Genomic DNA, 288,358 nt, shown 5'->3' with positions numbered 1-288,358 from the left:
TGAAAACCTCCAGCATTACACTCGAAACTTGTCTGTGTGAGTAGGTGTAAAAACATGTGTACTCTTGTATTTTGTACCTAAACGCGTGAGAAAGAGTGCCTGAATGTTCCTTTGAAATCGTATTACATCATTTTGACCTGGAGGCGTAGCCTGCCTCCCTCCATTTTAAATACACAGCCAGTAAAATAATTAATTGTTACACTTGTGTACAAAAAGAACAAGTCATGCACCAGTAATTTCTGCAACTTAAGGTTTCAGGTCACACTGACCAGTGCACAGATAAGAGTTTTTTTGTTTGTTTTTTTGTGCAATGCTTATAGAACTCATGATCTAGAAGTGGGATGGCGACTATCAGTTAATGCACCAGTGCGACAGCAGCATCATATTCCACGTAATTTTATCTCACAAATTAAGTGCAAAATGAATGCACAATAGAACCTCAATATAAACATCTTCATCACAACGAAAGACAGAATAAGCCGGTGTGATCTTTGAGCCATCACTAACCGGCATCAACAAGAGGTAGCTTCGACTACCTATTTTAATTTGCGTAACATAGCAAGAATTTTACCGATCCTGTCCACGGCAGATGCTGGGAACTGATTATTGAAATGTATTGTTTATTTATGCCATTTTTTTAAATTAGTGTTTTCAGTAATTGAAAGAAGCCAGCTGAAATTTCTTTATATTTTTGCATGACAATAATAATTATTTTTGGATTACTTTGCAAATCTATAACAATTTTTGAGCCTGACCCAGAAAAACTAGGATGTGGTTCTCCATCTTTTGCATTCTGAGAAACCAACATTTCTCAACATTGCACTCAGTGAGTTAAAAACTTCACACATTCTAGTGAAATGTTGGGTTTCTCACAATGGACAAGACGGAGAACCACGCCCTACTTTTTCTGTATCAGGCTCAAAAATTCTCAAATCACTCCTCGCATCGGCAGGTGATTAAATTTGGCTTGAATTTTGACTGTAATTCTGAAATTCGATCACATTACCCACGTAAGCTTCTCTTCACTGGCTGAAAGTTTGCCTGAGAGTGGATTTTAAAGTTTAAGACATTTAATGACTATGTGCCCTCTTATATGGCTGATTTAGTGTTTCCATATGTGCCAGCTGGTGCTCTCTGATCACATGGGGGCTGGCTTGTTGTGCGCCCCAAAGGTTAAGAAGAAAACAGCAAGTCAGAGCATTTTCGGTTTGTACACCAATGTCATGAATAGTCACACAGTTCATTACACTTGAAGTTTACAAAACTAGACAAGATTTTACTTGGAAATGGATGGTAAGTTATTTACCTTAGAGTTTTAAATGTGTATTTTATGTATTTGCTACATTACTCATTTAAAAAAAGACAACTGCATGTGAAATAGGGCAACACGGTGGCTTAGTGGTTGACAATGTTGCCTCACAGCAAGAAGGTCATGGGATCGCTTCCTACATGGTCCTTTCTGTGTGGAGTTTGCATGTCCTTCCCATGTTTGTGTTGACTGCCTTTGAATGCTCCAGTTTACTCCACATTCCAAAGACATGCGTGTCAGGTAAACTAGAAACTTTAAATTGATCGTAGGCGTTTTTGTCTGACGACATGTGGCCCTGTGATAGACTGGCATCCTGTCCAGGGTGTACCCCGCCTCATGCCCTACAAATGCCAAGATAGACTCCAGCTCCCTGGTGACCCTTGATTGGAGTAAGCAGGTATAGAAAATGCATGTACACATTGATACAAATTCTTTTAATTGTATTTTACTTTATGCAGTGCTATGCAAATCTGAAAGGAAGAATATGAACAAGAACTATTATTATTATTATGAGCAGAAAAAGAGTCAACAACTGCAGCTCAGTGTGTATGTATATTACAGTGGGTGAGTAGAGAACAACTAATAAGGTCCTGCCATCTAGTGGTGGAAGCAGACACATCCAGTCTTCTTGTCAGCTGTGATTTCTCTCAGCATTATATGTTTTTATCTGCTCCTGCTTGTTCAGCAAAATGTATATTGCCTGCTGGTGGTAACAGAAAGAGAGCCCTGCAACAACCAGAAAACAAGTGGAGATATGATACCACCAACTACTTCGTGTTGAACTCACTGGAGAAGCGTACATGTGTCAGCTGCTGCCGTACGTGTGTCGCACTGTGCAAATAATAGCTCTGCGTTACCCCAGGGAGAGAAACAGCAGCAGCATCACTGATGTTAAACAGGCGGTGAGGAGCACCGGCGAGAGGGGCGGCTGCTGGGGAGGGTCATCAGTCTCAGGGACCAAAAGGCCTCCTGGGAGCAGATACAGGTCGAACAGCTCCTGCAGCTCCTCGCGGCGTGCTTCAGCCGGGGAGGGGGTCACTGGAGGAAGCGATGAAGAGACTGTCAGAAGGAGAGCGCACGCGTGGGCACACTGCTACTCTGAGATTACAAATTTAACACCCTTGTAGTTCAAATTAATACTGCACAAGTGCAGGTGGGAATGAGTTTGTTTGTCTATATGTGGCTCTGTGACAGACTGGCGTCCTGTCCAGGGTGAACCCTGCCTCACGTCCTATGATTGCTGGGATAGGCTCCAGCCCCGTCGTGTAAGTGAATATAGACAATGGATGGATGGATGATGGGCCCCATATAAACCCTGGGTGAGTGTTTAATTAACACCCTCACAGTGTAATCTTACTCCATGGAGAGACAGAGAGCTTCCACAGTGGGATTCGAGCCTTCAGTCTGTGGGATGATTACGAATATCCTTGTAAAGAGTTGAATTGTTTTAATTTACATTCACCCTGTATTAATTCAACTCTCTAGAAGTGTTTTCTCTGCAACTGTAAGATGGAAAACTACCTCTGGCACCTCAGTGTAGAGTCTGCATTTTTTCACCAGGTATCCAAGGAAACACTCTGGCTTCCTCCCCTAATTGGTTAACACATAGTTTAGCAATAACTTTAGTATTTTACACTCTAAAAAGTAAGCCACTTTAAAAAGTGCTAATTTAACTATCACCCAGAGATGATATGGAAACTACGAGTACAGTGTTAATTTTTTGCCTCTTGCGCCTGGTTCACATGGCAAGATTTTAAAATTGTCAGTAGGTTTTCAGTACCTGAGAGACCCCACACATGGCGATAAAGTTTTGGTCGTACAGTGTGTGTAAAGACAACACACCCCACACACCAACAGATTTCACTCACAAACATTCCCAGGTCAGACAGGAAATTTAGCAAAACCTCTTGATATCAAACGTGACTTTGGAGTAAACAATTTTGGATTCCCCTCTGTGCTTCCGTCACCTCGCTTTCTGATTGGCTACACATCACATTCAACTGGCTGCGTGCTCGTTTGTGCTCGGGGCACACACCACACGCTGGGATATCGGGCCAAGACAATCCAACAGGTTGAATATTCACAATTTGAGGTCTGAGTGATCCCAACGTCCTTCCGAGCAGACTAGAGAACTGTTAACACACTACACATGGCACGAATATCTGATGAGATTATCGTTAAAAAATCCATCACAATAGTCAGGACGTCCTTAAGATTGTTGGAAGGGGAACATCAGGTCAGAAATCTGCATAATTATCTTGCTGTGTAAACCAGGCATTATGGTGTTAAATTTGTGATTTCAGATTGCCAGTATAAAATGTTAACATTAAAAAAGTTACCTGTAACGTAGAAGTAGACTTTGACAATAGGAATGTCTTGGGAGTAGATTTCACACTGATAGGTGCCCTCTTGCTCTGGATAGGCAAAAAGGATGGAATAGAGTCTGTCTGTTCCTACGGTCACCTCTTCAAATTCATCTGTTACTTGCGTTTTCACCTGTTCCAGGGAGGGGGGGGGGGGGGGGGGGGGCAGGGAAGAAGGAATACTTCCACAGTGTGCACGGATAATTTGTGTTTTTTTTTAAAGTTGTTAAAAGCAGATTTGAAATGGTTGAGGACTTTGTGTGATGAATCATAACGTACCCCTTGTGCAAACCTCCAGATCACCATGATATCTTTAGGCAGCTGAAACTGCACGTTGCACCACATTCTGGTCCTGTCTGTCTCCATTACTTCCACATCTTGGACTGGAAAATACATATAGTTACACGCGTGTGCATGCACACGCATGTACATACAGATAACATGCACAGTGGTGGTGGTGGGGGAGTGACTCTTGTCGTCTGAGCCTTCCTAATGATAATACTTAAACCCACCAAAGCAAAAAGGGATGATATGCTAAACCGCGGCTGCGCTATATGGGGTTGTTTCTAATACCGTAGTGTGTGGGAGACGACTGTCACCTTGCATAAAGGAGCAAAGGGCTTAAAGAGTACCTTTAGGGTCTCTGTGCAAATGATATAATGCGTGGAAATAAAGCCTCACCTCACTGTCTTTTTAAAATCCTGACTTTGTGCTAAGAACATTTCAAGGATCAAAAGCAGAGTATTTTAAGCATCAAAGACTGCAGGCTTGTGAAGGTGAAATTAAAGTTACATAACACAACGCTATGTTTGGATTAGCATACTATACTCCTCCTTTGAAAACTGTGATGTAAGAGTTTGACACGTCTGCCGGGCAACTACTCACTTGGGCAGTCGAGAGGATAATTACAGGGGTTGTACATGCATGTTGAGCAGTTGTAGTCTTTATCTACACCCTGAATACCTGACACATGGATGACAAAATGATTGACAGGAGGCACAAAATATTCTACACATACATAACATGGAAAGTGTTTCAGGAGAAATGATGAAAAAGAGGAGATGAAATCAAATAAAGGCACTGACCACATGGAGGGAAACATCCATGAGCTGTGAAAAGAACATAAAACAGTTTAGTTATGTCATTAAATTGGATTTAAAGGCAACTGGAATTAATAGTACAAGCCTGTTCAACCTGAATACTTCCTGCAGTGTTTTAAAGGCTCGAACAAGGCATCAAGTAGTACAGAGATCAGCACGAGCTGTGATGGCTGATATTAACATGGCAAAGAGAGGCCATTAACACTTCCAAATTAAGACTGAACTAGCAAATATAGAAAACACTATCCGGTGTGTACTAACATTGGTTAAGAACCTACCACTCAACCATTTACTGCAATACACACTAAAAGAAAGCAAGTGAGTAGTAGGGACACAATTTAGATGTACTACGCTGCCAGCTTCATATCTGTCCCTCTGAGCCAGTGCAAAGATGCCAAAATGAGTGTGATGTGTTCAGACCTTCTGCTACATGTCAGAAGTCTGGCGGCAGCGTTGTGAACCAGCTGAAGACCCCTAATGCTGGACTGTGGTAACCCTGAAAATAGAACATTACAATAATCTAGTCTAGAAGAAACAAAAGCATGAATCAGGGTCTCAGCATCAGCCATGGACAGGATGGGGCGGATCCTCGCTATATTTCTCAGATGGAAAAAAAAGCAGTCCTAGTAACATCCCTGATGTGGAGGTCAAAAGACAATGTGGGATCAAAAATTACCCCAAGGTTCCTCATTTTGTCCGTATGATGTATGACACAGGAACCCAGGCTGAGCGCCAGCTGGTCAAACTGATGCCGATGTCTCGCTGGCCCAAGAACCATCATTTCAGTCTTATCAAAGTTTAAAAGTAGGAAGTTACTAGACATCCAACTTCTCACTGATAGAAGACAGTCCTCCAGGGATTTTATGGGAGTGAGATTTCCTGCAGTTTTCGGCATGTACAACTGAGTATCATCAGCATAACAATGAAAGGCAATCCCAAAACTCTGTAGTATATGCCCAAGGGGTGCCACATACAGGGAGAAAAGCAAGGGGCCTAAAACAGATCCCTGTGGAACCCCAAATCTCATGTCAGCAAGGTCAGAGGTAGTGCCATTATACAAGACACATTGAGAACAACTGGACAGATATGACGTCAACCAGGCAAGGGCACTTCCAGTAATCCCCAAAAAAAATTCTCCAACCTATTGAGCAAAATATGATGATCCACGGTATCAAACATCTGTCATGAAAATTTGTGTTTTGCAAAAGCAGACATTTTTCAACAGTTCGTGATACTTAAATGTATATTTGGACAATTCTACAGCCCCTTGGACTGTCATTTATGGCGTACTAGATTTAGCTTCTTTGTGTCATGGATGAATTTTTACAAAACATAGTGGAGTTGTTCAATGGAGTAAAACATACAACCCCTGGCAAAAATTATGGAATCACCGGCCTCGGAGGATGTTCATTCAGTTGTTTAATTTTGTAGAAAAAAAGCAGATCACAGACATGACACAAAACTAAAGTCATTTCAAATGGCAACTTTCTGGCTTTAAGAAACACTATAAGAAATCAAGAAAAAAGATTGTGGCAGTCAGTAACGGTTACTTTTTTACACCAAGCAGAGGAAAAAAATATGGAATCACTCAATTCTGAGGAAAAAATTATGGAATCACCCTGTAAATTTTCATCCCCAAAACTAACACCTGCATCAGATCTGCTCGTTAGTCTGCATCTAAAAAGGAGTGAACACACCTTGGAGAGCTGTTGCACCAAGTGGACTGACATGAATCATGGCTCCAACACGAGAGATGTCAATTGAAACAAAGGAGAGGATTATCAAACTCTTAAAAGAGAGTAAATCATCACGCAATGTTGCAAAAGATGTTGGTTGTTCACAGTCAGCTGTGTCTAAACTCTGGACCAAATACAAACAACATGGGAAGGTTGTTAAAGGCAAACATACTGGTAGACCAAGGAAGACATCAAAGCGTCAAGACAGAAAACTTAAAGCAATATGTCTCAAAAATCGAAAAATGTACAACAAAACAAATGAGGAACGAATTGGAGGAAACTGGAGTCAACGTCTGTGACCGAACTGTAAGAAACCGCCTAAAGGAAATGGGATTCACATACAGAAAAGCTAAACAAAACCCATCATTAACACCTAAACAGAAAAAAACAAGGTTACAATGGGCTAAGGAAAAGCAATCGTGGACTGTGGATGACTGGATGAAAGTCATATTCAGTGATGAATCTCGAATCTGCATTGGGCAAGGTGATGATGCTGGAACTTTTGTTTGGTGCCTTTCCAATGAGATTTATAAAGATGACTGCCTGAAGAGAACATGTCCACAGTCATTGATGATATGGGGCTGCATGTCAGGTAAAGGCACTGGGGAGATGGCTGTCATTACATCATCAATAAATGCACAAGTTTATGTTGATATTTTGGACAATTGAAAGGATGTTTGGGGATGATGAAATCATTTTTCAAGATGATAATGCATCTTGCCATAGAGCAAAAACTGCAAAAACATAGGGTCAATGTCATGGCATAGGGTCAATGTCAATGAGCAGATCTGATTTGATGCAGGTGTTAATTTGGGGGATGAAAATTTACAGGGTGATTCCATAATTTTTTCCTCAGAATTGAGTGATTCCATATTTTTTTCCTCTGCTTGGTCTAAAAAGTAACCGTTACTGACTGCCACAATCTTTTTTTCTTGATTTCTTATAGTGTTTCTTAAAGCCAGAAAGTTGCCATTTGAAATGACTTTAGTTTTGTGTCATGTCTGTGATCTGCTTTTTTTCTACAAAATTAAACAACTGAATGAACATCCTCTGAGGCCGGTGATTCCATAATTTTTGCCAGGGGTTGTATAGGAGTTCAGCGAGAGTACACATCTACTTTCTTCAATCCACTGAGAATACTGCACCTGCTGAATTTAGCTTTTTCATATGATAGAAGCTTTATTTTAATAGAAAACTAATGGAGGTGTGCAATGGAGTGAAATGTATGGGACAAAAATGCATGGTAGGTGATGTCACTCATACAATGGGACATATAATGAATGTCATGTGACATACAATCCACCAATCAAACGACAAGGATCTATTTTGGTGTCATTGTTATGGCAATCCCTCGGTGGTGAGGGAGATAGTCTCTTGATCGATTCCGTGGGCCTGGAGAAAATCTACATCCTGGGTTGATCTTGAGACACCCATGTGTGGGTTTGTTTACAGTGGGAATGTCATTGCACAGCAACAAACACATGGTCTTTGACAGATCCTTACTCTGGTCTGATGGCTGGGAAATCCCATAGGATAGCGGTCTGAGGACCTGTTGTAGCCTTCATCCGCCTTCGCAGCTATTGGGTTACAACATATGACCTCCTTGATCTGACCTTTCTTATTTCACCAGAGTACCGTTAGCAGTCTCATGTTCAGGGTTCCTGCTTGGCCTTCATGGTTACCGTAGGACTCACAAAGACCCCACCATATTTGACTGCAACAGACAATCCCTTACTTGCTCTGTTATCCAGATGTCACGTCGTGGATGAGGGGTTGGGTTTTTGACACCCTTAGGTGTCATATAAATTATTTGAGATTTTTTTAAATCTAGCAATATTTAATATTTTCATATTTGATTATTTTATTTGTGATACAACAAACAAGTCAGTAAAAGTAATCCAGGCAGAAGCTGCTTTTTGTGTTGTTACCACTTCCTTGAATTGTGGAGTTTTGCAACATGACTGCGAAATAAAATAGACATAATCAAATTCAATTGTTGCCTGCACTTTAAGTTGCATTTGTTTCTGCTTGCAAGCATTTTCTCAATTCGTAGCACATTTTTTAAATATAAACACTTGTTGCAGAATTGATGCTGAGGTTTTATTTTTGTTTCTTTTTTTGTATTTTCAGCATTTTGTCTTAATTTCTGTGTTGTGGCCTATCTTGGCCACCATATAATAGTGTATATAATCAAACACTGAGGAAAGGGGGAGGAAGAGTGTCTCACCTCTCGGCAGTTTGGAAGCAGCTGCGACAAAATTGTTGGCTGCCATCTGAAGTTTTTTCTCATACACTGTGTCTGATGGAGGGAAATGAGAAAGATGAGGAATAGAAAGACAAATGGGCAGATAAGCAGGGTCTAGATTTATGCTCTCAGAGTGCCATCGAGTTTGATTTTTTAAAATCAGTAAAATTCCCTGCGCTGGTATCAGTGTCGGGCTTGTACGGCAAAAATGTAGATGGGTATGTGTGTGTGCACAGGTCAGTGAGCATGCAGGTTACACCATCTCAGCCAGATGGACCTTAACTTTGATGCATCATATCAACTGCAAAAGCAACTTTACTTTGCCTATGCCACTGATTTCCAAAGGGTGAGCTGTGACCTCCTTGTGGGCTGTAAAGGTACTGCATGTAGGCCCAAATTAATTAAACCAAACAGCCAAATTCAACCCCTGGCAAAAATTATGGAATCCCCGGCCTCAGAGGATGTTCATTCAGTTGTTTAATTTTGTAGAAAAAAAGCAGATCACAGACATGACACAAAACTAAAGTCATTTCAAATGGCAACTTTCTGGCTTTAAGAAACACTATAAGAAATCAGGAAAAAAAAAATTGTGGCAGTCAGTAACAGTTACTTTTGTAGACCAAGCAGAGGGAAAAAAATATGGACTCACTCAGTTCTGAGGAAAAAATTATGGAATCATGAAAACAAAAGAACGCTCCAACACATCACTAGTATTTTGTTGCACCACCTCTGGCTTTATAACAGCTTGCAGTCTCTGAGGCATGGACTTAATGAGTGACAAACAGTACTCCTGTCATGGACCATTTTCTTCAACTTCCACCAAAGATTTTCAATTGGATTAAGATCCGGACTATTTGCAGGCCATGACATTGACCCTATGTGTCTTTTTGCAAGGAATGTTTTCACAGTTTTTGCTCTATGGCAAGATGCATTATCATCTTGAAAAATTATTTCATCATCCCCAAACATCCTTGCAATTGATGGGATAAGAAAAATGTCCAAAATATCAACGTAAACTTGTGCATTTATTGATGATGTAACGACAGCCATCTCCCCAGTGACTTTAACTGACATGCAGCCCCATATCATCAATGACTGTGGAAATGTACATGTTCTCTTCAGGCAGTCATCTTTATAAATCTCATTGGAACGGCACCAAACAAAAGTTCCAGCATCATCACCTTGCCCAATGCAGATTCGAGATTCATCACTGAATATGACTTTCATCCAGTCATCCACAGTCCACGACTGCTTTTCCTTAGCCCATTGTAACCTTGTTTTTTCTGTTTAGGTGTTAATGATGGCTTTCGTTTAGCTTTTCTGTATGTAAATCCCATTTCCTTTAGGCGGTTTCTTACAGTTCGGTCACAGACGTTGACTCCAGTTTCCTCCCATTCGTTCCTCATTTGTTTTGCTGTGCATTTTCGATTTTTGAGACATATTGCTTTAAGTTTTCTGTCTTGACTCTTTGATGTCTTCCTTGGTCTACCAGTATGTTTGCCTTTAACAACCTTCCCATGTTGTTTGTACTCGTATTTGGTCCAGAGTTTAGACACAGCTGACTGTAAACAACCAACATCTTTTGCAACATTGCATGATGATTTACCCTCTTTTAAGAGTTTGATAATCCTCTCCTTTGTTTCAACTGACATCTCTCGTGTTGGAGCCATGATTCATGTCAGTCCACTTGGTGCAACAGCTCTCCAAGGTGTGATCACTTCTTTTTAGATGCAGACTAACGAGCAGATCTGATCTGATGCAGGTGTTAGTTTTGGGGATGAAAATTTACAGGGTGATTCCATAATTTATTCCTCAGAATTGAGTGAGTCCATATTTTTTTCCCTCTGCTTGGTCTAAAAAAGTAACTGTTACTGACTGCCACAATTATTTTTCCTGATTTCTTATAGTGTTTCTTAAAGCCAGAAAGTTGCCATTTGAAATTACTTTAGTTTTGTGTCATGTCTGTGATCTGCTTTTTTTCTACAAAATTAAACAACTGAATGAACATCCTCCGAGGCCAGTGATTCCATAATTATTGCCAGGGGTTGTAAGACTGAGTTCATTTAAATCAAACAGAAATGAAACCAGTTGGTATCAATACAACACCCCCCACGCCGGTTAAAAAATAATAATGAAAAAATCCATCATTCACCTAAATAAATAAAAAAAATATACTTTGACAAACAGTAACCCTTCATTTTCTATTTAAAAAAAGCAACAAAGAAATTGTATAAATTTCTGCTTCCCTTAATATTTGGCGACTTAAAACTTAAATGCCATGTTCACATAAATGTACGTCTTTAGGTGCACATACATGATGAATTCAAAAACAAACAAAAACACACACACACAAATCAAACAAACACCATCTCAAGTGCCACATTTTTTAAGTCTCCCTCCCAGAGAACCACAATGGAAATCGGTTTTATGTTTTACTTGGCATGGTTGTTTTTTTGTATTTATGTACATGTACTTTCATTGCAAAATTTCAAATTTAACAATTTTAGTCCTACTGAGATTGAGATCTCTTTTACAAGGGAGACCTGGACAACCGTAAAGTTTTCAATCCACCTAACCTGCATGTCTTTGGATGAGGGAGGAAGCCGGAGCACCGGGAGGGAAACCACGCAAACACGGAGAGAATATGCAAACTCCACACAGAAAGGCCACAAGTGGGACTCGATCCCATGACCTTCTGGCTGTGAGGCAGCAGTGCTACGCCAGTGTGCCGCTGTTTGATGATTCCTGTTTATGCTCTTTCATACTTCTGGTGGTTGGTTTCCTACCATAATTTCGCTGCCCAACAAATTCCTCCTTGAGGAGCGCCACCTGTGCCTCCATAAGTTCTTTCAGCTGTGTATCATAGCCAACGCCTGCAACATGGAGACATATAATACAAATATTGTATGATTTTAGTATAATGCACAGGAACAAAACTGTTGTCAATTAAATAGACGTACCCACTGTCCCAGCCTCAATAACGGTCTGATTGTGGTTGAATACTCGGTTTAGCATCTCCATGCAGCTGTCAACAGATTGAGTTTGGTATTCTGTCTCAATGAAACCGCGACAAATGTCATAGCTGTCGTACACGTCGATAAAACAATAATAGCAGCAAAAAGTGAAGCCGAACAACAAGCTAACACATATGAACCGCAAAGCAATCGCGTACATGTTGAGTATTAAAGTCAACGTTCCGAATTTGCTGGCTCGCTTCGGCAATAAAGTACAAGAAAATACATATATATATTAAATCCACACTTTCACACTCAAGTTTTTGTGACAGATTTTCTGAAATCACACTGCTGATAGTAAATTAGACTTCTTTCAACTGCTAACAAACGTCTTTGAAAAGACTTTTGTACGTAGCGCAGCCTCGTTACCTCTAGGAGTCCCTGACAACGGTTTACGTAGTTTGGGGATATACAAGTACGTAGCCTTAGTATCACGTGACCTACACTGACCAATGACGGAGACGCTACGTACCACTAGAAGTACGCTATGCGCGGATAGCAAGTGCCTTTAAAAATGTCTACGCCCACCGTTGAAGACGTTCAAAAATGGTTCAAAAGTGAAAGTTTTTTTTTTCCCAAGCGGCAACACTCGACACTATTTTGACACCAAAATATCAGTGTGATACTAAAAACACAAATGCAAAGAATTTTTTTAATTCAAAAAATTGTATTATTTTATTTTATTGTTTCATTATTTTTTCTAAATAAGCAAAATTATGCAGACTCGTGCTGTGACAAATTTTGCTACTTGCCCAAACATCTGGTCATCCACTCATTGGCTATATTGCACAGCAACTGTATTGCACAATATTCCTCAAAGGTAAGTAGAGGACTTGTTTCCGAACATTGTTTTAATGTGACTATAGTTGCAAAAAAATTGAAGTTGTCATTTAATAGTGAAATTACACCCACGTTCAATAGATGGCAGTAGGGGAACATGCCTGCTCACTGCAGTAGGAAGAAGAAGAAGGAGAAGGAGGTAAGAGCCTGAGGGCTGTGGGGCTACAGATCACGTTGACTGCCTCATCACACCCTGTGTCCCCCACTCCTCTCCCCGTACCCCTCCTCCCCGGTCCCTCACTCCTGGTGCATCTCCATGGCAACCGACGAACTTAATATATTTCCAGTGGCAGGGTGAGCTGGGTACTAATGCATTAATCTGTCTCCACACAGACAAGCCAATCAATATTGGAAAGAGTCTGCTGCAGGACTGTCAAAGTCACAGAGCTAGTCAGACGCTCAGACGTTGAAAATCCGAAACGTCTGTGTGTTTGTACACAGCGTGTATGCGGCGACAAGGATGCTTCACACACAGCCACTGTATTTACAAGACTTCTGCTCATTCACAGCCTGACAGAAAAGTCTACTCGTGAAAAAACCAATGCCTCAGTGTAGGACACTTTAAAAAATTATATTATAGGCAATTACTACAACCCCGTAAGTCACATCGCATATAGCGCCACACTGCCAACATTAAAACACGCAACACAGAGAATGTGGGAGGTGATGGTCTAGTGGTTAAGCAGTGGACTTAAGACCTGAGGATCCTCGGTTCAAACCTCTGTCTGGCCGGGCAATCACTATGGACCTATGGACCCTTGGGCGAGGTCCTTAATCCCCAAGTTGCTCCCGGTGTGTAGTGAGCGCCTTGCATGGCATCACTCTGACATCGGTGTGTGATGAATGTGAGGCATCATTGTAAAGTGAATTGAGCTTCTGATATAGATGGAAACACCCTATGCAATCCATTTACCATTAATGCAGCTACGGAAAAGAATATAAAATGTAAATAAGTATTCCAGAGCAAAATAACATCATTAAATGATTGTTGCTAAAGAACTAAATTACAATTCAAATATCCCATCTATCTAGTGTGGCACATACTATCAAACCTGATTTAACCTTTATTTAAACAGAAGATACTCTTTTTTCACAGTTTGGGATAAAAATGGAACCAGACAAAACATTCTCTTATATATTTAAGCAATGGTGCTTCAAGTGAAAAATGGGCCATCGTGCACCTTCATACCAAGACAGGTGATGAGCATGAAGATAAAATGGCTCTAAAAACACTTTTGAGGGAGCGAGATGGTGATAGTGTTTGACTTTGCTGCTGCCCCGTACCTCGCTTTATCAATGTCCTGTGTGTCACTGTTTCTTTTCCTGTTTCCCAGTGATGGACTTGTTCCTTGTGATTACCAAACTCTTCTGTAAGTCATATCGCTTTTTAGGGATGGGAATTGAGAACTGCTTCCAAATTTTTCTGTTTACTGGATTTGCATGCTTCCGGTGGTATCAGTTCCTCTTAATGCATGCCTGTTTTCCTGACAGTTCCATATTACAAAAACCTGTGTTTGCCGTCACATCTGACATCATGATGCCAAACTCTGCATATGGCAATATGGAAAACGGCTACAACGGCACTGAAAACATGTGCAGGCCAACATTTGCCCAAGCTGCAAGTTTTAATGGTCTCAAATGAGGCTGAAGCAGAAGAAGAAAAAATTCCTTGACTGGTTTCTTGAGGGTGGCTCCAAAAGTGAGCAGGTTCACATGCTAAAGTCCATGTCAAAATATCCAACTTTAGAGCTGAAAAATAAACATGTCTATAGCCTCTTACAAGAAACTAGGGGATGAAGATTTTTCTAACTTGTTAGTTTATGATGTTCTAAGCCATAAAGTTGTGGAGTCTTTGAGTGACAGCTGCTGAGTTGAGAGCCTCCGTCTCTCATTGGGTTGGTTGCTCAGAGGCCTTTTGATGTGGCCGCTAGTTATATTTGTCATTTTGAGTGTTTTCTGACAAATACCTGGAATGATATGGGTTGTGTAATGAAATTCCCAAATGGATCATCTAAGGGCCTTGCTGCAATATTCATATTGTATGAAATTCTCATCTTATTTAATATTGTGGGACTTTTAGCAGGTATCGGTAACTTCATCCATTAGGTCCCTTTAATGCACGACTACTGAGAAAATAAGCAGCTCATAACTTTTTATGCCCACACCAAAACAAACCAATATGAGAACCACAGCGCAATCCCCAAAATTCCAATTTAATGAACACCCTAACGGAGAGTAGCCAGTTAGCTCAGGTGGTTCAGACTCAAAGACAAGGGCATATTCAAGCTTCTTTCAACCGCTCCACCTCTTTATCCATTTAATAGGCTGTTTGTGACGTTGCCAGAGCAAGTGCTGCCAATGCTGCCAACATGGCCCCGATCAGATACAGGCTTCATATACAATAAGGGAATCGATAAAGAAGTGAATGATAAGCAGAATCAATAATAACACTGATATTGATTAAAAAAACATATCTATTTCTATCCCTATCGCCTATGGTGGATCATAATGTGTTATCAATTCAATTCAATTTAATTATATAGTGTCAAGTCACATTACCCCCAAGGCACCCAAAGTTCTTGCAGACACTGAAGGGGGCAAGGCAAAAGAGCAAGTATTCACATGAAGCTGAGGTCACTCTGAAAGCAAGTAGTCGTTGGAAAATGGTGCTGTTTCTGATGAGTCTTGCCTTGGTTTTCCCTGATATTCTGTGGGAAGACTTCCCCTTGTCTGTGGGTGGAAGTGTCAGAATCTCCTGCCCCCGTCCTGTCCTTCCTGACACTCCTCACTATTTCTGGTGAGCAGACTTCATCTGCAAGGTAGAGTGAGTCTTTTTCAATTGCAGATTCTTATTACCTACAGCTCCACTGTGAACCAGGTCTCTACTTCGCTCAGGATGGTGCTGGTCAGTTTGAGGCCACAGTGTAGAACTTGCTGTCATTTTTCATGTCGGTTTTATGAGCACTGGGTTTCACTGTCCTTTTAATTCTGATTAATGTTGGTCATCCAAATGTCTTTTATCATATTTTAATTTACTAATGATTGAGTACAAACAGCTCATTTGTATGTGAATCCATGAGTAGTAGGGGTGTAAGAATACACCAGTGCTAATCAAAAGTTGGCTTTAATGTAAAAGATGCAGCTACACTGACAAAACACGCCTGGATCCATCTAAATGTACTATCAACTGGCTAACAGTTTTTGAAGTTATGAAAGCTTGAGTGAAGCTGTTATGCTGCTACTTCTACATCTTCGAGCTCTTGTAAAAGTTCACAGGTCTCTTGTAAGACTCACAAGACTGGTCACACCATCAAATCGCAAATAAAAAATTTGGGAATGATAACAACGGAAAGTTTGATACAAGTCTGGCCCTTTGCAAGCTCTATAGAATGTCAATTAAGTACAGCGGTAGAGAGTAGCGGTAGGTCTGTAGATGGTAGTTAGCACTAGTAAGCACATGCAAGACATATACACAGATTAAGCACGTTTTCCAGCCACACCTCAACATAGACTAAGGTAAGCATGCATGTATAGCCCATTTTATGATATATTTTGTCTTCCATTTTTTTTCTGTCATAAAGCAACAAATACAACCCCAATTCCAATGAAGTTGAGATGTTGTGAAAAATGTAAATAACAACAGAATACAATGATTTGCAAATCCTCTTCAACCTATATTCTGTTGAATACACCACAAAGATATTTAATGTTCAACCTGATAAACTTAATTTTTTGTGCAAATATTTGCTCATTTTGAAATGGATGCCTGCAACACGTTTCAAAAAAAGCTGGTGAAGCAGCAGGACCTTCGTGGCTGGGACGACGGTGGGGATCAAACCCACGCGGCTCGCACAAAAGACCGTTCCTCTACCAGGTCAGCCAAAGGGGAACTCCCCGTTAGCCAAGCTAGCGGGAACGTCTTTTCAATTGGGACCCGGGACTTTCATCCCGCTACACATCTCCCCACCATTTTTGACTTCATCCCGAAGTCACAGGTGCATGTTAGCATACTCTGTGATCCACATCCTGTTCGTGACGCCAGATTGAAGCAGCAGGACCTTCGTGCCCGGGATGACGGTGGGGATCGAACCCACGCGGCTCGCACAAAAGACCGTTCCTCTACCAGGTCAGCCAAAGGGGAACTCCCCGTTAGCCAAGCTAGCGGGAACGTCTTTTCAATTGGGACCCGGGACTTTCATCCCGCTACACAGGGACAGTGGTATGTTTGCCACTGTGTTACATCACCTTTCCTTCTAACAACACTCAATAAGCATTTGGGAACTGAGGACACTAATTGTTGAAGCTTTGTAGGTGGAATTCTTTCCCATTCTTGCTTGATGTACGACTTCAGTTGTTCAACAGTCCGGGGTCTCTGTTGTCGTATTTTGCACTTCATAATGCGCCACACATTTTCAGTGGTTGACATGTCTGGACTGCAGACAGGCCAGTCTAGTACCCGCAGTATTTTACTAAGAAGCCACGCTGTTGTAACACGTGCAGAATGTGGCTTGGCATTGTCTTGCTGAAATAAGCAGGGACGTCCCTGACAAAGATGTTGCTTGGATGGCAGCATGTGTTGCTCCCAAACCTGGATGTACCTTTCAGTATTGATGGTGCCATCACAGATGTGCAAGTTGCCCATGCTATGGGCACTAACACACCCCCATACCATCACAGATGCTGGCTTTTGAACTTTGCGCTTGTAACATTCTGGATGGTCTTTTTCCTCTTTTGTCTGGAGGACGCAACATCCATGATTTCCAAAAACAATTTGAAATGCGGACTCATCAGATCACAGCACACCTTTCCTCTTTGTGTCTGTCCATTTCAATTGAACTCAGGCCCAGAGAAGGTGGCGGTGTTTCTGGATGTTGTTGATGTAATGCTTTTGCTTTGCATGGTAGAGTTTTAACTTGCACTTGTAGATGTAGTCACAACCTGTGTTAACTGATAATGATTTTCTGACGTGTTCCTGAGCCCACGTGGTAAGATCCTTTACACCAGGGGTGGCCAAGTTCGGTCCTCGAGAGCCACATTCCTTACACTTAGTTGTCTCCCTGCTCCAACACACCTGAATCCAATGAAAGACTCGTTAGCAGACTTTTAATGAGCCTTTCATTGGATTCAGGTATGTTGGAGCAGGGAGACAACTAAGAGTGTCAGGAATGTGGCTCTCGAGGACCGAACTTGGCCACCCCTGCTTTACACAATGATGTCAGTTTTTAATGCAGTGCCGCCTGAGGGATTGAAGGTCACGGGCATTCAATGTTGGTTTTCAGCCTTGCCACTTATACGTGTAGAAAGTTCTCCAGATTCTCTGAATCTTCTGATTATATTATGGACTGTAGATGATGGAATCCCGAAATTCCTTGCAATTGAACGTTGATAAGCATTGTTCTTAAACTGTTGGATTATTTTTTTCACGCAGTTGTTCACAAAGTGTTGATCCTTACCCCATCTTTGCTTGTAAATGGCTGAGACCTCCTTTTATACCCAATCATGACACTCACCTGTTTCCAAATAGGTGTTCTTTGAGCATTCAACAACTTTCCCAGTCTTTTGTTGCCCCGTCCCAACATTTTGAAAGGTGTTGCAGGCATCCATTTCAAAATGAGCAAATATTTGCACCAAAACAACAAAGTTTATCAGTTTGAACATTAAATATCTTGTCTTTGTGGTGTATTGAATTGAATATAGGTTGAAGAGGATTTTCAAATCATTGTATTGTTTTTATTTACATTTTACACAATGTCCCAACTTCATTGAAATTGGGGTTGTACTTTAAATTCCCTTGTCTTTTATAAAATATATATTTGAAGGTAAGCCATTTTTGGTTTATTTTATCATGGCACACAAATGTCTACATTAAACAAAGAATTGCACTGGATTGCATCATACTGCCCCGAATCAAACTGCACTGGAATGTTCCATAATAAAAAACTATTGTCCCCGAATCGTATCACAGCTCTTGTTTCCAGATACATACTGAATTGTTTTATAAGGGAGGGAGACATGCACACAGCTAGAATTAAGTGATTTTTTTTAATTGCCTGTTGTTACAGAATCTATACTTATGAATCATGGTGACTTCAACATTCATATTGATGATGTTTCCAATAAATAAATTAAGCAATAGTCTTTTAATGTTACTCAAGACATCACAGGTCTGACACAAAGCAGAGGACATACTCTGAACCTCGTTTTCAAATCTTGGTTTAAAAATTTATTCTGCTTTTCTGAGCGTCATTTTATTTTTGATCATAGTTGTGTTTTGTCTTTTAATTTGGATATTGTTCTTTCTGTTGTGATGTTAACTCTTGCATTCCTAAATCTCTCTGCAGAAAGGCTTTCTGCTGTCTTTTATAAGCCTTATTATTATGCCAGATGGTTATCTTGATTCTCAAGTACAATTATTTAATGAGCACTGCCTTTCAGCTTTGGAAAAATTTGCTGCCTAAAACCAGATCGGCTCTTTTAATAAATTTCTCTCCTTGGATCAATAAGTGTATTTGTTCTTCTGAGCACACCTGCTCATAATTTTATGACTTGTGCTCAGCTGGACTACCAATATTTTAACCTGAGCTTGATACCTCATCATGCTGTGTCCTTGGACAAGACACCTCATCTGCACCGTCCCAGTCCATCCAGCTGTAAATGTTTACCGGCCTTGGCAGGAGTGATCTGTGATGGACTGGCATCCCGCTCAAGGGCAGTCCTAGAATCTCACACACTTCATGCGACAGTGTCCAGGGATACACACCAGCACAATGAAAATCCACTTATCTACAATTCACTATCAGTACTTCAGAGATCGCAGACCTGTAGATTTTTGTAATCTTATATAAAATAGGTGAGCTAATTCCAAAACTCTTGAAAACATCAGTAACTTTGTCTCTCCAGTATCACTTGCTGTTCCAATCTTTGCTCTTGATGAGTGCAGCAACGTTCTCTCAGTCTTAAAGGACATACAAGCAATCATCATTCCCTCATTTACCGCCCCCAACCCCATACCCTGCCTTTCCTGGTTGATAATCCTGGAGAATTTTTCTCCAATTTGGTTAAAAGAGCTCACCAAAGTTAGTTCCTCTGGCATAATATCAGTTTATCTGTTTAAAAATAATCCTGATTCCACTGGATCTTATGTGGTCTCAATCATCAATAACTCTTTGACATCTGGTCAGTGTGCCAGTGTATTATAGAGAAACTGCTGTCCAACCACTTGGACAGGTTCAGTCATTCTCTCCTCAAACATGTTCTAGCAGCCATCCTGCTTTTCGTGCACCTGATCCTGTCCAATCTCAGAAGGGAAGCAGAGAAGGTCCCGATTAGTACTTGGCTGGGAGACTGCTTCGGAACTCCAGAAGCTGCACATTTCTCTCTGTAGAACTGGTCTGGTGTGAAACTGTTGCCAAATCCCAAGGCAGGTCTGTACTGGATCTGCTGTTGGTAACTGCTGATAGCTGAAAGACAAACAACACTCCTCAAATATGTCTTGGGATAGCTGGCTGTATACTCGTGCCCTCTTGAGCACATAAGTACTTTTAAAAAAAATATTATGTTTCATTTAGGCTTCAGAATTGTTCAAAATTGCCTGCTGACATTTTAACAAACATGACTATTGATTTGACCCGACTCTTAGATTGGCTAATAACTTTCTACATCTAAACATAATACAGAATTCCTTATTTCTTCTCCAGCTGGTATTGTCCTGAAGGTGATGGAAAGCTTTCACCCTTTATCTTCTGTTAAAATCTACCTTCAGAAATCTAAGTGTCTCTATGAGCCACGCTGAGTGTGCACCAACGTATACACTAGATCAAAACTGTTTCTACCACCTGAGGAACACTGCAAAATTCAGGCTTACTGTTGTTTTCATAACTGACATAAAGATCATTATACATTCTTTTATATCCTTGACTACAATAACTTCACAATATATCACTATACCAGTTACAAGTGGTCCAAAATGCTGGTGCTAAGCTTCTGACCAAGTCATCCAGAAGGTCTCATGGCACACCCATACCTACGTATGTACAGTGGCTTCTGATCAAGTTAAGAATCCAGGTCAACATTCTTGAGATAATATTTAGAGCCTTGCACTGCCAGGCACCTGCCTACATCTACAGAAGACCAACTGCAGCCATACAATTCTTTGAAATTGTCTCCCACTGTACTTAAGAGTTGTTGATACGATGGACACTTAAAAGCCACTAAAAACCTTTTTGTTAACACTTACTTTTGTTTCGTTTGTTCACTTTTTAAATCTTATTTGTTTTTCACTTATTTGGCTTTATTGTGAAGCACTTTGTGACATTTGCTCTTGAAAAGTACTATACAAATAAAATTTACTGACTAAAAGCAGGAAAACAGCTTATTTCTAAATAAATTCACATATGTTTGACTTATTATTAATTTTAATTAATCAGGTAACATGCAACATAACTTATCTGTGCAACTTGTAGCATCATGCACATAGGGTACTGATGCCTCCAGCAGCTTTTAAAATTTTTTTTTTTTTTTTTTTGAAGGTGAGAAGTTCAACGGGGTCACAACCCTTGGCTGTCTTCCTATTGGTCCCCACTGAGGGTTATGCCACAAAGCCAGCCAATAGGATCAGCCCCCTGAGATAATTTATGCTGCAATTTTCTGTTTCTTCTCCTTGATAAATTACAATCATCTGAACATAAGACATGTCTTGTGTAGGAAGCAGCCTAACAACAGAAGGAAATATCAAACAATTACTTAAGAGAAAAAGGTTGATAGTGCACTCAAACAGTCAACAGGTTCCTGCTTTACGGGACGTTGAAACTGAATGCAGCCCTGTTCCCGAGGACCTCACCTGTGACCTGCTTTGACCTCACAGGTTAAGGGTCTCAGGGACAGAGGGGCATACTGTCAAATTAAAGAGCTCAGGGAAAGTTAAAATACAAAGTACTTTAATGAATGAAGAGCCTGAGAAGGAAAAAAAAAATTAGTGTCGTGAGGCGAGACATGACCTCATCTGACACTTGGATTCTGCAGCCGGTTTGCTGTAGCTCACAAATGAAACAGATCAGTTCCATTATTACACAGAGCAAATACAATTCTGACATATTGTGTGCCTCAAAAGTAATTGTCGCAAAACACACACACACACACACACACACCAGCAATGCAGCAGCTGAGCACAGAGTGCAGATGTTTAATTTAATGGAAACAATTTCTGTAAAATGTCACATGTTTTGAACAGAATTTATGATGTTTGCACTGAAAAATTACAGCACTGAATAGTTTGAAGGTCAGGGCGTTGAAGGGCTTTGAAATGTTGATTATAGTCTGTAATATCACTTAAATCACATCCAAGGCACATTTATCCAAAAAGGTTAAACTGTTTTCACGTCTTTATTACTGAGGGGCGACTGCCTGATCCTTCACTGCCTCCCTGTGAAGACAATTTAACAGTCCAGTGGAAATCCTTTATCATCATTTCAGACCGACAACATCTGTGTGTAATACTCGTATCGCTTGATGTTTTATCAACGATACAAGAAGAGGCGGACACCTGGTCCCATTTACTGAATGAGATCAGACGCTTGTTAGACAGAAAAAGAAGACAGATCAGACTGTGAATAAAGTAAAAAACAATTTTATAACAAACAATATTGGAAAACCAGAATAATTACTGTACAAAAATGGCAACCAAACAAAATGAATTTTCTGTAGATACTAGAGGGAAAAGCCCCCATCTGCTAGACAGCGTTAATGACACGTTATGACTGAGGCTAGCACAAAAAAAAAGAACATTTGTGCATCTTATGACACATCTGCTGTGGAAGCATGAATGAGATGACAGGTGCAGTGTTCATGCAGCATTTTCTGCATCAAATAAAACACATAAATGTATGTGTACTTCTAACAGTGCAGTTAAATTAAAGCTACAGGCCTGAATGAAGATTTTAGAATATAAAAGTGTAACTTCACTTCATTTTACTCAATGTCAGATCCAAAGATTGCGACCAGCTGTGAAATCAATGCCGTGAAATACATCAGTGGACGTATTTATGATTTATTTCAAATAACCTGAAACAGATTTATTAGTAAAACAAACGTCAGCATTGATTGCATCATATGACGCAACAGAAATTAAAGCATGCACGTTACTACAGCGGATTCATGCACATTTATACAGTGAAAACTGCATACATATACTGTGTGCACTTACAAGATGTAACTTCACAGAATACATACATGCACATTTCCGACTGTGCACTTAAAGAGTCAACTTGTTTTACTGTGAAAAGGTGACAAAGCTTCAAATTAAAATATGACACTTCTGTAATAATAATAATAAAAAAACATATATCCAATCGCGGGTAACTTTGCATATTCGGACACCCTGTGTGTAAAAACATAAGGAATTATAATAACAAAAAAAGATTACCTCACGTTCAGCATCTTCTTTCCTTCTTAAATCAGTGCCAGCATGCGTTCCCTCTGTTGTGAAGCAGCGCGCTCTCTGACGGTCTGTGCTGGGGCCAGACAGCAAGCCCACTGGCAGGTAGGTTACAGACAATACTATTGATTCCATTATTGTGCGCTCTCTCTCTCTCTCCCCCTCTCCCTCTCTCTACCTGACTATCAACAACAGCTCACCTTTTGTTTCTGCAGGGCTTCTTGCAGATGGACACAAACCTGCAAACACAAAAATCAGAGACAAAAGCTTTTTCTTTTTTTTTGTTTCTTCCACCAGCACATTTCCAGAAGACACACACAGACACACAAACATGCATGTTTACCCTCCGAGTTGCTTTCACCGTCTCATCCTCTGGTTGCCTGTCTCTTGCTTCTGGAGAGCTTCACGTGTGCATACTTCAAAATCTTTTTTTTTCTTCCTTTTCTGTCTCCCTCCTTTACACTCTAGTCGCCATCCTTCCATCTCTCTTTTCGTCTCGTGGTTTTCAAGCATCTCTCCTACCCCGGTAACCCTCCCCCCCACCCCACCCCTCTCTTCCAAGTCTGTGAGCTATGTGCAAGTGTGTGTGTGTGTGTGTGTGTGTGTGTGAACGTGTGTGAGATAGAATGAGGGAGTGAATAAGGGTGCAGTGAGTTCAGTGTGAGAGAGAAAAGAGAGACGGGGTGGGGGGGTGGCTGGCAGGGAGGCTACAGCAGAAAGTGGGGATGGAGGGGGAGGGTCAGAATCTGTAATAGGATGAGAATAGAGAGAAAATATGAAGCCCGGGAGTCTCGTGAACCTGAGAGGCCGGCATTACTGCTTCATCCTGTGTGTACAGCAATCATACCATCATAAAATTGATTAAAGGATTTATGGCGTTGCTCCGTCAGAACTGCAACCTGCAGCTGGAGTGACATGAAACATGCTATATGAACCTGTAGCGGAGAGGTTTGCCAATTACAAGAATGCACTACCGTGATTAGAACACTTCTTGTGACGACACAGCTGGATGCTTCACACAACCAAACTAATCTACAGTGCGCAGAAAGAGAGAGACAGACAGATAATAATGACACAAAACAATGAAAGCATAAAACCTGCATGCACACCCGAACCTTTGGCTGCACACGTGGAGACACAGCAGGTTGCATATTTAATACTGTGTGCTATTTTTAATGCATCTTTTTGTTGTTGTTGCTGTTTCTGTTGACCTGCTCAGTCTGTTCAGATGCTAACACTTGCTTTAATACAATATCTGTGCTACGAGATACACAGCTGCACTTGTACTTGTCAGATAACAGAATCATGAAGCCCAGAGGGAAATTCAGAAATGAAACTAAATCTAATTTGGCCTCAGTGATCGGCTGTCTGTTCTGTGAGACGGAGCATAAACACTACACTTGACGTGCAAGCATCATTAATGACCCGTCATAAATGACCGTGTTGTACAATTGAGAATATCGCCAGTGTGTCACGCAGCAAGCGCAAATACAAACACAACTGCACAGTGACTGATTTTATTTCTGTATATTTAAAAATGTTATTTACCTCCATCACAGGAGTTATGTGATCAGGTCAGAGCTGTTACACGGCGCTGCTTCCATCACACTACAAAGCCACCCTTGGTCCTGGATGACAACCGTCCAGCCAGACACCTGGTTCCATCTCCTTAAAGGAGCAATCTATCTGCTGCACCCAGGTGATACATGGGCATGCTCTTGGCCTTCTCCAGCCGCTGTGGTCCTCAACACTGAGGCAGATGCATGCACAAAATGTCATAGCTGGTCATCCCTCATAATGCAAGTGATACTCCTCATCTGTGTCTCCCTAATTAACCACTTGTTTGAAAGGACCTAATGTCAAGCATGTCCAGTCATCACCTTAGCTCACTGCTTAGTGTCCAAGTCTCACAACCATACAGTAAGACAGGAAGGCACCAGGACACCCTAAACAAGTGTGGAATTGACCAGTTTCGGAACGTGTGTAAATATACACACAGCTTTGACCATGTGTGGGCGTAGCATTTAGTGGTAGAACCAGAAAACTGCAACTACAAAACATTGCTGCTATCAAAGCATGCAACCTCAACCACATTATGTTCTTTGTTTTCTGGAATTAGTTCCAGTTAATAATTATGTCTAGTTAGAAAGATATGTAGCCTGATTGGCATCAAACCCTACAGAAGACACCTGAGTGAACGAAACAGCAGCTTTTGACCTGAGCAACAAGCACCTCGATGTCCGCCTGCTACTACTAGGCAAGAATCAAATAGTTTCCCGCTTGCAATTTTATATAAAACTAGAAGCACTTGGAGAGTGCAAACCTCCGCCAAGGCCATGGGGTCACTGACGCCATAACATCTACACGCCGTGAAATCACTGAACCTAAAAAAGTTTAACAATGATGTTTGCTCAGTAGTAAAAAAAAGTTTCATCTGCTGTGACTGGATAGCATGTATCCTTAGCGCTTGGCATCACAGTTTATTGGAACTTGCACCTTTCCCAGAAGCTACTGTCATCTGAGCACTGATATTGATATTGCATGTGCTTATAGACAAAAACAAATAATCAATCAATCAATCAATTTTTTTTTATATAGCGCCAAATCACAACAAACAGTTGCCCCAAGGCGCTTTATATTGTAAGGCAAGGCCATACAATAATTATGTAAAACCCCAACGGTCAAAACGACCCCTGTGAGCAAGCACTGGCTACAGTGGGAAGGAAAAAACTCCCTTTTAACAGGAAGAAACCTCCAGCAGAACCAGGCTCAGGGAGGGGCAGTCTTCTGCTGGGACTGGTTGGGGCTGAGGGAGAGAACCAGGAAAAAGACATGCTGTGGAGGGGAGCAGAGATCGATCACTAATGATTAAATGTAGAGTGGTGCATACAGAGCAAAAAGAGAAAGAAACAGTGCATCATGGGAACCCCCCAGCAGTCTACGTCTATAGCAGCATAACTAAGGGATGGTTCAGGGTCACCTGATCCAGCCCTAACTATAAGCTTTAGCAAAAAGGAAAGTTTTAAGCCTAATCTTAAAAGTAGAGAGGGTTGTCTGTCTCCCTGATCTGAATTGGGAGCTGGTTCCACAGGAGAGGAGCCTGAAAGCTGAAGGCTCTGCCTCCCATTCTACTCTTACAAACCCTAGGAACTACAAGTAAGCCTGCAGTCTGAGAGCGAAGCGCTCTATTGGGGTGATATGGTACTACGATGGTCCCTAAGATAAGATGGGACCTGATTATTCAAAACCTTATAAGTAAGAAGAAGAATTTTAAATTCTATTCTACAATTAACAGGAAGCCAATGAAGAGAGGCCAATATGGGTGAGATATGCTCTCTCCTTCTAGTCCCCGTTAGTTACTCTAGCTGCAGCATTTTCAATTAACTGAAGGCTTTTTAGGGAACTTTTAGGACAACCTGATAATAATGAATTACAATAGTCCAGCCTAGAGGAAATAATGCATGAACTTAGTTTTTCAGCATCACTCTGAGGACAAGACCTTTCTAATTTTAGAGATATTGCGTAAATGCAAAAAAGCAGTCCTACATATTTGTTTAATATGCGCTTTGAATGACATATCCTGATCAAAAACGACTCCAAGATTTCTCACAGTATTACTAGAGGTCAGGGTAATGCCATCCAGAGTAAGGATCTAATAAGATATAAGAAATAAGAGACAAAATTCAATTTATTATTCAACTAAACTGCAAATATATGAATTTTTTTTTAACATTATGAAACACTTCTCTAAATAAATAACAGTAATTCTGAAATAGAACTATTTTTAAAGTGTTGCATGTGCTACACAAGGCCATAGGGTCACTGACCCTAAAGAGATTCCCTCCTTTGGCACAGTGATCTATTCAACAATTCAGTGTTACAACCAAAACTATGATACACTTTCTTCCTTTATAGTTGACATCCTGACCATGAAAACATACCACTAGAACTTGGAATCACTTTTATGTCTTTATTAGTTTAAAGTTATTGTATAAAAATGATTTTCGGTCATGGCGGTTTTCTTCTGGATCTAGCTCCATAACATTTGAAGCTACATCAAATCTGATGACGCCTTACTGAATCAGTACAGATTCAGCTACAATTTGGTGTTAGTTGTGCATCTCTAGCTTCATTTGTCACCTCACACTGACACATTTTCTATTTTCCCTATATTTTTGCATATTCTGGATCACTAGATCACCAAACTTTGTTGTTTGATAGAACATTTGACTATGTTACACCCTAATTTTTTTCAAGCCTTTCTGCGTTGTTTTTGTGTAGTTAGAAACTAGAATGTCAAAATTCCCCCTATCCCGCAATGGTGAAGAATCCTTTAAAAAATTCCTGGATCCGGATCGTGATCCGGATCACCACTAAAATTTAATCACTTGTTCCTCTTGTCATTTCCAACCACTCCACAAAATTTCATCAAAATCTGTTCAAAATATTTTGAGTTATCCTGCTGACAAACAGACAGACAGACAAACAAACAAACTCGACCGAAAACATAACCTCCTCCCATGGGATTTTCATTGCTCAAATTTTATTTGGGAAGAGTTTACTATGTCCGCAAAGAACGTAATAAAAATCACCTGCTTTTATTTATTTGTCTATCTGTTAGCAGGATTACGTCAAAACTACTGCATGGATTTTGATGAAGTTTTCACCACAGATAGATATTAGGCCATGGAAGACTCCATTAAATTTTGGACTTGATCTGAATCTGTATTCTGCATCAAGTTTCATTTTATATAGTCTCTGATTCTTTGATGGACTATGAAGTAGTTTTGACATAATCTATCAAAGAATCAGAATCAGAATCACAATAAAGGTGATTCTGATTCTGATTCTTTGATGGATTATGTCAAAACTACTTCACGGATTCTCACCAAATTTGCACCACAGATAGATATTGGGGCATGTAAGACTCCACTGAATTCTGGAGGTGATCCAGATCCAAATCCCGATTCTGGATCAAGATTTCACTTTATATACACGTTGAAGGATTACATCAAAACTAACAGATTTTGACAAAACTTTCAACACAGATACATATTAGGCCATGGAAGACTCCATTCAATTCTGGAGGTGATCTGGATCAAGTTTCACTTTATATACACTCTAAAATGTAATTCAGTTAATTCAGTGGCCTCAGTAAGTAATCACAGTAAGAAACAGCTATACTGACTTAATAAAATCTCTGAAACACATTCAATTGATTGAGTTGGATATACAAAATGAAATGCCTAAAAATTTAACAGTTAATTTTATCTTAACTTTACATTTATTATTTGAGTTTATTTCATTGAAATAAAATAGCATTTGTTTAAAAAATTATATTTTATGAAATATACTTAATTTGTTTGGTAAAGTTCATTCAAAATATTTGGAAAGGACTAATATACAAAATATTTTTACTTAGATTTACCAAGATCATCAAGTATAGTTAAATGATTTCAAAGCCTTTTTAATTTACTCAATATTTTAAAGTGTAAAATGTTTCACCAAAAAAATTGAGTAGAACACAGTAATGATTTTTAGAGTGATAGTCTGTGAAGGATTACGTCAAAACTACTTCACGGATTTTCACCAAATTTGCACCACAGATAGACATTAAGGCATGGAAGACTGCACTGAATTTTGGAGGTGACCTGGATCCGAATCCGGATTCTGGATCAAGATTTCATTTTAGATACGCTTTGAAGGATTACATCAAAAAGACTACACAGATTTTGATGAAATTTTCAACACAGATACATATTAGCCCATGGAAGACTCCATTAAATTTTGGAGGTGATCCGGCTCCTGATTGGTGGATGTCAGAAATCTCTGATTGTTCTTGTTTTCTGCTTGTTCTTGCAGTTGGATTGTTAAAGCTTCTTAAAATTATGTCCATACAGGAATGTGATGTCTAATTTAAACAACAGTACACCAACACCAACACACACAAGTACTTTGGTCTCTGTTCACAAAAGTTTCCTTCCTTCGCTCTCGTTCTCTTATTCCGGTGAAGAACACAAGCAACAAATGGATGTTCTGTTACCACATATGGTTAAATGAGGGCATGCATATGGTTTAGAAGGCGTGGGGTTTATCAACAGCTGATACTTACTGATATGCAAACAGTCAGTATACACCTTTTTGATAAGTAGATTTTTTTTGTGCTTACACACAAACTAAATTTTGTTTGTACAAAAGTTTGATAAATGAGACCCCTGGACTAATGTTCCCCTTGAAAGGTACGGCCATCGCCAAACACCTCTGTCCAGTGACCTCATGAATCCACAAGCTCATCCCTGGTGTTCTTTGATCTCAGAGGTCCTGAACACAGTGGCATCGTCACGTGAAAAGTTTTCAGACCATCTCTATGGAACTTGGTGAATTGATTAATCTTGTCGCAACTATGAACCAATCACAGCTTGGATCAGGATCAGGAGTTGGATTCTGAATCTTTTTAACTTTATTTTACCTAGTCATATGGACACTAGACACATAAAATTTTGTGTTCAGAATGTGGATCTGGGATAACTTTGATTCTTTATGTTTTACCTCATAAGATGAGCTATTTTGATTCTTTGAATACATTTCACTCAAGCTATTTCTGTGATCTTGATGAAATCTGTCATATATACAGTAGTGTTCAGAATAACAGTAGTGCTATGTGACTAAAAAGATTAATCCAGGTTTTGAGTATATTTCTTATTGTTACATGGGAAACAAGGTACCAGTAGATTCAGTAGATTCTCACAAATCCAACAAGACCAAGCATTTATGATATGTACACTTTTAAGGCTATGAAATTGGGCTATTAGTAAAAAAAAAAAAAAAAAGTAGAAAAGGGGTGTTCACAATAATAGCAGTGTGGCATTCAGTCAGTGAGTTTGTCAATTTTGTAGAACAAACAGGTGTGAATCAGGTGTCCCCTATTTAAGGATGAAGCCAGCACCTGTTGAACATGCTTTTCTCTTTGAAAGCCTGAGGAAAATGGGACATTCAAGACATTGTTCAAAAGAACAGCGTAGTTTGATTAAAAAGTTGACTGGAGAGGGGAAAACTTATACGCAGGTGCAAAAAATTATAGGCTGTTCATCTACAATGATCTCCAATGCTTTAAAATGTACAAAAAAAACAGAGACGTGTGGAAGAAAATGGAAAACAACCATCAAAATGGATAGAAGAATAACCAGAATGGCAAAGGCTCACCCATTTGATTAGCTCCAGGATGATCAAAGACAGTCTGGAGTTACCTGTAAGTGCTGTGACAGTTAGAAGACGCCTGTGTGAAGCTAATTTATTTGCAAGAATCCCCCGCAAAGTCCCTCTGTTAAATAAAAGATATGTGCAGAAGAGGTTACAATTTGCCAAAGAACACATCGACTGGCCTAAAGAGAAATGGAGGATATTTTGTGGACTGTAGGTGTAAAATTGTTCTTTTGGGTCCAAGGGCCGCAGGACAGTTGTGAGATGACCCCCAAACTCTGAATTCAAGCCATAGTTTCACAGTGAAGAACAGTGAAGCATGGTGGTGCAAGCATCATGATGTGGGCATGTTTCTCCTACTATGGTGTTGGGCCTATATATCAATCAATCAATCAATTTTATTTATATAGCGCCAAATCACAACAAACAGTTGCCCCAAGGCGCTTTATATTGTAAGCAAGGCCATACAATAATTACGTAAAATCGCATACCAGGTATCATGGGTCAGTTTTGGATATGTCAAAATACTTGAAGAGGTCATGTTTCCTTATTCTTTGAGGACATGCCCTTGAAATGGGTGTTTCAACAAGACAATGACCCCAAGCACACTAGTAAACGAGAAAATCTTGGTTCCAAACCAACAAAATTAATGCCTCGCAGATGTGAAGAAATCATGAAAAACTGTGGTTATACAACTAAATACTAGTTTAGTGATTCACAGGATTGCTAAAAAAAGCAGTTTGAACATAATAGTTTTGAGTTTGTAGTGTCAACAGCAGATGCTACTATTATTGTGAACACCCCCTTTTCTACTTTTTTTTCTTTTTTTTTTACTAATAGCCCAATTTCATAGACTTAAGAGTGTGCATATCATGAATGCTTGGTCTTGTTGGATTTGTGAGAATCTACTGAATCTACTGGTACCTTGTTTCCCATGTAACAATAAGACATATACTCAAAATCTGGATTAATCTTTTTAGTCATTTAGCACTACTATTATTCTGAACACATATACAAATATATTAACATTAAGGCAGCAAAGAGCCGCATTGATCTTTTGTAACATTTAGGGAATCTTATACAAATAAATATCTGAATTGATGAATAAATGGAATCAGTACCTTCTTTCTAGACTTTTAGATCAGTTTTCTGTTTCATAATTTTGCAAGTTCTTTTACAAATGTAGGTTGGAATAAAACACAATGCTATTGATTCATAATACCTGGTGAATATTCATACACTCCACTTTATGTCTCATGAGCGATTCCAGGGGTCCTTTCTCTGTGTGACTGTCATTTCATGACAGGACTCCTCCACAGCTGCAGTCACACAGTGTGCCACCTAAATCTGCATTTAAAAAAGACACAACACTCTCAGTGTCTTTATAATATCTTTTGTAATATACTGCTCCTCTGTGTTTTACACCATCCTGGACAAAGTGTGCATGTGCAAGGTGTATACTCAGTGTGATCCTGCATTATATCACAGACAAATTTGTGTACTGTACAAAGACTGACAAAACATTAACGCTTTAGAAGACATTCGTGTTCCCACGTCTGAGTGTTTGTCTCGACTCCTGTGTCTGCTTTGGAGCAGGCTTTTCTAAGACAGAGGCTATTTTGACGCCATTTTGGCTTCACAGCAGGGGAAAGCAGAGCGGCACCAGGACCTGAACACCACAGACAGGTATGTGTGTTACTGCGGCGGCACTCTGCAGTGCCACTAAGAGACAAAGCACAGGGAATAATCCATAGGGATGACATCATCAGTCTGGGATGGGGTCTGCCTTGTCTGTCTACGGATTGGGATGCTCTAGTTCCTGAGAGACTGGAGATGGCACTGTAGCTTTTATTACTTACTATGTCTATGCAAAAGCAAAAAAGCAAACTGTGATTTGCACAGAGAAGCAAAAAAACTTCCATTTTTGCACATGCAGATGCTTCAAGATCTGCACAGAAGCATCTTCAGTAACAGAAACGAGGGTTACGCCTTTCCCGTAGGAGAATCGACTCAACTATACGTACAGCATGCATCATCTGCCAGGCTGGAAAATGGGTAAAATGCGTCCAAATCAGTGACAGAAACAAGATTTGTGTGACAAAGAGAGAGAAGCAGGGCAGACTGTGCTTCGTCTTAGGTACAAACCTCACAACTGTCAGACATTCAACTGTCTATATGGGCAGGAGAGCAGCATGGTGTCGGGATGATAAAGAACGCTATAGTGTCGAATCAGCACAATTCTGATATATGCCCCCATTTCCCCTAGAAGGAGGGGAACACAGCCAGCTATAACACACTGCAGATGGCTGCTGTCTCGACCAGCAGTCTGGGGATGCGAGGAAGAGGAGGAGGAGGATGGCGGTTGCGGGGCAATAAAACAGAATGAAATAGTATAACAACAATAACAACGTGTTTTATAGATTGCATTTTTCATCCATTCTGCATCCTATGCACTCCTGATTAAAGAATTGCCTTGCTGGATCGTACAGATGAACGTGTAGAGTTAAATCAGATCACATAGTGACACAATAGCACGTGGCAACACAGCATGTGTGTCAGTGTATATTGTTGGCTACATGCGTCCCCTTGTATGGAGGCGTCACACTGAGACAAAGCTACACTACCCGCTGCAGCTCCCATCAGAGCCACGTGTTATTGCGGGCACAGGCACAACAATCACAGTCAGGCTGCAGCTCATGCATGTAGCTGGTGCTATTTCAGCACGTGATGTAATGGGCATTGTGTTTGGTTTCAACGGCTAAAAATACTGAGCGGAGCACCTAATACCCGTCAGCCTCTGGGGGAGTCGTTGTTTTTGAAGGGTTTGTATATTTAGTGAGTACAGTGAATGTGATACTGTACACGTTTGTGCTGCAGATAAATTTTTGCTTGATGGATTTATTACAATGTGTTACAACAAATAAAATTACGGGGAAAGCAATAAATACTGTAAATATGCAGTGTTACAGATTATTACACGTGTTTGTGTTAAATCTGTCAAACTACCATTTGTGACACTTCAGCCTCCATGTTAGTGAAATCCCTGGGTGGCCAAATTCCTGCAGTATTAGCAAGACCTTTTGGTTTTTGAAACTTGACCAAGGTCTGTGAGTTTGGTGATCCTAGGTCTCTCCATTCCACAGCATTCACGCTAAAAAACCAATGGCTGATGCCACCAAATGCCTGCCCGCCCAGCTGCTCAGTTGCTGGGGTGACAATACCCCTTCGGCCTATTACAGACTGAGGGGTAAAAATGACACAAAAGTGACACTGAATATATTGGCTACACAGTACTGTGCAAAACCTTTAGGCATGTTGGTTGTATTAAAGTCAACTCAAGTCTGGGAGCATGAGATGGTGCTGTGCCTCGCCACATACACAACACCATGGAACTGCCACAGGTCCTGGATGGCAACCACTGAGGAAGACAACCAGTCAATGTTAATATTGAGTAAACGCTAATAGCTAGTACTTACAAATAAATATAAATCAAATATGTGACCACTTTTCTCAATCAATCAAATCAGAGGTAGTGCCATTGCACAAAACACAATGAGAACAACCGGACAGATAAGACGTCAACCACACAAGGGCAGTTCCAGTAATCCTGAAACAATTCTCCAGCCTATCAAGTAAAATATGATAATTAATGGTGTCAAATGCAGTACTGAGATCCAACAACACCAAGACTGTAGTGGTATCCGAGTCCATTTCTCGCAGAAGATCATTCACTACTTTAATAAGTGCTGTCTATGTGGAGTGATTTTTTTTTTCTACTCGTAAAAGCAGACTGCAGTGGGTAAAAAAGATCATTCTCAGTAAGGTGGTCCACAAGCTGCCGCGAAAACCACTTTTTCCAGGATTTTAGAACAAAATGATAGATTGATATCAGCCTGTAATTTTTCAGTACACTAGGGTCAAGACTGGATTTCTTAAGTAATTGTTTTTTTTGCACTGCAGAGTTGAAACATTTAGGAACAGATCCAGAAGGTAGTGAGATTTATCATTTCCAGCACAGTCGGCTCAAGAATGGGCCATAGATCCTTAAACAGTTTTGGTGGTATGGGATCAAGTGCACCTAGAGAGATACCATCAAAACCTGTAAATCTAACCCTAACACCTCAGTTGTAACATCCACCTCCACAGCAGGATGTGGTGGTTGGACCAAGGCATTCTGAGATACGCTCAATTTTCTTCTTGAAATAATCCAGGAAGTCCTGTGCTGAAAAGGGAGAGTGAATAACAGGTGGCCGTCCACTAATGAGAAACCCTACCGTGTCAAACAAAAACTTTGAGTTATGCTGGTTTTTAAAGATCAAATCAGAATAATAGGCCGGCTTTGTAGCCAGTAGTGCATGCTTATAATCTAAGATAGCATCACGCCACCTTGTGTGGCGTAATGCTATCTTAGGGGGCTATACCTCTAATTTGGAACTATGCCATTTTGTGTTAGTTCTACTTTGCTTGAGGTCACAAAGGGTGTTCCTCAAGGTTCAATTTTAGGACCTATTTTGTTCACAATTTATATTATGGATCTGTGTGCAAATCTATCAAATGCCTTCTAACATCTTTATGCAGATGACACTGTAATTCATTGTAGTTCAAACTCAATTATGCAAGCATTTGAATTCTTGCAGTTTGCCATTGATGTAGTGCAGATGTAGTGTACCTAAATGACATCCTCATCTTATCTCCCAATGAAGAGACTTACGCACAGCATGTTTGGTCAGTCCTACAGCAGTTACTTCAAAATCAGCTGCATGTGAAAGCAGAGAAATGCGAGTTTCACAAATCCTCAGTTTCTTTTCTGGTGTTCGTGCTGTCTGAGGGGGAGGTCAGGATGGATCATGCCAAGGTGACAACAGTTGAAGACTGGACCACACCCCACACCCGCAAGGAAGTACAGCAGTTTCTGGGTTTTGCTAACTTCTATTGAAAGTTTATTCATAATTTTAGCACATTAGCATCTCCCTTATATAACCTTACTTCTCCTCACAAATCATTTGTTTGGGTGCAGGAGTGTGAGACAGCCTTTCAGGCCCTGAAACAACATTTTTCGTCAGCTCCGGTGCTGTTCCTCCCGGATCCCAGCCAGCAGTTTGTGGTCGAGGTAGACGCCTCCGACAATGGGATCGGGGCAATGCTTTCACAAGGGAGCCCCGCAGACGGTAAGCTACATGCCTGTGCTTTCCTCTCTAAAAAGCTGACTTCGGCTGAACAAAATCATGCAAGTGGAGGCCGCGAGCTGCTGGCTGTTAAGGTGGCCCTGGAGGAGTGGCGTCACTGGCTTGAAGGGGTCCAGACTCCCTTTTTGGTCTAGACAGATCACAAGAATCTGGAATATTTACATTCTGCAAAACATTTCAATGCCAGGGAGGCCCGCTGGGCTTTGTGTTTTAGCCGCTTCAATTTTGTACTCTTTTACCAGTCTGGATCTAAGAACACCAAGACTGATTCTCTTTCCTGCTCATTCGGCCCTGATGTGACCTCCCTGGAACCTAAACCAATTTTGCCTGAAAAGTGTTTTGTCTCAGTTCTCACTCTTGATATTGGAACCAAGGTTAAAGCTGCTACTGGAGCTCTGGCACCCCCTAGTGCAGGGGTAGGCAACCTGTTCCAGAAAGAGCCATGAGGGTGCAGGTTTTCTTTGCAGCCACTGACTCCACCAGGTGATTTCACTGATTAACTGATTCCATCTGCTCAAAGTGATATTAATCAGTAAAATCACCTGGTGGAGTCAGTGGCTGCAAAGAAAACCTGCACCCTCATGGCTCTTTCTGGAACAGGTTGCCTACCCCTGCCCTAGTGATTGTCCGCAGGGTAAATTGTTTGTTGTGGATTCGCTGAGGGGGAAGGTTATCGAGTGGGCACACTTGAACAAGTTATCACGTCACCCTGGTATAAACAAGACTTTAGCAGTGGTACAGCAATGGTTTTGGTGGCCAGGTATGATGTCTGCAATTATGTAAATGCCTGTCAAACATGTGCCATGTATAAGTCAAGTACCCACAGACCATCTGGATTGTTAGCTCCTCTCCCAGTGCCTCATGGAATTTGGTCACATATCTCTGTGGACTTTGTTACTAGTCTCCCGCTGTCACATGGCAACACAGTAATTTTAGCTGTTGTAGACTGTCTTTCCAAGATGGCACACTTTATTCCCATGCCACAGTTACCGTCAGCCAAGGAGATGGCCGAGGCAGTTTCTAATCATGTTTTTAGATATCACGGTTTTCCGCAGGACATTGTATCTGACCATGGACCACAGTTTGTGTCTGGGCTGAGTTCTGTCGCCTATTGGGAGTGTCTATTAGCCTGTCCTCCGGTCATCACCCCCAGTCCAGTCAGTCAGTCAGAATGGATTATTCAGGAACTCGAAAAGGGACTGCACGTCAACATCCAGCCACCTGGTCTGAACAGTTACTCTGGGTAGAATGGGCATACAACACCTTACCTTCCTCGTCCGCTGGGCTCGCACCATTCCACATTGTCCATGGTTTTCAACCTTCCTTCTTCACATCCACAGAGTCAGACTCCCTGGTCCCGTCCGCCTTGGCCCTGCTAGAGAGATGCAGAAGGACATGGGAGGGAGTCCGCCAGACCCTCAACAAATCGGAGGCCATCTACAAGTCAGCTGTGGATCGTAAGAGGACTATTACTCCTGCCTACTGCTCTGGTCAAAAGGTGTGGTTGTCCACTAGGCATTTGCCGCTGCGGGTGGAATCAAGGAAACTCGCTCCCAGGTTTGTTGGACCATTTCCCATTTCCAAGGTTGTCCATCCTGTAGCTGTGCATCTCAAGCTCCCCAGGGCCGTGTGCGTCCATCTGACGTTTCATGCAAGCCAAGTCTGTGAGGGCCAGCACTCTTTGACAGTTTGTTATACTCACCACATATAAGCAGTACTGTACTGCATGCTAATTGAGGGAAGCTTCCAAGATGAAAGCATTACAAGCTTTGGGGATGTGACTGGAGAAATGGCACACTATTCATAATTCTAATTCTCATTCACTCACTCATCTTCTTCAAACACTTATGCCACATAAGGGTCGCGGGGACTGGAGCCTATATCCCAACAGTCACTAGGGCGTGAGGTGAAGCGCACCCTGGACAGAACGTGAACCTGTATATGATCCTTGCAATCCATACAAATGATTAAAACAAACAACAACAAAAGAATAAAAAGAACAAAAACATGACATTTCTGGTACAATTTGCCAGAAGGCACACTGGCATTTTGAGCCTAGATTTGACGTTTTCTTGTGTTGAAATCCTCTCTTCTCCAGACACCATGAAGCTGTATAATGGGAAATGCAAAACAGCCACAGACGCCTATAGTGTATAATAGTCATGGGTGTCTTGGTGGATTCACTCACCTGTCTCCTTCTTTCACAGTCACTCAGTTTTTGAGAACTGCCTACTCACAACAGATTTACCATACTGCTGTCAACTTTGACATGATGTGACCATTCTGAGGTGATACAGTTATGAACTACTTGGCATTTATGTGATATTGTACTCACTTCTCTTGCATAATCTAATGCACGTCCTAATAATTCCGTATCCAACTGTACGACTGTAGTCAGCATTCATAGTTATACTTCTGAAAACACAATATCTAGATTTCTGTGAATGATGGTTTTCCATTCAAACACATTTGATCTTTGATGGCATCCTCATCCATTTAAAAAGCTAAACATGTACAGACAGAAGGACAGACAGGACACACAGATAAACAGATGGCACAGAGTGACAAAACTCCTCTGCCAAACTTTGTTCTGGCTGGGGACTAAAACCTGATCGAACTATTTCTCATTTATGAACCTGGAACTTACTAAATAGGCTGTCATCTTGACAAACCTGCAGTACTGCACCTAAAATAAACAGGCTCATGAAGGGTTTAGACAGATTCTGCTCATGGAGACAAAACGTGGTTCGACCTCAAGAGAACGGAAGGTGACACAGCCGAAAAGTGTCCTCTGGCAGTGGAACGACATACTCACCTCTCTTCTGGAGGACGTCAGATGTGGCAAGACGTGACTCCGCAGGGAAAGCTAGAAGGTTGTACAGTTATCTCCGTGCTGTTTATTATGCGAAACCATACAACCAACTACCTCACGCTGCAGAGCACAGACTGTCGAGCTGCTCTCCAGACACACTCTCCACCAGCAGGACGCAGGTGTCAGACTACAAACACTTTATACCTGTCTGGCTCCACCTGCCTGTAACTTCAGCCAATTACCTCCAACCTCGCTCATTCTTTTGTTCTGTGTCGTGCACTAACTGCACTGATATATTATCGTTAAATTCTCCCTCAATAAGCTATTCTGAGTGGGTCATGCTGACCATGCATTAAAGAAAAAAACCCAAACTAATGTGGTTCTTCCACCTTTTTTAAACAGGCCATTTCCACTGTCCTTTATTAAAAAAAAGTTCAATTTTTTTTTTTAATTAATTATTTTTTGAAAGAGAATTTGTTGCCCACCACTTCTTTTTTTGCTGTTGTATTACACTGAAAAGAGAGAAAACCCAATGAAATCACTCCAACTGGTAACATTCAAATCAGTTAAGATTGTCTAAATCAAGTTAAGTGGTCATATATATTACTTAAAAGTATAGTGCCACTGGGTTTTTAAGATTCAAGTAATAAAAAGAATTTTCTTTGGCACCACTATAATTTTATTCTTTAGCATTTAGATATGGGATTCATAATATGATATTGCCAGCCATCCATTTTCTATACCCGCTAACTCCAATTCTCCAATTAAGAGTCAAAATCATGCTGTCTGGAAAGAATTTAGAATTTCAACCCCTGAGGGGGAGAAATTCAAGGGACCAGATGCTATGACCAACATTTGGTAGATTTAAAAGTGATTTACAAAAATCTATGGATGTTAATGTAAGATGGGTCACAGGTGTCTTAAAACATCACACATGCACATGTGCACTTCCTCCTGTAGTTAATCTGCATGTTGGCGATGAAGGAAGAGACAATATTTACTATGGGATTTCTCCCCAGATAAATATGTCATCTTCATTAAAATGAGCTGTAATTTGCAAAATGTTACAAAATAACCTACATTACAATGCTTGGAATTCACTAGAAACTACATTTTCTCAGTCTGGTGAAATTTGAAAGGCTCTATAGCTTTAAGTCCATTTGGATCAACCTAATTCATTTGAGTGTTACCAAAGTGGGTTCAAAATTTTTCTTTTTCAGTGTTTATGTTTGTTTGTGGCATGTCCATTTAAAATACCGTGTAAAAACTTTCAGCAGCCAACACTTATGATACAGTGTCTGAGCTACTTTCAAAAGTGAAATGTCCCAACATTTGGTATTCCAACAATGGATGAATAAAAGTGAAAAAAAAATTATGACCTCCACATGAAAGATTCCAAGTTTTTGCTGTACAACTTGATGAGAGTGAGTGCTACAACTGCCACAATGCCCAACAGCTGTAAGAGATAATTTCAGGTGAAAAGCCACATCTCTGCCTGCAGGTTGAGGAGTTTTGCACGCATAATTTATTAATATGCAACCACTAAACACAAGTAATAGAAAAATAGCTGGCAGGGTCAAATATATGATGCTATAAAGCTGGATATAAATTCTAATCTTCAATCTCAGTTGTGTCTTTGCAACATGATGCAGCAGTCATGTTTGTGTCATGTATTTAACATGACTGCTTAAACACGACACAAACTCAACAACATAGAATTAAACAATAGATATAAGCCTCTTATACCACAAAGGCTTTTAGTTTCACGTGTTCCTTCTATTAAGTCAAACCATTTCTTAGCAATTGTTGCCCCCTAGTGCTGACACTGCAAATTTCCATCACATTTCTCAATTTGTGTCACATGAATCCAAAAATCTCATCATGATCTTCACTCAGTTTAATGTATGACATCAGCCTGTAAAAGATGTAAACGATCCAGCCATTATTATTGAAAGCTGTTTGTTTTCTTGTATTTATCCAATTACACACTGAAACATTTTATCCAAATTATGTGTCTGGTTGGCCTTAATGAAATCTGATAGGTTTCCCTTGCGTGTAGTTAAATACTGTGTGCTATAACGCTGCCATCACCAGCCTGCTGTCAGCTGGGATTTCTAAATCTGGGTGACTTCTGCAGAGGTGCAGAAGTACCACCTTTCTTTCTGCAGACCTCTGGATGAACTGTGCAGCAGGGAGAGAAAGATGCAAACATAGAAAGGTGCACTGGAAAACAGCCCAAAAACATTTCTGTAGCTGTTCCCAGTAGCATGATGTGACACGAATGACTGAACCTATCTCCTCCTTCATTCTTCCTCCTTTCTTTTCTGGAAAAGGTTTAGTTTTAATCCTCTTCTGTCTGTCTGCTGCTCCCTCTCTTTCTTCATTCCCTTGCACTCTCCTGTCCCGAAGTGCACACCCCGCTCACTGCCATTTCTTCACCCAACCTTTTCTGTGCTTCAGCTCTCATGGGCCTCCATTTTCCCGCCTCTTTCCCTTTTAATGACACTCTGTCTTTATCCCCCCACCCCCACCCCACCCTCCTGTGCAAGCTGGCCATCCTTTCATACCCACATATACCTCCTCTGCAATATTTTCAGTCAAATCACGCAGATATGCAGCGTAATTGTGCCAATGTCAGCTATCCTTCTCTCTCTTTCTCGCTCTCCTTCCAGCCTCCATCACCGCTGTCGCGCGATGGGAGTCTCTACAAAGAAATAAATCTGGGAAAAACCCAAAATATCTCACATCATACGTCACCGGCAAGGACACAATTTGGTGGCTGTCTTTTTTAACAGCTAACTTAAGCATGCCATGTGACCAAAAACTGCAGATGGTGTTGTGATGAAACAAACATGATGCAAATCTGTGAAAAGAAAAATACTTTTGTTCATTTGTAAAATGTTGCCTTAAGAGCTGGTTTTTAAAATAATGATGGGTGCCTAGTTCCGATGCTACACGTGTCACACAGTAATGTCACATAAGAGCTGTTTGTAATGTCAGAGCTCTGATCTGCTGAAATATGCACATTTTTCCCTCCCAGGTGAAAGTGGCGCTCTGTTCTGCCCTAATCGGCTTTGGTTGACGCCAGCCTCATATACCAAGATGGCAAAAGGAAGGTTGCCATGGAAACCTTTTGCCTGGCAACCCCCAGTAGCCTGGCAACTAGCCAAACTGTTGCTATGGCACAGCTGTCAATCGCCACTGGGCTGTTGTGTGTTTGCTCCTTCCATAGCCACTCCCTTTAAACTTTCCAAATGACGAGAGACAAATATTTTGCAGACGTATTCTGCAGCGAAACCCAAATACAGCCGGAGTGATGTTCTGTGGTTAATTAATCAATCAACATTTATTTCTATAGTCCTTTACAGCAGCCAGACAGTATCCAAAGTGTTTTACAGTAAAATCAAAGATCAAGAATTCACAAAAATAAAACAAACACACAATAGAGTTAAAATATGTCATAGCATCACTAGGTATTAAAAGCCAGTTCAAATAAATAAGTCTTGAGCTTTGATTTAAAAAATGCTGGGTCAGAAATAGCACGTAAATCAGGAGGTAATTTGTTTCACAGTCTGTACTGGGCCCAGCTACCGCAAAAGCACATATGGTGGCATCTGATCACAGGTGCTATGTTTGCATCATTTTGCTGTGAAGAATAAAATATTGAAGGGATCAGATCTTAGTTCTGAGAGCCTACATTTTTCACAATGTTGAACAAACATGATGAATGAACTTGTAATGATCCTACAATGTCTTTTTTGGTTCTTTTTTCTTTTGCTCAACCACTTCAGGACAAATATATACTTTAGATGAAATGACTAATGTATTGTGCATCTGGAGAGTATTCACAGCGCTTCACTTTTTCCACATTTTGTTATGTTACAGCCTTATTCCAAAATTAATTTCATCCATTTTGGAATAAGGATGTAGCATAAAATGTTACATCGTTAGCACAATCTCTTATGCTAATGACTTCATATTAATCAACAGGCTTTTGTTTTCTTTAAGATATTTGAGAAACAGATATATTCAATGAATATCAATGAGTCTCTAGTTGAACTAAACCTGTACTTTAAGAAGTGAAACGTGAAAAACAAAGATTAGAAAAATCTTAATGTTTGGAACATACCTTGCAAAATTTTAAATGCATTTAATGTGACTATAATGCTTTACTGTGACTGTAATGCTTTAGTTACTAAACATTTGATACTTATAAAGTACAAACAATTATAATATTTGAGCGTATTTCACCTTAAAAAATTATTTAGATGATAAAATGACATCTTTTGTTTGAGGTCATCTGCAACATATAACAAAATGGGGTTATAATAATAATAATAATAATATAATCATGTATCTTAAATAAATAAATCTTTAATAACATGATAATGGATCTTAATTGTTATTATTTATTCATTTCAAACTTGCAAATTAAAAAAAAATCATGTATCCATTAGGTTTTTTTGTTTGTTTGTTTGTTTTTTACTTATTTCTTACAAACTTGTTTAAGTTAGATGAGTTTAAATTCTTGGGGTCAACTATCCAAAGTAATGGAGAGTGTGGTAAAGAGGTGAAGAGAGTGCAGGGAAGGTGGAGTGGGTGGGAAAAGGTGGCAGGAGTGATCTCTGACTGAAGAATATCTTCCAAACTCCTCAAACCCCCCCCCCCCCCCCCCCCCCCCCCCCCCGCAATACCTACTTTGGGAATCACTGGGTTAAATTGTAGATTTCAGATGACAGACCAAAAAAACAAACAAAGAAGAAGAAGAAGAAGAGAGACCATCTCAGTGTTACAAATGTACTTGTGATGTTTGGGCTTGTCTATGAATCTCATAGTCAAAATTCAGGAAAAACAGATGGACAAACAAAGGGAAGATGATGTTTTAAAAAAGTAGAATGGTCCACTGAATCATGCAGAATATTATCCAATATGGATATGTTATTACCTTGAGATCATTTTGGACAAAACGTGAAGGTGGCCTTCAGGTTAAGAGGGGAGGTGCACTGGAATACAGAAAAAAAAAAAAAACAGAGGTTATGTTGAGATCCTCAGGAAGAGAAACTATTAGACCAAGAGGTCACCGGTTCAAACTCAGTAACAACTGATAATAATGTGTAAGCTGATAAAACCATATGTACCTTTTCATCACTTCAGAAGTAACTTTTGACATCCACACATCAATTTGTTACATCCACCAGAAGAGTTATTTTTTCAAATGATATTTGCCTGTTATTCTGTTCACAAGATTCCTAAAAACCATTTTCATTCAAACACCATAAAACATGAAAGGCAGAAGAATCCATTCAGTTTTGGTGTGCACTCACTCTCTGCTTTTTTTTTTTTTTTTTAGCATTTAGATACAATTTTCAAATCTGTCCCATTCCAGACAAAGTCAAATGTCCATGGATGCACGGATTCTGAAGCCAGTGTCAGCTATTCACTTGGGACACAGCCTTGCGTAACTGTTACTCACATTATCGTAAGGTGGAAGTGAGATGACAGTGGTTTGAACACCCCTCTTTATTTGTTTGACTGTTTTTTAGTAAAGATTCATGTCCTGATAGACAAGAACTGATTAAATTTTCAAGGTCATAGGTCAAAGGTCAAAATCTTGGAAAAATCTTGGAAAAATCCCTATTTTTAACATTAAACGAATTTTCAAAAACTAAAAAAAAAAAAGAAAAAAGAAAAAAAGATAAAATTTCTTTCATATTTGACAATGTTATGTAGGAAGGTATCCTTTATCAAATTACAACATTTGATCCAGATCTGATCCAGATTACAGATTTTGTAGCCATTTAAATTTAACATTGAAAACCCCATTTAATGTATATTTTACATTATATCTTAATCAAACGTGCCCCAATCACTCTCATATTTCAAAGTGAGGTGCAGACTGGCACTCACTATCACCTGACAAAGTTTGATCCGGATCCGATGTGGATTGTGGATTTTGTGGAGATTTGAATTTAATATTGAAAAGTCCATTTTGTGTGCATTTTGCATTATATCTCAATCAAAAGTGCCTCAATCACTCTTATTTTTCTGTTATGGATTTACTTACACCAGCAAAATTAGATGGAGGTTCCAATTTTATGCCTGTTTGTCTGTCTTCCAGTTATCAGTTGGAAAACGAGTGCCAAAAAGCAATGACAAATTGTGCATAGCAGAGATAACAATGTTCTGTGAAAATTATCTGAAAAAGAATTCAGAAACCAAAAAAGTCGGAAAAAAAAAACAAAAAACAGACAACACCACAAAAAACCCTTAGATTCAAGTGCATGAACTAAATACATCCTCCTGATATTTGATCAGATCTAATTTAGCTTATGAAAGTCCCTTCTAACAGCACTTTGACCTTGAAAATTTTTTTCAAGGTAAAATTTTGTGGAATTGGAAACTAGTGTTGGCAGAGGTTTGTGCTCTAGAAGCACAGTGCTCTAATTTGAACTTGTGGGACATAGACACTTGCTATTTCACAATCACACATTACAAGAAATATGGTATAGAAAACTGTTTTTGCTACACTATTTTTTTTGTCCCTGTACTTTCACACAAGACTTCTTCAGGCAATCAAATCAATCATTTATGTTTATTCTGCATCCAATTAATAAAAAAAAATCCATATACAGTAACGTACTATGCAACAGAAAAAGACTACCAATTACCTCATTCCCAGAATTAGGATGTTGGCACTGAAGTCACTTGATATGCTGTTTCAGTTCACTATTATCTATTCCAGACAGCCAACTTCTCCCAGGTACATCAACCTCTTGTCCAAAAATTATTCAAAATATCCTGGTATTTTGAACAAGTTATTTTTAATTTATGACCTTGCATGAGTAGAAATTCAATGTTATCTGGCAATATCAATGACAGAAGACTTATCTGCTATTATGAGTTAACAAATTCTTATCAAATTTATGAAAGGAGAAAGCAGCCAGACGTGATCCCTGTCTTGTTTTAGTTGATTACTTGCTCTGGTGACTGTACATTTGAAGAACACTAGGTGTCACTACTACCACACAGGCTGCACAGATAATACAGGTGGGAAATAAATCATGTGTGATAGAGACACTTGATGAATTGCTAGCATATGTTTTGGTGTGACCAGTTGACGGAGCAGCAATGTAATGCCAATACAATATCTGATTGTTTAAATAAAACAATGGAAACACAAATGAATACATTCATACAATTATTGCAAAGTGGAAAATAGTTTGTGTCTGTGTACTACAGTTTTATTTTACGGCAAAGATCACACAGATTAAACATTACTGGTTATCTAGAAGTATAACAAAAAGCATCTGGGACATGCCTTTTAATTTTCCTAAGGTTGTTTATTGTCTGTCTTCCACTAGGTAAATGAGAATTTTATCCAACACTGCTATTATGATATTATTAATACTGAATTAATTTGTACCATTTGAACAGGAAAAAAATGTCTGCATGTAATGTGTATGATACAAATGCAATGATGAATGCACTCACCTCAAATTATGCACTTTACAGAGAAATTTCAATCTTCACCTGCATGGAAATTAGCATTTTAGGTTTAGCCAAACTGCATTTTAGTGAACTGCTTGTGTCTGGACATATTAAAAGTGTGATTCTTTTAAGATTTCTGCCACAGTTACTACTATCGTGACATTCACTGTACCCACAAATTCCTTGAATGAGGGTGCATGCAATTTTACTGCATTTTGTCACAGTATTCTCAATTATGGCCAATGTCATGACTACTCTGTTGTCTTGCACTGAGAGACAACCTCATTTTGATATGTGAAATGACAATGACAGGGAGCCATATTAGAGAACCTGACATCACTTTTACTCGTACTTGTAAGAATGCAGCTCTGCATATCACAAAAAGTAACGCCATAATAAAGACCTGAATGGACAGTAAAATTGATTCTACTGAGACTCAATTTGGTCCCACTCCAATCAAACAGTTTAACTCCAGTGACAGCCATTTTCACCATGATGCAGTTCATTTTACTCTATGATATAACTCTATATGGAGCAGGACCAGTGCTTAATTTGTAAAGCGGGAGGTCCCGGAGCGCAGAGGATGGGTGGCTCCAGTGCAGAAAAAAAAAGAAGGGTTAGGGCTGTGCGCCACACCGAAAATAAACTGGGCATGTCACACCAAATCCGGATAGCGTACAAATTCCTGTACAGTGGTCCCTCGTTTATCGCGGGAGTTACGTTCTCCGCGTTCACACCGGGTGCGATGCGCCGACTGCAGCCACAGGTTGCCATGTAATCCCTATGTAAGGACGCGTTTTGGCGCCAAACCACAGCGCGACGCGAGTGAAGCGATTTTGAGCGTTTTGCGCGTTTGTGGCGCGATATTGCGTCGCATCACGTCGTGTTGCCCTCCTCCCCAAGTTGAAAAATCTGAACTTTTTCGTCTTGTCGCGCCGCGATGACCAATCACGGACTGAATATGTAGTGACGTAGAGATGTCTGGAGTTTGACTGAGGATGTGAACATGTCCTGTATCTGGTAGCAGCCTGTGAGCAGGACTTATGTCTCTTTTGTCCTTTATTTCACAATCATGACACAGTTTTTGGAGCGAGCAGCAGCCCCACAGCAGCAGGAGCGGAGTTTCTTTTTCTTTTACGTGCGCGCGAGGGAATCATCCATGGAGATTATTTTACTTATTAACTACACAGATGTATAATAAAGCAAATGGTGACTGGTTTCTAAAGACAATTATGACAGAGTTTTTTTTGGGAAAGAGTGAGGAGCAGCCCCACAGCAAGCCGCGGAGTTTCGTTTTTTTTTTTTTTTTTTTTTTACGTGTGCGCGCGAGTGAATCGCCTGTGTGGAGAATATTTTATTAATTAACTACACAGATGTATAATAAAACAAATGGTGACTGGTTTCTAAACACAATTATGACAGAGTTTTTTTGAGGAGGAGCGAGCTGCAGTTAGCAGCGGATTTTCTTTTTTTTAAATTGTTTACATGTGCGCGCATGAACGGGACAGTTGGTCCTCAAACTGGGTCCTGCAGAGGCGTAAGGGCCGCTGAAAGCGGCTGTCATCCAGTCGCAGCTCCTGCAGCAAATAATGGTACTCTCTGTATTGGGAGCTTTCCACAACAACTGGCTCTGTGTGATCAAGGTCCGTCATGATGACTTGACGCCGAGCGGAATGGAAGCTCCTCCTATTTGATGACGCACCAGGGCGAATTTTCGCAGCGAAAGTCCACCCAAGCAGAGTGACACACCGGGCGAAGGAGGCGTGTCCGTCGCCACGCAACCCCCGCGAATTTGTAGCGTCTGATCGCGCCCGATGTGAACGCAGCATAACCCACGATAAACGAAATCCGCGAAGTAGCGCTATTTTTTACACTTATTATAGATGTTTTTAGGCTGAAAAACCATTCACTACACTTTTCTCAAACAGGCATTAAAATTTTCTCACTTTTCTCTCTTGTGTAAACACTCTCTTTTTTCTTCCGTGCGAGAAGATTATAAACAGACACACGCAGAACACAATGCGCAGCTCTCCCTTCACTCACTGCCTCCGGGGGTACGGATGCGGGACCCGCAAAGAATCCAAGTCCTCTCTCGGTGGCCACGGAGCTCTGCGGCTACGGTCAACATCCGGATCAAAACAGCGAGCGTAGCCTCTGGACCTGTTGCCAGATTTGGCGCAATTCCGCACAGCAGACAGGAGGGCGGCAGTGTGATTGGCAGTGAGAGCAATTGCGGTGATTTTTTTTTTTATATTTTGTTACCCAAGAGAGGTGGCGGATCACGGATCCAGTATAAATAGCTGGCGGAGCCAACGTCAGAGGTTCCGGAGCGCGCTCCGGCGCTCCAGCTTGCTCCCCCTCAAATTAAGCCCTGAGCAGGACAAAATTTAGTCCAAGCAGAGTAAATTCTGCTCTGTAAATTTTGCTGTGTAGATATCTGAAAAAGGGCAGCACAGTGGTTTTGTGGTTAGCCCAGTTTCCTATCCTACCTGGGCCTTTCTCTGTGGAGCTTACAACTTCTCCCCATGCTCGAGTAGGATCCCTCCAGGTGTGCCGGCTTCCTCCCACTTCCAAAGACATGCAGATACGGTCAATTTAAAGTCACCAATTCACCTAACCCTTTGGAAGTGGGAGGAAGCCAAAGCACCTGGAGGGATCCCAGTCGAACATGGGGAAAACATGCAAACTACACACAGAAAGGACCAGGCGGGAAGCAATCCCAGGACCTTCTTGCTGTGAGGCAAGAGTGCTAACCAAGTTGTAGTTATGTCAAATGAAAACTGCGAAAAACAACGTCATTGTGGGTAAATTAAATGTATTAAGATTTGAATTATGGATATCTGCTACATATCTTATCCAATACTAATAGCCACACACATGCGCAAGTGTCTTAAGAATTTAAATATTTCTTAAATTTAATTTTGACTCTGAGCAAAGTTTTGGATATTTTGAAACAGAACATTTACTAATAAGACCATGAGTGCATATATCTCTAACTGCCACTCTGTCTAAAAAAAATATCATTTTTGATGAGGTAGCGGAAGTGCGCCGTGACACGTTTCTAGACAATGATAAACAGCCAAGGAGGACTAGCTTATAATTAAGGAACACCGATAAAACTTAATCACCTACAGCCAAAACCAAATGTCTGTCCAACCTCAACCTACTATCATAAATTTGATTTTTTTTGTCTCTATTGTGATTGTTTTTCAGTGTCAATCAGCAAAAATAATCCTCTCCTCCTGCCACTTTTTCCTGCCAGAACAAAGTGCAGCAGTGATGTCACAGTATCTCTCTGAAAAGTTAAGAGATTTTTATCTTAAAAGCACTCTGAGCAGATGTATAAAAAAGCAGTCTGCTCTGAAAAAAAGATGCTGGTGCGGTGTTTTGTTTCTTTTTTCTTCTTCTTATCTGCACTCTGTTGTCATTTGGAACAGCTGAAAAAAATGTTGTATGGACACAGGGTCTGAAGGTAACTGAACAGTCAAATAATCCTTTTTATGTTAAAATGTGGATTTCAGTTACTTGCATAATTTGAACACTGCTCAAACGAATTACAGGATATCATTATTTCTTCGTAGGTTATACAAAACATAGAGAGCTATACAAAAAACAAGTTATACAAAACATAGACAGACAGAAAACCCAGAGTTCAAGACTTCAGTTATGTCTGTAATGTGAACACTGCTGGAAATAAGAATGACTTAACAGCACTTATTGTTATTTAGTTAGAGGTTATACAATAATACACTACTTTATACTGTGGTGTGTATAAAGTAGTGCAGACAAACACAGCTGCAGTGTAAACAATGCAATTACACAGTCAGTTACCAACACGTAAAAAGAACAGGGCAATGAAGCAATATTTGAGTTTACCTAATGACTCTCATACACAGAATAGAGGGTCTAACAGCATAAATTACACGGTAATTAGCGACACAAAAAGCTCCACTTGTGTCTTGGGTGCTGTCATTAAGTGTTTGGAAGTTTGCAAAATGTATCCCATATCATCAGCATCAAGCTTACATGGCAATTACTGAGAACAACAACATGCAACAAAGAACAGTTTTGTGTTTTATACACAAATGTTTCACTGCCAGAAGATTTAAGGAGAGGATATTATTGGTGTCAACACACATTCCGCTTCATGCTCATCTTTTTCAAAATCTTTGATTGCTTAAGGTATTGTGGATTGATTGTTTGCTTTGCAAACATCTGAGGACGTTAAGTTGTTGATAACTAAAAAGGGATGTGAATTCATACTGCACACACATATCTTTCTGCAGTGTGGCCAAAGCGATGCACCAGCTCAGAGTGCTATAAGCCTCCTGCTCTGGTTTGATAAATATAACTTCAAAGAAGCAGCCAAACAGCTTTAGCTGCCCTACTGCACAATGAGCATAATAACTCTCCACCCCCTGGGAGCTCCAGCCTAGTTCATTTAGCCTTGTAGAGCGCTGCCATGTCTGTATGTGCACGTGTCTTTGTTTCACTGCAAGCTTTCTGAGGTTCCCAACCTTCTCCTCTGTACAAAGCGGATGTATAGAGGAACCTTTTGGACCTCATTTTTACAGAGGAAATCCATCCCCCTCCTTCTCTGCCTTGTCTCCCTTCTATTTGCCCCTGTATGTAATGCCTGATTGACCACAGCGCCCCTTAAGGAGGTCAAAGGGCAGACAAAACAGTCTGGTGTCATGGCAACCTGTGTGCCACCAACTAGAATGGCTGATGTGAAAGAAGGAGGGGGTACAAATGAGCTGTCAGTTAAATCTCTAAGAATGCTGCCTTATGTTTCTACATAATGCACCTGCACTATGAAAAGGGTCATACTGATTTGCACTCCAAAATAATCTCTGGTAGAGAAAATGCAATTAAGTGCAACACCTCTCAGAGGATGAGAAGGACCGTGGGACATGATGTTGGCACGCATCTGCCCACCCCTGTGCACAAACGTGTGTGAGACACTCCTGCTTAAAAAGGTTCTTTGTGACCGCTCGATGCAGTGGCAGTGCGTGCGCAATGGGGGTGCAAACGGATAAATGGGAAGCAAATGCATTCAGATCAATACTAAGCTGAGAGTGGGTGAGTGGGGTTGAGCAGGGAGAGTGGAAGGTGGTGAGAGAAGAGGGAGGGGCAACAGAGGGACTGATTAATCATTCCTGTATTGTTATTGACTTTCCGTTAAAGGGAGGGTGACTCACACTCACAATTATGTGCCCGTGAGTGTGTCTGCTGTACATTCCTCATTCAGAGCACAAATTCAGCACTTACAGGCCGAGTGGATCAAAAGCTTCGTGTCTTCTTGCCTGTTTTATTCCCAGCGTGCAGCTACAACTTTCAGTTTGCATATCTGTGTCTAGAACCGTGAAGAATTTAATTATTCATGTTTTATTATAAAAAAAAAACTAATATGCAATTCCATTTTGAGCAGGAGCAGAGAAGGGAAGGAGGCAAACAGGAAATCCCCTGTGAGGAGTTAATGAGGAGCTGATGAGCGAACAGACACAACTAAAGGAGGCGGTGAGGGAGGAGTGGGGGTGGGGGGTGAGTGTGTAGTGGGGGGTGGAGGAGGGGAGACACTGACCCGACATCTGACCTGCTGGCTGTGACCTTGTTCATTGTCTAAGAGGGCACACCTGAACACGAGGCCATGTGTGAGCACATGCATGCACAGACTGCACATAACTACCAGCACAGAAACACGCACACACACACACACACACACACACACACACACACACACACACACACACAGGTGCGCATGTCTGCATGCATATGCACATGCATACCAGTAATTATTTTAAACCAAAGAGCCAGCTACGCTCATCAACAGTATACACGGCTGACACCTGTGATTAAATAAATAACCTTGATATAATTTAGCTCACAATTATAACATGACATCAACTTTGCTTTGCTGGCAGCAACATTTTTTTCCAATTATGACCCTTTCTGAAAACAGCAACTTGTTGGAGGACAGAGGGCTGAGCCAACTTAATGAAAACCCCATTCAGTGCTACCTTGAACTTGAACAATGAGTCTGGTGTTTGTGCTGGGGCCACTTCCTGACCTTTTTATCCTTCTGTGGAAGCAACCAACCGCAGCCTCTCCTTTCATCTTACAGATGTGACCCTCATGACCCTCACTGACCAAAGAACAACCGGCACAGGCAGGCTTTCCTTCCAACTCTTGAATCTTTTGATTTGAAAATGCTTCTTGGATAATGTGATACGTTGTTGTGTAATGATCACAAATCATCGAGTTGACTAGTTGATACTTACCATCCCTCATCTCAAGAGTCATTTCTCACAATTTAAGAGCTGTTGGTGTTTGCCGTTCATTTAAAAAAATAAAAATCTGAGCAGACAAACACGAGGGATTCCTCCTCCACCCCTTCACTTTCCTTCTCCTGCCATCACTGAAAAATCAAAGCCTTTGTTCTGAACTTTTCTCTCCAAATCTCTGTCTTCACATGCAGCCTGTTTCTCCATGTGCTCCCCCCTTCCCACGTCTTCACACCTCCCCTCCCGCTGTCTAGCACCCTACAACTGGCACAGTCAAGCGTGTAGTTGTGTAACGTAGGGAGCCGACACCTCCGACACCACTGCAGGAGGAGTATGCATAATGCAGAACCGTGCAAATGCCATCAATATGTCTCAAACCAACACATAGTGACACTACCAACACCTTGATCTACGAACATCAAACATATTATATCTTTGTGCTTCTTTTTTTAAACCTCCCACATGCAATGGAAGACAACAGAGGTTGTTTGATCACCCCATCTGTCTCACTGTGTACAAGATATTTCAAAAAGCAATAGATCAATTTTGACAAGAATTTGTGAAGAGATGATCCTTGGATCAGGAAAGAGTTTATTACACTATAAAAAATACTTTTTGTTTCAACTTTAAAAAGATAGTCTGGGTTGCTTTAAAATTTTAAGTAACCTGAATTGGAGAAGATAAGTTGAGGTAACTTTTATGACTTGACCAACATGATATCACATCTTTTCATGTCATAGTATGAATGGCTGATCTGTGCTGAGTGACATATTATAGATAACAATGTGCTCCACAAAAATAAACCAAGTATTATCATGTCTTGCTCCTTTTATTGTAATCTTAAGTCCAACCACTTTGAACCACAGACATTACAGGTGCGAGGCAGGTACACTATAAGCATACCACTGTGCTGCTACTGGTAGCAAAGATGGGTTTAAATCCATTACCTTAAAAAATGCTGTGTGTAGGTAACAAAATTCATCTTTATTATTATAAACACCTAGGTGGCATATATAATGCAACTGCTTTGCAACAAGAGAGTCCCCGGTTTGAAGCCACCCATTGACCTCTCTTTATTTTTTTGGTGTGGAGCTTTTGATTTTTTCTGAAATACTCGTCGCTCAGCATGAATCCATAGGTCGATCATTTGTGACTATAAGACATGAAGCTGTGGTGGTTGAATCTTATGAAAGTGACCTGAACTTGTTTTCTCAGTTTCAGTGAACATAGTTTTAAAAGGCAGCCTGGACACTAAACTTTTACATTTAAATTTTTAAGTGTATGGTTGAACTCATATGAACTTGTCTTATTTGCCTTTTTTTGTCCCCTAATATATCTTCAACATTGTGGAATAGTTTTTTTTCTTTTCCAAGAATTCTACACCAAGAATTCTGACTTACGTCACAACTTAAATTCAAACTGTTTTGTCTTCACACTGTGTCTATGATTTTATTACATAAGGTTTGCCATTACAAGGTGTTGTTTATCAGTTTTGGTGTGCTTCAAAATAAGAACAGATTATTTTCAAACAAATACTATGAGTTGAGGACAATTTCAGATTTTTTTTTTTTTGTAGAAGTACACACTGTTTTCTCATGAGCAATGCAATATTTAATTGTGTTATTCATATTTTCCAATTAAAATATTGTTCTACAAGATGTCACCATATAGCAGCAATGTAATTTTCATTATTACCTTTAATCTTAAAAGTGTCAGAAAAAAGTGAAGACCCAAGTTGGCAACTTCAAATAATTATTTTAGCTTATTTTCAAAGATATTCAATATGCAACAACACAAACCAACAAAAAGCAGAAAACCCTCACAATGAAGAAGGTAAAACCTGCCAGCCTTGCATTTTGCTATAATAATTTTGCAATCGGTTTACATCTAACGAATAATTCATTCATCAACTAAATCAGTTGTAACCCCTACAAAACTGGCAACAGTGGAATGTGACCATTTTGTCAAATGGTACAAAATCCAAAAATACTCCATTTGGAATGAAACTAAACAAAGATGATCAGTGGCACCTTTAAAACAAAAGGGCTCAATTATTTTATTTTAATAATAAAAGATTTATTTCTGTGATCGCCAGAAAATAAATCAGGTGATTATATTTCTTTACATGAAACAATGACATTGAAAGGTTTAATGTGATTTTCTGTGATCATGCTCTTTGATTCTTTATGAGTCTTCTGCACACCAAAGATGACACTTATGTGGTAGATAGGAAAGACTGAGGTTTAAATCTTTGGGACAGTGATTTAGCACTTCATGGAAAGATACGAACAGGCAACATCTCCTGACATCCAACAAAGCCCACTCCTCCATAAATCATACATGACTGACATACCAAAGAGGACACCAGGCCAGCAGGAGAGTGCATGTTGCAAAAATTATCACACATGCACACTATCGCTTTTTACTCCACCCCCAACTCCTCAGGCTCTTCAGATGCCTGGAATGAGAGAGATGGTACAGATCAAAACCTGAGAGAGAACACGGTGAAAAAAGAACCACGTCAAAACCGAGACAGAGGCAGGAACGTGGTGATAAAGAGGGAGAGAGCAAACCTGAGACGCAGAGGGAGACGCAAGAGAGGGGCACAGTAGAAAAAAGGGAGTTTGGTGAGGGAAGAGGCAATGCTGTGACCTACTAATGCAGAACTGAGGAATTCTCACTGCTGACTGCAAACACATTCCTACAGCCTGCAAATATTAACCCCCACCTCACCACCACTGCCTCCGTGTTCATGTCCAAAGCAGCCACCTGACTGCTGCACCATGAAACAAAACCAAGGCACTTCAACTCCAGTGGAAGGGAAGAAATAAAACATGCAGCATTATGATGTCCAGCACCGGTTGTGCACGGGCTGTTTCAGATATGATCACCACTAAGAATCGCTGAGATGTTCAATAAATGTGTGCACTTACATACACAAACATGATAGAGAGAATGTTGCTCAGCAGTCTGACACAATATCAAATATGAAGCAAGGTTCCTCTGAATGTAGGAGCTGTTCCACTGAAGAGAAAAAGATTTTCTCAACAATGCATACTCACTTTAAAAACTCAAAACAAGTGAATGAGGTGGATTGTGCACTTCATATAAACTTTCTTATTTTAATTTATTAAAATACATCTTTGCTAAGTTAATTTTTTTGAATAACAAGTACATTTAATTAGATGAACTTAGCATTTCTGCTTTAACTAACCTCATACAATTCTGTGGAAAGTGTTGACAAGTTATATTATAGTCAATGCTGCAAACATTATGAAAACCAAATAATAATAGTTTTGGAATATGTTCAGGAAAAACACCAAACTTTGACTGCTTCTAACTTCTTAAATTTATTTTCTTGTTTTTCCTCTTTTATTTTATTTATTTATTTATTTATTTTTGTCATTTGCAAATTTAACATTTTTGGTTTTGGACTGTCCATCAGACAAAATAAGCAATTTAAACACATCACTTTGGTCTTTTGAAAATTTAAATATTCACGTGTTGACTACTTTTTAAAATATTTGATAGTCAAAACTGATTAAGCAATTAATTGCAAAAACAACTGACATGTCAATCAATAATGAACACATATTTAGGCATAGAGGCAGACATTCGTAATCTATTCTTGCATTATTGTTTGCATTATAGATGAATAGTATGCTATTATTCAGACTGATGGGGTGCAAATCTTAAACTACAGTCATACAGAATCAAATTGTTTCAGTTGTGAGGAACCTCATATAAACCATACTTATTTTAAAGTAGACCCCAAGCAATATACTGGTTGGCCAATAATATTGGCTGACGTGAGCCGTTCATGAACATATCGGTATTGGCATTATTTCTGCCTGTATTGAAAAATAATTTTACCAAATAAACCATACATACATACATACATACATACATACATAGCTATTGGAAATGGTCTCATTACACAGTTTGTCAGTAAGAGGGTGAAGCATGGTTGGGAACCCCATTATGTGCACTGTGTTCCACGCAAAGAATTGTGAAGGGCTGTTCCTTTGTGCAAAACCAAAGATTCAGTTACCTTGTTGATTTAATTAGAAAACCTAGGAAAATGTATATAATGCAAAGTCTTCAAAGTAACCGAAACACTAGAAAGTATTTGTTGGGAGTGAAACCTGTATCAAAAGCATGACCCAACCATGTCAGTTTGATATGAAAACGAGAACCAACCTTCTGTTCTTTCCAACAGAGAAACATATTATTATCAGTGTTGTGTTCATAAAGTCTGAAAGCCCTGTGGGTGTCCAGATGGAGCTCTCTCATCTCTGGCCCCATTTCAGCCCCCGTGTCCTACAGTGAAGCCAGATGAACACTGATGCAACTGGAACACCGAGTCCAGAGGGAATAGCTCTCATTCAGAGTGTTAGTGCATCTACAGCGGTCACAGGGTGCAGCGCTCTCGCTCTCTTTAGACCAGACTCTGCTGCCTGCTCTGTGTGGCCCTTTCCATTTACCTTCACACCGAAGATAATTGATAGTGAAGGCCGAGTTAAATTTTATAAAGTGAAACACATTAATGCTTGCTTTGCACTCTGAAAATTCAATGGGTTGGGATCAGTAAGTAGTGGCCTCAATTGAAGAGGTTTTAAATAACTGATACAGTAACAATAACCCAGGCACTTACAAAGTGTTGAGTACTGTTCATATATACGGTGTGTGTGTGTGTGTGTGTGTGTGTGTGTGTGTGTGTGTGTGTGTGTGTGTGTGTGTATGATATTGTGTAGTGCCAGTCAATACACTTCACTCAAGTTGGCTTTCTTATACTTTCATGTTTAATTGTGACCTTTGAACACAAATAAATAAACCGAGCATTTGGTTCATGAAATGTGCACAAAGCAGAGATTTTTTTTCCTGCCAAACTAAATAAAGATGAATCACGTTTGGTTTCAAACTGTAATAATCAATAACACTAATGAAAAGGGAGGCTGGGGTGGAATGTCGTGTCTGTGCACAGCTAAACATGCTTAAATTGAAAAAGAAGTAGACTGATTTAAAAGGGATTACTATAAATAGCAGGCATATTGATGGATAGACAATTCACAAACTGAAAAGTATGAGTGCAGTGGACAGATAATTGTTCAAGCTGCATTTTTGTTGTCAGGCTGAAGTGATACATACACTCCACAAGTGTAAGAGTTTCAAGGCTGGTGTGCTATAGTGGCTGAAATTCTTTCAGTGATTTGCTGTACATGCTACAACCCCTGGCAATAATTATGGAATCACCGGCCTCGGAGGATGTTCATTCAGTTTAATTTTGTAGAAAAAAAGCAGATCACAGACATGACACAAAACTAAAGTCATTTCAAATGGCAACTATCTGGCTTTAAGAAACACTATAAGAAATCAGGAAAAATAATTGTGGCAGTCAGTAACGGTTATTTTTTTAGACCAAGCAGAGGGAAAAAAATATGGACTCACTCCATGCTGAGGAATAAATTATGGAATCACCCTGTAAATTTTCATCCCCAAAACTAACACCTGCATCAAGTCAGATCTGCTCGTTAGTCTGCATCTAAAAAGGAGTGATCACACCTTGGAGAGCTGTTGCACCAAGTGGACTGACATGAATCATGGCTCCAACACAAGAGATGTCAATGGAAACAAAGGAGAGGATTATCAAACTCTTAAAAGAGGGTAAATCATCACGCAATGTTGCAAAAGATGTTGGTTGTTCACAGTCAGCTGTGTCTAAACTCTGGACCAAATACAAACAACATGGGAAGGTTGTTAAAGGCAAACATACTGGTAGACCAAGGAAGACATCAAAGCGTCAAGACATAAAAACTTAAAGCAATATGTCTCAAAAATCAAAAATGCACAACAAAACAAATGAGGAACGAATGGGGGGAAACTGGAGTCAACGTCTGTGACCGAACTGTAAGAAACCGCCTAAAGGAAATGGGATTTACATACAGAAAAGCTAAATGAAAGCCATCATTAACACCTAAACAGAAAAAAACAAGGTTACAATGGGCTAAGGAAAAGCAATCGTGGACTGTGGATGACTGGATGAAAGTCATATTCAGCGATGAATCTCGAATCTGCATCGGGCAAGGTGATGATGCTGGAACTTTTGTTTGGTGCCGTTCCAATGAGATTTATAAAGATGACTGCCTGAAGAGAACATGTAAATTTCCACAGTCATTGATGATATGGGGCTGCATGTCAGGTAAAGGCACTGGGGAGATGGCTGTCATTACATCATCAATAAATGCACAAGTTTACGTTGATATTTTGGACACTTTTCTTATCCCATCAATTGAAAGGATGTTTGGGGATGATGAAATAACCATAGAGCAAAAACTGTGAAAACATTCCTTGCAAAAAGACACATAGGGTCAATGTCATGGCCTGCAAATAGTCCGGATCTTAATCCAATTGAAAATCTTTGGTGGAAGTTGAAGAAAATGGTCCATGACAAGGCTCCAACCTGCAAAGCTGATCTGGCAACAGCAATCAGAGAAAGTTGGAGCCAGATTGATGAAGAGTACTGTTTGTCACTCATTAAGTCCATGCCTCAGAGACTGCAAGTTGTTATAAAAGCCAGAGGTGGTGCAACAATTTTTTTTTCCTGATTTCTTATAGTGTTTCTTAAAGCCAGAAAGTTGCCATTTGAAATTACTTTAGTTTGTGTCATGTCTGTGATCTGCTTTTTTTTCTACAAAATTAAACAACTGAATGAACATCCTCCGAGGCCGGTGATTCCATAATTATTGCCAGGGGTTGTAGTTTGGACTGCCAGCAAAAATATATCTTGTAACTTACAAAATCCACTACTTATAAAACTGTGAGCTTCTACATTGATGACATTTAGGCTGTGAAATCTTTATGGAAACGTCAAGTATAAAATCTGCTAGGCTATTTTTTAAAATTTAAATACCACTCCATGGACACAGCACATAAAGACTGCACAACTCCTCACTTGGGGGAGGAGGAGTAACAGGAAGACAGAGGACGGGAAGGAGAGGAACAGTAGTAGCCAGTAAACTACTAGCGAGCAGTATTTCTGTCATTTATATTTATGTATTTATATTTATATTTGCAAATTGTTTTTTAACTTTCACTTTGGATACACTGTGTGCTTCTTACCCTGTGTGCTGCTATACAATGCTGCTGGAACCACAATTTCCCTGAGGAAGTCTTCCCAAGGGATTAATAAAGTTCTATCTAATCTAATCGAAAGAATTTGTACGTTTTGTTTTTCTTCATGGTTGTGAGGACATGGTCTCACTTTTCTTACCCATTGCATTATATAAATAAGAAACTATTGATGAAACTGACAAAATTTTGCAGATTTTGCATATGCACATTTAAATATCAAATGTGTACCTTATGATGTGCTACAAAAAATAAGTCAGCAAAATCATGAACTGAGCATGCTGCAACTGCAGCCAACCACAATACCATCATGAGATCTTTTATCCAGAACAAAGTTAACTTGCAACAATTTTTATGTTTGTGCCTCAATATTTGTGTTTTTGTTATTAATAATAATAATAATAATAATACGCATGAATACTAAACAAATATGTATGAATCAATCCATAACTATTTATGAAATTGTGTAAACACTGACTGGTATATCAGAAGATCCAACTGCAACATGAACTGGATATTTATCATAATGCAACAGAATGTTTCAATGATTTTTGTAAGTAAATGAAAAAGCAGTGTTCAGATCTTTCTAAAAGTTAGACAATATGTGTATACAACCTGTTGCCCATAATTACAGTTTGAAAATAAATAAATAAAGATGTACTTGTCATGCACACTTTCATCTTTACTTTAAGGGATTTAACAAAGTATAACATGAACCATTTAGGAATTACAGTCATTTTTATACAGTCTTTGTATTTTTAGAAGCCATAAGTAATCAGATAAACAAAATATAAGGATTGTTTTTCCAATGCAGCTCGTCCCTTTTACATGCAGTCCTTTTTACACAAGAACATTTTCAAGTCACTGAATGTGTCTTGGACTTCATTTACATCAGTCAGTCATAAAGAAATATAAACAGTATGGTACTGTGTGGTAAACTGGTCTCAAGTAGGTAGGTTTCACAAACTGAATGACCATACAAAAGATAAACTGTAAAGGAAGCCTACAAGACACCCATAACAACTCTGAATGAACTTAGAGGCTTCTATGGTTGTCACTGAGGAAACTGGTCAGAGTTCAACTTTTTTTCTGTAGCATCAGCAGTTATCATTGTGGGGTGGCACAGAGAAAGATTTTCTTTAAATAAATAAATAGAAGAAGAAGAAGACATGATATCGCAGCTACAGCCCATCAGCGGGCACATGGAAGACTTGAGCCTGGATTTTCTTTATTTTTTAATGAAAATTCTGTTTCACTCTTCTATGAAACTGTGACTGTTGATGTATCAGACAAAAGCTGTACTATACACCATTTGTCTATCACAGCCACAGAAACCTGTCACTTCTTCAGAGCTGGATGGGTGTTTTGGTGGCTTCCCTTATTGTTCTCCTTCTTGCACAGTCACGTCCTACTCGAGACAGATTTACTACACAGTACTATGCTGTTTGTATCTCTTAATGATTAACGCAAATGGAGACCAAGACGTATTTGGTGCCTTGAAATGTTCATGTATCCATCCCCTCAGTTATCTGAAGAAAACTGGCTGCAAAAGTGCTAAATTGTATTTAAAACAGTCCTCCTATTTAGTTTGTCCCACGACTTATGACCTCTGAAAATGGAGTGGCTACTTATAAAGATGGCTGCAATTCCTAAGTGCTTATTCTATAATACTTATGAACCTGACTGTAGGCACTCTGATTAGTGCTGCTCTCATTCTTAGTATTATTTTTCTTAGTTTGACATCTTAAACTGCATATCTGCATTCAACAGAAAAGAAATCTGATTATCTTTTCTGCCAGTGGGCACAAACCAACCAGTGACCGCCAAGGTCGACTGCGTGGGTCTTTGGTTTGATTGCCAAGTTAAACCGCCATTCACGTACTTGCATTGATAACATTGCTAATCCCACCATCACACCCTGATTCACCAATCAAAGAAACCCTTTTATTTCCTTCCCTCTACCAAATTGTGCAGGATGGCATGGCGACAAGTGGGCTGTCTTTGAGAGTTTTGTATGCGGTCGGTGGTAGGGGAGCTGAGAGCTCATATTAGGTCTCCAAGGAGATGGACAGGCATGTTAAGAAGAGCACAGATGGAATGAGGAGGTGCTACAGCACAGGTCCACACGAGGATGCCGACAAGCGGGGTAACGTGACAATATTTTTTTAAAAATAGAAGTGTGGCTGAAGAAAAACAGAACAACGAGGGTGAGGTGTCAGCTGCATGTGCACAAAACATAAAGGCATCCATTATCGCTGCCCAACGTATAGATTATATTGGTCATGTGCAGGATAACAGGCTCACACACTGTGAGCACAAACAAACAGTAAGAGGAAGTAGAGGGTGGGACGTTTGGGGTCCAAGGATGATGATCCAATAAAGCGAGCAGTGTACCATGTTTGAAACAGTTTCCGTTCAGCTCAAAGTTAGAACTAAACCCTGGCCAGAAAGATTAAGTGACCGAATAGCGAAAAACAGCACATGCACAGACAAAGTATTTAAACACACATATGGCACAAAGTAGCTACCCTGACCCTGTTCTTCTTTCCCCTTCATCCTCACAACCGGGCCCCAAAAGCAGCTTGAACATTTGAAGAATACTAAACTTGATTTAAAGCAAGGGCTGGTCCAGAAAACACAAATGCTCTCTCAAACAAATGCACGAGATAAAGGCTACGACTGGACTGCAGACAGGGAACGCGTGCAGCTGGTGGAAGGAAAATTATTTTTACAAATGAGCACATCCAAATACAGAAATGAAGTACAGTAAAAGAAAGAAATAATACACACATACATTATGACGAAAGAGCAAACGGAATTTCAGCTTATCTTCCTACAATTTACCTCTTCCAGTATTTCTTGCCAAGTTGGATCTCCTTCCCGCCTCCCTTTTTCCTTTTTACTTCTCGACTTGTAGTCTTGCATCTCGACTTCACTCTAGCTTCTCTGGTCGTCACATTTCCTCTCTCAGATGCCACCTCTCTCCTTTCTTCGACACTCCACGCTGTGAGGACTTTAAGAGGGGGGGAAAAAAATGTCTTTTAGACAAAGGAAATCAACGCCATGGGAAAAAGTGCGTCAGGAAAAAAAAAACGCAGCAGGTAAGTCGCAGGCAGCGAGGGAGGCAACACTGCTGCTTACTTTTGTGACTGGGATAGCGCGAGCTGGAGCGGTGCAGAACCGGTTCCACCGTACGCTACAGAGGACAAACACACTGAAGGGAGAAAAGTCTCAGCCGTGGAGTGGAAGAAGAATGCCAGAGAAAAATGGAGAAGGCATCAGTCACGGTGTGCGTATTTGTGCGTGCATGTACGCCAAGTGTGCATGCGTGCAAAGGTAGAAATGAAGGAGCAAGAGGAGCGAGGGAGGGACTGAGACTAAAAGAAAGAAGGGTGGGGGAACAGGAGGAGTGTTCGTGGAAAGAGGAAAAGGGGAGGGGACATTTTTGTTCCTTTTCCTGTTCATATATATATATATATATATATATATATATATATATATATATGTGTGTGTGTGTGTGTGTGTGTGTGTATTATATCCCCCCCATTTTTAAAATGAATGCAATACATACTGTGTGCATGTGTACAGCTGTCTTGTTAGCACTTCATTACGCTGCCATCCATGACAGTCGTCCCTTGTCATAGGCCCCTTTGTTAGAGCCAGCTGTGTCTTTAAACCCATGCACTTGAACTCGGAGTGCTTTCTTTCTCATGTACTTCCCCTCTGATGGCCCCCCAGCATACAGGAAAGAGAGAGAGAGAGAGAGAGAGAGAGAGAGAGAGAGAGAGAGAGAGAGAGAGAGAGAGAGAAGGGGGGGGGGGGTCCAGATGGGGGAGGGGAATTTGGAAATGGACGTTCAAGTCTAAAGGCAAAACACAACCAAGAACTTCACTTGCACAGAGTAAATTCCGAAGAGTATAAAAGACTCTACTGGGACCACATTTGGTGTTCAACTCTTCCAAAACTAGATCTATGAGCAAGCTCACAAAATAATACCTCTGCTCTGCCACACTAGTTGCCTGCGTGTATGATACTGTATATTAGTGGGAGTAAATCTTTTGTGATGAATTAACAAACTGGCCAACCTCTATACTAATAATTAACAAATATGACATATTAAAAAATACAGTAAATGTCCAATTATTTCCTTTTGAAGAATTTCAACCAGTATTATTTTCCTTCCTGCATATCCAGTATGTTATCATGATGTGCTACCACTGCATGAAGGTTTATTGAAATCCATAAAGTGACCTCAGAGGGGTTACAATTATGAAGTCAATATCGTACAGTATGATGCATCAATAAACACAAGAATTCAGTCTCTCCTTGTAGACATCAGACCAGAATTATTTTTGTTCATACACATTTTCACACGGTGTGCTACCAGAACATGAAGTTCCACTAAAATTCACAAAAAAAAAGCTTTAGGAGGAGTTTAACTTACGATGTCAGTCGCATGGTGCGCATCAATAAAACACACAATTCCAATTATCTCCCCTTGAAGATGTCAAATCATTTATTTTCCTTTAGGCATATCTCCATATCATGTGCTGCCAAAAATCCACCAAACAGTTCAAGAGGAGCTGTGCTTACAAGGTTCGTGGACAGACTGACAGCCAGATGGACTGATGGAAAGATGAATGGACAGGTGGACAGGGCGATTTACATATTTTTGGTTGGGAGGTGTATAATGACTACTAGGGCTGAACTTTCATACGACAGTATGAAAAAAGCTGAGAAAACATAAAAAGTCAACCGGCTGCACAGATGTTGTTGACTTTACTCAGCTGCAGCGTAACCTCTAAAGCTTTTAAGTGGAATAAACTCAAAATTTCACTGCAGCCTTTTGCCTTGAGTTTTTAAGTTTAGTCTTTTTTTAACGTAACTGAGTTAAGTCTATGATAAGAATTTATTTAACATTATTTGCTGTGTGACCAAATGTAACCCCAGAGCCTATTTTACTATGCAAAATTTACTGTGCACATTACATTTAAAACTCAAAAGAAAACCTATATTGATGCAAAAACGACATTTTGAGATCACATTTGACAGTTTTGCCATCTGATTTGCAACGGCCAAATCAATATTTTACAGAATGTATGCGTTTGAGTGAAGATGGGGGGAAAAAATATTGATTTACTGTAGAAAACGTTTGTAACTTCATGAAAGCACGCTGGGGAAAAAAAAGGTGCAAGGTTGAGGTTGGACCATTAAGCAAAGCCTCGAATATCGGCCCCAAATCTCCATGGCAACGACCCATGCGCAGGTGAAATGTTTCATAATAAGACAATTCATTTGTGCTGCGGGTCATAAAAGTGAACTATTGCAGTAGCTTATGCTTTTATTCAGTTTTGTCTTTTAAAGAAAGAGAGTAGTAGGCAGTCCAGTTACCTTAACTGATTTAATTGTGGACAAGCAGAGAGGGAGGCCGCGGAGAGCGCGCGCACCTTCTCACAGCGCCGACCTGGGAACCCATTTAGAAAGACGATAATAAAAAAAACAAACGTCTAACATCAAAGTCTATGAAACAATATTTAAGACAAGTAACTGAAAGACAAGTATCGAGTGTCTTAAAATAAAAAATAAAGACGCTAACCAGAGACTCTTAAAAAGGGCTGTACTACGGTGGCCCATAGAGGCCACAACACTTTTAGTTAAACTAGAGTAGGAATTGCAAAACCAGAAAGCAAACAACAACAACGAAACCACAACACACCCAGGATGTTCCTATTCAAACTGGGGTACTCACTTTTTGTTATGAGGCTCCCCCACCACCCTACATACACACCCACCCACAACACAACCCTTCAAAAAAGTCAGTGCGTGTCAAAATGCCATTGAACAATTCAATCCAATCCAATCCACTTTATTTATAAAGCACATTTAAACAGACCCGAGTCTCCAAAGTGCTACACAACAAAAGCATAGACACGGAAAATAGCAATAATAACAATAATAACAATAAAATAGATGAGATAAAATAATACATAAATAGATAAAACCATGATAAAAAAAAAATAAATTTCAATAAAATAAAAATAAAATAAGACACAAGGACCGTACAACTCACGCGGTGTTAAAACCCAAGGAATAAAAGTGGGCCTTAAGACAGGACTTAAAACACTCCACAGTGGGAGCAGATCGGACGTGTAGGGGCAGAGCGTTCCAGAGTCTGGGACCGACCACGGAGAAGGCTCTGTCCCCTCGAGTTTTAAGTCTCGTCCTAGGTACCATGAGCTGGGACTGGCCCTCGGACCTCAGAACATAATAATTTCATTATTATTAATATACCGAATAACATCTGAAACAATTTAGGTCAACAACTAAGTCTACAATAAATAAATAAACAAACAGGTTATCAATTAGCAAATAATTTTTATTTCTATTTTTACCCAAGGCCAAAATATGGCCATTGAGTGTTGTGAAGACTTTACATCCTTCCGTCTGTCCATGCTTACATCTGTCTGTCCGTCTGTCCACCTGTCTGTGCTCAGCATAAGTCCAGTCTTCACAGTCTTCAAATTCACAGGGACCATTCTTGGGACACAAACCTTAGACAGGATCAAAGATGGGTAACCTTGACCTATTCTAAGGGGTCAAAAAGTCACATTCTTTCTACACACTTGTCTGCCCGACTGGTTGCCGACTAAAAACACAGGATGGTTCTGTCGTGTGGTAGAACATTTGGATCTCAATCAGCACCAGCAGATTTTTTTAAAAGAAAGTAAGAAAAAAAAAATGACCATTCCAATATGTTTCACCCTCAGGCGACCGAGTGGGGTCATTTATGACCCCGGAAATATATTTTTCTAATTTAATTGGGACAAACTTTCCTACCATGAATTTGTCAATCTATTTGTCCTGCATTTGTTCGTAGAATTTTGCGACGATTGGACGATCCGTTCTTCTATATAATTATACTACCATATTAGTCACTAAAATAGCCTGGTCCTTTGAAGGTTAATGGAGACAACACTTTTTGAATAAACCGCCAACAGTCAAACAACCAAACAGACCAACACTTGTGATCACATGAAATTAAGTAAGGAAAGAATCTGTTTTGTTGATGTTATTTGCCCACAAAGCACCAAACTGTGTAAAGTGAACTTTTCCAATCTAAAAGCGGACAGTAGTCTAATGTGCTGCAAACACAAATAGGTATCGACCCACCGGGAGGTGGAGGCGAGGGGGGAGAAGGTAAAGGTCAAAGGAGGTGTGTGCAGCATTCGCTCATACCTTTTGTTAAAGATTTACTTCCATACTTAACATATTACTGAAGATGAGATGGGGAGAGAGTGGAAGAGGGAGAGAGGCAGAGAGAGAGAGAGAGAGGATGGCATGTGAAATGCTTCTCTCTCTTTCTCTCTGTCTCTCTCTCCAGCTTAATGCTGACAAGCTATTCCCCAGCCCAAGGACAATCATTACCTAAGGGGAAAGAGACAGCACGTGTGTTAGGGGAAGAGATGCTTATACTGGCGCTGATCTTGAAAGGGCTTGGGCGATCGATCGCATTAAGCTCCCTGCAAGGGAAAGAAATCAATATGTTTTTAAAGACGAAGCAGGCTGCATGCAGCATATGCGTGTGGGCTCCACGGACACCGCCATATGCATTCAGAAAGGAACAGTCACATTTCCATCATGCACAGTTTGAAGGTTTATTCAAAAACAATCCCCTTTGAGGGAAACATATATGAAAACGGTGCAATCACCTGTGCTTGTGTTTTTGCAGGAAAAGAAGAGAAACTTGTGTTTGGGGATCACAAATGACAAACAGTGATAATCAATAATTTTCAGATGGAGAGTTGTTGTGCAGGAGCCAAGACTGTGAGGTCTCTAAAGCATCAACAGCACGTTAAAGAAAGTCAACAAATGACCCCGAACTACAAAAATTAATTGCTTGCTTAACAGCACTAATGCAGTTAGTCCATTAACAGCTGCAAGTGGCCTACTGACATTCAACGTGCATGAGGAAACAGAGTGGGTCAAGATGAACAAAGGAGTGAGAAAGTGAAAAGATGGAAACAAAGAAAAAAAAAAAACAACGCAAATCATGTTTTTAAATGATCACTAAGCCCGTGAAGACATTCGATCTCTCTGCAAGCATCACCATAACCGTCACACAAAAAGTCATAATGGCACAAATCCGGCATCTAATAAGAAATATTTACAAAAACAGTAATGGAGGCCAGCAGTTTGAGTCCTGAAGGGAGCAAATAGCCGGAATCAAAAGAAAACAGAGTGCAGCCGCTACAGTGGTGCCATGACCCGGATGGAAGTAAGTTTAGGTGTGTGAGTGTAACAGAGGACAGCTCAAAAGGATTCTCTAGTCACAAGGCCAGAACCCTGGATTTTAGCCTTTTGGTTAGAGAGTCCTACTCACATGCCAGGGTTCGTGAGTTTGTGTCCTGAGCGGAGTTAAAACAACACATTACAGAGTGCAGCTGCTACATTAATATGAAACAATCAATACGAGCTTCTTGAGCAGGTTTCAACACATAATATGGCATTAACCATTTTAAAAGTTACAGCCATTTATACACACAGTCCCTCCATTTTCAGAGGCCATAGGTAATTGGTCAAACTAAACATAAGGAAAATTACTCATACAAATCATCAGAGTTAGGACTACTTTGAAATGCAGTCAGTTACTCAATACAAAGTACAGTGCAATGGGAACATTTTCAGATTACTTAAAACTAACATTTGTAATTGTGTCCATTTGTAGTATGATGTGCATCATTTTTAGTAATTATTTTATGAAATAATTCAAAAGTATTTGGATTACAAGTATTCCAAAGGTATTCCAAAGGTATTCCAATTGCTCGGAATTTTGTGTTCAGTAAATGATTACATCACAGAGAAATCCTACCCAACGTCACAAATCATTCATTATAAATAATTTGTTTTACAATCAGTTTTTTTTCTTTTTTTTTAGACAGGCCAGGGGACGGACACATGAAGTTGTCAAATCTATCATTTTGCTCTAAAATTCTGGAAACAGTGGTGTCACGGCAGCTTGTGGACTATCTTACTGAGAATAATCTCTTTGAGCCGCTGCAGTCTGCTTTTAGAAAATATCATTCCACAGAGACAGCTCTCACTAAAGTGGTGAATGATCTTCTGCTTGCAATGGATTCAGACACCACTACAGTTCTGGTACTGTTAGACCTCTGCTGCATTTGATACTGTGGATCATCATATTCTACTTGATAGGGTGGAAAATCACTTTGGGATTACTGGGAGTGCCAGTTTGACATCATACTTGACCAGTCATACTCACTGTGTTTTGTACAGTAACACTACCTCTAACCTTAGTGACATGAAATTTGGGGTTCCACAGGGGTCCGTCTTAGGCCCCCTGCTTTTCTCCCTTTATATACCACCCCTTGGGCACATATTGTGGCATTTTGGGATTACCTTTCACTGCTATGCTGATGATACTCAGTTATACATGCCGATAACTTCTGGTAATCTTGTTCATATAAAATCCTAAATAAAATAAAAGATTGCCTTGCAGCAGTGAGAAGTTGGATGTCTAGAAACTTCCTTCTTTTAAACTCTGATAAGACTGAAATGATGGTTCTTGGTCCAGTGAGACATCGGCATCAATTTGACCAGCTAATGCTTAGTCTAGGCTCGTGTGTCATACATCACACTGACAAAGTGAGGAACCTCCACATTAGAAATATTACTAGGGCTGCTTTCTTCCACCGGCGAAATATAGCGAAGATTCGTCCCATCCCATCCTGTCCATGGCTGATGCTGAGACCCTGATCCATGTGTTTATCTCTTTTAGTTTATCTCATGCGTCTATCTCTTTTCTGGTTTACCGCAGTCCAGCATTAGGGCTCTCCAATTGGTTCAAAATGCTGCAGCCAGACTTTTGACACGAAGCAGAAAGTTCGACCACATTACACCCATTTTGGCATCCCTTCACTGGATTCCTGTCCCAGTGAGATCAGATTTTAAGGTTCTGCTACTAGTCTATAAAATTGTTCATGGACTGGCACCTCCCTAGCTAGCTGAACTAATTAAACCTTATGTACCAGCCCGGGTTTTGCGTTCTCAGGATGCAGGACTACTTTGTGTCCCTAGGGTGAATAAGAAGTCTGCACGTCATAGAGCTTTCTCTTATCATGCCCCTGCTCTGTGGAATGATCTCCCTGCGTCAATAAAACAGTCAGATTCTGTGGAGACTTTCAAGTCCAGACTTAAGATGCACTTATTTTCCCTTTCGTATGGCAAGCATACTTACCTAAATTCTGTGTCTTTAACTGAAGCTTAGTGCTAGTGGCCATCGATCACCTTAGCATCCTGTTTTTCTTGTTGTTTAATGCTGGCAAATTATACTGTGTTACTGTCTTCCTGGTGCCTGATTCTGTTTTTTCTATCTGTTTAAGGTGCAGCTCCATCCAGAGATGGGTGTAATATTTGTGCTGAAGACCCTCCTGTCCTGTGCACCAACAGCATTTCTTGTATATTCGTTTTTGTGAATTGTTCTGTAACTTGTGTCTGTAGCATGGCCCAAGCAGAGGGTCACCCCTTTGAGTCTGGTCTGCTTGAGGTGTCTTCCTCAGAGGAAGAGGTTTTCCTTACCACTGCTGCTCTGGGGGTTAGTTAGACCTTACTTGTGTGAAGCACCTTGAGGCAACTCTGTTGTGATTTGGTGCAATATAAATAAAATAAATTGAAAATTAAATTGAAGTTGTCCAAGTCTATACATTTACATTTAACATTAAGAAATAAAACCAGACAGCATTGGTGGCCAAGTGGTTAAGTGGGCTTGTTTCCACTGTGGCAGGTTCCTGGTTCAATGCCACCCAGGCCCATACTGCATGTGCCAAATCAATATGCAGATCTGCTATTGTGACCATGAGTGAAACAATGAAGAAGCCAAAGGGACTTACTTACTAAGAAAGGAAAAACAAACGTTGTGGTACTTCATAATTCAGTTCTCAAAAACTGAGTGACCGTGGAAGAAGGAGAACAACAAAGCAATCCAAAGACAACTCTGAGAGTTGCAGGCTTCTGCAGCTGTGACTGGAGAAACAGTGCAAGGTTGCACAGAAGACAGTGGTACACTTTCATCGACTGGATTTATCAGACTATTTCACGTCACAAAGATGCAAATAGAGGGGTGGTAATCATAGTGTGCTGATACCATACAAGAAGTACAAGAAAGAGAGATAATAGAGAGATCTCCAACACGCCAACAAGAAAAGGAGCCAGCCTGCCCTCTAGCGGTAAAAAACAGAAGCACACATTCTGATGTAAAATAAATAAATAAAAACAAAGTTTGAATCAGAGTTGCAGCATTTTAGTCGATCTTGCTAAGAGCTGTTGACATTTGTGGTTAAACAGCTTTGTTGTGTGGGCCGCTGAAGAGGAGGTACTGCTGGCCCACCACCACCAGATGGCGCCCTGCTTGGAGTGCGGGCTTCAAGCACAAGAGGGCGCCGGAGCCACTGGGAGTGACAGCTGTCACTCATCCTCAGCACCAGCTGTCAGTGACAGCTGTCACTCATTCATCTCATCACCATCACCATAAAGGCCGGACGGCAACTCCACCTCCTCGCCGAGAGATCTTCTACTACTAGAGGTAATCTTCTCTGCTGTGATTACTGATTATCTAATATTGTTCTGTGTGCAGTCGCGTGCCCGTGAAGACCCAGAAGAGGGACAAACGGGAGCTGCACGAGTAAAGACGTACCTGGAGGTGGAGGTTATCCCTCCCGGAGGAATTAATTGTGAAGGTTGCTGGGTGTGAGGACTCGCACTCACCACCTTCTGTTTCTTGTCTGCCAGCAGTACCAGGGCCGACAACGGAGGACAGAGACCACCTGGGGACTCAGGGCTTGGCGGCTTCGGTGTTCTTCAGGCCGTTGGTGGTGGAAGCGGTGTGGGCCCCGGCTCTTCGTTCATCCGAGGTCTCCTATCTTCAAGCCTGCCCACAGTCCTCCTGTGTACAATTGGCATCATTATTCTTGTTTGTATTCCGTTGTGTTCTTTCACAACATTAAATTGTTACTCCTTTTCTTATCCATTGTCCGTTCATTTGCGCCCCCTGTTGTGGGTCCGTGTTACGACACCTTCCGAACAAGCTTTTCATTACTGATACATTACGTTCACAAAACTACTGTGTGTTTTATGGTACCTCCTGACTAGTCTCCCATTTCCTGCCGTGGCTGAAAAACATCCCCACAGCATGATGCTGCCACCACCATACTTCACTGTAGGGATGGTGTCTGATTTCCTCCAAACATGACGCCTGGCATTCACACCAAAGAGTTCAGTCTTTGTCTCATCAGACCAGAGAATTTTGTTTCTCATGGTTTGAGTCCTACAGGTGCCTTTTAACAAACTCCAGGTGGGCTGCCATGTGGCTTCCATCTGGCCACTCTATCATGGTCTGAATAGTGGATTGCTGCAGAGATGGTTGTCCTTCTGGAATGTTCTGCTTTCCACAGAGGAATGCTAGAGCTCTGACAGAGTGACCATCAGGTTCTTGGTCACCTCCCTGACTAAGCCCCTTCTCCCCGATCACTCAGTTTCGACGGGCTGCCAGTTCTTGGAAGAGGTCTACAGACAATTCCTTTGACTTCATGCTTGGTTTGTGCTCTGTCATACACTGTCAACTGTGGGACCTTATATGTAGGCAGGTGTGTGTCTTTCCATATCACATCCAATCAACTGAAATTACCCCAGGTGGACTCTAATTAAGCTGTTGAAACATCTCAAGGATGATCAGTGGAAACAGGATGCCCTGAGCTCAATTTTGAGCTTGATGGCAAAGACTGTGAATACTTATGTACATGTGATTTCTTAGTTTTTTTTAAATAATTTTGTAAAAATCTCAAAAACACCTTTTTCACATTGTCATTATGGGATATTGTGTGTAGAATTTTGAGGAAAAGAAAAGAATTTACAACATTTTGGAATAAGGCTGTAACATAACAAAATGTGGAAAAGGTGAAGCACTGTGAATAATTTCCAGATGCAGTGCAGTATTCAGAAATTCCAAATATGAATGGTTGTGCAGTTTTTATTTGATTATAAAATATATATAAATACCTTTGCCACCCCCACTAAGTAAATTGTGCTGAAAATATTTTGACGTCATAACGCTTACATCCATTTTCTATACCCATTTACTCCAATTAAGGTACATGGGGGGTAGCTAGAGCCTATTCCAGCAGTTACAGGTGGTGAGGTAGGGTACACCCTGGACAGGACGTCAGTCTATCGCAGGGCCACTTATAGACAAACACATTCACACCCGCACGCACACCTACAGACAATTTAAAGTTTCCAGTCCACCAAACCTGCATGTCTTTGGATGTGGGAGGAAGCCAGAACACCCAGAGGGAACCCCACACAGACACAGGGTCACAAATGAGAGGGATTGAGGCACTTTTGATTGAGATATAATGCCAAATGTACATCAAATGGGCTTTTCAATATTAAATTCAAATGACCACAAAATCCACAATCCGGGTCAGATCCAGATCAAACTTTGTCAGGTGATAGTGAGTGCCAGTCTGCACCATACTTTCAAATATGAGACTGATTGGGGCACGTTTGATTCAGATATAATGTAAAATATACATTAAATGGGGTTTTCAATGTTAAATTTAAATGGCCAGAAAACCTGTAATCTAGATCAGATCCAAACTTTGTCAGTTGATAAAGGATACCATCTTATAGAACCCTTTCAAATATGTAAGAAATGTGATCTTTTCTGACAGAGTTATGAACTTTTGAAAATTCATTCAAAGATAGGGATTTTTTTCCAATTTTTTCCTGACTTTGGCCTTTGACCTTGAAAACTGAATCAGTTCTTGCCTATCAGGATATGAAACCTCTGTAAAAATTTCATGATATATGAAAAATTGTGGGTTACAGGGTGTTCAGAAACAGACAAACAAATAAGTAAACAAACAGGTGAAAACATAACCTCCGTCCAACTTTGTTGGTGGATGTAAATAATCAGGATCCTCCACCAACAAGGGAGATAACTGTTGAGAAACAAACCTAGGTAAGCTAGAGAGATACCACTCAGACTCTGCTCAAGATCATAACTTGGCCTGTTGCCCTCGAAAGGATCCCAGCTTGTGGTATTTCCCATTTATCAGAAACACTTTCCCTGCAGTCACTGGAATCTCCCCCAGTGTCAGTCCAAAGAGGACTGAGTTTTAGAATAATCTCAGCCTCCCTTCTCTCCATATCTTCTGCTCGCCTGATTACCATGGGACTTAGATCTTTTTTCCCCCAGCTCTGGAATACACTCCCACAAGAGCTCCGTTCAGACACATCTCTGCCTACCACTCACTACCATTTCATATCTTAAATGCTACGTATTTTAAACTCACTCATCATCAACCGCTTACTCCAATTGAGGATCATGCAAACCCACACAAATATGGGGAGAACATGCAAACTCCACACAGAAATGCCACAGATGGGAATCAACCTCACAACCTTCTTGCTGTGAGGTAACAGTGCTAACCACTAAGCCAACGTGCTCACCATTTTAAACCCTGTTTAATCTTAGTAATTTGAATTGTGTCTGTCTGGATTGCTTACTGTGGTCTTGGTTGTTCATTTTAATGCTTGTGTTTGAAAGTTCTGAAAGGTGCCTATAAATAAATTGTATTATTATTATTTTTTTTTTAAATCAAGCTTTAATATATTAAAATTTTAAAATGATGCCCTTTAAACTGAAACAAGCTTTGGCTTTCCACAGGCAATCACACTGATGAACAATTTAACCTGACAAAAAAATTCACTCATTCATATTCCTCATATGCAGCTTCAATCTGTTCTTTCTGTTCCTCCTTTGCACACATTTTTATTGCACATTTTATTTGCACATTTTTTATTATGAATTATTTAGTGTTCAAACCAGAGTCAAATTCCTTGTATTCTTGTAGATACTTGGTGAATAAAAGCTATTCTTATTCTGAAAACAAATCTCTGCAATATGATATAAATTAAATAAAAATATCAAAGGCTAAACAATGGGTTGCATTAATCACACAAGTAAATCATGACTTTCACAGCCAGCTTTATTTGGCCAACTCAAGAGAAGAATATGTGAACATTTCTGTCTTGGATCTCACCTCCATCAACAAGAAATACAAGCAAAATGATACATTAAAATAGCAAAAATACACTGTTTGGTTGGTGGCACAGTGGAGGCTTTACCTTTGTCTTTTTATTTATTTATTTATTTAAAGCTGTACTCTTTTTTTGGAGAGTCTACTTTTTGAAGGCTTTGCCCTTTTGGAGGCTTGACCTTTTCTTTTTGGATAGTCTCTCTTTTTTTTTTTTTTTTTACAGGTTTTACCTTTTTGTAGATTTTACCTTTTTTAGAGTCTACCTTTTTTCAGAGACTTTACTTTTTGTACTTTTTTTATACTTTTTTTGTAGAAAAAGTAGAAGCTGACTTTTTTGTAGAAACTTTACCTTTTTTGGGGGGGGGGTACCTTTTTGGACCTTGTTCTCTTTTGGAGGCTTTACCTTTAGATATTTTATCTTTGTTGGAGGCATTACCTCGTTTGGAGACTTTATCTCTTTTGGAAGCTTCAGCATTTGGCTCTTTTTTGGAGGTGGAAGGGTTTAATTTTATTTTGGAGGCTTTGTCATATATTTTAATTAATTACGTCTTTTAGGCTTTAACTTTTGAGGTGGATGAGGGGCTGCTTCACCTTTATTTTGGAAGCTTTACCTTTTTTGGAGGATTTACTTTTTGGAGGCTCAGGCTTCATTTCTTCTGGAGGTTTTATCTCTTCTGGAGGTTTTACCTTTTGGAGGATTTACTTTTTTGGAGGCTTTATCTCTTGTGGAGGTCTTATTTCTTCTCAAGATTTTATCTCTTCTGGAAGTTTTACCTCTTTGGAGGATTTACTTTTTGGAGGCTTTACCTCTTCTGGAGGTTTTATCTCTTCTGGAGGATTTGCTTTTTTTGGTGGTTTTATCTAGGTTTTATCCCTTCTGGGGGTTTTAACTTTTGTTGGAGGATTTGCTTTTTTGGAGGTTTTATCTTTTCTAGATGGTTTGCATTTTTTAACCTTTTTTTTTTGGAGGCATTACCTCTTTTGAAAGCTTTAACTTTTCCCATTGGGGGGGTACCTTTATTTTGGAGGCTTTACCATTTAATTTGATGTATTTATTTATTTATTTATTTGAGGAATTAACTGAGGTGGGTGTGTAAGCATTTGGGGGGTTTGCCTTTTCAATTTCAATTCAGTTTATTTCCTTTATATAGCGCCAAATCACAACAGAGTTGCCTCAAGTCGCTTCACACAGGTAAGGTCTAACCTTACCAACCCCCAGAGCAACAGTGGTAAGGAAAAACTCCCTCTGAGGAAGAAACCTCAAGCAGACCAGACTCAAAGGGGTAACCCTCTGCTTGGGCCATGCTACAAAACATAAATTACAGAAATAATTCACAGAACAATTCACGGACGAATACAGAAGAATTGCTGTTGGTGCACAGGACAGGAGGATCGCCAACACAAACACAACTCCCATCTCTGGATGGAGCTGCACCTTAAACAGAGAAAAAACAGAGGCCCACTTCAATTACTAATAACATGAATTAAAAGAGTAAAAAGCGTAAAACAAAACTGCACCAGTATGCTAGCCATATGAAAGGGAAAATAAGTGCGTCTTAAGTCTGGACTTGAAAGTCTCCACAGAATCTGATTGTTTTATTGACGCAGGGAGATCATTCCAGGGGCACGATAAGAGAAAGCTCTGTGACCCGCAGACTTCTTATTCACCCTAAGGACACAAAGTAGTCCTGCACCCTGAGAACGTAAAGCCCGGGCTGGTACATAAAGTTTAATTAGGTCAGCTAGGTAGGGAGGTGCCAGTCCATGAATAAGTTTATAGGTTAGTAGCAGTAGCAGAACTTTAAAATTTGATCTAAAGTTCAGTTAGACCTTACCTGTGTGAAGTGCCTTGTGGCAACTCTGTTGTGATTTGGTGGTTGGTTCTTACTGCGGTATTGTATCACTTCCTGTTCCGGAGCACAGCGGTGTTTTGCTGTATCTGTTAGCTGTTTAATCTGCGCAGTTAGATTGATCTAGTTATCTAGATAACGATTTGTTTCCCAGTGTAATCTTCACGTGCTTTAACTAAAGCACTCCCTCTGCTGAATCACCTCTAAATTATTTACACATTATTCACTTTGCGTGTTTTTAGGAATCCGCTAGCTTAGCGCAGCTACTAGCTTTTAGCCGATTTAGCATGGCGGCTTCTCCTGTCTCTCCCGCACTTTTCTGCTCTGGGTGTGAAATGTTTAGTTATTCCTCGGCGTCCTTTAGCAGTAATGGTACTTGTAATAAGTGTAGCTTATTCGTAGCTTTGGAGGCCAGGCTGGGCGAACTGGAGACTCGGCTCCGCACCGTGGAAAATTCTACAGCTAGCCAGGCCCCTGTAGTCGGTGCGGACCAAGGTAGCTTAGCCGCCGTTAGTTCCCCTCTGGCAGATCCCAAGCAGCCGGGAAAGCAGGCCGACTGGGTGACTGTGAGGAGGAAGCATAGTTCTAAACAGAAGCCCCGTGTACACCGCCAACCCGTTCACATTTCTAACCGTTTTTCCCCACTCGGCGACACACCCGCCGAGGATCAAACTCTGGTTATTGGCGACTCTGTTTTGAGAAATGTGAAGTTAGCGACACCAGCAACCATAGTCAATTGTCTTCCGGGGGCCAGAGCAGGCGACATTGAAGGAAATTTGAAACTGCTGGTTAAGGCTAAGCGTAAATTTGGTAAGATTGTAATTCACGTCGGCAGTAATGACACCTGGTTACGCCAATCGGAGGTCACTAAAATTAACATTGAATCGGTGTGTAACTTTGCAAAAACAATGTCGGACTCTGTAGTTTTCTCTGGGCCCCTCCCCAATCGGACCGGGAGTGACATGTTTAGCCGCATGTTCTCCTTGAATTGCTGGCTGTCTGAGTGGTGTCCAAAAAATGAGGTGGGCTTCATAGATAATTGGCAAAGCTTCTGGGGAAAACGTGGTCTTGTTAGGAGAGACGGCATCTATCCCACTTTGGATGGAGCAGCTCTCATTTCTAGAAATCTGGCCAATTTTCTTAAATCCTCCAAACCGTGACTATCCAGGGTTGGGACCAGGAAGCAGAGTTGTAGTCTTACACACCTCTCTGCAGCTTCTCTCCCCCTGCCATCCCCTCATTACCCCATCCCCGTAGAGATGGTGCCTGCTCCCAGACCACCAATAACCAGTAAAAATCTATTTAAGCATAAAAATTCAAAAAGAAAAAATAATATAGCACCTTCAACTGCACCACAGACTAAAACAGTTAAATGTGGTCTATTAAACATTAGGTCTCTCTCTTCTAAGTCCCTGTTGGTAAATGATATAATAATTGATCAACATATTGATTTATTCTGCCTTACAGAAACCTGGTTACAGCAGGATGAATATGTTAGTTTAAATGAGTCAACACCCCCGAGTCACACTAACTGCCAGAATGCTCGTAGCATGGGCCGAGGCGGAGGATTAGCAGCAATCTTCCATTCCAGCTTATTAATTAATCAAAAACCCAGACAGAGCTTTAATTCATTTGAAAGCTTGACTCTTAGTCTTGTCCATCCAAATTGGAAGTCCCAAAAACCAGTTTTATTTGTTATTATCTATCGTCCACCTGGTCACTACTGTGAGTTTCTCTGTGAATTTTCAGACGTTTTGTCTGACTTAGTGCTTAGCTCAGATAAGATAATTATAGTGGGCGATTTTAACATCCACACAGATGCTGAGAATGACAGCCTCAACACTGCATTTAATCTATGATTAGACTCTATTGGCTTTGCTCAAAATGTAAATGAGTCCACCCACCACTTTAATCATATCTTAGATCTTGTTCTGACTTATGGTATGGAAATTGAAGACTTAACAGTATTCCCTGAAAACTCCCTTCTGTCTGATCATTTCTTAATAACATTTACATTTACTCTGATGGACTACCCAGCAGTGGGGAATAAGTTTCATTACACTAGAAGTCTTTCAATAAGTGCTGTAACTAGGTTTAAGGATATGATTCCTTCTTTATGTTCTCTAATGCCATATACCAACACAGTGCAGAGTAGCTACCTAAACTCTGTAATTGAGATAGAGTATCTCGTCAATAGTTTTACATCCTCATTGAAGACAACTTTGGATGCTGTAGCTCCTCTGAAAAAGAGAGCTTTAAATCAGAAGTGCCTGACTCCGTGGTATAACTCACAAACTCGTAGCTTAAAGCAGATAACCCGTAAGTTGGAGAGGAAATGGCGTCTCACTAATTTAGAAGATCTTCATTTAGCCTGGAAAAAGAGTCTGTTGCTCTATAAAAAAGCCCTCCGTAAAGCTAGGACATCTTTCTACTCATCACTAATTGAAGAAAATAAGAACAACCCCAGGTTTCTTTTCAGCACTGTAGCCAGGCTGACAAAGAGTCAGAGCTCTATTGAGCTGAGTATTCCATTAACTTTAACTAGTAATGACTTCATGACTTTCTTTGCTAACAAAATTAACTATTAGAGAAAAAATTACTCATAACCATCCCAAAGACGTATCGTTATCTTTGGCTGCTTTCAGTGATGCCGGTATTTGGTTAGACTCTTTCTCTCAGATTGTTCTGTCTGAGTTATTTTCATTAGTTACTTCATCCAAATCATCAACATGTCTATTAGACCCCATTCCTACCAGGCTGCTCAAGGACGCCCTACCATTATTTAATGCTTCGATCTTAAATATGATCAATCTATCTTTGTTATAGTTGGCTATGTACCACAGGCTTTTAAGGTGGCAGTAATTAAACCATTACTTAAAAAGCCATCACTTGACCCAGCTATCTTAGCTAATTATAGGCCAATCTCCAACCTTCCTTTTCTCTCAAAAATTCTTGAAAGGGTAGTTGTAAAACAGTTAACTGATCATCTGCAGAGGAATGGTCTATTTGAAGAATTTCAGTCAGGTTTTAGAATTCATCATAGTACAGAAACAGCATTAGTGAAGGTTACAAATGATCTTCTTATGGCCTCAGACAGTGGACTCATCTCTGTGCTTGTTCTGTTAGACCTCAGTGCTGCTTTTAATACTGTTGACCATAAAATTTTATTACAGAGATTAGAGCATGCCATAGGTATTAAAGGCACTGCGCTGCGGTGGTTTGAATATTGTACTTGGCCCCACAAATCTTAGAAACATGGTGTCTAACCAGATCCTTACTCTGGTTGGCATTACCCTGACCTCTAGTAATACTGTGAGAAATCTTGGAGTCATTTGTGATCAGGATATGTCATTCAAAGCGCATATTAAACAAATATGTAGGACTGCTTTTTTGCATTTACGCAATATCTCTAAAATTAGAAAGGTCTTGTCTCAGAGTGATGCTGAAAAACTAATTCATGCATTTATTTCCTCTAGGCTGGACTATTGTTATTCATTATTATCAGGTTGTCCTAAAAGTTCCCTGAAAAGCCTTCAGTTAATTCAAAATGCTGCAGCTAGAGTACTAACGGGGACTAGAAAGAGAGAGCATATCTCACCCATATTGGCCTCTCTTCATTGGCTTCCTGTTAATTCTAGAATAGAATTTAAAATTCTTCTTCTTACTTATAAGGTTTTGAATAATCAGGTCCCATCTTATCTTAGGGACCTCGTAGTACCATATCACCCCAATAGAGCGCTTCGCTCTCAGACTGCAGGCTTACTTGTAGTTCCTAGGGTTTGTAAGAGTAGAATGGGAGGCAGAGCCTTCAGCTTTCAGGCTCCTCTCCTGTGGAACCAGCTCCCAATTCAGATCAGGGAGACAGACACCCTCTCTACTTTTAATATTAGGCTTAAAACTTTCCTTTTTGCTAAAGCTTATAGTTAGGGCTGGATCGGGTGACCCTGAACCATCCCTTAGTTATGCTGCTATAGACGTAGACTGCTGGGGGGTTCCCATGATGCACTGTTTCTTTCTCTTTTTGCTCTGTATGCACCACTCTGCATTTAATCATTAGTGATCAATCTCTGCTCCCCTCCACAGCATGTCTTTTTCCTGGTTCTCTCCCTCAGCCCCAACCAGTCCCAGCAGAAGACTGCCCCTCCCTGAGCCTGGTTCTGCTGGAGGTTTCTTCCCGTTAAAAGGGAGTTTTTCCTTCCCACTGTAGCCAAGTGCTTGCTCACAGGGGGTCGTTTTGACCGTTGGGGTTTTACGTAATTATTGTATGGCCTTGTCTTACAATATAAAGCGCCTTGGGGCAACTGTTTGTTGTGATTTGGCGCTATATAAAAAATTGATTGATTGATTGATTGATTGATCTCACTGGGACAGGAAGCCAGTGAAGAGACGCCAAAATGGGTGTAATGTGGTCAAACTTTCTGCTTTGTGTCAAAAGTCTGGCTGCCGCATTCTGAACCAACTGGAGACCCCTAATGCTAGACTGCGGTAAACCAGAAAATAGAACATTGCAGTAGTGCAATCTAGAAGAGATGAACACATGGATCAGGGTCTCAACATCAGCCATAGACAGGATGGGACGAATCTTTGCTATATTTCGCAGGTGGAAGAAAGCAGTCCTAGTAATATTTCTAATATGGAAGTCCAAAGGACAACGAAGGATCAAAAATTACCCCAAGGTTCCTCACTTTGTCAGTGTGATGTATGACACACCAGCCTAGGCTGAGAGTTAACTGGTCAAATTGAGTCCGATGTCTCACTGGACCAAGAACCATCATTTCAGTCTTTTCAGAGTTTAAAAGTAGGAAGTTTCTAGACATCCAACTTCTCACTGCTGCAAGGCAATCTTCTAAGGATTTTATGTGAACGAGATTACCAGCAGTTATCGGCATATATAACTGAGTATCATCTGCATAGCAGTGAAAGGTAATCCCAAAACGCCGCAATATGTGCCCAAGGGGTGCTATATAAAGGGAGAAAAGCAGGGGGCCTAAGACAGACCCCTGAGGAACCCCAAATTTCATGTCACTAAGGTTAGAGGTAGTGTTACTGTACAAAACACAGTGAGAACGACTGGCCAAGTATGACGTCAGCCATGCAAGGGCACTCCCAGTAATCCCAAAATGATTTTTCAGCCTATCAAGTAGAATATGATGATCCACTGTATTGAATGCAGCACTGAGATCTAACAGCAACAGAACCATAGTGGTGTCTGAATCCATTGTAAGCAGAAGATCATTCACCACTTTAGTGTGAGTCGTCTCTGTGGAATGATATTTTCTAAAAGCAGACTGCAGCGGCTCAAAGAGATTATTCTCAGTAAGATAGTCTACAAGCTGCCGTGACACCACTTTTCCAGAATTTTAGAGCAAAATGATAGATTTGATATCGGCCGATAGTTTGTCAATACACTAGGGTCAAGATTAGGTTTCTTAAGTAATGGTTTAATCACTGCAGATTTGAAACGTTTAGGAACAGATCCAGAAGTTAAAGAAAGATTAATAATTTCCAGCACAATCGGCCCAAGAGTGGGCCACAGGTCCTTACACAGTTTTGTTGGTATAGGATCAAATAAACAGGTTGTGCTTTTTGTTGACGTTACGAGTTTCGTCACCATGTCTAGAGAGATACCATCAAATTCTGTAAATCTAGGTAATACTTCAGTAGTCACGCCAACCTCAATAGCAGGGTGTAGTGGCTGGGTTAAGGCATGCTGGGATATGTTCAACCTAATGTCATCTAATTTCTTCTCAAAGTAATCCAGGAAATATTGTGCTGTAAAAGGAGAGCGAACTACAGGTGGTTGTCCATGAATAAGTGTTGCCACCGTGTTGAACAAGAACTTTGAGTTATGCTTGTTTTTGCTGATAAAATCAGAGTAATAGGTCCACTTTGTAGCCAATAATGCATGCTTATAGTCTAAGATAGCATCACGCCACGCAAGGTGGAATACGAGGTCTATTAGAAAAGTATCCGACCTTATTATTTTTTTCAAAAACCATATGGATTTGAATCACGTGTGATTACATCAGACATGCTTGAACCCTCGTGGGCATGCGAGAGTTTTTTCACGCCTGTCGGTTACGTCATTCGCCTGTGGGCAGTCTTTGAGTGAGGAGTCGTCCACCTGCTCGTCAATTTTTTTCATTGTTTAGGAATGGCTCAGAGACTGTTGCTTTGTTTGATAAAAATTTTTTCAAAACTGTAAGGCACAACTGAGTGGACACCATTCAATAAATTCAGCTGGTTTTTGGTAAAAATTTTAACGGCTGATGAGAGATTTTGGTCTGGTAGTGTCGCTTTAAGGACGGTCCACGGCGCCTGACGGCGATCTGCGCTTCGAGGCGGCAGCGTCTCGCCGTTTCAAGTTGAAAACGTCCACATTTCAGGCTCTGTTGACGCAGTAAGTCGTCAGAGAACAGAGAACTTTCAGAAGAAGTCGGCATGAGGAGTTTATTCGGACATTCCATTGTTAACGGTCATTTTGTAATGAAAGAACGTGCGGGCAGAGTCGCATGTCGGGCTGGACCCGACCGCGGGGGGTCGCGGCAGGAAAAACACCTCAGTTGGAAATCTTAACGGGCAAGTTGGAACATGCCCAAGCTGTTAAACAATTTCTCAGTTACTCACTTGTTGAAAGCCATTAAAAGCCGCCTGAATTCTACAAATGGTTTTCAACACGGAGGTGTTTTTCCTGTCGCGGCGCACACAGATTTGCCGAGTCATCACGGAAACGACTCGGCGAATTTGCGCGTACGTCTTTCATTAAAAAAATGTCCTTAAACAGTGGAATGTCCGCATAAATTCCTCATGCCGGCCTCTTCTGAATCTTCTCTGTTCTCTCACGATGTCCTGGGTGAATTAAGCCTTAAATTAGGATGATTTCAGCTCGAAACAGGCCGACGACAGCGCCTGGAAGCGCTGCAGGACGTCCCGCTCCGTGGGAAGTCCTTACACCGACAGAAACACCCCATAATCTCTCATCAGCCGTTAAACTTTTCACAGAAAACCAGCTTAATTTCTCGAATAGTGTCCACTCGGATATTCCTCACAGGTCCAGAAAAAATTTTGATAAAGCAACGCGCGCCGTCTCGAGCAGCGTGTGAAACAAAGGAATTCAGCCGAGAGGGCGGGACCACATCTCACTCAAGGCCTGCCCACAGGGAAATGACGTCACCGACACGCGTGAAAAAACTCACGCATGCGCACGAGGGTTCAAGCATGATTGGTGTAATCGCATGTCATTCAAATCCATATAGTTAAAAAAAATAATAAAAGGGTCGGTTTATTATCTAAGAGACCTCGTACTTCTAATTTTGAACAACGCCATTTCCATTCTAGACCTCTTGCTTTATGCTTGAGGTCACGCAGGTAATCATTGAACCAGGGTGACTGTGATTTGGGGGAGCGTGGTTTTAACACAGGTGGTGCAGTCATGTCGAGTGTAGTTTTGAGCACTGAGTTTAAACTATCCACAAGTCTGTCTACTGACTGGGTATTTGTCAAAAGTGAGGCTAAGACATGAGGCAGTCTAGCTTCTAGTTCAGTCTTAGTTGAGGAGTTGATGCATCTCCGTAATGATAAATAAGGTTGTTCCACTAAACACGGCAGTGAAACTGTAAACTTAAAGTGGAGATGACACCTCAAAAAATAGGGAAAACTGACATATGAGGGCTGTCAATAAAGTAACGGTCCTTTTTATTTTTTTCAAAAACTATATGGATTTCATTCATATGTTTTTACGTCAGACATGCTTGAACCCTCGTGCGCTTGCGTGAGTTTTTCCACGCCTGTCGGTGACGTCATTCGCCTGTGAGCACTCCTTGTGGGAGGAGTCGTCCAGCCCCTCGTCGGAATTCCTTTGTCTGAGAAGTTGCTGAGAGACTGGCGCGTTGTTTGATCAAAATTTTTTCTAAACCTGTGAGACACATCGAAGTGGACACGGTTCGAAAAATTAAGCTGGTTTTCAGTGAAAATTTTAACAGCTGATGAGAGATTTTGAGGTGATTCTGTCGCTTTAAGGACTTTTCACGGTGCGAGACGTCGTGCAGCGCTCTCAGGCGTCGTCGTCAGCCTGTTTAAGCTGAAAACCTCCACATTTCAGGCTCTATTGATCCAGGACGTCATGAGAGAACAGAGAAGTTTCAGAAGAAGTCGGTTTCAGCATTTTATCCGGATATTCCACTGTTAAAGGAGATTTTTTTAATGAACGACGTGCGGACGGATCCGCGCGTCGGGACGCAGCCGACGCGTTGCGGCGGCACAGGAAAAACACCTCCGTGTTGATAACCATTTGTAAAGTGTCTGCTGTCTGGAGCAAATGTGTGTGTGCGAGCGGAGCGAGCAACAGACGGACATTTCGTGCATCACACAACACCGCAGCTTTCGATCAATCTGCCTGGACTTGAAAAGGCTAAAAACATTCGCCCTTGTGTTTGTGCAATATGCTGCGACACACTGGTCAGCCATATCGACAAACAAGTCCCTGAGAGCTGTGTTTAATCAAAGTTTCTGCCGCTAAAAAAACAGTGTAAACAAACCGCCAGGTGCGCGAGCCGATGTCTACAGCCTGTGACGTATTTTCGGCTTGGTGCTCAGCGGGAAGCTGTTCAGGCGGCGTGCACATTTTTCAGTCGCGGGATGTTCAAATGTTATATATAACGGGAGAACTGTGTCCATTTTCCCAAAATGCTTAGGTTGACCGAATTATATAACCTTTGTTACATGTAATAAGACTATGTTGTCTTTAAGTGTCATATCCACTTTAATAAGTGAGTGATCAGAGACCACTGATGTAAGAGGCATGATGTCAATATTCGTGACAGCAATACCACGTGCGAGAACCAGATCCAGGGTATTTCCACTAATGTGCGTCGAATCCCGAATGCATTGCCGAAATCCTAATGCACCCACAATTTCCATAAATGATTTGCAGAGGGGATCAGAAGGCTTATTTACGTATATGAACGTTAAAGTCACCCATGATCAGAATGTTATCTGCTCTCGCTGACAAGTTAGAAATGAACGCACCAAATTCATCTAAGAATTCAGAATATGAGCCAGGAGGCCTATATACAGTGACAAAGTAATACGCCTGATTTTTATTCTTCTGACCTTGGCAATGCGTAATATCCTGAGCGGATCGGAGAATCAGATGCTCAAACGAGTTATATTTGTGACCCCCAACAGCTAATAAGCTAAACCTAGATTTATAAATAAGAGCTACACCCCTGCCTTGCTTCGCATCACGAGGGACATGAATAATGTATATGCTGATGGGCAGGCTTCATTTAAGGGGAGGACAGCTGTAGGTTTTAGCCAGGTTTCACATAACCCAATCATATCTAAGTGATGATCAATAATTAAATCATTAATCAACAATGATTTTGAGGACAGTGCTCTTATGTTAATGAGACCCAGTCTAAGGACCTCAGTGGGGTTGCCAGTTGAGCTGTTTGGGTTTAGGGGTGGTTCCAGAGTGGCATATATAAGATGCCTAGAAGTAGGTTTAGGTTTGAGACATTCCACACGCGTTGTCGGTAGCAGACATGAAATCTTTGATATTGCTGGAACAACCATTGGGCCATCCTCAATTTCAACATGATCCAATATAGTAATGGGTATTAAGTTTGCAAAGCATATCCCTCTATGATTTGATTTTCTGAAGGGTTTACCTTTTTTCAAGGCTTCACATTGATTTTGGAGGCCTTTTATTTATTTGTTGGAGGCTTCACATTTTATTTCTTGATTTACATATTAACCTTTTATTTTGATTTATTCATGTATTTATTGGAGGCTTTAGCTTTTACTTATTCGTTTGTTTGTTTGTTTATTTATTTGGAGGCGTTACCTTTTATTTATTTATAAGTTGTTTTTTTAGGAGGCGTTACCTTTTATTTATTTTGAAGTTGTTTTTTGTTTTTTGGAGGCGTTTCCTTTTATTTATTTAGAAGTTGTTTTTTTGTTTTTTGGAGGCGTTTCCTTTTATTTATTTAGAAGTTGTTTTTTTTTGTTTTTTGGAGGCGTTTCCTTTTATTTATTTAGAAGTTGTTTTTTTTGTTTTTTGGAGGCGTTTCCTTTTATTTATTTAGAAGTTGTTTTTTGTTTTTTGGAGGCGTTTCCTTTTATTTATTTAGAAGTTGTTTTTTTGTTTTTTGGAGGCGTTTCCTTTTATTTATTTAGAAGTTGTTTTTTTTTGTTTTTTGGAGGCGTTACCTTTTATTTATTTAGATGCTGTTTTTCGTTTTTGGAGGCGTTACCTTTTATTTATTTAGAATTAGATTTTTTTGTTTTGTTTTTTCGAGGCGTTACCTTTTATTTTTTTTGAAGTTGTTTTGTTTTTGTTTTTTGGAGGCATTGCCTTTTATTTATTTAGATGTTGTTTTTTGAGGCGTTACCTTTTATTTATTTAGAAGTTGTTTTGTTTTTGTTTTTTGGAGGCGTTACCTTTTATTTATTTAGAAGTTGTTTTTTAAGGCGTTACCTTTTATTTATTTAGAAGTTGTTTTTCATTTTTGGAGGCGTTACCTTTTATTTATTTAGAAGTTGTGTTTTTTGTTTTTTGGAGGCGTTTCCTTTTATTTATTTAGAAGTTGTTTTTTTGTTGTTTGTTTTGTTTTTTTTGAAGGCGTTACCTTTGCCCATATTTGGCCGTTGTGTCGGTTGCACACTCCGCCGTCTTTGCTCACGGCGCTGAGTGAAGGAAGTGAGTCACGCTGACGGGAATGTTACGTGTACGTTATTACAGCAGCACAGAGAACAAGGAAGCAACATGTGCTCATCATAATAACTCCAACTCATCAGCGGCTCTCAGCACAGACAGACCACCGAAACACTGCTCAAGATTCACCGTCTGGAGGCTCCGGACCACCGTGAGTGTGTTTCTCATCTTCACCTGGACCGTTTGTGTGTTTGTTCATGTAACACGCTTTGTTTTTGTATAGAAATCTCATGGGCTTTGTTGTCTCTACGTCTTCTTTTATGACGCTGGTGTTTTTGAACTGATATTTTTTAACTATTACAATTTAGGCTGTTTTGTGCTTCACATCCGATAAAATTGAACTTATTAAATTTAAAGTTTATTCTTCCGTCATTAACAGCGTGGGCGCACAGAAACAAACTTTTACATACATTTCCACGAGGGGGTTTCCGCAAGTGTCACAAAGCCCGAGCACGTTATTTCCAGAATGAAGTTTCCTTTATGGCGACATAAAGGAACTGAAAGTTTAAAATCTTTATTATATTATTATGTTTCTTGACGTAATGTATCCTTCAAGCAGTCACACAAACACGTGTTGCTTTCCTGGAGTAAGGTTTCTTCACGGCTTTGTTTTGTCGCCTTTGTTTCAGTAGCAGGGGCGTAGCCATGCGCCCGTGGGGGCGGGGGGGGGGGGGTGTTTGGGTGGAGGAGGAAGAATAGAACATTTTCCTTTATAGTGTTTCCAGTAACATAACAAATTTAGAATGATGTCTTTAATTTCCTGGTGCATCACCATCAGCTCCACCCTTCTCACTTTCACAGTTTTGAAAAATGATCCTTATCTTGAAAAAAAAAAGCCTTCCTCCGGGAAGAAAGGTGTTTGTTGTGAAGTGGATATTCTATCATTGTGCCATTGTCTTATTTTAAATGTCAGAGAATTTTAAACATGTTAGATTATTTTTTTCTGTCACAACATTTGACACGCTTTGGTAATCACTTGTTTTTTTTCATGGAGTGTATAATATTGTTGCACATGCTGTGACTTAACTGGGAATTTTTCCCACAAATGTCATAGCTGTGCTGATGCCGTGGTGTCTACAGTTATGCTATGGTTGTTTTTCACCCATCACATAGCACAAGCCTGACACATTTTTGTAACAACATGTACTAGATTTTCACACAGTTGTGGACTGTGAGTCTATGATCCACATCTATGAAAGCAAGAATGGAGCTAATGGGTGTATAACCTGTTTTGACAGGTTTGCAAATAACAGTTTTGAAAAGTACTCTACATCATCTTCAGTTTTTACTGCTGTTAGAATTCTGATACTATGCAAGACATCCAGAAGTGCAGGGCTATTGAATAATTCAGGAAATACTGTTCAAATTTCAGAAAACATAAAGCCATAACCCTGTGGCTTAAACATTTAAGAGAAAGTGTATTTCAAGATTGATAGCAGCTGATCCATTATCTTAGTAGACTTATTCCAAATCCAGAACGGTGCTTCCGGATGTGGTGATCAATTTCGGAAGTGCAGAATCTTCTGATTTGGTCCATCTTCCAGTACTGCATGGGACATGACTACCACCTACTGGACTAGAATAATCTTGTGAGGTGGGCTTCATAGATAATTGGCAAAGCTTCTGGGGAAAACCTGGTCTTGTTAGGAGAGACGGCATCCATCCCACTTTGGATGGAGCAGCTCTCATTTCTAGAAATCTGGCCAATTTTCTTAAATCCTCCAAACCGTGACTATCCAGGGTTGGGACCAGGAAGCAGAGTTGTAGTCTTACACACCTCTCTGCAGCTTCTCTCCCCCTGCCATCCCCTCATTACCCCATCCCCGTAGAGACGGTGCCTGCTCCCAGACTACCAATAACCAGCAAAAATCTATTTAAGCATAAAAATTCAAAAAGAAAAAATAATATAGCACCTTCAACTGCACCACAGACTAAAACAGTTAAATGTGGTCTATTAAACATTAGGTCTCTCTCTTCTAAGTCCCTGTTGGTAAATGATATAATAATTGATCAACATATTGATTTATTCTGCCTAACAGAAACCTGGTTACAGCAGGATGAATATGTTAGTTTAAATGAGTCAACACCCCCGAGTCACACTAACTGTCAGAATGCTCGTAGCACGGGCCGGGGCGGAGGATTAGCAGCAATCTTCCATTCCAGCTTATTAATTAATCAAAAATCCAGACAGAGCTTTAATTAATTTGAAAGCTTGTCTCTTAGTCTTGTCCATCCAAATTGGAAGTCCCAAAAACCAGTTTTATTTGTTATTATCTATCGTCCACCTGGTCGTTACTGTGAGTTTCTCTGTGAATTTTCAGACCTTTTGTCTGACTTAGTGCTTAGCTCAGATAAGATAATTATAGTGGGCGATTTTAACATCCACACAGATGCTGAGAATGACAGCCTCAACACTGCATTTAATCTATTATTAGACTCTATTGGCTTTGCTCAAAAAGTAAATGAGTCCACCCACCACTTTAATCATATCTTAGATCTTGTTCTGACTTATGGTATGGAAATGGAAGACTTAACAGTATTCCCTGAAAACTCCCTTCTGTCTGATCATTTCTTAATAACATTTACATTTACTCTGATGGACTACCCAGCAGTGGGGAATAAGTTTCATTACACTAGAAGTCTTTCAGAAAGCGCTGTAACTAGGTTTAAGGATATGATTCCTTCTTTATGTTCTCTAATGCCATATACCAACACAGTGCAGAGTAGCTACCTAAACTCTGTAAGGGAGATAGAGTATCTCGTCAATAGTTTTACATCCTCATTGAAGACAACTTTGGATGCTGTAGCTCCTCTGAAAAAGAGAGCTTTAAATCAGAAGTGTCTGACTCCGTGGTATAACTCACAAACTCGTAGCTTAAAGCAGATAACCCGTAAGTTGGAGAGGAAATGGCGTCTCACTAATTTAGAAGATCTTCACTTAGCCTGGAAAAAGAGTCTGTTGCTCTATAAAAAAGCCCTCCGTAAAGCTAGGACATCTTTCTACTCATCACTAATTGAAGAAAATAAGAACAACCCCAGGTTTCTTTTCAGCACTGTAGCCAGGCTGACAAAGAGTCAGAGCTCTATTGAGCTGAGTATTCCATTAACTTTAACTAGTAATGACTTCATGACTTTCTTTGCTAACAAAATTTTAACTATTAGAGAAAAAATTACTCATAACCATCCCAAAGACGTATCGTTATCTTTGGCTGCTTTCAGTGATGCCGGTATTTGGTTAGACTCTTTCTCTCCGATTGTTCTGTCTGAGTTATTTTCATTAGTTACTTCATCCAAACCATCAACATGTTTATTAGACCCCATTCCTACCAGGCTGCTCAAGGAAGCCCTACCATTATTTAATGCTTCGATCTTAAATATGATCAATCTATCTTTGTTAGTTGGCTATGTACCACAGGCTTTTAAGGTGGCAGTAATTAAACCATTACTTAAAAAGCCATCACTTGACCCAGCTATCTTAGCTAATTATAGGCCAATCTCCAACCTTCCTTTTCTCTCAAAAATTCTTGAAAGGGTAGTTGTAAAACAGCTAACTGATCATCTGCAGAGGAATGGTCTATTTGAAGAGTTTCAGTCAGGTTTTAGAATTCATCATAGTACAGAAACAGCATTAGTGAAGGTTACAAATGATCTTCTTATGGCCTCAGACAGTGGACTCATCTCTGTGCTTGTTCTGTTAGACCTCAGTGCTGCTTTTGATACTGTTGACCATAAAATTTTATTACAGAGATTAGAGCATGCCATAGGTATTAAAGGCACTGCGCTGCGGTGGTTTGAATCATATTTGTCTAATAGATTACAATTTGTTCATGTAAATGGGGAATCTTCTTCACAGACTAAAGTTAATTATGGAGTTCCACAAGGTTCTGTGCTAGGACCAATTTTATTCACTTTATACATGCTTCCCTTAGGCAGTATTATTAGACGGTATTGCTTAAATTTTCATTGTTACGCAGATGATACCCAGCTTTATCTATCCATGAAGCCAGAGGACACACACCAATTAGCTAAACTGCAGGATTGTCTTACAGACATAAAGACATGGATGACCTCTAATTTCCTGCTTTTAAACTCAGATAAAACTGAAGTTATTGTACTTGGCCCCACAAATCTTAGAAACATGGTGTCTAACCAGATCCTTACTCTGGATGGCATTACCCTGACCTCTAGTAATACTGTGAGAAATCTTGGAGTCATTTTTGATCAGGATATGTCATTCAAAGCGCATATTAAACAAATATGTAGGACTGCTTTTTTGCATTTACGCAATATCTCTAAAATCAGAAAGGTCTTGTCTCAGAGTGATGCTGAAAAACTAATTCATGCATTTATTTCCTCTAGGCTGGACTATTGTAATTCATTATTATCAGGTTGTCCTAAAAGTTCCCTAAAAAGCCTTCAGTTAATTCAAAATGCTGCAGCTAGAGTACTGACGGGGACTAGAAGGAGAGAGCATATCTCACCCATATTGGCCTCTCTTCATTGGCTTCCTGTTAATTCTAGAATAGAATTTAAAATTCTTCTTCTTACTTATAAGGTTTTGAATAATCAGGTCCCATCTTATCTTAGGGACCTCATAGTACCATATCACCCCAATAGAGCGCTTCGCTCTCAGACTGCAGGCTTACTTGTAGTTCCTAGGGTTTGTAAGAGTAGAATGGGAGGCAGAGCCTTCAGCTTTCAGGCTCCTCTCCTGTGGAACCAGCTCCCAATTCAGATCAGGGAGACAGACACCCTCTCTACTTTTAAGATTAGGCTTAAAACTTTCCTTTTTGCTAAAGCTTATAGTTAGGGCTGGATCGGGTGACCCTGAACCATCCCTTAGTTATGCTGCTATAGACGTAGACTGCTGGGGGGTTCCCATGATGCACTGTTTCTTTCTCTTTTTGCTCTGTATGCACCACTCTGCATTTAATCATTAGTGATCGATCTCTGCTCCCCTCCACAGCATGTCTTTTTCCTGGTTCTCTCCCTCAGCCCCAACCAGTCCCAGCAGAAGACTGCCCCTCCCTGAGCCTGGTTCTGCTGGAGGTTTCTTCCTGTTAAAAGGGAGTTTTTCCTTCCCACTGTAGCCAAGTGCTTGCTCACGGGGGGTCGTTTTGACCGTTGGGGTTTTACATAATTATTGTATGGCCTTGCCTTACAATATAAAGCACCTTGGGGCAACTGTTTGTTGTGATTTGGCGCTATATAAAAAAATTGATTGATTGATTGTATTCTTATTCTTTTTCATTTCTGGCAGAGCAGGTGCCTTAATGGCATCCCTCCGGTGTTTAATTTTTTTTTACTTGATGTAGCTCCCCACGTGGAAGCAGGCAGGTTGCCAAAATAATGTCAAAGGAAGGCAGCTGTATTCACTCTACCCCCCACCCCCAACATACGCACCTGTTCTGCTCCTGCATGCAGTGTGAGTGTGTGTGTGTGTGTGCGCGCACACTTGTTTTCATGACAATTCAGGATATTTTTGTGATAACACACCTTCGGATGAGGACATTTTTCATGTCCTCATTTTTCCGAGAACTCTAAAGCACTCTAGACCCTCACCCCCAACATGCTTCTAGACCAAAAATCTGCGGTGTCCTAAAATATCACAATTTTTGGAAAATAAGTGTGTTTATTGTTTTTGCTCATGTTTACTTTCACCGCTTAGTGGCCGGTTTCGAAACTTAACACACTTTTCACACACTTTCAGTGTGATTTTATTGTACCCATAAGTCACGTAGTGTCCTCATATGTAGCATAAAAAACAGGTTTGACCAAAATATAGCCCGAGCCAAGGCTGTAAGCATGTAATCCTGTAAGCATGGGTCAGAATGAGTTTGATTCCGAGGCCTCTCGGAGCTTGGGAAAGGCATGATCCCATTTTTCACATTTCTGTCATAAGTCCTGATATGTCATTAAAACTTGTGTGTGGTTCTCTGGCATGATGTTTTTGTCAAACTTTTTGAGCTTTTGGTGGTGCAGGTGCTGACCTTTTGGGGTTATGCCCTTTTTATAAACAAACTGGCTGCAGATCACACGTGAGATTAGAGGCTCGCGTTCACACGTGTGACATGTCATTTATAAAACAGTGTCCCGTCTCTTTGAATTCATGGTGAGAGATGAAAAAAGCACTGATATTGAAGTTAGTGACACAGGTGTGATTTAAAATAAAGAAAAAGTGGAATAAATAGCAACTGAATGCATGGAATACAAATATGCATAAATAAGTAAATACATAACTCTTTTTTTTTTTAATTAGTACTTTAACATATAGTCTGCACAGGGATGATGTGTTAATATGTTAATAATAATTTTGAAAAATAAAGAAATAAATGAAAGCATGAACAGTATTCACCCATACATCAGACATTCACATTCTAAAAAGTTCAGCTGTGACTTCTGCGGTTGTTTGGTCTGAGCTGTGCACATGCTCACAAGGTCAAAAGCTTTGAGACGCATCAACGCAAATAATTTGAATACAGAATGTAATTTGCTGCACCCTCATAGTTTCCACAGCGGGCACGGTGCTGAAATCCACTCTGTGCAAACGGACCGTGTTGTTTTATTCGCACGTGAATCAAAGCTGTATCAGCAGAGCCTGTGATCAGGAAAGCAGGTGGCTGCTCAGCCAACAGACTGCCAGTAAACATGTTATAATGTGAATTTCTTTACGTTCCTCTGATATCTGAAAATGCTTATCAGTATGATGTCAGACAAGTGAAAACATGACTCCTATGGATTTTTTTTTTCTGGATACAGCAGAATACATTGTGTTGCACCTTCCCACATAAAGCCTGCTATATTTTGAAAAACAAAATGATGCCATAACCAGAACAGTTTGTTTTGATATTGTTATGCAAATCAGTAATCAACAGTAAATAAAGGCAGTTATTAGAGAACATCCACCTCAGCACAAAACACCCTATGATATTACACTGATTTATTTCTTTAGTTATTATTATTTATTTTGTTATTTTCTTTGGTTTAAATGTTTCAGCACCAGCAATTTGTCAGTCTATACCACAAAATCTAGTGGTACAGTGGATATAGAAAGTCTATGTTTGGATTTTACACATTTTAATTTCTTTATGCCATTAAAAAAGGGGCTTCTCTATATTAATATTTTTTTTATATCAGTGATCTTCAAACAGTGGGCTGTGGCTCCCTGGTGGACTGTGTAGGTTCTGCTGGTGGGGGGGGGGGCATCAAAAATAAAGAAATAAACTTCTTTGATCAATTTTGTAATAAAATTTAAAACTACCTAATAATACTTTCTTTTTTTTATTCAATTGCAATCAGAATGTAGTATTAAAACAAATCAGTGGGATTGAAATCTTGTTGGTTTTCATTTATCTGACCTAACTGAACATCTATACACTCACTGGCCACTTTATTAGGTACACCTTGCTAGTATTGGGTTGGATCCCCTTTTGCATTCAGATCTGCCTTAATTTTTCATGGCATAGATTCAACAAGGTGTTGGTAAAGCCCCGGTCCCACTGAATAATGAACAATAAATAATGAACCGCGTAGCATGTTTTTTTTTTTTTTTTGGTACGAGTGGAGTTATTCAACAAATGTGGGAGAATAGTGGTTCTTAAAGGCAGGATATTTGGCTAACGAGGCTTATCTCTGAGCGTGGCGGTAATTGCAAAAAGTTCAAAATTTAGCAACAACAGCACAAGGCAGTTTGTGTATGAGGTACTACGAGGACAAACGAGGATGTTAGAGGCATGTTCGTGGTAAGTACGAGGCTGTTAGAAGCCCATTATCTAAGTACCTGTTGGCTACGAGGACAGGGCAGGCTATTTTGGCTCCACACTCTCGCACTGTGCACTGGACACTGCGTATATAAAATAATTTTGTAGCGGATTAATCATTTTCTCTCTGAAAACACCTCTAATCGCTTCCAGAATCACAGAGGACCGTTTCAGCTGGAGCTTTTTTTTTTCTATCTCTCTTTCCTGCAGTTCATGAGGTGGAGAACGTATTTGGAACAGTCTAAAAGGTAATTATTTCTAACATTTATATTGTAATGGCTTGGTAAAACAGTTGCATGTTCATTCCTTCTTATGAGCAACTGTAAAAGTGTGTTTATGATAGATTTAATATCTCATTATAATCGATCAGCTAATCTGAGCTATGATGCGGTGTGCTGAGGCAATGACTCGCACTCGCAGTGTTTTTTAATTGTTTGCACAGTGTTCATATAGGCTACGTGGCTCATTATTTGAATAAGGACTGAAATTTCTGACAAATCCATACGTGGCTTATTATTCACGGCTTTATTATTTGGTGGGACCAGGGCATAACATTCCTCAGAGATGTTGGTCCATGGACCAACATCTCAATATATCAATATGGATATTGACATGACGGGAGCACACAGTCACCCATTCAACCAGTCTGCACATTCTCCTCTGACCTCTAACATCAAGAAGCATTTTCGTCCACACAACTGCCACTCATTGGGTAATAGTTTGGATGGACCACGGAAGATTTCAGATTTCAAAGTGGGCCCTGGCGGTCTTAAGTTTGGGAATGGTTACTCTATACTAATTTATATAGAGCAATCACTCAGTTTCAAGGGAAGGTGAGGTTCTACAGTTTAAAGTGGTGGCCTCTAGACCAGAGGACCCTCAGTTCAAGTTGGCCTTCAGACCGGAAAATCATTAAGGTCCCTTGATCATAGTCCTTAATCCCCAAGTTGCTCCCAGTGTGCAGTTGAATACGTTACATGGCAGCATGCTGACATTGGTGAATGTAAGGCATCATTGTAAAGTGCTTTGAACTTTTGCATCAGATGGAAAATTGCTATAAAAATGCAGTCCATTTTCCATTTTATATCATGTTGTGGAGAAATGTTTTTGGTTTGCATGTAAAGGAGATTGTTTTTGAAATCATAATATAGAGAAGCCTGATTTTTTTGTTTTTTGTTTTTTTTTTTGTAGAAAGAAACTAAAATGTGTACAAACCCAAGTGCAAGTGTCTGCTTCCTGTATCCCTTGTATCTGTTTGAGGTTATTTTCAGCATTTTGTTGTTACATTGTTTTGTGAGAATCTGCCCGTCTGTGTGATAATAACCTCTCTTGCAGAGTTTGTAGTAATAATAATAATAATAATAATAATAATACATTTTATTTATAGGTACCTTTCAGAACTCTCAAGGTCTCCTTACATCAGATAAACACAAATATATTAAAATGAACAAACAAGACCACAATAATCAGTCCACATAGATACAATTCAAATGACTAAAACAGAGTTTAAAATACATACCATATACAATATAAAATGGTAGCGAGTGGGAAATTGTCATATGGGGTAAGATATTCTTAAAAAAATGTGTTTTAAGCCATGATTTGAAGGTGGGCAGAGATGTTATTGTACCGAAGCCTTGTGGGAGTGCATTCCAGAGCCGGGGAGCAGAACAGCTAAAAGTCCCGTTGTAGTCAGGCGAGCACACGTTATCAAGAGACGGGAGGCTGAGGAAGAGCGGAGGAAACGGGAAAGTGTATAAACCTCAAGGAGCTCAGTAAGGTATGAGGGAATGAGCTTATGAAGAGGTTTGAACGTTAGAAGAAAGATTTTGACGTAAATAAGAAAATGAACCTGCAGCCAGTGAAGTTGCTTCAGGACGGCGGTGATGTGTTGTAAGGAGGGAGTTCTGGAAATGATGCGAGCAGCAGAGTTCTGAACCAGTTGACATTTATGGAGGGATTTGTGTGGTAAACCAAAGAACAGGGCATTTTAGTAATCAAGACAGGATGTAACAAGAGCATGAATTGAGGATTGCAGGACTATTGAGGGAGAGTGATGAATGGAGGCGATTAATATTACAGAGGGGAACATAAGCAGAGCAGGTGATACTGTTTATGTGCACTGTGAAAGAAAGAGTGCTATCAAGGATGACACCCAGACTCTTAACCTGAGACGAGGGGAAAATAGTGGAATTATCAGTGGACAATGAAAAACTATCAACTTTGGAAAGAGTAGATTTGCTTCAGACAGGAAGGAATTCAGTTTTTTCTACATTAAATTTAAGAAAGTTATGAGAGAACCAGGCTTTCATATTTTTAAACAGTTGATAAGGGAGGAAGGAGAAATTGTGATGTAGGCTTAGAGGAGAGGTAGTGCATTGGCATAGCAGTTGAAACTACTATATTATCTGAAAATATCAGAGGTGGGACAAAGTCACTGTCAAGTCATTCTCAAGTCATGCATCAGCAAGGCCCAAGTCAAGTCTCAAGTCAACTTAAAGCAATTGGTGGTCATATGACTTGAGACTTGACTTGGGACTTGCTGATTCATGACTTGAGAGTGACTCGATGGTGGCTTCATCCCACCTCTAGAAAATATAGACAAGGGGGAGAAGGTAAATAGTAAAAAGGAGGGGCCCCAGGAGAGAACCTTGGGGAACACCACAGCTGACATTGGTTTGCAGGGATGGGAAATTCTTTAACTGCACAGACTGAGTATGACCAGAAAGATAGCTCTCTCCTAGCGCTGATAAGCTAGGAGAGAGCTGTGTTATTCATGCAAATCAAAGCTAATCAGTTAAGGAGAATATGATGCGAGATCGTATCAAAGGCTGCAGTGAGTATGGTGAGTAATGCAGAGTCTGTGTTGGGAAGGTGTCGTAGCACGGACCCACAACAGGGGGCGCAAATGAACGGACAATGAGTAAGCCAAAAGGTAACAATTTAATGTTGTGATAATACACAACGAAACGTACAGTAATCTTCACAGTCAATAAACACCAGGTGACGTGTGGGCAGGCTCGAAGATAGAAGACCCCTGACGAGAGAGAAGCCGCGTCCCACACGGCTTCCACCACCAACGGTCTGAAGAACACCGGAGCCGCCAAGTCCCGAGTCCCCAGGTGGCCTCTGTCTTCGGCTGTCGACCCTGGTACTGCTGGCAGAAAGCAGAGATATGATGTGTGAGTGTGAGTCCGCACACTCAGTAATTCACAGTCCAAACACAGTTAGGAGGGAGCACCTCCACCTCCAAATCACACACACTCGTGCAGCTCCTGGTCAACCACTTATCTGAGATGGGGTGTGAGGCGAAGCCGTCGCTGTCACACCAAACGCCAATCCTCCAGATAAGGCAACACTCCAGGGAAACGGCTGCAATAGAAGTACAGGTTAAACACACACAGTGTTTGTCAGCAGAGAAAATTACCTTGGTATTGGTAGTCGATTTCTCGGCGAGGAGGTGGAACTGCAGTCCGGCTTTTATGGTGTGATGATGATGAACGAGTGACAGCTGGTGCAGGGGATGAATGACAGCTGTCACTTCTTCTAGGTCTGGCGCCCTCTCGTGCCTGGAGCCCGCACTCCAAGCAGGGCGCCCTCTGGTGGTGGTGGGCCAGCAGTACCTCCTCTTCAGCGGCCCACACAACAGTCTGCTGCCATCAGCAGGTCATTTGTGATTTTTACCAGGGCTGTTTTAGTACTACGACGTGGACGAAATCCAGATTGAACCTCTTCATTATGGTTATTATTGGCGAGATAGTTATTAACCTGTAAAGCAGCTAATGTTTTCTAAAATTTTGGACAGATACGGGAGGTTTGAGATTGGTCATAAGTTATTTAAATCATTAGGATCAGAACCAGGTATTGGTGTAATTATTGCAGTTTTGAGGGGTGATGGAACAGAACCTGGGGTAAGGGAATAGTGTATTATGTTGATGATGAGGTGGTTTGGGGGGCAGGGGGTCAGTTTTGGTTTACAGATGATGGCAGACACTTCAGTGACAGAAGGGAGACTGAAAGTCATCCAAGGCTGCAGTAAAGATTGTTTTTTTTTTTTGTTTTGTTTTTTTTAATTATATATTGTTAAAGTCAGGGGGAAAGCAATGGGAAGAATTATCAGCACTGTTTTGTTTAATTATACTTCATTCAGCTGGAGCTGTAAGATTGACATTAAATTAGGAAATTAGTCAACACAACACATTTTTTTGTCCCTTTTTTTAAACCCCAATTTTGTGTTATAAAATGAATATTGAATATGATTGTATTCAAGTATATATACTTTTGGCTGTTGCTGCAGGGTGTGTGGCCAAGTGGTTAGTGTACTTGGTTTCAGTGTGTAAGGTTGCCAGTTCAAACCCCACCCCTGCCCCATGTCTCCCTATATAATGTGGAGTTGCGTCAGGAAGGGCATCTGGCATAAAACCTGTGCCGGTTCAACATGCAGATCCACCTTGGATTTGCTGCGGTGACCCTGAGTGCAAAACAAGGGGACAGCTGAAAGGACTTACTTTTGGCTGTTCATCAGGCAGAAATCCTCCTAAAAATCATTGTGGGCTACTTGTGATATGTATAATAATTCTTAATATTTATCATTTTTGACATTTTGTGCACAAAGCAATCTATAAATAATGAGATTCCTTCCTATTACCAGATGTAAGAAGCCCAATTACGAACCCACATTTTAATAGTTAAAAGCACTAATGACTGTGACAAATGGCCTTCATGTGTGGGTTAAACTTTCTAAATTAAATTGAATTTCTAAATTAAAAAGAGAGAGAGAGAGAAACAGAAATATGATAGTTGGAAACCAATCAGAAAAACCTGTGTGCGCTTTAGTCAGCAAAACAGACATTCTGCAAGCGTCTATGTGGCAGTACTTACGTCCTCGAGGTGGGGTGCGTGTTTGAAGTGAAACTTTAGTTACTGAACCACAAAAAGGAAACAAATTCAACTGAGAAGGCGACAACATGATGAATGTCTGCAATCTGACCCTGATTGCAGATGAGTGGATAACTGTAAAATCAAAACTAAATGTGGTCCTATAGGCCACATGAAACCACGTAAGTGTGTGTGCGTGTGTGTGTTTGTCCGACAAATTGGTATTGTACAGCGTCGTATGCTGCAATACGCCTGCAGTGATACAACCCCTGGCAATAATTATGGAATCACCGGCCTCGGAGGATGTTCATTCAGTTGTTTAATTTTGTAGAAAAAAAAGCAGATCACAGATATGACACAAAACTAAAGTCATTTCAAATGGCAACTTTCTGGCTTTAAGAAACACTATAAGAAATCAGGAAAAAAATTGTGGCAGTCAGTAATGGTTACTTTTTTTAGACCAAGCAGAGGAAAAAAATATGGACTCACTCAATTCTGAGGAAAAAATTATGGAATCACCCTGTAAATTTTCATCCCCAAAACTAACACCTGCATCAAATCAGATCTGCTCGTTAGTCTGCATCTAAAAAGGAGTGATCAAACCTTGGAGAGCTGTTGCACCAAGTGGTCTGACATGAATCATGGCTCCAACACGAGAGATGTCAATTGAAACAAAGTAGAGGATTATCAAACTCTTAAAAGAGGGTAAATCATCACACAATGTTGCAAAAGATGTTGGTTGTTCACAGTCAGCTGTGTCTAAACTCTGGACCAAATACAAACAACATGGGAAGGGTGTTAAAGGCAAACATACTGGTAGACCAAGGAAGACATCAAAGCGTCAAGACAGAAAACTTAAAGCAATATGTCTCAAAAATCGAAAATACACAACAAAACAAATGAGGAACAAATGGGAGGAAACTGGAGTCAACGTCTGTGACCGAACTGTAAGAAACCGCCTAAAGGAAATGGGATTTACATACAGAAAAGCTAAATGAAAGCCATCATTAACACCTAAACGGAAAAAAACAAGGTTACAATGGGCTAAGGAAAAGCAATCGTGGACTGTGGATGACTGGATGAAAGTCATATTTAGTGATGAATCTCAAATCTGCATTGGGCAAGGTGATGATGCTGGAACTTTTGTTTGGTGCCGTTCCAATGAGATTTATAAAGATGACTGCCTGAAGAGAACATGTAAATTTCCACAGTCATTGATGATATGGGGCTGCATGTCAGGTAAAGGCACTGGGAGATGGCTGTCATTACATCATCAATAAATGCACAAGTTTACGTTGATATTTTGGACACTTTTCTTATCCCATCAATTGAAAGGATGTTTGGGGATGATGAAATCATTTTTCAAGATGATAATGCATCTTGCCATAGAGCAAAAACTGTGAAAACATTCCTTGCAAAAAGACACATAGGGTCAATGTCATGGCCTGCAAATAGTCCGGATCTTAATCCAATTGAAAATCTTTGGTGGAAGTTGAAGAAAATGGTCCATGACAAGGCTCCAACCTGCAAAGCTGATCTGGCAACAGCAATCAGAGAAAGTTGGAGCCAGATTGATGAAGAGTACTGTTTGTCACTCATTAAGTCCATGCCTCAGAGACTGCAAGCTGTTATAAAAGCCAGAGGTGGTGCAACAAAATACTAGTGATGTGTTGGAGCGTTCTTTTGTTTTCATGATTCCATAATTTTTTCCTCAGAATTGAGTGATTCCATTTTTTTTTCCCTCTGCTTGGTCTAAAAAAGTAACCGTTACTGACTGCCACAATTATTTTTCCTGATTTCTTATAGTGTTTCTTAAAGCCAGAAAGTTGCCATTTGAAATGACTTTAGTTTTGTGTCATGTCTGTGATCTGCTTTTTTTCTACAAAATTAAACAACTGAATGAACATCCTCCAAGGCCGGTGATTCCATAATTTTTGCCAGGGGTTGTATATTTGTGTTGCTGAGCCATGCAAAGCAATCCCAGCAAGTGAACTGTAAAAGCAACAACAACCTGCTAAATACCTGCAATTTGAGGCGGCGTTCACCTCGTAGACGAATGACTAAGTGGAACCCAACAGCCAAACACGGCCCTGGTAATCCTCAAATACTCTCACAGTTCTCCTAATTACTAAGTTATTTACCGAGGCATTACCGTTACGACTTTATTGTTGCTGTCACCGCTCTCAGATGAAGGCGGTGACGGTATCTGTCAGGGCAAATAATAATTTTCTCACATAACACAAGGCACAGACTGAAGCAGCGGCGGTTTGTTTCCATGCCGCAGTAACTAATGACTTGTGCGCGCCTCAAAGTTCAAGGCACGGCTTTCATCGTTGGCAGCTGCATCAGGATGCTCGTGTGCCATTTTTGCAGTTTGGATTGCCTTGGCCTGTATGTCGGTGTGACACTGGCAGCAAACCAAAGCGGGCACACTATCAGAAAATAAACAGTGAAGCCTGTGCAAAAGATTTGCATGTCAAAGTACAGAGATGGCAGTAAGAAGACAGTTTGCATCTTTTTTGCCTGTATACAAACTCCAGCCTTTTATCAACAAAGAGCCACATCCACGGGTGTGAAGCAGACGGCGCTCTGTTACACAAGCAGAGCTCGTCTGAAGGTAATAAAAATAGAAGGAACGGGGAAGTGTTGCTTTCAGTTGAAGTTCCTTCTCCCACACATCTTGCAGAAGGGAAGTCACACTGTGTTACTAAAAAGTCAAATAAGTGTGTGTGTGTGTGTGTGTGTGTGTGTGTGGGTGGGTGGGTGGGTGGGTGGGTGTGTGTGTGTGTCAGCGCGGGCAGCCAGAGAGATGCACAAACATCACGGTGGATTACAGTGTTGTTCCACTTTTACAGAAACCATGAAGCGAGAGGTGAAAGCCGGTGTCGACTTCCTGAAGCGCCTGGTTTTGGCACGCGGAACGCTGGACGCAGCCAAAGTGGAGCAGTTTGCGGAAAAGCTGCAACAACTTTTATGTAACAAATACGAGGAGCACTGGTACCCCGAGTGTCCCAACAAAGGGCAAGCTTACAGGTAATCACTCAATAATCCCCAAACTCTGCACCTTCATCACAGTTTCACCTGCTTTGACTTGTTTGTGTGTTTAAACATGTCATAATGAAAGCAGCTGATGGTCTTGTGGACATCAGACTTGCGTTTTGGAAATGAAAGAGATGGACAAACATGCTCATTAGCTCATAAGCAATGTGTCATTTTAAAAACACATGGAGAGAGAGAATGAAGAAGTGTCTGCTTCAGTGTCATCTTCATATTAAAAGCGTGGGTGGGTGATTTTACTTAGTAAGTTTAATGTAAGTACATAGTATAATTGTAAAAATACATGGATGACACAAGAAAGTGAAAACACTTAGTTCCATTGTGGTCCATTTAAAAATCAAATGACAATGTAGATGTAATACTAAAATAAAATAATAATAATAATAATTCTGATAATAATAATAATAATAATGATAATAATGGTGTGTATAGGATAACAAGAATCTAAAGAATTTATAAATACATTAAGACAGTAAATTAACATTAAAAAAAATAACGTAATCAACAGGAAATAAAAAGGGTTGAGTTCTTATGCTAAAAAGTTGTTGAGGTCTAAGGTTCTAAAAACATTTTGGACTCACGCATCATTCCTACTCATTATAGAAACTTTGCTTAATTTATTACCACCCTTGAAAACATGTCAGCTACCTATTTTATAAACACTACCCAATCTAGATCCCATGGATCCCCACACATAGCATGGTAGTAATGATGATGATGATGATGATGATGATAGTGCTTTCCAGTACACAGAGACCACTTGGCTTTTTAATATATAAATGATTTACTACTGAATGTAATGATCAACATCCATTATTCAATGTTGTTACTTAATATCCTCAATTTCTCCAAAAGTATTAGTACTCTCAACTTTATGTTTTCGCAGACGGCAGATGTCAGCTCTCCCCAGTTTGTCCGTGATCAAAGCCATACGCACGCACGCATACGCATACACATACACAGACGCTATTTGGTTTTTAATATAAACATTATTAAAGTGGTCATATAATGAAAACTAGTTGTTTGTTCAGGGTCACCACAGCAGATCCAGTACAGAGCTGCATTGGAATTTGGCACAGGTTTTACACAACTCCACACACATCCCCTAGGTGGTCTTTTAATTTGGTGAAGATCGTAGCATTTGTTGTTTTTTGCGTTATCGCGTTATTCACTCCGTGCATTACATGTCTAGGCTTTTCCAAAGCCTCGGAAAAATAAAATAATATATGCTCAAGAATCTGCTGTGTATTTTGTGATGACAGAGGAAGAACTCTCCAGATCAACATTTAAAAAAACCTATTTAATGTTGCCTCCTTCACAGATGCATACGGATAAATAACGTAACGCCGTGTGATGATGTGGTGCAGAAGGCATGTGAGGAGAGTGAGCTCACACCCAGCGAGCTCGGCCTTCCGCCTGAGGTCACGGTGTGGATCGACCCACTCGAGGTGTGTGCAAGGTGAGTCACCGGCCTGCAACAAGAGCCATCTCTGTGCTTACTGCAGACCGCGCACGTCATGACGCAGTCTGGTAACGATGAATATACTATGCAGACAGGTTTGTCACAAATTAATGTTGGACGACGTGCGTTTTAAGTGACTCTCGTCCGTCTTCACAGATCCAGGGAGAGCTGCAGGCCCTTCACTGTGGCTCGTTTTACAGACAAAGAGGAGAAGACGGATAAAGAGGAGGATGAGGAGGGTTCAAAAGAATACAAAGAGGACACTTCTGCGGACTCCGTCCACCTCGACACGTCTGACTACCACTCGGCGACCTCTTCCGACTGCGGTTCCGCAGCGTCGAGCGACACGGAAGAGGAGGTAAAGGACGGCGAGACAGAGGGAGAGAAAGAGAAAGATGCTGTGAAGAAGAAGACAGCGGCAGAAGGCAACACCTACTCAATAACAATGGTGCCCAGAATTCGGACGCGGACTGGAGACTGGCCACATAAGGTCAAATACGTCAGAAATCTGGTAAATCTATAAGTAATAAGTTAAAAACACCTTACATACTGCAAGCAAAGTGCAAATACTGTGTCACATTGGCTGACCTGATCCTGTCAGGTCTCAGAGGTGAAGAAGAGAAGGTCCTCATTAGTACATGGCTGGTAGCCTGCTTGGGAACACCAGGCACTGCGTGTGTTTCCCCATGTAGTACTGGAGTTGCGTCACTTTGGGCATCTGGCATAAAACTTGTGCCAAATCCCGATGCAGATCGGCACTTGATCTGCTGTGGTGACCCTGAGCAGCCCAAAGACAAACAGCAGGATTACATGCTGATGCTTACTCTATATTTTCATGGGTGTCAGAGAATCTTTTGTTGTTGTCGTTGTTAAATCTAAGGGATTTTTAAAATGGTGAACCAAAGAAATTACAAATACTTAGGGATGACTTCGATACATTATTAATCAAAACATTAGACCACATTAGACTGTAGCTTTTTTGACAACAGGTTGTACCTAGTACAAAAAAGTCCCTCTCTCTCACACACACACACACACATATATATATATATATATACCGTATTTTCCGGACTATAAGTCACACCGGAGTATAAGTCGCACCAGCCACTTTATCCATTATAAAGAAAAATAAACCATAAATAAGTCGCACCGGAGTATAAGTCGCACCAGCCACTTTATCCATTATAAAGAAAAATAAACCATAAATACATTGCACTGGACTATAAGTCCCATGGACATACAGGTATGTTAACATGAAAAGTTCAGATGATAATATTGTGACGGCTACCGTTTTCGGATGCATATTTAACCAGTCTTAACTTGTAATCTGCAGAGTATGATTTTCTTTTTGGTGGCATTTTTTCGGGCCTTCTCCGTTGTCTTGTTAAGTTATCAGTAACGTTGAAATTTTTATTTTTCTATGGTAGTCAGAAGTCGCAGGAACAGTCACACAAGCCTCGAGTGCCCTCTCGTGAGCTGCATTTTACCTACGGATATGTTTGTATTTTGCGGACCACATTGCGAGCCGAACCATGCAGCACCTACCTGCGCAGCTCATGACCGCCCAGCGGTGTCGATACAGCTCCTTCCAAGTGCAGACGCTAATCCTCCGCCGTCGCTCAGTGCTCCCATGCAGCTCTCGGCGTCAACTCTGCTCACATTGATATCCAAGGGTTGAAGCTGTTTTGTTAGCTGTCCCGGAATAAACACCATGTTCGTCTGCTTCAAACGCTTTTCACAATCATCAACGCCAGCTCCTTCCAAGTGCACACGCTAATCCTCCACCGTCGCTCACCCAGTGCTCCCACACAGCTCTCAGCGTCAACTTAAACACTCTGCTCACACTGATATCCAAGGGTTGAAGCTGTTTTGTTCGCCATGCTGGAATAACAGCAAGCACCGTGTTCGTCAGCTTCTCACGCTGTGGGTGAGGTGAGGAATACGCGTCCAACATTCTGTTCTCTGATTGGTTATCGCGACCAGCATAACCTATAGGACGGCCATCATACTACAGTGCCCATGATGCATTGCATTTCCTTTTCTGGTGGCCATTTTAAAACATAGATTGACTCTGTCACGTAAAATTGTTTTGTTACAGTAAATTAATTGAGATCCTACCGGTATATTTTTCATTTATAAGTCGCACCGGAGTATAGGTCGCACCCCAGGCCAAAACATGTAAAAAAGTGCGACTTATAGTCCGGAAAATACGGTATATATATATACGAGGTCTGTTAGAAAAGTATCCGACCTTATTATTTTTTTCAAAAACCATATGGATTTGAATCACGTGTGATTACATCAGACATGATTGAACCCTCGTGGGCATGCGAGAGTTTTTTCACGCCTGTCAGTTACGTCATTAACCTGTGGGCAGTCTTTGAGTGAGGAGTGGCCCACCCTCTCGTCGATTTTTTCATTGTTTATGAATGGCTCAGAGACTGCTGCTTTGTTTGATCAAAATTTTTTCAAAACTGTAAGGCACAACTGAGTGGACACCATTCGATAAATTCAGCTGGTTTTTGGTAAAAATTTTAACGGCTGATGAGAGATTTTGGTCCGGTAGTGTCGCCGTAAGGACGGCCCACGGCACCTGACGGCGATCTGCGCTTCGAGGCGGCAGCGTGTCGCCGTTTCAAGTTGAAAACTTCCACATTTCAGGCTCTGTTGACCCAGTAAGTCGTCAGAGAACAGAGAACTTTCAGAAGAAGTCGGCATGAGGAGTTTATTCGGACATTCCATTGTTAACGGACATTTTGTAAGGAAAGAACGTGCGGGCAGAGTCACATGTCGGGTCGGACCCGACCGCGGGGGGTCGCAACAGGAAAAACACCTCCGTTGGAAACCTTAACGGGCAAGTTGGAACATGCCCAAGCTGTTAAACAATTTCTCAGTTACTCACTTGTTGAAAGCCATCAAAAGCCGCCTGAATTTTACAAATGATTTTCAACATGGAGGTGTTTTTCCTGTTGCGGCACACACAGATTTGCCGAGTCGTCACAGAAACAACTTGGCGAATTTGCGCACACGTCTTTCATTAAAAAATGTCCTTAAACAGTGGAATGTCCACATAAAGTCCTCATGCCGGCCTCTTCTGAATCTTCTCTGTTCTCTCACGACGTCCTGAGTGAATTAAGCCTTAAATTAGGATGTTTTCAGGTCAAAACAGGCCGACGACGGCGCCTGGAAGCGCTGCACGACATCCCACTCCGTGGGAAGTCCTTACAGCGATAGAAACACCCCATAATCTCTCATCAGCCGTTAAACTTTTCACCGAAAACCAGCTTAATTTCTCGAATAGTGTCCACTCGGATATTCCTCACAGGTCCAGACAAAAATTTGATAAAGCAACGCGTCTCAAGCAGCGTGTGAAACAAAGGAATTCAGCAGAGAGGGCGGACCACATCTCACTCACGGCCTGCCCACAGGGAAATGACGTCACCGACGCGTGAAAAAAACTCACGCATGCACACGAGGGTTCAAGCATGATTGGTGTAATCGCACGTCATTCAAATCCATATAGTTAAAAAAAAATAAAAGGGTCGGTTTATTATCTAATAGACCTCGTATTATTAATAATAATTATTAATATTTACTGAGAAAAATGGTGGCGTGTTCAAACGCCACCATTTTTCTCAGTAAATATTTTTGTAAAGGTGCTATTGACATGAAATTTTCACCAGATGTCAGTAACAGCCCGGGTAATTAATACATGCAAGTAAACCAAATCAAATAAGAAGAGAAATGAATTTATATGTAATAAAATGGAGTGCCACAAGGAAACAATATTGAACAGGATTACTGAAATTTATTTACTACTTCATACATACTTCATGTTCAATACTTTTTTCTGTGCCATTTCACATTATTACACAAAATTTATACACATCTATGGTTTCCTTTCTTTGTATGTATGGATTACTTGGGTTGTGACTGACATCTGGTGAAAATTTCATGTCAGTCACCCCTTTATATATATATATATATATATATATATATATATATATATATATATATATATATATATATGTATAATGTATATGCGTGTGTGTGTGTGTATGTATGTGTGCAGAGAACATTTCATTTCAGAGTGGCCTTTTATTGTGGCCAGCCTAAGGCACACCTGTGCAGTAATCATGGTGTCTAATCAGCATCTTATATGCCACACCTGTGAGGTGGGATGGATTATCTCAGCAAAGGAGAAGTGCTCACTAACAGACATTTTTGTGAACAATATTTGAGAGAAATATGTCTTTTGTGTATATAGAAAATGTTTCAGATTATTTTGAGCGGTTCACTGGTTGTTCTAACACTTGTAAAAAGTACAGTGATGTATCCTAATTAAAAATGAAAGCATTACAAGTAAGAGCAGCTGTTTACAAGGCATTCCTTCATGATAGTTTCAGTATTGCACGTTGTAGATTGGAAAGTACCGGCGACTGTTCAGATGTGACCTCACTGTGTTAATAATCGCCGTGCTGGAAAGTCTCCATCATCCCTGCTAATGTTTTGCACTCCTCTCAATTTTTTTTTTTCTGTCCAGCTCCCTGCTAGCCTCCAGTACTTCTACCATCCTTCATCAGTGTGGCCTCAGTACAAGAAGAGTGCCCCTGTGTTTGTCACCACGGTGTGCGCTCCTCCGCCACCACCGCCACCACCCCAGCAGGTGATCAGCTACTACGTGTTACCGCAGCCGTCGCCGCAGTTCATCGTGCCTCAGACCGCCCTCCAGCCTTGGGGCGCTGTGAAGGCTTAGGCCACCCGGAACCAGCATGGAGACACTGGAGCATTAGATAATCGTATGACTGAGTCAGTGACATCAGGTCTCTGAGTTCACCTTATCTTGAGCCAAAAAAGAACTTTCTAAAAAATGATTTAGCTCAGTTAGTCTTTGCACATTCTCTCTTCCTTTCTCTCTCCTTTTTTTTTTTTGTTTAATAACCTTTATTCAGCACAATGGGATGAATTTCATTATAAAATGTGCACACAATATTTGAATTGTTGGAATCTATTGAATCAGCACTGCTAATTTTTACACACTGTGCATATCTGCGTGTATGTATATATATATATATATATATATATATATATATATATATATATATATATATATATTATATATATATATATATATAATATATATATAAATAATAATCTTCAGTTACTGGGTGCTTGGAATTTACTCAGGAACCTGCAGCAATATACTTAATTCCACATGTCTTTTCAGGTGTTTTCTTCTTCAGTCCCCTGGTTTGGGCTGCTGAATAATGGTCCACTGTGTGTAAATATATAGTTGCAAAATCTGATTTAGGATTTTAATATGTTGTAGCTATAGTGATAATAGTTGTACATGAAGAAAATTATTTTTTACTCAACTGTTTGTAAATACCACAGATGTTGAACTGTGCCCTTAAATTATACTGTTTTTTCTTGTAATTTATTTCGCCACCAGCAGATGGCACTGGACTCAGCTTATACACGAAATGATGTAATTTAAATGAGAAAAGTCGCTGTTGTATATTGCAAATCTACCTTCACAGCAGATATTTTTAAACTACTTTGATTTATATTCTGTTAATGCTGTCTGTATAATATTAATAAAATGTTCTTTATTGGGGTATGTGATTTGCAGCATGCAGTGCTTAAACTTTTTTTAATATATAGAACTGGAGTGAATACGTGCTAGAATAGTATTATTTTTAGTAATAATGTGGTGATAGAATTGTTTTCTTGCATATTTCTTTACATTATGTTCCTTTCTTTGCACCTTTGGAGCTTGTGTATATGTGTGTGTGTGTACTTCATTATTTTGTATCCAACTTTTATATTGGCTATTTATTTTATTTTGGAAAAGATTAAATAATATACTGTAATACCTAAAAATTTGTCTTGTGTTGTTAGCGTGGCTTTGAATAATTTGGGCTTTGGAAAGTTGGTTGGTGTTATCTGTTTTCATTCCATTAAAAAAATATTTTGACCTAAAAATAACTGTAATTATGGTCAGCAATAGCATGCTCATTAAATCCAGGATCACAATGTTACAACTTGGAGACAGCGGGATCTGTCTATGCTTGGTTGCTTGAGAAAAAAAAATAATGGTATAATACAAATTGTTGTGTAATTACAATAAAATGTAAGATCAAGAAAATAGCAAATTATAAATGAGTATAACATGCTGCTTCAGAATAAAATAATAGTTTTGCACAACGGAAACCTGAAGTAACCACTGGATGTCGCTTTTTGTCGATTCGTGTTCGCACGTGTTCGCCGATGATGCAGTGCGCCACCAAAATAACCCCTCAAGATATATTTGGTTAAAAATAAACAGGATTCACTGTAAACTATAATGCAAAGTGTTTTTTTTTTGTGCATTAATTGACTTTTTAACACGTTTCCCTCTGTGAGACCACATTTCAACTCAAATCCTTTCAATACATGAATGGATAAATACGTGCCCCCCCCCCCCCCTTTAAAAAAAAAAAATGAACACCAGGGTGCGTGATCGGCGCTGTAGTAACGGTACGTCACGCACACGATGAGGTCGCACACGCACAACAACAGAACAACAGCAGCAGCAGACAAAGGTTTCATTTGCGGCAGACTGACGCACGCTCTTAAAATAATAACCCCTGTAAATCACAGCCCATAGGTCACTGCAGCCTACGAGTGGCATCGCCGCGCGTGTCCACAACACGCTGCATTCGCTGAAGATGAGTGCGCGTCAGGGGGCCGAAATTATTTCGGAGGAAAGGCGCAAATTTCGATGAGCGTCAAACGAGCGCAGGGCCTGTTACGCAGTGCGCCCGTCGGAACATGCCTTCCCCAACTCGGGAGGAGCGCAAAGGGGAGTCCGGGCAGGCGGAGGACGTTGAGAGGCGGAGAGGAGAGCCCCGCGTGTGCGTCCCGGAGATGGAGATGACGACCCGCAGCCCGCTCGGCGACTCCAAAGCGGACTGCGCAAACGGCGATGGGCCGATCGGTCGCAACGGCGGGGATTCCAGAGAAGTGTCGGTGCCTCTGACTTTTCCCGGGAAGCGGACGGTTCACATGGAGGGAGACAACCTCTACCGACTGCGAGACAGAAAATTCTTACTGGAGGACAAAAAGCGCCTTTGCGCGCTGTCACTGTGCGCCGCGCTCCTCGGGATCCTACTCATGATAATCCACGCAGAGATGTGTCCAAACGTTTATCCCCCGGTAGGTACAGAGACCGACCCCTTCTCATTTAAAGACAAAATATCCGACTGCACAACAAAAGTGGCGCATTTGTGTTTTACTGACGCCTCACCGGAGAGAAAGCTAAACTTTAAAGGGATGCGCGGCGTGCGCACTCATTCCATTTCTAAATATAAATGAATCAAACGTTAATGGAATGTAACACCACGCGTTGTTATAAAGCTGGAAATGCTTTATCAGTGGATAAATCTCCTACACCGGCGTTACCCACATGATGCACTTGTGTGTCCAGCAATTGAGACATTTTACGCACAAAATAGAAGTGCACTCAGAGCGCACACCTCCGCCAAATCCAACAAAGTCCGTGCTTTTCGGATTAACTGCATCAAGTTTTTAGCCCCGTTTGTACAATTCAATTTCTGAACAGTATGCTGCTCAATCAATAAATATTTGGACACATAAGCTTCAGTTTGATGATATTTGCATCCAAATTGGGTAAATAGTAAAAGAATCACAGCACCTTTTCATGTCACCCCCTCTTTAAACAGCAGAATTTGGACATATAACAGAGGGTAATCATCTATTATTATTATTATTATTTATAACTATATTTACATCCGATTACCAGAAATCTGGAGCCACCAAGAGATGCCACATTTCAAAGTGTTTTGACATCAGCTTCTGCTTCTCCTTTTGGCTTCAGTGAACTCAGATCTCAGGTGACTGTCATTGTACACTTACCATTTGTGCCATTACAAAAGTTTTCAGTTGCTGCATCCTTCTTTGTGAAATATATTGTGAATCATCCTCTGGAGACACCTCAGAGGCGTCATACAGATGAGGAGAAAATTATTAAACCCGCTATGAGATTTAACATTTTCTTAAAAATTTTCTCAAGTACTTTTTTTTAACAGAGTGAGGAATTTTCAACACAGTATTTCTAAACATTCTAGTTATATGTTGGATGCTTCGATTGTTTTACGTTGCACACATAATTATTTCACAAAAACCAAAAACTACCAGGGTCAAAATTATTAGGCCCCCGTTATGCTAATTGTTGTGTGTCCTCTTTGCTGGATAACAACCTGCAGTCATTTGTTGGATTTTTCATCAAGTCTCAGATGTGTCTCATGAGCACATTCTTCTTTGGCGTTCCATTTCCAAAGCTCCTCCAGATTTGGTGGTCTTTCAGCATAGAACTTGGTCTTCAGTTCATCCCACAGATTTTCAGTGGGATTCAAGTCAGTCAGTAATGTTCACTTTGGTCTTCTGGAGGTACATCTTCAGCAGGAATGACATACATTTTGGGTCATTTTTGTGTTGGAAGACAATGTGACAACCCAGTCCCAGTTTTGCTGCTGACTGCTTGAGGTTTTGCTTCAGAATCTTCACATGTGCTTCTTTCTTCATGTTTCCTTCCACCTTGATGAGATTCTCAGTTCCAGATGCACTGAAGCATCTGCACAGCATAATACTCCCACGGTGTTCTTTTGGTTATACAACCCCTGGCAAAAATTATGGAATCACCGGCCTCAGAGGATGTTCATTCAGTTGTTTAATTTTGTAGAAAAAAAGCAGATCACAGACATGACACAAAACTAAAGTCATTTCAAATGGCAACTTTCTGGCTTTAAGAAACACTATAAGAAATCAAGAAAAAAAGATTGTGGCAGTCAGTAACGGTTACTTTTTTAGACCAAGCAGAGGAAAAAAATATGGAATCACTCAATTCTGAGGAAAAAATTATGGAATCACCCTGTAAATTTTCATCCCCCAAATTAACACCTGCATCAAATCTCAAGTGGTTAATGCGCTTGGTTTCAGTTCAGAAGGCTCCCGGTTCAAATCCCACCCCTGCCACATTTCTCCATGTAATGTGGAGTTGCGTCAGGAAGGGCATCCAGCGTAAAACTTGTGCCAATTCAACATGCAGATCCACCTTGGATTTGCTGTGGCGACCCCGAGTGCAAACAAGGGAGCAGCCGAAGGGACTTTACTATCAAATCAGATCTGCTCATTGACATTGACCCTATGCCATGACATTGACCCTATGTGTCTTTTTGCAAGGAATGTTTTTGCAGTTTTTGCTCTATGGCAAGATGCATTATCATCTTGAAAAATGATTTCATCATCCCCAAACATCCTTTCAGTTGTCCAAAATATCAACATAAACTTGTGCATTTATTGATGATGTAATGACAGCCATCTCCCCAGTGCCTTTACCTGACATGCAGCCCCATATCATCAATGACTGTGGAAATTTACATGTTCTCTTCAGGCAGTCATCTTTATAAATCTCATTGGAAAGGCACCAAACAAAAGTTCCAGCATCATCACCTTGCCCAATGCAGATTCGAGATTCATCACTGAATATGACTTTCATCCAGTCATCCACAGTCCACAATTGCTTTTCCTTAGCACATTGTAACCTTGTTTTTTTTCTGTTTAGGTGTTAATGATGCCTTTCGTTTAGCTTTTCTGTATGTAAATCCCATTTCCTTTAGGCGGTTTCTTACAGTTCGGTCACAGACGTTGACTCCAGTTTCCTCCCATTCGTTCCTCATTTGTTTGTTGTACATTTTTCGATTTTTGAGACATATTGCTTTAAGTTTTCTGTCTTGACGCTTTGATGTCTTCCTTGGTCTACCAGTATGTTTGCCTTTAACAACCTTCCCATGTTGTTTGTATTTGGTCCAGAGTTTAGACACAGCTGACTGTGAACAACCAACATCTTTTGCAACATTGCGTGATGATTTACTCTCTTTTAAGAGTTTGATAATCCTCTACTTTGTTTCAATTGACATCTCTCGTGTTGGAGCCATGATTCATGTCAGTCCACTTGGTGCAACAGCTCTCCAAGGTGTGATCACTCCTTTTTAGATGCAGACTAACGAGCAGATCTGATATGATGCAGGTGTTCGTTTTGGGGATGAAAATTTACAGGGTGATTCCATAATTTTTTCCTCAGAATTGAGTGAGTCCATATTTTTTTCCTCTGCTTGGTCTAAAAAAGTAACCGTTACTGACTGCCACAATCTTTTTTTCTTGATTTCTTATAGTGTTTCTTAAAGCCAGAAAGTTGCCATTTGAAATGACTTTAGTTTTGTGTCATGTCTGTGATCTGCTTTTTTTCTACAAAATTAAACAACTGAATGAACATTCTCCGAGGCCGGTGATTCCATAATTTTTGCCAGGGGTTGTACGCCTCTCTCTTCTTTCTCCAAACATAAGAATAAGAATAAGATCAACTATGTTTAACCCAAAGGAATTTATTTTGCCAGAGTACCAAAACAGTAACAGTAAACAATGTTTGAAATGTGTGTTTGTATACAGTCTGATTGCCACAGATAGGAAAGGCCTCCTGTGGTGTTCTGTGGTGCACCTCGATGGTCTCAGTCTATGGCTGAAGGTGCTCTGACAGGATGTTAGTGTGGCATGCAGAGGGTGGGAGGTTTTGTCCCAGATGCTGAGCAGTTTCCTCAACATCCTCCTCTCTGACACCTCAGCCACAGACTCGAGCTCTACCCCCAGGACAGACCCAGCTCTCCTGATGAACGTGTTGAGTCTGTTTGTGTCAGCTGCCTTCATGCTGCTGTGTCAGCACACTACAGTGTAGAAGATGACGCTGGAGACCACCGAGTGATAAAACATCCGCAACATACGAGGTCTGTTAGAAAAGTATCCGACCTTTTTATTTTTTGCAAAAACCATATGGATTTGAATCACGTGTGATTGCATCAGCCAAGCTTGAACCTTAGTGCGCATGCGTGAGTTTTTTCATGCCTTTTGGTTGCGCCATTCGCCTGTGAGCAGGCTTTGTGTGAGCAGTGGTCCACCCCTCTCGTCGGATTTTTATTGCGAATAAAATGTCTGAACGATTTGGAGCTTTGCTGCATCAATTTTTTCCAGAAAATGAGAGACCTCCAGGTGGGCACCATTCGGAAAATTCAAATGGCTTTCAAGGACGATTTTGGCACATTCCATTGTTACAGGAGTTTTTTCATGGAAAGAGGAGCGGAGGAATGCACCACCGTGCCGCTCATGGCGCGGCACAAAACCACCTCCGTGTTGGTCTCACAGGATGGCTTTCAGACGGCTTTCGGTGGCTTTTCAGTCGTGTGACTATCCGAGAAATTGTGCATGAGCTGGACATGCCGGAACATGTCCTTTGAGGCTTCATCACGGCGTTGCTTTGCGCCATGCGGCTCTGCCGCGACGCGCGGAGTTCCTCTGCTCCTCTTTCCATGACAAAAACTCCTGTAATGTGGAATGTGCTGTTCATTTCCAAACTGGACGCTGTTTTGATCCGGGACATCGTCTGACTAGCACAGGAATTGCGGACGATGTGGACATCAGCACTTTTTCGGCACATTGAGGCAGACGTGTGGAGGAATTCTGTGCGTCGGGACGGAGCCTCATGGTGCAAAGCAATGCCGTGATGAAGCCTCACAGGACATGTTCCGGCATATCCAGCTCATGCACAATTTCTCGGATAGTCACACGACTGAAAAGCCACTGAAAGCCGTCTGAAAGCCACCTGAAAGCCGTCCTGTGAGACCAACACGGAGGTGGTTTTGTGCCGCGCCATGAGCGGCACGGTAGCGCATTCCTCCGCTCCTCTTTCCATGAAAAAAAACTCCTGTAACAGTGGAATGTGCTGAAAAAGTCTTGATGTCCACATCTTCTGCCATTTTTGTGTAAGTCAGACGACGTCCCGGATCAACAAAGCCTTCACGTTGGAAATGATCTGGTTGTTTCAGCGGGGTTGGAGCCTGTCGATCGGCGCTCGGAGCACGGCGCGCTCTCAGCAGCTGTGGGTGGTCTTTAAACCGGCTGGAGCACTCCTTAATCTGTGTAATCCCCATAAATTCGTCCCTGAAAGCCATCTGAATTTTCCGAATGGTGTCCACCTGGAGGTCTCTCATTTTCTGGAAAAAATTGATGCAGCAAAGCTCCAAATCGTTCAGACATTTTATTCGCAATAAAAATCTGACGAGAGGGGTGGACCACTGCTCACACAAAGCCTGCTCACAGGCGAATGACGCAACCGACAGGCGTGAAAAAACTCACGCATGCGCACGAAGGTGCAAGCTTGGCTGATGCAGTCACACGTGATTCAAATCCATATGGTTTTTGCAAAAAATAAAAAGGTCAGATACTTTTCTAACAGACCTCGTATTTTTGCAGACACTGACAGATCTGAGCCACCTGAGGAAATACAGTCATACATAAGCAACATCTTTTTGGCCAAAGAGTTCTAGTGTCATCTCATCTGACCAAAGGACACACTTCCAGGATGCAATCTTTCTTAAGGTTGTCCTTAGCATACGTCAGTCTGGCTTGAGGATGTCTCTTCTGCAGAAGTGGAGTTTTTCCTGGTCTGCAACCTTGCAGTCCATTCCTGTCCAGGGCTTGAGTGATTGTCGTCTTTGAGAAAACAGTTGTTCTGGGGTCTATAGACATTTCTCTCACAGGTTTTCTTTCCAAAATCTTTGAAATCATTTGCTTCCAACCTCTGCCAGGCTTGTTCTGTACTGTGTGGTTCTCTTTGAAGTTCTTGATGATACTTCTTACTCCAGTTCTTGACACACAGTGATAATGCCTTCTCTTGCTTTGTGAGCATCAACAATTCTTTCTCTCAAGTCTAAACTGATTTCTTTTGTTTTTGGCATGATGCTTTCTCAAGTGACAGCTCAAACCCTCACTGAAGGTTTTATACTGTGTACATTCACATTGGAAGAAATCCCACAGTGTAAACTTGATTGTACAAGCTCAGAGCATTAAAAAGTTCATCATTACACATCAGTGGTTTGTGCAACAGATCAGTCAGTTCTTAAAGGGGCTAATAATTTTGACCTTTGACCTGAAATTATTTTGTTTCTGCTGGTTTACAGAGCATCCAGAATGTATTCATGGCGCTTCACTTTTTCCACATTTTGTTATGTTACGTTATTCCAAAATTGAGAAAATTGTTTCCCCTCAAAATTCTACTCACAACACCCCATAATGACAAGAAAAGTTTTTTTTTTTTTTTTTGCAAATTTATTAAAAATTAAAAATAAGAAATCACATGCACAAAAGTATTCACAGCCTTTGCTCAATACTTTGTTGATGCACCTTTGGCAGCAATTACAGCCTAAAGTCTTCTTGAATATGATGTCACAAGCTTGGTGCACCGATCTTTGGGCAGTGTTGCCCATTCCTCTTTGCAGCACCTCTCAAGCTCCATCAGGTTGGATGGGGAGTGTCGGTGCACAGCCATTTCCAGATCTTTCCAGAGATGTTCAATCAGATTCAGGTCTGGGCTATGGCTGGGTCACTCAAGGACATTAACAGAGTTGTCCTGAAGCTACTGCTTTGATATCTTTGCTGTGTACTTAGGGTCACTGTCCTGCTGAAAGATTAACTGTTGCCCCAGTCTGAGGTCAAGAGCACTCTGGAGCAGGTTTTCATCCAGGATGTCTGTACATTGCTGCATTCATCTTGCCCTTAATCCTGACTAGTCTCCCAGTTCCTGCCACTGAAAAACATCCCCACAGCATGATGCTGCCACCACCATGCTTCACTGTAGGGATGATGTCTGGTTTCCTCCAAACATGATGCCTGGCATTCACACCAAAGAGTTCAATCTTTGTCTCATCAGACCAGAGAATTTTGTTTCTCATGGTCTGAGATCCTTCTGGTGTCTTTTGGCAAACTCCAGGTGGTCTGCCATGTGCCTTTTATGAAGGAGTGGCTTCCGTCTGGCCACTCTACCACACAGGCCTGATTGGTGGATTGCTGCAGAGATGGTTGCACTTCTAGAAGGTTCTCCTCTCTACACATGGGAATGCTGGAGCTCTGACAGAGTGACCTTCAGGTTCTTGGTCACCTCCCTGACTAAGGCACTTCTCCCCCGATCGCTCTGTTTAGGCGGGTGGCCAGCTCTAGGAAGAGTCCTGGTGGATCCAAACATCTTCCATTTACAGATGATGGAAGCCACTGTGCTCATTGGGACCTTCAAAGCAGCATAAATGTTTTTGTACCCTTCCCCAGATTTATGCCTCGAGACAATCCTGTCTTGGAGGTCTACAGACAATTCCTTTGACTTCATGCTTGGTTTGTGCTCTGACATGCACTGTGAGCTGTGGTACCTGATATGTAGACAGGTGTTTGCCTTCCCAAATCATGTCCAATCAACTGAATTTACCCCAGGTTGGCTCCAATTAAGCTGCAGAAACATCTCAAGGATGATCAGTGGAAACAGGATACACCTAAGATCAATTTTGAGCTTCATGGCAAAGGCTGTGAATACTTAGGTACAAGTGATTTTTTAGTTGTTTTTTAAATAAATTTGCAAAAATCTAAATAAATAAATAAACAATTAAAAAAAATTCACTTTGTCATTATGGGGTATTGTGTGTAGAATTTTGAGGAAAAAAACAATTTCCATCCATTTTGGAATAAGGCTGTAACATAACAAAATGTGGAAAAAGTGAAGCACTGTGAATACTTTCTGGATGCAGTGTATCATATGTTTTGCATAGCATATGAGTAGTTGCAAATGAGTAGTTGTTATACTCCGATATCAAACATTATTTATTAACTTAGTCATTATCAACATCATCGTCATATTCTTCATCTGAAGAATGTGAACAAAACATGCTAATTCACGTCCTGAAGTCTAATGCTGCATGCAGATATCCCTCACTTCTACAGGAACCTCCTCTCAAAAAAACAAAACAAAACACTGGAACCAATCGTCCCTCTTTATCCACCCATTCATTACCAATGGGATTCAAAAGATGAGGTTGAGCCTGATGGCTGTTTATATTGCAGTTTGGTACTTTGCCCGATTTACATGATGTGTGAAAGCATTTTCTGGTGGGGTTTGGGGAGCAGGACTCCAAGGTTTGTCAGTCTTGACTGCATACAAATAGTGCAAGTCATCTGTTGAAATACTTGCAGGAAGCTTACATTTCTACTTATGCAAGAGAAGAAGGAAACGCTGGGCATCAGAGTACTTATCTCAGAGTTCAAGCAAATTTTGCAGTAAACGCAGAGAAATGTTTGTGAGAGTGGTGAACATAGATCACTTCCCAAGCTGATGATGCTAAATGGACTGCATTGATGTAGCGCTTTTCCATCTGCACCCGGCACTCAAAGCGCTTTACATGTGAGGGTGCTGCCGTACAAGGTACTCACTACACACTGGGAGAAAGTTGGGCATTGAGGACCTGATTTTCCAGTCAGGCTGGGAACCAAGGATCCTCTGATCTCAAGCCCAACACTTTAACCACTAGACCATCACCTCCCCTATGATATGCTGATATGCTGTCACAGCTGGTCAAAGCACAATCTGCTGGTGATGCTTCACAGACATTAGGGCCAAGTTTCTCAGCTACCACATGCACTGCAATAAATCTCTCACAATTGGTGTGTCTGCCAGTGTGCATGTAAACCTCTGGAGCCAGCATTGCCTTACTGCAGTAGTATATTATAAGGATGAGTACACCAGAATCATCTGTATGTATAATTATGAGACAATGTTTTTGAATGTCAAAGAGGACTGACCCCTTCAACATCTACAGGAAACGTATTCTCCACACTGTGAAATAGGTGCTTCTATAAATACAGGTTCATAAGTGTGTCTGAAAGCGATAAATGGGAAGGATTTATTTTATTTCTGACACCATCACTCTTCTTATTAGCTACAAATAAATAACTACATTCGGGTAAAGAATGTAAGGCTGACTCTTAACAGTTTCATTAAGAAAAACCTTTGACCATATATACTGAAAAAGTATTTTCTTGGTATTTTTTAATATGTTTAGGTATGTACTTTGTTAAACTTAAATTCACTACGTGTTTCATGATATTAGGGTCATTGTGAGACCTTAATGGCGTGTATTGCTCAAAAATGATATAGGCATGCAAAAATTTTTTTCTTTTTCAAGGATTGTCAAAAAAGAGGGGGAGGGGTGGATATTCAAATATATAGATCTCTTTCTAAGATTTGCTGCAGCAGTACTAACCCTGATCCATGGGCCTTAGATCAGCTGTCTACTTACTGTGCATCTGGAAAGTATTCACTGCGCTCCACTTTTATGTTACAGCCTTATTCCTAAATGGATGAAATTCATTTCAAATAAGCTGTAGAAACATCACAAGGATGATCAGTGGAAACAGGCTGCACCTAAGCTCAGTTTTCAGCTTCATGGCAAAGGCTATGTGCATGTGATGTCTTTTTTTAAATAAATTTGCAAAAATCTCAAAAAACTTTTTTCGCATTGTCATTATGGGGTATTGTGTATAGAATTTTGAGGAAAAAACAAATTTCATCCTTTTTGGAATAAGACTGTAATATAACCAAATGTGGGAATAGTGATGTGCTGTGAATACTTTCTGGATGCACTGTACCTGTAGAATCCATGTTTTGAGATGCATCTTCACTACATATGCTCTTTGGTAAATCTCCCAATATTTCCTCTGGTGAAGTTTTATATTGACTTAGATGTTCTTAGTCTGGCTAAATATCACAATGGAATTTATTTAATATTTTAAACAAGGAAATAATTCTGTCATCCACCACAGTGGAGGTTATTTGATGTTTTTGATGTCACCCATGTGTTTTCTCTTTGAAACAAATGTATGTTTGACTTGGCCACAGATGATGAGCTTTGACCATAATTTAAGCCAGTGACATTTCTTTGGCCTTCATATTGACAGCTGATGAGATGAGGCCCCAAATCAAACCTTAATTGGAACCTAGAAGAAAAGGGAATAAGATAAATTAAATAATGATGTGATAACATAGATCTGAGTATGAAACAACCAGCAGCCTATTGTCCAATTACTTTTGCACCCTTAAAACTAGACAGAACAGTTCAAATTCTGGCATTGTTCACCCGATTTGGATGTTAATTGCTTCAAATTCAAACTGAAACCCAGAGTGTCTGTATAACTTCACTGTGACAGGAAAAATAACACACAAAATAATCAACGTTCAAATATTTATTGACATAACTGTATATTTAATTAAGGCAGATCCAGACGGGGATCTGATCTGCACAGAATTTGCTTCCAGATTCCAATCACCAACAAAATGTAACGGTTCATCATCTGGCATTTTTTTATGGGGCTCAGCGCATAAGTAAGTGGTTATTATAGTTCAATCAGTGGGTTGTATGCTCACAGAAAGGTTATTGGGTTTGATCCCAGATTGTGGCTGAGTGTTGAAGTCTCTTTGAGTGAGACACTGAGGTTTTAAACTCTTGAATCTTGGAGCATACTGCCCCATTGATTTCACACAAATGTGGGACAAAGATGTTGGAGATAATTCTGGTTGCAATCACACAACCATCTCAGCTGATGCAAGAAGTCATAAAATCAGCACAGTGGAATTGAAACTTGTTCATCTTGTGATGTGCTGCACATTATCTAAACCTTGTGCTGCAAAAAAAACCCAAAAGCACAGAAGTGATAAAAATCTGTTCCATAAAAAAAAAAGATTTCTCATTATAACATTTTTTTTTATTTGATGTAAATCTCCTTCTTACAAAAGCATTCCTTCTTGAGCTGTGCGCACCCTCTGCACCGGCACTGTGAACCTCCGGGACCTGCTGATTAGTTAGTCCATTTCCTATTTCCTACACAGTTTGGTAGTACTACCTCATGACATTAATATGCAGATCTCAGTGGATAACAATGCCATGCCACATGATCAACAAATTATTAATTCCGCCTGACTTCCTACAGCACACGCCAGCTGCACATGTGGGAAAGAAGCTCTCAAACATGCAGAAAAACCAAAGTCTACTCTACGCTGTGAAGTCAGTGATCGATTATGGTGTCAAAAACCCCCACGTTTCTACCTCAGCTACATCAAACTTGAGCAACATGTGGAAGTTAGCCATGGCTTTTAAAAAAAGGTTTGGACCTGCAGAATGTGAAATTAGCAGTGCTGGCACAAATCCTACCGCTATGAAGCAGGAGCAGGTGTTGTCCGTCCGAAGCAGCAGGCCTCAGATTTGGCACCTTGGAAATGCTGATGCACTGGAAATGTTCTCATTTTACTTTGGAGAAGCTGCATGGCTGATTTAAATGAAGCTTACATAAGCATTGTCAGGCGCAATCTCTTTTAAACCTCATGTTATGTCAGAGTAGGGATGTGACCTTTGACATCTTTCTTCTGCAAAATAATTGGAGTTGTAATTGCACGGGCCAATCTCAAGCCAGTACACACTCTTTGCCGTGATAGATGGAGCGCTATTATTGGTTTTTATTTTGAAAACCATTTAAAATAGGCTGCCAGATATTTTGGAGAGGCCCGACTTGTGTGCATGTCAAAGTTAGAAGTCTACAAAATTATATTTAAACATAGCGTTTCATGGCTGTGCACAAAAACAGGGTTATTTATGGCACCTTTTTCCACATTGCACCTTTTCCCTTAAAGTGAGATTGTACACAGGACTTCAGGCTATCTTTCCACATCATTTAGTGTGTAATTAGAGTGTGAGCACTCTTAACATTCAGACAAGTCTGGGACTTTGGGATAATGCCAGTCCTTGTGCACTTTGACCTGGCTGCAGCTTCATGCCGTTTCTGTAATTTTGCAAGACTTTCCATGAGCTGGTTTCCAAATAATGTTAAATCCACATATTCGGACTGGGAAGCTGTGTGTAACGTTTCGTGGGAAAACAGTGAGCTGAAGGTAAAGCGGATTGTCTGATGAGTTTTATCAGTGACTCTACCCCTGATGTTGGAATGAACTTGTAGATGTTTGTGTAATGAGAGAAGATTCATTAAGACCAGTGCCCTCCTCACAAAAACATCTCTGTCTCTTTCTTTTGGAGCAGTGGTTCTTCAATGTTACCTCGACTCACTGTTTGGAAAACTGGACCTGCAGGGTGGCACCTTATAGTCCATGAGGAAGGTGACCTGCAGGTTTGTGATAATTTCCTCTGTCAACGAAATTGGAGGAAGTTGTGTTTTTGCCCTCTCTTTTTTTGTCTGTTTGTGAACAATGTGGCGCCAACCATTTTTCATATATCATTATGATTTTTTTTTTTTTTTTTTTTAGTGAAGATTCATATCATGATAGGCAAGAACTGATTCAATTTTCAAAGTCAGGAAAAATCTCAGAAAATTGGAAAAATCCCTAACTTTAACATTGAACGAATTTTCAAAAATTCATAACTCTGTAAAAAAAAAAATCAAATTTCTTTCATATTTGAGAGCTTTATGGTATCTTGTATCGACTGACAAAGTTTGATCTGGATTTGATCCAAATTACAGATTTTGTGGCCATTTAAATTTAACGTTGAAAACCCCATTTAATTTAAATTCAGTACGGTATATCTTATATTCCAATTCTAAGGTGGAACTATGCTAGTATACTAAGGTATATCTAAATATCTAAAAGGAAAAGTAAAATAGAAGAGCAGAAAAGAGTAGAGTAGAGCCACTTAGGTGCCTGTCTTGAGAACCAGGAATGGTAGGTTGAAAAGCTTTTTTATCCCATGGGAACTGTAATGTAACGTATATTTTACATTATATCTTAATCAAACATGCCCCAATCACATTCATATTTGAAAGTGAAGTGTAGACTGGCACTGTCATGGTGGGCGGGTGCTAGGCACCTGAAGCGGTTGGACCCGCAATGCAGACTCCCAGATTAGGCTTAGCTGTAAAAGAAATCATAGTCTTGAATTCAGGCTCAGGTACGGTACACAGGTGATCAATCAGAGGAGCAGAGGTACAGTCAGGGCTAGGCAAAAACGCAGTCATGGTCGAGCAGAGTTCAGAGGCAGGAGCAAACACAGACATCCGGGTAGAGGCAAAAGGTGTGGTCGAGGAGAACAGAACAGGATTCGATAGGATGGCAAGGCAACAACAGGACTGAATACGAGAGCTGGAATGTGTACAAGATGACAAACTGGCAGAGGTGTGGTGGCAGGGAGGAGTTAAAATAAGCAAGGAGTGATTAGGCAACAAGGTGCATGTGAGGTGAACAATCTGGAAAGGGGGCGTGGCCAGATTATACATGGTGCAAGAGAGTGAGGAAGGGAATACACACAGCACACTCTCACGAGCACCACTAGCTTAGTTTACGACAAGCTAAAAGTGGACGCACTCATTATGGCCGAACAACTGTCCAGTTTCTGTGTTAGTACACACCCACGGCCAATGTGCTTGATGAATTCCTGTGCAAAAAGTAGTTCCCAGATAATTGTGATAATTCCTGTGAGTTAATGAGTATATCTAATCTAAATCAATTCTAAAATTTACCAGTAATAAAATTATAAAGATAACTGAAGTTTTAAGAGTGGCCATAATAAATATTTAAGAAACTTAAAGTTTATGAGCAACTTCACCTGTTATTGCTCAAGCGCATTGTAAACATTGACACGATGGAGTTTGATGCGGAAGAGTTCAGAAAGATACGATTGGAATGGTTTGATTATCATTTACAGTTGGCGATGAAAGACTTGGGTGTTAACTTTGTGTTAAAGTCAGAACAAGAAGCTGCACTGAAAGAGATCTATCTGGGAAGAGACACATTCTGTATGTTGTCGCTGCAACAAGAACGGCTTGCTGAGCAGGCTGGTGACAGTAGTCCGGTGAGCTCAATCTGTAGGCAAGCTATCCCACAATGCCAAAATAGCAGAGATGTTGGTCTAATGAGAGTGGCACTCTGAGCAGGGTGTACACACAGTGGAGTGAAGATAGAGACCAAGACACGTGAACAGGTGCAAGAGCGTGAGTGAATGAAAACACAAAGCCAAAGAATCAAAGTGAAACACGAAGACACCATGGCAGGTGCAGGGGGGTGGAGTGAGAACTTAATCAGATGGGCATGAGGAAAATGGAGAACAAAGATCAAACAGAAACCAAGGACAGAATATAATACTACTATGAACAGTACTTTGCAATTGCAATTTTGCAATTTGGCCTCTACTGGTGGTTGGCTCTCACTGCGGTATTGTATCACTTCCTGTTCCGGAGCACAGCGGTGTTTTGCTGTATCTGTTAGCTGTTTAATCTGCGCAGTTAGATTGATCTAGTTAACTAGATAACGATTTGTTTCACAGTGTAATCTTCACATGCCTTAACTAAAGCACTCCCTCTGCTGAATCACCTCTAAATTATTTACACATTATTCACTTTGTGTGTTTTTAGGAATCCACGAGCTTAGCGCAGCTACTAGCTCTTAGCCGGTTTAGCATGGCGGCTTCTCCTGTCTCTCCCGCACTTTTCTGCTCTGGGTGTGAAATGTTTAATTATTCCTCGGCCTCCTTTAGCAGTAATGGTACTTGTAATAAGTGTAGCTTATTCATAGCTTTGGAGGCCAGGCTGGGCGAATTGGAGACTCGGCTCCGCACCGTGGAAAATTCTACAGCTAGCCAGGCCCCTGTAGTCGGTGCGGACCAAGGTAGCTTAGACACCGTTAGTTTCCCTCTGGCAGATCCCGAGCAGCCGGGAAAGCAGGCCGACTGGGTGACTGTGAGGAGGAAGCGTAGTCCTAAACAGAAGCCCCGTGTACGCCGCCAACCCATTCACATTTCTAACCGTTTTTCCCCACTCGACGACACACCCGCCAAGGATCAAACTCTGGTTATTGGTGACTCTGTTTTGAGAAATGTGAAGTTAGCGACACCAGCAACCATAATTGTCTTCCGGGGCCAGAGCAGGCGACATTGAAGGAAATTTGAAACTGCTGGCTAAGGCTAAGTGTAAATTTGGTAAGATTGTAATTCACGTCGGCAGTAATGACACCCGGTTACTCCAATCGGAGGTCACTAAAATTAACATTGAATCGGTGTGTAACTTTGCAAAAACAATGTCGGACTCTGTAGTTTTCTCTGGGCCCCTCCCCAATCGGACCGGGAGTGACATGTTTAGCCGCATGTTCTCCTTGAATTGCTGGCTGTCTGAGTGGTGTCCAAAAAATGAGGTGGGCTTCATAGATAATTGGCAAAGCTTCTGGGGAAAACCTGGTCTTGTTAGGAGAGACGGCATCCATCCCACTTTGGATAGAGCAGCTCTCATTTCTAGAAATCTGGCCAATTTTCTTAAATCCTCCAAACCGTGACTATCCAGAGTTGGAACCAGGAAGCAGAGTTGTAGTCTTACACACCTCTCTGCAGCTTCTCTCCCCCTGCCATCCCCTCATTACCCCATCCCCGTAGAGATGGTGCCTGCTCCCAGACCACCAACAACCAGTAAAAATCTATTTAAGTATAAAAATTCAAAAAGAAAAAATAATATAGCACCTTCAACTGCACCACAGACTAAAACAGTTAAATGTGGTCTATTAAACATTAGGTCTCTCTCTTCTAAGTCCCTGTTAGTAAATGATATAATAATTGATCAACATATTGATTTATTCTGCCTTACAGAAACCTGGTTACAGCAGGATGAATATGTTAGTTTAAATGAGTTAACACCCCCTAGTCACACTAACTGCCAGAATGCTCGTAGCACGGGCCAAGGCGGAGGATTAGCAGCAATCTTCCATTCCAGGTTATTAATTAATCAAAAACCCAGACAGAGCTTTAATTCATTTGAAAGCTTGACTCTTAGTCTTGTCCATCCAAATTGGAAGTCCCAAAAACCAGTTTTATTTGTTGTTATCTATCGTCCCACCTGGTCGTTACTGTGAGTTTCTCTGTGAATTTTCAGACCTTTTGTCTGACTTAGTGCTTAGCTCAGATAAGATAATTATAGTGGGCGATTTTAACATCCACACAGATGCTGAGAATGACAGCCTCAACACTGCATTTAATCTATTATTAGACTCAATTGGCTTTGCTCAAAATGTAAATGAGTCCACCCACCACTTTAATCATATCTTAGATCTTGTTCTGACTTATGGTATGGAAATTGAAGACTTAACAGTTTTCCCTGAAAACTCCCTTCTGTCTGATCATTTCTTAATAACATTTACATTTACTCTGATGGACTACCCAGCAGTGGGGAATAAGTTTCATTACACTAGAAGTCTTTCAGAAAGCACTGTAACTAGGTTTAAGGATATGATTCCTTCTTTATGTTCTCTAATGCCATATACCAACACAGTGCAGAGTAGCTACCTAAACTCTGTAAGTGAGATAGAGTATCTCGTCAATAGTTTTACATCCTCATTGAAGACAACTTTGGATGCTGTAGCTCCTCTGAAAAAGAGAGCTTTAAATCAGAAGTGCCTGACTCTGTGGTATAACTCACAAACTCGCAGCTTAAAGCAGATAACCCGTAAATTGGAGAGGAAATGGCGTCTCACTAATTTAGAAGATCTTCACTTAGCCTGGAAAAAGAGTCTGTTGCTCTATAAAAAAGCCCTCCATAAAGCTAGGACATCTTACTACTCATCACTAATTGAAGAAAATAAGAACAACCCCAGGTTTCTTTTCAGCACTGTACCCAGGCTGACAAAGAGTCAGAGCTCTATTGAGCCAAGTATTCCTTTAACTTTAACTAGTAATGACTTCATGACTTTCTTTGCTAATAAAATTTTAACTATTAGAGAAAAAATTACTCATAACCATCCCAAAGACGTATCGTTATCTTTGGCTGCTTTCAGTGATGCCGGTATTTGGTTAGACTCTTTCTCTCCGATTGTTCTGTCTGAGTTATTTTCATTATTTACTTCATCCAAACCATCAACATGTCTATTAGACCCCATTCCTACCAGGCTGCTCAAGGAAGCCCTACCATTATTTAATGCTTCGATCTTAAATATGATCAATCTATCTTTATTAGTTGGCTATGTACCACAGGCTTTTAAGGTGGCAGTAATTAACCATTACTTAAAAGCCATCACTTGACCCAGCTATCTTAGCTAATTATAGGCCAATCTCCAACCTTCCTTTTCTCTCAGAAATTCTTGAAAGGGTAGTTGTAAAACAGCTAACTGATCATCTGCAGAGGAATGGTCTATTTGAAGAGTTTCAGTCAGGTTTTAGAATTCATCATAGTACAGAAACAGCATTAGTGAAGGTTACAAATGATCTTCTTATGGCCTCAGACAGTGGACTCGTCTCTGTGCTTGTTCTGTTAGACCTCAGTGCTGCTTTTGATACTGTTGACCATAAAATTTTATTACAGAGATTAGAGCATGCCATAGGTATTAAAGGCACTGCGCTGCGGTGGTTTGATTCATATTTATCTAATAGATTACAATTTGTTCATGTAAATGGGGAATCTTCTTCACAGACTAAGGTTAATTATGGAGTTCCACAAGGTTCTGTGCTAGGACCAATTTTATTCACTTTATACATGCTTCCCTTAGGCAGTATTATTAGACGGCATTGCTTAAATTTTCATTGTTATGCAGCTGATACCCAGCTTTATCTATCCATGAAGCCAGAGGACACACACCAATTGGCTAAACTGCAGGATTGTCTTACAGACATAAAGACATGGATGACCTCTAATTTCCTGCTTTTAAACTCAGATAAAACTGAAGTTATTGTACTTGGCCCCACAAATCTTAGAAACATGGTGTCTAACCAGATCCTTACTCTGGATGGCATTACCCTGACCTCTAGTAATACTGTGAAAAATCTTGGAGTCATTTTTGATCAGGATATGTCATTCAGTGCGCATATTAAACAAATATGTAGGACTGCTTTTTTGCATTTACGCAATAGCTCTAAAATTAGAAAGGTCTTGTCTCAGAGTGATGCTGAAAAACTAATTCATGCATTTATTTCCTCTAGGCTGGACTATTGTAATTCATTATTATCAGGTTGTCCTAAAAGTTCCCTGAAAGCCTTCAGTTAATTCAAAATGCTGCAGCTAGAATACTAACGGGGACTAGAAGGAGAGAGCATATCTCACCCATATTGGCCTCTCTTCATTGGCTTCCTGTTAATTCTAGAATAGAATTTAAAATTCTTCTTCTTACTTATAAGGTTTGAATAATCAGGTCCCATCTTATCTTAGGGACCTCATAGTACCATATCACCCCAATAGAGCGCTTCGCTCTCAGACTGCAGGCTTACTTGTGGTTCCTAGGGTTTGTAAGAGTAGAATGGGAGGCAGAGCTTTCAGCTTTCAGGCTCCTCTCCTGTGGAACCAGCTCCCAATTCAGATCAGGGAGACAGACACCCTCTCTACTTTTAAGATTAGGCTTAAAACTTTCCTTTTTGCTAAAGCTTATAGTTACCCTTACCAAAAAGTAGTATATGCAAGTATGTTTCAAGTATACTTCTAGTTTACTTTTTATATACTTATAAGTACTATTTTTTGGTAAGGGTAGGGCTGGATCGGGTGACCCTGAACCATTCCTTAGTTATGCTGCTATAGACTTAGACTGCTGGGGGGTTCCCATGATGCACTGAGTGTTTCTTTCTCCTTTTGCTCTGTATGCACCACTCTGCATTTAATCATTAGTGATTGATCTCTGCTCCCCTCCACAGCATGTCTTTTTCCTGGTTCTCTCCCTCATCCCCAACCAGTCCCAGCAGAAGACTGCCCCTCCCTGAGCCTGGTTCTGCTAGAGGTTTCTTCCTGTTAAAAGGGAGTTTTTCCTTCCCACTGTCGCCAAGTGCTTGCTCACAGAGGGTCGTTTTGACCATTGGGGTTTTTACGTAATTATTGTATGGCCTTGCCTTACAATATAAAGCGCCTTGGGGCAACTGTTTGTTGTGATTTGGCGCTATATAAATAAAATTGATTGATTGATTGATACCTGAACAGAGCATGAACATGAGAACAGAAATAAGTACAGAAGAAAACCTACATTGGAACTGATAAGAGAATAATAAGAAAATAAATACTAAGACAAAATGTTCTGTGAAGGCTCTCAGTGTCCAGGTGGTTTCCATAGTAGAGAAGCTTGAATCTTCGACTGGACTGGGTTGCTGGATGCGAGGACGTTTCGCTGAGAAGGTTCTGTGATTAGAAGTGAAACGTCCTTGGGTGAAAACACAGCCTGACTAAATTCAACAAGAACAGAACTGAACCATGACCAAAGTAAGAAAAGTAACAAAGAAACAAAGTGACAAAGCAAAACAGAACAGAGAATAAACACATGACAAAAATAACCAACTATAAATCAAAGCCGGGCAGATGAGGAGAAAAAGAAAGAGGAAAAACAGAATCAAAACCCCAATCCGGGCCAAAGCCTGACAGTATCCCCCTCTCAAAAAGTCACAACCGGCACACCGACACTGCGCAGGGGTCGGGGTACACTGGCCGGTGGGCAAACAGAGGCATAAATCATAAAAAGCATAAACGCCGGGGAACCCCAAGGATGACTTGCCACCCGACCGAAAACAGAGAAGGAACTCACCGGGCGGTGAACCAGGCATAACACACAAGCAGGTGGTCGGCCACAAGGTGTTACCTGGTGCATGAATAAGTCAGGGGACCAGCTTAAGACTGGGTCCAGAGGGCGGCCATAAGGCTTTTCAAAGTGCATAACAGTATCAGAGATCTGACTAAGGGGCGCACCAGACTTAGGGGCGGGGTTAGAGGCACATCCAAAAACAGAGTTAAAGTTAAAACACTTGGAACCACCTAGGAAGAGGACTAGTTGCTTCAAGGGGGAAGCTACCAAGCGGGGAAATCACAGAGACAGAATAAGTGATAACACGATAGCCTACCCAATGAGAGGAAAAATCGCAACGTGCCTCCAAACCCCATTTCCAAATAGCAACCCACTCAAATGTGCACAGAAACCAGTATGGTACAGTACTTAGATGAGGCTTTATTAATTTAAGTAAAGTGCTAAGGAGAGCACCAAAAGTGAGCAGACTAATAGAACAGAATAGAATAGAAAAAACTTTATTGTCCCCGAAGGGAAATTTGTCCTGGGCACAGTGCTACATATTGCTTAAAAACAATACAAAAAAAAAAGAAAGAAAAAAACACAATAAAACAGATACAAACAACACACATTCAACCACAGAGTTGGTAAAGTGCAGGTTAAGTACTATGCAGAAAATCTGATGTACGTGAAGATCTAGTGTTCAGCAGTTTAATAGAAGATGGGACAAAGGACAACTTAAATCTGTTAGTCCTACACTGTGGCACCCTCAGTCTCCGTCCTGAAGGCAGCAGGACATACTCACTGTGAAGGGGATGCTCTGGGTCCTTTGAAATGATTTTACCTCTTCTTACCACTGCCTCTTCATATAAGGCTTGAATAAACAGGTAATCTTTTAGCCCTACTACTTTCATGGCTGTTTTATGGATGTGAGCAAGCTTGTTTTTCAGATGGACAGACAAGGTACCAAACCACGCTGTAATCCCATAACGAATGAGACTCTCAAGTGTTGCTCTGTAAAAAACAAGCAAGATGTTAATTCCCACTCCATACAGCCTCAACCTCCTTAAAAAATACAGCCTTTGCTGCAGCTGTGAGCAGAGAGAGTCAATGTGAGCCTTCCAGGAGAGAGCACTGTCCATGTGGACCCCAAGATATCTGTAGGAGTCCACTTGCTGGATGATCACATTATCTATGTGGGCAGGTTCATGCTCACATACATGGCGAGGGTCAAAAATAATTTCTTGTGTTTTTGTTGGATTAATCACAAGAAAGTTCCTTCACACCATTTGTAAAACTGTCAATTTCATTGTGATATAAGGATGTGTCCATATCCTTATATAAAAGACTGACAATGGCAGTGTCATCTGCATATTTCAAAATGCTATTATTTTGATGTGTGCTTTTACAATCATTTGTATAAATGGTGAAAAGCACTGGCAATGACACACTACCTTGTGGAACCCCGGTGTTACTGTGTCTGACGTCTGATAATGTCCCATTGATCTTAACGTGTTGAGTTCTGTTATTTAAAAAAGCATAAAACCATTTTATTAAAAAAGCACTGACTCCCATTGAAGACAGTTTCTCTAAAAGCAGATGTGTTTGTACTGTATTAAAAGCAGAACTAAAATCAACAAATAGAATGCGTGCATAGGCCTTGGTATCTTCCAGATGTTGAGACACAAGATGGACAATGCTTAGGACAGCGTCTTCAGTGGTCCTGTTTTTCTTGTAAGCAAACTGATTAGTGTCCAGCATTGAGTCCACTTCTCTCTCCAGTAGTGACACAACAAACCTCTCAAAACATTTCATTACATTTGAGGTCAAAGCCACTGGACGCAGATCACTGTTAGCTGTGGAGCCAGGCTTTTTGGGAATTGGCGATATGTCCGATAATTTCCACAAAGAAGGCACTTTCTGCAGATCAAGAGACTGTTGAAATAAAGAACACCAAGCCACAGAAAGTTCTTCGGCACAGCTTTTTACTAAAAAGCTGTGCCGGCCGTCAGGTCCAGTTGCCTTATTGGTGCGCAGACGTTTAAAAAGGCGCTGCACATCAATGGGGTCTACCTTGACTCTGGGTTTCACATCAGTATCAGGCAGTGACTGTAACAAATTATAGCATTTCTCTAAATGATCTTGTGACTCGAACCTCAAATAAAAATCATTTAATTAATTTGCTCTCTGCAATTCATTTATTACTGCAAAATGTGTCTTAGCTGTATTCATATTTGTAACCAATTTCATTGTATCCCACAGCCTTTTAGTATTAGCAGTATAGAAACTGTGTTCCATGGCTTGCCTGTGTTTTTCCCTGGCCTTTTTAAGATGATTTTTTAACTCCTTCTGTGCCACTTGCAACCCTGCTCTGTCTTTCCTCCCAAAAGCCCGCTTTTTATTATTAATACATTGTTTAATTTCTTTGGTAATATATACTCAACAAAAATATAAACGCAACACTTTTGGTTTTGCTCCCATTTTGTATGAGATGAACTCAAAGATCTAAAACTTTTTCCACATACACAATATCACCATTTCCCTCAAAAATTGTTCACAAACCAGTCTAAATCTGTGATAGTGAGCACTTCTCCTTTGCTGAGATAATCCATCCCACCTCACAGGTGTGCCATATCAAGATGCTGATTAGACACCATGATTAGTGCACAGGTGTGCCTTAGACTGCCCACAATAAAAGGCCACTCTGAAAGGTGCAGTTTTATCACACAGCACAATGCCACAGATGTCGCAAGATTTGAGGGAGCGTGCAATTGGCATGCTGACAGCAGGAATGTCAACCAGAGCTGTTGCTCGTGTATTGAATGTTCATTTCTCTACCATAAGCCGTCTCCAAAGTCGTTTAAGAGAATTTGGCAGTACATCCAACCAGCCTCACAACCGCATACCACGTGTAACCACACCAGCCCAGGACCTCCACATCCAGCATGTTCACCTCCAAGATCATCTGAGACCAGCCACTCGGACAGCTGCTGAAACAATCGGTTTGCATAACCAAAGAATTTATGCACAAACTGTCAGAAACCGTCTCAGGGAAGCTCATCTGCATGCTCGTCGTCCTCATCGGGGTCTCGACCTGACTCCAGTTCGTCGTCGCAACTTCACACAGCCATTGAAGAGGAGTGGACCAACATTCCACAGGCCACAATTGACAACCTGATCAACTCTATGCGAAGGAGATGTGTTGCACTGCATGAGGCAAATGGTGGTCACACCAGATACTGAGTTCAGATACTGAGATCTTTGAGTTCATCTCATACAAAATGGGAGCAAAACCAAAAGTGTTGCGTTTATATTTTTGTTGAGTATATGATTTGTTATTTGGATAAACAACAATCTCTTTTTTGCAAACAACATTGTCTGCACAAAAATTTATAATAATCACTAATAGTAACCGTGGCCTCGTCAAGATTTAATGTTTGAAATATGGACCAATCAGTACATAAAAAACTGCCTTTTAGTGTTTCCAGTGATTCCTCCGTCCAGACATTTACTGTTTTACGCTCTGGTTTACTTGTCTTGAACACTGATTTATATATGGGAATTAAATGAACTGTGTTATGATCAGAGTTGGAGAGAGGGGGCTTTGATTTTGCTGTGTATGCATTTTTTACATTGCCATAACATTTATCCAGGGTTTTCTTTTGTCAAGTGTCACACTGCACATACTGCTGGAATCCTGCAAGCACAGTATCTGGTCTACAGTGATTGAAATCTCCCAAGATTAGCAGAGGGGCTCCCGGTGAGCGCTGAAGCTGCTGGTGCGCACACTCGGCAATGCGCGCCGCTGCTCGTCCTGCATTACCGCTTGGTGGAATATATACAGCACAGATGAGCACACAGCCAAACTCCCGAGGCAAATAGTGAGGTCCCAAAGAGACACATAAAATTTCAACATTTGGGGTGCACACTTTGTCCCTTACTCTTTGCTGTGTGCACCACTTGTTAGAGATGTACAGAGAGACTCCGCCTCCGCTTTTCTTGCCCGAGTTGGCTGCTGAACGGTCAGTGCGTATCAGTGAATATCCATCCAGTCCAAGTAGAGTCAGGGACTCCCTCATGAAGCCAAGTCTCTGTAAATACCATAACATTTGCCTCACGGTATTCAAAACAAGTCTTTGTGATGACTCGAAGCTCATCCATCTTAGGTGCCAATGACCTCATGTTGCTCAGGACTATCGAGGGCAGCGGTCTGCTGGCTCGGCGGCGGAGCCGTTCAAGTATTCCTCCACGTCTTCCTCGTTTATGCCGTAGCCGAATTCCAGTAATAGCTGGTGGCTGCCACGCCTGGATAGCCTCGAGCAAACACTCCGGTTCAACATATTGCTGTCTCAAAAACAGCAGTGTGTCTCTGGAATACACTATCCTTGCAGATCTTTGTTCTTGTAGTTGTATATTCCACGCGGTGGTCAATTCAAACAATTTGCAAAAGAATATTGCCCAAAGTACAAAAAATTGCCATGTTGCCATTGTTCGAGGCTACCCACTGCAGATCAAAAACGCTGCTACCTACTAGCATGGCTCGTACTCGCAGCACGGTTGGAGTCGGAGTTTAATCATCAAAACCTTTTGCACAATAAATTCCACTTACACAATTCATATAAAACACAGAGTTTAGACAGGACAAGCAACAGCAGCCCTTACCCGTGTCGCTGCTGTGCTGTGCCACAATCATGATAAGACCATATGGTGACTAAAGTACTTGATCAAAAAACACAATGGGTTTATTTCCCAATGGCGTGACTGGGAAAACTTCAAAAGGAAAGAAATCTCCCCAGTAAACAAGGTAATCTGGAAAATGTTTTCCTTTACAAAATGTGTGAAATAAAAGACTCCTCCAAATCATCCCAGACGTATCGTTATCTTTGGCTGCTTTCAGTGATGCCGGTATTTGGTTAGACTCTTTCTCTCCGATTGTTCTGTCTGAGTTATTTTCATTAGTTACTTCATCCAAACCATCAACATGTTTATTAGACCCCATTCCTACCAGGCTGCTCAAGGAAGCCCTACCATTATTTAATGCTTCGATCTTAAATATGATCAATCTATCTTTGTTAGTTGGCTATGTACCACAGGCTTTTAAGGTGGCAGTAATTAAACCATTACTTAAAAAGCCATCACTTGACCCAGCTATCTTAGCTAATTATAGGCCAATCTCCAACCTTCCTTTTCTCTCAAAAATTCTTGAAAGGGTAGTTGTAAAACAGCTAACTGATCATCTGCAGAGGAATGGTCTATTTGAAGAGTTTCAGTCAGGTTTTAGAATTCATCATAGTACAGAAACAGCATTAGTGAAGGTTACAAATGATCTTCTTATGGCCTCGGACAGTGGACCCGTCTCTGTGCTTGTTCTGTTGGACCTCAGTGCTGCTTTTGATACTGTTGACCATAAAATTTTATTACAGAGATTAGAGCATGCCATAGGTATTAAAGGCACTGCGCTGCGGTGGTTTGAATCATATTTGTCTAATAGATTACAATTTGTTCATGTAAATGGGGAATCTTCTTCACAGACTAAAGTTAATTATGGAGTTCCACAAGGTTCTGTGCTAGGACCAATTTTATTCACTTTATACATGCTTCCCTTAGACAGTATTATTAGACGGTATTGCTTAAATTTTCATTGTTACGCAGATGATACCCAGCTTTATCTATCCATGAAGCCAGAGGACACACACCAATTAGCTAAACTGCAGGATTGTCTTACAGACATAAAGACATGGATGACCTCTAATTTCCTGTTTTTAAACTCAGATAAAACTGAAGTTATTGTACTTGGCCCCACAAATCTTAGAAACATGGTGTCTAACCAGATCCTTACTCTGGATGGCATTACCCTGACCTCTAGTAATACTGTGAGAAATCTTGGAGTCATTTTTGATCAGGATATGTCATTCAAAGCGCATATTAAACAAATATGTAGGACTGCTTTTTTGCATTTACGCAATATCTCTAAAATCAGAAAGGTCTTGTCTCAGAGTGATGCTGAAAAACTAATTCATGCATTTATTTCCTCTAGGCTGGACTATTGTAATTCATTATTATCAGGTTGTCCTAAAAGTTCCCTAAAAAGCCTTCAGTTAATGCAAAATGCTGCAGCTAGAGTACTGACGGGGACTAGAAGGAGAGAGCATATCTCACCCATATTGGCCTCTCTTCATTGGCTTCCTGTTAATTCTAGAATAGAATTTAAAATTCTTCTTCTTACTTATAAGGTTTTGAATAATCAGGTCCCATCTTATCTTAGGGACCTCGTAGTACCATATCACCCCAATAGAGCGCTTCGCTCTCAGACTGCAGGCTTACTTGTAGTTCCTAGGGTTTGTAAGAGTAGAATGGGAGGCAGAGCCTTCAGCTTTCAGGCTCCTCTCCTGTGGAACCAGCTCCCAATTCAGATCAGGGAGACAGACACCCTCTCTACTTTTAAGATTAGGCTTAAAACTTTCCTTTTTGCTAAAGCTTATAGTTAGGGCTGGATCAGGTGACCCTGAACCATCCCTTAGTTATGCTGCTATAGACGTAACTGCTGGGGGGTTCCCATGATGCACTGTTTCTTTCTCTTTTTGCTCTGTATGCACCACTCTGCATTTAATCATTAGTGATCGATCTCTGCTCCCCTCCACAGCATGTCTTTTTCCTGGTTCTCTCCCTCAGCCCCAACCAGTCCCAGCAGAAGACTGCCCCTCCCTGAGCCTGGTTCTGCTGGAGGTTTCTTCCTGTTAAAAGGGAGTTTTTCCTTCCCACTGTAGCCAAGTGCTTGCTCACAGGGGGTCGTTTTGACCGTTGGGGTTTTACATAATTATTGTATGGCCTTGCCTTACAATATAAAGCGCCTTGGGGCAACTGTTTGTTGTGATTTGGCGCTATATAAAAAAATTGATTGATTGATTGATTGATCAAGGGCGCAATTTAGAACTAGAAATTGGGGGGACAAAGTGCAAGGATCGCAGGGCCGAAGCCCATAGGCCAACAATTTCTAGATAAGCTCAATTGCATTCTGAGCATCCAGAACAGTAATTTTAATGTTTTGAGAAGACCATAAAGTGGACACCATTTGACTTATGCAATTTGAAACTGTGGATATAAGTACTTTATTCTGAGCTTAAATAAGGTATCACCACATGTGTAGAACTCAAAAAGAATGATAGGTTGAGTTTGCATTAAAAAAAACAAAAAAAAAACAAAAAAAAAACAACTGCAATGTGGTAAAATATATTCATAAATATGAGAGAACAGGCTCTTAATAATTATTAACTATCGCATACTGTATTTGTTTTCTCAAGGTTTGTTTTTGCATAAGTTTGAAAAAACAACAGATCATAAGTTTAGGATAAATTACTTATCATGAATTTAATTTTCGAAGTGGCACTAATGACAACACTCATACTGAACATAATTTCACTTGCATAGACTGATTTTGGAGATCCAGCAATAATTGCAGATGGGCTTTCTGAGGTCCCAGATAGCTTTTCTGATTTCCTTTTCTAACTTTCAGAATTTAGTAAATTAGCATATGGTCCAGTGATACTTATGTGTAGACACTAGTCCCTAGAGGCAATTATTTTTGGTTTCAAATCTGGGCAAATGCAGTTCCAGAAAATTCCGAATGTGACAAACAAGAAACAGGTGTTGTAAACAAGTCAATGCTGCTAAAAATACAAACTTGCAGAAACAAAGATACTATTCTGACATGGTTTTGCACATAAGACTGACATTGTTTGCACATAAGACTGGCATAGCATGTTTCAAGTACACACATATATGTCAGAAGGTGGGGGGGGGGACATACCATATTCTGTCCCCTCTGGTTGAAAAGGTGGGGGGGACATGTCCCCCCATCCCCCACCAAATTGCGCCAATGCTCCAGATACATCAAAAGCTGAAGTATACAGGAACCAAAGACAGGACTCTGCATTTGTACAACCCCTGGCAATAATTATGGAATCACCGGCCTCGGAGGATGTTCATTCAGTTGTTTAATTTTGTAGAAAAAAAAGCAGATCACAGACATGACACAAAACTAAAGTAATTTCAAATGGCAACTTTCTGGCTTTAAGAAACACTATAAGAAATCAGGAAAAAAAAAAATTGTGGCAGTCAGTAACGGTTACCTTTTAGACCAAGCAGAGGGAAAAAAATATGGACTCACTCAATTCTGAGGAATAAATTATGGAATCACCCTGTAAATTTTCATCCCCAAAACTAACACCTGCATCAAATCAGATCTGCTTGTTAGTCTGCATCTAAAAAGGAGTGATCACACCTTGGAGAGCTGTTGCACCAAGTGGACTGACATGAATCATGGCTCCAGCATGAGAGATGTCAATTGAAACAAAGGAGAGGATTATCAAACTCTTAAAAGAGGGTAAATCATCACACAATGTTGCAAAAGATGTTGGTTGTTCACAGTCAGCTGTGTCTAAACTCTGGACCAAATACAAACAACATGGGACGGTTGTTAAAGGCAAACATACTGGTAGACCAAGGAAGACGTCAAAGTGTCAAGACAGAAAACTTAAAGCAATATGTCTCAAAAATCGAAAATGCACAACAAAACAAATGAGGAACGAATGGGAGGAAACTGGAGTCAACGTCTGTGACCGAACTGTAAGAAACCGCCTAAAGGAAATGGGATTTACATACAGAAAAGCTAAACAAAAGCCATCATTAACACCTAAACAGAAAAAAAACAAGGTTACAATGGGCTAAGGAAAAGCAATCGTGGACTGTGGATGACTGGATGAAAGTCATATTCAGTGATGAATCTCGAATCTGCATTGGGCAAGGTGATGATGCTGGAACTTTTGTTTGGTGCCGTTCCAATTATAAAGGTGACTGCCTGAAGAGAACATGTAAATTTCCACAGTCATTGATGATATGGGGCTGCATGTCAGGTAAAGGCACTGGGGAGATGGCTGTCATTACATCATCAATAAATGCACAAGTTTATGTTGATATTATGGACACTTTTCTTATCCCATCAATTGAAAGGATGTTTGGGGATGATGAAATCATTTTTCAAGATGATAATGCATCTTGCCATAGAGCAAAAACTGTGAAAACATTCCTTGCAAAAAGACACATAGGGTCAATGTCATGGCCTGCAAATAGTCCGGATCTTAATCCAATTGAAAATCTTTGGTGGAAGTTGAAGAAAATGGTCCATGACAAGGCTCCAACCTGCAAAGCTGATCTGGCAACAGCAATCAGAGAAAGTTGGAGCCAGATTGATGAAGAGTACTGTTTGTCACTCATTAAGTCCATGCCTCAGAGACTGCAAGCTGTTATAAAAGCCAGAGGTGGTGCAACAAAATACTAGTGATGTGTTGGAGTGTTCTTTTGTTTTTCATGATTCCATAATTTTTTCCTCAGAATTGAGTGATTCCATATTTTTTTTTCCCTCTGCTTGGTCTAAAAAAGTAACCGTTACTGACGGCCACAATTTTTTTTTCCTGATTTCTTATAGTGTTTCTTAAAGCCAGAAAGTTGCCATTTGAAATGATTCTAGTTTTGTGTCATGTCTGTGATCTGCTTTTTTTCTACAAAATTAAACAACTGAATGAACATCCTCCGAGGCCGGTGATTCCATAATTTTTGCCAGGGGTTGTAGTTCATTCCCACAAAATGATGATCATTTCCCCGAGAGGACCCAAAGAATGGAATAATGGGGCTCATCACCAAGCACATGAAAATCATTAATTTCATATGAAGTTTACATGAAACACATCTCGGTCTCTGACATGGCACTTTTAACAAATTCCCAACAGATTCACAAGAAAACCATCTCAGATTCAGATGTGGTACTTTTAACGGATTTCCATCAGATTCACAGGAATGAAAACAGATCAGCATGAACCATAAGAAAAACAAAAAGTCACGAACCATCCCGCTGTCACTGTTCGTAGAGGTTGTAGAGGACGAATGCTGGAGCTGGCTGAAGAAGCTCTGGGATGGCTGAACTGTTCAGCTGCATGTGTGTGTGGAACGCACCCACAGGTGCCGCTGCTGGCTATGAAGCAGGGTGCATGGAGACTTTTCCAGTGACCACTGAGGGTGCATCTGCAGCAGAGCATGCAGAGGCTGAGTCAACAGCAGGCGATGATGAGGCAGAGCATGCTGGTAACAAGACAGCCGGCGTTGCAGATGCAGCAGATCTGATTGACGTCACAGACGAAGCTGCCATGATGCACGCGGAAGCAGAGTCGGCTGCAGGTGGCAAAGAGGTTCAGCAGACTGCGGACGATTCAGTTGATGATGAAGACGAGGCGGTCATGGTGTGCGCAGAGATGGAATCAGCTGATGTCGTTGAGAGAGCTGAGCCGGGTGATGTAGATGATGCAAGTCCGGACAGCGCTGCCAGCGTAGCTACCGCTGTGTGTGCTGAGGAGTTGCTGGCAGGTGCAGCCGAGGTGGTGGAGATCCCCGCAGGGTAGTGCATTGAGGTTCTCCCGGAAGAGATCACTGGTGGTGACATGCATGTTCCCGAAGGCTCAACTGGTGACGTAGAGGACACAGACTGCCCAGAAGGACAGGTGGGTGTGGCCACCAGAGAGTGGTCAGACAAAACCAGTGCAATGGTGGTCATTGGCGTAGCAGTCTCTGAAGCAGGTGTTGGTGGATTAGCCGTGGGTGCTCAGGATTTCTGAGGTGCCGGGACTGGAGCTTCACGAAGCCGATGCAACGCGCTTGCATCTGAGACGAGCAGCTCTGCTGGATCCAGAGGCGTGATTGTGGAAGCCACTTGGTTCCTCCATAGAGCAGGCTTAGGAGGTACCTGGAGCGAGATCAGCCTGAGTGGCGGCATTTCTGGAACAGTAGGCAGGAGGAAAGTGTCCGCCTTCTGTGCTGCTATGTGCCTGGGAGGAGTGACAGCGGTGTCTGAAAGAGTGATTTTGCGTGGTTCATCACAGCAGGTGGTGGTAATCTCAGGCTCAAACAAAAAATCCATGGGATCCTCGATGCAGGGAGGAAACCAGCCCTGCTTGAACTGCGTTTTAATGTCCTTTAGCTCAGGAAAAGTGGATCCCAGCTCAGTCTCAACTAAAAGGATCTGATCGAGAGCTGAGAAAATTCGCTGTTTGCTCCCCGGCTGGGGCAGTCCTGATATTAAAAAAAAAGTCTTGAATCTTAAATAATAGCGTAGCTGTGTCCTGAAGAGCTGCCTGCTCTGTTTCTGGAGAGTCATCCTCTTCTAGGTCAATCCAGTCCGACTCGTTGTCAGCAGTCGAGTGCTCCAACGGCAGGTGCGCCTCAGGGTGCCTCATCCAATCAGGAAGTTTCTTTTCACAAAAAATGTTATCCAGGGCCTGAAGCTCTGGGAAAAAGTCAAACAGCCATGCGTTTGATTCCACTAACTCCCAGGCTTGCTCAAGATAATCAAACTTTTCTCTGGGAGTGTAGCAGTCACGAAAACAAAAAAAAAAGAGAGGTCAGCAAAAATCTCCTTAATTACCCCAATGTCCTGGTTCATGGCGAAAGAGTCTGTGGACAGGGTGGAGCCTGTGGAGTCCATGTGGTGTCCAGTTTGTACTGTCATGGTGGGCGGGTGCCAGGCACCCAAAGCGGCTCGGCCTGCAATGCAAACTCCCACACTAGGCTTAGGTATAAAAGATATCATAGTCTTTAATTAAGGCTCAGGTACGGTACACAGGTGATCAATTAGTGGAGCAGAAGTACAATCAGGGCTAGGCAAAACACAGTCATGGTCAAGCAGGGATGACAGGCATGAGCAAACACAGACATCCGGGTAGAGGCAAAAGGCACGGTCGAGGAGAACAGAGCAGGATTCGGTGTCACGGCAAGGCAACAACAGGACTGAATACAAGAGCTGGAATGTGTACAAAACAACAAACTGGCAGAGGTGTGGTGGCAGGGAGGAGTTAAAAGAAGCAGGGTCTGATTAGGTAACAAGGTACACATGAGGTGAACAATCTAGAAAGGGGGCGTGGCCAGAGGACAAAGATTATACATGGTGCAAGATAGTGAGGAAGGGAATACAGACAGTGGGGTGAAGATGGAGACCAAGACATGTGAACAGGGGTGAAGATGGAGACCAAGACACGTGAACAGGTGCAAGAGTGTGAGTGAATGAAAACACAAAGCCGAAAGAATCAAAGTGAAAGATGAAGACACCATGGCAGATGCGGGGGGGGCAGTGAGAACATTAATCAGATGGGCATGAGGAAAACGGAGAACAAAGATCAAACAGACACCGAGGACAGAATATAATACTACTATGAACAGGAACAGAGAATGAACATGAGAACAGAAAATAAGTACAGAAGCAAACCTACATTGAAACTGATAAGAGAATAATAAGAAAATAAATAATAAGACAAAACTAAACTGAACTGACTAAGAAAACAAAGTGGCTAAACAAACTATAAGTAAAAAAGAGACTACATGATAACAGAAAACAAAACCCGACATTAAAGCACAATGTTGGGAAAGTGTAGTGACACGGACCCACAACAGGGGGCGTAAATGAACGGACAATGGAAGGAGTCAAATTATAACACTTTACTGTTGTGAATGTCACAACCAAACACAGCAGATTCAGAATGTGCAACAGTCAATTAATAAAGGTGTCGTGTGGGCAGGCTCGACGATAGGAGACGCCCGTCTGGAAACGAACCGGAACCACACGATTTCCACCGCCACCTGAACCCGAGGAATACTGGAGCCGCCAAGTCCCGGAGTCCCCAGGTGGCCACCTTCCCGGCGTGTCGGATCTGGTACTGCTGGCAGAAAGCAAAAGACAGTCAAAGGGTGGGTGTGTGAACACCCAGTAACAATGGTGGGAATGCCACCTCCACCTCTCACTCAACACGTTGCAGTGGTCTCAGATGAAAAGGAGCGCCGTCTTGCACAGCCTCCGCAAAAACGACCGGTTCTCCTGCAAACACTCACAATAACAGATTTATTGCAAAAAACACAAACGGCTGAGGATATTACCTCCAGATGAAGATGATATCTCGGCAGTTTGGTGGAGGTGTCTTCCTGCTTTTATACCAGATGTGATGATTAGTGACAGCTGTCACGGATGATGGGTGACAGCTGTCACCACGGCTTGTTCCTGAGGCGGCAGCGCCCTCTCGTGCCTGAAGCCCGCACTTCAGGCAGGGCGCCTTCTGGTGGTGGGCCAGCAGTACCTCCTCTTCAGCGGCCCACACAACAGAACAACAGATAATAACAGAAATGAGAACAGCAAAAATAAACAGATGATAACTAAATGATAAACAATGAAAACACAGCCTGACTGAATTAAACAAGAACAGAACTGAACCATGACCAAAGTAAGAAAAGTAACAAAGAAACAAAGTGACAAAGCAAAACAGAACAGAGAATAAACACATGACAAAAATAACCAACTAATAAATCAAAGCTGGGGCAGATGGAGAGAAAAAGAAAGAGGTAAAAACAGAATCAAAACCTCAATCCGGGCCAAATCCTGACAGGCACTTACTATCACCTGGCAAAGTTTGATCCGGATCTGATCCAGATTGTGGATTTTGTGGACATTTAAATTTAATATTGAAAAGCCCATTTGGTGTACATTTTGCATTATGTCTCAATCAAAAGTGCCTCAATCATTCTCAATTGTGACAGTGAGGTGCAAAATTGCACTCTCAATGAATAGACTAAGTTTGATCCACATCTGATCTGTACTGCGGATTTAGCAGATATTTGTTTTTCACATTGAAAAACCCTTTCGATCTATATCATGAATTATATTTTAGCTCATGAAAAGCCACTTCTAACAGGACTTTAACCTTGAAAATGTTTTCCAAGGTAAACATTTGTGGAATTGGAAACTAGTGTTGGCAGAGGTTTGACCTCTATGTGCATGTTGCTCTAGTTACAGCTTGCCTCACCTTTATTTAACAATATCTATCTGACATCAGATTAAAATCATTCATTGTTAACAAAATAATGGAGCCATTCGTTCACTAATGTAATGTCCAATACAGTGCTAGGTACTTTTACTAGAAGTACTTCTACAGTTACACAAAAAGGGCCATTTAGCTGATCTTAGTCATAGAATTTCTTAAAGGACATGTCTCATATTGTTTGAGGTTCCATACAACAACTCATCATCAAGTATTTGAGATTGTAAGACTATCTGTGCACACGTGGTCGTGATCAGTGGTCACTGAAGGACTTTACTGCTCCTTAAATGTCTTGTTTAAGTGCATTTCTGGAAAATGATGGACTCTGCATTCATCATGTCAGCGGGTGATATCACTCTGAGCAAACATAAACATAAACAGCACAACGGCAAATCGATAGAGTGAAACGAACGTTGCAACTTCAGATTATGAAACTACTGACCATTCATTCGAAAGTGATAGCTGAGCATTCTCCCAGATCAGTGGACCTGCCGAGCAGACGCTTGGAGAAAGTCAGGAATATGGTACTCATTATACCCGAAGCTATGGACTTTGTACCAACTCGCTGCTGTGCACGTGCATCGAGCACGCCACTTGGTTCAGTGGGCACCGTACAGAGAAGAGACGTCAGACACTTCACCCTCAACTCTCTTAATTTTTTGAAAGACTGTCAGATTTTGGATCCAGATGTGTGCGGAGTCTGCTGTTTGTAGCTGAGCATGATGCTGTTTTAACCTGGTTATAACTGGCACCATGACCATGCAGCTGGAACTCTATGTTGCTGTTTTTTGTTTGTTTTGCCTGAACACGTAGCTGTATCTCTTACACTCAGACTTTTCACCGTTACTGCATTGGCGGTGAACACTTATAAGCGTGCACCAAGCTGTGTCTCTAGCCATTTTTTACACACTGCGTTCCTGACTGACTGACGTGCATGCACAACAGCAGCCCTTCTTCTCACAGTGAAGAGGGGCTGCTCTGTTACTGCAACTGCACAGAAAGTAACACAGTTTTCACTTTAAAAACAAGTCGTCATAACACAAAATCACACTTATGTAAACTTTGCAATTACTGTAATCCACAGCTCCATTCCAGCACTAATTATAAAGAATAAAATCAATCAATCAATCAATCAATCAAGATCTTTATCGTCATTATGCAGGCATAATGAAATTTTGCACACTCCCGGCAAGGCACATAATAAATAAATCAGCACACACATAAATAAAACACTTAAATAATAACGGTAAAGAAAAAAAATAAAGGTAAAGAAACACACTTAAAATAAAGAAAATATTTACAGGTGGTGTGTGTATGTATCTACATGAGAGTGAGTGTACAGGGGAGAGAGGAGGTGACAATGAGGAGATGAAAAGATAAAAAGATAAAGTGCAGCTTAGTGCGAGTCTTGATTGAGTTTGATTGTTAGGGATGTGTGTGTGTGTGTTCGTGGTAGACATGGAGGTGTAAGTCTGTGTGTGATAGGGGTAGGTGTGTGTGTTTAAGGGGGGAGGGTTCATGTTGACAGTTCTGTAGGGGGGGTGGGATGCAGTGGTTCACTGCAGGGGGGCTATGGCTTTCACAGCTCTAGGGAAGAAGCTGTCCCTGAGTCTTTTCGTGGTGGCTTTGATGTTCCTGTACCGCTTCCCTGATGGAAGTGGTACAAACAGTGCATTGTCCGGGTGGGTGAGATCGGCAGCCATACGTCTGGCCCTCTTCTGGACTCGGGCAATGTAAACAGAGTCCAGATCTGGTAGACGGCGGCCCACAATCCCCTGTGCTGTTCTCAGCACCCGGGCTAAGTTCTTCTTGTTTTGTGATGTGCAGCTGCCATACCACACCGTCACACTGAGACACAGGATGCTCTCAATGGTGGCTCTGTAAAAGTTCACTAACACCTGAGAGGAGAGTCCAGACCGCTTCAGCTTCCTGAGGAAGAAGAGCCGTTGTTGGGCCTTCTTTACCAGGTGTGAAGTGTTCACAGTCCAGGTGAGGTCAGAGGAGATGTGGATGCCCAGGAACTTAGTGCTGTCTACACGCTCCACTGCCTCTCCATGTATGCAGAGAGGAGCGTGCTCAGTCTTCCTGGACCTCCTGTAGTCCATGATGACCTCCTTTGTCTTGCTGGTGTTCAGGATGAGGTTATTCCTGGAACATCATTGTGTGATGTTCTGGACCTCTTCTCTGTAATGGGTCTCATCATTGTTACATATGAGACCCACCACAGTGGTGTCATCCGCGAACTTCATGACCATGTTTGAAGGGTGAGTGGCAGAGCAGTCCTGGGTGAAGAGGGCAGGGCTGAGCACACAGCCCTATGGCGTTCCGGTGTTGAGGATCAGTGGTGCAGAGGTGGACTTCCCTATCCTCACCACCTGGGGCCTGTTGGTGAGGAAGTCACTGATCCAGTAGCAGAGCAATGGTGACAAACCCAGGTTGTGGAGCTTCAGGGCCAACACGTCCGGAAGAACAGTGTTGAAAGCCGAACTGAAGTCCACAAACAGCATCCTGACGTAGGTGTTCGGATGCTGCAGGTGAGTCAGGGCTGTGTGAAGTGCTAACGAGACAGCGTCCTCCGTCGAACGGTTCTCCCTGTAGGCGAACTGCAGGCTGTCCAGGCCTGCAGGGATAGCGTCCTTGATGTATTTCAGGAGGATCCGCTCGAAGCGCTTCATGATGACTGGAGTCAGGACAACAGGACAGTAGTCATTGAGGCAGGTGATGGTTGTTGTTTTGGGCACAGGCATGATGATGGAGGACTTCAGGCAGACAGGGACCATGGAAAGCTGCAGCGACAGGTTGAAGATGTCCAGGAAAACCTCTGCCAGTTGGTCCGCACACGACTTCAGGGTCCGACCTGACACCTTATCTGGGCCTGCAGCCTTGTTGATGTTAATTCTCCTCAGTATACAGTAAACAGTATACAGTAAAAAACAGTATACGTATGATTGTCGATATAACGTATGGCTGCTCTATTGGCAAAGGTTGATAGTGGTTGTCATAGTCTCCTAAAATGCATCCTCTTGTGATTATGAATATGTATAAACTGATCTAAATGTTGGAAATAGCACAATTTAAATTTTTGTTCTTACATTAGCAGCAGTTTGTCTGCAACATTCCATTCAACAGCACACATGTTGGGATGTTTGCTCAGAGTAACGTAGCGTCAGAAACGCTCGGAAAAATTAGTATATTGTTTTTTTGGCAGTCTCTATAGCTGTATGTTTTGATTGGCATATGCTTAGAGACTGGTCAAGAAAGTATATCGTCACATGGCGTCTAATAGTCAAAATCTGAGTTGCGCCACCTCATTTGAAACAGAATAAGCCCCTGTGCAATATCACTTAAATGTCAAATTATCCCAAATTGTTACGCCTCAATAATTACATTAGATCTGAGTTGACAAGTACAGTCTTTCCATTTCTGAACAAATCAAGCCAGACAAATCAAGACTGAGAGCATGCACTAGTGCTGCCTGATGCAGCATCCACCACAATACAGAACCACTCCAGCTCCTGGATGGCAACCACCCAGACAGACAAACTAGTCCATTTCCACCTCTCAAAAGTAGCCATCTAATGATTCAGAGATGTTATAGTGAAATGTGCAGTGGCATAGGGATGATGTTCGTGATGTTGCTGTATTCTAATAAACAGAGCTGGTAATTTGGAATAACATTATTCATACTAAGGAAAAATTCCAGAACTGTTTGGCTGGCATCCTCTCTCTGAGAGCCCATCTACTTAATCCTGCAAATGCTTCCTTAAACTTGTCTGACTGCAGCATTATAACATTCTTACAGAGCATTATTTGTGTGTCCAAAAATGTATGGTAGGACACAACTAGTTCTGTCAGTGACCCAAAAAAGCTACATGAATGATAACTAAGCCAATGAAACTAACAAACCAAAATAAGTACCCAAAGTCAAATGCTTTAGCTAGTATTTATTTATTACACACTTACCAACCATGGAGACCACTCTTTTCCACTGGCTTCAGTGTTATATTGATTTATTTCTATTTTTCCGTAGAGTGGGTGGCCTGTCTCAGTGACGATGGCTCAGTGTCCGTCCAAGACTGCAGGAAACAGTGCGCGTTAAGGTTAACCCAAATTAGGTTCAACAGGCTTGAAATTGCCATTTCCAACAGGAAAACGTTGCGCAAACAATTTCAGAAACTCTGTGTTACTGAACTCTGTGTTATGGAATATCGTGAAATGTTAAGGTTTTGTGGGGTCTTCTAATTAGCTCTGGATAAACTACAGACATGATGTGGATGCTACGGGAGACTGGAAAACGACCTACCTTGCCAATGTACGTCACACCATACCACCTACTTGCTCAAGTTTCCTCGAGTTTGAACGTTTGTAATTATCCTTTTAACTGTAAACCACATTAAATGGCTGCTCCCATTAAAAAACTTTCATTGATGTTGCATCAGTTACAGTGAGATGTGTGATCCACGAGCTTAGGTGTCCTTTAACCTGCTGAGATTTTGATTTGTTCTCTGGGCTCAGTTTGTTGAAATATATCAGACAGATACAGGCAAATCCTCATGATGTGTATGTCTGTGTATCCAGCTGTCTGTTCCCATTACCCAGGAATGATGGCTGGATCACAAACACTCTCTTTAGTATGATCACAAGGCTGTTTGTGCACAAAGCTAGTTTTAGAAAGGCTACAAGTTCAGAGTAACTTGGGCTTACACAGTTAGTGCAGTTACAGAACAATCACTGACTGTTCTGCTCAAAGTCGAGTCATGTTTCGGTTCATGTGCTGGTGCCACACATCCACCACACCATGGAACTGCCCTAGGTCTTGGATGACAACCACCCAGGTGGACAGCCGGCCCAACCCCACCTCCCAAAAGCAGCCGTCTACAGTAGTACCACAGCAAAGTGGTACACGGGCATCCCGTTGGCCTTCTCCAGTTTCTGTGGTCCTCAACACTAGGACACCTGTGTGCTGGATCTGACACAGAGAAATGTGTCACAATACCAAAATGTTGTAGCTGACATTCCATCAAGATGTAAGTGATACTTCTCATCGGGGTCTTCCTAAGTAGCCACTCATTTCTCACCGTTCTGCCAGCGATACCAAAGGATCCTCCGAAGAGACCTCATACCAAAGACATCTAGTCATCAGCTTAAATCAGTGTTAGTGTCCAAGTCTCACAACCAGATAGTAAGACAGGAACCGCCAGGATCCTAAGGACTTGGACCTTCCTTCTTCTGCGCCAAACACCTCTGACCAGGGACCTCATGACTCTTTGAACTCTTACCAGGACTCTCCTGATCTTGAAGGCCAAGGACTCAGACTTTAATGTCACTGCAGAGATAAAAGAATGCCTTGACATGTTCAGCACTATCAGGACACAGAAACACTTGTGATGGCTAAGTGTAGAAATCCATTGAAAGCCTGGATCCTAAATCTTGTTCCTCAACAATGGCAAACCAAGATACTCTAATAAAAAATTACACACACAAACATTATAGCATTTTGGAAAATTGCTCTTATTCTTAAAGGCTTTATCCATCAAATTTAGCACCAGTTGACATATTTTCATGCATCCCAGCCTCGGGTTTATTCCATTTCAGGTTAATCTAGTTTTTAATAGTTTGCAGGACATACCATATGATATATCTATATACAACTAACATTACTTCAGGTACAGCACACTGTCTGTTGTTCAGTGTTTCTATAAGGTGTAACCTCTTTCTTGGTTTATCCAAACTGGGTTACTGGTTTACTGGGGTATTTGAAAAGAGCACATCCTAAGTTTATTTTATTGAATACTGTTGTTCAACAAATAAACCGCATGAATATTTTCACATGTGCAGCTTTTACGACTATTTGACTGATCGTTTGGCAGACAAGAAAAACCTGTTTTTCTTCCCTACGTATTAGCCATCTTGTTACTCTAAAGTTTTACAATGTGTACAGTACAACAGAAGGCTCCTGTGTATTTACTGCTTAGACACGAAACCATTTGACTTATCTCAGCCTCATCTGTTTCCTGTTATGCATGTTTTTACATTTGCTACAGATTTATGACCTTGTTTTGAACTGATCGATAGTATCACTGTCTACTGCTACCTTTTGGTCACCTGGGGTACATTGTTGGGAAAAAATAGGTCAAGATAAATGGTAGATGTGGCATGCTTTGGCACATTTTACTTTTTGACCACATCACACTATTGAACTGTCTTCATCAGATTTGTTTTGTATTTTTGCTTCTCTCATTGGGAAAATAGGTGATTTGAATCTTTCCAGTCATTGTGTCAGTATTGACAGGTGACCCGAGAGTTCAAAGGTTCTTTAATATTGAAACCCAGCAATAGAAAGGAAGAAAATCCTGGGGTTTGCTGAAGATCTACTTTTTTTAATGCCTTGTCTTTTTGTTTGCAGGACTCAGAGATTGCCTTGATCATCAATTGTTCCATCAGCCTGTCCACTGGGTGTCTCCTGATCTTTATTGTAGCTTTTCATTACAAGGATATCCGGGTGAGTTTGTTCCCAACATTATGGAAACCTTCAATGTGCGATGAGTTGAGTCCTAGGTGGATCTAGTTTGCTGGCATGATGGAGCTGTAGTGCTCACCCCCCCCAACACACACACACAAAAGCCCTGTCATAAACCACCCAGAAATTTGACGTTTGCCGTTCAAAGTCCATTGCTTGGGCAGCACAGTGACTTTCAAAAGGATCAGTCATAGCCTGCTTTTATCTAAAATACCATCTTTTAACATCTCTCTGGAGGCAGTGGGCTGGTTTGCATCATATCTTCAGGACAGAGAACAGTGTGTTAAAGTAGCTCAAGATAAGTCCTCATTCTTAAACATTTGACAAGGCATACCACAAGGCTCTATACTGGGACCCTTGAATCCCTTGTGTTTATTTCTGCATCCAAATACACAACAACCCGGCATTTTCAGCAAATAAATAAATAAATAAGCTGGATTTACATGCCAATAGTTTGACAGCAAATGCTATTTTGGCCCCAAGATGGCACTATGAGTCATATAGCTGTTTTTTTTTTTTTGTTTTTTTTTTGGCTGTCATGTTGCTACTCTCTGTATAAAGGGACTCTAAACCCCGCCTCTCGCCCCAATGACCACTGGGATAGGCTCCAGCTCCCTTGTGACCCTTAATTGAAATTTATGGGTATAGAAACTGAATGAATAAATGAATGAATCCTTTGCTTTGGTTTCTCACCACCATTCTCTGTCTGATCTGGTCCTACAACATTCCAGTTTCTATCATAACCATGAAATATTGTTTGTTTTTTGTACTGCATTGAAATCAAGTGAACAAGTTCACACCAAAGATGTTAGGCACCTCACCTCATAAAACTGAGAAACAAGAGGATGAGAGTCTAACTTTCAGTAAAAGTGCAGGGGAATAGAGTGGCTTCCATCCTGACTGTGCACTTTTTACTATCTTACACCATGTAAGCTTTTGAATGAATGGATGTTGATGGATGTTGATAGGATGTTTTGTTGATAGATCCGATGCTCAATGTCTGTGTCTGTCTGTCTGAATAAATTCATTCATTCATTCATTCATGTAAGCTTTGCCAGATTTTCTAAATTTGCATTTGTGTCAAGTCAGAAGGGTAATTGTCATGATTTGTTAAACAACTGCTATCTATAGTTCTTTCTGATGTGTATTATATGTTAACTATTAACAAAATGTCTTACTTATTAACAAAATGTCCATATTAGGCACTTGAGATTTAATTTCATATCCATATTTACACATTTACTATACATTTGCCCCACCACCAAATAATACTCATGCCCCCACAGAGAGAAAACCCAGAGAGCCGCCACTGGACAACATTTACAGTCAGTTATTTGCAGGATGTAACTTGTTATTTTTGGTGCCTTGTTGACATGATACGACTTTGTAAAAATGATTTGTTAGAACAGTCATTTCAGAAGGTGCTCTCGGTCCACTGATGTTTGCGTTAACACTGATGTTTTGTGGTGCATTTGCTAAACACATTAAAAAAAAAAAAATCCTTGGATGCAAACCTCAGTGTACATAGGCGTGTAGAAAGTTGCAGCTGTGATATGATTCTGATCCACATGGTCCAACACGTTTTGTGTGAATTTTTTAGTCTCCCCTTCATGCTCTGTATAAGTAATGAAAACTGGGTGCCGGAAATACTTCATGCATGTACACTAGTAATAAAGAAGTAATGAAACAGTTATAAAAGCTGTAGGCCTACTACTGTATTTTACAAGACCGGTGGCTTGTGACAGGCTACAGAATTTTCCATTTTGGTTGGAATGGGCATGCGTTCTGTTTTTTTATTTGTAGTTCATGTATGTTTATGATAAGAGGGGTCTGCACCCGTGCTGAGAGGAGATAACAAGAAGCAGGTTTACGGCGGAGCCTCAACATTCATTTAGAAACGCTGAGTGCCTGGTGTAGCCACGACAGCAATTTAAATCAGAAGACAAATAAAACTTTTTGTAAGTTACATGAGGATGGAACGTGAAAGCTCATAACCCTGTTTATATTGTGCCCTCTTGAAAACAATCCTGAGATAACGTATGGATCTTGTAAGAAGGGAATAAATGGCTGCACTACTATTATTATTATTATTAGTAGTAGCAGTATTATTGTAAAAAAAAAAGCCACACATATTTTCAGAATTTAACATACTTATGACTTTAACGAACTATTTGGATGGTTAGGGGGTCACAGAAAACAATATTTCAGCTGCATACTGGAAAAAAAAAAAATCAAAATAGACTTTCCAGATCACTCATGCCATATTTTTAAACGAGGATCGTGTTAAAGCTCAAGGTCCCAGCTTTTTTGAAATGTGTTGCAGGCATGCTTTTCAAAATGAGCAAATATTTGCACAAAAACAATAACGTTTATCAGTTTGAACATTAAATATCTTGTCTTTGTGGTATATTCAATTGAATATAGGTTGAAGAGGATTTACAAATCATTGTATTCTGTTTTTATTTACATTTTACACAACATCCCAACTTCATTGGAATTGGGGTTGTACACAGAATAAAAATAAATAAAAATTCACTGTAAACAACGTGCACAGTTAAACAGTTAGCAGTTTATGTCATGCTTAGTTTTTTAAAAATAATTGCGTCAATGCATAATGGGCAGACCACATTTCTCTGCTATTTTGCGGTGAGCACAAAGTACATTTTGGTGCAACTCATGATCACTGCTGTTCATGATGTGTCATGCTGTGTCACACACACACACACACACACACACACACACACACACACACACACACACACACACACACACACACACACACACACACACACACACACACACACACACACACACACACACACACACTTCATGGAGTCTTTGTTGGACAATGCACAGCTGTCTGTGTGCGCTCTATGTGCACAGTTGTGTGCTGCCGGCAAAATGCAGCATAATTATAAACCAGTTTGCTTAAATATCATGGCTGGAACAATAAATGGCTGAAATAGGATTTTGTTTTTTTAGTGCAACTGGGCATGCTCAGTTGATGCAAAGTTGATGGATAAGGAAGCAGAAGGTGCATTACCTGCAAGTGGCTGAATGAATATAATTTTGCATGAGGATCATGAACACAAGCAAAATCTTCATGTAGATACTGCTGTCTTTGTCATACTACCACCCACGATTACAAAATTGCGCAATGATTCTTCTTAAACATCCCCGCAAAACTGTCTCCATCCCAACGCACAAAAGTGTGGATAGCCCAAGCAATTTAGCATGTGTTATCAGATTTTAGTAAATCAACCCTTATGTGTTTTTCATGTCAGAAGAATATTTTTGAAGTATCACAGAGACCACATCCCTTAAATATGTACTTGCTTTGATTGTCTTTCAGCTGTTTGTCATTGACCACAACCAGGTAGACTGGCGCATTGCCATGACCAGCCACAGGGTTCTGGTGATCACATTGGAGCTGTTGGTGTGCACCATTCATCCTGTTGGCACATACTGGGAGGTGAGCCTCCCTGTCAACTCCTCTTCCTCAGCACCTCTCTGTGTTTTGCACCATCACGGGCAGACGCTGATGGACGTGGAGCTTCTGTTATCAGTGCTGATGTTCCTCCGCCTGTACTTGGTGCACAGGGCCATCCTGCTGCACAGCAAAGTCCTGCTGAGCGCCTCCTACAGGAGCATTGGCTCACTCAACAACATCAACTTTACCTTTCGATTTGTTCTCAAGATACTGATGAACACATACCCAGCGCGTACGCTGCTCGTCGTTATCCTCTTCTTCTGGCTCATTGCATCCTGGATGCTGACACTGTGTGAGAGGTAGGAGGGAAAAGTGCATGTGTTCACTGAAAACAAATGGATTCAGGATAAGTGTGTGCTGCTCCCTGTCATACCTAAAGCAAAAAATTGGTATGATGAAATTTTGGCGCCTATGGCAGAATATAATCTTGAGCCCAACCAACCTGGACATGTCTATGGCTGGAAGCATAAGACCACAAAACCAAAGCTCCCCCCCCCCCCCAATAGGGACACTGTGAAAATACTCCTTTTTTATGATGCTGCAACACTTAACACATTGCACCTTGAAGACTGGAATTATGTTGGGAAAATAATTTGTAACTGAAAGCCTAAGACTGGAATTATGTTGGGAAAATAATTTGAAACTGAAAGCCTACCCACAGATAATGTCACAAGCCTAAACTGCTACATCTGGCCCATTAACCCATAGAGCCCTAATGATGCACTCTTCCATCCTGGTCAACTTTTCATCAAATGCCAGTCAATAGATCATATCTTTACAAAGTGTTCTAGACACATATTTCTCTCACATTCTGAAAGCTGAGACTGTTCTGAACATTTTGATATGCAACACATGGATATTGTACTTAAAGTACCTTATAAGTGGAATTTCTTAAGGTACTGTACGGTAAAACTGAGAAAATACCCTTCGGGTTCTAAGGGCTAATAAAATTACAACACCTAAATTAGCAACTGAATGCACCTGGGGTGCTGCACAATAAATACAATTCCCAAAGATTTGCCATAAGTGGAGGTGAAAGAGTTGTGTTATTACTGAATTGAAGCACAACAGAACGTTGTAGGTAGGTCCAAAGGCAATGCATTCCACATTTTAGGTGCCACCACCTTGAAAGCACAGTCTCCACTGGTCTTCAGTCTTGTCCTAGGCACAACCAATAGGCCCAGGTCCGAAGACCTCAGAGACCTACTTGTCACATATGGATGTAATAGCTCGGTGATATAAGATGGCATTTGACCATGCAGAGCTCTAAAAGTCAGTACTAGAATTTTAAACACCTTCTTTGTCACTGTTTTTTTTAAAAAACATTTTCTAATGGCCATTGTTTGTCTTGTGTTTAAATTTCAGACTAGCTAGCTGACTCACATCATAACATGACCCCCAAGGAAACAGAGAAGATTGGCCAGAACATCAGTTACCTGTGCTTTTGTGGGAAGGCCTTTTTAGTCCATTGGCCAAGCAGGTTTTCGGTACCACTTAAGGGGAAGAAATGACACTTAGAATCCAGCCTCAGTGTATGGCCTACACAAAAATGTATTGTAGCGGGATGAAAGTCCCGGGTCCCAATTGAAAAGATGTTCCTGCTAGCTTGGCTAACGGGGAGTTCCCCTTTGGCTGACCTGGTAGAGGAACGGTCTTTTGTGCGAGCCACGTGGGTTCGATCCCCACCGTCGTCCCAGCCACGAAGGTCCTGCTGCTTCAATCTGGCGTCACGAACAGGATGTGGATCACAGAGTATGCTAACAAGCACCTGTGACTTCGGGACGAAGTCAAAAATGGTGGGGAGATGTGTAGCGGGATGAAAGTCCCGGGTCCCAATTGAAAAGCCGTTCCCGCTAGCTTGGCTAACGGGGAGTTCCCCTTTGGCTGACCTGGTAGAGGAACGGTCTTTTGTGCGAGCCGCGTGGGTTCGATCCCCACCATCATCCCGGCCACGAAGGTCCTGCTGCTTCAATCTGATAGCCATCCCAGGGTGGTAGCTGTAGCCAGGCAGGGGTCAGTGAAGAATTACACAGAGGTCAAACTTTAAAAATGCTCCAGTCATGTTGAAAAGTATATCACATTGCTTGTCTGATCATAACGATTCCAAAAAGGTATAGTTTGGACTATCTATGACAGAATATTCTGGAGTTATGGGGTAAAAACAGCAAAAATGGTGACAAAGGTCAAGTTCAGTTTGTACGGGGTCAAAATTTAAATTGCTCCAATTTCAGTAAAAAAAATGATGCAAATTATTATTTGGGTTAATAGGGTTCTAATAAGGAATAGTTTGCACCATCTGTCATGCTTAGTTTTCATGTTACAGGGTAACATATGTCACATGTCATAGAATCCAATGGATGTTGACCTTGTTTGACCTTTACTTTGGAGATCCAACATTCAACACAGTCAAAACTATTCCATTTATTAATACTTTTATTTCAACCAATAATTTGCATCATTTTTTTTTAACTGAAATTGGTGCAACTTTAACTTTTGATCCCTGTACAAACTGAAACTGATCTTTGTCACCATTTTTGCCATTTTTACCCCATAACTCCAGAACATTCCGTCATAGATAGTCCAAACTATACTTTTTGGAATCGTTCTGATCAGACAAGTAATGTGATATAGTTTCCAACATGCCTGGAGCATTTTTAAAGTTTGACCTCTGTGTAATTCTTCATTGACCCCTACCCGGGTACAGCTACCACCCTGGGATGGCTATCATACTTTTTTGTGTAGGCCATGATACACTGAGGCTGGATTCTAAGTGTTGTTTCTTCCCTTTAAGTGGTACCGATTAGGTCAAAATTTATGACTGGCTCATGGACTATTTAAAAAAATTTATCATAAAACCACATGTGCTCGATAAACTACATGTTTATTTATTTAGGATATAGTTTTTTAATACACTTGAATATGTTTAAAGTTTTCTGTTAAATGTCTTCAAAATCTAACAAGTCAGTGACTGTGCATCTTGAAACTGCATTGTTAATGGAGGTGTTTAGACCTGAAATGCTTTATTTTAGACTTCTGTGACATGACGGGAAGGTGAGGGTCTAGTGGTTAAGCGTTGGGCTTGAGACCAGAGGCTCTTCGGTTCAAACCCCAGCCTGACCAGAAAATCACTAAGGGCCTTAGTCCCCAAGTTGTTCCCGGTGTGTACTGAGCGCCTTGCATGGCAGCACCCATTCACACAAACACACTGATTACATGATGCTTGAAAGCATTTTCTGTTGGGGTTGGGGGGGCACTACAAGGTTTGTCAGTCTTGACTGCATACAAATAATGCAATTCATCTGTTAAAGTACTTGCAGGAAGCTTACATTTCTACTTATGCAAGAGAAGAAGGAAACGCCGGGCATCAGAGTACTTATCTCAGAGTGCAAGCAAATTTTGCAATAAACACAGAGAAAGTAAATTTGATATGCTTTGTGAGAGTGGTGACCATAGATCACTTCCCAAGCTGATGATGCTAAATGGACTGGATTTATATAGCGCTTTTCCATTTGCATCCGATACGCAAAGCACTTTACAATAATACCCCACATTCCACCTGATGTGAGGGTGCTGCCATACAAGGCGCTCAATACACACCGGGAGCAACTAGGGATTAAGGACCTTGCTCAAGGGCCCTTAGTGATTTTACGGTCTGGGTGGGTTTTGAACCGAGGATCCTCTGGAGTGAAGCCCAACACTTAACCACTGGACCATCACCTCCCAACTGATGGTGTGATTGATGGTAAACTTTTGCAAACAATTTGACAATTTGGGAGACTAAACTAAGACTTTAATAATCAATAATCAGATGATGACAATCGATGACAACAGCAACAACATCAACATCACTAATAATAATAATTAGGGAATAACCGTGTTGTGTCTGATGATTTGCAGACGTTCATGCTGGTTATACGGTCGCAAATTGAGTTTTAAACGGATATTTGCAACGGTAATCCAGCATGAACGTCCGTAAATCATCAGACACAAGGGGATTATTCCCATTCTAATCCAATCCGGTTGTTAAGCGCTGACGTAACGCTTCACGTGATAAATCTGTTTCCTGTTTCCGGGTCCAAAGACCTCCAAGTTTACAATTAAAGTTACATCTGTTTGATCCTTTTAAGGATTTACAGTTTAAGTTTAGTTTGTGTTTACAGTGTGCGCAAGCCTCCGTCCCTCCCTTCTCCGCCTCCACCTCCGTTAACCACATTCGTCTGGTTCTATGGTCAGAACACTTAATAAAACTTTTTTTTGTTTTACTTTACATATTTTATTATGCACAGGTAAAATATACATGTCTGTTTGTTAATAAATTTTTTTATTACAATAAACAGGACATTAATGCGCAAACTTCACTTTCTCCCCGAACGACATGAACAGGAAGCGATCGCAGCTCACAGCAACTCCCATTGAAAATAATGGAGAAACAACCTGAGCGTCTGACATTTTTACATAAAACAAATGCAGTAACAACGTCTAAAAACCCAGTTAATATATCCAGGAGAGTTTTAGGCACAATATACAAAGAGTTTTATGTTGCAATGTTAATGCTGTTGTCCATGTGCAATGGTGTAAGTGCAGCCTGATCAGATCGTCTCAGTGCAGTTCTCAATGTTAATGACAGCGCGCCTTTTTTGTTTGGAGCCGGAAGTTGAAAATCACATAATGCGTTACGTCACACTTAACAATCGGATTCCATCATTTGCACGGTTTCTTTTCTGTAGGTAATTTGGTCGGCGAGGCTTACCGTCGAGGCAGCGTCGCTCCAACAGCGGTGAGGACGCAGAGTAATCCATCAAATGTGAAAATCCATCAAATGTGAAATGGTAATTCTGTATCAGAATCCACATCAATACTTTCGTATGGTATCTTAAAATCACCCATTTCTGCATCATCATTGCTACACGACTTTTGCTCTGAGCTGAAACCGCCATTATTGACATCTGCGTAGCAGTACACGGTTAGGACACAAAGTAATACATGAAATGTGAAACGACTGAATATTTTGCGACGTTACACCCGATATTATACGGCCTGAAATCTCACGCAATTAACTAATCAGATTTGCGGAAAAAATGTAATTGGATTAGAATAATAAATTAAAATAGCACTTTTAAGGAAAATAATTGAAAGTGCTCTCCATGATTGAACATTAACATACAACAGTAAAATCCTAAAAGTTTAAATATACATAAGAACAAATGAAAATCCAGTATAAATTACAAATATACCAACAAATATTGTTAAATTGTGATTAAAACATTACATGCTAAATTATACGCAAAAGAAAATAAATGTTTTCGGATTAACCTTAAACATGTCAGCTGATGTAGACTTTGTAATATCAAGTGGTAAGCTATTCCCTAAAGTAAGAGCAAAGTATGCAAATGTTCCAAATCCTGCCAACTTCTTCTAAACCCAAGGAACACAGAGCAAGCCCACATCTTGAGACCATAGGGCACAAGAAGAAACATAAAGCATCACAAGTTCTGCAAGATGGATAAAAAATCTTTACACTTGCTCTGAAGGTCAGAAGAAGCCAATGAAAAGAGGCCAAAACCAATGTGATATCATCAGATCTCCTGGTTTTAATCACAACTCTAGCAGTGATATTCTGAATGATCTGAAGATATCTCATAGTCTGATGTGGCAAACCAGAAAATAAAACATTACAGTAACTAATTCTGGAGGACACAAAAGTTTGAATGAGAATTTTGTCATCTGCCATACAAGAAGGGTCTAATCAATAAGAATTGAATTGAATTGAGGAATAGTATGATTATGTGCAAAAAATTGTCTTTAATGTTTCCTCTCTGAAAGCACGGGCAAAAAAATCTAAATGCTGGCTTCATTCTGCAAAAGGAGTGAGTTCCTGCAAGTGACATTCTCAACTGATTTGTGTCCCCACAACATGCATAGCTGCATCCAAGAATGCACTCAAATCAGTCAGTCTGGGTAGTTTTAAATTCCTCCTTAAACCTTGATGGTCAATTTGACTTTCCTCCTCAGAGTGAATTTCCAGTCATCATTTTCGATTGTGTTACTCCAACAAATTGCACTTTAATGTAAGCCAGCTTCAGCCCAATCCTCCACTGTCTGTCTGAATAATGAGAGGACTTTTGTTTATATGGACTTTAATCAAAGGTTCATTTTTCACATTTTCATTCATGTGTGTTTTAATTTGTCAAAGGTAATTTTAAAAAAGTGATACTTGATAGTTGATCAAACCTTTTTCACATTGTTAGTTTTTATAAGTGTTGGCACTTGTTTAGGAGGCAGATGAAAACACTCAGCTACCTCTGTGTGGTTGATACTGTCTTTTCCAAATGTATGGTTATACAACTTCATGGGAGAACAGCAAAGATTTTCTTCAAAAGAAGTCATGAAATTTCAGATAAAGTTGGCAGATGGGAGAGTCAGCCTGAAATGTGGAGTGGTAATATGAAAATCTTTCTCTGTGCCACTCCACCGTGCAAAACACAAAATTGGCTTTTTGCACAGCTGCTCCAGTTACAGCGAGAGAACCGTTTAACTCAGAGTTGCCAAGGGGATCTTGGTGGCTTCCCTCACTGCCCACTTGATACAGATTTACCACACAGTGCCATACTGTTTGTGTTTCTTAATGACTGATGTACATACAGTCCAAGACATATACAGTGGACCCAGAAAGTATTCACAGCGCTTCACGTTTTCCACATTTTATTATGTTACAGCCTTATTCCAAAATGGATTAAATCTATTTTTTCCCCCTCAAAATTCTACACACAACACCCCATAATGACAACATGAAGAAAGTATTTTTTTTTTAAGTATTCACACTCTTTGCTCAGTACTTTTTTGATGCACCTTTGGCAGCAATTACAGCCTCAAGTCTTCTTGAATATGATGTCACAAGCTTGGTGCACCTATCTTTGGGCAGTTTTGTCCATTCCTCTTTGCAGCACCTCTCAAGTTCCATCAGGTTAGATGGGGAGCATTGGTGCACAGCCATTTTCAGATCTCTCCAGAGATGTTCAATTGGATTCAGGTCTGGGCTCTGGCTGGGCCACTCAAGGACATTCACAGAGTTGTCCTGAAGCCACTCCTTTGATATCTTGGTTGTGTGCTTAGGGCCATTCTCCTGTTGAAAGATGAACCGTCACCGCAGTCTGAGGTCAAGAGTGCTCTGGAGCAGGTTTTCATCCAGGATGTCTCTGTACACTGCTGCATTCATCTTTCCCTCAATCCTGACTCGTCTCCCAGTTCCTGCCACTGAAAAACATCCCCACAGCATGATGCTGCCACCACCATGCTTCACTGTAGGGATGGTGCCTGGTTTCCTCCAAACATGACACCTGGCATTCACACCAAAGAGTTCAATCTTTGTCTCATCAGACCAGAGAATTTTGTTTCTCATGGTCTGAGAGTCCTTCAGGTGCCTTTTGTCCAACTTCAGGCGGGCTGCCATGTGCCTTTTGCTAAAGCTTCCGTCTGGCCACTCTACCATACAGGCCTGATTGGTGGATTGCTGCAGTCCTGGTGGATCTGAACTTCTTCCATTGATGGATGATGGAGGCTACTGTGCTCTTAGTTCTTAGTAAAAGTAAGACCCTTCGGCTGCTCCCTTGTTTGCACTCGGGGTCGCCACAGCAAATCCGAGGTAGATCTGCATGTTGAATTGGCACAGGTTTTACGCCGGATGCCCTTCCTGACGCAACTCCACTTAACATGGAGAAATGTGGCAGGGGTGGGATTTGAACCGGGAACCTGCCGCACCGAAACCAAGTGCACTAACCACTTGACCACCACCCCTGCCACTCTTAGTTCTTAGCATTTTTTTTTTTTTTTAGAAATTTGCAAAAAAACAAACAAACAAACAACAACAAAAAACTTTTTTGTACATTGCCATTATGAGGTATCGTGTGTAGAATTTTGAGGAAAAAATTAATTTCATCAAATGTAGAAAAAGTGAAGTGCTGGGAATACTTTTTGGATGGACTGTATGCAGTGGCTTGGAAATGTTCATGTATACATCCCCTGATTTCTTTAAAGAAAAGTGATTATTTTTGTGAAATATAATCTGTATATGTAACTTTTTCAATTACCTATCTCTTAAATTTGAGGCCATGCAAATAACAGTGATTCCTAAATGGTTAATGTGGTATTTTTGTTAAACCCCTTGAATTAAAGGTAAAATTATACACTACAAGCAAATCTTGATTGTTTCATTTCCATTCCATTATGGCGGTGTACAGAGGCACAATTACAGAAATTGTGTTGCTGTACAAATACTTATGGACCTGACTGTAGATATTCAGGTGGGAAACTGAACCTGGTTTTATTTGGGTCTTTGGTAAAGGTTTGTTGTGGTAAGATTATAATAATGATTTCTGTGTACTGACTGAACTATGGCTTGAACCCTAACGCCGCTGACCCCCTTACAGGCAGACCAAAGAAGCGTCCACGGGCCATATGGACATGGCTCTGTGGCTCATAGCCATCACCTTCCTCACAGTGGGCTATGGAGATGTGGCACCCAAAACCAGCTGTGGTCGGGCCGTGTGCCTCTTCACCGGTGTCATGGTAACTCTTGAGCAACAAAATCAAGAAAGTGGAATTGGTTTAGACCAAGGGTGGGCAATCGTGTGCCATGAAGGGCCGAAGCACTGCAGGTTTTCCTTGCTACCAGTCACCTCAGCAGGTGATTTCATTAATGTTCAGGTGTTTCAGCAGGTGATTTCATTGACAACCAGGTGGTTATGTTCAAGGGAGAAGCTCATCATCAACCCACCTGCTGAGGTGATTGGTTGCAAGGAAAACCTGCAGTGTCTCTGCCCTCATTGCCCACCCCTGGTTTAGACAATTTTCATTCTCAGGCACAATGTGACACAACCATTTAGCTGTCTGTTCTGGCATTTACTCTGTCAGTTCCATAAGAGGCAAAAACAAGAAGTTAAAGATATTCCCACCACCACCACATTTTCTTCAGATATTCTTTACTCTACATGTGAATTTTTACATCACTTTAAATTCCTCTTCTGTTTGGTTGTGTGATCAATGCCCATGCATTCAATTATCTTCTGGTTAACTCTGCTTGACCTCTTGGAAGTGTCTTTTGTTTTATTTTCTTTCAGTTCTATTCCATTTTGTTATGCCTTGCTGCCATTTCTTTCTGTTTCATTATGTTATATTTTTTTCTGTGTTTTTGAGTTTGGGTGGTGCTGACCAGCTTTTGTCTGTGTGATACAGTGAGGAAAATAAGTATTTGAACACCCTGCGATTTTGCAAGTTCTCCCACTTAGAAATCATGGAGGGGTCTGAAATCTATGATTTTTTAATAATTTATTTGTATGTTACTGCTGCAAATAAATATTTGAACACCTACCAACCAGCAAGAATTCTGGCTCACACAGACCTGTTAATTTTTCTTTAAGAAGCCCTCTTATTCTACACTCTTTACTTGTATTAATTGCACCTGTTTGAACTTGATACCTGTATAAAAGACACCTGTTCACACACTCAATCAATCACACTCCAACCTGTCCACCATAGCCAAGACCAAAGAGCTGTCTAAGGACACCAGGGACAAAACTGTAGACCTGCACAAGGCTGGAATGGACTACAGGACAACAGGCAAGCAGCTTAGTAGAAGACAACAACTGTTATGATTATTTATTAGGAAGTGGAAGAAACACAAGATGACTGTCAATCTCCCTCGGTCTGGGATTCCATGCAAGATCTCACTTTGTGGGGTAAGGATGATTCTGAGAAAGCCCAGAACTACACAGGAGGACCTGGTCAATGACCTGAAGAGAGCTGGGACCACAGTCACAAAGATTACATTAGTAACACATGATGCTGTCATGGTTTAAAATCCTGCAGGGCAGCAAGGTCCCTCTGCTCAAGCCAGCACATGTCCAGGCCCATTTGAAGTTCACCAGTGACCATCTATATGATCCAAAGGAGGCATGGGAGAAGGTCATGTCAGATGAGACCGGAATAGAGCTTTTTGGAATCAACTCCACTTACCATGTTTAGAGGATGAGAACAACCCCAAGAAAACCATCCCAACCATGAAGCATGAGGGTGGAAACATCATACTCTGGTGGTACTCTTCTGCAAGGGGGCCGGACGACTGCACCGTATTGAAGGGAGGATGGATGGGGTCATGTATTGCAAGATTCTGGCAAACAACCTCCTTCCCTCAGTAACAGCATTGAAGATGGGTCATGGCTGGGTCTTCCAGCATGACAATGACCCCAAACACACAGCCAGGGCAACTAAGGAGGAGCTCCGTAAGAAGCATTTCAAGGTCCTGGAGTGGCCTGGCCAGTCTCCAGACCTGAACTCAATAGAAAAACTTTGGAGGGAGCTGAAACTCCAAACCTGAAAGATCTGGAGAAGATATGGAGGAGTGGACCAAAATCCCTGCTGCAGTGTGTGCAAACCTGGTGAAAAACTACAGGAAACGTTTGACCTCTGTATTTGCAAACAAGGGCTACTGTACCAAATATTAACATTGATTTTCACAGGTGTTCAAATACTTATTTGCAGCAGTAACATACAAATAAATTATTAAAAAAATTCATACATTGTGATTTCCGGATTTTTTTTTTTTTAGATTATCTCTCTCACAGTGGACATGCACCTAAGATGAAAATTTCAGATCCCTCCATGATTTCTAAGTGGGAGAACTTGCAAAATCGCAGGGTGTTCAAATACTTATTTTCCTCAATGTATACTAAAGGTGTCATTTTAGCATTTGCACAAGCTAATATTAATGTTTAGCCTGCATGGGGTAATGTATCCTAAAAACAAACCCATTTTCAGTAGGCCTGTTCAGTTATGACAAAAATCATAATCACAATTATTTTGTCCAAAACTGAAAACACAAATATTTTACATGATTTCTTTTCGACTTTGAAAACACCCTGCATTTCCAGAGCTAAAAACAACAACAACAAAAACCCCTTGCATTTAATCAATGGAATTTCTTTAAATATAACTTAAGTTTTAAATGTCACTAAACTGAAAAACAAGTTTAGAATAAATGTAAAACTATAACTTCCAAGCAAGCCATAAATGGGAAAAAAGTACAGTCTGGCATAACGTGGTTGAGACTAATGAAGCCTGAACTTGCTGTCCTTGTTGCAGTTACCAAGCAAGCTAAGGCTAACAGGCTAACTTTAGTTCCGGTGTTTGATTAACTGCGTGGTGGTTTTCTTAACGGGTGGCCTAGGTGCAAGTATTAAAAAACTAAGACTGGCTTATTGCCTCAGTAGCACTGCAGTGTAGCTAACATCTTCAAGCTATCATTACCTGCTAATTAGTGGTAATTGTCCTAACACACAAATTAAATAATACTAAAATTTCACTCAATGGAAATACTATAGCGCCTGCTTCGTAAGTGACCTGTGAGTACAATTAACTTCACAGCAAGCCATATTATCTGAGATATTTATCATAAGTGCACAGAAATGACAAACATGGTTGAGTCTGTAGCAACTAGTTGCAACCTGCTAACCTAGTAGAAGCTGCTACTAGCAGAATTGACCATCTGCGCTCACCACACACACCAACGGTGTGGTAAACCAGTGGAATTTGGTAAATCAATTTTTTAATCTTGATAATTGTCTCACAGACGTTTGTTCAAAATATAGCCAAGGAAACCGAGTGTTGCACAGGAACACGCTGAACTTTATTAGTGAGCACCATCCACCCCTTCAGGTCACCCAAGTTACTGCACCTCAGAACCTTCCAGATACCACAGTCCTTCCCTGTACACTTTAACTGCACCTGTCTCTTTTCTATTTATATATAAGTGAAGTTCCTTTTCTTTTTAACACACATTATTATTTACATTTCTCTCACAACATTCCATTACAAGTCCAGATGTTGAGGACGCACATTTCTCCTTGGACGCGCCACACGTTGTGTACCCACAGGATGTTCCACAGCTTGGTCCCTTTTCACCAAAACCTGAGGAACCTCATTTTGAGGACAAATGGTTTAACTGTTCCCCTGCAGTGTCAGTTGACTCATTCTTTGAATTATTCAGTTCATTGTCAAAATCAAAAGCAAAATGATGAACATCATCAATGACAATGTCTGGATTTGCTTTCCTTTTCTTTATTTCCAGTAACTGAGTCACATCTTTAGAGACAATTTCCATTTACCGACACCAAATAGGTAACAGGACCGAAAAACTGGGCAATTTCACCATTCACCCATTTCTCTCCTCTCTTGTAGTTTCTTACAATGGAGAAACTCCTGAGTCTCCTCTTCGCATTTGACTGTTTCTGAACATGTTGATCCTGGATAAATCGAGAGAAATTAGGTTTCAGCAAAGACAATCTGATGCGGACTGGTCTTTTCAAAAAGAGTTCTGCTGGTGTTTTTCCAGTTGTCAAGCATGGCATATTTCGATAACCAAACAAGAAATTTGCAATACAGTACTACACAGACATACCACTAAGTGCTCTGCTTTTGGCTGAGAACCTTTTAAAGTTTTGCACCAGCCTCTCTGCCAATCCATTTGGGATTGGGTGGTAGGATGGAGTTTTGATATGCTTAACAGCTTTCAGCTTCAGAAATGTCTCAAATTCACTTGCAATGACTTGAGGCCCATTATCAGTTACCACCTCTTTAAGCAACCCATAAGCGGACAAACAGGTTTCGCAAAACTTTGATTGTTTTGCACCTGGTAGTAGTTTACATATGAATATTTTCAGGCCATCGGGCATATGCATCCATCATCACAAGGAACATTTGCTTCTTAAGCCCCTTTCACACTGGCGTATTCGTAGAGCTGCGTATTGTGGCATACCGTCTATGCAGAGTTGAGCAGCTCTCCGCCGAGTTTTTGCTCCCTACACAGCAGTATGTTGAGGGCTACGCGCGTAGGACGGAAGAAATTAAACATGTTTAATTTTCTTCGGCGTAGAGCGCTGGACAGTTTTAAGCAGGTTTGCGCAGCACAACATTACTGCATGCAAGTCTGTGCAACACAGCGCTCCTGTACACAACCAACTGTGACTTTAAAATAAAAGCCTCGTCACTGAATGTCAGTGCGCTCATCAGACGACTTGATCGATCAGGTCTGATCAAACCTGAATAAGCGCTGTGAATCTTTAAAATAAAAACGCCATTGCTGCATGTCGGTGTGATCATCAGACGACCTGATCAAATCAGCAGACCTGATCGGAGGAACCGGAGCTTTAAAGTCACAGCGCATTAAAAACAGTGGACTGTATCATGAGGGTTTTCCAGTTGCATTACTGCCACGTATGTAGCCAAAGCTGCTATTTTCTGCCTCTGTGGAAATGTGCTCTGTTCTCTACTGCACGGTGTGGTGCGGCTCAGAAACAGAGTCATTTAACTTTTTTTTGTTTGTTTGTCTTGGTGGATCACTTTCATTGTGTACAGATACTGCTGAGTCTGGCTGTGGTAAAGGCTGCTGGGAATGAAGCGCTGTGACTCTAAATGATCTGGTCGTTCCAGCCTGTCGATGGCCGATTGGTGCGCCGCGCGCCCTCCGCCGCTGTGGGCCGTCTTTAAAAGGGTTTTAACACTCCTTAATCCGTGTGACACTGACAGAATCTTCACCGAAAGCCATCTGAATCTTTCGAATGGTTTCCAACTGGCTGTCTCTAACAGTTTCTGAAAAAAATGTCATGGAGCAAAGCGGCAGTCGCTCTGCCATTTCCCTGACAATAAAAATCCGACGAGGGGGGTGGACCAGTGCTCACTCAAAGCCTGCCCACAGGCGAATGACGCAACCGACAGGCGTGAAAAAGCTCACGCATGCGCACGAAGGTTCAAGCTTGGCTGATGCAATCACACGTGATTCAAATCCATATAGTTTTTGAAAAAAATAAAAAGGTCAGTTACTTTTTGGACAGACCTTGTATGTTTATAATGCATTTAACATCTCATTATAATCGTTCAGACGAGCTGCGCTCTGATGCAGTGCGCTGACACAACCACTCGTACTGTTCTTCTTTACTCGACTTGATGAGCTGCACGTAGTGTTAGCAAGCAGATCATGCCATGTTGCATGACATTTTTGCGTGAAAGATTTTTTGAACATTTCAAAATTCTCTTTGCGCAGTTGCATGCGGCAGCACCCCTCTCATATTCAGCCTACACCCATTAAAGACGAGTTTGCTCTCCTGCACGACACAGGTCATGCAAGTGCATGCATCAAAGTTGTGCAAGCGCCAACGCACCTTTAGACTCTGCAAAATCAAGGTGTATTCTCTCCCATGGACCTGAAGCCTGAGGCGGCGTGACAAGGCTGTTCCATTTCAAAGGCTTCTTGGAATGCGGCCAACGAATGCAGCCTTCTTGGGGTGTGAGGGATATAGCCAGTGTATCCTTCACACCCCAAACAATTCCAAGATTCATTGTACATTTTATTTGTTTGTTTGTTTTCAATGTTGTGCAGCAAACAAAAGACTCCAAGCTGTCATTGATAATTGATAAATTATCAATGACAGCGCGTGCTACAGCGCTCCAATACAAAAAGTTTTATTTAACAAAAGAAAAAGTGTAACGTTTTGGGTGGAAGCCCTTCATCAGACAAAGGGTTTCCGTCCTTGATGAGAGAGGACTGTAATTTTCAACATAGGTACACTTCAACTGTGATAGACAAAATGAGAAAAAAAAATCCAGGAGGATTTTTATTTATTTATTTATTAGTTTGACAGGGACAATGTACATTAATGAACATTTCTGTAAATGCACCAGAATTAGCCTTAGCGGCTATTTTTCATCTGCAGTCCCTGGACAGGTGATAGCAATCACCCTAAAAATAAGTGTTAGTTAAAATACATACATAAACACTTCACATTATATATATATATATATATATATATATATATATATATATATATATATATATATATATATATTTAAAATTAAACATGCAGGTTAAATATATTTTCTAAGAATATTCAGGAGATTTGGTGCTGACATGTTTGATGGAATCTTTGTTGGCAATGATAGAGGTCAAACATTTCCTGTAAGTCTTCACCAGGTTTGCACACACTGTAGCTGGTATTTTGGCCCATTCCTCCATGCAGATCTCCTCTAGAGCAGTGATGGTTTGGGGCTGTCGCTGGGCAACACAGACTTTCAACTCCCTCAACAAATTTTCTTTGGGGTTGAGGTCTGGAGACTGGCTTGGCCACTCCAGGACCTTGAAATGTTTTTAACGGAGCCACTCCTTCTTTGCCCGAGCAGTGTGTTTGGGATCATTGTCATGCTGTGTCAGGGACTGAGGTGGCGAGGCACAGCGGGCGGATGGACACAAATGCATGACTCAGATGTGGGTTAAGGAAAAGGCTTTATCCAAAAAACAGGCTCAGGTCGATACACAGGGTCACAAGCAGGCAGGCGGCAGTACAGACACTGTTGAGGCGGCGGCGTGGTCAGTGACAAGCAGAGTTCCAGAACGAGCAAACAGGTGTATCAGAGAAGGCAAAAACGTAGTAAAAAAACAAGCAGGGTTCAGGCACAGAGAAGCAGATTAACAGGCTCAGGCAGAAACGTGGTCAAGGACAAGCAGAGGTCGAGAACGGCAAAAACGCAGACTATGACAGGATACAGGTGGCTTGGAACGAGGCAGAATGCACAACGAACTAGCAGTGAGCTGTTGAAGACAAGGGGTTTAAATCAGAGGATAATCAGGGCGTGATGATATGCAGGTGCAGGAAAGAAGGCGTGGCTGAGTGAGACGAGTGGAGTGACAGGTGGGCGTGTCAGACAAAAGCAGGAAAAAGCGGAATATGACAGTGACAGAACAAATGTTAAACAATAAGGAAATAATGATACCTAGAATACAAATGTGGTAACAGAATAAACAAAGGCAGGAACAGAACAGAAAATTAAAGGGACCTAACCTAGATGAGAACTCAACATGTGGCAGGAGTGTACAGAAAACCCTGATTTACAAATGTGCTCAAGACAGTGACTGAATAACCAGAAAGTAAAGGATGAAGACTAAAGTAGAACAGAACTCAATAAGTGGCTGAAGTGTAACAGATAATCCTCAAAACTTAATGTGATAACACAGTATGACTAAATAAAAAGCAGAGACTAAACTATAACAGAACATAACGTGGCTGAAGTGTAACAGATCATAAAACCAAGACCAAAGTGGAAGAAACAGAAAATAAACATTCAGGGTCAGACAGAAGGCCAAAGAGAGGGAAACAGACAGAGACTGGGTGACAAAACCAGATTTGGGGCAGGTCCAGGGCTAAAACCTGACATGCTGGAAGACCCAGCCACATTGCATCTTCAATGCTCTCACTGATGGAAGGAGGTTTTGTCTTAAAATCTCATGATACATGGCCACGTTCATTCTTCCCTTAACACAGATCAGTCGTCCTGTCCCCTTTGCAGAAAAACAGCCCCAAAGCATGATGTTTCCACCCGCATGCTTCACAGTAGATATGGTGTTCTTGGAATGCAACTTAGCATTCTTCTTCCTCCAAACACAAGGAGTTGTGTTTTTACCAAAATGTTCTGTTTTGGTTTCATCTGACCACATAATCCCAATCCTCTTCTGGATCATCCATATGCTCTCTGGCAAACTTCAGACAGGCCTGGACATGTACTGGCTTAAGCAGAGGGACACGCCTGGCACTGCAGGATTTGAGTCCCTCTCTGTGTAGCGTGTAGCCTTTGTTACTTTGGTCCCAGCTCTCTGCAGGTCCTTCATCAGGTCCCTCCGTGTAGTTCTGGGATTTTTGTTCACCATTTGCATGATCATTTTGACCCCACGGGATGACATCTTGCGTGGAGCCCCAGATCGAAGGAGATTATCAGTGGTCTTGCATGTCTTAACCTGCTTGACTATTGTAGATTCACTCTTCCCAGCCTGGTGCACATCTACAGTTTTCTTCCTGGTGTCCTTTGACAGCTCTTTGGTCTTGGCCATGGTTGAGTTTGGAGTCTGACTGTTTGAGGCTGTGGATAGGTGTCTTTTATATAGATAACAAGTTCCAACAGGTGCCATTAATACAGGTAACAGGTGGAGGACAGAAGAGCTTCTTAAAGAAGAAGTTGCAGGTCTGTGAGAGCCAGAAATCTTGCTTGTTTGTGGGTGACCAAATACTTATTTTCCACCATAATTTACAAATGAATTCTTTAAAAATCCTACAATGTGATTTTCTGGAATTTTTTTTTTCTCATTTTGTCTCTCATAATTGAAGTGTACCTATATTGAAAATTACAGGCCTCTCTCATCTTTCTAAGTCGGAGAACTTGCACAATCAGGGACTGACTAAATACTTTTTTACCGCACTGTATATATATATATATATATATATATATATATATACCTACTTCATATGATGCCTGCATATGCAATGGCCTGCATATATATATGCCTTAAATTATGCTCCAAGCAGATAAGAGCCACAGCAGCACAGTTGGATATGGGTGCAAGTATGTATTTAACACCTCTGTGACAGAGTGAAAAACAATATTTTCCTGCTCTGTTTCTCCATCTTCGTTGTTTTTATAAGCTTCCCTCATTATAAAGGAAAACTTTCCACCACATCCATTTTTAGGTAGGTTATTGCCTTTGGCATCATTGCAACCACTGCCAAAGCCTGTGGGGAAAACTAAATAAAAAAGGAAGTCCCTGTGGGAGCCAACGTGTGGAGAGATGCTTACACCTATGACATGAGTGTAATTCTCAGTGATCAGTGACCTCTTGTGCTCAGCCGGTGCGTCACTGCAGCTGTAACTGAACACTGTGATACAAGCAGAGTTTGTATCTCCAGCATTAGACAGACATTAATAACATTTAAAACTTTGTGTTCCTCACTAATGCCTAATTTTTTCCCCTCTTTTTCTCACGCAATCTGAAAAAAGGAACACAGGTAAACATTTGTTTTTATTATTTTGTGTGGTGGACATTGTCATGTTATGCTTCATTGCATAGCAACAGCACGGAGGTCCATTTTTAACCTTTGACCCCTGCTTAAATATAACTTTGGGCAAAACCATATGAGGCACTAATATCAACACTGTGGGATTTTATGTTTTTTAATATTTTTTTAAATGTGCTTTCTTTCCCTCGAGGACAAAGCAGCCAGACAAATGATGCAGTTCTGAGTTTTCTATTGTTGGTGCCACTACAGTTTCCAGCTCTGATATTGCTCTGGATCTTGGAGTTGGTAACAGCTGTGTGTGCTTGCAGGGTGTAGCATGCACAGCCATGCTGGTAGCAGTTGTTACTAAGAAACTGGCGCTGAACAAAGGAGAGAAGCATGTGCATTTCTTCATGCTGGACATCCAGATCTCTAAAAGGGTAAGAGCAGTGCATGACGTGCTTTGGCCAAATCTGTATGATAACCATAAACAGTTTGTATTATGAAATAAATGGACACCTAAACAAAAAAAAAGCATAACTTGAGATATGATAACTTGAACAGTTATTGTGTGACATGACCTTTTTTTACTTAGACGCTGATTTTTTTTTATCGTTCACTCAGATAGATTCTCTGTCCTAATATTGTTTCTGCACGTTTCACTCGTATGTATACATACATTACGTTCTGTCTGTTGCTACGTGAGGATGGATGGATAGATAGATAGATAGATAGATAGATAGATAGATGGATAGATAAACAGTGGATATTAATGGACATAGTTACATGTAAATATGCCAGATTATAGCAAAGTGCTAATTTCCATCCGTAGTCCCAGTAACATAACAACAGACTAAAACCACACAACATACCAAATTAATCATGACAGAAAAACAATTAAAACAAAATACACATACAAATATTTACAATTCAGAGCAACAATAATTGACAGATAATAAGTAGTCGACAAGTGGAGGAACCAAAAGAGTTTCATGATGGGTGTTGAGGTGCAAAAGTACTGTATTAAAGTGACAAGTGCTTCAGTGCCTGGTTGTAATTGCACATTACAGTACTAGGTTGTACTGCACGATGCCCAATACACTCATTTGCACATGCACAAGTGTAAATATTGCACAGGGTGTCATACACAAGTTTATTATGTAAAGACTACTAAACCATGTAATAAAATAAAATACACAACGGTATTGTGTATATATAACTGAAAAAGAAACTTGAATGGTGCTTCCACAGTTGAATTGTGTTTTTAAGGCTACAGATCATATTAGACAATTTATCAAAGCATAGACCATTTATGCTTCTACTGTTGTCAAAGATACAGTCAAAAATGTTGGCTGATGTGAATAGTCTACCACCTTGGTCGTCAGTAATACTTGATTTTGCGACAAACACATCCAGTCATCGCTTGAGGTCCCTGATTAGAGTGTTTCTCTGGTAAGGCTGGAAGCACCACTATTCTCAACACCTGGACATTCATTCTCTTTCTGTCCAGTGACCTCATGACCCAAGATCTTCCCACGCATCTCTTGACCTCATCGGTCGAGATCCCACTTTTTCTTTTCTTTATACCATGAGGTATTACCACCTAGCCCTGTACTACTACTCCTCTGGATGATATTCAGTGTGCCCTCTCTGGTGAAACACATCCTCCTGTGAACAATGGTGACTCCAATGAAATGTCTGGCAGTTTTGTTGTGAAAGAACTTCCACATTCCATTCAGGAAATTTGCATCCATATTTTCAAGTCTTCCACCCAGACTGCGGGAAAATTTCTGTGAAACAGTCTGACCTTGACGTCCAGCCTATTTAAGTCTGGGAGACCGAGCAGATGGCAGTCGACTGGACTTCAGTTGAATCCTTAGGGAAGCGACATCAAGTGTGAAGTCAGAGTTCACAATGTGTGCACTTCCACAGATGCTGCAGAACTGGATAAAGAACATGTGGATGTTGACACTAACACTCAGAAACTCAAAGCTGCCATCATTTTGTCAAGTCAGAGAACACTCAGTCATTTTCATCACTGTTATCGCGCCAGCTTGGGAGGCAATCACCCAGGCAGACAACCGGTCCTCACATATCTAAAATAACCATCTATCTGCCACAGCCAGGTGAAACGTGGGTGTTCCCTTGGTCATCTACAACCACTGGGGTCCACACTCCAGTACCTATGTGTTACATCATGTAAAGAGAAATGTGCCCCATGGCCAAAAGCTAATGTCTCCTCACAATGCAGGTGATATTCTTAATCTTAGTCTCCCTAAGTAATCGGTTGTTACTCAGGGAGACTATGTCAATGTCATTCCTCCAGTACTCAAGGATCCTCCAAAGAGCCATAGTACTAAAGACATCCAGGTTACTGGTTAGTGTCAAAGTCTCACAACCATACAGCAAGACAAGAAGCACCGGGACCCTAAATTCTTGGGCCTTTGTTCTTCTGTAAAGATATCAGCATTTCCAAACACCTCTGTCCAGAGGTGAGTCCACAATCTCTTCCCATGTGTCTCTCCTTCTCAAAGGCAGAGGACCTAGAGACATGTATGTCCCTGCCAATATCAGTGAATGTCTCCACAAGTTCATCCCATTCACCACATACATTTACACTTCTGATGGCTGAACCCAGGAACTCATTAAAAAACTGGCACAGGTGTTGGACAAATAAAAAAGCGAGTGGACTGGATTTAGCTGAGAGGTGGTGTTTTATAAAGGGTTGCTGGAAGTCCTTGAATATAATCAACCAGTTTGAAAATACATCCAGAAAGGGAAAAGAGTGGAGGGCAGAAGGAGCAAATCCTTATCTTAAAAAGTGTGTTTGTGTGTGTGTGTTCCATAGTTCTTATGAATATGATTTTAATAGTTAATTATGGCAGTTTAAATTTCACACCAAATAATGCAATTAGGCTTATAGTGGGGAATGTCATCATTCATTTTTGGGCTAAAAATATCGACCCAACATGGATATAATGAGAACAAAATCAACTCTAAACCTTTAATCTGCTGACTTTTTAATGTAAGAACGAAGGCCCCCTTATTACTGCGTATTCAGACTCTGATAACCAAATGAACTCTCAAAGATCTCGGGTAAGCCCTGTCCTGCTCCTCAGAGGGTACTGCAGCAGAGCACAAAAATGGAAAAGATGACAACACAGGCATATTTGTCAGGATGCACACATTGATACTGGCATGTTTTGGTTTTTGTGTCTTTTTATAACTATTTTCCCCTTAAATTAGAGTCAGCGGAGGAAATGATGTTGTGGGAAAAGAGGAGGTCGCTGAGGTCTACTGAAATTTTGATGTAACCTCTGTGAGGCGTCAAACGCAGGACAAAATCTTGTCTCTGTCAGGAAAGAAACCCATGTCAGTTCAGGATGGCGCGGCAGTGCACAGGAAACCGCTGAAGTTCACACGTGTGGAAGTGACCACTCAGCGGGGTTTGCACAATTGCAGCCCTGGACAGAATTTGAGTGTTTTTAGTTTGTTCCTTTTTTGGGGGGGGGGGGAGAACAGAGCCAAAAGGTTACCAAAAACTAAGGTATCACATGGCCAGTAAAATCTTTCCAAAATAAGATGTACCGACAGTTAAAGGGGTAAAATTGGGTGCAGCTCCTAAAATAGAAGCTGAGCAACTTCTTGTCTAAGCTGTACTGCTGACTGCGGTAGGTGCGCTGTTGTGAAGAAGAATACAACCATTTCCTCTCTCCTGTTGGCTGCATCCTGTCAATAGGTGCATCTTTATGTCTTGTGGTTGTTTTGGTCTGTGTGAGTCCTTCTGAGCGATCTGGTGCAGGTTTACACTGAGGGGAACACGGGAAGACATCTGGATACAGACATGCGTCTCTATTAATAACCCTCACCACCGGTCCAGAGTGACATCAGCAGGGGGAGACTCAAGGCATCTGGGCAGGAAGGCAGACGGATGGAAATAGAATCAAAAGAAACGTGGAAAAATCAATACCTGGGAATGTCTTCATATTGTTACAAAAGATCAACTGACTGTGAAGATTTAGACATGATGACTGTAAAAAGTATAATAGAAACTGTTATTGAACCATTCACTTACATTTGTAATCTGTCTCTGTCAACAGGAATTTTCCCAGACGAAATGAAAATTGTCAAGGTAGTCCCATTATATAAAAATGGAGACAAACATAACGTTTCAAATTACAGGCCAGTGTCATTGCTTCCACAGTTTTCTAAAACTATGGAAAAGGTTTTTGTGACAAGGTTGGATAAATTCATTGAGAAACATCATATTTTAAATAATGCTTAGTATGGATTTAGAACAAAACATTCGACAGCTATGGCAATTATGGAATTAACAGAGAAAATATCAACAGCAATAGATAATAAGGATTATATGGTAAGTGTTTTTATTGACTTGATAAAAGCTTTTGATGTTATCGATCATTCAAGATTGCTTCACAAGTTACAACAATATGGAATAAGAGGGATTGCACATCAGTGGGTAAAAAGCTACTTAGAAAATAGAAAACAGTTTGTTCAGATAAATAATACTAAATCAGAATTGTGTAATATTATGTGTGGAGTACCACAAGGGTCGGTACTTGGACCCAAACTGTTTATTTTGTATATCAATGATTTTGTGAATATATCTAATGTACTTGGTAGTATTTTATTTGCTGACGATACAACATTATTTTACTGTGGCTCCGATATACAGGAAATAGCACAAGTGATAAATACAGAGTTGGAAAAAGTGAAATATTGGTTTGATATAAACAGATTGTCACTTAATCTTAATAAAACAAATTTCATATTGTTTAATGACAGAGTTAAAAAAATTGTGTAATTAAAAATAGATGGAATGGACATTCAAAGGGTAAAAGAAACAAAATTTTTAGGAGTTATGATTGATGAAGATTTTACATGGAAGTCACACATAAATTACATAAAAGGAAAGATAGCGAAAGCCATTGCTGTTTTGCATAAAGTTAAATATTCATTAAATAGTTATGGATTATTAACATTGTACAATTCATTGACTGTTCCATATTTGACTTATTGTGTAGAAATCTGGGGATCAACATGTACAACTTATACACAACCTTTATTTATTTTGCAGAAAAGAGCTTTAAAAGTGATTGGCAACAGTCGATTTAGAGATCCATCTAATCCATTGTTCATTAAGTATAGGGTACTTAAATTTCATGATTTAGTTGATTTGAAATTACTACAAATAATGTACCAAGCGAATAACAATACCTTACCAATAAACATTCAAAATATGTTTGAAAAAAGAGTAAGTAGTTATAATTTGAAGGGCATAGAAGTCTTTAAAAAACCAAGATTCAGAATCAAGATAAAGGAACGGAGTATTGCAGTGAATGGTGTAAAATTATGGAACAACCTCAACAAAGAAATCAAAGAATCAAGGTCGCTTAAATTATTTAAAAAACGTATTAAACTTGATGTATTTCATAAGTATGAAACTATGAAATAAGTCAGTGGGCTGTGACAAAGCCAAAAATGTAATCTGTTAATAATGTTTAGAATGTTTGAAGTTTAAAATGTAATCTATTAGGGATGTAGTCTTTTAAATAATGGTTAAAATTAGGAAAGAAGTCGGTGGCATGTGACAAAGTCATAGAAATGCAATGATGTCGATTGACGATGCTTTGCAAGATTGTATTGTAAAAAAGGGGCAGAATATATAAGACTTGTTCTTCCAAACTGCTCCTTTTTGTTCAATGGTTTGTAATGTTTTGTTAATTTTGCTTTTCTGTTTTTCTTTTAAATGAATGAAATAAATCCTCAAAAAAAAAAAAAAAAAAAAAAAAAAAAAAAAGCTGCTTGGGTGCTCCCAGTTCTCTTTTATCAGTATAAAAGAGCAAATAGGTGGAGAGGAAAGAGACAATCTGGATCTAATCAGCTGGCTCTGATGACTCATGTTTTCACTTCCTGCACTGAAATGATTGATCTGAACCAGATTCTGTCTGGAGTGGTTCAGTCCCTCCAAATTGGAGTTTCAACTGAATAAACATTTGTGATGGTCTTGTCACTATACGTTTCACCCATTTTAACCAAAGGGGACTTGATGTTTGTCTTCATTAGATTCGGCACGCTGCTGCTAATGTGCTGAGGGAGTGCTGGCTCCTGCACCGCACAAATCTGACCAAGGGCAACCGCGGGGAGCACCGAAGGCACCAAAGATGCCTTCTGGAAGCCATCAAAGTGTGAGTTAGCAGTTCTATGCCTTCAGGCAGGATCTGTGTTTGTGTCTGGGTTGAGGTATTTGTGCATTTCAGGTCATAAACATGCTTACTTAACAATCATAGTGTTTAATGGCTAATTTAGATTACTTATTAAATTTGTCTGCATCTTTCATGTGGGTTGGGAATGTGTACACAGGGCTCCAGCACAGCACCGGACAGGGATCAGCCACAATGTGTAATGAACAGTCAATGGCCTGCTGTTTTTTCTTGCTGATTGACTCTGCAATTTATTTCACTGTTGAGCAACACTTTGAAGCAAAGAAGTCATCTGTGAAATTCCCTGTAACCCTATAACTGAGGGTTGCCCATTCCGCAAGAGATTATGTGCTGCCATTTTCTAAGGTGCTGTTGAAATGAAATTTTCACCAAATGTCAGTAACAACCCAAGCAATATACACATATAAAGAAACTAAAACTAATAAGTACAGAAATTAAGTTATGTGTAATAGTGTGAAATGACACAGGAAAAAGTACTGAGCACATGAAGAAAGGGAGGTGTAAGAAGGCATGGAAAGCCAAGACACCAGGTGAACTCCATCAGTAATTAGAAAGCAATCCTGCCCCTTGGCAGTGCAAATTAATACCAATTGGTTCAGTCACAACTAATGGCCTATAAAAAGGTGTCTCATTACCAAGGTGTCACACAAGAAACATCTCATGATGGGTCAAAGCAAGGAGGTCTCTCAAGGTCTTCGCAACCTTATTGTTTTCAAAACATACTGATGGCATTAGTTCTAAACTTCTCAATGTTCCAGTGATCACTGTTGGGGCCATAATCTGAAAGTGGAAAGAAGATTATTTTACCATAAACCGGCCACGGACAGGTGCTCCTCACAAGATCTCTGACAGAGGAGTGAAAAGAATTATCAGAAGAGTTGTCCAAGAGCCAAGGATCACTTGTGGAGAGCAACTGAACAACTGTTTCAAAGAAACAATAAATAATGTCCACAACTGCCATGGCCTATATGCACGCTCACCACAAGACTCCATTGCTGAAGAAAAAGCATGTTGAAGCTTGTTTAAAGTTTGCTGCACAACATTGAGACAAGCCTGTGAAATACTGTGAGAATATAGTCTGGTCAGATGTGACCAAAATTTAACTCTTTGGATGTCATAATACACACCATAAATGGCACTGCACATCAGCCCAAAAACACCAACAGTGGCATACAGGAGGCATCTTGAAGCTTCATTACCAACAAAGGCTTTTGTATGAAGTATTACATAAATTTCAGTAAGTGTGTTCAATACTTTTTCCCCACTATCATTCCATTTTATTACACTTATTGGTTCCTTTGCATGTGTTGGGTTGTTACTGACATCTGGTGAAAATTTCATGTCAGCAGGATGTTTAGAAATATAATTGAGAAAAATGGTGACATGTTCAATACTTATTTTACCCACTACAAATATATATACGAGGGCTGTCAATAAAGTTACGGTCCTTTTTATTTTTTTCAAAAACTATATGGATTTCATTCATATGTTTTTACGTCAGACATGCTTGAACCCTCGTGCGCATGCGTGAGTTTTTCCACGCCTGTCGGTGACGTCATTCGCCTGTGAGCACTCCTTGTGGGAGGAGTCGTCCAGCCCCTCGTCGGAATTCCTTTGTCTGAGAAGTTGCTGAGAGACTGGTGCGTTGTTTGATCAAAATTTTTTCTAAACCTGTGAGACACATCGAAGTGGACACGGTTCGAAAAATTAAGCTGGTTTTCAGTGAAAATTTTAACGGCTGATGAGAGATTTTGAGGTGATTCTGTCGCTTTAAGGACTTTTCACGGTGCGAGACGTCGTGCAGCGCTCTCAGGCGGCGTCGTCAGCCTGTTCAAGCTGAAAACCTCCACATTTCAGGCTCTATTGATCCAGGACGTCGTGAGAGAACAGAGAAGTTTCAGAAGAAGTCGGTTTCAGCATTTTATCCGGATATTCCATTGTTAAAGGAGATTTTTTTAATGAAAGACGTGCGGACGGGTCCGCGCGTCGGGACGCAGCCGCCGCGACGCTCCGCCACAGGAAAAACACCTCTGTTGAAAGCCTTAAGGACAAGTTGGAACATGTCCTGCCTGTTAAACAATTTCTCATATACTCACTCCACTGAAAGCCATCAAAAGCCGCCTGGATTTTACAAATGGTTATCAACACGGAGGTGTTTTTCCTGTGCCGCCGCACCGCGTCGGCTGCGTCCCGACGCGCGGATCCGTCCGCACGTCTTTCATTAAAAAAATCTCCTTTAACAGTGGAATATCCGGATAAAATGCTGAAACCGACTTCTTCTGAAACTTCTCTGTTCTCTCACGACATCCTGGATCAATAGAGCCTGAAATGTGGAGGTTTTCAGCTTGAACAGGCTGATGACGGCGCCTGAGAGCGCTGCGCGACGTCTCGCACCGTGAAAAGTCCTTAAAGCGACAGAATCACCTCAAAATCTCTCATCAGCTGTTAAAATTTTCACTGAAAACCAGCTTAATTTTTCGAACCGTGTCCACTTCGATGTGTCTCACAGGTTTAGAAAAAATTTTGATCAAACAACGCGCCAGTCTCTCAGCAACTTCTCAGACAAAGGAATTCCGACGAGGGGCTGGACGACTCCTCCCACAAGGAGTGCTCACAGGCGAATGACGTCACCGACAGGCGTGGAAAAACTCACGCATGCGCACGAGGGTTCAAGCATGTCTGATGTAAAAACATATGAATGAAATCCATATAGTTTTTGAAAAAAATAAAAAGGACCGTTACTTTATTGACAGCCCTCGTATATATATATATATATATATATATATATATATATATATATATATATATATATATATATGTATGAATGAATGTATTTATTCAGCACACAGAATGACAACACAGACAATAACAAAACTCATAAAAAGAACAAAGTACAATGAACCCGTGTGGCCGAAAGGATGAAGACAGAAGCAAAGCTTGTAAATACCCTCCCCTTATACCATAAAAAATAAAGAATGTATACATACAAGGTCTGTTAGAAAACTATCCGACCTTTTTATTTTTTGCAAAAACTATATAGATTTGAATCATGTGCGCTTGCATCAGCCAAGCTTGAACCTTCGTGTGCATGCGTGAGTTTTTTTTCACGCCTGTCGGTTGCGTCATTCGCCTGTGAGCACGCCTTGTGGGAGGAGTGGTCCAGCCTCCTTGGCGGATTTTCATTGTCAGGAAATTGGCTGATCGACTGCTGCTTTACTGCATCAAAATTTTTTCAGAAACTGTGAGAGACAGCCAGGTGGAAACCATTCGGAAAATTCAGATGGCTTTCGGTGAAGATCTTATGGGGATCACACAGATTAAGGAGTGTTAAAACCGGTTTAAAGACGGCGCACAATGGCGGAGGGTGCGCCACGCTCCGAGCAGCGATCGACAGGCTGAAACAACCAGATCAGATGTGGACATAGCACTTTTTTGGCACATTCCACTGTTACAGGAGTTTTTGTCATGGAAAGAGGAGCGGAGGAATTCACCACGGAGCCGCTAATGGCGCGGGACAAAAGCATCTCCATGTTGGTCTCACAGGACATGTTCTAACATGCCCAGCTCTTGCACCATTCGGAAGATTCAGACGGCTTTCGGTGGCTTTTCAGTCGTGTGACTATCCGAGAAATTGTGGACGAGCTGGACATGCCACAACATGTCCTGTGAGGCTTCATCACGGCATTGCTTTTTGTTGTGTGCCATGTGCCTCCGTCCTGACGCGCAAATTCCTCTGCACGTCTTTTCATGGCGAAAAAGTGCTGATGTCCAACTCTTCTGCCATTTCTCTGGTAGTCAGACGACATCCCGGATCAACAAAGCGTTCACTTTGGAAATGAACGGCACATTCCACTGTTACAGGAGTTACAGGAGGAGGAGCAGTGGAATGTGCCGAAAAAGTGCTATATCCACATTTTCTGCCATTTCTGTAGTAGTCAGACGACGTCCCAGATCAACACAGCCTTCACTTTGGAAAGATCTGGTCGTTTCAGCCTGTTGATCGCCGCTCGGAGCGCAGCGCGCCCTCCGCCATTGTGCGCCATCTTTAAAGTAGACCTGCACTGAAATAAATGTGGTCAGATTTCAGAAAGAAATAGCTGATATGTATTTATAAGACCCTTGTGAATGCAGTCAAGTGAATCTGTAAGCCCAAATTTGTAATTCAGCGGAGAAATATTCATTTAAAAATGACAAATTTGCAGCTAAAATTTAGCCCTCCGTGAAAACAGTTTGTACATCTGGATCATTTCCATGACATCGGGGACAAGACGATGCCCTCCCGCCTTCAGTCCGATCCCACATTGAAATTGATTTTATCTGTTAGTAATGTTACTGTTATACACATCCTGGTTTCAGCATCCAAAAGTAAGCTGCAATGAATGCAAGATACAGCTCTGCATGCTCAGATTAGCGGCAACATCGATAGCGGGCACCGTTCTTCCCCGACGCCTCGCTCTCACTGCACTTACCGAGTGCATACGCTCAATAAATGCTGCCGCGGGCCACTCACACCCCCGTGTCTGCTGTACAGCCGCAGACACGGCTCTGTCTACTGAATGGAGGTGAGCCAACTTGGCACAAGTCCAGAGACTACGCTCGCCGTTTTGATGCGGTGCGACCGGTGACACCTGTTGCTCGCAAGGACAGACTTCTTGCGGCAAAATCCGCAGTGCCGCACGTCTCAGTAATCGGAGCCACAGAGCTTCATGGCTGCTGAGAGAGGGTTATATCTTTTTAATGACTTGAATTCTTTGCGGGTCTTGCCTCCGTACCCCGCGACGGTAACACCGGAGGCAAAAGACAGTAGATTTTCAATGCGACACCACTCAATCAAACAGCCGTATGAAAAAGTCCCCAAAAATAATTTTCAAGCACAAATAAAAGAAATGTGTACTCACCAAACGTACCGCAAGACAATATGAAGTTTTAAAAAGTAGATCCTTCCGTATAAGACAAGAAAAAGGTGCAGATGCAAACTGACGTAAATCCACAAATTACAGTTGGCGCGCGCAGTGCATGCTGGGAGAGGGTCTTGTCCCTGACGTCTCGGCAGCGTCCATGATGAGAGGGACAATTTGCGGAGGGCTAAATGTTAGCTGTAAATTTGTCATTTTCAAATGAAGATTTCTCCATTGAATGACAGATCTGGGCTTGCAGATTTACTTTACTACATTCAGAAGGATCTTAGGTGTAAATATGAGTCATTTTTTGGTCCAAAGATCTGACTGCATTTATTTCAATGCAGGTCTACTTTAAACCGGTTTTAACACTCCTTAATCTGTGTGATCCCCATAAGATCTTCACCGAAAGCCATCTGAATTTTCCGAATGGTTTCCACCTGGCTGTCTCTCACAGTTTCTGAAAAAATTTTGATGCAGTAAAGCGGCAGTCGATCAGCTAATTTCCTGACAATGAAAATCCGCCGAGGAGGCTGGACCACTCCTCCCACAAGGCGTGCTCACAGGCGAATGATGCAACCGACAGGCGTGAAAAAACTCACGCATGCGCACGAAGGTTCAAGCTTGGCTGATGCAAGCACACATGATTCAAATCCATATAGTTTTTGCAAAAAATAAAAAGGTCGGATAGTTTTCTAACAGACCTCGTATATAAATATATATACTCATAACAATACAAAAGAAATGTGCAGACAATGCAACTCAGTCAATGCACCAGAATTTCAAAACACAACCAAACGAGCACCAGTGCACAAACCAAAGCATATATATAATATATATATATATGTATAAAATTAAAGGAACACTTTGAAAATACATCAGACATAAAAAATAATAGCAGTCAGGGTGCCGTTGTCTAGCCTGTAGAGGTCTGTGTGTTCTTCCAGGGATATGCCACCCCAGACCATTACTGACCCACCACCAAACTGGTCATGCTGAATGATGTTGATGGCAGCATAATGTCTCCAGACCCTTTCACATCCGTCACGTGTGCACAGATTGAACCTGCTCTCATCTGTGAAAAGCACAGGGCACCAGTGGCAGACCTGCCAATTCTGGTGTTCTATGGCAAATGTCAGTCGAGCTCCACGATGATAGTGCCAGTGAGCACAGGGCCCACTACAGGACATCAGGCTCTCAGGCCACCCTCATAAAGTCTGTTTCTGATTGTTTGGACAAAGACATTCACACCAGTTGCCTGCTGGAGGTCATTTTGTTGGGTTCTGGCAGTGCACATCATGTTCTTCCTTGCACAATGGAGCAGATACCAGTACTACTGATGGGCTGAGGACCTTCTATGGTCCTGTCCAGCTCTCCTGACTAACTGCCAGTCTCCTGGAATCTCCTCCATGTGCTTGAGATTGTGCTGGGAAACAAAGAAAGAAAACCATATTCTGGCAATGGCATATATTGATGTGCCACTCTGAAGGAGTTATAGTCCAGTGATGACAGAAAAAATGCACATAAATTTCAGCTACAGTTTGCCAGACAGCATATGGTGATTTGAGCCAAGATGTGATCTGTTTTCTTGCATGAAAATTCTTCTCTGTTGCACTTCACCATGAAGCTGTGACTGGTGATACAACAGACAAAAGTTGCATGCTGCACAGTTCCTCTAATCACAGAAAATGGAGCCTATAATGCTGTCAGAGTTGTCTGGGTGTCTTGGTGGCTTCCTTCACCTCATAAGTAATAGCTTTGATGAGATTTGGGCCAATTGTGGTGGAAATATTGAACAAAGTAATTAGATTTTTTAAAGAATCAATTCAAAGTCTCACTCATGGGCCAAGAACAACATTTTGGTTCAAGGCTTGTAAGGATTTATTTTCAATGGCTATTCTGAGAAACAGTTTAAAGATACACCTGTGGTTACGAATAAATACTAATGTGACATCATACGAGGGCTGTCAATAAAGTAACGGTCCTTTTTATTTTTTTCAAAAACTATATGGATTTCATTCATATGTTTTTACGTCAGACATGCTTGAACCCTCGTGCGCATGCGTGAGTTTTTCCACGCCTGTCGGTGACGTCATTCGCCTGTGAGCACTCCTTGTGGGAGGAGTCGTCCAGCCCCTTGTTGGAATTCCTTTGTCTGAGAAGTTGCTGAGAGACTGGCGCTTTGTTTGATCAAAATTTTTTCTAAACCTGTGAGACACATTGAAGTGGACACGGTTCGAAAAATTAAGCTGGTTTTCAGTGAAAATTTTAACGGCTGATGAGAGATTTTGAGGTGATTCTGTCGCTTTAAGGACTTCCCACGGTGCGAGACGTCGCTCAGCGCTCTCAGCCGCCGTCGTCAGCCTGTTTCAAGCTGAAAACCTCCACATTTCAGGCTCTATTGATCCAGGACGTCGTGAGAGAACAGAGAAGTTTCAGAAGAAGTCGGTTTCAGCATTTTATCTGGATATTCCACTGTTAAAGGAGATTTTTTTAATGAAAGACGTGCGGACGGGTCCGCGCGTCGGCTCGCAGCTGCCGCGACGCTCCGCCACAGGAAAAACACCTCTGTTGGAAGCCTTAAGGACAAGTTGGAACATGTCCTGCTGTTAAACAATTTCTCATAAACTCACTCCACTGAAAGCCATCAAAAGCCGCCTGGATTTTACAAATGGTTATCAACACGGAGGTGTTTTTCCTGTGCTGCCGCACCGCGTCGGCTGCGTCCCAACGCGCGGACCCGTCCGCACGTCTTTCATTAAGAAAATCTCCTTTAACAGTGGAATATCCGGATAAAATGCTGAAACCGACTTCTTCTGAAACTTCTCTGTTCTCTCACGACGTCCTGGATCAATAGAGCCTGAAATGTGGAGGTTTTCAGCTTGAACAGGCTGACGACGGCGGCTGAGAGCGCTGAGCGACGTCTCGCACCGTGGGAAGTCCTTAAAGCGACAGAATCACCTCAAAATCTCTCATCAGCCGTTAAAATTTTCACTGAAAACCAGCTTAATTTTTCGAACCGTGTCCACTTCGATGTGTCTCACAGGTTTAGAAAAAATTTTGATCAAACAACGCGCCAGTCTCTCAGCAACTTCTCAGACAAAGGAATTCCGACGAGGGGCTGGACGACTCCTCCCACAAGGAGTGCTCACAGGCGAATGACGTCACCGACAGGCGTGGAAAAACTCACGCATGCGCACGAGGGTTCAAGCATGTCTGACGTAAAAACATATGAATGAAATCCATATAGTTTTTGAAAAAAATAAAAAGGACCGTTACTTTATTGACAGACCTCGTATATCACCTTGCTTTTGTTCACATGTCCTTTAACCTTGGGTGATCTGAAAAAAAAAATCTAACTCATTTAGAAACAGCTGTTTTTAAAGATACACTTGTGGTGACTGTTAAACGCTAATACAAAGTCCTGTTTATTAACGCCACAACTTTCAACCTACCGCCTGCTGGGTAATCGGGAGAGTCGGGAGTTTTCCCGGTGGGCTGGTCCAACCTGGGTCCGCTGTGAGGGGGTGTTAATATATGCATACATATATGACCACCACTAACTGTTAGGCTACACAGCAAGACACTTGGGCTGCTGTATCTTAAAGAAAAGACATTAAGTGTTAGAAATGTTTTACAATCATGAAAATTCACAAGAAAATAACTTAAGACTGCTTCTTTTGCAATGCTGTTATCTTTTCCAGGTAGGGACATACCATTACACGTTTAACACCCCTATGCATTCATTACAGTTACAGTTAGTTCAGTCCAATCAAGCCCTGTGCGCTCAGATGGGACTTTCGCTACTAGCAAGTATAGGAGGAGTGGCCCGTGAGTGAAAAGATAGACAGAAAAAAGCCTGGTGGAGCTGAAAAAGCTAGATTAAGAAAAAGAAAAGCTGCCAAGTGTGCAAAGCTCACAGATATTTTTTCAAGAAGACAGAGCGAAGAGAGAAATGGTAAATAGGGCCGGGCATAACAAGCTACGTGCCTGTTGATGCCCGGATGTCAGCCGTATCAACATTTGTAGTACAGTACCACCTCTTCCAGCTACTTACAGACTTCACTGACTTGGCTGGGCAGTCACTGTACGATATTTTCAATCGTTGTACTTGGCTCCAGCTCAAATTGTGCGACAAAACCGCAGGGTTTAAAAGTTCAGAGCGCACGATTCATGTTCTCACACTGTACGGCCCGATGCTCTGATGTGATCTGACTGCGCACATTGTACCTTCAAAAAGACACGTCGGGGTCGCGTTTCTTTTTAAAAAAAAAATGTATTTCATGCCTATCAGCGCGCACAGTGAGTGAAATCAGGTGGGGGAGACTGAACGTATATGCGCACGCGCACACACACAGCAGACAGCAATATGATTCACGAGAGGATGGTAAAAAAAAGAAAACAAACATTCATAACAGGTGTTGTTACTTACACTGTTGTATAAATAAACTATATTTCATATAGAGTCTTAAAGCTGTGCTCATCTGTCGTAAATCCTGTTGTTGTCTGCTGTGTGTGCGCGCGTGCGCGCATATACGTTCAGTCTCCCACCACCTGATTCCACTCACTGTGCGCGCTGATAGGCATGAACTTTAATATGATATTAGGTTATTGCGAGGGAACGCAATAAAAAAACAAAAAAAAACAACACAAGACTTTACATGAGATCACTGTTCGCTCTCTCCTGTGTTTGCTCATGGACTGCGCGAGGTAATCAGCGCATAGACGCTTGTAGCGCTGCTTCAACAGCGCGGAACCCTCACAAGTCACGACAGCCGACCAAAATATCAAACAGGTTTGATTTTCATCCGACCATATGATTCCCCATCGGGAGGTGGTCGTGAGATGTTAAACACAGCTCATTACTCCATGTAGACTGCACGACGCAGGATGCACGACTGAGCTGAAACTCGGCGCGATCCAAAAAATTCTCACACGAGTGAAAAATCGGCTGAAAAAGGGCCAGAAATCGCACAGTGGTGCACTGGTGAGTTAACAATACCGTTCTTGTTTTAACTAACTAACTTTTACTTTCTATTATAAGCCACCCAATTTTCACAGTCAGTCGGCACATAAATGCTGGATTTAAATGCCACAGCACAACTCTTATCTCTGTGCACTGGCGGTTTGTGGACCGGTTGGATATGAAACTCCCAGGCTGAAAAATGTTCCCAGCACGCCCCTGCTTTCTACCTCGGGTAAACATGAAAAGTCAAACACAAGGTCATGTCTGTTAAATAAATGAATCAGTGTTGCACACATCAGGCCCAGGAGTTCCAACTCTCTGAGTACCCCTTCTAGTTTTTTGTATTTTGGATGGATGTGTCTCCACTCATTAAGTACACATCTCCTGAGATACCGTCAGTCCTCAGGAAAAAAAAAAACATGAAAGTGAGGATGTGACTTGCAAATCTTATCGTCTTACTTACTTCTTATCCATGTTATCCACCTGGAAATCCTCATCTCAGAACAAGGGGGTCACATAAGACAGGAAGCCCAGAATTGTGATTGAAAGATTCCTTATCCTGACAGCAGGATTGACTGTGTGAGCATGGGTGGAGGAATTGTACTTCCTGCTTCAGATCAGGCAGAGACACTGTAAATAAATACACAGTGAAAAGTCTGAGCGGGAGGAACCTCCACACCTTGGTATGAAGAACAACTGCACTGTGAACCTGGATAAGTCAAGAGAGCTGTAAAAAAATCAAATCCATGCCTCACAACATTTTTGTGCAGTTAACTCAAATGAATCACCATGGAAATGTACTTCAAGTATTATAAACATGGTTATTTGACTTAAATTATCTTCTTTCGGCTGCTCCAGTTAGGGGTCGCCACAGCAGATCAATCATTTCCATCTCACCCTGTCCCCTGTATCTTCCTCTGTCACACCAACCACCTGCATGTTCTCACTCATCACATCCATAAACTTCCTCTTTGGCCTCCCTCTTCTCCTCCTGCCTGGTGGCTCCATCCTCAGCATCGTTCTCTCTATATACCCTGGGTCCCTCCTCTGCACATGTCCAAACCATCTCAATCTCACCTCTCTGACTTTGTCTCCAAAGTGTCCCACCTGATCTGTCCCTCTGATATGTTCATTCCTAATCCTGTCCATCCTCGTCACTCCCAAAAAGAATCACATCTTCAGCTCTGCCACCTCCAGCTCTGCCTCCTGTCTTTTGTTAGAGTCACCGTCTCTAAGCTGTACAACAGAGCTGGTCTCACTACTGTCTTGTAAACTTTCCCCTTCACTGTTGCAGATATTCTTCAGTCACAAATCACTCCTGCTACTTTTCTCCACCCACTCCAACCTGCTTGCACTCTGTTCTTTAACACTCTCCATTGCTTTGGACAGTTGACCCCAAGTGTTGAAACTCAACTATTTTAACCACTTTTACTCCTTGTAACCGCACTACTCCACTGGGCTTCCTCTCATTCACACACATGTACTCAGTTTTGCTCCTATTGACTGATTCCTCTTCTCTCCAGAGCGTATTGCCACAATTCCAGGCTTGACTCAACCTGCTCTCTATTCTCACTACAGATCACAATGTCATTGGCAAACATCACCATCCATGGAGACTGCTGTCTGATCTCATTCATGCCCATCACCATTGCGAACAAGAAAGGACTCAGATATGATCCTTAGTGTAACCCCTACCTCCACCTTGAATGAAACTTTTATTCCTACTGTGCATCTCACTGCTGTCACCTTGTCCTTGTACGAGGTCTATTAGAAAAGTATCCGACCTTATTATTTTTTTCAAAAACCATATGGATTTGAATCACGTGTGATTACATCAGACATGCTTGAACCCTCGTGGGCATGCGAGAGTTTTTTCACGCCTGTCGGTTACGTCATTCGCCTGTGGGCAGTCTTTGAGTGAGGAGTCGTCCACCCGCTCGTCGATTTTTTTCATTGTTTAGGAATGGCTCAGAGACTGTTGCTTTGTTTGATAAAAATTTTTTCAAAACTGTAAGGCACAACTGAGTGGACACCATTCAATAAATTCAGCTGGTTTTCGGTAAAAATTTTAACGGCTGATGAGAGATTTTGGTCTGGTAGTGTCGCTTTAAGGACGGTCCATGGCGCCTGACGGCGATCTGCGCTTCGAGGCGGCAGCGTCTCGCCATTTCAAGTTGAAAACTTCCACATTTCAGGCTCTGTTGACGCAGTAAGTCGTCAGAGAACAGAGAACTTTCAGAAGAAGTCGGCATGAGGAGTTTATTCGGACATTCCATTGTTAACGGTCATTTTGTAATGAAAGAACGTGCGGGCAGAGTCGCATGTCGGGCTGGACCCGACCGCGGGGGGCGGCAGGAAAAACACCTCCGTTGGAAATCTTAACGGACAAGTTGGAACATGCCCAAGCTGTTAAACAATTTCTCAGTTACTCACTTGTTGAAAGCCATTAAAAGCCACCTGAATTCTACAAATGGTTTTCAACACGGAGGTGTTTTTCCTGTCGCGGCGCACACAGATTTGCCGAGTCGTCACGGAAACGACTCGGCGAATTGGCGCGTACGTCTTTCATTAAAAAAATGTCCTTAAACAGTGGAATGTCCGCATAAATTCCTCATGCCGGCCTCTTCTGAATCTTCTCTGTTCTCTCACGATGTCCTGGGTGAATTAAGCCTTAAATTAGGATGTTTTCAGCTCGAAACAGGCTGACGACAGCGCCTGGAAGCGCTGTAGGACGTCCCGCTCCGTGGGAAGTCCTTACACCGACAGAAACACCCCATAATCTCTCATCAGCTGTTAAACTTTTCACAGAAAACCAGCTTAATTTCTCGAATAGTGTCCACTCGGATATTCCTCACAGGTCCAGAAAAAATTTTGATAAAGCAACGCGCGCCGTCTGGAGCAGCGTGTGAAACAAAGGAATTCAGCCGAGAGTGCGGGACCACATCTCACTCAAGGCCTGCCCACAGGGAAATGACGTCACCGACACGCGTGAAAAAACTCACGCATGCGCACGAGGGTTCAAGCATGATTGGTGTAATCGCATGTCATTCAAATCCATATAGTTAAAAAAAAAAATAAAAGGGTCGGTTTATTATCTAAGAGACCTCGTACATGTCCTGCACCACCCTCACATATTTCTCTGCCGCTCCAGACTTCCTCACACAATACCACGACTCTTCTCTTGGAACCCTGTCATAAGCTTTCTCTAAATTTACAAATGTAATTCCTTTTGGCCTTCTCTATACTTCTCCATCAGTAGTCTCAGAGCAAACATTGCATCTGTAGTGCTCTTTCTTGGCATAAAACCATATTGTTGCTCACAGATCTTTACCTGTTTTCTAAACCTAGCTTCTACTACTCTTTCCCATAACTTCATGCTGTGGCTGATCAGCTTAATGCCTCTGTAGTTACTGCAGCTCTGCACATCATCCTTGTTCTTAAAAATAGGAACCAGCACACTTCGCCTCCACTCTCACTTTCCAAGAGTTTATTAAACACTGTGGTTAGAAACTGCACTGCCATCTCTCCTAGACATTTTCATGCCTCCACTGGAATGTCATCTGGACAAACTGCCTTTCCACTCTTCCTCTTCATAGCTGGCCTCACTTCATCCTTTTTAATCTCTTGCACTTCTTGATTTACTTGCCACATCATCCAGCCTTTTCTCTCTCTTTCTTCACTCATTATATCCTCAGAATATTCCCTCCACCTTCTCAACACACTCTCCTCACTTGTTACCACTTTAACATTGTATCCTTTACTATCCTAACCTGCTGCAGATCCTTTCCAGTACTGTCCCTTTGTCTGGCAATTTGGTACAAGTCCTTTTCTCCTTCCTTCCTGTTCAACTTCTACTGCTCGCTAAATGCCTTTTCTTTAGCTTTTGCCACTTCTCTTTTCGCCTTACACTTCATTTCCTTGTACGTCTATTTTCTTCATTTCTCAGACTATCCCAATTGTTTTTTGCCAACCTCTTTCTCCTTATGCTTTCATGGACATCTTTATTCCACCTCTAAGTCTCCTCATCTTCCTTCCATTGTCCACGTGTCACACCCAGTACCTAGTTGTCTCCCTCACCACATCAGCAGCACTTTTCCAGTTGTCAAAAAAATTGCTTCCCCTCCATCCAGTACCCCTCTTACCTGCTCACTCAATTTCACACAACAGTTGTTCTCCTTCAGCTTTCACCATCTGATCCTTTGTTGAGCTCTGACTCTCTCTTCTTCACCTCTAAAGTAATCCTACAAACCACCATCATATGCTGTCTAGGTACACTCTCTCCTGCCTTAGTTTCCAATTTCTTTTAGCTTGCATCTCCTACAAAGAATGAAATCTACCTCAGTACACCTTCTTTCACTCTTATATGCCCCCCTGTGCTCCTCCCTTTTCTTAAGGTAGGTGTTCACCATAGCCATTTCCATCTTTTTTTTGCAAAATCAACTACCATCTGCCCTTCTACATTCCTGTCCTTGATACCATATCTACCCATTACTTCCTCATTACCTCTGTTCCCTTCGCCAGCATGCCCATTGAAGTCCACTCCAGTCACCACTCTTTCATGCTTGTGTACACTCTCCACCAACTCATCTAACTCAAACCAAAACTCTTCTTTCTACTTTGTCTCACAACCTACCAATGGGGCATATGTGCTGGCATATTCTTCCTTTAAGTATCAAACCCAAGAGGCGCCCGCAAGGGAAAAAGTCCCCAAACGAATAAATACCAACAAACTGAAGAATGCCGAAACTAAAGAAACATTTGTCAATATGCTAGAAGACCGCCTGGAGTCCACCACACTTGATGACAAAAATGTAGAATCCAGCTGGGAAAAATTCCGAAGTTTCATTCATAGCACTGCTTTGGAAACTCTGGGACCAGCATGCAGAAACCATAAGGATTGGTTTGATGAAAACTGCGATGAAATCCAACAGATGTTAAATGAGAAACACAGACTGCATAGAGCATATCTTGGTGATCCAAGTGATACATCCAAGAAAGATGCGTATACAAAATACAGTAGAGGGAAAGCTGCGAGAGATGTGAGACACATGGCTGAGGAACAAAGCAGATGAAATCCAGGGCTCTGCAGACAAACACGATCTGAAGAAATTTTATGATGGTTTGAAAGAAATCTATGGACCCTCATCAACAGGTCTGTCCCCTCTCCTTAGTGCCAATGGAAGTACACTAATCTCCGATAAGGAAGATATTTTGAAGCGATAAGCAACTCCCCCAATTCTATTAGAGACACAAAAGGCCATAAGCCAGCTCTCAAGTGGGAAAGCACACGGTCAGGACTCTATTCCTGCCGAGGTCTACAAGGAAGGTGGTACAAGAGACAATTCCTCAGGACTTTAAAGATGCAACAATCATGCATCTGTACAAGCGCAAAAGCAATCGACAGGATTGTAACAACCATAGAGGCATATCTTTTCTCTTTTATAGCACATCTTGACCAAGGACTGTTACCAGAGAGTCAGTGTGGCTTTAGGAAAGACAGAGGAACCACTCACATAATCTTCGCTGCCAGACAGCTGCAAGAAAAGTATCAGGAGCAGAACGTTGCCATGTTCTCCACATATGTTGATCTAACGAAGGCATTTGATTCCGTGTGTAGGGAAGGTCTTTGAAAGATCATGGCCAAATATGGATGCCCTCCAAAGTTCATTGCCCTGGTAAAACAGCTCCATGATGGAATGCAGGCCCAGGTACAGGACAATGACGCATTGTCTGATCCATTTCCTGTCACAAATGGTGTAAAACAGGGCTGTGTATTAGCCCCCATGTTGTTCAGTATCATGTTCACTGCAATGCTGACAGATGCCTACAGAGAAGGAGACATAGGAATTGGCCTCAGGTACAGAATGGAGGGAAACGTGTTCAATCTTAGAAGCCTACAGGCTAAAACCAAAGTGCAATCAGACATCCTTAGAGACCTATTGTTTGCAGACGACTGTGCACTAAATGCCAGCTCAGAACCAGACATGCAGTGCAGTGTCGACAAGTTCTCAAATGGATGTAATAACTTTGGCCTAACAATCAGCACAAAGAAAACAGAAGTGCTTCACCTACCTGCTCCAGGAAAACCCTATGGGAGCCCACCATCACAGTAAACAATGAGAAACTCAATGTGGTAAGCAAGTTCACATACCTCGGTAGCAGTCTTAACCAGAATGCCAATATTGATGATGAAGTAAATGTCAGGATTGCTAAGGCAAGTGCCACATTTGGTAGACTTCATGCCAGTGTCTGGAACAGAAGTGGGATCAGACTAGAGACAAAAAAAAGGTCTACAAAGCCGTTGTACTTCCGACGCTCCTGTATGCGTGTGAGACGTGGACAGTGTACAGACGCCATACAAAGAGACTCAACCACTTCCACACAACCCACATTAGGAAGTTGCTCAATATCAAATGGTAAGACAGAATACCAGACACAGAAGTACTGACCCACGCAGGTATGCTGAGTATTCATACCATCTTAGTGCAGTCTCAGCTCAGATGGTCAGGACATTTAGTTCGGATGCCAGACCATCGGTTGCCCAAGAAACTGTTCTATGGTGAACTTGAAGATGGCAGATGATCACGTGGTGGCCAGAAAAAGCGTTACAAGGAATCTCTAAAGACATCTTTGAAGGCCTTTGACATAAAGACTGACACTTGGGAACAATCTGCTAGCAATAGACCACAGTGGCGACGCAAAATCAGAGCAGGTGCGATTGCCTACGAGGATGCACGCAAAGCTGCTGCCCGGCATAAAAGGCTGGTAAGGAAGGAACGTGCAGTCAACTCCCCACAGAACACCACTCTGACCCCATGTCCACACTGTGGCCGACAGTTCCGTGCCAGAATAGGCCTGTACAGCCACTTGCGGACACATGCGACTCAACCCACTCAACCTGATGGATGACAAGTAGCGGCCCTCATTAGACTGACGGACAAAGAAATGTCTCCCTTTCTCCTCTCCATCATGTCAGCCAGCTCTCTCCCTTTACCAGTCATACTGCCAACATTCAAAGTTCTGACTCTCACTTCCACCCTTCTAGTTTTCCTCTTCTCCCGCTGTCTCTGGACATGTTCTCTTCCTCTTCTTCGCCCAGTAGTAGCCCAATTTCCACTGGCACCCTGTTGGGCACCGACACCGGTGGCAGTCGTTAACCCGAGCTTCAACCTGTCCTATCCGGTATGGAAATTTGATTTGTACTTTGCATCTTTACTTTTGCTTGTTTTACGCTGGATGCCCTCCTCATTTATCCAGGCTTGGGACCGGCGCTCAGAATGTACTGGCTGCACACCCCATGAGACTGAGTTGTTAAAGTACCGGTAATTGGTTTAATCAGAATTCTATTCCATTCATTTTATTCAGACAGTGCCAGGAAGAACTCCTTCAGTATTTTTAAATTTTTTTTTTTCTGAAAGAAATCTCAAGCAGACCAGAGTCAGTAGGGTGACCATCTGCAATCAGCATTCTAACAAAACAGAAATGTTTGAGTTGAACAAACTCTGTGTACAACTGTGTCACAGTATTTAATGTACAATCATTGTGTATGACTGTGTGATGTCACAGCACTGCAGATTATTTAAACATGAAATTTCTAATTTCTCAAATCAATATTCAAGTATGACTAAAATGCCATTTCATTTGAAATATCACATCAAAGATCTAAAACAGTTTTCCGTTCTTGACAGCTTCCGAAATTTGCGCCTCAAACAAAGGAAGCTGAGAGATTATGCCAGTGAGATGGTGGACCTTCCAAAGGTAAAATGCACCTCGCACTGCAACATTTTGCAAAGGCTAATGCTCACCATGTTGACCAAAATGTTCACATTATACACATCATCAGACACATTTCAGTCATGTTAAAATAAAATTACTATGAGGAAACATTTTTTATTATGTTTTTAGAGTTAGATACAAGCACAATGAGGGAGGGTGTCCAGTTCAGTGATTTCATAATTCCACCTCTGCTTTTTACGGATGGTGTGGTTCTGTTGGCATCATCAGACAGTGACCTTCAATGCACATTGAGTGGTTTGAGGCCAAATGTGAAGCGACTGGGATGAGGATCAGCACCTCCAAATTAGAGACAATGGTCCTCTGTTGAGAATGGGTGGCTTGCCTCCTCTGGTTCAGGAAAGACTTACTGGCCCAAGTAGAAAAGTTTCAGTATCTTAGGGTCTTGTTGATGAGTAGGCGTAAATTGGAGCATGCTGGACAGATCAGTGCCATGGCTGAGGTCCTGCAGACACTATACTGGACTGTCATAGTGAAAAAAGAGCTGAGCCAGAAGGTGGAATTCTCTACCATTTGATTTATGCTCCTGCCCCCACCTATGGTCATCAAGTTTGGGTAATAAATGAAACAACAAGGTTGTGAATACAAGTGGCAGAAATTAGATTTGCTCCACTGGGTATGTGAACTTACACTCTGGGACAGGATAGGAAGCATGAATATCCGGGAGGGACTCAGACTAGAGCTGCTGTCTATTTGTGACGAAAGGAGCCAGCTGAGGTGGTTTGGGAATCTGGTGAGGATGTCCCCTGGTCATCTCTCTCGGGAGGTCTTCTGGCCACATCCAACTGGGAGTATGCCCTGAGGAAGACCCAGGACATGCTGGAGGGATTATATTTCTCTTCTGGTTTGGAAACACCTCAGAATCCCCCAGGAAGAGTTTGAGGACTTGGCAGGGATAGGGAAGTGTGGGATGAGCTGCTTGCCCTACTGCCAGCACCACCCAACCCGGATAAGTTGTGTGAAATGAATGAATATGTAATGCACAATACATTAATAAATATTATAAATTAGTAGTAATACATATTTATGAATTAAAAAAAACACTTTTGATTATATTTGACATTTCTGTAACCTATGTCACTCAGTGACATTCCAAAAAAAGTCATTTGAAAAGTAAAAAAAAAGAAAAAAAAAAAAAGCCAATTCAGAAAGGCATCTAGACAAGGACGTTTTGGTACTTTCTAGTATCAAGTTTAGTGTCTTCCAGTTTTTTTTCTTTTAAATCAGTTATCAACAATATGCTTTTGTTGAAAATACAAAACCTTGAAATTTTCTCTTATTCCATGGAAACACAGGTACAGTTGGTATTTTCTTCTGGCTGCTGTGTGGTCAGATGACCACGCCACAGAGCCTTGTTGCAATTTCCCTGAGATCTGCCAACTTCCTTTAAGCAACAGCTGCCTAAAGTCAATTGATTTCTCATAAGTTTAATTTTTAAAAATAAATTCAATGAGAGCATGCAATCAAGATGTCTGCAGCAGTGCTAAAAAGTACTTTTTCTTTAAGGCAAGCATTTCCCCTTCACAGATTAATGGTTTCTGATTTTTAACAGATGCAGATGATCATGTATGACCTGAGTGCCAACTGGAACAATTCTTATCGGGAGTTAGAGCAGCGCATCTTCTCCATGGAGCAGAAGTTGGACGAGCTGAGCCGCTGCTTCCAACAAACCTCCGAGCTGCTTTCTCAGGTTTTACGTCACCGCAACCCTGACACAAGGTAAAGAAAGCTCAAAGCCGACAGAGACGCTGCCCAGATCTGGCAACAGCACAGATCAGGACCTGGCATCAAATCTGAATCCAGACATTCCTGCCTCGGAGGACAATGTATTTTTCTTTGCAGACGATGGTTCCTTATGCATGTTAAGAGGTAGAAAATTCTCAGTCTCTTGCTGCAGGATCAATGATAAGGGATGTTTTTTGTTTGTTTAAATAGAGCAACTGCAGAGTCCTGCAGATCCAACTGGAGGACAGGAATACAAAAAAAAAAAAAAAAAAAATCTGGATCAGTGCTGAGTGCACTCAAGAACAACTTCAGCTGTAAATTATACAGATTCACTCAGACTTCTATTTTTAGCAGTTCTGTTTGTATATAAATGTACCAAGAACTGAATTAATCTCAAACGGACTCCAGAGCCTTTCATTCCATAATGCCAAATGGACGGCTCTTTAACAGCTAATGTTTCGCTGATGGACTCAAGTTACCACTTTCATTCTTTTGAATACTGTATTAAATGTATTTTCAGAGTTGTTGAATTTATTTTGAATATCTTGTAATATTTTACAGTGTTAGTTGCAGAAACAGACATGGAGAAAAGTCGCAGACAGAGATAGTGAAGTGGATTATTCTCCATAAAGTCAACAGGCCTGTGGAAACTATGAAGTAAGACCACATTGTTGGGGAATGGAGTGCAATTTTACAATTGCCTTTCCATTTTTTTCTGCACCAAGTACTTTACATTCACTCCCGCACTGCTATGAAAAGTGCTAACCTGCACAGTGGGAGCCATTTGGGGTTCCGGGTCTTGCTCAAGGGCTTGAGTACTAAAGAGTGAAGGATCACACCAACAGTCCTTAATGAACATAATTTTCCACCTGAGCTACAGTCCTCCAAACATCGTTTTTATTATTATTTGTGCTATTCTTTTGCTATCCTGCATTCTTCTAATAACCAAATTATAAACAAAATTTCTCATTTAACACAAGAAGCTGAGCTTTAATTCAAAAATTTTGTTAAGTGTGGCTGATCTGAAATGAAGTGCACTTAAAATGATCTTATCTTCTATCTAACCATTTCCTTCCGCTTGTCCTTGAGGGTGACTGGGTACTGACTCCCATCCCCAAATACATTGGCTCTAGAGCAGTTCTACCCTGGATAGGTCAGGCCATCACACTATTAACACTAGAGACAGGTTCTGCTTTCATAGAATTCAAGGAAACTCTTGCCTTGCAGTTTTTTAGCAATGAAATGGCTCCATCTACTGGAAATACACCATAACGAATTTTGAAACAGTCTACAAACTAGAGGCACAATGACAAGTTTTCATCAATGTTTCAATTCTTTGGACAATGGTATATCTGCTGGTATCGCAAACTATGGCATGATTCACATCATTTCACAAAACTATGATCGATATGAGGTGATATAATGCTCATTATCCATCTGGTGCTTGCTATCACTGTGTAGGAAGGTGTGCATGGACAGAGGTGGTGAGATAGACATGACATGGGAATTTCTAAGTGAAAGCATAGTGATACTGATTAATGCTTTCAGTTTGTGTTGATAATGGATATCGTTACACCCCTACTACATACAGTTGGGATGCAATACCAAGACTCAAGGCATTAGTCACAAAGGCAACTGATCCAATTCCAAGGGTATAAAATGATATATGAGATCCTTGTACTGAGACTAAGATTATTCTCTGCAACACAAGTACTATACATCCCTTTTAAAATATCAAACGTTTCGGAACAGGGCATTAGATATAAATATCTTTAAAAAAGAAAAACCTGTATTTCAACATGAACTTTTAAAGAAATAAGCAATGAAGTGGTTTCTTCAAATGTCTTAAAACACAATGGCTTTGTTTGATCACTTTATTTTCAAGTTTTCAAGGCTTCACTGTCATTTTAAACTATAACAATGGCAGAAACAATGGAAGTCTGGTGTTTCCACACTTTTGAACAGTAGTGTATGCAATGACCATATCAGAAAATCCAAACATTAGTAGGCATCATCTTGTTATTTTGAGTTAGAGAAAGAACCAGACTGAAAGAACATGACTTAATCATTAATATGCAAAATAAGGCCAGTTAGTGAGTAGCATCAATACCAACACAGGTTGCTTGAAAACTAAGACCTCTACACTGCCTTGCAGGAACATCACAAAACATTTGAGGAAGTCTTTGAGATTAAATTTTTATATATATATATATATATATATATATTTAATCTCTCTGAGAAAAGCACTTTGTGAGAAATACAACTGATGAAAAACTGGAGTAACTTTCTCTGGATGAAGAACTGGATTTTTTAATGTGTTAATTTAAACCAATACTGAACAAAAAAAAATGTTCCTTGTTAATTTATATGTATTCTGTACTGAACAAATGTATGAGGACATTATGTTTACTGCGTGTTGTGTACATTTTGAAAATCATGTAAGCAACTATCCAGGGCATGCTTGTAAGTGAAAGACTGCAGGCTGAATGTATAAGCCGTTGGTTTTTCTTTGATTTTGCTACGTGGCCACATAATAAATTTAAACTATGACAAAACTGATGGTTTGTGTGTAAAATCCCTTTTGCCTCACGGCTTCACTTTGAGGTACAGTGTACAACAATGGAGGACAAATAGTCGATGGGGGGCACTTCGTGGTTCCTGTAAGAGTAATATTGCATGTTTACAGGCTCATTTATTCAAATGCAGGAAATTCATTAACATGATCACACTGAGGATGCACATTTCCTTCAAACAGATCTATTCTTTGGCAAAAGAGTACAATGTTTCATTTGCTGACAGAGATGGTGAACAACACAGGACTGGAGCTGTGCAAATGTAAGCAAAATTGTCTCCATTGCCCCCTACTGGATAATTTTAACAAAGAATTCAAAGAGCCTAAACAAAAGTCTCCAAATAAGGAAATTTTAAAAAATAAACTTGCACCCTATTGTATAAGAAAAACAAACAAATAAACAACAAAAAAAAACATTAAAAGAAAGCATGGTTAAACCAGACAATTTTCTGTTGCTCAATTAGCTGTTCATCAATACTTAAAACTACAGCATGTAGGATTTAGTGCCATCTAACAGTGAGGTTGCAGATTGCATTAAGCTGTTGCAGCCCATGATTTTGATTCCCTTCACATTTTCTCTTTGGTTAAAGGGATTCATACTTCCTTGCCTTCTCTTGTGATAAGCAATATGTATGATCCATCATTTCACAAAATTGGAGTTTGTCAAACTTGTTAACCTTTTTTGTTTTTTCTTCCTTCAGTCTTCCAGCCCTTTTGAGCTACTGTATCAATATGGAAGCCTCCATGAGGGGGTCCACTCCCATGCAGGGCTCAATCTAAGCTTGTGGAAAAAAATAAAAAAAACATTCATTATTGACCAATGAATGCTATATTCCATTTATGCTCACAAACACCCCTAAATCCTACACACTGTAACTTTAAAATGTGACAACCACAAGTAAAACAGAAATACATCCACTCATTGTTTCAAATGTTTTGTCGACCGTTTGACTTTTGTCCTGTTTTTAAGCTGGTGCCATATGTAAGCAGAAGCTCTAACGAAGAGCTGCCCACAGTCACATGAAAAGGGCGTTCTGCACCTTGTCCTCAGTCTGTATTTCCACCTACATTTAGCTTTCCTTGTGTTGCCCATTATGTGCCCGGCTAAGAGTTTCGCACCTGTGAAGGTGTGCCCACAGTTGACGCAGATGTAGCTCGCAGCCTCTGCGTGTTGAACCCAGTGTCGTAGAAGGTGCAGCTGGTGCTTAAAGGCTCGGCCACACTGACACTGGTGTGAGCGGCGGCCTCGGTGGAGGTAGCGGTGGGTGATGTTGAGAGAGGGCTGTCGTGAAACGGCGCCACAGTGCCTGCAAGGGTAAGCGACCTTAGAACGCCAGTTTGTGTTCATACGCTTCAGCAAAGCCGCCTCCTGACTGTTATTCTTAAACATGGCTAGAATAGTCAAGGGGGGCGCTGATGAGTAGACTGGCTGAGCAGTGGCAGAGGCTGACGTCTTGTTCGTGGCGCCGGCTGGGATGGACGTAAGACCAGGAGGCTGACTAGTCTGATGAGCTACAGCATCATCTTTACTAAATGCTGCAGTCGAACCGTTGCACAGAGGTTTCATCCTCATCTGGCACATCTCCAGCACCTGAGTCTGTATCTTTGAAATGGGCAGTATTTTGGGTTGACCATTTGTCAAGCCAGTCATGTGATGGTTTTTGCTCTGCTGGAGGACAACATGAGAAACAGTAGATGGGACAGTGTTGTTTGGACACCTGTTAACTACTTTTGATGCCCCAGGATCCAAGCTTGGGCAAGAGGAGGATGGTGAAGGAGGTAACACACTCGATGTCACAATTGTAGGTAAGGAGCCAAAGTAGCTTTTACTGATCAGGGGATTTCCATTACTGAGGTGGGCAGCAGCGCTGGAAGTGCCTGGTATCGAAGTGTTACAGGAACCTAACACATGTTCAGGGCTACTCGTGACTACATGTGCCATGGTTCCAGAGACTGTTGGTAAGCTCAACTTGACAGCAAGTGCTTTGGTCTCAGCGCCTAACTTATTATGGACCACTGAACTGTGAGTGCTTTTAATGTGGCTCAGCAATGTGTCCTCAGACACAAAAAAGGCATTACATATGACACACGAATTGAGGACTGATTCCGCACAAATGTTACAAGCTTTTGCAGCGCTGTTCTGAGCACAAAGGTGAAATTTCAAACTTTTCCAGTGAGAGAAAAGCTGGCCACAGGTGGTGCAGGAGTACAAACGTGTGTAGTGCTGGCGAAGTGACTCCATTGTAACAAAGATATTCTGACATACGGAGCACTGTAAAAAATCCTTTTTTGATGTAACAGGGGCTCTACCAGAGGATGAACAGTTGAAAGACTCACTCCCAGTGTCAGTTGAGCTACCATGCGATTGTGAATCTTCAGTTTCGGAGTTTGTTGAATTCTCATCATCAGTTTCCATGTAACCATCTTCATTTTCACCCACTATGTACTCTATAGTGTTTTCAGTTGTCTCGAGTGTCTCTGTATCAGTGCACTGTGGAATGGCAGATGCCAGCTGGCTCTGTCTGTCAAATGGGATACAGTATGAGTGGTCTTTAGCTATATATGAGAAACAACTATTTGGTGGGGAATCTTTCTGGAGACTGTCTGAGGCCATTTTACACTCAGTCAGCTCATTAGTTGAGTTCTCAGAGGTGTTTGCAAGACAACTGTCATCAACATTTGAATAAGTGATTGCACCCTGCGATTTACTGGTTGCCTGTTCAGGGTGTACCCCACTTCCTTTATCTGGAATATGTGAGTTTTGCAAAAGAATAGATGGATAACTAATTGTGCCATGCGACAGACTGGTGACCTGTCCAGGAAGTACCCCACTTCTTTTATCTAGAGTTGGCCAGTTTTGCATATGGATGGATGGATAGATAACTGACTGTGCCCTAAGATAGAATGGTGGGCTGTCCAGGGAGTACCTCACCTCTTGCACATTGATCACTGGGACAGGCTCCAGCCCCTCCCTGACCTTTAACTGGAACAACTGGGAACAGAAAAAGGATGGATGGATAGCCGATTGCACTCTTTGGTTGAATGGTGGCCTGTCCAGAGTGTACCCCGCCTCCTTTAACTGGAATAGGTGGGTTTTGAAAATGGATGGTTGGATAACTGACTGTGCCCTGGGAAAGACTGGCTGCCTGTTCAGGGTGTACCCCCTCTCTCACCCAGTGATCGCTGGGATAAGCTCCAGTTGCTCTGTGACCTTTAATTGGAATAAGAGGGTTTGGAGCGTGGATGGATGTTGCAAAGGAAGAGGCAGTTTCTTCAAATGACATAGAATCCAGGCAATGCGACTCACTATGCTTGTTCAACTCCCAAGCATTACTGAAACGCTGATAACAAATGTAGCAGTTTGGTGGCAAGTGCACATTAAGCAGGTGTGTGAGGAGTGATGTCACTCGTTGGAAAGTCACCTTACAGATGTGGCAGGTAGCCTTGGAATTATGGGCTTTATAATGTGAAATCAAGCCCTTTATGGAGAGACATGACTGGCCACATTCCAAACATTTTAGATCTTGTAGTCCACTGCTGTCTTGGTCTTCTGAAGTGCTCGATTCTTCCCTGTTGCTCAGGTCTACAGACATAACCCTCTGATGCGACCAATGTCCTGGAGATCTGCAAATCACAACAGAATTGAAAGCTTCACTTAAAATAGCAGGGACAGAAAGCTAGTGAATCAAAATAACATTTATTAAACAGCATTCAGGATTGATGCTTTTTCCTGGTTTGATTCTTACAAATAAACTCAGATTGACTGACAGGGCGTACAGTCCAACTGAACCGATTTTAGTGACTATCATAAAACTATTTATATCTTTATATAAACAGTTTTTCTTGACTGGCATAAAATTATTTATATCTTTATATAAATATAATTATCTGGTGCCACGCATCATTACATCCACCAAACTGTAGAGCCACTTTGTGTTCTAGATCAAAACCACCCAAGGATACAACTGATCCATCTCCACTTCTCAAATGTAGCAATTACTCAATCTGCTACTACCAGGTGAAACATGGACATCTTCTTGGTCTTTTCCAGTTATGAGGAACCTCAGCGCCCAGCACCTCCATGTTGCATCACACCTAGAATAATGCGCCTCATAACCAAAATATTAATTGGGAAATAAAAGATTTTCCCTCACAACACTATCACTATGCCTCATCTGAATCTCTGCAAGTGTACCATAAACACAGCATCATTTCAAGAAATAACTACTTCCACATGAAGCCACTGAAACTGGTTGAAAACGCTGTAGTATATATGCCAAGCCTGTATGTGGCGCTGTAACGCTCTCAGAAAAAAACAGAAGATGAAGTGGAGCATACGTGCTGCAAACAAACCAAGTTACAATGTAGCAGCAGAGGCCAGAACTTTACAAAGCCATTCCTTTCAGCTGGATTCATCATCACAGCTTGCCAAAGTGGTTATTCCATTGTTTTAGAAGACAATGTCTGGGACTGCTTTAATTCCTGATTGTGGAAATTGCTTCTGAATAAACGCAAGGTGGAGGCGTTTTTAAAGAAGTCCCTCTGTGTTTCCTGAAACTTGCATGACTTTGATGCACGCACTTGCACGCACGTCATCGTGACGATCCAATCTGCTGTGCTCCCAGCTGGACGCCATGCTTTGTTCCACCGACTGCCACGTGCTGAGTGCTGTGAGGGTAAAATAATTATTTCATAGAGGATTAATCATTTTCTCTGCAAGTTGGCTGCTGAAAACGGCTCTAATTGCTTCCTGAATCACAGACTGCTCTAGCCGCACCGAATGAGCTGGAGAAAGCATCTGGAGCCGTCTAAAAAGGTAATTATTTGTCATGTTCACATTGTCATGGCTTGGTAAAACAGCTGCATGTTCTTTCCTTCTTGTGTGCAGCTGTAAAAGTAAATTTCATCAGAGGAGACAAGATTTCTTCCTCAATGACCACTTTTTCATGATGAAAAAAGGACAAGGATGATACTACGTCAGTGTTCTAAAATGCTGAATAAGACAAAAAAGATTAGACTAAAATGTTTTGCATGAAATAAAAACTGAAATTAAAATCTCTCTCCATTTTCACCAACTAGCTCTTACGCTTTGACATTGTTTCTAAAATGTGACGCATTCAACAGAAATCATGACGCCGTACTCATGCAAAATCACCAAGCCTGGAAGCAACATATAAAATGTACCGTGGGCGCATTTGAGAATGCGCGGACCATCCGTGCATTCAAAAATCGGTTATAAAACAACGTTGTCTCAGTTTTTTTTTTGTTTTGATTCTCCTGCTGTCAGTTCATCTGTCTCCTGTCTGCAGGAGGTGTCAGCCTACCTTGTGTTTGAGCACAGAGGTGTAAAGGCCACTAGAGTGGACACCAGCGTCCTGAAAATTAACTAATATTTTTGTTACAAACTAGGAACCTAAAAGCCAAAATGTCTGTGTTTAATAACTACGCGTTTAAGAAGATAACAGCACTAATTACATTACACGTCACAGGATTAGTCAAAAAATAAATAATTAACGTGCTGCAGAGTAAATCCATCAGACGTCAATGATGAACATTTAATGAAAAAACAGTTTACATTCTCTGTCTCAAGGTGTTAAAGTGTCAGATCAGATCTCTGAAGCTCAGGTTAAAAATAGTGTGTAGATTTTTGAACACAGCAACCAACGCTACATCCACTGAATATCAATTTGTTTTTACCATTATTTATGACTAATATAAAACATATGGCATGTACTATAAAAAAAATAATGAAACATGAATTGTGCATCATATTTAAATTAAATTGGCTCAAGTTGTGCTTCTTATAATAGTGCAATGCTAAAATACCCTTGGCCGTATGAGCATAAAAAAGGAAACAGAATGTAAATGAAAACATCGCATAAAGGAGCTCTATGTCTTTTCCCAGAGCAGATGCACTGGAACACATTTAGATCAGGCGTCAGAAATACAGACTCGGAATTAATGACTTCCAACACGCAACTGAAAGCAGCATTAGCCCCCAGTGAAATAGCCACACCTTTGATCTATTTTTCATAACATCTGGTGGCTCCTAAATAATTTTTTCAAAGTTTTTAATTTATTTTTTTGAAGTAAGATCCAGTTGCCAATTTCAAATTCAAATTTGCTTTTAGAAGAGCTCCATCCTCTTTAAATCTACAACTAGCACGTCGCCCTTGGGATCCATGGGCTCTACATTGTGTAGTGTTTATAAAATAGGTAACTGGCATTTTTTAAGGGTGGTAATAAATTATGCAAAGTTTCTATAATGAGTTGGAATAGCATGTGAGTCCAGAATGTAATCATCAACATACATTGTTCAGTGTTGTTAGCTAATATACATAGTTTCTCCAAAAATATTACTCTATCAACATTCCATTTTGGCAGCATTCATCCTTGATAAAAAAAATACATAAGCATACCAAACGGTAAATGCTAGCTGTCCACAGTTTCTCCGTGATAAAAGGTAGGTACATGCACGCACACATACATACACTTACACAGACACCACTTTGCTTTTAACAGATGATTTACTGCCCCCTGCTGGAATGGTGTACGAGTCCAGAAAGAAATATCAGTGTCCATTGTTCAGTGTTGCTAGCTAATATCTGTAGTTTCTCCAAACACATCGGTCCTATCAATGTTCCATTTTGGCGGCATTCATCGTTGATCCAAAAATACATAAATGGTAAATGGAAAATGGACTGCATTTATAATAGTGATTTTTTCCATCTGCATCAGACGGTCAAAACGCTTTATAATAATACCTTGCATTCACCCTGATGTCAGGGTGCTGCCATACAAGGTGTTCACTACACACCGGGAGCAACCAGGGGATTAAGAACCTTGCCCAAGGGCCCTTAGTGATTTTCTGTTGAGACTGGGATTTGAACCAAGGATCCTCTGGTCTCAAGCCCAACGCTTTAACCACTAAACCATCACCTCCATCATACATACCAAACGGCAAATGTCAGCTCTCCCCAGTTTGTCCGTGATCAAAGACACACACACACACACACACACACACACACACACACACACACACACACACACACACACACACACACACACACACACACACACACACACACACACACACACACACACACGTTACTTGGCTGTTATTAATATATATGATTAAGCATGGACATGTTTGATCAACTATATTTGCTGTTTCGCAGTTGTGAATCTCGAGCCATCTCGCGGTCCGTGACTTATGCGAGGGGTCGGTTTCAGCAAAATTACGGTTTAGGGCACAATGCAAACACACTTCATTAAATATGGACAACAAGACAACACTTGGGGCACAGCAGAAGTTCATCACAGGTGGTACACCTCTTCTAGATAACCCTCTCAACTTGGGAGAACATGTCATCATCATAATCGCTTGTGAACTTGCTGGATCAACACCACCCACATCCTCGCTAGCCATTGTTTACATGGTTTTGAAACCTCGGAACTCTGCTGGCACCGCGGTGCATTCTGGGAAAGTGCAGGGGGATTATGGGAAACGTTAAAGCACCGAATTGACATTTTAGTTCAAACCACCGAATTGACATTTTAGTTCAAACCAATGGGCTAAAACATTTGAACACAGGGAGAAGTGACTGGAAACCAAACCACTGGATACCAACACATCCAGGTGTCACATCAGGCCAATGTTTAATGTCAAAGTCTGACAAATACAGCAACACAAACAGGCCTGATAATAAGCCATCTCACAGTCTCAGGTGACGCACTGAATTGTGGGAGAGGTGAGAGGTCATCTGACCTAAACACAGCCGACACGTGTGAGCGGTGCTATTTAATCCAAGTAATTTCTGTTTAATCTCCGTTTATCAGTATTTTGTGTCTGTCTGTTGCCAGCAGCTGCGGTAATAAAGTTGCTGCAGTTAAAAAGCTCATAGTTGGATCTCAGTGCTCTAAACTGAGTGCCCTGTGGGGTCTGAAGCATTTTTTTAGGACTTTATTAGAGCAAAACAGAATAAAGGAATACACTGACAAACTGACAACTGTCAGTATCTATAACAAAGAATCAGATGTAATAATGAAGCAATTATGAACCTCCAAAGAAAATACAATCTGCATTACAGCATTTCCTCAATGAGTCGGGTGGACTGTATCCATTATAATGCGGTCTGAAGCTTTTACTTTGAAAATTACAGTGTTTAAAGCGGGACACCTGGAAACCCCTGCAAGGAATAATGGAACAGGACTGCGGTTCTATTTTGTGGGTTTTCTTCTCTTAACCGGGGTCATGATTAAGAGGGACGGCCGGGGACTAGGTGAAATTATTGGATCAAGAATGTTTTCATTAATCATGAAGGAAAGTTAGAGGTTTGAAGACGATCAGATACCATCGTAGTTCAGACCATAAGCAATGCCAACTAGCCATCCGGCTGCGTTATTCCCATGACACGCCGGACGGCATCCAGTGTACCGGTTACACTGGGAAGACAGGTGGAGGCGGAAGGGCACCACCAGGAGGCTGTGGATTAATTTGACTCAACACAGGAAAACTCACCCAGCTGAACACAGAAAGGACAAACAGATTGATCAATCTTTTGCTCCCATCAGCTCCTGTCTGTGTTTATTCTCACCATCTTTTGTTGGTGGAGCGATTTTTCTGGTTAGTTCCGATAAGGAGCAAGACTCCGGCATACTAACTAGTTACACGGCCCCGTGCCATCGGCGTCAACTTCTTAGAGGGACAAGTGGTGTTCAGCCACACAAGATTGAGCAAAAACATGGGCAATTGTGACAGTAGTGAAGAAGAAAGCAGACATGCAAACGCCAGCCGTATTGCTTAAAGCCCGCTTCACACGGCAAGATAATTAGGCCAATATCAGACCCGAGCTTCCCTTTCCGACAATCTTAAGGACGCCCCGACAATTGTGATGATGCTAAAGATAATCTTATCAAATGTTCCTGCCGTGTGTGGTGTGTTAAGAACACTCTGATCTGCTCGGAAGGACATCAGGGGCGCTCTGATCACATGTTGGATTGTCTTGGCCCAATATCGCAGTGTGTTGTGTCCCCCCGACCACAAACGGATGCACGGAGTGAAAAATAAAATTAAAACAGCTGTTCTGACTTACCAAAAGTCCGGCGATCGTGCCGTCTCCACTCCTTTTAAAGAACGCCTTTTGTTTTTGTATTGTTTTTTCCCCGTTTTAAACAGTCCACAAAGTATTTGCGTTTGTTTACTCTGAAGTCACGTTTAATCTCGAGAGATTTTGTGAGATTTCCTGTCTGACCTGGGAATGTTTGTGTGTGATATCTGTTCGTGTGTGGTGTGTTGACTTCACCGTATGGCTGAACACCACACACTGTACGACCAAACCTGTTACATCTATGATTTTTTTTTTATCTCCATGGGCCTCATGTATCAACGTTGCGTACGGCGATATTTGAGCGTATATGGGGTGTACGCCAAAACGGCTGCGCTACTTGGCATTTATCAATGTGGTCATTGGCGTACGCTGCGCTGAAAATATACACCAGGTCGAGAGGTGGCGTAAATTATACACCAAAATGAACCAGCGCTGGAATCCACATAAAAATGAAGATGATCAACATGATAAAACAGTGCCATTATACAAATCAATGCATATGTTACATAAATAACACTTTCCTGATTATACTACATAATAATCAATACAAATCCCGCCTTTGCGGGATTGTTATGGAGCACAATCCGTGGCCACAGCGCTGACAGGAAGGAAAGCGCTGCACGCCTTTTTCTCCAGACTTCGAGCCTGGAGCCAGAGCAGCGCTGAGCTTAACTTCATGTGGTGTGATCGTTTTAGACTATGAAATTGATAATAACCACTGTAGTTTCGTCATTCCCTTAATTCGCCCGTACTGCAGCCAGGTTTTGTCGTCTCCATTCGGTTGTCACAATAAAATAAATACAGAAATACATTTAAAAAATAAAGTAATTTGACAGATTAGGCGTGTCTTATTAATTGAGCAAGCAAATATCCACATGTCAAGAATTATTGACATGTGAAAAGAGAATACAGTGGTCCCTCGCTATAACGCCGTTCACCTGTTGTGGCCTCGGAGTCTCGAGGAGTATTTAGTTCAATTTTGCATGCCTTTTTTTTTTACAGTGTTCTGTGTTCTGCGTATCTGTTTATAAGAATCTTGTTGCCCAGAAGAGAAAAGAGCGCCAACAACTACTCATAACTGTGTTTGTCACACGGAAACAAACACCTGCAGCCAGGTGTGAGTGGGAAAAGGCGCGGCGCCAGGACGCAGAGGCCTGATCCGTGAAATACTGGTGAGTCACTATTAATAATTTCTTATGTGTCCGACCTTGTTCGTTGATCGTTAAAATTAATTCGTTAGTTCTAAATGCCATCATAATTATTTATAGGAAAACGTTCTATTTTTATTTCTCAAACAAATGTTTGGGCCTGAAAACAGTTTGGTATTATTTTCCTACTAAGGTTTGAACTTTGAGAGTGTTTGAGAGAAAAGTGAGAAAATGTTCATGCCTGATTGAGAAAGTGTATAAACTGTGTAGTGAGTGGTTTTACAGCCTTAAAACGTCTATAATGTAAAAAAATAATGCTGACTACGTCGCGGTTTCGCGTATTATGGGCTATTTTTTAGAACGTAACTCCAGCGATTAATGAGGGACCACTGTAACACTTTATTGATTATATACTACAAAACAATTGATACGACAGCCGCTTTTGACGCTCTATTGGCACGCGTCGTGATTGGTAGAGTTCTTTTTCATTGCCGTCTTCCCGACTTCCATGTCGTAAAATGAGGGTGTGTCTGAAGCGGAGTCTGAATATTTATGGGTGTGTTTATTATAATTACGATCGTTTCCACCCACCGCATTTATCAAGATCACGTCAGGTGTACGCCAAAAATGGGCAGGTGCGCACTGCTTGATACATGTCACTGTGACTTTGGTGCATTTCAAGTTTACGCTGTAAATTTACGCCACAAGTGCGCAACATTGATACATGAGGCCCATGTGTGTGGTCTCTCAGGTTTTGGAAATCGACAGAATTTTAAAATCCTGCCATGTGAACCAGGCTTAAGCCTGCAGCAAGCCGGTGCTTGGGTCCCGTGACCACTGACCCGGAAGTGCTACAGGTTCTCTCAACTAATACTTGTACTGTAGATAAAAGGTATTCAAAATTTGAGTTACTAATGCTCATCACTCATATGTGATATTTACCTGCACCCTGAACAGTCCCACACATTATTCAACCATTATGTGTTAAAACAAACTGTGTTGCTGTTTCTCAATTTTCACTAAAGTCACATTAGTAGCACAGTTCCATACTGATCTGATTCTTTAAATACCTGCTCTGGACTTTCACTGCTTTCATCCCATCGTGTTTAAAGAACACGAAGAGGTAAAATACGAACTGGGAAACTTTCAAGGAAATACGAACTTACCACTTTAATTTGCCAAGTACACAGAGGGGAAAAATCTGCTACACACGACGGTCATCACTTATCTCGTAAAATACACGCAGCTGTGTGTATGCATGCACTTCATATTTGGGGCTCAAGCGCCAAAACTCCTTCACATATGGTGTTAGCACAAAAATATTAAGCACACTAGGATAAAAAATGTAATCTTTCACCAGTTGTAAGACGCGATGGCGCCTAGCGCCCACGTTTATCTATTCCTGTAACAACAGGAAGTAAGCGGCCTACAATTCCCATAATGCATCAGACTGTTTCCAAGATGTCGCTCAGGTTGTAAATAATATTTTATTTGGTCTCCGTTTTATATATTTTTTTTTATTATTTTCTTTAATTCCAAATGATGATATTATTACTAGGACAATTTAGAGTTCTTGGTTGTCTACCTATAATGGTCTCTTCCAGAACATCCTGTTGTAACCGGAAGTGAGCAGACTACAATTCCCAAAATCCATCTGGGTTTCCAAGACGTTCCTCAATCTTGTAAAATAATATTTCATTTTGTCTCAACCAAAGGAAACGTTTAACTAATTATGTTTAATTGGACTGTCTTTGCACACTCGGATGACTTATTCCCTCAGAATAGGGCTTGGACAGCAAAAAGCAAAATCTTGTATAGATGATAACTCAAAAATAATGTGTTACCATTTTGTAACTCACCCAATTAAAGAAGTGCCTAAGAAAGATTAACTGATTAAGATCAGAGTATTATTGATGATACAACTTGGTTTTCGTTGGCGGTAAATGGAACCAGTGCTGCCAGGAAGGAAAATGGCAGAAACAAGTGAAAGGCTGAATTTGGAATGTGACTGAACTGATTGTTTGGGGGGTGTAGACTTATTTGATAACTCTGAGGGGCCCTTGAAAAGGATGAAATGGAAACTGGGATGTGCTGTTGTAACAGAGGCCAGAAGGTGGTGTTGTGCATAAGAAGTTACGTAAATCTCACTCCCCAAGGCCAAAGATGCTCTATCAAGGGATGCTAGAGTCCATGGATGTTAGCCTCGTGATTAGACCGCCTGCCTCCCGTGGAAGAGATCATTATGTTGTGAGCTCATACCCAGAGTGGGACAGAGATTACACTGTGTTGTCTTCAAGTGACAGTGATGGTGGTACTGTTCCAAAGTGCACAGGAGTTTGTAAAGTGTTGTTTGGCCAGATGATGGATGGTTGTTTGGGTGTGTTAAGCTTCCCAAAGCTCTTGGTGATTTTGTGCAGGCCACAGCTTTCCGGAGCAGGGTGCTTTTGATAATAAGCAGGCATAGTGACCAGTGGCCTCATTCACAAAAAGGTGGCATAGTTCAGATGTATCAAAAGTGAAATGACCTTGAAAATGCTGGCTAGTGTACACGTTTCTACAACTATTGTACAGGTGATACTGGGACACTGTTACTAGTGTGAAAACAAGAAGTCATCAGAGTGATGTGAACATCAGAGACACACTGATGAATAATTACACCTACGTGTTTGCAATTATATGAGGTGAACATAAAAGCATGTGCAAAGTGATGTCTAAAATGGCATTAACAATGGCTGCGTTAGCGTTGTTAGAGGATATTGCAAAGGTGCAGTCCGTCGTGACCGTGTAATCAGGGAATACAAGGATTTACTTGCAAATAACGGTAATTGGCTCATAAGCTGATTTCATGTACCAAGGCCACTGTTACTGGAGTTGCGTGCAGAACTGTGGCTGGTCCAGAGCGCAATATGGCGAGGACCAAGGCGGTTGTCTGTGCCAACACAGTTGCTGACTACGCTAGGCTTCCTGGCAACAGGGGCTTTCCAGTGGAGCTCGCCGATCGGTCAGGAGTGTGACAGTTAACACTGAGCTGAGCCATGCCAGCTGTATGGAATGCAATCATCTGAATGTCATCCAGCTACATCACATTCCAACACTAAAGTACAATTTGCAGTGAGAGCCAGTTTTCCCTAATGCAATTGGAGCTATTGACTGCAAATGTAGTGCTATAAAGGCGCCATCACATGATGAATTTGTTTTTGTTTATAGGAAACAATTTTCATTCCATCAATGTTCAAATCATATGCGCAAATGCATCTGACTGGCCTGGTTCAACGAATGACTCATTGATCCCGACTAACAGCATGGTTGGTGAAGCCCAGTCTCACGCTTTTTTTTTCATGCTCACGTCACGAAATGACTGACATTTCCATGACACGATTTTTTTATGTTACTATTTCTAACCCTAACCCTTTCTCATAATGTGATGTCACACACTGTCAGCCGCAACTTATTCTCTTTAACTTCAGTGTGTGCGCGCTGCTTCCGTCCATCCATCCAACCATTTTCTTCCGCTTTATCCGGAGTCGGATACCAAATAAAATATTCCTGCATATCTCCACTACATTTACTTCATTTACTCCACTTAATCTGTAGTTCACACTCGGTTAAATACCTTGTCTTACGGTGATCACAAATAACATGCAAGAGGCAGATGGTTCAATGCGTGCTTGTGCTGGTGATTGCACTCATTTGGAAAAATCGGCATTCTCAGATTAGAAGTATTTCGAACTCTGGCACCTCAGGGTTCAGAAACTGAACCCTGAGGTGCTGGGACCTGCTGCTGTCACTCAGAATCACAGAATCTATGTTTGCTATCACCCTATTTTGACAAAGTACAATGTAAGAAAAAAAAATCAATCCATCTTAAATTTGAAAACAAAATGCAGATCTCTTCAAAAAGTCCACGTCCGGAACTTTTGACATTAAGATCGTGTTTCAATACGGCATGACTTGACAGACGGAAAAGAGTAGTTTGGTTTGTATGTAATGAAACATTTTGGGCGGGTGGAGTTTATTCCAGTTGGTTCATCATACTGCAAGTATCTCAAAGATGTCTAATAACGGGACGCACCAAATGCCAAAACAAGCGTATAGGTGGCAGTAATAGTCCATGCCAAAGCGTTCGAAGCTAAATTTGAGCGCTGTTACCGAAAATGTCAACAAACGTAAGGGTCAGAGTGTCCGGTGAGGTTCTGCTCTCTGCAGTGTGCTGAGTGTTGGAGTGTGTTCGCGGTCCGGGTTCTTGCTCTGTGCTTCCTGTCGGAATGTCGGAGTCCGGCCACAGTCAGCCCGGGATGTTCGTTCCGGGCCGCAGGAGGAGGCGGCGTCGCGGCGACAGGGATGTTGGACCCCCGGGACAGAATTTATCCGGTCCCAGTCGGGATCGGGAATACCTCCCAAGGGAGCGCAGGGTAAAACAAACGCAGTTTCAGAACCGGTGAAGACGGTGTTGTTTCGCTTGCTGGTTTTACTGTTTAATGTGACGAGCTGTACGTCTTCATTTAGGATGGGAGTGAGGATCCCCCAGGCCCGGTTATTCAGAAGACCCCCATCATTCTTGCAAAACCTCCTGGAGAAAGGGTAAGTTCACATGTCTGGAGTGTAAGGCCCAGTACCAACACTCTCCCTTTGTATTGTTTTTTGTTTCTGCTTCATTTTAGTTGTGCTATGTGACTAAAAAGATTAATCAAGGTATTGAGTGTATTTCTTATTGTTACCTGGGAAACAAGGTTGCCCAGTTCCGGATCACCTTTTTTAAAGTCCCGCTATACGGAGCCATAATGCAACTGAATGTCCTTTATTGTGTATTGTTGTATTGGGTATTTGGATGTTATTTAGCTGAAAAAGTCGGGTTGGACTAGCGCTTCTACTTAAAGTGTGAATCCACATTATGTGTGGTGCAAACATTTGCCAGAAATGGATCATGACACTCTGCGTCACTTTGGGGTCATTCCTGGCATCTGGCTGGAGCCCTTCTAATGCAGAATGATACACACTGTGCCCGAGAATATGTTTTGAACATAAAATGATCTAAATTATACTTATTAAATGAGAATTTACTTAGTTTCGAAAGGCGCCGTTATACGTTTTTACGAGCAAAAAATGAAGTGTGGAGGTGAAATTTCTCCCGAATTAAAAAGTAAAAGCCCCTACATTCATACCCATTCGGGATTTTGAGATGATCCCCAAAGTCCACATGACTCACAACTACAGACACGAGGCTGCTGCTTCAGTGATCCACAACCGGCAAATGTTCACGTCAGAGATAAATGCACGCAGCAATTAAACAGCAAGACATAACACACTGACATTTTCTACCCAAGTAAGTAAGTATTTTCCCACTCTAGAACCAAAAACACAGAATGGCTAACTCACCTTTGCTACGTTTTAGAGATCATTACTTTAAAACTTGCAGGAATGAGTGAGTGAGAAAAAGCGCGCACACCGCAGACACCGGGATGTTTTGATTCCTCTGCTGATCACAAGGATGGCTGGATCCGGTCGAGCTTGTGGTCGTTTGTAGACAAAACATCAATCTTTCCATTGGTACTAAGTATTAGCTTATTCGTGCTGATTACGAGATGACAGTGCAAAAACTACAGCAGTGATCTGGAACTGGGCAAGTGACTGTACCAGTAGATTCTCACAAATCCAACAAGACCAAGCATTCATGATATGCACACTCTTAAGGCTATAAAATTGGGCTATTAGTAAAAAAAAAGTAGAAAATAGGGGTGTTCACAATAATAGTAGTGTGGCATTCAGTCAGTGAGTTTGTCAGTTTTGTGGAACAAACAGGTGTGAATCAGGTGTCCCCTATTTAAGGATGAAGCCAGCACCTGTTGAACATGCTTTTCTCTTTGAAAGCCTGAGGAAAATAGGATGTTCAAGACATTGTTCAGCAGAACAGCGAAGTTTGATTAAAAAGTTGATTGGAGAGGGGAAAACTTATACGCAGGTGCAAAAAATTATAGGCTGTTCATCTACGATGATCTCCAATGCTTTAAATTGGACAAAAGAAACCAGAGACGCGTGGAAGAAAACGGAAAACAAACATCAAAATGGATAGAAGAATAACCAGAATGGCAAAGGCTCACCCATTGATCAGCTCCAGGTTGATAAAAGACAGTCTGGAGTTACCTGTAAGTGCTATGACAGTTAGAAGACGCCTGTGTGAAGCTAATTTATTTGCAAGAATCCCCCGCAAAGTCCCTCTGTTAAATAAAAGACATGTGCAGAAGAGGTTACAATTTGCCAAAGAGCACATGAACTGGCCTAAAGAGAAATGGAGGAATATTTTGTGGACTGATGAGAGTAAAATTGTTCTTTTTGGGTCCAAGGGCCGCAGACATGTTGTGAGATGACCCCCAAACTCTGAATTCGAGCCACAGTTCACAGTGAAGACAGTGAAGCATGGTGGTGCAGGCATCAAGATATGGGCATGTTTCTCCTACTATGGTGTTGGACCTATATATCGCATACCAGGTATCATGGATCAGTTTGGATATGTCAAAATACTTGAAGAGGTCATGTTGCCTTATGCTGAAGAGGACATGCCCTTGAAATAGGTGTTTCAACAAGACTATGACCCCAAGCGCACTAGTAAATGAGCAAAATCTTGGTTCCAAACCAACAAAATTAATGCCTCGCAGATGTGAAGAAATCATGAAAAACTGGTTATACAACTAAATACTAGTTTAGTGATTCACAGGATTGCTAAAAAAAGCAGTTTGAACACAATAGTTTTGAATTTGTAGCATCAACAGCAGATGCTACTATTACTGTGAACACCCCCTTTTCTACTTTTTTTTTTACTGATAGCCCAATTTCATAGCCTTAAGAGTGTACATATCATGAATGCTTGGTCTTGTTGGATTTGTGAGAATCTACTGAATCTACTGGTACCTTGTTTCCCATGTAACAATAAGAAATATAGTCAAAACCTGGATTAATCTTTTTAGTCACATAGCACTACTATTATTCTGAACACTACTGTAAATGTGCAAAATGGTGCAAAATGAAGCAAAAGGCCAAAGACAGACTGTTGCGATTGGATTTAAGACTCTTCTATACATCATGTAACTTAAGTAGTAGTAAACTATGTGCTTGAGTAGAAGTTTGTCTTGGGCTCAGTACTTCCAGTGAGACACGGTTCCTGTCGTGGCACTTCAGTGGCAGCCTGTGGCACTTCAGTGGCAAGGTGGTAGCCACAGCCAGGAGAAGCGTGAGTGTCCCCTTGGCCTTCTTCAGCTGCTAAGGTCCTCAACGCAGAGACACCCATGTACTTGCTCATGCTGAACGAAGCATGCCACAAAACCAATTTTAAAAAGTGAGCTACATGGTAGTTTCACTAGATAGTGCAGGGGTCATTCAGCTGCAGTCACCTGAGGCATCAGGGGCCGCCATCTCCCTGCCAGAAAATTTAATAAAAAGAAAAACACAAGCGAATGCTATACACTTACTTCATACACTGTACCATAAAAGCCATAGAAGAGTGACTGGAGGCATCGTTATCAACGCAGTGGTTTAGGTGACACTATGTCATGTATGTATTGCTCATTTTTCCACTGCATTAAGATTTGGCATTAGAGTTCAACTGTGCTGTTTTTAGGCCAAGCCATCATCTAATGCACCTCCTCCTGGAGTCCCTGCCTTGGATAAGCCCATCATGCTCATGAAAGCTCGGGATGATGGAAGTAAACCAGGGGTCCCCGTGGAGGCTGGCGCTCAACCATCTGGATCTGTACTCTCCAAGGTGGAGAGGGAAGGGCAGCGGCCCACACAGCCAGTGTATCAGATCCAAAATCGAGGAATGGGTGCGTCTGCATCAAGCAGTGCTCTGGACCGTGAGTTATAGAACTATAGCTTTCCTTACTGTACAGGTTGGTCCATAAGTACTTGGACAGTTACACCAAGATGTGCTTGTTGAGTGGACTTTCAACTTTAATTCAAGGGGTTTCACACAGTTTACATTTCCAAATTACAGCTATTTTTAATACACAGTCCCTCCATTTTCAGAAGACATACATAATTTGACAAACTAAATAACAGCATTGTTAATGTAAATAATCATATTTATAGCAAGTTTCCTTTCCACAAGTTAGTGGATGGATACATGAACATTTCCAAGTCGCTGAGTTTGTCTTTGACTTGCATCAACCACAAAGAAATACACACGGTTTGGTACCATACAATAAGTCTGTGTGAAGTAGCCTGTGAATTTTATAGCATAGTGTATCATCCTACGTACAGTACATACACATGAGCAAAATTACATATGCAAAGAATTCACAGGTTCATATGAGATGTCACTTGTTCATATGACTTACAGCCATGGTTGGCCAGTCTAAACTGCTCCCTCCAGAGAAGATGAAGCATGGCATTAAGCTTGTGGATGACCAGATGAACTGGTGTGACAGTGCCATGGAGGTAAGTTCACCTCTGTATGAACATTGTCACTTGTTTAACAGATATTATACTGTAAAAATGCCATATCTACTCATTGTAATTTGTTACATTGTGATGCAGTACCTGAGAGACCAGACGGACATGTTGGTGGTGGGAGTTATTGGCCTGCAGGGAGCTGGCAAATCTACCGTCATGTCACTATTATCTGCGAACACCCCGGACGATGATCAGAGGTAAAGCTGCTAGAAACGGTAAAGGCTTTGAACCTCATCAGTTTATCATTAAAACACAATAAAATGATCTTTTACAAATAACATAAGGCATTAAAGAATAAATAATTGTTAGGAAAATAAATGCAGTTGTGTTCAGAAGTAAAACACAACTGTTGGGGTCCAATAACAATATTGGGGAGTGAAGAAATTTTCATCCATCCATGTTCTATACCTGTTTACTCCAGTTAATGGTCACTGGGGGGAGCTAGAGCCTAACACAGCAGTCATAGGGCGTGAGGCAGATTACACCCTGGACAGGATGCCAGTCTGTCACAGAGCCGTAAAGAAATTTACATCTGCCAAAATATACAGAAAAAATGGCAATGATTCCTAACATTTAGTGATCAAACCATTATGATAAAAATGTAATTCAGGCTTGATGTTTTACAGTTTAAACATGAACATTATTAAAATATCTGTAAATATATCCAACAACCAATCAATTCATATTACAAAGTCAAAGCACATCATTGCACAACAGTGATTTGTGCTGTGGTTCAACAAACTCAATTTGCGACCGTAAAATCCAGCATTAAAGGGGAACAGAAACAACCACGGATTATTTATAGCATGAATAACCACAAAAAATGTGTTCTTTTGATAGTTCAAGAAAGACTAAATACCATAAACATCTACAGAAAACCTTGTTTTAGTCGTGGTCTGAGAGGCTTTGACATCGACCGGCTGCCACCATTTATGCAGGTCGGGTGGGTGACGTCACTGGTTGGGGGGAAGATGAGCCTTGTTCTGAGATTCCCTGTCAGGGGCACCAATAAAAAGGTTATAGATGACTACTAGAGTTTGCACTCCCAGTACTGCCCACTAAATGGGAACGTCCCTTCATGGACAGTGACATGACACCTCCTAACCGGGCAAAATATTGATGAAGTTCCCAGATGTTCATGCAATTTCAATTGGGATTCGAGACTGAACACACTCAGAAAAACACTCGCAAAATACGTATTAAAATGCCATTCTGACCTGGATTAAATCATGCCAGGAAAGTATTAAATTTGCTCTGACACCCACACATTCCAAAATATTAGTGTTGAAATTTACACGATCTGCGCTCTTAAGCTGCACTGCTGGGCTGAACCGAGCTGCTGCTGCTGTTTATATATATATATATATATTTTTACACAATTATCCTTTATTGACCAAGTTTCATTCATGAAGTCAGTGGTGTGTGTGCACATCTGTGTGCGTGAGTGGTGTGTGTTATGATGCTTTAACACATAGGCAGGACACGTTACGAATGTCATATTTGCATTATTCTTGGCACATTCCTGACATTCTTAACTTGACTTAACGTGTCTGAATAGGTTTCTTAATAGCACGTGTTGGTGCGTGATATGCATGATTTTTGTGGAGCATGTTTTTATCCTCGGATGATACAGGCACAGGCAGGAAACATAAACCTGTTTATCAAGCAAATGTCATGGACAAAGTGACAAGAATAACCAAAACCACACTTATGGAAGGAAATGTTGTCTCCCTTGTTCCGCCGTTTGTGGCTTTGCCAACATGCGCAGCTTTCCGGCATATTCCACCTGTTTCTTGACGAGACTAATAGAACTTCAATGAGCGAGCTCAGTAAACTGCACTCGTCCCCAGCAGAGGAGACCCCAACCAGTGACGTCAACCGGAACTGCCCTCCACTGACTTCAGCCAATGGCGATTTATGTCAATTTAGCGGCAGATTTGATTCAAATAATATTATCTACACTGCGCTCAAACATTCTGCAAGTGTATGAATAACACTTAATGTTTACCAAGGAATGCACAAACAAATACTCAAAAAGCGTTTCTGTTCCCCTTTAATGTCTGCAGATCATCAGACACAAGGTTATTGCCTATTTTAGCTGCCAAAATTTTCCTTCACACTTTTAAGTATTTGACCATCACTCACTGCAATAATAAGGTCATCAACCCAGATAGTCAAGATCACGCTCTCATATTCAGTTTGTTTACTGTAAGCAGTATAATCAGCTGAGTTCTAAGTTAGAAAATCATCCTGACTGTTTCAGACCATGAAGTGATTTGTTAAGCTTACAGACTAACCTCTCTCCTGTCTTTGATTCCACCTCACATCCTTCAGGTTGTTCCATAAATACTGGAGCCCGACCGATATGGATTTTTTGAGGCCAATGCTGATAACGATATTTGGATGAAAAAAATGCAGATAATCGATAAATCGGCTGATTTGCCGATAGCCAATAAATCAGCCGATATTATTTATTTTTTTAAATTAATAAAATGTTCTTTTTTGGACTCTTAACAAAAAGGTATGAGCTAAAAGCTGAAGCTTTGTCCTCATATTGATTAACTTTATAACAGAGAAGAATTTTCAAGTTCAAAAAATGCAATCAAGATTAAATCTTTGTGAAATTAGCAAATACATATCCTTAAAAAGAGTTGTGAAATACATCTGATCTTGTACCTCTTGTTGCTGCAACTTAGATATAGGTTCAGGATAAGGATATAGATCCTTATAAACTTACTTGTATGCTTTTGTCAGCCGATCAGTGCAGTGTGACAGCGAACTACGGGGGCCGGTGAAGAACACATTTAAGCAGGGGTGTAAGCATCTCTCAGTTGAATGGAGTCAGAGCTCCATCTACTGGACAAACGGTGCAAGGACATTTTACATTGCCGACACAAACATTATTTCAGTAACTGTTCTGTTTATGAGAAATTATCGGCGTTCTAGCAAAATTTTGGCCGATAGTGAGTACTTTGAAAAGGGCTTATATCGGCCGGCCGATATATCGGTCGGGCTCTAATAAATACTTCATAATCAATAGGGTATGTAGATATGCTGTTTTGACATCCATTTGGTGTAATTCTAAGTCATATTGAGCTGCAACCTGCATTAGCATACGTACAGATGTCATATCAGCGGTCGGGGAAAATGTCTCATTATAATCAATCAATCAATCAATCAACTTTTTTCTTATATAGCGCCAAATCACAACAAACAGTTGCCCCAAGGCACTCCAAATCAATCAATCAATCAATTTTTTTTATATAGCGCCAAATCACAACAAACAGTTGCCCCAAGGCGCTTTATATTGTAAGGCAAGGCCATACAATAATTATGTAAAACCCCAACGGTCAAAACGACCCCCTGTGAGCAAGCACTTGGCTACAGTGGGAAGGAAAAACTCCCTTTTAACAGGAAGAAACCTCCAGCAGAACCAGGCTCAGGGAGGGGCAGTCTTCTGCTGGGACTGGTTGGGGCTGAGGGAGCGAACCAGGAAAAAGACATGCTGTGGAGGGGAGCAGAGATCGATCACTAATGATTAAATGCAGAGTGGTGCATACAAAGCAAAAAGAGAAAGAAACAGTGCATCATGGGAACCCCCCAGCAGTCTACGTCTATAGCAGCATAACTAAGGGATGGTTCAGGGTCACCTGATCCAGCCCTAACTATAAGCTTTAGCAAAAAGGAAAGTTTTAAGCCTAATCTTAAAAGTAGAGAGGGTGTCTGTCTCCCTGATCTGAATTGGGAGCTGGTTCCACAGGAGAGGAGCCTGAAAGCTGAAGGCTCTGCCTCCCATTCTAGTCTTACAAACCCTAGGAACTACAAGTAAGCCTGCAGTCTGAGAGCGAAGCGCTCTATTGGGGTGATATGGTACTACGAGGTCCCTAAGATAAGATGGGACCTGATTATTCAAAACCTTATAAGTAAAAAGAAGAATTTTAAATTCTATTCTAGAATTAACAGGAAGCCAGTGAAGAGAGGCCAATATGGGTGAGATATGCTCTCTCCTTCTAGTCCCCGTCAGTACTCTAGCTGCAGCATTTTGAATTAACTGAAGGCTTTTTAGGGAACTTTTAGGACAACCTGATAATAATGAATTACAATAGTCCAGCCTAGAGGAAATAAATGCATGAATTAGTTTTTCAGCATCACTCTGAGACAAGACCTTTCTGATTTTAGAGATATTGCGTAAATGCAAAAAAGCAGTCCTACATATTTGTTTAATATGCGCTTTGAATGACATATCCTGATCAAAAATGACTCCAAGATTTCTCACAGTATTACTAGAGGTCAGGGTAATGCCATCCAGAGTAAGGATCTGGTTAGACACCATGTTTCTAAGATTTGTGGGGCCAAGTACAATAACTTCAGTTTTATCTGAGTTTAAAAGCAGGAAATTAGAGGTCATCCATGTCTTTATGTCTGTAAGACAATCCTGCAGTTTAGCTAATTGGCGTGTGTCCTCTGGCTTAATGGATAGATAAAGCTGGGTATCATCTGCGTAACAATGAAAATTTAAGCAATACCGTCTAATAATACTGCCTAAGGGAAGCATGTATAAAGTGAATAAAATTGGTCCTAGCACAGAACCTTGTGGAACTCCATAATTAACTTTAGTCTGTGAAGAAGATTCCCCATTTACATGAACAAATTGTAATCTATTAGACAAATATGATTCAAACCACCGCAGCGCAGTGCCTTTAATACCTATGGCATGCTCTAATCTCTGTAATAAAATTTTATGGTCAACAGTATCAAAAGCAGCACTGAGGTCTAACAGAACAAGCACAGAGATGAGTCCACTGTCCGAGGCCATAAGAAGATCATTTGTAACCTTCACTAATGCTGTTTCTGTACTATGATGAATTCTAAAACCTGACTGAAACTCTTCAAATAGACCATTCCTCTGCAGATGATCAGTTAGCTGTTTTACAACTACCCTTTCAAGAATTTTTGAGAGAAAAGGAAGGTTGGAGATTGGCCTATAATTAGCTAAGATAGCTGGGTCAAGTGATGGCTTTTTAAGTAATGGTTTAATTACTGCCACCTTAAAAGCCTGTGGTACATAGCCAACTAACAAAGATAGATTGATCATATTTAAGATCGAAGCATTAAATAATGGTAGGGCTTCCTTGAGCAGCCTGGTAGGAATGGGGTCTAACAAACATGTTGATGGTTTGGATGAAGTAACTAATGAAAATAACTCAGACAGAACAATCGGAGAGAAAGAGTCTAACCAAATACCGGCATCACTGAAAGCAGCCAAAGATAACGATACGTCTTTGGGATGGTTATGAGTAATTTTTTCTCTAATAGTTAAAATTTTGTTAGCAAAGAAAGTCATGAAGTCATTACTAGTTAAAGTTAATGGAATACTCAGCTCAATAGAGCTCTGACTCTTTGTCAGCCTGGCTACAGTGCTGAAAAGAAACCTGGGGTTGTTCTTATTTTCTTCAATTAGTGATGAGTAGAAAGATGTCCTAGCTTTACGGAGGGCTTTTTTATAGAGCAACAGACTCTTTTTCCAGGCTAAGTGAAGATCTTCTAAATTAGTGAGACGCCATTTCCTCTCCAACTTACGGGTTATCTGCTTTAAGCTACGAGTTTGTGAGTTATACCATGGAGTCAGACACTTCTGATTTAAAGCTCTCTTTTTCAGAGGAGCTACAGCATCCAAAGTTGTCTTCAATGAGGATGTAAAACTATTGACGAGATACTCTATCTCCCTTACAGAGTTTAGGTAGCTACTCTGCACTGTGTTGGTATATGGCATTAGAGAACATAAAGAAGGAATCATATCCTTAAACCTAGTTACAGCGCTTTCTGAAAGACTTCTAGTGTAATGAAACTTATTCCCCACTGCTGGGTAGTCCATCAGAGTAAATGTAAATGTTATTAAGAAATGATCAGACAGAAGGGAGTTTTCAGGGAATACTGTTAAGTCTTCTATTTCCATACCATAAGTCAGAACAAGATCTAAGATATGATTAAAGTGGTGGGTGGACTCATTTACTTTTTGAGCAAAGCCAATAGAGTCTAATAATAGATTAAATGCAGTGTTGAGGCTGTTATTCTCAGCATCTGTGTGGATGTTAAAATCGCCCACTATAATTATCTTATCTGAGCTAAGCACTAAGTCAGACAAAAGGTCTGAAAATTCACAGAGAAACTCACAGTAACGACCAGGTGGACGATAGATAATAACAAATAAAACTGGTTTTTGGGACTTCCAATTTGGATGGACAAGACTAAGAGACAAGCTTTCAAATGAATTAAAGCTCTGTCTGGGTTTTTGATTAATTAATAAGCTGGAATGGAAGATTGCTGCTAATCCTCCGCCCCGGCCCGTGCTACGAGCATTCTGACAGTTAGTGTGACTCGGAGGTGTTGACTCATTTAAACTAACATATTCATCCTGCTGTAACCAGGTTTCTGTAAGGCAGAATAAATCAATATGTTGATCAATTATTATATCATTTACTAACAGGGACTTAGAAGAGAGAGACCTAATGTTTAACAGACCACATTTAACTGTTTTAGTCTGTGGTGCAGTTGAAGGTGCTATATTATTTTTTCTTTTTGAATTTTTATGCTTAAATAGATTTTTGCTGGTTATTGGTAGTCTGGGAGCAGGCACCGTCTCTACGGGGATGGGGTAATGAGGGGATGGCAGGGGGAGAGAAGCTGCAGAGAGGTGTGTAAGACTACAACTCTGCTTCCTGGTCCCAACCCTGAGGCTTGCTTGCCTCTACTGGTGGTTGGCTCTCACTGCGGTATTGTATCACTTCCTGTTCCGGAGCACAGCGGTGTTTTTCTGTATCTGTTAGCTGTTTAATCTGCGCAGTTAGATTGATCTAGTTATCTAGATTACGATTTGTTTCCCAGTGTAATCTTTACGTGCCTTAACTAAAGCACTCCTTCTGCTGAATCACCTCTAAATTATTTACACATTATTCACTTTGCGTGTTTTTAGGAATCCGCTAGCTTAGCGTAGCTACTAGCTCTTAGCCGATTTAGCATGGCGGCTTCTCCTGTCTCTCCCGCACTTTTCTGCTCTGGGTGTGAAATGTTTAGTTATTCCTCGGCCTCCTTTAGCAGTAATGGTACTTGTAATAAGTGTAGCTTATTCGTAGCTTTGGAGGCCAGGCTAGGCGAATTGGAGACTCGGCTCCGCACCGTGGAAAATTCTACAGCTAGCCAGGCCCCTGTAGTCGGTGCGGACCAAGGTAGCTTAGCCGCCGTTAGTTCCCCCCTGGCAGATCCTGAGCAGCCGGGAAAGCAGGCTGACTGGGTGACTGTGAGGAGGAAGCGTAGCCCTAAACAGAAGCCCCGTGTACACCGCCAACCCGTTCACATCTCTAACCGTTTTTCCCCACTCGACGACACACCCGCCGAGGATCAAACTCTGGTTATTGGCGACTCTGTTTTGAGAAATGTGAAGTTAGCGACACCAGCAACCATAGTCAATTGTCTTCCGGGGGCCAGAGCAGGCGACATTGAAGGAAATTTGAAACTGCTGGTTAAGGCTAAGCGTAAATTTGGTAAGATTGTAATTCACGTCGGCAGTAATGACACCCGGTTACGCCAATCGGAGGTCACTAAAATTAACATTAAATCGGTGTGTAACTTTGCAAAAACAATGTCGGACTCTGTAGTTTTCTCTGGGCCCCTCCCCAATCAGACCGGGAGTGACATGTTTAGCCGCATGTTCTCCTTGAATTGCTGGCTGTCTGAGTGGTGTCCAAAAAATGAGGTGGGCTTCATAGATAATTGGCAAAGCTTCTGGGGAAAACCTGGTCTTGTTAGGAGAGACGGCATCCATCCCACTTTGGATGGAGCAGCTCTCATTTCTAGAAATCTGGCTAATTTTCTTAAATCCTCCAAACCGTGACTATCCAGGGTTGGGACCAGGAAGCAGAGTTGTAGTCTTACACACCTCTCTGCAGCTTCTCTCCCCCTGCCATCCCCTCATTACCCCATCCCCGTAGAGACGGTGCCTGCTCCCAGACTACCAATAACCAGCAAAAATCTATTTAAGCATAAAAATTCAAAAAGAAAAAATAATATAGCACCTTCAACTGCACCACAGACTAAAACAGTTAAATGTGGTCTATTAAACATTAGGTCTCTCTCTTCTAAGTCCCTGTTGGTAAATGATATAATAATTGATCAACATATTGATTTATTCTGCCTAACAGAAACCTGGTTACAGCAGGATGAATATGTTAGTTTAAATGAGTCAACACCCCCGAGTCACACTAACTGTCAGAATGCTCGTAGCACGGGCCGGGGCGGTGGATTAGCAGCAATCTTCCATTCCAGCTTATTAATTAATCAAAAACCCAGACAGAGCTTTAATTCATTTGAAAGCTTGTCTCTTAGTCTTGTCCATCCAAATTGGAAGTCCCAAAAACCAGTTTTATTTGTTATTATCTATCGTCCACCTGGTCGTTACTGTGAGTTTCTCTGTGAATTTTCAGACCTTTTGTCTGACTTAGTGCTTAGCTCAGATAAGATAATTATAGTGGGCGATTTTAACATCCACACAGATGCTGAGAATGACAGCCTCAACACTGCATTTAATCTATTATTAGACTCTATTGGCTTTGCTCAAAAAGTAAATGAGTCCACCCACCACTTTAATCATATCTTAGATCTTGTTCTGACTTATGGTATGGAAATAGAAGACTTAACAGTATTCCCTGAAAACTCCCTTCTGTCTGATCATTTTTTAATAACATTTACATTTACTCTGATGGACTACCCAGCAGTAGGGAATAAGTTTCATTACACTAGAAGTCTTTCAGAAAGCGCTGTAACTAGGTTTAAGGATATGATTCCTTCTTTATGTTCTCTAATGCCATATAACAACACAGTGCAGAGTAGCTACCTAAACTCTGTAAGGGAGATAGAGTATCTCGTCAATAGTTTTACATCCTCATTGAAGACAGCTTTGGATGCTGTAGCTCCTCTGAAAAAGAGAGCTTTAAATCAGAAGTGTCTGACTCCATGGTATAACTCTCAAACTCGTAGCTTAAAGCAGATAACCCGTAAGTTGGAGAGGAAATGGCGTCTCACTAATTTAGAAGATCTTCACTTAGCCTGGAAAAAGAGTCTGTTGCTCTATAAAAAAGCCCTCCGTAAAGCTAGGACATCTTTCTACTCATCACTAATTGAAGAAAATAAGAACAACCCCAGGTTTCTTTTCAGCACTGTAGCCAGGCTGACAAAGAGTCAGAGCTCTATTGAGCTGAGTATTCCATTAACTTTAACTAGTAATGAGTTCATGACTTTCTTTGCTAACAAAATTTTAACTATTAGAGAAAAAATTACTCATAACCATCCCAAAGACGTATCGTTATCTTTGGCTGCTTTCAGTGATGCCGGTATTTGGTTAGACTCTTTCTCTCCGATTGTTCTGTCTGAGTTATTTTCATTAGTTACTTCATCCAAACCATCAACATGTTTATTAGACCCCATTCCTACCAGGCTGCTCAAGGAAGCCCTACCATTATTTAATGCTTCGATCTTAAATATGATCAATCTATCTTTGTTAGTTGGCTATGTACCACAGGCTTTTAAGGTGGCAGTAATTAAACCATTACTTAAAAAGCCATCACTTGACCCAGCTATCTTAGCTAATTATAGGCCAATCTCCAACCTTCCTTTTCTCTCAAAAATTCTTGAAAGGGTAGTTGTAAAACAGCTAACTGATCATCTGCAGAGGAATGGTCTATTTGAAGAGTTTCAGTCAGGTTTTAGAATTCATCATAGTACAGAAACAGCATTAGTGAAGGTTACAAATGATCTTCTTATGGCCTCGGACAGTGGACTCATCTCTGTGCTTGTTCTGTTAGACCTCAGTGCTGCTTTTGATACTGTTGACCATAAAATTTTATTACAGAGATTAGAGCATGCCATAGGTATTAAAGGCACTGCGCTGCGGTGGTTTGAATCATATTTGTCTAATAGATTACAATTTGTTCATGTAAATGGGGAATCTTCTTCACAGACTAAAGTTAATTATGGAGTTCCACAAGGTTCTGTGCTAGGACCAATTTTATTCACTTTATATATGCTTCCCTTAGGCAGTATTATTAGACGGTATTGCTTAAATTTTCATTGTTACGCAGATGATACCCAGCTTTATCTATCCATGAAGCCAGAGGACACACACCAATTAGCTAAACTGCAGGATTGTCTTACAGACATAAAGACATGGATGACCTCTAATTTCCTGCTTTTAAACTCAGATAAAACTGAAGTTATTGTACTTGGCCCCACAAATCTTAGAAACATGGTGTCTAACCAGATCCTTACTGTGGATGGCATTACCCTGACCTCTAGTAATACTGTGAGAAATCTTGGAGTCATTTTTGATCAGGATATGTCATTCAAAGCGCATATTAAACAAATATGTAGGACTGCTTTTTTGCATTTACGCAATATCTCTAAAATCAGAAAGGTCTTGTCTCAGAGTGATGCTGAAAAACTAATTCATGCATTTATTTCCTCTAGGCTGGACTATTGTAATTCATTATTATCAGGTTGTCCTAAAAGTTCCCTAAAAAGCCTTCAGTTAATTCAAAATGCTGCAGCTAGAGTGCTGACGGGGACTAGAAGGAGAGAGCATATCTCACCCATATTGGCCTCTCTTCATTGGCTTCCTGTTAATTCTAGAATAGAATTTAAAATTCTTCTTCTTACTTATAAGGTTTTGAATAATCAGGTCCCATCTTATCTTAGGGACCTCGTAGTACCATATCACCCCAATAGAGCGCTTCGCTCTCAGACTGCAGGCTTACTTGTAGTTCCTAGGGTTTGTAAGAGTAGAATGGGAGGCAGAGCCTTCAGCTTTCAGGCTCCTCTCCTGTGGAACCAGCTCCCAATTCAGATCAGGGAGACAGACACCCTCTCTACTTTTAAGATTAGGCTTAAAACTTTCCTTTTTGCTAAAGCTTATAGTTAGGGCTGGATCAGGTGACCCTGAACCATCCCTTAGTTATGCTGCTATAGACGTAGACTGCTGGGGGGTTCCCATGATGCACTGTTTCTTTCTCTTTTTGCTCTGTATGCACCACTCTGCATTTAATCATTAGTGATCGATCTCTGCTCCCCTCCACAGCATGTCTTTTTCCTGGTTCTCTCCCTCAGCCCCAACCAGTCCCAGCAGAAGACTGCCCCTCCCTGAGCCTGGTTCTGCTGGAGGTTTCTTCCTGTTAAAAGGGAGTTTTTCCTTCCCACTGTAGCCAAGTGCTTGCTCACAGGGGGTCGTTTTGACCGTTGGGGTTTTACATCATTATTGTATGGCCTTGCCTTACAATATAAAGCGCCTTGGGGCAACTGTTTGTTGTGATTTGGCGCTATATAAAAAAAAAATTGAATTGAAATTGAATTGAATTGAACCCTGGATAGTCACGGTTTGGAGGATTTAAGAAAATTGGCCAGATTTCTAGAAATGAGAGCTGCTCCATCCAAAGTGGGATGGATGCCGTCTCTCCTAACAAGACCAGGTAAATCAATGCCAGCAACTTGACTATAGCCTTTAGCCACATATCTGGCCTTGTAGATTGTCCCAGCTGGGTTTTCTTTGACAGTATATATCATAATTTCCTTATCTCTGCAACATTTTCACCACATACAAAGTCCTTGAAGTTGTTAAAAAGCCTGGATCTTTGCTTTGATCCAGAATAACCGCAAACCCAGATGCTCTGATTCCCCACTTAAGTGCTGCAATCAGAGTATCCATTGAGTCAGGAAAGGTCACAGTATCGTCCGTGAAGCGGAGGTCTGCAAACTTTTCCTGACCAACAAAAGCACTCAAGTCACTGTCTTTCACAATCCCACACAACATCCAGTCCATGCAAGCATTGAACAGTCCAGGACCCAGAACACAACATCCACAACTAGTCGCTCTCTGGTTGGTGTAATTATTTCTGTGAAAAATAAGGAAGTCACACGTGCGTTTTATGTTCCTATGTAGAAAATGTTTGTAATCAGGAAAATAAAGGAACAGCTGGTCAGGAAGAATTCATTTTGAGCAATACCCATGATTCAATTTATACCTTGCAAAGGCACAATTATGGTGTTTTGGGGTGAAATTACGATATTCTCTGTGCAGTTTTACTATGCCTCCTAATTTTAATTTAGTTGGTCAAAATATTGTGTGGGATGGTGCAATTTGTATGTTGAGTGACAGGCACTCATAAAAATGTCACAGTACAGGAATGAACCCAAAAAGTTACAAAAATGCTTTGTCACCACACGTGCACCTTTGTGTGCATGAATAACACCACTGTTTCTCCGTGTGCAGGTTTGTGTGTAAGGTTGTGTCCAGGTAATTCATTGTTGTATGCTTCATTGGACATATGTTTGTTTGTACAGGAGTTATGTGTTTAGAGCTCAGAGTCAAGAAATCAAAGAAAGAGGAGGAAACCAGAGCACAGGGATTGATTTCTTCATCACACAGGAGAGGGTGATCTTCTTGGACACACAGGTATGAATGAGGTATTACGGGAATACTGATAGTTTCGCTGTCTTTCTTTGTTGCATGCTCACTTTATTGTCAGAATGGTTTCTCCACCAACAGAGTTCGATATTGGCAGGATTGTCTCTGTACTGGTATCAGCATCTATACTTTTTGTCAATATTCATACTCTTTAGGCCTCTCCATAGGTTTTGTAGTAGGCATAGAAAACAAACTAGTACACAGCTTGGCCATGGTTATGCCAAAACATCTGAGTCTGAAACATAATGCCAACACTGTGTTGGTCTTTGCTTTGCAATTCTGTCACAGCAATGCTCAATTCAGTTTATTTATACAGCACCACATCACAACCTGTCACCCCAAGGCACGTCACATGATTACAGTTTAACCTTTCCCACCCCCTGAGCAATAATATCTAACAATTTTATTGTTAGATATTGTATTGTTAGAGTCTCAGTAAATCCGCTGTTGTAGACCTTAGCACGGTTCGGGTTATAGTGCGTTATGCACATGCGTCAACCCAGAGATAACCAGATGCACAACACAGTAACATGACTTTCTCGGCATTAGCTGACAGTACAAAAATGAAGTTTGTTAATAAGGATCTTTGTCATGATACATGGAGACATTTACAGCACAGCGACAGACACTAAAAGACATTTGCGAGTATTTGAATGAAAGAAATCATGACAACTACAGAAGCTAATACCCAATTCCACCATGGAAAGCTGGGTGAGGAGGAGGACAAATTCAAACAACAATTCTGTTACTGCTTTTAAAAGTCCCTGAAGTATTGTACACATGTGACCGCTATCAACTTTTTCTGACGGCTACCATGAAAACACTGGACTTTCTGGTGTTTGTTCTGTTATATCAAGACACTGTGTCAGCGAGCGACCCTACAAGCTGTCCATTATCATTTCTGAGAATTGCAATGTGCTGCAGCAGGTTGCCAGTACACAGGGTAAGTGGTGTGAGATTATCAGTTATCAAGTTGTTCACCAATGAATATGGCTTTATACACCCTGAAGAAAACCATACACCCTGAGGCCGAAGGCTGAAATAGCCTGAGCAAGGTGCTGTACATCTGGGTACCTCAACGTTGACGCATGCGCACAAGCTGCTACAACTCTAACCATGATAAGTTCTGTTAGATAGTTGATCAATGGCACATCTTCAGCAGCAGCTTGACCTCGAACAGAGAACAAAGCAGACATCGGTCAGCCAGAATGAACACTGTAACACCATTTTACTGCAGTGATTTAACAGACAAAGTATGACTGTGTTGTGGGCAACAAAGCGCTATACTTTACTAACATTTCTGAAAATTTGGAGTCTTTCCCAACAAATTTTGAAAATGAATTTTAAAGCATGGTGACAGAACATGATTTGTGTTCATTGCCTGCTTTTACTAGTTCATGTTTTATTCAGACATATGTGACTGTGATATTTGCATTTGTTTGTGAGCGGTTCACGGTCCAGTGAGTTTGACCTTAGATTCACCTATGTTGAACTTAGGATGCTTATTTTCTCTGCCATACTGTTATGCACTCAGCTGGTAACAGCACATAAAAACAAATAAATGTGTATTTTGTTAAACTGTAAATCAACCCGATGTTTTCTTTGTCTGTTCAGCCAATACTCAGCCCTTCAATTTTGGACCACCTAATCAACAATGATCGAAAGTTACCTCCAGAGTACAACCTCCCTCACATGTATGTTGAAATTCAGGTCAGTGACTGGCTTTCAGAGGGTCTGTGAGTAAAATGAATGTTTATTTAAATACAGAATGCAAAATGGAGGGAACTGCATTTGAATATCAAATCTGTCTCATTTTTCAACAGTCTCTTCAGATTGCTGCCTTCCTTTTTACAGTGTGCCACGTGGTTATAGTGGTTCAAGACTGGTTCACAGACATAAACCTCTACAGGTCTGTTCTGGTACTCTGTTATTGAACTGAGGATTTTCTGTTTTTTCTTTTCTTCTCAATCCCAGATCCAAAAACATCACAAAGAATTGCTGTTCAAAGGAAAAACAGAGAATTTCATTGTCAGGATAATGGGACATCGGTTTAGAGAAGATACAGTCAATAGGTGATATACATCAATAACCGGAAGGAAGATAATGTAGGCATATTAATTATTAATTATTTATTGTCCAAAAGGCACGGTGGAAAAGAATTGCTATACAACACAAAGGTACCAGGGTACATACAAAATGTGAGAAAATCTCAGTGTGGTAGGATGGTTAGATCAGACACGCATACAGTTGTGTTCAAAATAATGGCAGTGTGTTCAAAAATCCTTATGATAGCTTTAATTTCCATACACACAAATGCATTCGGAGCACTGCACATTCTATTGTGAATCAAAACATGAAGGCAAATTTAAATTTGCTAATACTTTACAGTAAGTGAAGAAAAAGGAATATTAGCCTGTTCAAAAAAAAAAAAATAAAAAATAGCAGTGTTTGCATTTTTCTTTCTGTGACCCTTATTACACCCTTACAGGTGGCCATTATTTAAGGACGAAGGCAGCAAATGTTGTACATGCTGGTTGTCGTCCATTTCTCTGAAAATCTGAGTAAAATGGTTTGTTACAGACACTGTTAAGAACAGTGTACTATGATTAAAAAGTTGATCGGAGAGGGGAAAATGTCTATAGAACTGCAGAAAATGATAGGCTCTTCAGCTAAAATTATCTCAAATGCTTTAAAATGCAAAAAACAAAACAAAACCCAAAAAAGCAAAACTGAATTCAAGCCACAGTACAGTGTGAAGACAGTGAAGCAAGGTGGAACAAGCATCATGATATGGTGATGTTTCTCTTACTATGGTGTCAGGTCTATTTATCGCTTATCAGGGATCATGGATCAGTTTGAATACATCAAAATACTTGAAGAGGTCATGTTGCCCTAATGCTGAAGAGAAAATGCCCTTGGAATGGTTGTTTCAACAAGACGACGAACCCAAACACACCAGCAAGCGAGCAGCATCTTGGTTCCAGACCAAGAAGATTAATGTTATGGAGTGGCCAGCCCAATCCCAGGACCTTAATCCAATAGAAAACTTGTAGAGTGACAACAAAAATGCTGTTTCTGAGGCAAATATTAGTTCAATGATTCACAGGAAAGCTAAATCTTCACGCATTTTTAATTTATACAGTACGTTTGAATTTGTATAGAAAAATGCAGACACTACTAATTTTTGAACAGCCTAATATTCCTTTTTCTTTACTTTCTCTAAGGTAATAAAACAAATTGGACACTTTTACTTTATGTTTTGATTTGGAATAGAATGTGCAGTGTTGAACACTACTGTAGATGCTTTGGAGCACTGTATGATGTAGTTCATTGTGGTGGACATGGAGGAGTTTTCAGATGTGTGATGATTGATGTACCAGTAGCTGTCTCTAGAATAGTCCTTCAATTTCCATCGTTTGTTGTGTCTGAGTTTATTTTGAAAGACTAATGTTTTAAAAGCTTGTGTTCTGTGGGCCCTATTTGAGTTTGTAATCAGATTCTGCTATGTTAATTGACCACATGCAAGAGGAATTGGCTGCAGGATCTAATGGAAGTAGGTCCTCAGCACCTACTTGTAGTGATGTTTTTCTTTTTAACTGTGCAGCAGAACATTTCAGAGTTTCCACGAATTGAAGCAGTTGCTCGCTCTGGGTGCATGTACTGCCAAAAAAAAAAAAAAAAAACCCACCACAGAATGAGAGAAGAGCTACAGTGAGGCTCTGATGATACGCTGAAAGCTCGGCTCCCATCTGGAATGCTAAGCATTTCATTTTGTATCTGGAGAGGATATTTGACTTCTGCTTTTTTCATAAGCGTAATAATGTAATTCTTTGAGTTGGTCTTGTAGACCAGGTGAAAGGATGTCATTATGTACAAATCTTGGGACATAAATCAGTAAGAAATATTTATTTGTATAACACTTAACACAGATACAAATCACAAACAAGAAACAGTAAAAATAAAATCCTAGCGTATCATACTATAAAATATACAATAATAAAATTAGGAAACAACATAAAGCATACATGTTTGATTCCCCCTCGTCTTTTTATACAAAATGTATTATGACTTGAACTACTGATTTGTAAAGAGCTATGTGTCCCTCTGCTTGTAGTAACATCTATGTAACACCACGCAGTATCTGTTCTGATGTAATACAAGAAATACAGCATCAGTGTCATCGCAGGAGGCTCCTTGACACTTTCAAAAATTTGATCCCCGAATTTAGTCCTGCCAATGCGTCCTGCTTTGTCCCGGGTGACACCACGCTATATAAAATAATCATCTTGTCACCGATGAAGCATTTTCTCTCAGAACTTGGCTGATGAAACCATTCTCTCATCGAATCAGAGAAATTATCTACAGCTACAGGTTGTCTTGTGCTCGTCGTGCGGTGGAGAACGCATTTAGAATCTTGTCTCAAAGGTAATTATTTATAATATATATAGTGTAATGGATTGGTAGAACGGTTGCATTTTCATTCCTTTTTACAAATTAGATAATGTATCTGTAAAGTTATGTTTATTAGATGTAACATCTCGTCATAATCTAATTTCAGGTTCTAATGCCCTGCATGCATGGACTCACTTTGATAATCAGTAACACAGTGTTTTTGAATAGGTTGCGCAGTGTTCACGAATCAGTCATGTAAGTGGCACATAATTAATGCATGGCAGAAATTTTGAACATTTCAAAATTTTCTTTGCACACTGGCACATAGCCACACACAGTATACAATAGTTTACAACGGGTTTACTCATTGACACGCAAGAGTGTGTGCCAATGCAGGGATCAAATTCAAGTGTCAAGGTGGCTTTTGAACACATTCAGTCGGCTGTGTTCTGGACTCACATCACCAAGACACATTTGTAAAGCATTTGTTGTGCACATCTTGCAACAGAACTTGCATTTCTGTACAGCTGTGTCAAAATGTGCATTTGTGTTGCATCATTGCGTAGTGAATGATCAGCTTTAAATGACTGTATGGACCAGAAATATCCGCTTGACCCAGTGAAGTTGCCCCTCTTTGTAGCCATTGGGACTACAGAATGTAGTTTAGGAACACCGTGTTTCCACTTGTTCCAATTCAACATTTTTGCCCCCAGTTGTACTTTAGTAACAGATTAGCAAAATAGCTTTCATGAAAGTGCTAACAACATACAGACAGACGAGCACAGTAACACCAAGTGGCATTTTAGTGACACAGGGAAAATGTCCTTTGTTTGCTACCAAAGTGAACATGCATTACAAACGTGGACAAAACTTTTGGTACCTTTCAGTTAAAGAAAGGAAAAACCCACAATAGTCACTGAAACACATTGAAATTGGTAAAATTAATTATAAATAAAAATTTGCTGAAAATTAACTCATGAAAATCAGACATTGCTTTTGAATAGGTGGTTTGACAGGATCATAAAAAATAAACTACATGAACATTTCTAAGTCACTGAATATGTATTTAGAAATAAATTTACATCAACTGTTAAGAAAAACTGAAAACTCTGTGACCAATGAAGGAACCCAACAAGTCACCCATGAAAACTATAAAGGCTTTCTAAGCTTCTGTGGCTGTGCGTGTTTTGGTGGCTTTCCTCACTAGTCTCCTTGCAGGTCCACTGCCTACTCCCATCAGATTTACCACACAGTACCAATGAATTTTGTGTTTCTTAATGATTGATGATAATGAAGTCTAAGCCAAATTCAGTGACTTGGACAGAGGGAAAATGACAAAACAAATGTCACTTTTCAACTACTTTATTTGTAGGTTTCTTCAAACAGCTGAGATGCTGAAACCTTCTACTCCATCAGCAAGTCATGACAGCACCGGGTCCTCAGGTGGCGATGATGGAGCTGAGTATTATCCACATATAGGTGACTTCTTAAGGCAGAATACATACACACTTGTCCCAGGATTAATAATATCATAGTGAAAGTGTCTTTGTGTCAAACATATACCCCTCAATGTAGTGTTTTTGCAGAATAAGACCAGACGGGATGATTTCAGTCCCAGGAATGTGAAGAATATGCATCTGGTGGTGGACAAATTAATGGCTCACTCTCATCTCAAATACAAAGGTCCAGAACTCCAAGAATCATCTCCTCATTCCAAATTCTATTTACACAGTGGTGGGCACAGCTAACCAAAATGTTAGCTTCAATAATTGCTCATCTGCTAACTGAAAAGTTAACTTTTATAACGATAAACCAATAAACTGAAGAAAAAAAAAAAAATCAATTGGCGGAAGCTACAGCTAGCCACTAACTTTTAGTATTGACTTTGTAAAAAAAAAACAAAGGGCATTTGCAAAACTGAAAATTCTGTTTAAGTGTGATTCATTGTTATATCTGGGCACACTTCCATCCAGTAGATGGGTCAAAATGCATAGAATACTGTCATCTACTGGATGGCAGTGTGAATAGCACCCACCCAAATATCACACAGTTGCTGAATCATACTTAACAAACAGAATTTTCAGTTTTGCAAATGCCTTATTTTTACAAATGGAAAAAAAATACATATTTACAAATACACATTTATTTCTAAAAACCAACACACACGTTACAGTAACTTGTGTGTTGGGTTTTTGTTTTTCTTTTTTCAAATAAACCAACCAACCAGGGGTGAGGAGGCTCATTTTCCCATAATGTCTTTTGGCCTCTGTGAGTTTTAATGCTCAAACCTTCATAATTAGTGCATTAATTTAAAACTAAAAGATATTTGTGATATTTTCAATTTGTAAAAATGACAGAGTTGACGTTAAAGTTAATAAAACGGGCGGAATTAGTTTGGTATTTAAATCAAACCATAAGTCAAACTTGCTTTGTTTTTTATGCCTTTTGCCACACGACTGGAGCGTTGTTTAATGTAAATGACTTTTTTTTTCTTTGTAGCAGCCGGGAGTTAGCAGACTAAAAATTTGTGAAACTCAATTTAGCGGAAGCTAATTGGTCCATTGCTGGTTTTCAGAGTTAGCTAAAATGCTAATCCACTAACAAAAAAGTTAGCTTCGCTCATTACCAGTTAGTGGATTAGCAAAACTGTACCCACCACTGTATTTACATAGTGACCTTTTACAAATAATACATGTCAGCTGTACTCATCCCGGATGTGGTTTGTATCTGGTTTCAGGTACTTTGTCCATGCTGGACTGCAATATCTTCCCTGGCTTGGGTCGAGACTATGTGGGAACTGAAGTGAACTTGTTCCTTCTTCCCCTGCAGGAGAATGATGGGGATGATAGCCTCATGAAAGCAGGTTAGAGAGCATTAATAAGATGTCACATAAACTCCAACCTACCTGCACTTTATAGCTGTACATTGTGTGAAATCTGAATTTGTCACTGTGACTTATTTAGGGCCTGGAACGTACCCACTGTTCTCTTTGCTCCCGGGGTACAAAGGACACCCTTCCTTCTCCACCATGGTTTCCAAACTCCGCAGCCAAATACTTGCGATGCCTCGCTGTCAACTGTCTCACACCATCCTTACTGAAAAGAACTGGTAAGATGAAAAAAAAACCAAAACAAAAGTCAGGTCCCAAGGCTGTTCTGACTACAGTGTTTCCCAGAGTATAAGTCAGACCTGTCAGAAATGGCCTCTTAAAGGGGGCAGTACAAGTATAAACTTTTTTCTGTATTATCAGCTCGATGATTTGGAATTTGTGGGCATTGTTGAAGTATACTTTTTATTATTGACATTTATTCAGTTTATTTTGTTTCATGTGTTGATTCCTGGAAAAGCCCTAAATAAAGAGTTAGCATAATTATTAGTAATATTTCTGGTATTTATATTTGTGTATTTATATTTGCAAATTGTTTTTTACTTTCACTTTTGATACTCTGTGTGCTTCTTACCTTGTGTACTGCTATACAATGCTGCTGGAACCTCAGTTTCCCTGAGGGTGTCTTCCCAAGGGATTAATAAAGCTCTATCTATCTAATGTAATAACAAATGTGTTATTTTTAGTATATAAGTTACATCAAATTGTGAGTTGGAGGACCTTCAGACTAGCAAAAAAACAACTTATACTGTGGAAGATGTAGTAATCACAGCAGTTCTGAACGCAACCTGGGACTCTCCTCTGCATTACCGCTCTCAGTGCGGCATATATTTGACAAATATATCAAATCTTCAGAAGATGCCATTACAGTGTGTAAAATTGAATCTCTGTGTCTGTAAAGGTACTTGGTGAGTTTTCCACATGAAATGCTGCTGTCTTGAGCTTGAAGTGAAAGTCACTGTCGACTTTGTAGTACAGTGACTGAAGTTTAAACTGCTCTAACTTGCACCATATGTATCCATGAGTAACAGCGAAATACAGTAGTGTTCAAAATAATAGTAGTGCTATGTGACTAAAAAGATTAATCCAGGTTTTGAGTATATTTCTTATTGTTACATGGGAAACAAGGTACCAGTAGATTCTCACAAATCCAACAAGACCAAGCATTCATGATATGCACACTCTTAAGGCTATGAAATTAGGCTATTAGTAAAAAAAAGTAGAAAAGGGGGTGTTCACAGTAATAGTAGCATCTGCTGTTGATGCTACAAACTCAAAACTATTATGTTCAAACTGCTTTTTTAGCAATCCTGTGAATCACTAAACAAGTATTTAGTTGTATAACCACAGTTTTTCATGATTTCCAAGATTTTGCTCATTTACTAGTGTGCTTGGGATCATTGACTTGTTGAAACACCCATTTCAAGGGCATGTCCTCTTCAGCATAAGGCAACGTGACTTCTTCAAGTATTTTGACATATCCAAACTGATCCATGATACCTGGTATGCGATATATAGACCCAACACCATAGTAGGAGAAACATGCCCATATCATGATGCTTGCACCACCATGCTTCACTGTCTTCACTGTGAACTGTGGCTTGAATTCAGAGTTTGGGGGTCGACTCACGAACTGTCTGCGGCCCTTGGACCCAAAAAGAACAATTTTACTCTCATCAGTCCACAAAATATTCCTCCATTTCTCTTTAGGTCAGTTGTGTTCTTTGGCAAATTGTAACCTCTTCTGCACGTCTTTTATTTAACAGAGGGACTTTGCGGGGGATTCTTGCAAATAAATTAGCTTCACACAGGCGTCTTCTGTCACAGCACTTACAGGTAACTCCAGACTGTCTTTGATCATCCTGGAGCTGATCAATGGGTGAGCCTTTGCCATTCTGGTTATTCTTCTATCCATTTTGATGGTTGTTTTCCGTTTTCTTCCACGCGTCTCTTTTTTTTTGTTGTTGTCCATTTTAAAGCATTGGAGATCATTGTAGATGAACAGCCTATAATTTTTTGCACCTGCGTATGTTTTCCCCTCTCCAATCAATTTTTTAATCAAACTACGCTGTTCTTCTGAACAATGTCTTGAACGTCCCATTTTCCTCAGGCTTTCAAAGAGAAAAGCATGTTCAACAGGTGCTGGCTTCATCCTTAAATAGGGGACACCTGATTCACACCTGTTTGTTCCACAAAATTGACAAACTCACTGACTGAATGCCACACTATTATTATTGAACACCCCCTTTTCTACTTTTTTTTTTTTTACTAATAGCCCAATTTCATAGCCTTAAGAGTGTGCATATCATGAATGCTTGGTCTTGTTGGATTTGTGAGACTCTACTGGTACCTTGTTTCCCATGTAACAAGAAATGCACTCAAAACCTGGATTAATCTTTTTAGTCACATAGCACTACTATTATTCTGAACACTACTGTCCAGCGTGACACAGTAGAGGTGAGCAGCATTTGTGATCTTGTTGCAGGTTTCACTATGCGGCTCGTATCTGGGACGGAGTGAAAAAGTCTTCAGCCCTCTCTGAATACAGCCGCTTGCTCTGCTGACAGCTTGCCCCGTCTGCTCATGTGTGACAAAGTGACCGTTCAGCTCCAATGACAAGTCACACAAACGGAAATGCAGATGTGAAAATGGACAGATTAATCTTGACTCTGAAACAGGAGGCCGTGTCAGTGATGATGAACGAGCTGTGACCACACACTTTGGTTGAAGTGAAAGTCTGCAGACTCTTGCAGCTTTGTCAAAGGATTTCAACGAGGCATCCATGCGCAGAAGGAAGTGGTAGTTCAACACATAGGATGGAGGTGTGATGATCTAAACCACTTCCTTGTGTGCATACAGGCATTTGTACCCATAATTCATCATGTATGTATGCACAGGACAGAAAAAGAACAAGGGCAATGCTTCTGGGATTGAATCCAGATAATTGTATATCACTGTCAGTTTTCAATGGTCACAGGTTACACCGCTGTGCAATATCACTTAAATATCTGATTGTTCAAAACTTTGTTACCTCGCAGTAATTGTTGTTGGTTAATCAACAGACAAAAGTTGCCCGATGCTCAGTCTCTCCAGTCACCTCCCTCGAAGCATACAATTCCTTCAAAGTTGTTACTGGGCTCTTGGTAGCTTCCCTCACTAATCTGTTTTGTTTACTATCACGTTTTGAAACCAAATGACCATACTCTTTATTTTATTTTTTTCCTGATTTGAGGGTAATGAACTGCAAGAGATATTCAGTGATTTTGGAAAAGTGATTTAGGTGTGTGTTTGTGGGGGTGGAGGCGGTTTAAGTGTTTGCATACCTGTACTGACTTGTACTGAGTTTGTACTGTGAGGTCTGTATTTTCACTGTCGTCTTTCTAAAGTGTTGACTGGTGGTTGTGACATAATGAAGTCATAGGTGATTAAAATGTTGAAAGATGTGAAATTGCACAGTGATGTACTCAATTCTGCTGTACGTTTGTGTTGCTGTCTCTGTACCTTTGTATCTGTTTCACTTTCACAAGCAGCCAGTTTTAAATGTGGCATGCTACAGACCAGTAAATGAAACCTAAAGAGTTCTCAAATCATTTGAACTACTATTTTGACTCCCTTCATGTTTTTTTTTTTTTTTTCTATGATGGCGATGATTCATGCTTCCTTACCTTCTCGTCATAAGCAATATGTATGATCCTTCAATTCAAAAATAATGAGGATTCTGAAAGTTGGTAGCTTTCAGTAGAAACCAACATACAACTTATAGCAGAGCAGCTACTGATTCCTCTTTTGTTCTCTTCAAAGTTCTAGCCACGCTACAAAATGCAAAAGCTTGAACATGCCTTTGGCCTCCTGCAATGTTTGGACACATTTGGACCCACAATTCAACGTGCATGTATGCATGGTATTTAGAAATGGACATTTCTGAAATGGTCTCTTTTTAGCTTATGAAAGTGCATCGATTCATTGTTGCAAATAACTAAGAATTAAGGAACCAGTTGTTATTAATGTTATTCCATTTCTGATTCTTCTTGGGTTCATGAAGTCGGGTCATTTCTGTTAATAAACACTAAAATCCTCCATGCTGGCGTTAATGTTTAATCCTTTTTTCTGGTCATAGTAGATAATTATTTACACATCAGTAGCTGTTTTGGTTTTCTACTGGTGTGCAGGAATTAATGTGAGTAATGCTTATGGGATAGAGAGTGTTGTAATAAAGTAAAATGTATATTTGTCGATCCCTGTCTGAATACTTTTGTGGTCTTGAGGCTGCTGGTTGAATCTCTTCAAGCGTTTCACAGCTTCACAAACAGCCACATAACTTTTGTTTTGACAGACCAAGAAATGAAACCGAAGGTTGGGCAACAATGGAAATGTACAAAAAAAAACCCTGAGAAGCTCTGTGCATTTGAAGTTTAATGACTCACTTGATGTTCCGTCTGCCATGTCCAATTACTGATCAACACAACAGGTGTGGAATTGGGTCCCTGAAGCCCAACAGATTCAGCGGATTCCAGCTTTCTCCTTGCATCTAATTTAAAAACATGCACCTTTGTTTTAAAAGACTGGAGAAAGTGACTACAGGGTCCTAATTGTAATTTAACACAGTTGTAGTGATTGCATCATTGTTACGTGACAAATATTCACTTGACGTTCACAAAAAAGGACTAATGAGGTTTGAGTTAAATGTAGAAAGAGAATTAAAAAAATAAGACAATGAGTTTGTGAAAACTATTTACCAAACAATGTCACTGAGGAGGAAAAGTTTAAAACACTTGATTTCTTGAAAGCTGGTTTAAGTTTGTTGACATATATCAGTAAATGACAACAACCACTGCTAAACCGGGCATGTTGAGGCCCATCATTGGAGACACTTTGGCCTCACCATCGCGGTTTTGAATGGAGAGAAGGTTTTTTTAATGTGAAATTTGAGTTAGTATGCAAATAATGAATGTTTACGAGTGCAGTGGTAAGAGTTCATGAGGTGAATCTTTCACCTCATGAAATATTCTTTCCATTACACCAATGAAGAAACATTCATTATTTGTGCCTCCGATGACTGCAGCTAATTATGAATTCACTCTGCCCGAACACACCAACTTGGAGGCACAGCCTTTAACGATACGTTCTGTCCGCCCGCCAACACTGAAAGAATGAAAGAAACAAAACTCCTTGTCAGGAACATAGACTGATGTTTGCTGTCAGAGGGGCTGTTCATCTGATACCTGTTGTTGAAATGCAGTGGTCCTTACTCCCCTCACAGTTCACAGTTGTGGTGCAGCCAGTTCCATCGCAGCTGAAGCACTTTTTCCCATTTGGAGGGCTGCTTGGTGCTTCTGTAAAATAAAATATGCTTTTCATCTGAATAACAAGGATTAACGTGGGCTGAGTATTTTTCTACACGCAGTTCCTCCTTTAAGGCCCCTTCACACATAGTACGAATGTGGTCAAATTACGCATGAAGCAGGAATCGTATGAATTATACGTGTAAAATCGTCAAGCTGGATGTGAAATTTGTTTAAGTGCCCCCACAAGTGTGGCTTTGCAAACAGTCACAGTGACGTGTGTGCATGTACTCCTCTCCCCCCAACACATCTGGCATGCCGGGGGGGATTTACACTTGTATAAAATGCTTATATGCATGTACAGATCTGATCACATGGAGGCCAGACAGTGAGGTCTGATCGCACACAGCACAGGGAGGGGCCTGTCAGCTGATCGCAGCACACTGACAGCTGGATGACAACTCTGTGCACACATTAAAAACACAGAAACCACCGCCAGGACAATTATACAAATAATTACAACAATTCCTACATACGCAATTACATAACAAATAACAGAAATGAATGACCACATAACAAAGAGTGACGTGTTGTTCTGGGTCCTGAATGGACAGGGGGCGTGTCTGCTCACAACCACGGCTGTAAAGATCTCTGCTCCTAGACGTCTCAGCTGGAGGACACGTTCTGTGTTTGGAAGGACATAAACTTACAACATTCCTCTGTGAGGCGTGTGTCTCTGCCTGTTGTCCTCATGTGGAAATATATAAAACATCTTTTGCTTTTGCGCCAGGCTGCAGTGGCTGGACACAGCACACTTCATCCATGTCCTTGTTGATTTCAGGCATTTTTCCACATTGATTACAGGCCAGCGATGGTAGCTCATTGGTAAAGTTTCTGGCTGGCAATCAGAACTTTTGGAAAGTGCAGGTTTGAATCCTGTGGGTGGCATTTATTTATTTTATTTTCACAGCAGCTGGGCGGCGTGTCCAGCTGGCCCTGTGTGCATGTCCGGCATGACACACGTGTCTTGTGGACAGTGTGCCGCAGGACAGACACTGCATCATGTGGAACAGAGCTCACGTGGGTGACATGACATTCAGATTGCCCGCTGCGTGTTCTGATCTGACGATCCATTTCATCTGGGGTAGCCTGTCAATGTATGTGCACTCACTGCAGCCCATTGCAGCATTGATATATGTTTTTATCTATGTCCATGTCCATGTGATGACAGCAAGCAGACACACGCGTGTCACAGTGAACATTTGTTAGTTCATGCCCGTCCAAACGCTGCACGTGTTCTCCAGCTGGGACGTCCAGAACCACAGATCTACACAGCTGCTCCTGTGGGCAGACACACCCCCTGTCAGTTCAGTGCACACACCAACGTGTGACTGTGTCTGTTTGTAACGCCACACTCTGGGGGAACTTAGACAAATTTCACATCCAGCTCGACAATGATTGTCTGCTGATTGCTTTCGTGATGATAGTGCGACTGCCCACACATTTTCTAAGTGCCAAGTGAGCAGTGTTAGATGTTCGTGTGTGTCAGCTGGAATTTGGCCGACACCTGCCGTGAGAGGGTTCGATGGGCTCTCACAGGGCACATTCTGTCTTTCAGCCACTGGTGTGCACAAATAGTTGAAGCCACAGGTGTATGAGGCGTTAAAGGCAGCTACGATTTTACACGCATACCATTCCTGCTTCATGCGCAATTCGACCATTCGTAATATGTGTGAAGGGGCCCTAAAGGAGGAACTGAGTGTAGAAAAATACTCAGCACATGTTAATCCTTGTTATTCGGATGAAAAGCATAGATTTTATTTTACAGAAGCACCAAGCAGAACTCCAAATGGGAAAAAGTGCTTTAGCTGTGATGGACGTAGCTGCACCACAATTATGAACTGTGAGGGGACTGAGGACCACTGCATTTCAACAACAGGTATCAGATCAACAGCCCCGCTCACAGCAAACATCAGTTCATGTTCCTGACAAGGAGTTTTGTTTCTTTCATTCTTTCAGTGGGCGGACAGAAGGTACAGTTAAAGGGCTGTGCCTCCAAGTTGGTGTGTTCAGACATGGTGAATTCACAGTTAGCTGCAGTCATCGGAGGCAAAATTAACTGCTGTCAGGGAAACTTGTGCAACGGTGCCAGCAGAACGAGCGCTGCCATCCTCATGCTGGTGACCCCGCTGCTCTCTTTGATCATGTTTGCTTAAATGATGGGGACGGTCACATTAGTCCACACCATCTTCAGTAATAAGAGTATGAAACGTATCAGTGCTACTGTGACTGCTTTCTGCCAGAGGTTGGATCATCTCTCTCATATATGCAGCAATAACAGTTGCCTCATATGATGTAAAAGATTGATACCAGTCATTTCTACATTTCAAATCTTTCTGTATTACAGATAAAATTTTCTTTTCTTTTTTTTATTTTCAACATTTAATCTCAGTTCAAAATGCAAATTTCTTTGTTTTGTGCCATGATGTGTGTGGAATAAAAAGAATATAGAAAGTTGTTTCAGCTTCTGTAGCTTTTCTGATTGTTGCTCAGTTGTGCAGAATAAAATCTTCATATTCATCACAGCGCTTTTATTTGACTTAGTTAGTGGTTATAACCTCTGCTGAGGTGTTTAAGTGATCATCTGAATCTGAGCACAATTATAATTATCGATCCACCAAACATTAAACCTAAATCTTAAATCTAACAAATGAAATGAAAATCTTCTGTGATTTGACCTCTTGCTTGCCTCTACTGGTGGTTGGCTCTCACTGCGGTATTGTATCACTTCCTGTTCCGGAGCACAGCGGTGTTTTTCTGTATCTGTTAGCTGTTTAATCTGCGCAGTTAGATTGATCTAGTTATCTAGATTACGATTTGTTTCCCAGTGTAATCTTTACGTGCCTTAACTAAAGCACTCCTTCTGCTGAATCACCTCTAAATTATTTACACATTATTCACTTTGCGTGTTTTTAGGAATCCGCTAGCTTAGCGTAGCTACTAGCTCTTAGCCGATTTAGCATGGCGGCTTCTCCTGTCTCTCCCGCACTTTTCTGCTCTGGGTGTGAAATGTTTAGTTATTCCTCGGCCTCCTTTAGCAGTAACGGTACTTGTAATAAGTGTAGCTTATTCGTAGCTTTGGAGGCCAGGCTGGGCGAATTGGAGACTCGGCTCCGCACCGTGGAAAATTCTACAGCTAGCCAGGCCCCTGTAGTCGGTGCGGACCAAGGTAGCTTAGCCGCCGTTAGTTCCCCCCTGGCAGATCCCGAGCAGCCGGGAAAGCAGGCTGACTGGGTGACTGTGAGGAGGAAGCGTAGCCCTAAACAGAAGCCCTGTGTACACCGCCAACCCGTTCACATTTCTAACCAGTTTTTCCCCACTCGACGACACACCCGCCGAGGATCAAACTCTGGTTATTGGCGACTCTGTTTTGAGAAATGTGAAGTTAGCGACACCAGCAACCATAGTCAATTGTCTTCCGGGGGCCAGAGCAGGCGACATTGAAGGAAATTTGAAACTGCTGGCTAAGGCTAAGCGTAAATTTGGTAAGATTGTAATTCACGTCGGCAGTAATGGCACCCGGTTACGCCAATCGGAGGTCACTAAAATTAACATTAAATCGGTGTGTAACTTTGCAAAAACAATGTCGGACTCTGTAGTTTTCTCTGGGACCCCTCCCCAATCGGACCGGGAGTGACATGTTTAGCCGCATGTTCTCCTTGAATTGCTGGCTGTCTGAGTGGTGTCCAAAAAATGAGGTGGGCTTCATAGATAATTGGCAAAGCTTCTGGGGAAAACCTGGTCTTGTTAGGAGAGACGGCATCCATCCCACTTTGGATGGAGCAGCTCTCATTTCTAGAAATCTGGCCAATTTTCTTAAATCCTCCAAACCGTGACTATCCAGGGTTGGGACCAGGAAGCAGAGTTGTAGTCTTACACACCTCTCTGCAGCTTCTCTCCCCCTGCCATCCCCTCATTACCCCATCCCCGTAGAGACGGTGCCTGCTCCCAGACTACCAATAACCAGCAAAAATCTATTTAAGCATAAAAATTCAAAAAGAAAAAATAATATAGCACCTTCAACTGCACCACAGACTAAAACAGTTAAATGTGGTCTATTAAACATTAGGTCTCTCTCTTCTAAGTCCCTGTTGGTAAATGATATAATAATTGATCAACATATTGATTTATTCTGCCTAACAGAAACCTGGTTACAGCAGGATGAATATGTTAGTTTAAATGAGTCAACACCCCCGAGTCACACTAACTGTCAGAATGCTCGTAGCACGGGCCGGGGCGGAGGATTAGCAGCAATCTTCCATTCCAGCTTATTAATTAATCAAAAACCCAGACAGAGCTTTAATTCATTTGAAAGCTTGTCTCTTAGTCTTGTCCATCCAAATTGGAAGTCCCAAAAACCAGTTTTATTTGTTATTATCTATCGTCCACCTGGTCGTTACTGTGAGTTTCTCTGTGAATTTTCAGACCTTTTGTCTGACTTAGTGCTTAGCTCAGATAAGATAATTATAGTGGGCGATTTTAACATCCACACAGATGCTGAGAATGACAGCCTCAACACTGCATTTAATCTATTATTAGACTCTATTGGCTTTGCTCAAAAGTAAATGAGTCCACCCACCACTTTAATCATATCTTAGATCTTGTTCTGACTTATGGTATGGAAATAGAAGACTTAACAGTATTCCCTGAAAACTCCCTTCTGTCTGATCATTTCTTAATAACATTTACATTTACTCTGATGGACTACCCAGCAGTAGGGAATAAGTTTCATTACACTAGAAGTCTTTCAGAAAGCGCTGTAACTAGGTTTAAGGATATGATTCCTTCTTTATGTTCTCTAATGCCATATAACAACACAGTGCAGAGTAGCTACCTAAACTCTGTAAGGGAGATAGAGTATCTCGTCAATAGTTTTACATCCTCATTGAAGACAACTTTGGATGCTGTAGCTCCTCTGAAAAAGAGAGCTTTAAATCAGAAGTGTCTGACTCCGTGGTATAACTCTCAAACTCGTAGCTTAAAGCAGATAACCCGTAAGTTGGAGAGGAAATGGCGTCTCACTAATTTAGAAGATCTTCACTTAGCCTGGAAAAAGAGTCTGTTGCTCTATGAAAAGGCCCTCCGTAAAGCTAGGACATCTTTCTACTCATCACTAATTGAAGAAAATAAGAACAACCCCAGGTTTCTTTTCAGCACTGTAGCCAGGCTGACAAAGAGTCAGAGCTCTATTGAGCTGAGTATTCCATTAACTTTAACTAGTAATGACTTCATGACTTTCTTTGCTAACAAAATTTTAACTATTAGAGAAAAAATTACTCATAACCATCCCAAAGACGTATCGTTATCTTTGGCTGCTTTCAGTGATGCCGGTATTTGGTTAGACTCTTTCTCTCCGATTGTTCTGTCTGAGTTATTTTCATTAGTTACTTCATCCAAACCATCAACATGTTTATTAGACCCCATTCCTACCAGGCTGCTCAAGGAAGCCCTACCATTATTTAATGCTTCGATCTTAAATATGATCAATCTATCTTTGTTAGTTGGCTATGTACCACAGGCTTTTAAGGTGGCAGTAATTAAACCATTACTTAAAAAGCCATCACTTGACCCAGCTATCTTAGCTAATTATAGGCCAATCTCCAACCTTCCTTTTCTCTCAAAAATTCTTGAAAGGGTAGTTGTAAAACAGCTAACTGATCATCTGCAGAGGAATGGTCTATTTGAAGAGTTTCAGTCAGGTTTTAGAATTCATCATAGTACAGAAACAGCATTAGTGAAGGTTACAAATGATCTTCTTATGGCCTCGGACAGTGGACTCATCTCTGTGCTTGTTCTGTTAGACCTCAGTGCTGCTTTTGATACTGTTGACCATAAAATTTTATTACAGAGATTAGAGCATGCCATAGGTATTAAAGGCACTGCGCTGCGGTGGTTTGAATCATATTTGTCTAATAGATTACAATTTGTTCATGTAAATGGGGAATCTTCTTCACAGACTAAAGTTAATTATGGAGTTCCACAAGGTTCTGTGCTAGGACCAATTTTATTCACTTTATATATGCTTCCCTTAGGCAGTATTATTAGACGGTATTGCTTAAATTTTCATTGTTACGCAGATGATACCCAGCTTTATCTATCCATGAAGCCAGAGGACACACACCAATTAGCTAAACTGCAGGATTGTCTTACAGACATAAAGACATGGATGACCTCTAATTTCCTGCTTTTAAACTCAGATAAAACTGAAGTTATTGTACTTGGCCCCACAAATCTTAGAAACATGGTGTCTAACCAGATCCTTACTCTGGATGGCATTACCCTGACCTCTAGTAATACTGTGAGAAATCTTGGAGTCATTTTTGATCAGGATATGTCATTCAAAGCGCATATTAAACAAATATGTAGGACTGCTTTTTTGCATTTACGCAATATCTCTAAAATCAGAAAGGTCTTGTCTCAGAGTGATGCTGAAAAACTAATTCATGCATTTATTTCCTCTAGGCTGGACTATTGTAATTCATTATTATCAGGTTGTCCTAAAAGTTCCCTAAAAAGCCTTCAGTTAATTCAAAATGCTGCAGCTAGAGTACTGACGGGGACTAGAAGGAGAGAGCATATCTCACCCATATTGGCCTCTCTTCATTGGCTTCCTGTTAATTCTAGAATAGAATTTAAAATTCTTCTTCTTACTTATAAGGTTTTGAATAATCAGGTCCCATCTTATCTTAGGGACCTCGTAGTACCATATCACCCCAATAGAGCGCTTCGCTCTCAGACTGCAGGCTTACTTGTAGTTCCTAGGGTTTGTAAGAGTAGAATGGGAGGCAGAGCCTTCAGCTTTCAGGCTCCTCTCCTGTGGAACCAGCTCCCAATTCAGATCAGGGAGACAGACACCCTCTCTACTTTTAAGATTAGGCTTAAAACTTTCCTTTTTGCTAAAGCTTATAGTTAGGGCTGGATCAGGTGACCCTGAACCATCCCTTAGTTATGCTGCTATAGACGTAGACTGCTGGGGGGTTCCCATGATGCACTGTTTCTTTCTCTTTTTGCTCTGTATGCACCACTCTGCATTTAATCATTAGTGATCGATCTCTGCTCCCCTCCACAGCATGTCTTTTTCCTGGTTCTCTCCCTCAGCCCCAACCAGTCCCAGCAGAAGACTGCCCCTCCCTGAGCCTGGTTCTGCTGGAGGTTTCTTCCTGTTAAAAGGGAGTTTTTCCTTCCCACTGTAGCCAAGTGCTTGCTCACAGGGGGTCGTTTTGACCGTTGGGGTTTTACATAATTATTGTATGGCCTTGCCTTACAATATAAAGCGCCTTGGGGCAACTGTTTGTTGTGATTTGGCGCTATATAAAAAAATTGATTGATTGATTGATTGATTTCAGTATATTGGGAGAGTTTTCTATTTCTATCTTGTTATATTTATTATTTTAATCAGTTTTAAAAAATAACCCAATATATGATATATTTGTGAATTCCACAAAATGTTTACTTTTTATGGGAAGCAACTGTTATATTTTTTACAAACATGGCTAACCATTTTGATAAAGTGGACAGGACAGTGGTCTGGACAGGACGCCAGTCTTTTGCAAGGCCAATATTTTGTATTTCATAAATTAATTCTTCAGCCAACAGTTCATAAATTCATCAGTGAATCAACTCCTCACATTATGTTATCAACTGATAATCATTTTCTTCTCTGAAATGAGCGTAAATATTCTTTCATATACCATAGTCATCAACCTGACCATTAGGCCATATTAAAATAGTTTGAACATATTCATCAAATAATTTTATTGGTCAAAAATCCATATGAACTAATAAGTACTACACCACCGACATACACAATTACATAACAAATAATAAAAAAAAAAAAAATCACATAACACAGAAACAGAGTGACACGGTGGTGTGTGCACTGAACTGACAAGGGCGCGTGGCGCCGACAGCAGCAGCTGTGAGATCTCTGCTTCTGGACGTCACGGCTGGGGAACACGTTCCGTGTTTGGACAGACATGACCTTACAACTGTCCACTGTGATGTGCGTGTGTCTGCTTGCTGTCTCCACATGCGCACGGGGCTGGCTGGACACGCTGGGCCAGCAGATGTGGACATGATAAGAGCGCACTGCTTCATTCATGTCATTTCATCTCTGTACGTCTGACCATGGGTCATCTACAGAGAACAGACGGTTCATACTTGCATTGTCTGCTTGATAAGATGGATTCAATAAAATGTGTTTTTTCTTGGTGTGTGGTTTTATTTTTTTTCCTCCACACCGGATGCATGATGTGGTGTAACATGTTCCAGCTGTTTTTTTCTCCACAACAGGGCAGTTACAGCACTTTATTGCCGTCTACATCGTCTAAATTCTCTTTAAAAAAAAGTTTATCTCCTTGTTGATTTAAGGCATTACGCTAGGACAGTGATGGTAGTGTAGTGGTAAAGTTTCTGTCTGTTAATCAGAGCTTTTGTAAATTGCAGGTTCAAATCCCACAGGTGACGTATTTTTTTTTCTTTCACAGCAGCTGCGCAATGTGGTTCCACATGCTCCAGCTGCTCGCACTGTGTTCCCGTACACAAAAACATCGCAGCTGTCACAGATGTACTTGCTCAGATGATGTTTTAGTGATAATGCTGTTATAGTTGAGATGTCTGCACAATAAAGGGGGGAAAAATTATTTAAGAAAAAGATTGAACATGCCTTTGGCATCCTGCACTGCTTGGACACATTTGTACCCACAATTCAAAATATATGTATGTACGGGATTTAAGAGACTGACATTTCTGAAATGATCTCTTTTAATGTTATGAAAACACATTAAGGAACCCATTGTTATTAATTACAGATCAAATTTTCTTTTCTTTTTTATTTTCAACATTTAATCTCAGTTCAAAATGCAAATTTCTTTGTTTTGCGCCATGATGTGTGTGGAATAAAAAGAATATAGAAAGTTGTTTCAGCTCTGTAGCTTTTCTGATTGTTGCTCAGTTGTGCAGAATAAAATCTTCATATCATCACAGCCACTTTTATTTGACTTACTTAGTGGTTATAACCTCTGCTGAGGTGTTTAATTGATCATCTGGATCTGAGCGCAATTATAATTATCGATCCACCAAACATTAAACCAAAATCTTAAATCTAACAAATGAAATGAAAATCTTGTGTGATTTCACTTTCTTGGGAGAGTTTTTATATTTCTGTCTTGTCATCTTTATTATTTTAATCAGTGAAGAAAAATAACCCAATATATGATATATTTGTGAATTCTGCAAGTGTCTACTTTTATGTGAAGCAACTGTTATATTTTTTACAAACAAGGCTAACCATTTTGATACAGTTGACACAAACTAATTTTTAATGTTATGGTTGGTCATTTGGGACACAGTGTCCATAGTTTGGACCCTTGATTTTAAGTCTAATGACATATATAAACAATATTACAAACTGATTTACTAACCATATGTTTTTGTCCAACATCAATGGATATATTACCTCATGATTTCTTATTATAGCTTCCTTTATTATTACGTCAGGAGTCTAGACCATATATTAAGTTGTTAATGTGTTTTAATATATATTTTGTATTTCCATCCATTCATATACCCGCTTACTCCAACGAAGGGTCACGGGGGGTGGCGCCTATCCCAGCAGTATAGGGCATGAGGCAGGGTACACTCTGGAAAGGACGCGTCTTTTGCAAGGCCAATATTTTGTATTTCATGAATTAATTCTTCAGCCAACAGTTCATAAATTCATCAGTGAATCAACTCCTCACATTATGTTATCAAATGATAATCATTTTCTTTTCCTGAAATGATCGTAATATTCTTTCATATACCACAGTCATCAACCTGACCATTAGGCCATATTAAAAATAGTTTGAAACATATTCATCAAATAATTATATCGGTCAAAAATCCATAGGAAAATACAAAATACCTCAATCAATGTCATCATTATTTTGGAGGAACAGAAATGGCTTGGACTCCCACAATGCCTCAGCAGTGTTGGCTTGTATGGACATGGTGCTTTGGAACTGCCTGTGTCCAGCCTCACTGAAGAATATAATGCGCTAAAGCGAGACTGAACATGACTCTGACTCTCACGATGCAGCAATACGAGCAACTGCACCCAGCTTAGCAACTGGTAGGAAATGGACTCCAGCAGAGGCCATGCAGCAAACAAAATCTGCTCTCAGGCACAGACATCGTGGGGCAAGTACAACATGGAACAGCAGGACTTGGATTTGGTGCAAGTCGACCAACTTGGCATGAGGCTACATCCATTGAGAGAAGGAAACTAGTGGTTGAGGAAATTCGGCAACAAGAGGAGGCAGAAAGGAGTGCAAAGGCAGTCTCACAGGCCAAACTGTGGGAAAACCTAGAACATCGGAAGCTCACATGGAGGGATATTTGGGAGATGGAGGGAAGAAGACTTAGCTTCATCATCAGCGCTATCTAAGCTGTTCTTCCAACTCCAAAAAACCTTCACAGTAGAGAGGAGAAGATCCCTCATACGTGCTCTGCCAAACGCCAGCAACATTGAGGCACATCCTAACTGGGTTCAAAACCAGCCTGTCCCAAGGCCGTTACACCTGGAGGCATAATCAGGTCCTGCACCAGCTAGCCAGCATCCTTGAAGGAAAGGAGAAATGCCATCAATGCCCTCCCTCCCCTGATGCATGACCTCCAAGCACCACCCACTTTGTGAGAAGAGGAGAATGTTCACCCAAAGCATTGGCAAGAGTGAACACCTCCCTCCTTGACCTCGGCCGAGACTGGCAAATGCAGGTCGACTTTGGCCACAAACTCGTCTTTCCAGCAGAGATAGTAGCAACTACTCTCAGGCCAGACCTAATCTGTGGTCAACTTCTCAAAAACTCCTGTACATCCTGGAGTTGACGGTACATGGGAAGCTGCTGTTGAAGAGGTGTACGAGCAAAAACATCTGAAGTACGCGTAATTATCAGCCCAGGCAGAACAGCGCAACTGGACTACCAAGGTGTTTCCTTTAGAAGTTGGTTGCAGAAGGTCATTGTCAAAACCACAACCAGGTTACTGAAGAAGATGGGAGTGAAAGGACATGCCTTCCTCCAACCAGTAGGACATGCCTTTCTCCAACCAGTGAAGGCACTTTCTGAGGCGATGGAGCAAAGCAACAATTGGCTGTGGATGAGAAGGAAAGATAATAACTGGGCCGTGAGATGAGTAGTGAGGGGTAGAGACAGACGGGGGCGCACTGGGATGCCAAGTGTTGCCATTGAGCCCTCCGGAGGTGTCATGGCCTAAATCTGTGAAACAAGGATGATGGAGGGTGCCCATCTGATGACCCCAATGATGTTGACACCCCTCTCCCACTCCAGATATGAAGTAAGAAGCTGTGCTGATGATTAATTCAAGGGATTGTTACATCAAGTCCTTCAAGCTTTAATGTTTTGTAACAAGACAGACCAAGAAATTAAACTGAAGGTTTGGCAACAATGGACATGTACAATTATTATTTTTTTCCAACTTTCTCCTTGCATCCGATTTAAAAATATACATCCTTGTTTAAAAAGACTGGATCAAGTGATGACTGGGTCCTAATTGTAATTTAATCACTGTTGTAGTGAGTGCATCATCATTACACAGTGCAGAGTAGCTACCTAAACTCTGTAAGGGAGATAGAGTATCTCGTCAATAGTTTTACATCCTCATTGAAGACAACTTTGGATGCTGTAGCTCCTCTGAAAAAGAGAGCTTTAAATCAGAAGTGCTGACTCCGTGGTATAACTCACAAACTCGCAGCTTAAAGCAGATAACCCATAAGTTGGAGAGGAAATGGGCGTCTCACTAATTTAGAAGATCTTCACTTAGCCTGGAAAAAGAGTCTGTTGCTCTATAAAAAAGCCCTCCGTAAAGCTAGGACATCTTTCTACTCATCACTAATTGAAGAAAATAAGAACAACCCCAGGTTTCTTTTCAGCACTGTAGCCAGGCTGACAAGAGTCAGAGCTCTATTGAGCTGAGTATTCCATTAACTTTAACTAGTAATGACTTCATGACTTCTTTGCTAACAAAATTTTAACTATTAGAGAAAAATTACTCATAACCATCCCAAAGACGTATCGTTATCTTTGGCTGCTTTCAGAGATGCCGGTATTGGTTAGACTCTTTCTCTCCGATTGTTCTGTCTGAGTTATTTCATTAGTTACTTCATCCAAACCATCAACATGTTTATTAGACCCCATTCCTACCAGGCTGCTCAAGGAAGCCCTACCATTATTTAATGCTTCGATCTTAAATATGATCAATCTATCTTTGTTAGTTGGCTATGTACCACAGGCTTTTAAGGTGGCAGTAATTAAACCATTACTTAAAAAGCCATCACTTGACCCAGCTATCTTAGCTAATTATAGGCCAATCTCCAACCTTCCTTTTCTCTCAAAAATTCTTGAAAGGGTAGTTGTAAACAGCTAACTGATCATCTGCAGAGGAATGGTCTATTTGAAGAGTTTCAGTCAGGTTTTAGAATTCATCATAGTACAGAAAACAGCATTAGTGAAGGTTACAATGATCTTCTTATGGCCTCAGATAGTGGACTCGTCTCTGTGCTTGTTCTGTTGGACCTCAGTGCTGCTTTTGATACTGTTGACCATAAAATTTTATTACAGAGATTAGAGCATGCCATAGGTATTAAAGGCACTGCGCTGCGGTGGTTTGAATCATATTTGTCTAATAGATTACAATTTGTTCATGTAAATGGGGAATCTTCTTCACAGACTAAGTTAATTATGGAGTTCCACAAGGTCTGTGCTAGGACCAATTTTATTCACTTTATACATGCTTCCCTTAGGCAGTATTATTAGACGGTATTGCTTAAATTTTCATTGTTACGCAGATGATACCCAGCTTTATCTATCCATGAAGCCAGAGGACACACACCAATTAGCTAAACTGCAGGATTGTCTTACAGACATAAAGACATGGATGACCTCTAATTTCCTGCTTTTAAACTCAGATAAAACTGAAGTTATTGTACTTGGCCCCACAAATCTTAGAAACATGGTGTCTAACCAGATCCTTACTCTAGATGGCATTACCCTGACCTCTAGTAATACTGTGAGAAATCTTGGAGTCATTTTTGATCAGGATATGTCATTCAAAGCGCATATTAAACAAATATGTAGGACTGCTTTTTTGCATTTACGCAATATCTCTAAAATCAGAAAGGTCTTGTCTCAGAGTGATGCTGAAAAACTAATTCATGCATTTATTTCCTCTAGGCTGGACTATTGTAATTCATTATTATCGGTTGTCCTAAAAGTTCCCTAAAAAGCCTTCAGTTAATTCAAAATGCTGCAGCTAGAGTACTGACGGGGACTAGAAGGAGAGAGCATATCTCACCCATATTGGCCTCTCTTCATTGGCTTCCTGTTAATTCTAGAATAGAATTTAAAATTCTTCTTCTACTTATAAGGTTTTGAATAATCAGGTCCCATCTTATCTTAGGGACCTCGTAGTACCATATCACCCAATAGAGCGCTTCGCTCTCAGACTGCAGGCTTACTTGTAGTTCCTAGGGTTTGTAAGAGTAGAATGGGAGGCAGAGCCTTCAGCTTTCAGGCTCCTCTCCTGTGGAACCAGCTCCCAATTCAGATCAGGGAGACAGACACCCTCTCTACTTTTAAGATTAGGCTTAAAACTTTCCTTTTTGCTAAAGCTTATAGTTAGGGCTGGATCAGGTGACCCTGAACCATCCCTTAGTTATGCTGCTATAGACGTAGACTGCTGGGGGGTTCCCATGATGCACTGTTTCTGTTGTATGGCTGGGGGGGCCTGGCTGCCGGTTTGTTTGCCTTTTGTGTTTCCTCCCAGGTGGCATGCATTTGGGACTGAGTGGCTGTGTTGCTGAGGCTGTTAGGACTTCACCCTGATCACCTGCGACTCGTCAGGACTCACAGCTGAGGTGCATCTGGAGGGATTGGAGTATGTTGGCATTTAAGACTGAAGTGCACAGTGTGCATTTGCCAGAGACTCGACCTTGTGACCAGACGGGTGAGATCGTCGTCTTGGGAGCCATCTCATCAGCAGCGGACGCTGAGAATGTCCAGGTTTGATGCACGGTCTGTGAAAGAGGAGAGGGTGAGGTCTCACGCTCGTCAGCACACTTCCTGAGGTACGTTGGATTTTGTGACTAACAGTTATACAGTCAGTAAATGTGGTGTCCCTCACACCTTATTGTATTGAGCTGTATGTTAGTCATGTATCAGCTTCCACTGCGGGTGGTGATTTGTGAACGGGATGTTCCATGCCTGCAGGTTGGAAGCTGATCAGTAATCAAGCCAGGAAGTGTTTGCTGTTTGTACACCTTTAAGTGTTCTGTGTGTAGAGTGTGGACTCACATAATGGTTCCTTCTTTCACAGACTCGGTTGTTGCGGCCACCTGGGGGGTGTCGGCGGGGTCCTTGGGTCCGAAACAGCTTCTGGCTCCGGACCATTAGCGCTGCTGGGAGCGCACCCCGCCAGACCGCACCTTTTATTATTATTATGATCACTGTTATGTATTAAATTCAGTTAGCCTTTGTACCGTGCTCTGCTTATTTCATACTGGGTCCTTCAAACGCTGGTCGGTTCTCCGAGCTGCGTCCGACACATAACAGTTTCTTTCTCTTTTTGCTCTGTATGCACCACTCTGCATTTAATCATTAGTGATCGATCTCTGCTCCCCTCCACAGCATGTCTTTTTCCTGGTTCTCTCCCTCAGCCCCAACCAGTCCCAGCAGAAGACTGCCCCTCCCTGAGCCTGGTTCTGCTGGAGGTTTCTTCCTGTTAAAAGGGAGTTTTTCCTTCCCACTGTAGCCAAGTGCTTGCTCACAGGGGGTCGTTTTGACCGTTGGGGTTTTTACATAATTATTGTATGGCCTTGCCTTACAATATAAAGCGCCTTGGGGCAACTGTTTGTTGTGATTTGGCGCTATATAAAAAAATTGATTGAATTGATTGATTACATGACAAATATTCACTTGACGCTCACAATAAGGACTAATGAAGTTTGAGTTAAATATAGAAAGAGAATTAAGAAATAATACAATGAGTTAGTGAAAACTATTTACCAAACGACAACACTGAGGAGGAAAAGTTGAAAACACTTTTGATTTCCTGAAATATGGTTTAGGTTTGTTGACCCACATCAATAAATGACACCATCAACCGCCGTTAAACTGGACATGTTGAGGCGCATCATGGTAGAATGTTTTTACTGTGAGCATTTCTGCAGGTTAACACATGCCTGTTATCAAAACTGGATCAACCACTTTATGCAGTGCAAGGTGCAGCAGGAACTGGAGGATTTTTTTAATTTATTTATTTATTTATTTATTTTTGCTGGAGCAAAAATAAATATTCTGTTAACATGCATGATGATATTGGTAAGTTGAGCAGAGTAGAAAAAGATCCAATATAGAACCAATATTTTGGATAATCTGTTGAAAGGGAAGGGAGAAAAAAGAGGTAGCAGGGTTTTCCATATCTGCTATTGTCAGAAAATTGTTACGAGCCATGTCCACATCAGACCTCCTGAAGGGAATGCGAACTTAATGCTCCTCTGGTCGGTTTATGTGTTATTTCATTGTGTCTTTGAGTTCTGTGTTTCCCCTCCTCTGCACTCGAGTGCCCATTTAGTTTGTGTTTGTTGCTTGGATTTGTCCTTCATCACATTTCACATTTAAACAACCAAACTGGAATTGATTGACACTGAGTAAATAACATTTTCAATTAATTATGGGTCTTCCCTGTGCACTAACAGCATTTCCTGTATATTCCTTTTGTGAATTGTTCTGTAATTTGTGTCTGTAACATGGCCCAAGCAGAGAGTCACCCCTTTGAGTCTGGTCTGCTTGAGGTTTCTTCCTCAGAGGGAGTTTTTTCTTACCACTGCTGCTCTGGGGGTTAGTAAGGTTAGACCTTACTTGTGTGAAGCGCCTTGAGGCAACTCTGTTGTGATTTGGCACTATATAAATGGAAATAAATTGAAATTGAATTCCTTAAAATCCAGACTCTGCTGTTCAAATAAAGTGGCAATATTTGACCTGACATACTTTGACGTTTGCACAGAGGAGGAGGAGGAGTGGCTCAAGATCCTACTTATAGTGGCCTCTCTTCAAACAGAAAAATCAGTTGCATCCTGCCGTCACAACATGTTTTTCCTTACGTTCATCCTTGTCACCGTGCTGCTCCCAAAAGGCAAGTTTCTCTTTCGTTTGCTTTGACTTTATGAAATTCTACTGAATTACATTTATTTATTGCCTTTGCTAACAGTTACCAAGGTGGAGCAGATCATTTTATGTGTCATACCAAATAAACAGTGGTGTGAGTTATCAGGGCACGTGAAGAAAACTGATAGTTGTTAGTGACTTTTATGAATGAACAATGAATTGTTTTTAAAATGAGTGCAGTGCCCGTAGGAAGTTTGTATTCCTATAGAAAACTGGGAGCTTAAGTAGGTTTTTCATGGACGGTCGTATGAGGCTGTGTTTGAAGGTGGGATGTACAAAGAGGTGAACTAACTCTACATAGTTTAACAGACAAGTGTACGATAGTTAAGACATAGTTGACATTGGGATACAAAGAGACACACAAATACAGTTATTTTAAGAAAAAGATTGTGTCATGATTCACCCCTAGGGGAGGGGAAGGTCTAGTGGTTAAGGTGTTGGGCTTGAGACCAGAAGATCCTGGGTTCAAATCCCCGCCTGACTGGAAAATCACTAAGGGCCCTTGGGCAAGGTCGTTAATCCCCTATTGCTCCTGGTGTGTAGTGAGTGCCTTGTATGGCAACACCCTGACATCAGAGTGAATGTGAGGCATAATTGTAAAGCGCTTGAGCGTCTGGTGCAGATGGAAAAGCGCTATATAAATGCAGTCCAATTACCATTTACACACAAATACAGTTATTTTAAGAAAAGATTGTGTCATGATTCACCACTGCTCAGTTCTCGACTGTTAAGTTTTTTCTGTCAGTCTGTCTTTATTGAATTCTTTTTGTCTGCTTTTTTGATTATCTGTTTATTTTGCTTTTGTCACAGCTTGTTGTTTTCTGTTCATCACACTTCAGTCACATGTTGAGTTCCATAGTTGTTTAAGTTTAGTTTTGATCCAGTGTTTTGATTGTGTTATTTCATGATTGCTTGTGTTACTAGTTTGATTTGTTGGGTTTACTACGTTAGTCTTCGGTTATATTATTTGTGTCAGTTCTGTTCGAGTTTCAACCTTTGATTTCTTGTTGCCTTCTTTTCTGTTTATTGTCTAGTATTTATCTTTTCTTGTTGAGATTCCATGCATTCCTTGTTTTTTAGTTCTTCTCAGTCTTGATATTTTAGTATTGTTAGTTGATGGTTATTAGTCACGTCCATGCTGTCACTGCACTGCCTTGTCAACACTCCTCATCTCTGTTCTCATGTATTCATGCTCAGTTTCATTTGTATCACTGTCTCCCTCTGATCACTGCACTTCCTCATCTCTGTTGGCCACACCCCATTTTGTCTGTCATCTCCTTGCCCACTTGTCACTGCACTCTCTTGCCTCACACAGTGTCTCTCATCTTTGTTTCTCTCCGCCCTCCTCCTGCCAGCTCACCACACCTGTTTCACATAACTGCCTAAATACCTCTGTGTACTAATTTACAATGTTAATGAAAATAAAGGCTTCAAAATAAAGCTTTTGAAAAATTAATCCCCAAATTTTCATAATAAAGAATGCACATCATCGTGCTATGCGTAAGCCATATCCAAAAGCTGAGGCCGATCTGACAAACATTCAGAGAGCTATGCGAGCCACATACACACAGACGTTTATTGCTTTATAGATTGTCTATTCAGTTGCCCAAAATCTATAATGTTCCAGTGATTAAAGCAGAAGAAGAAGAAGAGGGAGTTCTCGTTGAGAAACTGCAAGCAGTCAAAAATTGGATTTTAAAAAAATAATTGTTTAAAAAACATCACCGTTTGTAGTGATGTTTTGATTATTTCACCTTTGGTTGTTTTCCTTTCACTGACTCAAAAACACTTACGACCTTTTTGTTTGTTTATTAAAAATTCACATCAACTGACAACTGCTGTTGACACCAAACTACCTGAACACCCATGTGGCAACCATGTTTACAGTAAAGTTGTACCCGTCACATATAGCCAGAATCATGAAACTGCAGTCGGAGTTATGAATTGGCGCACATCCGAACGTGTCGGATTCAGTTCCAAATGTTCTTACAGCCATCTGCGGAAGTCCACACAGTTGGTCAAAATCGGCCGGTGGCCCCGAGTGGTGACGCACATGTTCATAATTCTCTGGGCGCCATTGAGGTGGGACACCTATCCGACAGCGATCCATGTGTAACCTGACGATCATCTGACCGTAATTTACATATTCTGAAGGCGGCATAAACAGGATCTAAAGCGAACTGATTGCGTTGATTGAGCTCTGAGATCGATCAGTCACAGCTAAGCCTGCCAACATGCTGTGCTAAATATGTCTACCTCCACTGGACCCCGGCCAGAGAGGGCGAAGGAAACATTGTTATGTAATAACACGTAAGTGGCACTGTGCTCACATCAGAGGCATGGCGCAGTGCCGCAACGCAGCTGACAGGATGTCACTGCTATAACGCACGTGTTATTACACGTTCACCTCCTACGTCTGTAGCAGGTATGATGCGGAAATGTTTGCCCAGCACATGAAGACATAAACAAACATGGAACTCACCTCCGGTACCTTGTGTTCCACAGCACAGCGCAGACAGCTGGTCAAGTCTCTTTCACCCGGCTGTGCTGTGTGCTGGCAACGCGATCAGATGACAAAAGCATAATCCACCTCTGTTATAATTAAATCCCATGTGAAGTGCCGTCCCACAACGATAATCCAACTACAGTTGTGTTATGATGCGTATCAAGTGGCAACAAAATCAAAATGCCCAACAAAAAGAGTTTAAAAAAGATAAAAGAGAAAGTCCACTGGCTGCAGCCTGAAAGTTGCACACGTGGGAATTGGTGCACTGCCAGCACAGCTGAGCAGCAGTTATGAGTCCAGCCGGACAAATAAATCCAGCAATGCAAGTATATACTGATCAAACACCGAAAGGGTTTTTTCACCAGACTGAACGCAGGTGATCACTGGCAGCTGTGACCCTTTTTGTCTGGCCGGATTGGACAGCTCCTGTGCACATGCGCATGCAGAGGGGCTTGTACATGTACACGCAGCTAAGTGAACATTCGGCCACACACTCGCACACTGCTTTGATCACCTGTTCTACACACGCAGCTCATTCAGTCATTGTGAACACACGCGCTCAGCTGAGTGGAACACACACTCATCACTCAGATTGCCTGTTCTACACACGTACACGTGCACACTCCGTCATGTGAGGACACACACTGATGAGAGGTCAGTTAGTGCTGGGAATGTGAGGACAAGCGAAGAATTGATTGCGTGGGTCAGTGAGTAGGTGAGTGAGTGAGAGCTCCAATGTCGGTGCCGTCTGACAGCAGTCTGTGTCATCTGACTGTTGTCTGAAATATGTTTGTGCTGCATCCTGCAGGTGTGCATGAGGCAGTGCGTTCGGATCACGGCTGGCCACGCCTCTTTTCTTCCCGACTGCGTCGGATAATGGCAATATTTGGCGTGTCGGAATGGTTCCTCCACATTCTTGCTATGTGTGACGGGGGTTTAATGTTGATATTGCTACTAAATCAAATGTATTTTTTTTTTCTTAATTTTTTTTTTTTTTTTTTACTCTTGTGTCATATCAGCCTCCAGCCTGACATGTTGTATTGATGAAGGCTCAAGCTGCACAAGCACACAATGTTCTGCATCAGAACTTTGTGGTGCAACAAGAATAACTTCATATGAAGGTATGGATGAAGTCTGCATCTAGTTATGACTGTGATCATTACTCACAGAAAAACAAGGCTGCTCTGTGCTGACTTGTTTCATGTTGCAGGCGGTACACAAATGACAGACCTCACAATAAGAAGTTGTGCTGTGGCCGAGAATTGTGTTTCAGCATCGATCAACTTTGGAGTCACTAAGACTGTCATCAACACCGTGTGCTGCTCAGCTGACAACTGCAACAACCAAAGTGTTCCTGGTAACCTCATGTGCTTATGTGCTTCTTTGTACTACACACAGTATGTGGTAAAACTACAAAACCGTTGTGTGTGTGTGTGTGTGTGTGTGTGGTGTGTGTGTGTGTGTGTGTGTGTGTGTGTGTGTGTGTGTGTGTGTGTGTGTGTGTGTGTGTGTGTGTGTGTGTGTGTCAAATACCAACAGGATCAGGAAAATTATTTCAGGACAAGTTCAATATTTTGGAATAGATTGTTGGTTTCTTATATTCTATTTGTTGAACTCTCATTTTTAACTGAAGATGATGAATTTGGGTGATAAGAGGAAGTGGAAAAAGAACTGTACTTTTTAAAAGGAGGAACTGAGTGTAGAAAAATACTCAGCACATGTTAATCCTTGTTATTCGGATGAAAATCATAGATTTTATTTTACAGAACCTCCAAGCAGAAATCCAAATGGGAAAAAGTGCTTCACCTGTGATGGACGTAGCTGCAACACAATTATGAACTGTGAGGGGACTGAGGACCACTGCATTTCAACAACAGGTATCAGATCAACAGCCCCGCTCACAGCAAACATCAGTTCATGTTCCTGACAAGGAGTTTTGTTTCTTTCATTCTTTCAGTGTCGGTGGACGAACAGAAGGTACAGTTAAAGGGCTGTGCCTCCAAGTTGGTGTGTTCAGACATCGTGAATTCACAGTTAGCTGCAGTCATCGAAGGCAAAATTAACTGCTGTCAGGGAAACTTGTGCAACGGTGCCAGCAGAACGAGCGCTGCCATCCTCATGCTGGTGACCCCGCTGCTCTCTTTGATCATGTTTGCTTAAATGATGGGGACGGTCACATTAGTCCACACCATCTTCAGTAATAAGAGTATGAAACGTATCAGTGCTACTGTGACTGCTTTCTGCCAGAGGTTGGATCATCTCTCTCATATATGCAGCAAGAACAGCTGCCTCATATGATGTAAAAGATTGATACCAGTCATTTCTATATTTCAAATCTCTTTCTGTATTACAGATCAAATTTTGTTTTCTTTTATTTTTTCAACATTTAATCTCAGTTCAAAATGCAAATTTCTTTGTTTTGTGCCATGATGTGTGTGGAATAAAAAGAATATAGAAAGTTGTTTCAGCTTCTGTAGCTTTTCTGATTGTTGCTCAGTTGTGCAGAATAAAATCTTCATATTCATCACAGCGCTTTTATTTGACTTAGTTAGTGGTTATAACCTCTGCTGAGGTTTAATTGATCATCTGGATCTAAGCGCAATTATAATTATCGATCCACCAAACATTAAGCCTAAATCTTAAATCAAATCAAATCAACTTTATTTAAAAAGCACTTGAAAAAAACAGCTGCAGCTGAAACAAAGTGCTGTACACAAGGGGACATATAAAGGCAACAAACCACAAAGTACAAATAAAAACAAGCCCCCCCCCAAAAAAACTAAAACAAGTAAAAACAGTTAAAACAGCCAAAACAGACCGAGAGTCTCATTCTGGGTTAAAGGCCAGTACATGAAAGTGGGTTTTAAGATTACAGAAAATTACAGAAGATTACAGAAATTACAGAATTACAGAAACAGAAAATGAAGAGGCCTGCCTGATGTGGAGCGGTAACTCGTTCCACATCTTTGGAGCCACAACAGAAAAAGCTCGGTCCCCTCTGAGCGTACACTTGCACCTCGGCACCTCCAGGAGGGCTGATCAGCTGACCGGAGGTGGCGAGCAGGAGCGTAAAGATGAAGCAGCTCAGAGAGGTAGGGCGGGGCAAGGCCATTTAAAGATTTAAAAACAAATAAAGAATCTTAAAATGAATTCTAAAATGCACAGGCAGCTAGTGGAGGGAGGCCAGGATAGGTGTAATGTGCTCCCTCTTATGTGCACCAGTTAGCAGATGGGTGGCAGCATTCTGAACTAGCTGGAGACGTGCAAGGGAGGACTGGCTAATTCCATAATAAAGTGCATTACAGTAATCCAGCCGGGAGGTAATAAAAGCATGGATTGCTGTTTCAAAGTGCTGATGTGCAAGAAAAGGCTTAACCTTAGCAAGCTGCCTTAAGTGAAAGAAACTCGATCTGACTACTGCACTGATTTGGTGGTCCAGTTTAAAATCGTTGTCCATCTTAAAACCCAAGTTTGTGACAGTAGATTTCGAAAGGCTGACAAAGGCCCCAGATCGACAGGTGAAGAACAGGAGCTCCTAGGGCCAAAAACAATCACCTCCGTTTTCTTTTCATTAAAATTAAGAAAATTCAATGACATCCAGGCTTTAACATCCTCAAGACAGGACAAAAGGGGCTGAAGAGAAGAGGCATAATTTTTCTTTAGGGGGACATATACAAGTAGCTTACTGTCATTAGCATAGCAGTGGAAGCTGATGCCATGCTTTCTGAGAATAGACCCCAGGGGAAGCAAATACAGGGAGAAGAGTAGGGGTCCAAGAATTGAACCCTGTGGGACCACATATAAAAGTGGAGCGGAGGAGGACTCACAAACCAAGAGGCCAATGCACATAGTCCCACCAGTTAAGTAGGACCTGAACCAGTCCAGGACACTACCACCGATGCCCACAAGCTGCTGCAACTTATCATGTTTGCGGTCAATTGTATCAAAAGCAGCAGTCAGGTCAAGCAGGACAAGAATGACATGGTTGCCGCTATCATTTGCCATTAAAATGTCATTAAAACCTTTAAAAGGGCAGTTTCTGTGCTATGCAACATTTTAAAACCAGACTGAAAAACCTCTGAAATGTTATGTTCATCAAGGTAAGTTAAAAGTTGTGCATAGACAATTTTCTCCAGGATCTTGGAGACAAATGGCAACTTGGAGATAGGCCTAAAGTTTGATAGTTCAGTGTTGTCGAGGCCAGGCTTCTTCAACAAAGGCTGAACGACTGCGTGTTTAAAACTAACAGGGACAACACCGGAGGATAGGCTGCTGTTTATAATGGTCAGAACAGACTGCCCTAAGGTAGGAAAAAGTTCTTTAAAAAAGCGGGGGGGACATATCACGAGGGGAACCCGATGGTTTCAAATGAGCCACCACCTCGAACTGTGACAAGTCGCAGGTTCAAATCTGTTAAAAACCGCAGGTCAGGGAGCAGAGACAGAGGGGTCAAAGTTGGGTGGAGAAATGAGAGCTCTTGCAGAAGCAACCTTGTCAATAAAAAAATGTAGAAAACTGTTACATAAGTCTGACCTTTTACAAATAATACATGTCAGCTGTACTCATCCCGGATGTGGTTTGTATCTGGTTTCAGGTACTTGTCCATGCTGGACTGCAATATCTTCCCTGGCTTGGGTCGAGACTATGTGGGAACTGAAGTGAACTTGTTCCTTCTTCCCCTGCAGGAGAATGATGGGGATGATAGCCTCATGAAAGCAGGTTAGAGAGCATTAATAAGATGTCACATCAACTCCAACCTACCTGCACTTTATAGCTGTACATTGTGTGAAATCTGAATTTGTCACTGTGACTTATTTAGGGCCTGGAACGTACCCACTGTTCTCTTTGCTCCCGGGGTACAAAGGACACCCTTCCTTCTCCACCATGGTTTCCAAACTCCGCAGCCAAATACTTGCGATGCCTCGCTGTCAACTGTCTCACACCATCCTTACTGAAAAGAACTGGTAAGATGAAAAAAAAACCAAAACAAAAGTCAGGTCCCAAGGCTGTTCTGACTACAGTGTTTCCCAGAGTATAAGTCAGACCTGTCAGAAATGGCCTCTTAAAGGGGGCAGTACAAGTATAAACTTTTTTCTGTATTATCAGCTCGATGATTTGGAATTTGTGGGCATTGTTGAAGTATACTTTTATTATTGACATTTATTCAGTTTATTTTGTTTCATGTGTTGATTCCTGGAAAAGCCCTAAATAAAGAGTTAGCATAATTATTAGTAATATTTCTGGTATTTATATTTGTGTATTTATATTTGCAAATTGTTTTTACTTTCACTTTTGATACTCTGTGTGCTTCTTACCTTGTGTACTGCTATACAATGCTGCTGGAACCTCAGTTTCCCTGAGGGTGTCTTCCCAAGGGATTAATAAAGCTCTATCTATCTAATGTAATAACAAATGTGTTATTTTTAGTATATAAGTTACATCAAATTGTGAGTTGGAGGACCTTCAGACTAGCAAAAAAACAACTTATACTGTGGAAGATGTAGTAATCACAGCAGTTCTGAACGCAACCTGGGACTCTCCTCTGCATTACCGCTCTCAGTGCGGCATATATTTGACAAATATATCAAATCTTCAGAAGATGCCATTACAGTGTGTAAAATTGAATCTCTGTGTCTGTAAAGGTACTTGGTGAGTTTTCCACATGAAATGCTGCTGTCTTGAGCTTGAAGTGAAAGTCACTGTCGACTTTGTAGTACAGTGACTGAAGTTTAAACTGCTCTAACTTGCACCATATGTATCCATGAGTAACAGCGAAATACAGTAGTGTTCAAAATAATAGTAGTGCTATGTGACTAAAAAGATTAATCCAGGTTTTGAGTATATTCTTATTGTTACATGGGAAACAAGGTACCAGTAGATTCTCACAAATCCAACAAGACCAAGCATTCATGATATGCACACTCTTAAGGCTATGAAATTAGGCTATTAGTAAAAAAAAGTAGAAAAGGGGGTGTTCACAGTAATAGTAGCATCTGCTGTTGATGCTACAAACTCAAAACTATTATGTTCAAACTGCTTTTTTAGCAATCCTGTGAATCACTAAACAAGTATTTAGTTGTATAACCACAGTTTTTCATGATTTCCAAGATTTTGCTCATTTACTAGTGTGCTTGGGATCATTGACTTGTTGAAACACCCATTTCAAGGGCATGTCCTCTTCAGCATAAGGCAACGTGACTTCTTCAAGTATTTTGACATATCCAAACTGATCCATGATACCTGGTATGCGATATATAGACCCAACACCATAGTAGGAAAACATGCCCATATCATGATGCTTGCACCACCATGCTTCACTGTCTTCACTGTGAACTGTGGCTTGAATTCAGAGTTTGGGGGTCGACTCACGAACTGTCTGCGGCCCTTGGACCCAAAAGACAATTTACTCTCATCAGTCCACAAAATATTCCTCCATTTCTCTTTAGGTCAGTTTGTGTTCTTTGGCAAATTGTAACCTCTTCTGCACGTCTTTTTTAACAGAGGGACTTTGCGGGGGATTTCTTGCAAATAAATTAGCTTCACACAGGCGTCTTCTGTCACAGCACTTACAGGTAACTCCAGACTGTCTTGATCATCCTGGAGCTGATCAATGGTGAGCCTTTGCCATTCTTGTTATTCTTCTATCCATTTTGATGGTTGTTTTCCGTTTTCTCTTCCACGCGTCTCTTTTTTTTTTGTTGTTGTCCATTTTAAGCCTGGAGATCATTGTAGATGAACAGCCTATAATTTTTGCACCTGCGTATGTTTTCCCTCTCCAATCAATTTTTTAATCAAACTACGCTGTTCTTCTGAACAATGTCTTGAACGTCCCATTTTCCTCAGGCTTCAAAGAGAAAAGCATGTTCAACAGGTGCTGGCTTCATCCTTAAATAGGGGACCACCTGATTCACACCTGTTTGTTCCACAAAATTGACAAACTCACTGACTGAATGCCACACTATTATTATTGAACACCCCCTTTTCTACTTTTTTTTTTTTTTACTAATAGCCCAATTTCATAGCCTTAAGAGTGTGCATATCATGAATGCTGGTCTTGTTGGATTTGTGAGACTCTACTGGTACCTGGTTTCCCATGTAACAAGAAATGCACTCAAAACCGGGATTAATCTTTTAGTCACATAGCACTACTATATTCTGAACACTACTGTCCAGCGTGACACAGTAGAGGTGAGCAGCATTTGTGATCTTGTTGCAGGTTTCACTATGCGGCTCGTATCTGGGACGGAGTGAAAAAAGTCTTCAGCCCTCTCTGAATACAGCCGCTTGCTCTGCTGACAGCTTGCCCCGTCTGCTCATGGTTGACAAGTGACCGTTCAGCTCCAATGACAAGTCACACAAACGGAAATGCAGATGTGAAAATGGACAGATTAATCTTGACTCTGAAACAGGAGGCCGTGTCAGTGATGATGAACGAGCTGTGACCACACACTTTGGTTGAAGTGAAAGTCTGCAGACTCTTGCAGCTTTGTCAAAGGATTTCAACGAGGCATCCATGCGCAGAAGGAAGTGGTAGTTCAACACATAGGATGGAGGTGTGATGATCTAAACCACTTCCTTGTGTGCATACAGGCATTTGTACCCATAATTCATCATGTATGTATGCACAGGACAGAAAAAGAACAAGGGCAATGCTTCTGGGATTGAATCCAGATAATTGTATATCACTGTCAGTTTTCAATGGTCACAGGTTACACCGCTGTGCAATATCACTTAAATATCTGATTGTTCAAAAACTTTGTTACCTCGCAGTAATTGTTGTTGGTTAATCAACAGACAAAAGTTGCCCGATGCTCAGTCTCTCCAGTCACCTCCCTCGAAGCATACAATTCCTTCAAAGTTGTTACTGGGCTCTTGGTAGCTTCCCTCACTAATCTGTTTTGTTTACTATCACGTTTTGAAACCAAATGACCATACTCTTTATTTTATTTTTTTCCTGATTTGAGGGTAATGAACTGCAAGAGATATTCAGTGATTTTGGAAAAGTGATTTAGGTGTGTGTTTGTGGGGGTGGAGGCGGTTTAAGTGTTTGCATACCTGTACTGACTTGTACTGAGTTTGTACTGTGAGGTCTGTATTTTCACTGTCGTCTTTCTAAAGTGTTGACTGGTGGTTGTGACATAATGAAGTCATAGGTGATTAAAATGTTGAAAGATGTGAAATTGCACAGTGATGTACTCAATTCTGCTGTACGTTTGTGTTGCTGTCTCTGTACCTTTGTATCTGTTTCACTTTCACAAGCAGCCAGTTTTAAATGTGGCATGCTACAGACCAGTAAATGAAACCTAAAGAGTTCTCAAATCATTTGAACTACTATTTTGACTCCCTTCATGTTTTTTTTTTTTTTTCTATGATGGCGAGATTCATGCTTCCTTACCTTCTCGTCATAAGCAATATGTATGATCCTTCAATTCAAAATAATGAGGATTCTGAAAGTTGGTAGCTTTCAGTAGAAACCAACATTACACTTATAGCAGAGCAGCTACTGATTCTCTTTTGTTCTCTTCAAAGTTCTAGCCACGCTACAAAATGCAAAAGGCTTGAACATGCCTTTGGCCTCCTGCAATGTTTGGGACACATTTGGACCACAATTCAACGTGCATGTATTGCCATGGTATTTAGAAATGGACATTTCTGAATAGGTCTCTTTTTAGCTTATGAAAGTGCATCGATTCATTGTTGCAATACTAAGAATTAGGAACCAGTTGTTATTAATGTTATTCCATTTCTGATTCTTCTTGGGTCATGAAGTCGGGTCATTTCTGTTAAAAAACACTAAAATCCTCCATGCTGGCGTTACTGTTTAATCCTTTTTTCTGGTCATAGTAGATAATTATTTACACATCAGTAGCTGTTTTGGTTTTCTACTGGTGTGCAGGAATTAATGTGAGTAATGCTTATGGGATAGAGAGTGTTGTAATAAAGTAAAATGTATATTTGTCGATCCCTGTCTGAATACTTTTGTGGTCTTGAGGCTGCTGGTTGAATCTCTTCAAGCGTTTCACAGCTTCACAAACAGCCACATAACTTTTGTTTTGACAGACCAAGAAATGAAACCGAAGGTTGGGCAACAATGGAAATGTACAAAAAAAAACCCTGAGAAGCTCTGTGCATTTGAAGTTTAATGACTCACTTGATGTTCCGTCTGCCATGTCCAATTACTGATCAACACAACAGGTGTGGAATTGGGTCCCTGAAGCCCAACAGATTCAGCGGATTCCAGCTTTCTCCTTGCATCTAATTAAAAACATGCACCTTTGTTTTAAAAGACTGGAGAAAGTGACTACAGGGTCCTAATTGTAATTTAACACAGTTGTAGTGATTGCATCATTGTTACGGTGACAAATATTCACTTGACGTTCACAAAAAAGGACTAATGAGGTTTGAGTTAAATGTAGAAAGAGAATTAAAAAAATAAGACAATGAGTTTGTGAAAACTATTTACCAAACAATGTCACTGAGGAGGAAAAGTTTAAAACACTTGATTTCTTGAAAGCTGGTTAAGTTTGTTGACATATATCAGTAAATGACAACAACCACTGCTAAACCGGGCATGTTGAGGCCCATCATTGGAGACACTTTGGCCTCACCATCGCGGTTTTGAATGGAGAGAAGGTTTTTTTAATGTGAAATTTGAGTTAGTATGCAAATAATGAATGTTTACGAGTGCAGTGGTAAGAGTTCATGAGGTGAATCTTTCACCTCATGAAATATCTTTCCATTACACCAATGAAGAAACATTCATTATTTGTGCCTCCGATGACTGCAGCTAATTATGAATTCACTCTGCCCGAACACACCAACTTGGAGGCACAGCCTTTAACGATACGTTCTGTCCGCCCGCCAACACTGAAAGAATGAAAGAAACAAAACTCCTTGTCAGGAACATAGACTGATGTTTGCTGTCAGAGGGGCTGTTCATCTGATACCTGTTGTTGAAATGCAGTGGTCCTTACTCCCCTCACAGTTCAACAGTTGTGGTGCAGCCAGTTCCATCGCAGCTGAAGCACTTTTTCCCATTTGGAGGGCTGCTTGGTGCTTCTGTAAAATAAAATATGCTTTTCATCTGAATAACAAGGATTAACGTGGGCTGAGTATTTTTCTACACGCAGTTCCTCCTTTAAGGCCCCTTCACACATAGTACGAATGTGGTCAAATTACGCATGAAGCAGGAATCGTATGAATTATACGTGTAAAATCGTCAAGCTGGATGTGAAATTTGTTTAAGTGCCCCCCACAAGTGTGGCTTTGCAAACAGTCACAGTGACGTGTGTGCATGTACTCCTCTCCCCCCAACACATCTGGCATGCCGGGGGGGATTTACACTTGTATAAAATGCTTATATGCATGTACAGATCTGATCACATGGAGGCCAGACAGTGAGGTCTGATCGCACACAGCACAGGGAGGGGCCTGTCAGCTGATCGCAGCACACTGACAGCTGGATACAACTCTGTGCACACATTAAAAACACAGAAACCACCGCCAGGACAATTATACAAATAATTACAACAATTCCTACATACCGCAATTACATAACAAATAACAGAAATGAATGACCACATAACAAAGAGTGACGTGTTGTTCTGGGTCCTGAATGGACAGGGGGGCGTGTCTGCTCACAACCACGGCTGTAAAGATCTCTGCTCCTAGACGTCTCAGCTGGAGGACACGTTCTGTGTTTGGAAGGACATAAACTTACAACATTCCTCTGTGAGGCGTGTGTCTCTGCCTGTTGTCCTCATGTGGAAATATATAAAACATCTTTTGCTTTTGCGCCAGGCTGCAGTGGCTGGACACAGCACACTTCATCCATGTCCTTGTTGATTCAGGCATTTTTCCACATTGATTACAGGCCAGCGATGGTAGCTCATTGGTAAAGTTTCTGGCTGGCAATCAGAACTTTTGGAAAGTGCAGGTTTGAATCCTGTGGGTGGCATTTATTTATTTTATTTTCACAGCAGCTGGGCGGCGTGTCCAGCTGGCCCTGTGTGCATGTCCGGCATGACACACGTGTCTTGTGGACAGTGTGCCACAGGACAGACACTGCATCATGTGGAACAGAGCTCACGTGGGTGACATGACATTCAGATTGCCCGCTGCGTGTTCTGATCTGACGATCCATTTCATCTGGGGTAGCCTGTCAATGTATGTGCACTCACTGCAGCCCATTGCAGCATTGATATATGTTTTTATCTATGTCCATGTCCATGTGATGACAGCAAGCAGACACACGCGTGTCACAGTGAACATTTGTTAGTTCATGCCCGTCCAAACGCTGCACGTGTTCTCCAGCTGGGACGTCCAGAACCACAGATCTACACAGCTGCTCCTGTGGGCAGACACACCCCCTGTCAGTTCAGTGCACACACCAACGTGTGACTGTGTCTGTTTGTAACGCCACACTCTGGGGGAACTTAGACAAATTTCACATCCAGCTCGACAATGATTGTCTGCTGATTGCTTTCGTGATGATAGTGCGACTGCCCACACATTTTCTAAGTGCCAAGTGAGCAGTGTTAGATGTTCGTGTGTGTCAGCTGGAATTGGCCGACACCTGCCGTGAGAGGGTTCGATGGGCTCTCACAGGGCACATTCTGTCTTTCAGCCACTGGTGTGCACAAATAGTTGAAGCCACAGGTGTATGAGGCGTTAAAGGCAGCTACGATTTTACACGCATACCATTCCTGCTTCATGCGCAATTCGACCATTCGTAATATGTGTGAAGGGGCCCTAAAGGAGGAACTGAGTGTAGAAAAATACTCAGCACATGTTAATCCTTGTTATTCGGATGAAAAGCATAGATTTTATTTTACAGAAGCACCAAGCAGAACTCCAAATGGGAAAAAGTGCTTTAGCTGTGATGGACGTAGCTGCACCACAATTATGAACTGTGAGGGGACTGAGGACCACTGCATTTCAACAACAGGTATCAGATCAACAGCCCCGCTCACAGCAAACATCAGTTCATGTTCCTGACAAGGAGTTTTGTTTCTTTCATTCTTTCAGTGGGCGGACAGAAGGTACAGTTAAAGGGCTGTGCCTCCAAGTTGGTGTGTTCAGACATGGTGAATTCACAGTTAGCTGCAGTCATCGGAGGCAAAATTAACTGCTGTCAGGGAAACTTGTGCAACGGTGCCAGCAGAACGAGCGCTGCCATCCTCATGCTGGTGACCCCGCTGCTCTCTTTGATCATGTTTGCTTAAATGATGGGGACGGTCACATTAGTCCACACCATCTTCAGTAATAAGAGTATGAAACGTATCAGTGCTACTGTGACTGCTTTCTGCCAGAGGTTGGATCATCTCTCTCATATATGCAGCAATAACAGTTGCCTCATATGATGTAAAAGATTGATACCAGTCATTTCTACATTTCAATCTTTCTGTATTACAGATAAAATTTTCTTTTCTTTTTTTATTTTCAACATTTAATCTCAGTTCAAAATGCAAATTTCTTTGTTTTGTGCCATGATGTGTGTGGAATAAAAGAACATAGAAAGTTGTTTCAGCTTCTGTAGCTTTTCTGATTGTTGCTCAGTTGTGCAGAATAAAATCTTCATATTCATCACAGCGCTTTTATTTGACTTAGTTAGTGGTTGCTGAGGTGTTTAAGTGATCATCTGAATCTGAGCACAATTATAATTATCGATCCACCAAACATTAAACCTAAATCTTAAATCTAACAAATGAAATGAAAATCTTCTGTGATTTGACCTCTTGCTTGCCTCTACTGGTGGTTGGCTCTCACTGCGGTATTGTATCACTTCCTGTTCCGGAGCACAGCGGTGTTTTTCTGTATCTGTTAGCTGTTTAATCTGCGCAGTTAGATTGATCTAGTTATCTAGATTACGATTTGTTTCCCAGTGTATCTTTACGTGCCTTAACTAAAGCACTCCTTCTGCTGAATCACCTCTAAATTATTTACACATTATTCACTTTGCGTGTTTTTAGGAATCCGCTAGCTTAGCGTAGCTACTAGCTCTTAGCCGATTTAGCATGGCGGCTTCTCCTGTCTCTCCCGCACTTTTCTGCTCTGGGTGTGAAATGTTTAGTTATTCCTCGGCCTCCTTTAGCAGTAACGGTACTTGTAATAAGTGTAGCTTATTCGTAGCTTGGAGGCCAGGCTGGGCGAATTGGAGACTCGGCTCCGCACCGTGGAAAATTCTACAGCTAGCCAGGCCCCTGTAGTCGGTGCGGACCAAGGTAGCTTAGCCGCCGTTAGTTCCCCCCTGGCAGATCCCGAGCAGCCGGGAAAGCAGGCTGACTGGGTGACTGTGAGGAGGAAGCGTAGCCCTAAACAGAAGCCCTGTGTACACCGCCAACCCGTTCACATTTCTAACCATTTTTCCCCCACTCGACGACACACCCGCCGAGGATCAAACTCTGGTTATTGGCGACTCTGTTTTGAGAAATGTGAAGTTAGCGACACCAGCAACCATAGTCAATTGTCTTCCGGGGGCCAGAGCAGGCGACATTGAAGGAAATTTGAAACTGCTGGCTAAGGCTAAGCGTAAATTTGGTAAGATTGTAATTCACGTCGGCAGTAATGGCACCCGGTTACGCCAATCGGAGGTCACTAAAATTAACATTAAATCGGTGTGTAACTTGCAAAAACAATGTCGGACTCTGTAGTTTTCTCTGGACCCCTCCCCAATCGGACCGGGAGTGACATGTTAGCCGCATGTTCTCCTTGAATTGCTGGCTGTCTGAGTGGTGTCCAAAAATGAGGTGGGCTTCATAGATAATTGGCAAAGCTTCTGGGGAAAACCTGGTCTTGTTAGGAGAGACGGCATCCATCCCACTTTGGATGGAGCAGCTCTCATTTCTAGAAATCTGGCCAATTTTCTTAAATCCTCCAAACCGTGACTATCCAGGGTTGGGACCAGGAAGCAGAGTTGTAGTCTTACACACCTCTCTGCAGCTTCTCTCCCCCTGCCATCCCCTCATTACCCCATCCCCGTAGAGACGGTGCCTGCTCCCAGACTACCAATAACCAGCAAAAATCTATTTAAGCATAAAAATTCAAAAAGAAAAAATAATATAGCACCTTCAACTGCACCACAGACTAAAACAGTTAAATGTGGTCTATTAAACATTAGGTCTCTCTCTTCTAAGTCCCTGGTGGTAAATGATATAATAATTGATCAACATATTGATTTATTCTGCCTAACAGAAACCTGGTTACAGCAGGATGAATATGTTAGTTTAAATGAGTCAACACCCCCGAGTCACACTAACTGTCAGAATGCTCGTAGCACGGGCCGGGGCGGAGGATTAGCAGCAATCTTCCATTCCAGCTTATTAATTAATCAAAAACCCAGACAGAGCTTTAATTCATTTGAAAGCTTGTCTCTTAGTCTTGTCCATCCAAATTGGAAGTCCCAAAAACCAGTTTTATTTGTTATTATCTATCGTCCACCTGGTCGTTACTGTGAGTTTCTCTGTGAATTTTCAGACCTTTTGTCTGACTTAGTGCTTAGCTCAGATAAGATAATTATAGTGGGCGATTTTAACATCCACACAGATGCTGAGAATGACAGCCTCAACACTGCATTTAATCTATTATTAGACTCTATTGGCTTTGCTCAAAAAGTAAATGAGTCCACCCACCACTTTAATCATATCTTAGATCTTGTTCTGACTTATGGTATGGAAATAGAAGACTTAACAGTATTCCCTGAAAACTCCCTTCTGTCTGATCATTTCTTAATAACATTTACATTTACTCTGATGGACTACCCAGCAGTAGGGAATAAGTTTCATTACACTAGAAGTCTTTCAGAAAGCGCTGTAACTAGGTTTAAGGATATGATTCCTTCTTTATGTTCTCTAATGCCATATAACAACACAGTGCAGAGTAGCTACCTAAACTCTGTAAGGGAGATAGAGTATCTCGTCAATAGTTTTACATCCTCATTGAAGACAACTTTGGATGCTGTAGCTCCTCTGAAAAAGAGAGCTTTAAATCAGAAGTGTCTGACTCCGTGGTATAACTCTCAAACTCGTAGCTTAAAGCAGATAACCCGTAAGTTGGAGAGGAAATGGCGTCTCACTAATTTAGAAGATCTTCACTTAGCCTGGAAGAAGAGTCTGTTGCTCTATGGAAGGGCCCTCCGTAAAGCTAGGACATCTTTCTACTCATCACTAATTGAAGAAAATAAGAACAACCCCAGGTTTCTTTTCAGCGCTGTAGCCAGGCTGACAAAGAGTACGAGCTCTATTGAGCTGAGTATTCCATTAACTTGACTTCATGACTTTCTTTGCTAACAAAATTTTAACTATTAGAGAAAAAATTACTCATAACCATCCCAAAGACGTATCGTTATCTTTGGCTGCTTTCAGTGATGCCGGTATTTGGTTAGACTCTTTCTCTCCGATTGTTCTGTCTGAGTTATTTTCATTAGTTACTTCATCCAAACCATCAACATGTTTATTAGACCCCATTCCTACCAGGCTGCTCAAGGAAGCCCTACCATTATTTAATGCTTCGATCTTAAATATGATCAATCTATCTTTGTTAGTTGGCTATGTACCACAGGCTTTTAAGGTGGCAGTAATTAAACCATTACTTAAAAAGCCATCACTTGACCCAGCTATCTTAGCTAATTATAGGTCAATCTCCAACCTTCCTTTTCTCTCAAAAATTCTTGAAAGGGTAGTTGTAAAACAGCTAACTGATCATCTGCAGAGGAATGGTCTATTTGAAGAGTTTCAGTCAGGTTTTAGAATTCATCATAGTACAGAAACAGCATTAGTGAAGGTTACAAATGATCTTCTTATGGCCTCGGACAGTGGACTCATCTCTGTGCTTGTTCTGTTAGACCTCAGTGCTGCTTTTGATACTGTTGACCATAAAATTTTATTACAGAGATTAGAGCATGCCATAGGTATTAAAGGCACTGCGCTGCGGTGGTTTGAATCATATTTGTCTAATAGATTACAATTTGTTCATGTAAATGGGGAATCTTCTTCACAGACTAAAGTTAATTATGGAGTTCCACAAGGTTCTGTGCTAGGACCAATTTTATTCACTTTATATATGCTTCCCTTAGGCAGTATTATTAGACGGTATTGCTTAAATTTTCATTGTTACGCAGATGATACCCAGCTTTATCTATCCATGAAGCCAGAGGACACACACCAATTAGCTAAACTGCAGGATTGTCTTACAGACATAAAGACATGGATGACCTCTAATTTCCTGCTTTTAAACTCAGATAAAACTGAAGTTATTGTACTTGGCCCCACAAATCTTAGAAACATGGTGTCTAACCAGATCCTTACTCTGGATGGCATTACCCTGACCTCTAGTAATACTGTGAGAAATCTTGGAGTCATTTTTGATCAGGATATGTCATTCAAAGCGCATATTAAACAAATATGTAGGACTGCTTTTTTGCATTTATGCAATATCTCTAAAATCAGAAAGGTCTTGTCTCAGAGTGATGCTGAAAAACTAATTCATGCATTTATTTCCTCTAGGCTGGACTATTGTAATTCATTATTATCAGGTTGTCCTAAAAGTTCCCTAAAAAGCCTTCAGTTAATTCAAAATGCTGCAGCTAGAGTACTGACGGGGACTAGAAGGAGAGAGCATATCTCACCCATATTGGCCTCTCTTCATTGGCTTCCTGTTAATTCTAGAATAGAATTTAAAATTCTTCTTCTTACTTATAAGGTTTTGAATAATCAGGTCCCATCTTATCTTAGGGACCTCGTAGTACCATATCACCCCAATAGAGCGCTTCGCTCTCAGACTGCAGGCTTACTTGTAGTTCCTAGGGTTTGTAAGAGTAGAATGGGAGGCAGAGCCTTCAGCTTTCAGGCTCCTCTCCTGTGGAACCAGCTCCCAATTCAGATCAGGGAGACAGACACCCTCTCTACTTTTAAGATTAGGCTTAAAACTTTCCCTTTTGCTAAAGCTTATAGTTAGGGCTGGATCAGGTGACCCTGAACCATCCCTTAGTTATGCTGCTATAGACGTAGACTGCTGGGGGGTTCCCATGATGCACTGTTTCTTTCTCTTTTTGCTCTGTATGCACCACTCTGCATTTAATCATTAGTGATCGATCTCTGCTCCCCTCCACAGCATGTCTTTTTCCTGGTTCTCTCCCTCAGCCCCAACCAGTCCCAGCAGAAGACTGCCCCTCCCTGAGCCTGGTTCTGCTGGAGGTTTCTTCCTGTTAAAAGGGAGTTTTTCCTTCCCACTGTAGCCAAGTGCTTGCTCACAGGGGGTCGTTTTGACCGTTGGGGTTTTACATAATTATTGTATGGCCTTGCCTTACAATATAAAGCGCCTTGGGGCAACTGTTTGTTGTGATTTGGCGCTATATAAAAAAATTGATTGATTGATTGATTGATTTCAGTATATTGGGAGAGTTTTTCTATTTCTATCTTGTTATATTTATTATTTTAATCAGTTTTAAAAAATAACCCAATATATGATATATTTGTGAATTCCACAAAATGTTTACTTTTTATGGGAAGCAACTGTTATATTTTTTACAAACATGGCTAACCATTTTGATAAAGTGGACAGGACAGTGGTCTGGACAGGACGCCAGTCTTTTGCAAGGCCAATATTTTGTATTTCATAAATTAATTCTTCAGCCAACAGTTCATAAATTCATCAGTGAATCAACTCCTCACATTATGTTATCAACTGATAATCATTTTCTTCTCTGAAATGAGCGTAAATATTCTTTCATATACCATAGTCATCAACCTGACCATTAGGCCATATTAAAAATAGTTTGAAACATATTCATCAAATAATTTTATTGGTCAAAAATCCATATGAACTAATAAGTACTACACCACCGACATACACAATTACATAACAAATAATAAAAAAAAAAAAATCACATAACACAGAAACAGAGTGACACGGTGGTGTGTGCACTGAACTGACAAGGGCGCGTGGCCGCCGACAGCAGCAGCTGTTGAGATCTCTGCTTCTGGACGTCACGGCTGGGGAACACGTTCCGTGTTTGGACAGACATGACCTTACAACTGTCCACTGTGATGTGCGTGTGTCTGCTTGCTGTCTCCACATGCGCACGGGGCTGGCTGGACACGCTGGGCCAGCAGATGTGGACATGATAAGAGCGCACTGCTTCATTCATGTCATTTCATCTCTGTACGTCTGACCATGGGTCATCTACAGAGAACAGACGGTTCATACTTGCATTGTCTGCTTGATAAGATGGATTCAATAAAATGTGTTTTTTCTTGGTGTGTGGTTTTATTTTTTTTCCTCCACACCGGATGCATGATGTGGTGTAACATGTTCCAGCTGTTTTTTTCTCCACAACAGGGGCAGTTACAGCACTTTATTGCCGTCTACATCGTCTAAATTCTCTTTAAAAAAAAAGTTTATCTCCTTGTTGATTTAAGGCATTACGCTAGGACAGTGATGGTAGTGTAGTGGTAAAGTTTCTGTCTGTTAATCAGAGCTTTTGTAAATTGCAGGTTCAAATCCCACAGGTGACGTATTTTTTTTTCTTTCACAGCAGCTGCGCAATGTGGTTCCACATGCTCCAGCTGCTCGCACTGTGTTCCCGTACACAAAAACATCGCAGCTGTCACAGATGTACTTGCTCAGATGATGTTTTAGTGATAATGCTGTTATAGTTGAGATGTCTGCACAATAAAAGGGGGGAAAAATTTATTTAAGAAAAAGATTGAACATGCCTTTGGCATCCTGCAATGCTTGGACACATTTGTACCCACAATTCAAAATATATGTATGTACGGGATTAAGAGACTGACATTTCTGAAATGATCTCTTTTAATGTTATGAAAACACATTAAGGAACCCATTGTTATTAATTACAGATCAAATTTTCTTTTCTTTTTTTATTTTCAACATTTAATCTCAGTTCAAAATGCAAATTTCTTTGTTTTGCGCCATGATGTGTGTGGAATAAAAAGAATATAGAAAGTTGTTTCAGCTTCTGTAGCTTTTCTGATTGTTGCTCAGTTGTGCAGAATAAAATCTTCATATTCATCACAGCACTTTTATTTGACTTACTTAGTGGTTATAACCTCTGCTGAGGTGTTTAATTGATCATCTGGATCTGAGCGCAATTATAATTATCGATCCACCAAACATTAAACCAAAATCTTAAATCTAACAAATGAAATGAAAATCTTGTGTGATTTCACTTTCTTGGGAGAGTTTTTATATTTCTGTCTTGTCATCTTTATTATTTTAATCAGTGAAGAAAAATAACCCAATATATGATATATTTGTGAATTCTGCAAAGTGTCTACTTTTTATGTGAAGCAACTGTTATATTTTTTACAAACAAGGCTAACCATTTTGATACAGTTGACACAAACTAATTTTTAATGTTATGGTTGGTCATTTGGGACACAGTGTCAATAGTTTGGACCCTTGATTTTAAGTCTAATGACATATATAAACAATATTACAAACTGATTTACTAACCATATGTTTTTGTCCAACATCAATGGATATATTACCTCATGATTTCTTATTATAGCTTCCTTTATTATTACGTCAGGAGTCTAGACCATATATTAAGTTGTTAATGTGTTTTAATATATATTTTGTATTTCCATCCATTCATATACCCGCTTACTCCAACGAAGGGTCACGGGGGGTTGGAGCCTATCCCAGCAGTCATAGGGCATGAGGCAGGGTACACTCTGGAAAGGACGCGTCTTTTGCAAGGCCAATATTTTGTATTTCATGAATTAATTCTTCAGCCAACAGTTCATAAATTCATCAGTGAATCAACTCCTCACATTATGTTATCAACTGATAATCATTTTCTTTTCTGAAATGATCGTAAATATTCTTTCATATACCACAGTCATCAACCTGACCATTAGGCCATATTAAAAATAGTTTGAAACATATTCATCAAATAATTATATCGGTCAAAAATCCATAGGAAAATACAAAATACCTCAATCAATGTCATCATTATTTTGGAGGAACAGAAATGGCTTGGACTCCCACAATGCCTCAGCAGTGTTGGCTTGTATGGACATGGTGCTTTGGAACTGCCTGTGTCCAGCCTCACTGAAGAATATAAATGCGCTAAAGCGAGACTGAACATGACTCTGACTCTCACGATGCAGCAATACGAGCAACTGCACCCAGCTTAGCAACTGGTAGGAAATGGACTCCAGCAGAGGCCATGCAGCAAACAAAATCTGCTCTCAGGCACAGACATCGTGGGGCAAGTACAACATGGAACAGCAGGACTTGGATTTGGTGCAAGTCGACCAACTTGGCATGAGGCTACATCCATTGAGAGAAGGAAACTAGTGGTTGAGGAAATTCGGCAACAAGAGGAGGCAGAAAGGAGTGCAAAGGCAGTCTCACAGGCCAAACTGTGGGAAAACCTAGAACATCGGAAGCTCACATGGAGGGATATTTGGGAGATGGAGGGAAGAAGACTTAGCTTCATCATCAGCGCTATCTAAGCTGTTCTTCCAACTCCAAAAAACCTTCACCAGTAGAGAGGAGAAGATCCCTCATACGTGCTCTGCCAAACGCCAGCAACATTGAGGCACATCCTAACTGGGTTCAAAACCAGCCTGTCCCAAGGCCGTTACACCTGGAGGCATAATCAGGTCCTGCACCAGCTAGCCAGCATCCTTGAAGAAAGGAGAAATGCCATCAATGCCCTCCCTCCCCTGATGCATGGACCTCCAAGCACCACCCACTTTGTGAGAAGAGGAGAATGTTCACCCAAAGCATTGGCAAGAGTGAACACCTCCCTCCTTGACCTCGGCCGAGACTGGCAAATGCAGGTCGACTTTGGCCACAAACTCGTCTTTCCAGCAGAGATAGTAGCAACTACTCTCAGGCCAGACCTAATCCTGTGGTCAACTTCTCAAAAACTCCTGTACATCCTGGAGTTGACGGTACCATGGGAAGCTGCTGTTGAAGAGGTGTACGAGCAAAAACATCTGAAGTACGCTGAATTATCAGCCCAGGCAGAACAGCGCAACTGGACTACCAAGGTGTTTCCTTTAGAAGTTGGTTGCAGAAGGTTCATTGTCAAAACCACAACCAGGTTACTGAAGAAGATGGGAGTGAAAGGACATGCCTTCCTCCAACCAGTAGGACATGCCTTTCTCCAACCAGTGAAGGCACTTTCTGAGGCGATGGAGCAAAGCAACAATTGGCTGTGGATGAGAAGGAAAGATAATAACTGGGCCGTGAGATGAGTAGTGAGGGGTAGAGACAGACGGGGGCGCACTGGGATGCCAAGTGTTGCCATTGAGCCCTCCGGAGGTGTCATGGGCCTAAATCTGTGAAACAAGGATGATGGAGGGTGCCCATCTGATGACCCCAATGATGTTGACACCCCTCTCCCACTCCAGATATGAAGTAAGAAGCTGTGCTGATGATTAATTCAAGGGATTGTTACATCAAGTCCTTCAAGCTTTAATGTTTTGTAACAAGACAGACCAAGAAATTAAACTGAAGGTTTGGCAACAATGGACATGTACAAATTATTATTTTTTTCCAACTTTCTCCTTGCATCCGATTTAAAAATATACATCCTTGTTTAAAAAGACTGGATCAAGTGATGACTGGGTCCTAATTGTAATTTAATCACTGTTGTAGTGAGTGCATCATCATTACACAGTGCAGAGTAGCTACCTAAACTCTGTAAGGGAGATAGAGTATCTCGTCAATAGTTTTACATCCTCATTGAAGACAACTTTGGATGCTGTAGCTCCTCTGAAAAAGAGAGCTTTAAATCAGAAGTGCCTGACTCCGTGGTATAACTCACAAACTCGCAGCTTAAAGCAGATAACCCATAAGTTGGAGAGGAAATGGCGTCTCACTAATTTAGAAGATCTTCACTTAGCCTGGAAAAAGAGTCTGTTGCTCTATAAAAAAGCCCTCCGTAAAGCTAGGACATCTTTCTACTCATCACTAATTGAAGAAAATAAGAACAACCCCAGGTTTCTTTTCAGCACTGTAGCCAGGCTGACAAAGAGTCAGAGCTCTATTGAGCTGAGTATTCCATTAACTTTAACTAGTAATGACTTCATGACTTTCTTTGCTAACAAAATTTTAACTATTAGAGAAAAAATTACTCATAACCATCCCAAAGACGTATCGTTATCTTTGGCTGCTTTCAGAGATGCCGGTATTTGGTTAGACTCTTTCTCTCCGATTGTTCTGTCTGAGTTATTTTCATTAGTTACTTCATCCAAACCATCAACATGTTTATTAGACCCCATTCCTACCAGGCTGCTCAAGGAAGCCCTACCATTATTTAATGCTTCGATCTTAAATATGATCAATCTATCTTTGTTAGTTGGCTATGTACCACAGGCTTTTAAGGTGGCAGTAATTAAACCATTACTTAAAAAGCCATCACTTGACCCAGCTATCTTAGCTAATTATAGGCCAATCTCCAACCTTCCTTTTCTCTCAAAAATTCTTGAAAGGGTAGTTGTAAAACAGCTAACTGATCATCTGCAGAGGAATGGTCTATTTGAAGAGTTTCAGTCAGGTTTTAGAATTCATCATAGTACAGAAACAGCATTAGTGAAGGTTACAAATGATCTTCTTATGGCCTCAGATAGTGGACTCGTCTCTGTGCTTGTTCTGTTGGACCTCAGTGCTGCTTTTGATACTGTTGACCATAAAATTTTATTACAGAGATTAGAGCATGCCATAGGTATTAAAGGCACTGCGCTGCGGTGGTTTGAATCATATTTGTCTAATAGATTACAATTTGTTCATGTAAATGGGGAATCTTCTTCACAGACTAAAGTTAATTATGGAGTTCCACAAGGTTCTGTGCTAGGACCAATTTTATTCACTTTATACATGCTTCCCTTAGGCAGTATTATTAGACGGTATTGCTTAAATTTTCATTGTTACGCAGATGATACCCAGCTTTATCTATCCATGAAGCCAGAGGACACACACCAATTAGCTAAACTGCAGGATTGTCTTACAGACATAAAGACATGGATGACCTCTAATTTCCTGCTTTTAAACTCAGATAAAACTGAAGTTATTGTACTTGGCCCCACAAATCTTAGAAACATGGTGTCTAACCAGATCCTTACTCTAGATGGCATTACCCTGACCTCTAGTAATACTGTGAGAAATCTTGGAGTCATTTTTGATCAGGATATGTCATTCAAAGCGCATATTAAACAAATATGTAGGACTGCTTTTTTGCATTTACGCAATATCTCTAAAATCAGAAAGGTCTTGTCTCAGAGTGATGCTGAAAAACTAATTCATGCATTTATTTCCTCTAGGCTGGACTATTGTTATTCATTATTATCAGGTTGTCCTAAAAGTTCCCTAAAAAGCCTTCAGTTAATTCAAAATGCTGCAGCTAGAGTACTGACGGGGACTAGAAGGAGAGAGCATATCTCACCCATATTGGCCTCTCTTCATTGGCTTCCTGTTAATTCTAGAATAGAATTTAAAATTCTTCTTCTTACTTATAAGGTTTTGAATAATCAGGTCCCATCTTATCTTAGGGACCTCGTAGTACCATATCACCCCAATAGAGCGCTTCGCTCTCAGACTGCAGGCTTACTTGTAGTTCCTAGGGTTTGTAAGAGTAGAATGGGAGGCAGAGCCTTCAGCTTTCAGGCTCCTCTCCTGTGGAACCAGCTCCCAATTCAGATCAGGGAGACAGACACCCTCTCTACTTTTAAGATTAGGCTTAAAACTTTCCTTTTTGCTAAAGCTTATAGTTAGGGCTGGATCAGGTGACCCTGAACCATCCCTTAGTTATGCTGCTATAGACGTAGACTGCTGGGGGGTTCCCATGATGCACTGTTTCTGTTGTATGGCTGGGGGGGCCTGGCTGCCGGTTTGTTTGCCTTTTGTGTTTCCTCCCAGGTGGCATGCATTTGGGACTGAGTGGCTGTGTTGCTGAGGCTGTTAGGACTTCACCCTGATCACCTGCGACTCGTCAGGACTCACAGCTGAGGTGCATCTGGAGGGATTGGAGTATGTTGGCATTTAAGACTGAAGTGCACAGTGTGCATTTGCCAGAGACTCGACCTTGTGACCAGACGGGTGAGATCGTCGTCTTGGGAGCCATCTCATCAGCAGCGGACGCTGAGAATGTCCAGGTTTGATGCACGGTCTGTGAAAGAGGAGAGGGTGAGGTCTCACGCTCGTCAGCACACTTCCTGAGGTACGTTGGATTTTGTGACTAACAGTTATACAGTCAGTAAATGTGGTGTCCCTCACACCTTATTGTATTGAGCTGTATGTTAGTCATGTATCAGCTTCCACTGCGGTGGTGATTTGTGAACGGGATGTTCCATGCCTGCAGGTTGGAAGCTGATCAGTAATCAAGCCAGGAAGTGTTTGCTGTTTGTACACCTTTAAGTGTTCTGTGTGTAGAGTGTGGACTCACATAATGGTTCCTTCTTTCACAGACTCGGTTGTTGCGGCCACCTGGGGGGTGTCGGCGGGGTCCTTGGGTCCGAAACAGCTTCTGGCTCCGGACCATTAGCGCTGCTGGGAGCGCACCACGCCAGACCGCACCTTTTATTATTATTATGATCACTGTTATGTATTAAATTCAGTTAGCCTTTGTACCGTGCTCTGCTTATTTCATACTGGGTCCTTCAAACGCTGGTCGGTTCTCCGAGCTGCGTCCGACACATAACAGTTTCTTTCTCTTTTTGCTCTGTATGCACCACTCTGCATTTAATCATTAGTGATCGATCTCTGCTCCCCTCCACAGCATGTCTTTTTCCTGGTTCTCTCCCTCAGCCCCAACCAGTCCCAGCAGAAGACTGCCCCTCCCTGAGCCTGGTTCTGCTGGAGGTTTCTTCCTGTTAAAAGGGAGTTTTTCCTTCCCACTGTAGCCAAGTGCTTGCTCACAGGGGGTCGTTTTGACCGTTGGGGTTTTACATAATTATTGTATGGCCTTGCCTTACAATATAAAGCGCCTTGGGGCAACTGTTTGTTGTGATTTGGCGCTATATAAAAAAATTGATTGAATTGATTGATTACATGACAAATATTCACTTGACGCTCACAATAAAGGACTAATGAAGTTTGAGTTAAATATAGAAAGAGAATTAAGAAATAATACAATGAGTTAGTGAAAACTATTTACCAAACGACAACACTGAGGAGGAAAAGTTGAAAACACTTTTGATTTCCTGAAATATGGTTTAGGTTTGTTGACCCACATCAATAAATGACACCATCAACCGCCGTTAAACTGGACATGTTGAGGCGCATCATGGTAGAATGTTTTTACTGTGAGCATTTCTGCAGGTTAACACATGCCTGTTATCAAAACTGGATCAACCACTTTATGCAGTGCAAGGTGCAGCAGGAACTGGAGGATTTTTTTAATTTTATTTATTTATTTATTTATTTTTTGCTGGAGCAA

The 288,358-nt window shown here is 41.0% G+C and overlaps 7 protein-coding genes and 5 long non-coding RNA genes across 13 annotated transcripts; 5 read left to right on the top strand and 7 right to left on the bottom strand.

Annotated features, from left to right (window-relative positions):
- Positions 1–1,802: 1,802 nt before the first annotated feature.
- Positions 1,803–12,047, bottom strand: LOC117513349 (sperm acrosome membrane-associated protein 6). Its single transcript, XM_034173570.1, has 9 exons — positions 11,714–12,047; positions 11,540–11,626; positions 8,736–8,807; positions 4,758–4,781; positions 4,558–4,635; positions 3,952–4,055; positions 3,649–3,805; positions 2,167–2,347; positions 1,803–2,035 (listed from the first exon to the last, which is right to left on the bottom strand). The coding sequence occupies exons 1-9, from the start codon at positions 11,925–11,927 to the stop codon at positions 1,963–1,965; spliced, it is 990 nt and encodes a 329-aa protein (XP_034029461.1). The 5' UTR covers positions 11,928–12,047; the 3' UTR covers positions 1,803–1,962.
- A 6,394-nt stretch (positions 12,048–18,441) lies between these two features.
- LOC117514576 lies at positions 18,442–30,106 on the bottom strand. Its single transcript, XR_004561903.1, has 3 exons — positions 30,095–30,106; positions 28,072–28,075; positions 18,442–19,134 (listed from the first exon to the last, which is right to left on the bottom strand). It is a non-coding gene; the product is annotated as an uncharacterized LOC117514576 (long non-coding RNA).
- On the bottom strand, positions 21,131–21,623 carry LOC117514578. Its single transcript, XR_004561904.1, has 2 exons — positions 21,344–21,623; positions 21,131–21,301 (listed from the first exon to the last, which is right to left on the bottom strand). It is a non-coding gene; the product is annotated as an uncharacterized LOC117514578 (long non-coding RNA).
- LOC117514575 lies at positions 23,055–24,917 on the bottom strand. The gene is made up of 3 exons (XR_004561902.1): positions 23,383–24,917; positions 23,240–23,278; positions 23,055–23,137 (listed from the first exon to the last, which is right to left on the bottom strand). It is a non-coding gene; the product is annotated as an uncharacterized LOC117514575 (long non-coding RNA).
- A 13,033-nt stretch (positions 30,107–43,139) lies between the features above and the next one.
- Positions 43,140–62,501, bottom strand: LOC117514573. Its single transcript, XR_004561900.1, has 3 exons — positions 62,279–62,501; positions 61,982–62,150; positions 43,140–43,240 (listed from the first exon to the last, which is right to left on the bottom strand). It is a non-coding gene; the product is annotated as an uncharacterized LOC117514573 (long non-coding RNA).
- A 24,339-nt stretch (positions 62,502–86,840) lies between these two features.
- On the top strand, positions 86,841–109,014 carry si:dkey-79d12.5 (maternal B9.15 protein). Of its 2 annotated transcripts, XM_034175098.1 has the most exons (5): positions 86,841–86,971; positions 102,314–102,491; positions 103,837–103,974; positions 104,134–104,488; positions 108,521–109,013. In XM_034175098.1, exons 2-5 carry the CDS (start codon positions 102,319–102,321, stop codon positions 108,731–108,733), a joined length of 879 nt encoding a protein of 292 aa, XP_034030989.1. In that variant the 5' UTR covers positions 86,841–86,971; positions 102,314–102,318; the 3' UTR covers positions 108,734–109,013. The 2 variants fall into 2 exon arrangements, with proteins under 2 accessions (XP_034030989.1, XP_034030988.1); XM_034175097.1 differs by lacking the exon at positions 86,841–86,971 and having other exon boundaries at positions 108,521–109,014.
- LOC117514574 lies at positions 88,084–94,297 on the bottom strand. The gene is made up of 3 exons (XR_004561901.1): positions 94,189–94,297; positions 91,104–91,110; positions 88,084–88,096 (listed from the first exon to the last, which is right to left on the bottom strand). It is a non-coding gene; the product is annotated as an uncharacterized LOC117514574 (long non-coding RNA).
- A 1,436-nt stretch (positions 109,015–110,450) lies between the features above and the next one.
- kcnn4 (potassium intermediate/small conductance calcium-activated channel, subfamily N, member 4) lies at positions 110,451–198,700 on the top strand. The gene is made up of 8 exons (XM_034175096.1): positions 110,451–111,174; positions 150,719–150,814; positions 154,185–154,621; positions 162,749–162,887; positions 172,519–172,629; positions 178,277–178,398; positions 195,987–196,056; positions 197,645–198,700. The coding sequence occupies exons 1-8, from the start codon at positions 110,791–110,793 to the stop codon at positions 197,813–197,815; spliced, it is 1,530 nt and encodes a 509-aa protein (XP_034030987.1). The 5' UTR covers positions 110,451–110,790; the 3' UTR covers positions 197,816–198,700.
- A 2,141-nt stretch (positions 198,701–200,841) lies between these two features.
- On the bottom strand, positions 200,842–212,055 carry si:dkey-79d12.4 (zinc finger protein 585B). The gene is made up of 2 exons (XM_034175095.1): positions 211,814–212,055; positions 200,842–204,013 (listed from the first exon to the last, which is right to left on the bottom strand). The coding sequence occupies exon 2, from the start codon at positions 203,250–203,252 to the stop codon at positions 201,309–201,311; it is 1,944 nt and encodes a 647-aa protein (XP_034030986.1). The 5' UTR covers positions 203,253–204,013; positions 211,814–212,055; the 3' UTR covers positions 200,842–201,308.
- A 2,605-nt stretch (positions 212,056–214,660) lies between these two features.
- smg9 (SMG9 nonsense mediated mRNA decay factor) lies at positions 214,661–242,493 on the top strand. Its single transcript, XM_034175094.1, has 13 exons — positions 214,661–215,059; positions 215,154–215,228; positions 218,260–218,494; positions 218,980–219,077; positions 219,177–219,289; positions 231,477–231,588; positions 233,215–233,310; positions 233,424–233,509; positions 237,365–237,471; positions 237,568–237,675; positions 238,730–238,855; positions 238,956–239,100; positions 241,365–242,493. The coding sequence occupies exons 1-13, from the start codon at positions 214,913–214,915 to the stop codon at positions 241,441–241,443; spliced, it is 1,527 nt and encodes a 508-aa protein (XP_034030985.1). The 5' UTR covers positions 214,661–214,912; the 3' UTR covers positions 241,444–242,493.
- A 17,736-nt stretch (positions 242,494–260,229) lies between these two features.
- LOC117514567 (phospholipase A2 inhibitor and Ly6/PLAUR domain-containing protein-like) lies at positions 260,230–265,119 on the top strand. The gene is made up of 5 exons (XM_034175091.1): positions 260,230–260,409; positions 263,967–264,068; positions 264,158–264,304; positions 264,714–264,824; positions 264,905–265,119. The coding sequence occupies exons 1-5, from the start codon at positions 260,364–260,366 to the stop codon at positions 265,105–265,107; spliced, it is 609 nt and encodes a 202-aa protein (XP_034030982.1). The 5' UTR covers positions 260,230–260,363; the 3' UTR covers positions 265,108–265,119.
- A 2,431-nt stretch (positions 265,120–267,550) lies between these two features.
- On the top strand, positions 267,551–270,686 carry LOC117514568 (protein SMG9-like). The gene is made up of 3 exons (XM_034175092.1): positions 267,551–267,666; positions 267,767–267,911; positions 270,164–270,686. Exons 1-3 carry the CDS (start codon positions 267,552–267,554, stop codon positions 270,219–270,221), a joined length of 318 nt encoding a protein of 105 aa, XP_034030983.1. The 5' UTR covers position 267,551; the 3' UTR covers positions 270,222–270,686.
- The last annotated feature ends 17,672 nt before the right edge of the window (positions 270,687–288,358 follow it).

This window comes from Thalassophryne amazonica, chromosome 7 (genome assembly GCF_902500255.1).
Source record: "Thalassophryne amazonica chromosome 7, fThaAma1.1, whole genome shotgun sequence".
NCBI classification, from domain to species: Eukaryota; Metazoa; Chordata; class Actinopteri; order Batrachoidiformes; family Batrachoididae; genus Thalassophryne; species Thalassophryne amazonica.
This window is presented reverse-complemented; position numbering and strand designations above follow the sequence as displayed.

Excerpts from the sequence above, each read along its gene's own strand:
- LOC117513349 (XM_034173570.1), bottom strand. The coding sequence starts at position 11,927 with ATGTACGCGATTGCTTTGCGGTTCATATGTGTTAGCTTGTTGTTCGGC. Across the intron at positions 4,636-4,757 it reads TGGATGTTTCCCTCCATGTG|GTATTCAGGGTGTAGATAAA; the intron begins GTCAGTGCCTTT and ends TCCATGTGTCAG. Across the intron at positions 3,806-3,951 it reads TCTGGAGGTTTGCACAAGGG|GTGAAAACGCAAGTAACAGA; the intron begins GTACGTTATGAT and ends TCCCTGGAACAG.
- si:dkey-79d12.5 (XM_034175097.1), top strand. The coding sequence starts at position 102,319 with ATGAAGCGAGAGGTGAAAGCCGGTGTCGACTTCCTGAAGCGCCTGGTT. Across the intron at positions 102,492-103,836 it reads AACAAAGGGCAAGCTTACAG|ATGCATACGGATAAATAACG; the intron begins GTAATCACTCAA and ends CCTCCTTCACAG. Across the intron at positions 103,975-104,133 it reads CCACTCGAGGTGTGTGCAAG|ATCCAGGGAGAGCTGCAGGC; the intron begins GTGAGTCACCGG and ends CCGTCTTCACAG.
- kcnn4 (XM_034175096.1), top strand. The coding sequence starts at position 110,791 with ATGCCTTCCCCAACTCGGGAGGAGCGCAAAGGGGAGTCCGGGCAGGCG. Across the intron at positions 111,175-150,718 it reads GTCCAAACGTTTATCCCCCG|GACTCAGAGATTGCCTTGAT; the intron begins GTAGGTACAGAG and ends TTTTGTTTGCAG. Across the intron at positions 196,057-197,644 it reads AGATGGTGGACCTTCCAAAG|ATGCAGATGATCATGTATGA; the intron begins GTAAAATGCACC and ends GATTTTTAACAG.
- si:dkey-79d12.4 (XM_034175095.1), bottom strand. The coding sequence starts at position 203,252 with ATGCAAAACTGGCCAACTCTAGATAAAAGAAGTGGGGTACTTCCTGGA.
- smg9 (XM_034175094.1), top strand. The coding sequence starts at position 214,913 with ATGTCGGAGTCCGGCCACAGTCAGCCCGGGATGTTCGTTCCGGGCCGC. Across the intron at positions 218,495-218,979 it reads ATCAAGCAGTGCTCTGGACC|CCATGGTTGGCCAGTCTAAA; the intron begins GTGAGTTATAGA and ends TATGACTTACAG. Across the intron at positions 219,078-219,176 it reads GGTGTGACAGTGCCATGGAG|TACCTGAGAGACCAGACGGA; the intron begins GTAAGTTCACCT and ends ATTGTGATGCAG.
- LOC117514567 (XM_034175091.1), top strand. The coding sequence starts at position 260,364 with ATGTTTTTCCTTACGTTCATCCTTGTCACCGTGCTGCTCCCAAAAG. Across the intron at positions 260,410-263,966 it reads CACCGTGCTGCTCCCAAAAG|CCTCCAGCCTGACATGTTGT; the intron begins GCAAGTTTCTCT and ends GTGTCATATCAG. Across the intron at positions 264,069-264,157 it reads AAGAATAACTTCATATGAAG|GCGGTACACAAATGACAGAC; the intron begins GTATGGATGAAG and ends TTCATGTTGCAG.
- LOC117514568 (XM_034175092.1), top strand. The coding sequence starts at position 267,552 with ATGCTGGACTGCAATATCTTCCCTGGCTTGGGTCGAGACTATGTGGGA. Across the intron at positions 267,667-267,766 it reads TGATAGCCTCATGAAAGCAG|GGCCTGGAACGTACCCACTG; the intron begins GTTAGAGAGCAT and ends TGACTTATTTAG. Across the intron at positions 267,912-270,163 it reads ATCCTTACTGAAAAGAACTG|GTTTCACTATGCGGCTCGTA; the intron begins GTAAGATGAAAA and ends ATCTTGTTGCAG.